This window comes from Glycine max, chromosome 13 (genome assembly GCF_000004515.6).
Source record: "Glycine max cultivar Williams 82 chromosome 13, Glycine_max_v4.0, whole genome shotgun sequence".
Taxonomy (NCBI): domain Eukaryota; kingdom Viridiplantae; phylum Streptophyta; class Magnoliopsida; order Fabales; family Fabaceae; genus Glycine; species Glycine max.
In genome coordinates this window covers 31,887,307-32,159,753 of record NC_038249.2, presented here as the reverse complement: position 1 = coordinate 32,159,753, position 272,447 = coordinate 31,887,307, and the positions used below count along the sequence as shown (strand labels likewise).

Here is a 272,447-nt window from a genome sequence, read left to right as displayed (position 1 = left end):
CCAAATCACGAATGTGAGCCCAAACTTGGAGAAATTTTCTGCAAGAAAAGAACAAATGAGCATTTGACTCAGCCTCATTTGAACATAAAGGGCAGAGGGAACCCTTGTTCAAAAAAGCAGCTTTGTCAAGAGTAAGCAGACAATTCCTTTTAGCAAGTCATAGAATGAAAGACATCTTAGGAGGGATTGCTGGGTTCCATATAACAGAACACCAACTAACAGCAGGCTTGACACCTCTAATGTATTCATAGACTTTGCCAACAAGCAATTGTTCATTGGTGCTCCAAGATTGAATCCTCTTTTTGACCTCTTCCGTACTTAGCTCTTTGGAGATAATAAAATCCCTTATTTGAATGATTTTCTTTATCAAAACTGAATCGAATGAAAAAGTATTGTAATTCCACACATCGCTCCCTCTGAAATAGTAATGGTGAACCCATCAAACCCATAGAGAATCTTTCTTACAATGAAAGTCCCATAGGATACGGGAAAGAAGCGCAAGGTTCCAGTCCTTGAGATTAAAAAGGCCTAAACTCCCTTCTTTTTTCGAAGAACAAACTACTGACCAAGCAACCAAGGACTTATTTTTGCCAATATCCGCTTTGCCCCACAAAAAATTACGGCACAAAGCGTTGATCCGGTCCAAAATAGATTGAGGCAAAGGAAAAATCCCCATCCAGAAATTCACAATTCCTTGAATAACTGCTGTGATCAACTCTAACTTACCTACATAAGATAAAGACTTCTTGCTCCATCCCTGAATTAGGCCAGTAATCTTGGAAAGCAAGGGAGCATAGTGACATACATTTAATCTAGATGATAAAAGGGGAGCACCCAAGTATCTAAAAAGAAAGTCACCCAAGCTAAATCCAGTAAGTTGCTGAATATGAGAAAGCTCATGAGACCTAATACCGGTTGAGTATATGACAAATTTATCAGAGTTGATGGAAAGCACTGAAACCCTACAGAAGTGTTGAAGCTTGGCAAACATAGTTGACACAGAAGAGATATCTCCTCTAGATAGAAGCATAATAGCATCTGCAAAAGCCAAATGAGATAGCTGAATACCTGCACAATTGGGATGAAATTTAAAATTGGTATCATCCTTGAGGCTACTCATATCTCTGGAAAAGTACTCCAAACAAAGCACAAACAGATAAGGGGAGAGAGGATCCCCTTGTCTAAGACCCCGTTGCCCTTTGAAGTGGCCATAAATGGATCCATTGACTGTCATACTAAAGGAAGTGGAAGAAACACATTCCATGATCCAAGTACAAAACTGGGCTGGGAAGCCAATGGACTTACGCATCCAATCCAAGAATTCTCAGGAAATGGAATCATAAGCTTTATGCAAGTCAATTTTTAGGAGGCATCTCAGAGAGGATCTTTTCCGGGCATATTTGCGCAAAATCTCTTAAACTAGGAAGATGTTGTCCATCATCTTTTTGTTCTTAATGAAGGCAGATTGAGGTTCCCCAATAATAGTCTCAAGCACTGGGGCTATGCGGTTGGCCAGAATTTTAGACACAATCTTATATAAAAAATTACAACAAGATATGGGTCTAAAATGGTTAACCTGGGAGGCTTGATCATGCTTAGGAATAAGCGCAATAATAACATGGTTGATCTGCTTTAAAATTTTCCAGTTGTGAAGAATTCATTAACTGCCGCAAAGATATCATCACCAATGATATTCCAAGCCTTCTTGAAGAATAAAACATTGAAACCATTTGGCCCAGGAGCTTTATTGTTATCCATCACAAAAATAACGTTCCAAACCTCTTGCTTAGAAGTAGGACAAAGTAAGGCCGCAAAGCAATCGGTGGAAACCTTAGGACCCCTATTGCAGATTGAAATGGAAGGAGTTTGGGTCAGCTCATGAGCACTAAACAAATTCCTAAAGTGATTCACAAAAGCAAGGGCAATTTCATCTTGGGAGGAAGTGTTATGCCCATCCTCTAGCCTTATGGCAGCAATAAACCGACTGTGTCTGTTGCGCTTGATTAAAGCATGAAAAAATTTGGAGCATTTATCAGCCTGTAGGAGATATCTATTTTTGATGAGTTGAGCAAACTTCATAGACTCCATTTTTCTAAGCATAATGGTCTGCCCTCTAGTGCGATTTGCTAGAGCAAGAAGGGAAGGATCCTGAGGATTTTGCTTTAGAGAATTAAGCACACTGTTATATTCAGCCTCAGCTAGCTCCACTCGATTAGAGATGTTGTTGAACTCCTGCTTAAAAAGATTCTTCAATGGAGCTTTAAGAGCTTTCAATTTCTTACAAACCTTGAACATGCTACAACCATGAATATTTTGCTTCCAGCCATCTGTAACAATTCTTGAGAAATTTGGATGATCCACAATAGCATTGTTGAATTTAAATGGAGAATTACCTCTAGGCACTACCAACTCAGTGGTGACAACTAGAGGAGTATGGTCTGAAATAGAAATAAACTCCATAACTTCACAAGCAGAATTTCCAAAGGAATTGAACCAGGCTTGATTACATAAAGCTCTGTTCAGTTTGCTCCACACCCTGCCATTAGTCCACGTGTACAAGGGGCCATAAGTGTTGATGCTCCCCAGCCCCAAGTCAGAATATCAATCAACAAAATCTTGAAACTCATAAGCATTGGGCTCAGCTCCATTGAAACAGTCGGTGGGAGATAGAATGAAGTTGAAGTCACCAATGAGGAGGCAGGGGTAGTTCATATTAGCATTGATACTATTCAAATTTATCCAAAGAGATCTTCTTGCCACAATGGAGTAAAGACCGTAGATGAATGAAACCTGAAAGCGCTTGGCAATGCTTTTACAATCAATAGCACAGTGAATCAATTGGGCATTTGACTCCAAAACAGAAAGATGGATCTTATCCTGCTTCTAGAGGATAAGAATTCTGCCAGCATTATGAGAAGCGAAGTTATGGGTGAAGTGTCAGTCACCAAACTTTCTTCTCATGATTTCCTTAACTGAAACCTTATTCGACTTAGTTTCCAACACAACCATGATGTTAACTTCCTTGCAGCGAAGGAAGCTCTGCATCGCATGATGCTTCAGAGGCAAATTAAAGCCTTTGATGTTCCAAGAGGCAATGATCATGGATTCGGACGGGAGGAAGTCTCCCCGACCCTAGTTACAGCTTTATGCTTTCTTCCTCTTTGGACATCAGCTTGCATATCCTCAGTACAAGTTGTCTTTATGAGTTGCACTTTTTTTACCTTTTTTCCGGTGTTTTGTTTTCACCTGAACAAACCCCTCTTCTATAGGATCACCAAACCCAGTGTTCCCTGTTTCTTTGCGGTCAGAAGAATTCTGAAAGACAGGAACATGATTTGCAACCAGAACATGTTTTCTGTGAGGAGGGACAGACAGATTAGTCTGGACAGTCTTTGGATTATCAAAGGGGCCTGCTGTATTGGTATTTGGGGGCATTGCTTAATCACCCACTTGTGGTTGATCCAAGGTGGGTCAGGCTGTGATGAGAACAAACTTTTTTGCAGTGACATTTTTACAATTAGTGAGGCGGTGCCCAATCATCTTGCAGTGAGTGCAAAAAGAAGGTCTATTTTCATACTCAATCTTTTGCACAAAAGTCTTCCATGTAGGAAGTCTAAATCGCACTTCATCGATGACTTCCAAAGAAGCATCAACCTCAACTAAAGCTCTAACAAAAGAAATAGAGCCCTTAGAAGCAGTAAGATGGTCAGATCGAATAGGCGAACCAATCTTGGACAGGATTTTCCCTAAGGCTTGAGGATTCCAAAGTTCCAAAGGAAGATTTCTGAGTTTAACCCAGACAGGAATCTTGCTGAGCTCCTCATTGCCAAAATCAAAGAATGTTGGCATAACCTTCAATAGTAGGGGTCTTTGAAATATGAAGTAAGGGCCTGCAGAGAGGACTTGGTTCAGATCGTCCTCAGACTCAAATTTAAACACCAGCCAACCACTTTCATGAGTTGAGTATGAAAACTTGACTCCCCATTTTTGGCAACAATCCAGCAGAGCTTTCTTTCCTGGGAAGCGGCCAGCCACATAGCCAATAAGGCTATGTCCCCAAGCCTCTTCCAGGGGTTGCAAATCAGTTTCTTCCAACAGCACTTCATCATCAGAGGGTGGAGGGGAGAACTTCATTCCAAAACCTTTGGAAGGGTTTTTGTTATCTTTGAACAAATTGACCCAAGGAGTGGGAGCCTTATTGTCGTCTAGCTGCGGTGATGATTTAGAGCCATAGGAGTGAGATGAATCATCATCAGTGGTTGAATCATTGTCCCCTAAGGTGCAAGAAACCTCTGGGGAAGATTCAGATTCAACACTGCATTCCGACAAATTATCAAACACTTGGTGTGCGACATCATCAGTTTTTACATAATTTGTCCTTGCCTTTTTTACGAGCACCTTGCCTACAAGATTATCCTGTGAAGCAGTATAAGCATTCTGATTTGCTTGGACAACATCCAAGCAACCAGCCAGACCAGAAGTAGCAGATGTTTGGGATTTACCGGAACCTGAGGTAGTACCCTTCACCATAATTTGCTTTGCAGCTAAGTGCGATTGACGACCCTTGTTCTTTCCCATCAGGAGCAGTTCAAGTTGGCTATTGCAAGTAGTAACGAACTACTTTATAGCCCAAGATGAGAAAAGTGATAGGGCACGCGATTGAAAAAACAAGGAAAAACTTTGGAGACCGAGGTAGTCAGAACTCCCAAGGATCGAAGAAGGAACCCCAGCGTTTGTAGAGAGCAAAGACCCACTCCATCGGTGACCAAGTCACTGGGCAACACCCAAGGACGGAAGGAACCTGCGTGACGAGGAGGTTCTTCTTTTTTTTTCATTCATGTCATTCTTGCTTGCTGTATATGGGAGTTTTGGAGGTAGTACCTAGTTTGTACAAAATAACAATTTTTTAATAGGCTTGTAACATTACAGACATAATACTTGAAATACAAATACCAATCATCATATCTGACGATTTTTTTAGTCTTCTTTTCATAACAATGACACTTACTCTTTTGTATGCCGATTTTCGTACTTTATTTTCAAAAATAAAAATGAGAAAATTGTAAAAATTAATAATGTTAACCGTTAGAAAATAAGTATTTTTTTGCTCTCATCTAGCATTGGTAACTTAAACCAATGAAAAATGGAACCAGACGAGAGTGCCTTGTTTAGAAGCAGTGAATAATTTTTAATTTATTTCACTAAATAATTCGCTTAGTTTTTGTTGCTTCTTAACTTTATCTCAAGTAACAATAGCAAGGAAGGAGGATTTTTTTGTTGCTTCTTAACTTTTTTTACAGAGAATTATTCAGTGAAATAAATTTAGAATTTCATAGAAAAAAAATGTTAAAAGATTCTGCTTCTCTTGCATATACACTTCATGATATTTATTTCGCAAAAAAAATATACTACATGATAGTGGTATTGATTGACAAACACAAGGTTCATGATAAACATCGTGGCAGGTCATCATATCAGTAGATACGATGAAGTTGTTTCCCTTGTGAGGAGATTCATACTGGGTTATCAACATGAGAAACCTGAAGCCTCCAAGTAACAAACTGGATATATGCATAGTTGATGCCCATAGCAACTCCAAAACCCAAAACTGATGAAAGTAGTATGGCATATATGGCCGTCAAATAAAACTGCAACAAAAGCACAAATCTTTAGCATATTTGAGTCATTCAAGTAATCAACTAAGGAGCCAGGATGTATAGTTTTTCAATTACAAAGGAAACAAAACTGTTACTTGTTAATGCAAGACGCAGGAGGAGGCTACATGAAATAAAACAGAAATAATAAGACCATTTTTGAATGAATTTCTCCACAAGTACTTATAAGAGAAAAAAAAAGTAAAATAAAATAAATTTCTCTCAAAAGTTAAGCTAAAATTAACTTATACATAAGTTAATTTATAGAAGTTGTCTCATTTAGCCTCTCCCGAAAGCTAATTTTTGCTTATGCATAAACTAGTTTTTTTGCTTATGGAAGAAACTTATTTCATTTTTTTTCCTTATTTTTTTTCTTCTATAAGAACTTATTAAGAAGTTTATCCAAACATAATACATACTGACAGACTGCTATATCTACTACTAGTCACATCATCTATATTCCTTCCATAAATTATTTTTCCATTTGGTTAGCAAATTGTAAAGCTTTTTCTTCTCTGGTATTTTTTTTTTAAACGGAAGCATACACTTCCTGTCCTCCGATTTGCATTCATATTTCTAATGTCCACCTTCACACAGGAGCCCCTTGGGCTTGCCTGAAGTTAATTTATTTTAGAAGAATGGGGGGAGGCTGACAAACCCCTTGTATGATGTACTCTTCACTATTTATCAATGCAATATCAGGTTTTCTTTCTTATTTTCATCTTACATACTCATCTTTATATTCTGTATTGTGTTAGGGGTTAGATGCTGGGGAGAGGGTAACTTCTACATAAGATTTAAAGAAGATATATATGCATTAGTTTTAAGGGTTAGACGCTTAGGAGAGGATAACTTCTAATAGAACAAGAAGAAAAGATATCATAATAAAATCATTCCTAGGCATAGAGTGATTGCATTATGTCCATGCGTCAAAGCAAACATCTAGAATTACAACTTCATGCATTTTATCTATCGAGTCTTTGCAAAGACATTTGGGAGGTAGATAGGTAAAATAGGTTTGTCATCGTGAGACATCAGGGGCAGCAGGTAAATGAATAGATGTGAGTATAGAATCACCTGAATTGTTAAAAAAAAAAAATCATAAACTCATGCATCCTAGGTAGACAAGGCAAGTCAGTTCCTAACACTATCTTATCTTGAATTTATCTTTTTTTTATTATCTAAATCTTTTATCTTTCTTTATCTTTAATTCTTTTATCTTTTTCTTTATCTTCTATTTTTATCTTTAAATCTTTCTTCTAAATCTTTAACTTATCTCCTATATTTTTTTATCTTTATTTTAAATGATCTATGTGTTGCTTTTGAATTGAGTTTGTATTAATCTAAGTACAAACAAAATCCTTGTAGATTCGACACTCAAACTTCCGAACTACTTGTAACAAATTTGGTACACTTGCCAACGAGTTAATAATTATGTTTCTACGAGTTAACAATCATGTTGCTAATGATGCCACTCATGTTACTAGAAGTAGTTTAACGTATAAAGTTAATAACTCTTCTACTGGAAAAGTGGGGTCGGGTTCGTCAAAGGAACGTTTGGAACAATATGACAAGAAAAGGAAAGTTGATGTTAAATCAGAGTTACAAACTTCAGGTTTATCAAAGAAAAGTACTAAAGAAGTCAGGCAGTGGACAAAGGACAATATGATGACAAGATCAAAGAGGAGCAAGTTAAATGCAGAAGGCAACCAAACCTCCAGTGCTAATGAAAATGGTAGAGTATCCTTGTCTCCACTAATTGCACAAAGAAAGTCAGCTGGAGCTTTGAAAAGACATCAGCTTGATGAGTTGAATAATCCTGGTGGCAATAATGGAGAAGGTAGAGGGAGTTCAGTCGGCAAAAGGCATTTGCAGGATGATGTTTTGCTTTTTACACCAATTGCCCGCAGAACTAGACGGTCCTTAGCAGTAAACCCATTGATTAATGTCAGTGATGATGCTGAAATGGATACATTAGATTGTCCTAAAGGAAGGAGATCTCTTAGGATTAGGAAGCTGTCTAATGATGACAAACGATCCGAGACATTAGTTGGTTCATCTAAACCATCTGCACAACCTGAAGATATTGGGAAACATACTGCTGGGAAGAGAAAAATGAGAACGGATTCTGTTGTCAAATCACATGTGAATTGCCAAGCTCGGTCATCTTTATCTTTGTATGATGGTTCAGCGATATCTTCTGTTGATCGAAAACAAGGTAAAATATCAGAGCTAAATTCAGATAAAGCAAACCCAGGGGACAATATCAATAATTCTGAAGTCACCACTTTAGATGAATCACCAAGAGAGAGGTATAAGTCATCTGACTTGGCATCTGCAACTCCGGCAAAGTGTAAGACACCCGCGAATGATGCATCACCTGTTTGTATGGGTGATGAATATTACAAACAATCATGCAATAGAAATCTTTCAAGATCATGTAAGGAGCTCCATAGAGAACTTCAAAGCTTGAGGGACATCAGATCTGAATTACTTACTCCGTCTAAAGATTCAAGAAAGAGGAGGGACATGACTGATGTTCGAATTCTTTACAGCCACCACTTGGATGAAGATATTGTTAAGCATCAGAAGAAGGTATCATTTGATTTTTTTTGTAAACTTCTATCAGTAAGTACAGACATGTGGTTTCCAGACATATCTTGTTTCTTGTTCTTATTGCAGATTTTAGCACGGCTTGGAGTTTCTGTGGCTTCCTCCATTGCAGATGCAACCCATTTCATAGCTAATCAATTTGTGCGTACAAGGAATATGTTAGAAGCTATTGCTTTTGGTAAACCGGTGGTCACACACTTATGGATTGAAAGCTGTGGTCAAGCTAGCTGTTTTATTGATGAGAGAAATTACATATTGAGGGATGTGAAAAAGGAAAAGGAGTTAGGTTTCAGCATGCCAGTTTCACTAGCACATGCAATCCAGCATCCTCTTTTAAAGGTAATATATATGGAACATACATAGTGAAAGGAGTAAATCATAATCTTTGGATAATGGATGTGTTTCACCAGTTGCGATTGTAAAAAAGTCATTTGTTTTTCTAAAGTCATCTTGCAATTTTTTAGGAATTTCTAATTCTGATCATCTATGAAAAGATCCATTCAACATGTCTCTCATCTATAAACTGTTCTCACCTAATACATCCCATTGTGTATGTGGCTTGCCAACCCTACCCAGTGAGATAAGGCTTAATTACTGTTCTTTATAAACATCTTATACTTTTAATCTCTTAGATTACCAATTTTATCATGTTCCATCTGGTTTTAATTGTAACAGTGTTGTCCCCATTGTTGTCAATCAGATGCAATTAAGTCCCCTGGTTAGTTTATTGTTGATGTGAAATTGGGCTGCTTCATCTCCATAAGTATAGTCACTAGTCAGTTAACAAGAAGTTTGTGTCATAAAAATTCAGTGATAAAGTGCAGGTTACCTGGGGAAGGGGGATAGAATTCTACATCCAAACTAACTGAACCATTTTTTTTTTAAGATTAGGAGGGATTGAAGTTTAATTAAAAAACTTCGTACCCCATTGCCCAGAGGCTCTTCGCTATGCGAAGGTATGGGGGAGGGATATTGTACGCAGCCTTACCCTTGCATATGCAAAGAGGCTGTTTCCGGATTCGAACCCATGACCAATAAGTCATCAAGGCACAACTTTACCGCTGCACCAGGGCTCGCCCTCAGGGATTGAAGTTTAATTAAACCTATTTTAAATACAAACTTGCATTTTCTGCATGTTGCTCTTCATAAATGATCATAATTTTCTGCAGGGTCGAAGAGTATTGGTCACCACAAATACTAAACCCAGTAAAGAGATTGTTTCAAATTTAACGAGAGCTGTTCAGGGCCAGGTATGCATCTTTCTCCATGTAAATTCATCAGTTGCACTCCTATATGGTTGAAGAAAAGCATATCTTTAGAATTGGGATAGTTTCTCCTTTTCATGATTTTCTATGAACAAATCCACATAGAATAAGCAAATATTATTGATAAAAAATCACTGTAATTTTTCTATTTTATTATTTATCAATCGTACGGTTCACTATTGATTTAAACAGACCCTTATTTACATCACTACATGCAATTGAGCAACTCTTTCTTTTGGCACAACTTTCCAACATTACACTGGATCTATCTCAATATTCTTTTTGCCTGTAACTGATTTTTCTAGGTAGTGGAGAAAGTAGGAAGATCTGTTTTCAAGGGAGATACAATTTCCGATGATCTACTGATCTTATCTTGTGAAGAAGATTATGCCTCTTGTGTGCCTTTTCTTGAAAAGGGTCAGAAACTGTTTCATTCAGCTTTGAAAACTTGCTATCTGCTCAAAATTAAGAATACTATGTTTTGCATCTGCAGGGGCAATGGTGTACAGTTCAGAACTGTTGCTGAATGGCATCGTTACTCAGAAGCTGGAGTATCAGAGGTCATTTTTTGTTCCATTGCTCGTATTACTAATGAGTTTGAAGAATATAAGCTTTTATTATACACAGATCTTGTTCCTTAGGGTAGTGGGTGGGAGGGTTTGCCATTATCATGTATAGCCAATTCCTTAGCTGAAATTTCTGCTCTCCCAAAATTTTGTTTAATGTAGTGCTAGAAAATTGCATCTTCTAATGATGGGTTTCATGTATGTGTCTAGTATCTATGGTAGTTCATTCCTGATGTGCACATTTCGGTTGCAGGCATCGACTTTTTGCAGACATTGTGAAGAAAACTCGTTCCACCTTATGGTTGAAAAGAGATGACAGAACATTTATTCCTGTGACTAAATGTAATTAGAGTGGCTCCATTTTTACTTTTCCTCTTGATCATTTGTAGTTTAGGTCATGTAGATATTTTCCAACACATTTTCTAAGTCCCCCTCTCCGTAATATATTTATTATGTAGAAATCTTTGAAAGGTGTTTTTGCTCTTTTCTTTCAGTTTGCACCCTTCTGCGATAATGTTGTGACAATTGTGATTTGTGAGTGATGCTCGTAAGACCCGAGGGTATAAATCTGTGGTAGCCGTGGACATGGCTTGTGTTTGTCTGATGAAATAACGTAGTATGTTGCATTGGTGGTATCTCGTGTATGTTCTTTATCTTTTATAGTGTTCTAATGCATTTATTTATTTTATGCCAAAGAGCTCGATATTCGACTTAGTGTTCACAAGTTCTCTTAGTAGTATGCTGCTGGTAGTAGCATGCTGCAAAACAGGAGAGAAATTTCGAAAGGAATGAAATATGTGATAAAGTGGTAATGTGATTGAAAAATATATAAAAAAAATATTGTGAAATATGTGATAAATTTCTATTGTGAAAAATGTTATATAACTCAATAATAGTAATACAATTTCTTCCGGATTGTTCCCATCCATCAGGCCACCCCATTTACTGACCAGTGACCACATCATTGGCAAATAGCAATTGCCAACTCGGTTTTACAAGAATGTTTTATTAAGTTCCACCTATCACCCAAGTGATACCGAAAAAACAAAGACCTCTCTCAGACTACCCTAGAACAGCTGTACCATAAAAACTTGGGAACTGGCAGAAAAGTGATTAACAACTCACATTTTAAGTTAATATATAATGAATAAATAGACAGATAAATGGTGTGAAATGAAATTTACAAATTGTACAGTTCCCTACAAAGGTGCCTATGATAATTGCTTATTAACAAGGAAATGAGCTCAACAAAAAAGTTCTTAAACAAGGAAATGAGTAGTGCAAAAGTGTAATTTTAATGTACAATGTAACATTCCTTTTTTGTAAGCCAATTTAAAAAGAATTTTTATTTTTATATAAATAGAATTTTAGAAAAATGATTTAGATTTTTATAAATAAATAAATAATGAAAAATAATGATTTGAAGGAAAAAAAAGGACATTTAATTTATTCATTTGATAGGGAATAAAATAGAATTCTTTTTATGAAATATTAAAAATAAATAAATAGAATAATAATAAGTTGTGTGTACCCTAAGTATAAATAGCGATGTTAGGTTAGTTTTCGAGCATTCTCACCGTTGGATCGTCGTGAAATTTGAGAACCACGTTCGCAATCCAATTTCGAGCATTCTCACCGTTGGGAATTTTGATATCATGTTCGAGCTGAGAGAAATACCTTTCACATCGTAGTCTTTTCTTTTCCCGTAGAAACCCAAAACTGTCTCAGTAAAACTACAATCCCGGTTTCGTTAATCGTTGGATTTTCATGAAATTTTGATATGTGGTTTGAGATTCAGTTCCTCACACTTTCACCGTTGGGATTTGAGAGATAATATTCACGGAGAGAGAAAAAGGAATCACTCCAAGAATCACACCAAGACAGTACAAGTGGAGGCTTCAATCCCTTCTCTGACTCTTTGACGTTTGGAAACTCTTTCGGAGCAGGTAAAGGAAAAAAATGGAGGAATCACAGAGATCGTTAAAGATGTCGCTATCGCTGCCGGAAGACACGTGAGTCCACCTAGAGGTAAGGGATGAGTTATTCATAATTGAGGATTAGTGAGAACATGTGTAAGGATCTTTAGAGATATCAATTAGAATGAGTTTTAGGGTATTTTTGTAATTTTCATTTTATCCTTATAATTATTACAGCGAATTATATGTTTGATGAATCAGTTGATGTCCCAATGAGAAATTGCTGTGAGATTGATGTGTTCTTGTGTTGAGTGTGAACCCCTTAGAAAAATTAAACTCTTTTTATTAACGTAAATTATATTTTAAATAATATTATTCAATGACTTATTTTATACAAATTATTATCTTGTTCTAATTTTTCTACGACGATGATCAACATGTTATGTGTATATAATTATTGCAATACTAGAATAACAAATTAAAGAAAATTGTAAGGTTAATGCCTAGTGATAATTTCTTTTTATGTAATATTAAATTAATTGTTATAGAAATTCTTTGATTAAAAACAATGTAGTTTAATTTACTATATACATATACATATATATGTTTTGTATCATGCAAATATTATTATTGTGTGATGTGTATATGAGTTATAAGGTGTAATAAGTTATTATAATGGTATTATAATATCATTGTGAAGATTTAGTACAAAGTTGAATGTGTCAATTTGCGAGATACATGTAAAAATGATATGGCTGACGTGATATTATGAGATTTTAAATTGTGGGCATGATATTTGATTGTGAATAAGTGTGTGTATTTGACACTTGATGTGACTAATTATATTGTGAGCTATGAATTATACAATAACCCGACCAGTGTTATCTTGAGAAAAGCGTTGATGCGCAGTGTTTAAGAGAAAGTGTAGGTTTCCTATTTAGGAACCAGTGTTAAATTGTAGCGCAATATGTTGTACGTGTTTAAAACATGAGTGTGAGATCGTGGGTATCGTATAATTCACAAGCAGTGTCTGTGTGCTAAAATGATTTTAGGGGTTGGACTTGAATCAGGAGGGAGAGACCCTGACGAACTTTTCGGAGTGTAGGCCTTGGGGGTCATCGGATTTAAGTGCTCCTTTAAGCCTATGCTGATCCCATATGGTTGGAACATTCTCGCAAAACATCGTGACCCTGACTGGTCTCCCTATGATCTTACTTAGTGAGAGTGACCTGACAAACCCATTGTGTGGTGTGTCTTGTTATGTACTCCTAAGCGCCCGAGGGTGGTTTTTCCCTGACATGGTACCACATTGCATATAGGCTTAAGTCTTAGCATAACTGTCTCATGCGCTTGCTAATTGTTTATTATGAAATTTATGTGTTATTATGTCTTGATCAGAGCGTGTGATTCTTGTGTAATGCGATTGATGATTGAAAAGTGTGATTAATGGATGAAAAGTGAACTTTGAATGACAAAGTGACAGAATTACGTGTAAGTAAATTTTATTTGGTTTATATGATATGTATATCTAGTTGTCTTGTTTCTCTATTAGTTAGGAATGTGAGAACTCACTCCCCTGTGTTGTTTGTATTTGGATCCTATGATGATCTTGAACTTTGTGTTCGGGGGGCAGATGACTAGGTGAATTACTTTAAGGAATCTTGTGCTGAAGAACGTCGAGACACAACGCTATGATAGGATGTGACATTAGGGTATAAGGTTTTATATTAATTGTATGAAGTCTTAGACAACCTTGTTTGAACCAAAATGACTTTATTATTTATTTGAACAATTTGAATATGATGCAGAAGAAAGTGAATGTGAGTCTTTTATTCCTTTGAAAGACTTGTATTTAAAAATGTAAAAAAAAAAATACTTTTAATTAATATTTGAAATTTTATTCCTTTGTTAGAATATATGTGAGGGGTAGATGGTGTCATAGACAACAACTTGAGCTAATGATGATGTGATTTATAGCTGCGCTGAGGAACCTTCCTTATCATAGCCAAGGACAGATCAAAGTAGAGAGGAAGTTGAACAAATGCAAAAAATGACACAGGCAAACACGTAGCAACATATATGGGATAAACTGCAAACTTCAGCTCGTCTTCAACGATGAAGAAATGTCCTGCACAGAATGAGACCAAGACAGATGCTATAGATGTGAAGAGTGTGGTCAATCCCAGAAGAAGCTTTCTCGGCAAGTCCATAGCGAAATCCTTTTCTTGGAACCGAGATGTGAGTATTGAGAGGAACAAAACAAGGGCAGTGACAGAGGAACAAAGTGCAACAAGTGATGCTACGGCGAAGATGTTGAAAGCCAGTCTTCCTTGAAACAATGGATAACCTGTGTTTTGATTCGGACCGCCTGGTACAGCTGTTGAGGTTGTGAATGCAACGGTTGCAACAAGTGCTGCTACCAACGAGCATGATTCTGAGGTTTTGGACAGCCATTTACCACCTTCCTTTGTGAGTCTCTCGTGTGTACTTATGAATACCTGCTTCGCTGTTTGCCCGTTCTCGTTGTAACGTTCATAGAAATTTGGTGGCATGGAGTTCTTAACTAGCTGAAAAATATAATTATTATAGAATTTATGACGTGATATGAAGAGAGATAAAAAAAAATAAGAGATGTTGGTGGAGTGTTTAAAAGGGAAAGGTGTTCATGTATCACCACTCTTTTATAAAATTGTTGGGAGGAGAGAATGTTGACCTTATACCACTTGTATTCCCACTGCATTTGCAATGCAGCACCAGGGACACGCCATGGCTTATAACTCCTATAGGTGGCAGCAAGATGCAAAGCACTGTTCCCTTGGTTATCCACTTGACGAAATGCAGTCTCTTTAATCATGCTCCTCTCATTCAACAAGCTGTAAACATGAGGTTGCCTGTTCTCTATGGCCAGAAGAACAACATTCTTGTTATCAGCGTCCACGTCATGGATTGCCACTGGGTCTGTCTCAAGAATCTTCTCAACCATCTCTGCCACTCCCATCTTTGCTGCAATCAAAATAGGTGAATCTGTTCTTCTTATTTTCTGAAAACCTCCTTTCTCCTTACTTTGATTATTACTACTAGTACTACTATTTATGTTACTTGTTCCAGTGTGGTCATGCTTGTACAGGGAAGAAGAACAAGTTCGCTGAATTAGTTCATTCATCACTTGCTTGGCTAGAATGTGTTTCACCTTCTTTCGTTGGATTTTCCCTATCCAAGATGCTCCTGCATCCGAGATCAAAGCCACTCAGCTAAAAGAAAAAGTAATCAATATTCACCATTTTCTACTTTGTCAAGAGTTTCTTTCTCTCAATTAATTTTACATCAAACAATGATATTTTGCAAGAAAAAAAATTCTTTTTACGAGCTTAATATTATGTAATAATAAGTTAAAATAATTTTATATTTCCATTCGATCACAATTTACATTATAACTTATAAGGTAAATATTATAAAAATCAATAAATTTAATATATATAATGATTTGTGATTGGATGAAAGCTTAAAATTATTTTATATTGTTGGTGTATATTTTTTTTAGTTTTTTTTTAAATGTAAAAATAAAAGAAAGTGATAATCCACTTATAAACGCGGTGCGTACGTAGCTTTCATAAGAAAAAATTGATGTTGCACAGACATTTTCTTACTAATTCTTACTAAGAATTATAGATGGCCATGTGCTTACCAAAACCGCAAATGATTAGCAAGATCTTCATCATATGGGTTAGGAATCGGATCGTTGCTCCCCAATTGGGAGGGAACAGGTAGCGTTTCTTTTCCAATTTCTTTGCTTGTTCTTCCTCTGCATAAATAATATACACATTAATTAGGGCATTAACTAATACCTTCTTAAAGTTGACCATGAGTAAGTACTTCCACCAGCAGCTAATGTTAATATATCATGCATGCCACATATATATATAGGTGAAAATATAGAAATAAAACTCTGTATAATTTGGTTAGTAATTCTCTCTCTGTTTTCATGGAGAGAAAACAAAGGGCAGAAAAAAAATTAAATTTAAATTGAAGAAAAAAAACAGAGTATAGAAGATTTTGATTTTTTTTTCTTTCTTAAAAGACAGTTTTTCTTTTCAACCAAACACAAGTCTGTATTTTTACTTTTCTTTTCTTTTTCTGTTTCCTTAGCCAAACATATATAGTAATATAAAAGATGAAATGGAATTTACAAAAAGAGGGAAGATTACCAGATTTTCGGGAGACATTATTCTCTTCATCATTGCTTGCAGCGTTGTCATCTTTTCCAATTGCTGTAACACGGCGTAAAAGATATAGATGCATTAAACTTTTCAGGAAAAAAATTGGTTGAAGAAGATAGGTATAATAAGCAATATGATATAATAAAAATAATAATATATGTTCACAGTGTATGATATATGAAAGTATCCACTATCCACACATCATCACAAAGAGTAGATAGGTATAGAAAATGAAAATTAAGGAGTAAATGAAACAAGATTAACCACGCACAAGTACTCTTCAACAATGATAAGAAGGTGGCGCATGTTTCATAGTTCATAGGGTAGTGATGAGTTGTGTCTGCTTCATTACAACGTATATCATATGTTTCCTCAATCTCATCAACAATCGAACCTGACAAATTGAAACACCGATTATCAGTACTATAATATATATATATATATATATATATATATATATATATATATATATATATATATATATATATATATATATATATATATATATAAACCGTGTATCAAGTGAGCACTACATATAGTTGTTAATGTGAGAAATAATAAGTATTGATGTAGTATATATTTAGACCATTAGATTATATTTTGTCATGTGACTTTAATAAGCGAATAATTATAAAACATGAAGAAAAACAATTTGTTGGAAAGAAAGTTAAATATTCTTACACTTGTAAATAATACTCTGAAGTAACTCCATCCGCGTGCTGCTTTTGAAACAATTAGGCTTCGCTGCAAGAATCTGCAGAGGTGATAACCCGTCCTGGTTTACAGAATTCACAAGGTTTGGGTACAACTCTATTATTTGAAGCGCCAAACCTATCAAAATTCGTTATATACATCTCCATTATAAATATTTACCATAAATAAGTTACTTGTTGAAATAATTTTACTAAATTATTCTTACATTTCATAAATGCATTGCTTATAACTATTGGATGATCAATGGAGATATATAGTTGAATAATTGATAGACACAATACTCAATCATTGGATTGATGTAGTTTATTAGGCGCAAAATTGGAATAAAATTTTTAATATCACATTGAAAACTATCACATCAGTAATATGATTTTTTTTAATATTTAAACATTAGTAATTTTGAAACGGGAAGAGTAAAGGTTAATGGAGACCATAGATACATATATAGACAAATAGTGATTTAGACGGTAGTAATTTCTTAAATTTAATTATATCAATAACTTGTCAATGAGTAATACGTGACAAATCATGATATGACATATTACACGCATGTCTATTTGTCATATAAGCCAAAATTAACATTATATGTCAATGCAGGAAATTATTAGAAAGAACTATTTAGTGTAACACTTAAATCAAAATGAAATTTTAATCTTAGAAGAATCAAACCAAAACTAAACACCATAAGTGTATTTTAGAGTAGTCAATGACAGTACTAACCAAAGTATTCACTAGCGATGGTAGAATGAAGAATGGTATCCCCGTTGCTTTTCCTAACCAACAACGAGCCATCCTCCTCATCATCACGTCTTCTTTGTTGGTTTTCATGGAGACAAAAGAAAGCCTCTCTCTTGCCATGAACAGCTGCCAAGAAAAGAGGGGTCTCACCTTCAACGTTGCGAAAACAAACGAGTTTGGGGTCCCTTTGGGCCATGTTGTGGCACAATTCCACGTTCCCGAGCTGTGCTGAAAGGTGCAAGGGAGTGTTACCCTTTGAGTTTTGCATGCATAAGATGTTGAGAGACACCTCTTTGTCGATGTTATCTAACACACTCTTCACAAAGCAAGTTTGGCCTACATGCACAGCAACGTGTAGCACTGTGTCTTCCACTTTTGTGATCTTAGCTTCCAATGCTCCCGGGTTTTTGTTGTAGGCATCTAATGCCTCTCTCCACTGCCCCTTCACCGCATAGTTAAACAAACTTTCAACGTCCATCTCAGCCATTTACACAAACTATCACGTCTATAAACAATATGTTATGTTACAAGTAAGCTTTCTAAGAGTAATGTAATGAAGCAGATAAGTATTATGTAACCGTTAAATTGAAATGTCATAGGAGACGTGTATATATATATATATATATATATATATGTATAAGTCGTCCAATATTAGCATGCATACTATATATTCTCGTCTTCTTTTTTTTATTTCTCCCAAAAATTGTCTTTTCTTTCAATGTACGATAAGCATTTTCATGTCGATGGAGGAGACTTGGATTCCAATTTACCTATATTTTTAAATTTGTTCTTCTTTTTTTGCCTTTTTTTAACATTGTATTTTATCAAAGATATGTTGTTTTTACTTTTTCTAGTGTGAAATTGGTAAAGGAGGGAAATACATAAAAGATCTACTCGCATTTATACTTTGCTCCCAGTTAGTATAAATTGATGCCTTGCGGCTTGTGCGATTGTTCTTTTACCGACAATGGACTAATTTGACTTGTTCATATGGAAATGTGTATTTATGAAGTTTAGTTGGAGATTTAACCACAAAAAACATAAAATAAAAAACATTTCTTCAGAAAATCATTCATGTCATTCTTACTTGCTGTATATGGGAGTTTTGGAGGTAGTACCTAGTTTGTACAAAATACCAATTTTTTAATAGGCTTGTAACATTACAGACATAATACTTGAAATACAAATACAAATACCAATCATCATATCTGACGATTTTTTTAGTCTTCTTTTCATAACAATGATACTTACTCTTGTATGCCGATTTTCGTTCTTTATTTTCAAAAATAAAAATGAGAAAATTGTAAAAATTAATAATGTTAACCGTTAGAAAATAAGTATTTTTTTGCTCTCATCTAGCATTGGTAACTTAAACCAATGAAAAATGGAACCAGACGAGAGTGCCTTGTTTAGAAGCAGTGAATAATTTTTAATTTATTTCACTAAATAATTCGCTTAGTTTTTGTTGCTTCTTAACTTTATCTCAAGTAACAATAGCAAGGAAGGAGGATTTTTTTGTTGCTTCTTAACTTTTTTTACAGAGAATTATTCAGTGAAATAAATTTAGAATTTCATAGAAAAAAAATGTTAAAAGATTCTGCTTCTCTTGCTCTCTTGCATATACACTTCATGATATTTATTTCGCAAAAAAAAAAATATACTACATGGTAGTGGTATTGATTGACAAACACAAGGTTCATGATAAACATCGTGGCAGGTCATCATATCAGTAGATACGATGAAGTTGTTTCCCTTGTGAGGAGATTCATACTGGGTTATCAACATGAGAAACCTGAAGCCTCCAAGTAACAAACTGGATATACGCATAGTTGATGCCCATAGCAACTCCAAAACCCAAAACTGATGAAAGTAGTATGGCATATATGGCCGTCAAATGCAACTGCAACAAAAGCACAAATCTTTAGCATATTTGAGTCATTCAAGTAATCAACTAAGGAGCCAGGATGTATAGTTTTTCAATTACAAAGGAAACAAAACTGTTACTTGTTAATGCAAGACGCAGGAGGAGGCTACATGAAATAAAACAGAAATAATAAGACCATTTTTGAATGAATTTCTCCACAAGTACTTATAAGAGAAAAAAAAAAGTAAAATAAAATAAATTTCTCTCACAAGCTAAGCTAAAATTAGCTTATACATAAGCTAATTTGTAGAAGTTGTCTCATTTAGCCTCTCCCAAAAGCTAATTTTTGCTTATGCATAAGCTAGTTTTTTGCTTATGGAAGAAACTTATTTCATTTTTTTTCCTTATTTTTTTTCTTCTATAAGAACTTATTAAGAAGTTTATCCAAACATAATACATACTGACAGACTGCTATATCTACTACTAGTCACATCATCTATATTCCTTCCACAAATTATTTTTCCATTTGGTTAGCAAATTGTAAGGCTTTTTCTTCCCTGGTATTTTTTTTTTAAACGGAAGCATACACTTCCTGCCTTCCCATTTGCATTCATATTTCTAATGTCCACCTTCACACAGTAGCCCCTTGGGCTTGCCTGAAGTTAATTTATTTTAGAAGAATGGGGGGAGGCTGATTGAATTCCAGACCACTTGGTTTTGAAGGATTTGATATGATATGATGAATTGAAAATGAACTAGGTCCAATTCAACCACAAAATCTAACTCAAGGAAGACAGGGGTTGCCAAGCCCTACAGGGAATACTTTGACCATATTTTTAACCTGCACGAGATATCTTAACATGCTCTGTTAATGTCTTAGAGTATGAAGTTTGCAGGATTTGACATTTACGGTTGATCCAACATCACAACTGGACAGTGGACAAGATCTGATACCACAGTAGAAATAAATTGGACTTAACTACAAAAGCTAATTCAAGGGAGGTGGAGGGGATTTTCCAAGGCTTATAAGAAGAGCTTTAACCAGTGACCATCTAGGCAGTGTGAGACATCTTAACACTTCTATTCTGGAAAAAACACATAGGATGGTGTGTGTATGCAGCAGATACATGAAAAGTTGTAACTTGCAACTGAGGCAGAAGTAACAGATTAATCAAGGCAGTTATTAATATGAAAATCTTAATAGTCATTAGTAGGCATTTGATTCATCTGGCATCAATCCTGGGAAATGAACTGGGAATTTTTTAAATTCATACTCACCATAGTATAAAATAGATGCACGGTTAAAGCCACAAGGGCAAACTCAAGAGCAGCATATGTCCATATATACTCTTTAATTGCTGCAAACAGCATAAGTAAACATTCAATTAAAATTCAAAGAAAAATCATTCTGTGACAAAAAAAAAAAAAAAAGTTCTGTTATAGAGGTTATACGTAGGATAACTGCAAAAATGGAAGCTAGGAGGCCCAACGTAAAGGCAAATGGTGATGCTATAATAATCGCTTGAGTCTTCAATTCAGGAAGCTACAACATGGAACAAGCAACATATAAATCAATTATGCTTGAACACCGAAATATCTGAAAAAGAAAGAAAAGTTAATAACATCTCCGAACAATAAACACTATGACAATACCTCCTCTGAGCCTACTGGGGAAGGGGTATTATACAATTGTAGTTATGCATGGGTAGTTACTGCTTATTTTTCTGTTCCCCCCCCCCCCCCCCCTGCCCCCCCAACAATCTATAGTAAAATACACTTGTACTGTGAATGCATCATGTTAAATATATATGGGAAACATGTAATAAGCTTTGTTCTTGGCTATATTCTATATCTGTGAACTCTATGCTTTAAAGGAACCTAATGGGTTAAAAGATCAAGAAATGTCAGAAAGTAAGAATAACACACAAGGTAGTTCTTTGAAGATGGATGTTATTATCCAGAAGTCTTTTGTCAAAGGAAATAGGCATACCAGTAGCTGTTCAAGGAAGAAAAAGTAGCATATTGTGCTGATCAGGACAAGCACCACAAAGTCTTGCCAAGCGCTGCAAAAAAAACGAAATTTACTCGTCAATTTAGTTGAAAAATACTAAAATATAGGAGTATCAAATACTTGAAAATAGAATAACTCGTCAATTTACTCCAAATAAGTTTCCCAAAGTCAAACTTTATTAGCAGCAGTATTGTTGTATTAATAATGAATTAAGAATATTGCATAAGACAAATAAAAGATGAACTGGATTCCTAACGGCACATATATTGAAAATTTTGTACAAGTTATATGCTAGAAAGACACCTATAATCAGTTATACCTCAAATGTCCATGGTACAACAACAAGAGCCTTATCCCACTACACAAGGTAGGCTACATGAATGACACAATGCCATTAGGCTCGGTTAAAGACACTTAAAGTGTCCATGGTAAAGAATGAAAAATAATGGATTACTTAATTTGAGAAATTGGTTTTCAAATTACCTTATTGACTCTGGATGTAGGTTCTGCTGACCTTGCAGCTGTCTGTTTTCTCTTTGAACAGAGCTAGTCACACGAAGCAAAGTTACAGGTAAATTCTGAACCTCTAGCCTACATACATCACATTTCTTATCTCCTTTTGTGCTAAACCATTTAACTAAACATTCTTCATGCACCAATCTCAGGTCACCTTTGCAACTGCATTCCATTTTAAAGGTATTCCTTTCATCACATACATCAAAACATATCCTGCACACTGCTTCCTCTTCAGGAATTTCTTCATCGGCAGTAACTTCTACTGGCACAGGAGTTATTTGATCTGATTGGCCAAGTATAGAAAGCTCCTATAAGATTAAAATGTGATGATATACATGCTAACATGTAAAGTAATTCAAGTGTTAATTACACATCAAAAGTTAAGAAAAAATAACAAACTAGTCTGGCATTTTGTCTATTGCCAACATACAACATTTTCAAACTTTGCCCGCTGATCAAGATAATTTCTACCCAATTGAATGATTATGATTAGGTGTCTAACCATTGACTTGATGATTTGTTTATGATAAAAATCAATTATATGAAAACCTTTACATCAAATACTCTACTTAAGAGACTTTTAAATTCAATTCCATGAAACAAACTGACATGGTGATGAGGAGAAACCCCATCCTAGGTGGGCTAGTAACAAATTTCAACCTTGGAACAAAGATTAGATTTTCTTCAAGCTTATGAACTTAAAAACAAAAAAAAAGTAGGACTATGAAACTGGAATACTAGTTTATGATATAACATACCATCATTTGACTCTTGTTGCTCCTGTTCGCTACGGGTAGAAAAAGAGACAGATCTTACAATAACAACATTTCGCCCGGGTACAGAAAGGGACCTTGAAACCTTAGAACAATCAACATCTTTCTGCGTACAAATAATAGTCATTAATTTTCTTTACTTTAAAAGATTTTGATGCCTTTGATGCAACTATGCGTATGAAATATGCTTTAGAAGAAACTAAACATGAGTTTGAACTTCAAGCTTTCCAAAATACATTGTTGAAAATCTCACATCTGAATCCGATTAGTTTCATCTTTCCCTTTTTGGTGGAGGCATATATTCAGTTTCTTCCATAGCAGGTTGAACACAATATACCGAGTGTAATATAACATTTAAACATGATTCAACTTTTTCTATGGCCCCAGGTACAGTTAGGATAACATTTCATCTAAAAAATCAATAAATAAGGCAACTCAATGAAGTAGAAGATAACTCACATGAGGCTTAGTCTGTTCATTATATGCCCTTGCAGAAATGGGCGTAGAAACTGAAGGAGACAGATTTGATGCAGGTGTAACAGGAAGAGAAGTACATCTTTTCCATGCAATTTCAGATATGGAGGCCATATTAGGACTGTCTGCAGCTGTCTTGGGGTCTGAATTAAGGAGGGAACTTCTTTCGCCATCTGCTACATTTCCTTTTCTTTTGAAGCTCAAGGCCCGCAAGAAGCCTCTTGATGATGAAATCCCTTTACCGAAACTTTGAGAATGATCCAGAACCCTTACACCACTAGTGCTGCCAAACCCTGTAGGTCTAGGGGGAACTTGAAGTGAAATATCAGGGCGCCTACCACCTGGTCCACCGTCTGAAACTTCTTTGTTTCGCTGGGGGACAGCCTGCATGTAATAAGGACAGTTTAACAAAAACTTGTTTAGTCCCAGGCTCCCAGCAGTTTGGCATAATGTGTCAAAGAACAGCAGATAATATAGCAATAAATACTTAAATGCAATAATTAAAATGCAAGCACGTCAAAAGATTGCATATGCCTAGTGCAATAATTAAAAAGTAAGCACATCAAAAGATTGCACTCAAATCTAATTCAATGATGAATAACTAATCATCCTCAACAAGCTGATCAATATTAGAAGTCCTCATTTCACACATAGGATCAAGAATTGAATCAAGCACTTAAGCCAATGGAACTAGCAAAATCAATAAATCTCTCTACAGCAACGGTGAAAACAAACACAGCGAGATGTCACATAAAGTTAAGAAGAATAAGGACATGATCCAGAACCCTTTTTACAAACTACATTATCAGTTAGAGCAAAAAGCTGAAGCATCAACTTCAAGGACCTACAGAAACCCATACATTTGCAATGCCTACAAACTAAAATCAAAATTTTTCTCACCAACAGTTCGTGGCTAAATTGTATCTGCGCTATAAAACAATGACATGCATGGCCCTTTTCCCTCATCTTCTCCTTTACCCTCTTATAATTGAAAGAACAAAGCCAACTTGTGGTAGTTTTTCATGCTCTCATCAGAATCAGAAAAGATAGCCAGTTAAACATGGATTAATGTTCAATTCAACCTCAGCCCACAGTAACTAGGGAAGAGAAGATTCATATCCACATCCAACTACATTCTAAATATTGAAACTGAGACACAATTAATGAAAACAATTAAAAACGTGGGCTTTTTCAGGAACAGTCGTGAGTAGACACGGAATAAGCTAAAATTATAATCCCTTTAAAATCAATTGGATCAAAATCAAACACATATAACAGTGTCTAGAAAATCAAAATGCCAGTCACTGCATGGCATGCCCATCAAAAGACATGACTGAGAAACTAATAGAGAGATAATAATCCAGTGCTGATATGAGGAATCAAAATGAAAATGAAAAAGGGGTTAAAAAGAAGAGTTGTAAAATCAAATGGATAAAGCCAAAGCGGAAAAAAGTAAAGTGGAAAAGCAAAGAGCTTCTTCGCTTGTTTAAGATGAAAAGCTCACCTGATGGGAAATTTCAGGAGCTTCTTCATCAGTGAGTGATGATGCTTGTGGCGCTTGCATTATAGCTAGCTAGTTACAAAGATCGACAAGCGCAAAGTGAGGGAAAAAACCAAAGAGAAAAGGCATAAGAGGAAAAAAATAAAAAGGAAAGAGAGAAAGAAGAGAAAGTGAAGGGAATAGAATCCAACAAAGATTGAACAAAAAAGAATCAAGCAAACTGTTGAAGACCGTGGATCGTCGTGTAAATTATTTTACATTGTATATCTAGAATTTTAATGTTATTATATTATTGTTTGAGTCTTGGAAGAGATAATAGGTGAAGGAGAAGGTATTTAACATGTTTTTTTTTTCGTCTATGGATGTATCCTAATCCAACACTAAGTCATAAACAAATTTTATTCATGTGACTATCTCTATCTTAAATAATTAAAAACAATTATCTTGTTAAACATATATGCACAATATATACTTACACCATTATAATAACTCTTAACATGTTTTTATTTAGTAATATATGACTATATCTTAAACAATATCATTTGAAAAAAATATATGTAAGAAAAACATTACTTGAGTTTATATTACGGGTGTTTATGGATGCAGGTTATTCATGAACTCAAATTAACTCAAATTGACCCAAACAATTTGGGTTGGGTCATTTATGTATTTAGATTAAAAATGAATCGAACCAATCAAAACTGTTCATGTACAGATTAAGTAGTGAATTTAGATTTATAAATATGTTGATCTAAACCGTAAACCGTTAATTAAAATATAAATTTTATTATATATATATATATTAAAAACTAAAAAAAAAATAGGATGTGGTGAAAAAAATGAGTTAGAAAGGTATTTTGAAGATGATGTTGAAGATAATCACTCTGAATTTGACATTTTGAATTAATGGAAATTAAAAATATCCAAATATTATATTTTTTTCATGTATGGCTAGAGATATATTAATCATTTATGCATCTGTATCATGTGAATAAGCATTTAGTATAGGGGTAGAATTCTAGAGTCATCTTGCCATACTTGAGTCCCACTACTATTAAAGCTTTCATTTGTGTCCAAAATTGGCTTAAATCTGCTAAGAAAAATGTTAATGACTTGCAAGTTGAAATAAATATAACAGAAAAGATTGAATTAGGTGTGTAATCTCTTATTTCATTTTTTATATTGTATAAAATATTAATTAATTTTTGTGCTAATGGGATTATGTTTAAATTTGTAGAGGTGTTTGGTTTGACTTTAAATATTGTTAATATTGAGACTCAAAGGATTGAAACTTAAAGTATTGAGACTACTAGGGTTGAAACTTAAAATATTTTCAGGTACATTTTTATTTATTTCACCTTTTTTCATATTTATTTTTTCTATTATAATATTAATGGAACATATTTTGTTCATTTGTTTGAGCAAATTTGATGGTAGTAAATCTGATTGGTGTAAAACTTATTACAAGAAATTAATTTGTAGAAAATAGTTGTGATTCAGACTATTTTAGTAAATCTTGTTGAAAAATATTTTATTTTAATTTGTATTAGTTTATCTTGGAAACTATGTTGATGGAATTAAATGAATCAATTTTATTATTGTTAGACATTTAATAATATTGTGTTAATTGTATTGAATATTTGGATAAATCATTATATAAAATATTAGTTATAAAAAAAATCAAATTCAAATGGGTAAGACGTTGGTGCGAACCGAACCAAACAATTTATGAATGAGTTGAGTTTCAAAAAAAAATTGTAAAAACTGAATCGAACAAAATCAATCAAATTTGATTGAATTGGATCTTAAATTTGACCAAAATTAACTCAAGTCTATCAGCGAATATCCCTAGTCTACTTATTAAATTGAGATGCAAATGACACAGGAGTCTGATGGTAAAAAATAAAGTTTATTTAACAAATATATAAATATTAAATTATATATAAAAAAAATTTTATTGTGTATTTTTAAAAACAATCTAAACATATATAATGGAAAAGTATATTTATAGAATCAAATAAGTATTTCTTTTAAAATAAGATTAATTTATTAGTTTCATATATCATCAAGATTTTTATATATTTATTATAAAATTTTGTGTTAATGACAAAATTTTACTATAAAATCTTATTAATTATGATTTAAAAAATACAAAATGAATTATGCTACTCATTAATAATTATGATAATGATTGAAGCAGAATTAATTTCCAGATTTTTTTTGCAAGAATTTCCAGATTGTTAAAAGAAAAATAAAAAAAAAATATGTTCTTGCGTCTCACTTTTTTAAAAAAAAATCAACAAAAATATTTATTAATTAAATTGCACTAGTAGTACCTAAATACAGAATACAGAAACAGAGCACTGTCAATGGTTATTACATATTTAATATGTGTTGATATAAATACTCTATAACCACACGCTGTACTCAGTGGAATGACAAATTACAAGAACTTTTTTTTTTCCAATTACCAACCGTTTCTAGACATGGCAAGAAAATTCGTACCCGTGGGTACCCGTTCGAATCCGTCCCGACTTTGACGGGTAATATCTGAGTTGATCGGGTATGGGTTCGGGTTCGAGTTTTCCCCGATAACCAAAAGTCGGGTACGAGTACGGATATGGGATTACTAGACCCGTCCCAAACCCGAACCCACCCCGTCACTTAAAATCTTTAGAATTTTTGTATAATTTAATCAAAAGGCATATCATTTTTATTACTAGTTAATTTTATTTTAGAATTTTTACATAATTTAATATTATTTTCTTAACTATTTACGTAGACACACGCGTTATAATAAATTTATTGATATATAAGTAGTTAAAAATAAATGTTTAACAATCAATTTATTTTTTTCTAAAATCAAATATTTAATATTTTTTTACAAAAAAAAAATATTTTTCTAGTGTGTGGAACGGGATTGGGGATACCCGACAGGTACCCGACGGGTAGGGAGATGGGACAATAAACTCAAATTCGTCGGATATCGGGTACGGGTATGGGGATATGTTGAGGAGTCGAGGTAAGGAATTTGAGAGACAATACCTATATCCAACCCGCCCCATTGCCATGTATAACCGTTTCATTCCCCATCCAAGCTTACCCCTGATCACCAATTAAATTACAAAGAAATGAACCTTTTTGTTCTTGCGCCTCACTAAGACAAGAAAAACTAAAAAATATAGGAATATTATTATTATTATCCATAACACAATGTTCATGATGACCTTTAAATCTTAACAAATAAGGCATCAAATAGCATGTTAGAGACTAGAGAGATTCACAAAAGTTCAACTTAGAAGATTATTACAAATAATTCATCCAATTAAAATTATGCAACTAGCCCCTCAATAATAAATATCAGAAAATCTTTTTGAAGAGATACTCACTAATCAAGATTTTAGACGCTTTCTGTGTCTTTATTAATAAAGAGTCGAGAGTACTTGAGGAATTAATTTTATAGAAATACTTATAGGGATACTTTTATAAAAGATAAAAAAAAAAATGAAGCTTCACTGTGACAGAGTAGAAAAGGCAGAGGAGTTTCGTGTGTCCGGTTCGTTGTCCGGTCTGAAAAATCCGGTTCAATGTCCGGTCCTGGAAGGAAGATGAGAAGCAAAAGCCATCGAGTGATACACGTTCCACTTTGTTCTATTTTGCGAGGACTCGCTGGCATGTGAGATTATGTTCATAAATAGATTGGAATTAAATTGTAACGTCAATTGTAGGCATAACATTATTTAATTCTATTTGTCACTTTGTTAATAACTTAGAGAATTAAGTCTCAATTTTAATACTTCTTACACCTATAATAGTAACAATAATCCAACATAAATTAACTATTACTGTGACATTGATTGATGTTGTTCTTTGCGTGTTGCTTCCGAGTTGCTTCCAATTTATTATTTGTGTTCCCCAGTCTTGCAAGTCCACCAGGATTTCAGTTTCTTGGGAGAAAAAAAGCTAATTTCATTGACGAATGAAGGACTATAATTGAACTGGGTAAGGTATGGTTAATGTGCTTCAATAGATTATTCATCTATATAAAAGAATAATTTGTCAAAAAGTGATATCTTATATGGTTGAGACTTATGCTTCTTTTTTAAAATATTTTTTTTATGTTGATTATTAATATGATATCATACTATGACAATATGCTATTACTTATGTACGATGTTTGACCGAGAGTGCCCATAAGGGCTGTAGGGACCAATGTCAATAAGACATGTGAAGAAGACTACTAGCAAAATAATTCACGAGATGTTACTGCACATGGACGACAAGAATTGAAGTGACAGAGGTTGTAACTTATCTACCTTTGTCTCTATTTTTCTTCTCCCTTATACATCACTCCTTATGGCTTTTGTGTTTGAATTATTTTGCTGATCAGTGTGTGATACAGTGGCAGAGTTGAAAAAGGACAATAATCTTCCTTGTGAATTGTTTATCTTTCATTTGGAAGACAATTTGAGTTGGAAGCTCAGATTTTGTTTCAATGCAGCTTGAACTAGGTGAAAAATTACAGTTTGGCTATATAATATTTCACTGGTGTACTAATATTTTTGTTGTTTGTTTGTCTTCTTTCATGAAGCCCCTTTTTTTTAATCTTTACAACTTAAGAGCTTTGTTTACTAAAAAAGCTCTTAGAGTTTACATATTGATAAAAGTAGAAATTTAATTCCATGTCTAGATCGAATCAAATCCAATGTGGTGGGAAGTTAAAATAAACCTGAGTTTGAAAGAATATCAACTTTTCATGCCAGAGAAAGGAGAGATGAAGTCATCCAATCAATTTAGATAGGAAATATCATAAATAATCTTCTGTTGTGGCAGTGAATACAATCAGAGACACACCTTTTATGACTCCAAAGAATGATCAAACAAAGAATGACATGAACACAATCCCCGTGGATGATATAGAAAGTAGATAGGACTTCAGTATGGAAAACTAGCAAAAACTTATTTGAATGTTGCAGTGTGAAAGCTTCGAGTGAAGCATGCCATAACATAGAGAAATTACTTGCATTTCTATAAGATTACGAGGCACTGATTTAGTTTAAAGAAGACATGATATTAATGATTTAAATTTTATTTTGATTATTACTCTGAGTCTACCGATCCCTTAAATTGTTTGAACTAAATTTTTAGGTAGGGAGGTGTTTATTATAACAATATGACAATATGAATTGTGCCTACTTGATTTCAATACTAGATATTTTACTAAGGTGGGTCCATACATAACATAGATTTATTGTAATAATATTTAGTTTTGATATTTTTAAAGAGACAAAAAAGAAATAAGAATGAAAAGTCAATTAATATACTTCAAAAGGTTATATCATTTTGAGTTAAAATATGATATTTAATGTTGCACATGAAAAATGTGCTTCAGTTTTTTTCAAGACAAAACATACATAAAAAGTCTACATATTACTTGGACAAAAGTTTTGATAAGTACATCTAACTCTAAACATTCATGTTTTATTAATTCTTTTATATTTTTTCTATTTATTTATGCTATACTAACATTAGCATGTTGGATGCTAATATATTATTTCTCTAATTTCTGATTCTAATTTGTACTTCCCAATATAGTATAAAATTTCATAATATATGTTAGATTGAAGATGAACTTACTATTGTAGTTCTATGGAAGAAGCTTGAAGACTCACACTCTCTTTCATTGAAATCCCAAATATAATATAAATCTTTTGGCATTCATCGGAAAAAATAAGGACCTTATCTTCTACTCCAAGGAGACAAGGATCAACGAGTACACAAACATAACCTTTTTTTTATTTTTTAACATCAAATCAGCATGGTATATGATAACTTGGAATACTCTAGGTTTTATGCATTATTGTTCATGCATAACGAAAAGAATTATATGATGTTGTTAATTGCAATAGAATGTCAAGAATATCATATATACTTGATTAGTTTTTGACTTTCTGTCATTAAATTAAATTTGTTCTTATAACTGAAAGATAGAGGTCTATATTAGAAAATGGTAAAAATTAAAACGATATTTTACTTTTTAACTTTAATCTAAACAATTTTAATATTAAAACAAAAAAATATAATGGAGCGACCTGTACGTATGTACAAGTAACTAATTAGTTTGTTTAATTATTTAAATATTTTTTTAAAAAAAAACTTAACTATTATAAATAACTTGATAAGTTATTGTATAAAAAACACTTTTTTACAGAAAAATTGAAATTACTAATGTATAAGAAAAAAAGAAAGCACACATCAAATATTTAAAAGTGAAAACACATACAAAACATGCAATAAAGATAATAATGGAGCATGTGACATTAATGTAATTGGTGACACTATATATTTGTTTTGCATATATATGTATATATTATTTTTCCTCCCTTGCTTTCTTGCATAGTAAAGTGGGGGAAAGTTTTTCTATAATTGTATATTCCTTCCTCTCCTTTTCCTTTCCCTTACTTTGTTGCCGTTGCCTTCCAATTAGAGTGTAGAGTAATCAACCAATCTCGTTTGAGTATAATTGAATTTAGTTTTTTTAAACAATTTATTTATTGTTTTTAGTAAAAAAAAATAGTTAGAAAACGAAACTCCATTAAAAATGAATAAATTTTTTAAAATAAAAAATAGTTATTAACAAAACCTATAAATATTTTATGCTAACAACACAATCTCTCATAAGAAAAAAAATGAGCAATTAAAATTGAAAAAAAGAAGAAGAAGACAGTCTTCCAATTTCCAAACACTTCTTACATCATTAATCTATTGTCTAAACACTTTTAGTTGTGATTTGATTGTGTAGAATGAAAGGGAGAAAAAAGAATTTTAAAAAATATTTAAATTAAAATAATATAGTGAAATAAAGGTGTGAGGCTTACAAACAATTTTGAAAACTTCCTCCTAATTTTTCTATATTTAAAGTCTTATTGCTGAAGCAATTCAGAAAAAAAAAAACTTAAAATATAAATCGGATATCAATCACAAGATTGTTTTCATGATGTGTCATGCTTCGTTTATTCTCAGCCCGACACGGCTCCTCTGGTACATTTGCCACTATCAAGCTCAAGCCTCACACATGATGCTCCATTCAAGCAACAATGCATGACATACAATAAAAATAAAATAAATAAACAAATTATTATTATTATTATTATTATTATTATTATTATTATAATATTATAAAAAGTTTGCACCTGATGAACTTTGGACTCTGGTCATGGACTGTGGCCCATTTACGTCTATTTCAATCAGTTGGACGTTGACACCCGACCTAGCAGCTGAACTCTCTCTGCCCTCTCCAGCTCATATTCAATTTTGTGATTTTAATTATAAAAAAATAGCTTAGTATTTTTTATTAATAAATATTAATTTTTGTTAGTAGAAGGAATTAAATCCACCATTTTTTTTCTTTCTTTTTTAACCATTCAATCAATTTTATATCTCCCAAAAATGATTTAATTATATATATATATATATATATATATATATATATATATATTCAAAGTCTCACAAATATAGTGAATTTTATATTTTAATTTCTTTTTACAAATTTCACCCTCCAATTTATAAAAATTGCGAATTTTACCTCCACGTAAAAAAACAGCAACAAATTAATGAAAAAAATCATCAAACCGTTATATTAAATTTGACTATTTAAAGAAAAAATCATTACAGGTCAAAATGTCTTAATTAATGATTTTAGTTTAAATTCTCAACATGTAATTATGTTGAATGCTTAAAAGACAAAAATTGTCGGTCCTAGAGTCATATCTTACTCAAACATGTATAAGATATTTATGATTTATACCAAAAAAATAATTATAAATAGTAGCTACTTGTGTAAAATTGATCTTGATCACTCATTTTTTTTCTTATAAAGTATATGATATCAGAAAATAGACTATGCATTAACTATAAAATAATTTTATATTTTCATTCGATTATAAATAATTATATATAATAAATTTATTAACTTTTACCATAATTATCTTAAAAATCATATCAATAATAATTTTTTTTATTAATTAACGGTGTAAGTCTATAAGATTATTTTACACATTCGATATATAATCATTAAACTCATATTTTTTTTTTAAAAAGCTCTTTCCATTAATGCCTTTTGCCACAATTATCATGCTTTATTAGACTTTGGTTTCATTATATGTTTTTTAGTGGTATGTTTATTATATGAGAGAGAAAAAAAATGAAAATATAGTTTTATATTTAATTGAAGAAAAAAAATGAAAAAGTAGAGAGAAAGTAGTTTTTTTTTTCATTTTTAATTTTTTTTTATCAACCTCATTTTCTTTTCTCTCTACAAACCAAATGATAAATATCTTTGATCTATATTGTCTTGAGTCCGTGTTTCTAAATGTTCATTGTTTAATGGACCTAAAATATATGCATGAAATAATTAATGGACTAAAAAATAGTCATTGTTTCTTTCTTATTCTAATGGTTTTATTGAGTATTAATAGAGATTTCTTTCAAGATTACAATAATCATTTAACATTAATGGTATTTATATGTCATTGTGTTGGAAGAGACTTTTAGTTCTTATATATTTGTAAGTGGAGATAATAAGAACAAAAAGGGAAAAGCAAAAACTCCAGCCTGAAGAAGGCATCAGCCATTAACATATATTGTTTAAATCTAGAGGGGACGAAATTTCCAACGGTGAGAATGCTCGAAATTGGGTTGCGAACGTGGTGCTCAAATTTCACGACGATCCAACGATGAATGAGTCCGAGATCATCATTTTTTAGACAGATTTTATGGGCTGCGGGAAAAAGAGAGAGTTTTGAGAGGAGAAGGGAAAACACGAAAATGAGAGGCTGAGGAGTCTGTCTGAAAAACCTAGCATGTTGCTATTTATAGTTAGGGGCATTTACGACCTATTATTTACTCTACTTATTTACTTTTATTATTTTTACTAAAAAATTCTTAAATTTATTTATAAAAAAAATGGGATGTTACACTAATGCTATCTGCAAAGAACAATAGCATCACAGGTTGCTTGCCATACCCAAGTTCAAAACTTCAGCTGGCCTAGAACCTGATACCTCTTCTGCTTCTACTGTGGCAAATGATAATGAATGAGCACACCTGCTGTGTATTGTAAACAGGAATTTAGTGTTAATGTTTTAGAATTATATAAAATAAATATAACCAAATAAAAAAGAATGACCAGTTAAAGCTTATACTTTTATCTTTCATTTTTTATTTTTAGAAGGGATGAAACCACAAAATGGATTTTCTAGCATCCCTGTTAGTGAATTATTTAACCGAACAAATAAAAATCAACACAATGCCCCAGCTGCTCTAGACTTGAGTTCTCAAAAATTATCTAACCCAATCTCATAATTCCCTTTAAACTTTAATTAAACTTTAGTCTTCTTTAGGCCTAGCAAGCTTCCCATGGTTGTGGCATGCAGGCCTAAGGTAAAACCAAACGCATAAATTCCACTCAGATAGTCAGGACAGAGAGAGAGATTGGTATCATCTTGGTTGTGGGCACTCTTCTGATGACCTGTGTCCTTGCTCCTACAGGGAGTCAAGGCAGTTTCCTCCAAAACATTCATCTTTTCCTGATAAAGAGAGGTATACTCCAAGGAAAAGAATGGATGAAAAATCCCATTTTATAGAAAGAAATTGCATTGAAGATTTTCATGAATGTGAGTTTGAGTTTCTAAACAAGAGCTATAGAATGTCCACTGTTGCTGAGAGAGAACTGGAATTTTTACATAATAATCGTGAAGAGCAGTTTCCACATATTTATAGACATTGGAGAAGATCTGTCTGTAGGGGAAGACGTTTTGACAAAACCCCTTTAGTTTTGAATAACTTGTGTTTTGGGACAATGGAAGTCAAAGATAATTGTCAGAAATATACACACTACCAGACTTGAAATTTTAAGTATCGTAGACAATCTTAATTATACAGATTCAGTGAAAAATTATGCATATGGGTCAACAGTAAATGTAAACCTTGGGGGTTCGGGGAGAGATAAGCATGCTTGGGACAACAGAGACAGCAACTGGTCCTGTGATTATACTGACACTGCTGAACATGAAGATTTCCGAATTTATCCTGTAAAAGAGTATCAGTTTTATAGGTCCCCATCTAAGTTCCTGAATTGGACAGAGGATGAAATTATTTTTAGGCATCATGAAACTCATGCAACATCTCTGTTTACTACGGTTCAGAGTGATGATTTGCCATTGCAGCAGCATCAGCTAAGTATGCCAAAACGACATAATGATAAATATTTTAAAGGTAGCTCTAAGATTATGTGCAGAAGTCAGGGCGGGCAGGCAGTGCTGAGATGCAGGAAATCAGTTGACTTGATTCATGGGGAAGGAAAGGGAAAGATGGGGAAATATGGTCAAGAACATGTGCTTTTGTCTTTATGAAAGAGTTATTTGACATCTGTTGCACTTTATTTCATTTTGGTAACTGCTATTCATTTAATGTCCGCCGTACTACCTCACTCCCAAATATTAACTATGTTTTATCTTTTTGTTCTCAACTTTTGTTTTTTTTTAAAATGATTTTAAGTTTGGACTGATTTCAGATTACATTGATGTTGAGTTTCAGCATCAATATCAAGCTAAATTGCAAAAATTGTAGAGAATTTTCCCAGTCAAGCATATCAAGTTGTGCAGTTTGTTGAAGTCGTAACATCAATCTCATTGTTTAGTAATATTGTATGGTACATTAATAGTCATCAGTGTTGTTATATAGCGGCCATGGCGGCACCATAAGGCACGATGACATGTTTATATGGCTGAATTTTGAAATAATATGGCCGTGCTGGGAATGTGAAATAATATGGTAATGGGTTTGTGGTGATTAAGCTTGCTGCCATCAACATGGCTGGTGATCATTCCTTATCAGGGCCACATCTGTAAATCTCTTGGCTTGAGATAATGAATGCACTTATTTTGTTTAGAATTTTAATTGACTGGATATCACACATTTCTGGCACATGTTATTGTTTTCTGAATTTCTCATTCTATTAGGCCGGGGAGAGAATTGGACAAAACTATCTCTTCTTCCTAACTTGTCAAAATTGTATTGCATATTCAATTCTATTATTAATGCATCGATCTGCAACATAGTTGTATTATTTTATCACTTTCAAAAGCCTGAATTGGTTTTTATGTATAAATGTTGTGTTTTGGACAATAAGGATGTGTCTTTTCAGGTATTTACCTTTCTCTGCTAAATGCAGCTATCTACCTATAAGCCTATTATATGTTTAAGGTTTGTATACTTTATAACTGGTTTCTGGCTTTTGTTCTGTGGGCTTTTCTTCAAATGAAGTTTTAGTTCTTTAAAATGATTTCCAAAGTTCATTATTGATGGCATGAAGGTGCAGTTATTGTTAATTGTGATAAAAAAAGACATTGGCCACTCTACCAAATTCGATATTTTATAAGCCTCATTTTCATGCTTAGATTATCTTCATCTGATATGACTTTGACAGTTTCACTGTCATTCATACTTTTAGTTGTATTTATCAATATTAGATTTACACAGATACAAGTGTAGTACTCAATTTGATTTTTTTATTTAATGGATGATTTAGGAGATTCCTAACTTTTTGTATGGAACAATTTTTTTTAATATTGAACTCACAATAAAGCTTGAAAGGTGTCTAATACCTTTACCATGTTTTTCACTTTAATGCTTTCTTACTACTAATGATCATTCTGTTAGTTTCTATGTTTATATTTGCCACTCCCGTGGCTGACATTTGTCACACTTCACTATTATTTATTTGGTGCAATATTCTGCATATGTCAGCATCGGGGTTTTTTATTTGTTCAATGTATATTGATATTTTCCTGTATTTGGTTTGACTATTAACAGTCTCAAGTGAGAAGTTCCAGAGTCTTGTGCAATGGCAGGCTTGAAAATGTCAACCAGGGGATTGCTAAGAAACGGAAGAGAGCTTCTGTATCCAGAAGAGATCCTTCTGAAGGTCCAGTAGTGACTGACAGTGTGAACAAGAAGAGAATGTCACAAAATAAAAATAGTTCTGACCAATATATAGGTGGTTACGACAGTCAAAAGATTCTTGATTCATTAGCCAAGATGGAGAAACATAAGGAGCGCTTTAAGCAACCCATGACAATGAAAAAAGAAGCAGAAGAGAGTTTCAAGCTGAACAATGATTCCATTGTAGATACAGGTGAAATGAAGCAACACAGACCAACTCGAAAGAGGCGTTGGATAGGTAATTAGCTTTTATTGATGGCTAAAGTTTCTTTCAGATTCCGGACAAGTACCATGGTGGAACTTGGTTAATCATCCTTGGTACAAACTATATTTTTCCCTTGGCAAAATTGATATTATAGATGTTTTCTTTTGACTTGGAATAAAGCATGGTAGTGCCATAAATGATGGAAGACTTCAAGCCATAAAATTTATATTTTGCCCTTGGGTAAGAGATACTGGTCTGCCTACCACCTTTGAAACACAAAGGATAATAATGGAAGACTTGAAGCCATGGGAAATTGATGAAAAATTCAACCATGGTAGTGCCATAAATGAAGTTACAAAATTCTACAAGAGCTACACAGAAAGAATGAGGAAATTCGATATCTTAAATTACCAAAAGCTGTTTGCCATGAGGATAATAATTTTTTTGGACTTTACTTTTTCCACTAGAACGTAATGCAAATGTTTAGGTGGACCTCTTAGGGACATTTTCAATGACTAAGATGTAATGGCATACCAACGTCATCTTCGACATTCACATTCAAGAGTCCTCTCATAGCTAAAAATTCGTTTCTGTCATGCCTTCAGCTAAATCTTTTCCCCGTCATATCAAAATATGAAGATACACTACCAATTGTGTTTGTTTATTCGTTTAACCATTTGTTGGCACTATTATTTGTCAATCTGCATTTTCCATTTCTATTATTTTTTAACAAACACATTTGTATTACACTGGGTGAATCACGCTACTTTGTACATTGCAGGGAACAAAAATTGAACCCCTTTGCATTTGTTTTATGTCATGACCTCTAGTGCCTCTCTTGTTTGTCCAAGTAGATTGAAAACTGTTGCTGCTATGTGAGATGGTGTAAGACCAGCTGCACTCAATTGGTCAACCGGTGATCCATGGTCAATGTAACAATCAGGAAGAACAATTGGCCTCCACTGCAGTTTGTAAATCAAAGCCACAAGAGTTTTCAACTAGTTAAAAATATTCACAGAAACTTCAAAGATGTGTAAATTGTAATACAAAAGAAAAGCAAGTATTATGGATCATGTTTTAAAAAGATTCATACCTTTAATTTCCCATCAAGAAGGCCATCAAGGGCCATGAACTGAACAACATGAGATCCGAATCCTCCTATTGACCCTTCTTCCACAGTGATCAAAACCTCGTGCGATTGGGCAAGGCTGCGAATAAGGGAACGGTCCAATGGCTTGCAGAAACGTGCATCCGCCACTGTTGCGCGCAAGCCATGATGTTCCAACAAGGAAGCAGCAGCCAGACAGCTCTGAACAGCTGATCCATAGCCCAACAAGGCCACTCTTTCTCCTTCAATTAGTATCCTACCCTTCCCAATCTGTTAAAATGTCACAACAACACAAATGTTAAACTCAAAGCATAAATGTTCCTAATCATCTCCATGAGAGTGCCACTAGAATTCTAACTTACCTCAAGAGGAATGCCTTTATTCCCTAGTGGTAGCTCAACACCAATACCATTTCCCCTCGGGTATCGGAAACAACTGGGTCGATCATCAATGGCAGCTGCAGTTGCAACCATGTGAAAAAGCTCTGCTTCATCAGAAGGAGCCATCACCACCATGTTAGGGAGGCATGCCATAAAAGTGACATCAAATGCACCGCAGTGTGTGGGACCATCTGCTCCAACTAATCCGGCTCGGTCCATTGCGAATCTTACAGGCAGCTTCTGCAAATCGACATCATGCACCACCTTTGAATGGACACAGAACACATGCTTAGCATTGATTATAAAGGTAACGATATACATTAGTCATGTCTTGACCATTGCTAATAGTAACTCATGTTATTCTTAACTGATAATAGGGCACCAAGAAAGAGTTATACATAGATGATGTTGACAGGGAAGTTTTATCTTATGCTTACCTGGTCATAAGCTCTCTGCATAAATGATGAGTAAATTGCACAAAAAGGCTTAAGGCCTTCACAAGCCAGACCAGCCGCAAATGTAACAGCATGCTGTTCTGCTATCCCCACATCAAAGCATCTTGTTGGGAAACGGCGAAGGAAGAGATTCATGCCAGTTCCACCTCCCATTGCAGCATGGATTCCGACAATGTCTTTGTCAGCTTCCGCTTCAGCAATTAAAGCCTCTGCAAAGTATGTTGTGTATGACTGGGTGGCAGCATTGGATTTGAATTGTTTTCCAGTTGCTGGATCAAACTTAGTAACTCCTGCAAAATCAAACCAAGTTGCATGCCGGTCATGAATATAGCAAGTCAAAGATTAATTATATGTTCTATAGAAATAACTAAATAGAAACTATCCTAAATCTTTTCTTAAAATTGATTAATATAATCTCTATCAAGGAATGGTGATGGACAGTAAGTGTCCAAAGTAACAGGTTAAGATTTTATATCATTAACTTCTCAGAGGTATTTTGCTCCATCCTTAGTTTGAATGAGCAAAATGTGATGAATTTATTTGGTGAGTCATGTCAATGAAAGTCAAGAAATTTGTAATGCCACATTTACCATGGTACTTGTCTGCTGCTCTTTCTGCATATGGATATCCATGGCCTTTTTCAGTGACAACATGGAGCAGCACAGGACCAGTTGTTTTAGTACTTTTAACTTCATTTAGAATGGACACAAGATCATCTATATTATGACCATCAACAGGACCTATGTAGTAAAGTCCAAGCTCTTCAAATAGTGTTGATCCAGAACCGCTGATCATGCCACGCGCATATTCATCAACTTTTGCAGCTAACTCATGCATTGGGCCACCAATTTGTTTAGTGACTCCCTGCAAAAATCTCATTTAATAACTGTGCAAGTCCTTCATAGAGAGACATGAGAATTGTATTGCTCACCTTAGCAACCTCTCTGAGTTCTCTAAGAGGTCTGTTTGATTGTAACTTACTGAGAGCACTACTCAAAGCACCTACAGGTGGTATGGGACCATCGAGATTAGCAGTTGGTAGGGAGACCTGCTTGTTGTCATTTAGAATAACAATCATGTCGGAATCAAGATATCCAGCGTTGTTCATGGCTTCATAAGCTTGACCAGCCGTCATAGCACCATCACCGATAACAGCAACTACATTATTCTTGTCTCCCTTCAGATCCCTCCCAACAGCCATTCCTGTTTATGCAAAGGAAAAAAAATGTCTAAAGTTCTAGCCAAACCATAAAATCCTATTGTGTATTACTGTCAAGAAGTGGTGTGTAATTGTAGCAAAAATCTTGGATATATAAAAAACCATGTCATAGGCCTGAAATGTTAAGCTTCAAGAAGAGAGATTATTTCTGACATATTAGACTCAACTAAATGAAGTGATTAATTGAATTTTTTGTCAAAGTTAAGAATAAAAGTGAAATTTTTAATTTCATAACCAGGATTTAAATAAATGAAATAGAGTATGACATTCCTTTGTGCGGTAGAAAGCAATATGTAGAAAAATGTGTTCTTGAATAATTTTCTTGAAATTATGCTCAATCCCCAATTAAACTTTTGGGAGTAGAGCCCACATCAACGTTCAAATTTATAATTCATGTAATATTTTCTTTGACTAATTATTTGCCTAAACTAAGTCCTGAAAATTTCTATGCTAAAACACAAACAAAAAATAGAAGAATTACCCAGTCCTGCTGATATTGTTGTGGAGCTGTGACCAGTGCCAAAACAATCATAATCACTCTCAGATCGTTTTGTAAACCCGGCCAATCCATCTGTCTGCCTCATGGTATGCATCTTATCCCTTCTACCAGTGAGTATCTTATGAGGATAAGACTGCAAAACTCATACAAAATTATATAATTAAGACCAAGTGTCACCCCATGAAAAGTAATTGAAGTACCAACAACACCAAAGAGCATAAAACACCAAACCTGATGACCAACATCCCACAAAATTTTGTCCTTAGGAGCATTGAAAACATAGTGAAGGGCAATAGTGAGTTCTACAACACCAAGGCTAGATCCCAAATGACCCCCAGTTCTAGAAACATGGAAAATAACATCAGAACGCAGCTCATCCGCAAGTTGTTTCAGTTTCTGCATCAATGTTCAGATTATAAGAGTCAAATTTTCACATAACTATGACACATTTTTCCTTGTTGCACAATAAGCAGCATAAGTCATATATGCTTTATTCACTGTACCTTGGTAGCCAAATTCTTCATGTGAATTGGATAGTTTATGGTGTCCAACAGTGGAGTAGGAGGTTTCTGAGAATAATACTCCCCCATTTCTGATAGTGATGCACATACCCCATGTGGCCTTCTTTTCACCTACATGAATTCATAACATGTAAATTTTTTATGTTTGGAGATAACAAAACAGAATAAGGGAAAAAAGAATGAAAGCAAAAGAACCAGCAAGTGAGATAGGAATGAAATAAATGAGGAGAAAGAGAAAGAGATTGAACCGAATAGAGTTCAAAGATATAGGTATAACATAACAGTCTTGAAGACATGTGAATTGCTTGTGTGCATGAAGAAAACAAATGCATGTCATGTCCTAACCTGGTTGAGTTTGCGTTGGGATTGTGTGAGCAGATCTGCACCCCAATGGGAGTGAGAAGACAAAGGCAAAGGGGTTGATGATGTTTTAGGATCAGAAGGTGGTGTTGTTTGTCTCAGATGGAGAGGGAATGAGAATGCAGAGAGAGACATGACTGAAGCAAAACACAAGAGGTAGGAGAGAATTATTGTGAGGAACAAGGTGAACTTCACAGCAGTACCAAGTGACTAAGTGGCATTCATGAATAATGAATACAAATAAATAAGGAAAGAGAAGACGTGTGTGGTGGAAAGAGAACACAGAGGGAGAAAGAGGGTGGGAACTGGGAAACTAAAATTATGGGAACAAGGCTTGTTTCGGTAAGAAACTTTTTTTTACCTAATATTTACAAATTTTCTTATTATTACATAAAGAAAATTTTAAGATTTTTTAAAGTAAGATTTTGAATATGAATCTTCTCAATAAAAATAAAATATTGAAAATTTATGAATATTTCGTGTATTATTGACAGAAAAAAATATTAAATAAAAATAGAAGCATTTAATATCTTTCAAATTTCAACAAATTTAATTTAATGTCTTTGAAATATCAAAAAATTTAATACTAACTACATACTTCTTAATTTTTTTAATAATTTCAAATCAGAATTAGATATTCATTTCAATAATTCATATTAATTTTTATAGAAAATACTGAAATAAAATTCCATTTCTGATTAAATAACAATATCAAAATAAAAAATACTTAAAAATACTGTAAGTAAAGTTTGTGCAAAAAAATAAATCAAAAAGTATATAGTAGACGGTATTAAAAAGAAATTATCTTCTTTCTGACATTTTGTTTTGTGTTTGAGTGGAGCCACTTGGCTTCCCTTATTGGGCCACTTCACCAACGCATAATCATTCATGAAATGAATTATATATATATATATATATATATATATATATATATATATATATATGTGTGTGTGTGTGTGCAGCACGGAATATGATAATGATATATTCATATCTATGATGGTCAATTTTTGTGACTTAGACACAGTTATGGTCACTGTTATGCACTTACCATGTCCGTGTCTTTTTAGGAATTCCAGTTTTCTGATCATTCCAAATAAGTTGTGTTTTTATTTTATTTTTTCCAGTAAATCACATGCAATGTTACCTGTTAATCTACTTCCTTTCAAATTGAATAAATGTTTAAAATAGTATATATATATATATATATATATATATATATATATATATATATATATATATATATATTTTAATTCAAATTAACGGTAAATATACTCTAACTTTTCTTTAACTCTACATATTTATTTACTTTTAAATTGTTAAATCTTATATGTCGATATAAATAATCCTTATTTCATTAAAGCATTATAAAATGAATAATTATATTTCCTTTTAATAACTGATAAAAAATATTTTCTTCTAATAATGATGGTAAAAACATATTATTTTAATGTTTTTTAATTTCCAAATTATCTATATTTATGAATAAAAATAACCATTATAGATGTTTACTACTAATATATATATATATATATATATATATATCCTAAAAAGAATTTCATATATTTGTAAAATATTTTAAAAAAGTCTATTACACTTTACAATATTATAAGTGCATGTTCAATATTTTTATTAGTAATTTATTTATGTGTTATATGGCTATTTTAAAATTTAAGTAAAATTTAGAAATAAGTATATATATGATCAACTCATCATATATCACCCTGCACACAGGAATCAAGTGGCAGAATTATTTCAGCTTGACAAGTAATCTTAAATTCTAATGTTTTTTATTTGCAACATTATGCTCCTTTTTCAAAATTCTTTATATATTTGTCATTGGTCATGAATCTGTCCCATCCATTTCCTTTTCAAAGAAGAAAGAACAATTTCAAATATGCAACAGATCGTTTTCGACCTCCGTAAGTGATGTTCATCTGGTGGATGGAACACAACTTGGAGTTAAGTGGAGTGATCTACTAATAATACTTACGTAAATTTTTTCTAAAAAAATAAAAGGGATAAAAATATCAGAACAACACGACTAAAACCACCTGCAAATTATTAACGTAACACATGGTAAAAGATATATATATCTGCCGTGATATGAATAAAAAACGGAACAATATATATTAATTAAAGAAAACTCTCATGAGTCATGACCCTTCAATTAATTAAGGAGCAGCCATGATTTGTTAAACCATCATTTCCTCATATTAAAGAATTAGTGTTCTATGATAAGGAGAAAGCAATAACGTGTACTACGTACTACTAGGGTCTAGGGCATCCTAGAATGAGAAAACAGATAACCACATAATTAAGAGATAAATTGATTCCACAAAACTCCTTGAACCCACGTATATTCCTCATAATTCGGCATGCATGTGAATTCATATAAATTAAACTATCAAAAAAGCCTAAATCAAAGACATAAGTGAACACAATGTTACTACTATGATGAGTCCACCACCCGAAGCTTGAGTTAGAGAAAGTTATAATTCTAATGATTACGCATTGATTACAATATCATTGATATTATGTCAATTCCTCAATCCTCTCAATCCTGTATTATGACCTTGATTGCTCTATGATTTGGTTTCTGTTTGTGTAATTTTCAGGACCAATTCATTCCATATATGTTCATTTCTATAATTAGTGTAATTACTCCTAGTCTAATTATAGGATCACCATTGTACTACAATGTGTGTATATAAACATATTCTGTCATGTGAATAACATTTATCATTTCGTGCACCTTTCTATCTGCTTGACCAGTAAGCAGCAGCTAGACTGAAGTAATGATAATTTTCTTTACTATTGAATTACATATACATACATTTCATTAAATAATAAATTAAAGTTGTTAAATAAATTAAGCATAAAATTCACATTGTTAGCAAGATTTACATGAACTTTTTTCCCCAATAATAAGCATAGTACATTGAAAAATCCATCAAAAAGTATGTTGGTAAATATTTCTCTCAACAACCCAAACAAGACTTCAACAATTTTATTTGGGATTGTTGTTTGCAAGACATTCGAACTTGTACATGAAACACATTGCACTCCAAGGTTTTGACCTGACTCGTTCAGTCATCACGTTCACACTTCATTTGTATTTGCAGTAAACAGTCAATTATTTGACTTAAGTGAATAGAAATGTCGTACACACATTAGTAGCCTTGGTTGATTTTGAAACATGTTCTTCTCTGCGAATTGAAAACTTTGTCATATAGAAAAATGAGGTTTTTTTTTAAAAGAAGAAAAATGAGGACTAGTTCTGTTACTTCTATTTTTTAATTATATAATTTTTATTAATGTATAAGTGAAAGAAAATTTTAGGTGGGAATAAGGTTTGCCCATAACAGCCACATATATATAGTGTGACCAATATGTGAAGTAAATGTAGATGTTGGATGAAATCAGGGTTTGTCAATCCATATGGTGAATATGCCATTATATTGTACACCTGTCATGTTTTTTTTATCCACCAATGATAATGTTTTAAAGAAAAGTCTGTCTATTTACTTTAAGAGAAGTCTCTCTTATCCTAATAATTATTTTTTTATAGATAGTGAAATTTCTTTCTGAAAGTATGAAATAATGATAAATTAGTCATTGGAAAAAAAAATTAAATTTAGTCATTTAATATCCTAAAGTGTAATAAATTAGTCACACAAACAATTTAATAATAAATTGATTCTTAAATTTTGTAACTTAATGTTAAATTGATTCTAAAAAATACATTTCATTATTAAATTGGTTATTGAATATTATAATTTAATGACAAAATGATTTTAATAATTTAATGGTAGAATTAATTTATTGTATATTCAAGGATTAAATTTATATTTTTTATCCTTCAATAACCTATTTGCACCGCATCACAATTTCAGAAATAAATTTAACTATTTTTTTTATTCACAAAATTTGAATATAAGATATTATTTAAAAATCCAAACTTAATTTTACTTAAACCAACAAGTTAAACTTTCTTATCATGCTTTGAAGCTTCATGGTCTAACCACTGTGTCTGGTTTAAATTTTCTTATCATGCTTTATTAGTGAAATTATCTGCTGGAGTTGATGAACTGTTTTTGATTTAGCGTTTGAGAATTGAGACTGTGGAATCCACATCCTCCTTAAGGAAATAAACATTGCTTCTATGTCTTATAAAAAAATTCTAACACGAAAATTGGACTCAGTGCACGTAAAAAACGATAAAGCAAGTACGTGTTAAGCAACCCCGGCCACATTAATTTGGATATGTTATATAACACAAGATTGTAATGTTTTATTGTATATTAAGATGATGACAGTGATGTTTTCTTAGTGTAGAAAAGTAGAAAAGAAAAAAAAATTAAAATAAACTTTTGCCAAAATCTGTCACGTAACAATAACATACTCGATAATCGTTATGGACTTTGGTAGAGTGGTTTGTTCCTATTATTTTATTTCATCAAAGGTTTGTTCCTATATTTTTTTAATTGCTTAAAAAAAAGCATAACTTTTAATTAGACAAACACAATTGTGTGATATTGAAGATGAATAGGTACTTTTTTAAAACTCAGTCTTGATACAGAATTATTTCTTACAAGCTAACTTACATGATAAATTAAAGAAAAGATGATATACAATTTACAAAGAAAAGCATATGCAACTTTTGTAGAAATCCAAGTCTATGATATAATTCTTTTGAGATCCGAAATTGTAATTGTATCAATAATCTCATTTAATTTGAATATCACCTTATTACTTTAAAGGCACACATATCAAACTAAAAAGTTATCAAATTACTTGGTCTATATGTTTATTTTATTTTTTTATTTTTTTATTTTAAAATTGTTAATATTTAAAAACGTGTATCGAGTAGAAAATATTTCAGATATGATGGCGTTTTTACCTTTATAGAAAAGATTAGAAACAATGATGATTTGCTATTTTTAGTTTTGAGTATATTTTTTAAAAAAAAAATCTAAATTTGAAACAACATGTATTTCATTTTTATTTTCTGTTTTATTTAAAAATAAAAACAGAAGAAGAAAAAAAATCAAATCGAGCGCCAGGTAGAAATTATATGATCTATAACTTTTGAAAGAAGCTATCATTTCTCAGTGATCATAATTGATTATCGTTAAAATATTACCTGCGGATGATGACCTAGTTGAATAAAGTCCCGAAATAGCAAATAGCCACTGCCAATCATTTTCATGCATGTTCACTTTTCAGCTCTAGCCATTTAACCAAATTCATTGATTACGTTGCCACAAGAAAAATGAGTATCTCTAAACCTAATAAGGTGTTAGGTGGGTTTGAGTAAATAGCTTAATCAAGTATTTATTCAACAAGTGTTTATTTCATAAAAAAAACATTTATGTATAAATTATTTATATTATTGAAAAATAATATATTATAAAAAACAATTATTTCATTATAAGATATAAGTTTTTTATAAAGTATCTTAAATAATTCATTTACATAAATTGAGAATCACTTTATTAATAAATCAAATTATTTTTTTTATAAATTTTCTCAATTATTTACAAAAATATTTATGTTATAAGATAAATTTAAATAATGAATAAGTCCTTCCAAACAAGTACGAAATTAGATACGAATTGCTTGGGGGAAAAAAGTTTACTGTTTTACAAAAATTGGTTAGGTTAGCTGAGGTGGTTCTCACCTGAATCTTTTTTATTTGAAAATAATAATTTGAAAATCAGTTTAAAACTAATTTGGTGCAAAACCAAATTTCTAAAATCAATTTAATTTTAAACCAATTTTATAAACTAGTTTTAATTATTTGAATATAAAATCAAATTGGCTAAATCGTTTGGAACCAATTCGATTTTATTATATTTTGCAAACTGATTTTTGCACACCCTAAAAAAAGTGGTTGCAGGCGAACGTGTAGGCGTGCTTTGAATTCTCTTGGGCTACATTCTACCTCTAGTCATCGGCTTCCATCATGTACTCTTCGGTAAGTGTCTTTTTAGTTCTATTTTCCTTGTTTATGGAAACTAGTTTATTATAAAAATACTTAATTGTCAAAATTAGGTTCTATAATGTAAAGCATTAAAGAAAAAGGTTCAATAATATAAAAGGTATATTGAAAGAAATAGTTTCCGTATGCATTTTTTTTATATATTACAAAAATTATTTTCAATAATGTTAATTTTTACATTATGAAAACTAGTTTTTGTAATGTATAAAAAATGATTGCATTACAAAAACTGATTTTCATAATATATTAAAAGGTGATTATATTACAAAAGCTAATTTCATGATATATCACATTTTAAAAAAAAAAATATTTTGCAAACAATAACTTTCATGAAGAGTATTTTTGTAGGGAAAAAATAGACGAAAGGTGCAAAAAGAAAAAAGAAAAAGGAGCAAACAAAATCTCCTTACCAAATGCAAAAGCCCAAATGCTACATATAATGTTCCAAACGGCCAGTTTCAAAGCCAGGACTTTGTGAGTGACACATATTATCAAAGAATAGGGTGGTAGATTCCCTAGGCTGTGGCAGCGGAAAGTACACAACGAAGAATGTCCAATGTTCCTAAAGTTATTTTGTGCATGAAAGAACTAGGTAAAAAATCATTGATATGTTATTAAAAAAAAAAAATGGTCGAAATATCTTGCAACCGAATTAGGAGATGTATAAGGGGTGTTTGGTTTGACTATTTTCTGTTTTCATTTTCACTGGAGATAGAGAATAGTGATAAAAATGTATTTGATTAGATTTTTAAAAATATTGTTAGTGAAAATATTTTTTCAAACAAACAAAAAACTAAAAACAATAAAATGTTGTTTTTATTTCTTGAAAATAAAAAACAAGACGTTAAATTAAACATATTTCCAGAATTTTAAAAGATAAAAATGAAAATAATTTGCAAAAAATAAAAATAAAAAATCAAAATAGAAAATAAAAATGTAAACACACCCTTCTAGAGTTGCTTAAGTAATGATTGTATTGGGCCATGAGTCATGATTATGTTGGGCCTTTAAGTTAGTAAGCTGGTGTCGCACTTGTGGTGCACAATAATGCTCATATTCATTTAATAAAATTTAAAACTATATCAATTGTTATGAATGATGTGCGAATGTGCAGTAAAGTATACCTCGATATTTCTATTAAGGATAAAATATGTGTTTGGTTGTTATAAAATAGTAAAAGTTTGGATTTTGATTTTTTTTAAGTTATTCATTTTTTATTTTGGTAAAATGAATATGTATTATATTTTGATCCACAAGATTAAGATAAATTCAAATTTACGTATAAAAATTCATGGCAAGTATAACTCTGAAAATTAAAGATTATTACAGATTGTAAAAAAAAAAAACCGCCGCAATTATAGAAAAATCGTTATAAATTATATTTTTATTTATTCTTTCATTCAATTTATAACAGTTTTTCTGCAAATAATTGTACTTTCTAATTCTCAAAAATCCTCAGGTAGGTTTAAATTTGTCAAACTCCATTCTCTCTTGACCAAAATTAAATACGAGAAATAAACCAAAAATGAAAAAGGAGAGACTAAATTGAAAATGATTATAAAAAGATGACTCAAAATACAATTAAGTCTAATTTTTAAATTTAATATCAACGTGATCTTTACTCGTTACTATCTCTAATTAGAGATGATAAAATGTAATTAAATAAAAAAAAATTATTAACCCAAACAAACAGCAGGCTAAGAAGCTTTAGGCACGGTTTGGTTGCACAGAAAGGGGAAAGTGAAGATTTGGGATGATTTTAAAATCCGGTGGGTCCCACGATTAAAATCATCCGCACAAATATGAGGAGATTGGCATTCTCTCTCGGTTTTTGTACTTTTGCGCATGCCATCATCAGCCCTCTTCCCACCTTTTTTAATATAATAATAAATATTAATAATATTATTATAAATAAATAAATAAATATTTAATAATAAAAATAAATAATAATATATTTTATTTAATGTTAATTTCTCCTCTCTTTTTTTCTTACCTACAAAATCACTTTAATTCAAATATTTTTATTTTATTTTATCTTATTCCTCTTCAATCAAATCATTTCTATTTCTACCATATTCTAATTTATTTCTTACTTATTTCTCTTCTTATCTATGTTCTCCCATTTTATTTTTCTCTTCACCCTCCTCCCGAACACGCCCTTTTATATTTGTTTGTCATGGGTTAGGGAATTCTAATAGCTTCTGCCTTGCAGTTCTTTTGATTTGACTGGTTTAATTTTTATTTACACATGAAAAATATAGGGCAATGCTCTGGCATCAATTTGTTCGAGTCTGACTTTATTTTGGATTTGAAAGATGAGTTACTTTACTTGACAACCAACAACTATGGCCCTTCATTGTTTAATGGATGTAATCAAAAGATTCCTTAGATGATAATGGTCCACCTTATCATCCCATACCTCTTGCATTTTTTAAGTTTAAGGAGATTGTTATTGCAGGTTTTTTATATTGGTCTGAAGTTGTGGCATAAAATTTTAAAAAATATAATTAACGTTCTTACTGTTTATTATGTTTTTTATTTAATTATTTAGCATATCTTTTATATTATTTATTGTTTTTTCTTATTTATTAATTTTAAATTTATAATAAATATAGAACAATTAAAAATAGATCAAGATAAAAAATATAATAACATTTAATAGTTAATTATATCCTAAAAAATAAAATAAAAATATTTTACAAATCGACACTTAAGAAAAGAGGAGGTCATCAAATGCTACTAGTCGGACGTCATTTGCGACATTTATTCAATATTTCGGCTTAATTATTACATATTATGAGTGAAGTAGTATATTACTACCACCAAGTATATGGATTAATTGGCTTAAAATTATTTTCACAAGCCAAGCTTTCCCAATCCAGATCATCATTTATTCTTTAACAATTGCAAAATTATGACTTTTGTTGTATTAATTAAAAAAGTTATGACTTTTACTGTTGAAAAAGACAGGAGTTATTACATTATTCAACGGGAATCTTGATACAAATTTATGACTTTTGTGGTTTTGTTACAGAAGTATTAATCAACTAAAAGATTGACAGACATTCAATGCACAATATTAAATAGTCAATTTATTAAAGTGGGGTAATTTTTTTCCAAAATTACCACTTCACAAATATTTTTTCAATATATTACGACTGACTCCTTATTTGAAAATTATAATATACCTTGCGATTTTTATTTTTTTATTTTTTTATTTTTTTAAATTGAAGTCGTAAAATTTTCCTATGAGTTCAATTATTTTTTTAATTCATGACTTTTAAATTGTAGTATTTTTTTTTACAACTTTAAAGTTGTAAAGATTTTTTTTCATTTTTTTTAACTTTAAAGACATAAAAGATTTTTTTTACTACTAAAGGGTTTTTTAGAAGTCGTATATTTATTTAAGACTTCTAATTTTTTTGTTTTACGTTAATTTTTTAAAAATTTGTAATTTTTTAATTTAAATATTTAATAAATAATGTTTTTTTAACTTTTTTTAGTTTTATTTCATATTTTGTATATATGTTTTATATTGTTTTATTTAATATTTTATATATTTTTTAATATTATGTTATTTAATATATTCTCTATATTTAATATTTTATATTATTTTTTCCACCAATGTTAAGAAATTTTATTTGTTTTCTAAATGAAAGAAATAATGCAGAATACTTAAATTTAAATGAAAATCACATCTTCATTTAACAAAAATTTTAATAGTGAGACCACAATGAGTTTATCTAAACATGTGTTGATGCCAAAAATATTTTTATTGTGTAAAAGTGAATAATATAATCGTAATAATATTGATTCTACTATTTATGTTTCTCTTTATTATTAAATTATTTTCTGTTGTTAATATTAAAATAATTTATACAATAAAATTAATATTAATTCATAAATTATAACTTAATATTAGTAATAAAACATTTTAATATTTTTATTTAAATTTAAGTCTTTTTAATTTTAAGTATTTTGCATTATTTTTTCATTTACAAAGTAAATCAAATTTCGTAACATTAGTAAAAAATGTATAAAATATATTTATTTATTAAATAATTAAATTACTTTTTTTAAAATTAACATAAAACAAAAAAAAGTATAAGTCATAAATAAATATATGACTTCTAAAAAAAATAAAAATAAAACTTTTATGACTTTACTGTCATAGAAAATAAACATTTACGACTTTAAAGTCTTAAAACAAAAAACAAATGCTACGACTTAAAAATCATAAAAAAGTTTGACTTTAGTTAAAAAAAAAAAAAGTCACAGTGAATGTTATGATTTACATCTGTTATAACTTATTTCAAAATAAGTAATAATTTAAAAATGATCTCCCATTAATAATTTTGAAAAAAAATACCCCTACTTGATAAATTTGTCATTAAATGCTACCTCCATCACTCATTTATGAGATATAGTTTAAAAACTTTATCATCATTTTTATAAAAATTCATTTCAATTAACTTGTAAATTTATTATTTTTTAATTAAAATACTGGTATTTATTTTACTCTCTTTCTCTTATTGTATTTGTCATTTAAATTATTTTATACAGGTAAAAAAAACTAATAAATAGTAGATGAAAGAGAATAACAAACAAGTTAGTAAAATTAACTTTATCATAATTAATTCATTTTTAGTTTTTATAACCCATATCATTAATATTATAAGGGATATAAGTAAGAAAAATAATTGATATTACTTAAAAAATTAAAATGATAATAATTTTGGAATATTTTTTTTCTTACAATATGATTATAATAGGATAAATGAAGTAATTCATAATTGAATGCTACTTTAAATTGTTTCTTTATCCCCAATGAAGAAAATGAATATACTCTCAATATTGTTAAGGATAAATTTGTAAAAAATTATAATTACAAATAAATTTAATGTTAATACTTAAATTAATATTTTTTCTTAGCATGTGTAAATTAGTCAACCTTTTATAAATATGAATGGAGCAGCATTTGTTTTTTTAAGTGAAAGATTAATCATTGATTAAAGATAAATATTAACTAGTATTCTTAAAACATTGATCAAGAAAGTAAAAAATAATTATTTTTTATTGAGATGTGTGAAATTAAGCTCTCCTGTAATTTTAAAATGTCCTTACACATGTTTTTCAATAAAAAAAATTACTCTTTTTAATTTCTTAACTGGTGTCTATCAAAACCCTTGATTAAAAATAATACTAACTAATATTATAATTTAATGCATATTTACATAGTAAATAAAGCAACTATTAGAATTTTAATTTTAAATAATTTAAATATCATTTATAATATCTTAATTAATATTATGCAATTATTTAATGTATCATTCAATATACATAATAATTTATAATTTAACTAATCAGTATGAGATTGTTTTAATTTAAATAGGTGGTCTCGAATACAATTACATTAAAAACTTATAGTAAGAGCAAAAGCTTTATCATTGGAGGACTATACAGACTCAAACAACTTCAGAAGAGGATGCCTATAATCTTAAAAAAAAAAATCTTATTTAAAAATTTGAACAAAATTTAGTTTAGCAGAAATAATTGGTCCTTGTGAGTTACAACAATGAATCAAAATTTGAATCTAGACCGAAGAATGTGCCCATATTTAATGTTTGTCTTTAAACATTATTAACTATTTTAAAGAAAGATATCGGTAAAAAAAAATATTTGTAATTTGTAATATGATTCTATTTAAAATTTTAAAACAATTCTTATTATTATTTAATACTTACCATGTGTCTAATTATGATTGTGATATGTTTATAACCATCAAAGAGAATAAATGACTTAATAACTAATATGATTTGAATTTTTTTAAGTGAGAAAAATGTACTTCGTAGAATAAAACTTAATATAATTATCAAATAAAAAATGAACTATTGGTATTCTAGTTAATTTTAGATTATATATATTGTTAGAATATTTTGTTTGGATAAGAAGTGAAATAGAGATGAGTGAATTTCAAAAGAAAGAATTAGGAGTGATAAAAATAAAAGAGGAATGGAGTAATAAAATATATGCTGTTTGGATAGATAAAAATAAGAAAGAAAAAGAAATTCTTTCCATTTATTTGGATGAGTAAAAAAATTAAGTATAAATAAATAAATACATTATATGAAAAAAAATTATATTAATTAAAAATTTAATTTTCATTCCATTATTTTTAACATAATTATTTTAATTTGTAATAAATCAAAGAATAATTAAAAAGGATGCAAATTTTTACTATATTATATTTATTCATGTTAAAAAATATATTTAATTCTAAAAAAACTCAAATAGAAACTATAAAAGTAGCACTGCATAATGTCATTGTTTGCAACACTGAACACTTGGTATTTTTGTCTCAATTCATAACTTAAAATCTTCAATATGGAGAAACAAAAGTCCTGTGGGATTCACACATTTCTTCCTTCTGTTTCCGGTTCCATGCTAACCAAACTCCAAAATATTCTTATTTTTATCTTCCTTCGTTCTCAAATCAACTAAAACAAACACAATATAAGTTTTATTTATTTATTATTTAACGTATATTTTATCACTTTTAACATTATTCATCAATTCCTTAGAAAAAACATTATTAATCAATTAGTCTCTGGGATAAACTATTTACTCTTATATCGGTTCGTGATTGAACCTGCTCTATTAACTTTGTTCCTCGAGATGCTAATGCAGTGATAGACTTTGGGATCAGTTTATGAGAATGACATTTCCATAGCTTCTTAGGTTTTGGTGCTGTCATTTCTCACCATGACAAAAAAAGAAGTCAAATCTATTACATAGTATATATCATATCATTATTAATAAAAAATAGGTGATTTATTTCAATTTAATAAAAGATTATGAATTTTAATTTTGATTATATAATTGCGTTAAATATTTTTTTATTTTTTTATTTTTCATAATAATTTAATTTGACTTAAATATAATTATCTTCGTAATTTATTCTAAAAAAATGTACTTACCTTCCTAAAGTATATCCAAATGATGATAGCTGTACCCCATTTAGCTTTTAAATAGTTTTTACCTTTCTTATCTATTGAGTCAAGTGTTATTTGCAAAGTAATAAATTCTACTCAAATAGGATGCACTTACAAGACTTTTTCTGCAATTTAGAGAAAATAGAAACAGATATGCATGGTAAAAATATAATGAATAAACCATTAATTTAGTTTTTAAGTATTACCTTTTTAAAAAAATCCTAAACTACTCCCTAGTAATAAAATTATATAACTAGTCCCTAATCTTGGATTGGTATATTTTATTAATATTAAGGGGCAAATTGATTTTTAAAATATTGAAAGGACTATGTAATATCATTTCTAATACTTTAATGATTATTTATATAATTTCATTAATTTAAAGATTATTTAATAGAGAGTGATACTCATACTTCATTGACCATATTGATGGCTTATTTAAATATAGTCATAGTCATACTGTGCGCTCTGACATTATCAACATTTTTACCACATATTAATGGTAAAATATTTATTTTTTTGAGTAAATTATAGTGTTAATTATTTTTGAAATTTCATAAAATTATATAAACTTTCATATTTTTACAAGGAAGGAGTGAGAACATTGTAAATGTTAAAAAAACATAAAAAGTCATGTAATTTCACAAAATTTAAGGGTAGTTTGTGTTTTTTTTTTCCTTCTACTCCTTACATTTTTCTTTTACTTCATTTTATATTTTTAATTTTCAAAAGAGGAATCGGCATTCTTGTTATCAATATAGTATTTTTAAAATATTAAAAAAGAGTTTGAATATATTAATTAAACCAACCCTCTAAAAAGGGAAGTAGTACACTTCTTCCCATTTATTATTTTAATTAATTAATTTATTTATAAAGACAAAATGCATATTTTCCTTTTACGTCCCTTAACCTTAGCTCCTTAAGTATGACTTTTGTGATTTTTTTTTTAATACAACAAGAAATTAATATTATTAATAATTAAAAAATAGAGAAATTAATAAAGCGCGCGTGGTAGGAGAAAGTGAGCGCGTAGTTGAGAGTAAACTTGCAAATGTCGCCACGATGACCCCATCAGCGATCACGTTCAGTTGTTGCTGAATACGAGAAAGAGAAAGAGATCTAAACAACGCCGTTTCTTCCATTCTCCGCCAAACATCCAACAACCCCTAACAAACGATACCACCAACCACTACACAATTCCAATTCAATTAGGGTTTCCAATTTCCAATTTTCATGGAACCCCTGTCTCTCCCTCCTCTCCCAGTCATGGACGACGCCGAAGACCCTTCCTCCATTTGGGACTTCTCTTACCTCCTCGACTTCGACCTCGACGACCAAGATATTATTATTAATAACAACAACTCTCTCCCTCTTCCCTTAAACGACCACCCCGCTCCAAGCGAGATCCCTCAAAACGACAGGGTCCGAAAGCGCGACCCGAGGCTCACATGCTCCAACTTCCTCGCGGGTCGGGTCCCCTGCGCCTGCCCCGAACTCGACGCGATACTCGAGGACGAGGGTTTGCCTGGCAAGAAACGCGCCCGCACCGCGCGTGCATCTGCATCCGCTCGCTGCCAGGTCCCTGCCTGCGAGGTCGATATCTCAGAGCTGAAAGGGTATCACCGCCGACACAGGGTTTGCTTGCGCTGCGCTAATGCCGCCACCGTTATGCTCAACGGCGAGGCCAAGAGATACTGCCAACAGTGTGGAAAGTGCGATTTTTTTGTTTAAGTCTCTTCTCTCTTTTCCATCAATTGATTGATTCAATTACCACTTCGCTGCTTAGTTAGTTCTGTTGTTCGAGATGTGCTTCAATTATGCGACTCCGTTTAACTCTATTCCGTCACTTGATTCTATTACTTCTCTGCTTAGTTAGTTCTATTGTTTGAGATGTGCTTCAATTGAATGTTATTATGTGATTGTGTTGTTGAATTGACGGTTAACTCTGCGAATTTCTTCGCAGGTTTCACGTTTTGTCGGATTTCGACGAGGGTAAACGGAGCTGTAGAAGGAAGTTAGAGCGGCATAACACCAGAAGGAGAAGAAAGCCTACGGCGGATTCTGGAGGGGCTACTCATAGTGAACTACTTCAACCTGTTGCCGAAAACGAGGAAAACAATTATGATGTGGAAGCTGGAAAAGGTTTACTTTTTAGTATTCCGTATTACTATGCCATGCTGATAGTTTCAAAATCCCCCCTTTCCGTTGTTTTCTTCATTTAAATAAAGTTGGTTTTTGTGTTGCAAGAATGCTCACTGGCTGAGTATGAATCGTACAGATTGTTCGAATTTGAGTACCGATATCAACGACGTTGGAGTGTCTCTGGATCTTGAAGATGAACCGGCTCCCATTCCGAGCTCGGCTCCTGAAGCCCAGAATATTAATAGTGATAGTGTTGTGTCTTTGGCTGTTTCTGGTGAAACGCGAGTGAATAGTGGGAACACTTCCAATTCGCCTTCTTATTGTGACAATAAGAGTGCCTATTCGTCTATGGTGGGTTGCCCTTTTTGTTCCAAATTTATATTATTTTGTAGGAACTACGAAATCATGGTTAGCGTTTGCTGATTGAAAGTTCATTTGTAGTGCCAAACAGGTCGGATTTCTTTTAAGCTTTATGATTGGAATCCTGCGGAATTTCCTAGAAGGCTACGACATCAAGTATTTTAAAGCATTGTTATTGCAGTTTAGTATTTGAATAGTGGCAAGATCTTCTACCGTATACATGCTAGTAACTGATTAACAGGCTGCCAAATGCATTTGCAGATATTCCAATGGTTGGCAAGTATGCCTGTGGAGTTGGAGGGATATATCCGCCCTGGGTGTACGATCCTGACAATTTTTATTGCAATGCCTAACATCATGTGGATAAATGTAAGGGTTCAAGTTGATGTTCTTTACATTATGTGTTCTTGTGTCATGTTTAAGTGGTCTTATTACCAGTTAACTTCCACAATATTTGACTAATGAACTGTATGGTTCTTTCTTCTGCTCATTATTCTGGGCAGTTTTTGCTAAATTTCGCCGATTGAGATGCTTATTTGTGCTCTAATTTACTATTTACTATATACTATCTGATACCCTCTTTTAACTTGATGACTCTAGAGTTTCATACTTTAACTAAAAAAAAGAAGAAAAATTGTTTTCTCTCACTTTTTCAAGTTTTTAATGAATTTGATTAGTTAGTTTTTTTTTTCCGGGTTTCATTTTTTCTTTCTCTTTTGTGGATCAACCAGTTACTGAAAGACCCTTTGGAGTATGTGCATGATATTGTTGCTCCTGGAAAGATGCTATCTGGAAGAGGCACTGCACTAGTTCATCTGAATGACATGATCTTCCGTGTTATGAAAGGTTTTTTGCTGTTTTGTGTTCATTATGTATGTGCGGGTGTTTTTATATGTCTTCTTTTTGGTTCACTCACTTTTATTATTTTATACCTTGATTCTTGTGACAATATTAATAGTTTTGTATGCTATTTATCCTTCATCTTGGAGATGTGCATTATGTTCTAATTTTTCCAAAACAAATTAATCTATAACAAGTTTCTATTGGATTGGTTTCCATATTTATTAATATTTCATGTTTTGTTTCCTTATTTAGTTAGGATTATGATCTAGTATTAATATAAATGAGGTTATTGCTTTATGTTTTGTATCATATTGTAAGTTGTAACACATCGTATCCATATCAAGTCAATATCAATTTCCATATATTCAGTCTTTGTATCTTTTTCTTCCCCCTCTATACCTAAACTCTATCATTTCAACAAGCACATTTCAATGGTTACAGATGGAACTTCTGTGACGAATGTCAAGGTAAACATGCATGCACCGAAGCTTCACTATGTTCATCCCACATACTTTGAGGCTGGCAAACCTATGGAGTTTGTTGCTTGTGGAAGTAACTTACTGCAGCCTAAGTTTCGGTAGGTAATTGTCACCTCGAATAATTTAGACCAGTTTTTTGTTGCATTTATTTATATATAATAGACATAACATAAGCATGCTTGTTTGCATACGTGCATTATATATGTTTTTAGCAATGTTGAGGACATAAAGTTGTGGTAAGCATCCGCAAGCAAAAAGAGAGCGGGAAATGTCTAATATTATGAAAGAGGGTTTTGGAGCATCCTTAGATCATACTGAACCCAAAATCTAAGTATTTTGTGTCCAATAAACAAGAACCTATTAACTTCGAAAGAAGTAAGACTTGACATGTAATGCTGTTTGTCTCCTATATATTGTTTTATGATTGATTTGGATTTATATTCATAATTCATAACTTAACCATTTCTTGTGGTTATCTCATGCTGGTTGAAGAGAGACTGTTTTATGCTGTTAGAACTTAGAAGCATGGTAGTCAAAATCGAAATCTTACCGAGAAGGGGAGTTAGGATCATAAATCGGGATTTCATAAAATGGATTGGGAGATTGTATGAAAGTCATATATATGCTATACATTCATATATATGTTCATAAAAAAGTAGCATAATTGAACTTAAATTCAAAATCATAAGTATAAAACAGTCCTAGTGCAGCAATCTGACAAGTGGGATGACAGAAGCAGAGCAAAAAATAACAAAGTTATAAAACACTTCTTGTAAAGAAAATAAATGAGAATCAGAGATGAGAGACACGAACAAAGAACCCACAAGCCTAGTTGTTGCAGAGAAGCCACTTGACAAAACCCACTAGAGTCCTGCAGTTGCAGCAGGCAGAACGGGAGAGATGGGAGTTGCAGCAAATAACAAACAGAACAAGAGAAACCACAAGCTTTGCAGTTGCAGCAAACAGAGAATAAGAGAGATGAGAGCGTGAGAGAATGGGATGAAGTGGGTGTGAGAGAGATGAAGTGTGAGTGAAAGAGATGGAGCCAAGGATTAATTTCACAAAGGAATGGGGGCGCGGGAGTTTAGGTGTGGGGGTTTGGTCAACAAAAGAAGAAATATGGCTTGTGTTATTGTTTTTTGGTCTGAAATGGGTTTACTGGGCTGTAAAACCTGACATGCGAACTAACGAGAAAAAAACTCACAACAAAGTTCCACATATTTTCAATGATATATAAATAACAAAGACTAGTTAAATCTTCATTATCAATTTAAATATACAAGCTATTCATGAGCCATTATTGTTGAGCTTGTAATGCTTGAACTTGGCTTGTTTAAATAATTGATCCCATTGCCAAGCTTGACTTTGTTTATTTAATTAAACAAATGAGCTTGAATGAACATTTAATCAGTTGAGCTTGAATAGTTCACAAATAACTCAACTTGTTCACATCCCGAAATTCATTTTATTTTGGAATCAGTTCCTTATGTGGTTTAGTCCCAGAGCATGGTAAATGTACAGCATATGTGACACTAACTTTGTTATAGTCTTTTTTGTCTTTCTCCAAACTCAATTCTGTTAGCATATCTAATGTAATATCAATTTGGTCATGCTTTATACTTTGTTTTATTTCAGTTGGTATATTCTTATTTTCAAATGTATCAATCTTTGTAATGCTAGTTTAGATTCTGGTTCACTTGTCAATGTTTTTCTGACTTTATTGAGGTGGTCATCTTGACAGGCTTCTTGTATCGTTTTCTGGAAAGTATCTGAAATGTGAGTATTGTGTGCCTTCTCCACATAGCTGGACTGAAGACAACATTTCTTGTGCTTTTGACAATCAGTTATACAAGATATATGTTCCTCATACAGAGGAAAGTCTCTTTGGGCCTGCATTTATTGAGGTAATAATTAACCTATAGTTCTGTTTCCTTTAACTGTGCTTTGACCTGGACGATTTATTTGCTTACTGCTTTGTTTCTTAGCTTATGCATTGGGAACACCTGATGTTGACTGTAATTACTGCTGGGCCTGTTAAATGTGTTGTATGCGCACACATATGTTTGTGCTAGAAACTCATCAAACAAATTAATGAAAATATAATTTTTAATGGTCACAGTTGAGTAGTTTGAGCTTAACCAGATCATATAATTTGTGTGCATTTTTTTATTGGTAATGTGTGTGTGTATATATATATATATATATATATATATATTAATTTGTGCTAGTTTATATTTCTGATTACTAAATTTGAAGACATCAGAAGATCTCCATAATGAGCATGCAAAACTGTGGTAGCATCAAATTAAGATAAATTGTCTGCATCTTTTGATTTAATAAAGCATTGATTGTCAATCCATTTACGAGTTTAATCAGGATGGAAGATCTTTTTTTTTTTTTTTTTAAAGTGTTGCTTTTATGCTAGTTCATATTTCTTACCCCTTGTGTTTTATCATATTCCTTTTGCTTTTTGTAGGTGGAGAATGAATCTGGTTTATCAAACTTTATTCCTGTACTCATTGGGGATAAAAAAATTTGTACTGAAATGAAGACACTGCAACAAAAATTAGATGTATCTCTCCTTTCTAAACAATTTCGGTCTGCATCTGGTGGTTCTATCTGTAGCTCATGCGAAACTTTTGCACTTAGTCACACATCATCATCAGACTTACTTGTAGATATAGCATGGTTGCTTAAGGACACCACTTCAGAAAATTTTGACAGAGTGATGACAGCTTCACAAATTCAAAGATATTGCCATTTGTTGGACTTTCTGATATGCAATGATTCAACAATCATTTTGGGAAAAATATTACCAAATTTGATAATCTTGACAGAAAGCATGAAATCCAATGTTGTAATTAATAGGACAAGTGATGTTGACATAATGCAACTCCTGAATCACATACATAATGCTAGAAATGCCGTATATCAGAAACATCCGAAAAGTGAAAGTATAATTGTGCACTCTGAAATGAAAGGCTTTATACTTGCTCAGGGCTGCTCCCAAGATAACAAGCTATCAGTTGCAATTAACAGCCAGGTTGGGACTATTAATTTCATTAGTTTTAGATTTAAATGCTTTAATTTTACTTTATGGTCATTTTCTTACCATATAATGGAAAATAATATTGATGCATCCGGTGTTAATATAAGCTGTCTAACTCTTGTACTCTAAACTGGTGGCTATGGCAATCAATTTGTTAGAGCTCTTGACAGTTTAAAATTGATTCTAATTTGATAACTTAGAACTTAGCAATTGAAGTGTTGGTGTGCAGATTTCATTGACAACAATTGAGTTTAAGATATTATTATTGGAGAGTTTGCAATGATTGTTAGACAGAAGGAAGTTGTTAACACGTTCAAAGTTGGGAGCAGGGGTAAGATCGAACAAAAAGAAAGGGAAAGAGTATGCATGCCTAGAAAAAAATTAAGGGAAAGAAACAAGAGTTTTGGGTTACTCATTGAAATAATAGAAGGGATCAATGGTTACCACTCCTTTAGTTATATGGTTAACAAATGAGGCAGAATTAGATTAAAAAGAGTCATCTTACACCCTATTGTTATCCATTTATCCTGAATTTCTTATCTTCTAGCTGAACTTGGAGTATGTTTTTATTTATAAATTTTAGAATTTAGTTTAAATGGTTTAGTTCTTCTGATGCTAACATGCTTTTTCTACACGGATATTTGTTCCAGGGTATCCAGTCGAGAGCAGATGAGAAGTGGGGAGTACTGAAAGTGAAAAGTCCAACTTCTAATGAGAAAATGGAAAGAATACCACTTTTGAAGAGGGATATTATAATGAGTATGGAAGAGTTGCCTGAAAGATACGGGCGTCGATGTTTGGGCAGGGGATTCTTGACCTTTCGGCCAGCTATTTTTGTGTTGGTTTCGGTTGCTGTATGTCTTGGGGTATGTGTTGCCGTCCTTCATCCTGGTAGGGTTAGTGAGTTAGCAGTATCCGTTAGAAGGTGTTTGTTTAACTATTAGTATTTTTTTGTACTTGTCTTCGAGTTGGTACATATTTGTTGTAACACTAAATAAACTGGTGTTATTGGGATGATTAGGTAGTTTATTACATTGGAAAGCTTAATCCAAGGTTGCTAATTTGTGCATTACCAATTTTATCGGATGTCCAGAGGGACTTGCAGTTGCAGGTGCTGTGACTGCAACGAGTCTGATCATTAATAGTTAAAATTTGTAATTCATGTTACCATTATTACAATTGGGTGTTTATGCTAGATCTCTCTCTAGAAATGTGTAAAGTAAGAAACTTTCATGGAAGTGTGTATTAGGCCTATAATCCTAACTCAACTCCAAGAACAAGTGTGGTTCATTTTCTGAATTAATTAATTAAAAATAACTTTACTTTATAGTTTTAAATTCGATTCATTTTTAACTTGTGAGTGGCCGAGTTTGATAAATCAGGTTAAATCCCATATAATAATCATATATAATATTATGAAAAGTTTTTGATAGTATGAAAGAGAAACTGTTGTTAAATTGGAAAGATGTATGTAAACATTCAGTCCATTTTCTATTATTAGTATTATTATAGCCCGATTAAAATGAAAAAAAGAAGAAGAAAGAATAACAATAAGAAATGAAGGAAAGAAGATCATTGAACAATTAAGCCCCAGGCACTAACAGTACTGTCCTTTGGAATTGGTTCTAAATTCTAATAGTGTGATCGATGTAGTTGGAGTGGATGACTGTGAGGCAAAGCCATTGTAATGTTTGTACCTCAATCAACATTCTACTCCGCTTTCACCGTTATGATCTGTTTTTATCCACTCTAACTCTAAAAATGGATTTTCCCATTGAATATTGTCAAGATTTCTATATAATATGCCAAATATTCTAAAATAAAATAATCAATCGATTATACATCTCAAATACCAGAACTAAGTTCTTCTATAATATGCTGCTGTTGGTACTACTAGTCTACCACTACTAGTAACTTATCTAATAAAGAAAATATTTATGATTTAAATTAAATTAGATTAAATTATATATCTTTCTTGATTTAAGTTTTTCAAAAGGTAAAACGATAGAAGGAGAAGGAAGGCTACTAGTATTTTTTCCCCTGCTATTTATACTCTTCTCACCACTGATAATTCATAATTATAATTTCCTAAATTCCCTAACAAGATTGATGTTCTCAAAATATTTTGAAGACCAAGTTAAGAACTTATCGCGTGTGCCCATGTGAAATTAACTAAACTAAAACTAATATGACAAGGCATTAACTAGTTGTTAAATATTTTAAAAAAAATAATTTTAAAATATTTAATGACATTTGATGTTATTTATAGGTCAAAAATAAAATTATATATGTGCTACAAGCTTACAAGGAAGTTGTTCTAATCGAAAGCAAGACTTGTAATCACTTCATGACGTAGTTTCTTATCACTTTCTCGATTTTGTCTCCATAATGTTCATCTTTGAATGCACATATTCCTTATTATTCTTGAGAGATAAAGTATATTTTATTACAAAAATATTATTATAAATTAAAAATGTTAAGTATTAAGTTTTTTTGTTAATATAATTTTTGTTTAACAAAAATTTAAATTATTTGTATAGATATTACTAGTTGATACTAATTATACTAATAATTAATACAATATGTTACTTTCAGCCGTCTCCATATATCGTGTTAATTATTGGTAACAAATAAGAGGGAGATTTTACTTTCTATGATTTGTATATCAACTTGTAATACTAATTATAATAATTAATACTAATTACAAGTTGACAATACTAACATATAGTGGGTATTTTGGTCTTTTGAATAGTTTATACTGGAACCAAAAGTTGTTTCATGACTAACGAGTAATAAACAACGAAAATTTTATTCTGTCCATTAGCCAAAATTTTGCATATCATTCATGCATGGAAAATCAACTTATTACTTTCTATATCGTACGTATTAATGTTAGTATTACAAGTTGTCTCCATATATCATAATTAATAACATTATTACTACTATATCGTATTACAAGTTGATACTAATTAATACTAATTACAAGTTGATATGTTACTGGTAATATTCAGTTAAAAAAAATGGTATTGGTAACATGTTCCACTCCTGTAGATGGAGATGTTACTTTCAGCTGTCTCCATGTAACATCCTTGTTTAATTTTCTTATTTTTCACTAATTAGTTATTATAATGTTTCAATGATTTGGTAGCATGCCTACGTACGAAGACATAGTTATTGGTAGCAATAGAAAAGCAGACATTGTATATTACGCGTTCAATAATACGAGAATATTAATTGTTGAGGGGACAATTAGATCCATTACCGTTGACCAGTCCTAGGGCTAGCTAGGCTGAAAAATGTGTTAGAAGAAGACGATACAATCATACAAATATCCTGAACAAATTAAACTTCCACCTATTTTGTGAAGCTTTGAAGCACATGACGTAAAGATTAATTTAAAGGACACTTTTAATAGTTGCTTTCTTCCGTTTACATAAGCTTTTCATACATAGAATATATATAAATATATCATAACATAGTGCACTGTATCCCATCCACGCATAGGATTATATGCCATGGGCTAAATATTCATTACGCTGAATGCTTTGTCATTTTGTGACGCCAAAGCCATGGACTAGTATCGTGATGACTTACGAATCAACCGGATTGGTTATTTTCCATTTTGTTTCATTAAGTAACCACAAATTTCTACTACATAAATTAACTTAAATTAATTTTTTTTTTAATTTATAAGTATATATATTTAATTACAAATATATAATTCGAAATTATCATAACAATAATTTAAAAAATAGTTAAATTAATTCAAAATAAACTTAATATTTATAATTAAATACATTTAATTATAATATATATTTTTAAAAAATAAATATAAACAAAAAATTATATAAATTTAATTATAAATATGTTTAACATAATGAAAAAATTAAAAAAATTAAACAATTCAATTAATTAAAATATAGTTAGAATTTATAATAAAATATGTTTAAATATAAATATATTTAACACAAATAAAATATATACTCTCAATAAAGTCTAACTAAGTTGGTTGAGTAAGAGTGTATGAATTGTTATAAATTTCATGGATAAATTTATTTTATTTAATTTATTAAAATAAATCAAAATATCCTTCTTTTTCTTTGTGATGAAAAACTCAAATTTCAATTACATTTTAAATATAATTTCATAAATTGCATGTAATTAGTTAAATATGAGAAATTATAACATTTTAAATAGTAATCCTTGTAATGTAGTAACTCAAAATTATAAAATAAGGAGAGATTTGTTTCATGGATAATTTTTGTTAAACTTATTATTTATTAAATAATTGTAAAAAAACTTGATCCCCTTTAATATACTTTTAGATCTGTTCATGGACGAAAGAGACCTAATTGAGACATTTTAAAAAATTTTAAGACCAAATTAGAGCATTTAAAAGTTTGAGGATCCAATTGAATTGAGGTATTTTAAATAATTTAGGTACCAAATTATTATTTAAGCCTATTATATATTCTTATTACTTATAGTGCTCACATGTCTAACAATTGATTGATTATACTTTCAAAATAGAAGCATATGACGATAACACGAAAAAAAGGACCGAAATAATGTAAATCCATATAAAAATACACATTCGCACTGTTTATCATATGAGCAGGAGGGGCTGTGACTGTACTAGCATAACTCCACGTGGTGTTTCAAATTGATTTAAATAAAGGCAGATTAGTCTACATCTCACACTGAGGAACAAAGGGTTTCACATAAAATTCTTCCATTAAGAGGCTCCAAAGTAGATAAGGACCCTGCTAGCTAGACCTGCAAATTCAATCATCCTCTACGTACGTACTCCCATTTATGCCAAAAAAATCATGACTCACCTACAGCTTCTACTATTAATTTAATTTGGTAGAGTTGATACGAGACTCTATGCAAAATAATAATAATAATATAAAGTGAGCTTCATAAATAAAGCAACGTTAACTGTGTACTACTTCTATTTTATAAGCAAGGAAATATCATCTAAAGTACTAGCAAGTTTTCCTGCATTAATTGCACGAATATTTTTAATTTAAGTATATATTATAAATAAAAATAAAATAAAGAAAGTGTTTTTTCATGATTAATCATAAATATTTCATTTTACTAATTATAAATAAATTAAAATTGAAGAAAAAATATAAAATGAAACTATTTGAATTAAGACAACAGTGTACCAATTTTAAAATAAATTTTAATTAGGATTAATTATTAATTCTTATTTAAGAATAAAAATTTAAATTCTTCATTAAAAAATGTTCTCAAAATAATGCTATTTTCCCCCCCTAACATTGAGAAACCAAATCTTCCCCAGATACCGTAATCAAGCAACTGGCACCGGAGGCTTGATTGAACAAACCAATAATAGGGCAGATATTGATAAGGTCCCTTTGCTGTCATGTTGTTTATTTTTTATTTTCTATATAACCTTTGCTGTCTTTCAAACAATAAAAGGGTTAGAAAAGTCATAAACTATATACCGTAGCCATTCTTTTATTGTTTTGATCTATGACTTGTTTAGATCAACTTATGGACACACCGCCAAGGTACAACATGGTTTAGTTTTAAAATTTTCTTATCTGAAGTGAAGTAAAATTTTGATAAAGAAAATAAATTACCATGAATTGCGTATTCAATGGACATTCTTAAAATTTGAAGCTAAATTAGTTATATTGATAAATTGAGAATAAGTATGTTTGATAGTTGAAAAATGCTACTAATATACTTTCTAAATACTCTTTTGAACATATTTTTTATTATTAATTAAAATTTATTAAAAATCATAAATTTTTGTAAATTTCATCTCTTATTTAATGATTCTTTCTTTCTCTTTTTCCTAATTTTGTAATTTTATAAGTTTCAAAAGAGTGTGTGTTAAAATAAATATATTAAAAAAATGTATTATTAGCATTTATGTAATTAGTTTGTGTAAATAGTAAAATAAATATTAAACATAAGTCAGACACTGGCATAAGCCGATAATTTTGTTGTGCTCCGTGGTCCGTACAATTTTTTTCGTACATAAATATTTAACACTAAGGTACTCGTAAATCTAACAGCCACTGAAACTGGTTAGATATTTTTCGTTGTACTTTACATAATGAAATTTCATGAGGTGACATATAAATGGAGTGTGTATAAGACACATATTAAGAAAAACCATTGTTGTACATCCTTTGAGCTGCAGAAATTGAAGAAATGAAGAGAAAGATATGAAAGGTAGATATATGATAAATGATTTAAAATAATACAAGAGAAATAAATAAGAAAATGAAGTGAAAGAAAAATAAATAGTGGGAAAATATTATATATATATATATATATATAATTAATTAATTAATTAAGGAAAATGGTGTATGGCACTCCCCTGGCCTGCTAGTAAACACTCTGATAGCAAAATATACAGAAGAAAAACAAATGTAAACATGATAGCTAAGGAAAAGACAAATAAAAAAGAAATGAATATCAAGAGAATGTTTGTTGTGTTGAATTGTCTGCAAATTATTTACTACATAAATAAATGGTTCTTATCAATTAGTAACTTAAAATATTGATTAAGCAATTAAAAAATATTTATTATAAAAATCATAAAAAATAAAAAATAAAAAATATAATTTTACGCATCCTAAGATAAAGTTTTCTCTTAGTTTAGTTGGCGTTTGCCTAATTAAATATATCATTGTTGATGGAAGAGAACAGAGTTCCAGCATCACGCATTTCCATGCATGTAGGCCAATCATTGTAATTAAACCCGAAACCATGGAAATATGGAATGAATTCTAACATCTAAACTCTGCAGCCTAACATGACAAGCATATTATATTGATATATAGCTCCCATCCGAGTAGGAGCCACGTAAGGTGAGATGAATAAACAAAGGACAATCACTGGCCACACCATCCCCTTGCAACTTGTTTACCAAAAAACTAACAACTTGCTCCTTCTTAATCCATTACTCTGAGGAGAGAAGAGGGTCTACACTGCCCTCTTGTACGTAATCGCCACATCAGTGACAGCTTAATTCCCACATGCTATTTACACATATCTAATTTGACACACACGCTTGTTCATATTACCATGCCATGCCCTTAATTCCCTCTTATTTCCTAATGAAAAGTACCAGGACAACATTGTAAATTAACATTAGCTCAAAATGATTTCTGTGGTGCATGCACTATAAGTACCCTCTAAAATAGCATGGTTTTGCATGTCCTCCTTTCACAACTTAACATATTGCTTTCTAATTATTCGTGTTGTCAGTGTCTCTTTGAGGCCATTTTGCTAGCTATTTAATAATGGCAATTGAGAAGCATGAGGATGTTGAGAGTGGATATTTGCACGAGCCCTTCATTCAACCAGAGGATGCTGCTGCTGCTTGTAAAGAAAATGGATCAGATAAGAGTGTGAAAAATGGATCCATTGGAATGGTTTTGCTTAGCACACTTGTTGCTGTTTGTGGTTCTTTCACATTTGGAACTTGTGTAAGTACCCTTAATTATGCACATGAACATTATAATTGCCACACAGTGTACGTTATCTGTTAAGAGTCCCACATCCGATGATTCATAAACATGATAAGTGTTTATATAGCTGGATAGGTCACCCTCTTATAAACTGATTTTTAAGGGGACCTTTTGGATGCCTTTACTGTACTATAAATTAAATATTATCTTGTATATGTCTTCAATGACAAAACTATGGAAAGTGAAAAATCGGTGTATGGCTTAAGAAAGAAACATTCTCAAAACACAGTTCACTAGTTCGTGTGTTTGTTTTCTTGGTTAGGAACCAAACCATAAGTGTCACCAAATATACAGACAAAAGGTTTTCACCTTTTCTATGTTAAGCTGAAGTTATTAATTATTTTGGCAGGTGGGCTATTCAGCACCCACTCAAGCGGCTATCAGGGCAGATCTTAATCTCTCTCTTGCTGAGGTCAGTATTATTCTATTTTTCCCTTCTCAATTACATTTATATAATATTCTCTCTTCTGATTTATTTATTTATTTTTAAAATTTTTGGATTTGTAGTTTTCCATGTTTGGTTCATTAGTGACCATTGGTGCAATGCTTGGAGCTATAACCAGCGGCAGGATTACAGATTTCATTGGCCGCAAAGGGGTATGTGAAATCTAAATGCCTAATATATAAAGTCTATATCGAAGTTATTTAACATTATCTTCAGATTTTAATTGGTTGTGCCTGTATAGTAAGTTCACGCAAGAATTTTTCTATATTCTGAACTATGTATTATGGTCTTGCCATGTTAATTATGACATTTTGAATAGATAATACATAAACAGACATTATAACGGTCTTTTACCCTTTAGACTATTATCTTATCACAAATTATTTATATAAATTTGTTAATTTTTATAATAATTATTTTAAAAATTAATTATAATTCACACGATAAATTTTTTTATACATTACCATATATCAATTAAACTTTACTTAATTTTCATCATGGGAAACAGGCAATGAGGATTTCAACAGGATTTTGCATTACAGGATGGATAGCTGTCTTCTTCTCTAAGGTATTCATCTTCTGCACAATATGTGTTCATACTAAAGAAAGTTGTTGCAGAATACAAAATATATAGGTTCGCTTATGCTATTTTGCTTACTGCAGGGTTCTTACTCCCTTGACTTCGGAAGATTTTTCACAGGTTACGGCATTGGAGTTATCTCATACGTGGTAACTAATTTTGATAACCATGAAACTTTTATTTATTTTCATTTATGAAGTTTAGGCACGTGTCATTTAACTTTTATAAATAAGTAAAGATTATCTTAAAATACATCAACAAATCTCATATATATATATATATATATATATATATATTAATTTATTTAATTAGACTTAAATATATTAAAGATCGATAATAAATGATTAAATTTTATTATAAATGTCTAATAATTTAGTTTTATTTAATTAGACTTAAATATATTAAAGATCAATAATAAATGATTAATTTTATTATAAATGTCTAATAATTTAGTTTGTTGTTTTGAGTCCTTGATAATATTAATATTATTTTTAATCTTTATCATTAGTTGAGAGATGACGTATCACCTTACAAATTAATTTTTCAAATTTTATTAATGGGTTGTGATGATATCACATCATCACATAACTGATAAGAGAGATTCAAAACAAAATTTTTAATATATTAATGACTCAAAATAATAAATTTTTTTATTAGAGATCCAAAATAAAATTCGATCATTTATTAAAACAAACATATTTAATTCATTTATTTATATGTTGCCTATTTGTTATAATATATGTCTATCAACGATCAGTAAAATGGAACAGGTTCCTGTATATATAGCAGAAATAGCACCCAAAAATCTTCGAGGAGGACTAGCAACAACAAATCAGGTGAGGGAATATTAATTAAGAACTATCGTATATTTTTCTTTAATTAAAAGTTAAGTATAATTGAGTTGAATTTTTGGTTTTAACTGTGATTGTTTTAAAGCTTTTGATTGTTACTGGAGGGTCAGTCTCATTCTTATTAGGAAGTGTTATAAATTGGAGAGAACTTGCATTAGCGGGTAAGTATATAATAACATTAGTTTTGAACTGTAACATATTATGGATAGAAAGGTATAACAGTTGGTTTGATTTGAATTTTGAAGGGCTAGTGCCTTGCATTTGCTTGCTGGTTGGTTTGTGCTTTATCCCTGAGTCCCCCAGATGGCTGGTAAGCATTATTAAGCCAGAATCATTATCTAAGGACCAAATGCTCCTTTATTTTATTCTTGAAGATATATAACTATATAAGTATAAGAGGAATACTGGAATAAAATTTAATATGTATGTATATATGTATTTTTTGTAGGCTAAGGTTGGCCGTGAAAAAGAATTTCAACTAGCTTTAAGTAGACTTCGGGGTAAAGATGCTGATATTTCTGATGAAGCTGCTGAAATTCTGGTACTTTCCAAGCTCTCTTAACTGAATAATTGAGAACCTCCAAAGAAATTTGAAAGCAATTTGATATGTTGATGACCTGAGCTGACTTATTTTTCACAATATAGGATTATATTGAAACTCTTCAAAGTCTTCCTAAGACTAAGCTGTTGGATTTGTTCCAAAGCAAATATGTGCACTCTGTAGTTGTAAGTAACAACACACTTCTCTAGCAGAAGTTCAATGACAATGTACATAATTACTCAAAAGATCTAAATTATGGTTTTGTCATCACAATTTCAGATTGGGGTCGGCTTAATGGCATGTCAACAATCTGTTGGAATTAATGGCATAGGATTCTACACAGCTGAGATTTTTGTAGCAGCTGGTAAGTGAGAAGAGATATTATATTACATGCTGATTTTGGAAAATAAAAAAGAAACCAGTTTGTTCTGTACATCTGTCATATTTATTCTTCTATAAATGTTGAATTTGTAGGACTTTCTTCAGGAAAAGCTGGTACCATAGCATATGCTTGTATACAGGTAGTTGATCTATCTACTGATTTCTCATAAATTAATCATGTGACTATACATTGTTTTGTCTGAACATCATCTGTTACAATGAATGACAGATTCCATTTACATTATTGGGAGCCATTTTGATGGACAAGTCTGGAAGAAGACCTCTTGTAATGGTAAATCTATTTGCAGCTCTTAATTGGGAAGGCTGACTTGAAGTATGTGGAATAAGAACTTTGATGCATAACAAAAGTTCTTGTATACATGCAGGTTTCCGCAGCTGGGACATTCTTAGGTTGCTTTGTTGCTGCCTTTGCTTTCTTTCTCAAGGCAAGTCTTTTGTAAAAAAAATGTGTACTATTTTCTCCATAAATTGAGTGAATGCGTGCCTTTATTCTAAAATTCGTCTTTATGATTTGATGGATCAGGACCAAAGCTTATTGCCTGAGTGGGTACCTATATTAGCATTTGCTGGCGTTCTGGTGAGTTTTCTTGTGCAACACACATTTGCAAGCTACAATCCTCCACCCCCTTCTCAAATTCTTGTTTGACCTGAAATTCTCTCATTTTTTGAATCTTATTGTTATCAGATCTACATAGCAGCATTTTCAATTGGGCTCGGATCAGTTCCATGGGTGATAATGTCTGAGGTATGTATCATTTGGCACCAAGAATTATAGCTAGGCATAAAGAAAAGCTAGTCAACATTGAAATTGTAGCTATCAATATTTGTTTCATAAAAGATATGTAACATTTTTTAAGCTTTTGTTTTCCAATAAAAATGCCTAAGATTGCCAAATTGAGCTACTTTTGTCCCTCCTATACAAGGCCCCTTCAAAGAAAATAGTTGAAGTAAAGACCAGCAATTGAAAATTTATGAAGGGTTATTTTCTTTTCCTGTCCTTGAGCTTCTGAAAAAAGGAAATAGGAAGCAATGATGGTAGGAACCAGGTTGTTAGTAACATATTCTTATACACACTTAAGCAAAATTTATTAAAAATTATAAAATTATGAGAAGATTTGCTAAATAATGAGAGTTACAATCATGTGATTTCCAATAAATTTTAACTAATTAGAGAAAATGTGTCCAAAATAGAATGTTTCTAACATCTTGATCAATCGAAGAAATGTATGTTGTATCTAATACTACTTTTCATATTTCAGATATTTCCCATACATTTGAAGGGGACTGCTGGAAGCTTGGTGGTTTTGGTGGCTTGGCTAGGAGCTTGGGTAGTTTCATATACTTTCAACTTTCTTATGAGCTGGAGTTCTCCTGGTAAGCAAATAATAGAATTATAGATACAGAGTTAATTAACATTCTTGTGCCCATATGACTATATATAATTAGTGAAATGTACTTATATGATTTTATTTTTTGGACAGGTACATTGTTTTTGTATGCTGGATGTTCCCTCTTAACTATTCTATTTGTAGCAAAATTAGTCCCAGAAACCAAAGGAAAAACTTTGGAAGAGATCCAGGCTTGTATTAGTTCATAGAGATAAAAGATCAAAAACGCACTGCAGGACCCAGTCAAACCATTACCACCATTTTTCAAATTCTTTTACATCCATTTAGGACCGTCAAGGCATAAAATAACATAATGTTGCCATATCGATCCATTTTTGTTGTTGTATAATAATAATAATAATAATAATAATGTATCATTAGCTTATTTGATAAGAAAAAAATCATTCTGTAACACTGTGCCTCTGCCTCTTCTGATTTTTTTAATGGACTTGCTGTTTATTTTACAAAAAGTAATCCAGGTGTAGCTTCAGCTTGTGACTAATCAATTGCTTGGAAAAATTCACCTAAGCTTCTTGATGCTATGTAGTTCGAACTTCGAACAGGTGGATAGAGACGTGTTGAGGTTCTATGAAATTTCACGAATTAAAGGAGAAAAAAAGAAAAAAGAGGTGTTAACATAAAAAAGTTTGCTATTGAGACTAGCCGTTTATTATTGGTTAACGGCTAATTTAGTAGATAATCATCTACTAATACGGATCAATGAATCTTAACTTGTTTTGTGTTAATGATTGAAGACTAAAATAATCATTTCTAATGATTAACAATTAAGAATCATTCTTGATGATTAATAATTGACTAATAGTTAATTTTTGTCGACTGACAATTGACGATTAATTTCTGTCAGCTAATGCAGAAGAATTGAATTAGTTTTATTTTGTGAAAGATTAAATCTAAATACAACACTTCATTTTAAACAATATAGTTAGCTCCAGATAAACAACATATAAATTCAAAAAATAATACTATTAGAATTGCAATAATTATTACCCAAACAAGCTCAGAAACTTCTCTTGATAGCATCGAAGTCAAAGAATTTTTCATTTTTATTTTAAACTATTTATTATACTCGCCATCCCATAATTTTTTTTTTTACTTTTATCTATAAAAATAATAAATAAATATAAAAAATTTATAGTAATTCATCTATCATATTTAAGTAACTATACCGTTTGGTCCACAGTTAATATAAAATATCGTATTTCAAACTAATTTTAAAATTTAAACTATTATGTGGGAGAGAAAAAAAGTTATAACAGTTTATCCTTTTAGGTACAACTGTATGGTTGTGCGTCTTCATCTGAGATTCTGAAGTGTCAGAAAGAGCACAGATAGACCCAGAAAGTGTTGACCATTTTTTCCACTAGTAAAGTTTTCCAAGTAGTACGTACCATGTTAGGCATGTCATCATTTTCAACGCAGTTTGTGCAAAGTCCGAACCTACCTCCTCGTTTTCATCATCATGTTCAGGTTACTAATTCCTGTTAATCATGCTCATGTTCTGGTAGAGAAGAAGAAAAATAGGAGAGAATAAGAGTAGTTGGGAAAGAAAAACAGAAATAGAGTAAAAACTGAATATGTATATATATGGCTTAAGAATAGAGAAGAAATAAAAACATAGAAAAGAGAAAAAAAAAATTAACATAAAAGATTAAGTTATTTTTTTTTAACATAACAGATTATCTCGCAACATTATAGATTATGTTGTATATCACACAACCATTTTTGCACAAATCATCGCTTGTCTCTGGAATTTTTTTCATGTGTGTCTCACATATTTATTTCATTGTAATTCTTTCTTACCAAACGATCAACATCCTCCCACCTTCACTCTCTTCTGTACACTTCTCCTTTCTTCTCATCTATTTCATCTGTATACCAAGCAGAAGGTAAATTGGAGAAGATATTGTAAAAGTGGACTAGTGGAGTGGTGTTTCTAAATCACACTTATAATGACAAAAATCAAGGTGTTATTAGGTACTAATAATGCCAGATACTGTTGGTCTTTAAATGACTTCCATGCAAATGTGTCAATCTTATTTGATATACCGTAGCATGTTCATTGTTCATTTTCACTAACTGTATAGTGTCTGTGTGTGATTAAACATCATAGTATCAGCCAAAAAGAAAAATTTGCTCCTAAAAGCAGCTGTCTGTTTAATAATGGGAAATTTTTGTTTCTTTTACTTTAATTTTATTTTCAGTGGAATTTTAGCCAAGATGTTTCAAAGGTTCCAAGAACACATGTGGTCTGTAGCATTACCAAATCACAACTTGGTTACGATAAAACATTGGCATCAAGATTTCATTATGCTGCCAGATTTTCTGTCTCACGACAATCTGAAACAAAATCAATCGCATATAGGAGAATGACATGTACTAATGCCAAGGAAAATGTAAGCGCATCACTTAAAATTTGTGGTTTGGAACTTTTTTTGCAGAAAAATTCTAGGCCAATGTGAGACAGTGGAAGCCTAGAAGGATAGTACCTTCAGGATCTCTGACTTGTTTTATTTAATTGATGTTTTTATTTTTAATGATTCTCTTTTATTTTTATATCAAGTTCATACTTTGAAAAAAATATTTTTTAAATAAAATTGGTGCAATTAAATGATGTTAATTAATTTTCTTGATAAACATAAGTTATTTTATTTTATTTTATTTTTATATCCTGAGACCTAAAGAAATACTCTTCCATGATTGAAGAGAACACATTTCCAGCCTCACACATTTCCATGCATGTGCCCAATCATTGTATACCCAAAACCATGGAAACATATGGAATGGATTCTAAAGCCTGCAGTCCAATATGACAGGCATATTATATTGATATATAGCTTGGATTGTTCCATCCGAGTAGAAACACATAAGCTGAGATGAATAAGCAAAGGGCAATCATGCACTGGCCACAGCATCCCCTTGCAAATTGTTTACCAAAGAAACCAACAACTTGGTCTTTCTAATCCATTATTAGGTTGTTTTTGGATATAATAGGGATTATTGTGATTTTCATTAATATCTATATATATCACATAATTAAGTGTCATTAATTTTTTTATAAATTAATTTTTTTGAATATGTATCACATAAATATCAATCAGAATCCTGAACATGTGCTGTAATGAACTTCTAATAATTTCTCATAGATTGGCTTGTTGTAATTGGCCTTCAGACAGCTTCATTTCCAAATGCCGTTTACACATGTCTAATTTGACACGCTTGTTCATTTTACCATGCCATACCCTTAATTCCTTCTATTACCTAATGAACAGTATCAGGACAACATTGGAAACATCTGCCCAAAATGCTGCTGTGGTGCATGCAATATAAATACCCTCCAACATAGCATGCTTTTGCATGCATATTCTCTAATTGTTGCTATTGTGTTATCACTGTCTTTTTGAGGCCATCTTTCTAGCTATTTAAGAAAATGGCAATTGAGCAGCACAAGGATGTGGAGAGTGGATATTTGCAAGAGCCCTTCATTCAACCAGAGGAGGTTGCTTGTAAAGAAGTTGGATCAGATAAGAGTGTGGAAAATGGATCCATTGGAATGGTTTTGCTTAGCACACTTGTTGCCGTTTGTGGTTCTTTCACATTTGGAAATTGTGTAAGTATCCTTAAGCACATGAACATTATGATTGCTTCACAGTCTATGCTGTTTTGTATGTTTTCAGTGACAAAACTATGGAAAGTGAAAATAAGAAAAGAAAAAAGCGAAAAACTTGGTATCTATGGCTTGAGAAAGAAGCATTCTGAAAATACAGTTCACTGCATGTGTTTGTTTTCACCTTTTCTATGTTAAGTTGAAATTATTAATTATTTTCGCAGGTGGGCTATTCATCGCCCACTCAAGCGGCTATAAGGGAAGATCTCAGTCTATCTCTTGCTGAGGTTAGTATTCTAGTTTTCCCTTCTCACTCACATTTATATAATAGTAGTATTTCTCTTCTGATTTTTTTTTTTAATTTTTGGGGATTGGTAGTTTTCCATGTTTGGTTCATTAGTGACCATTGGTGCTATGCTTGGGGCTATAACCAGCGGCCGGATTACAGATTTCATTGGCCGCAAAGGGGTATGTCAAATCTAATAAATTCCTAATAAATGAAGTCTATGTTGAAGTTATTCTAACATTACTTTCAGCTTTTAATTGCTTGTGCTGTATATAATGTGTTCACACAAGAAAACTATACATTTTGAACCGTGTGTACTTTCCTTGACAAACAGGCTATGAGGATTTCAACGGGATTTTGCATTACTGGATGGTTAGCTGTCTTCTTCTCAAAGGTATGCATCTTCTGCACAATATGTGTTCATATTAGGAAAAGTTGTTAAGTTGCTAAATATAAAATAGGTTCACTTATTCTATTCAGTCTACTGCAGGGTTCTTACTCCCTTGACCTGGGAAGATTTTTCACAGGGTACGGCATTGGACTTATATCATACGTGGTAACTAATTTTGATAATCACCAAACATTTGTTTATTTTCATTCATAAAGTTTAGGCTTTTTCCATTTAACTTAAGTAGTTATCTATGAGTTTAATGATGATGTTCTACTATGTCCTCATTCAATCACAAATTACCGTTAGTATGACTTTTAAGGTAGTTTCATAAAATTCAACAAACTTACTATACATGGTAATTTGTTATTGGATGATAGTATAAGATTATTTTATACAAGTGTATTGCCTTTTTTTTTTCTCTCTATATATTTATATGTGGCCTCTTCACTATAATATATCTAACAAAAGTCAGCAAAATGGAACAGGTTCCTGTATATATAGCAGAAATAGCACCCAAAAATCTTCGAGGAGGACTTGCAACAACAAATCAGGTGAGGGAATATTAAGAATTAATGCATTTTGTTCTCTGATTAAAATTTTAAAGTTTAAGTATAATTGAGTTGAATTTTGGTTTTGACTTTGATTGTTTTGCAGCTTTTGATTGTTACTGGAGCGTCAGTCTCATTCTTATTAGGAAGTGTCATACATTGGAGAAAACTTGCACTAGCGGGTAAGTACATAATAACGTTAGTTTTGAATTGTACCCTAAGGTGTAATAAATTATGGGTAGAGAGGTATAACTGTTGGCTTGGTTTGAACTTTGAAGGGTTAGTGCCTTGCATTTGCTTGCTGATTGGTTTGTGCTTTATCCCTGAGTCCCCCAGATGGCTGGTATGCATTATTAAGCTAGAATCATTATCTAAGGACCAAATGCTCCTTTATTTTATTATATATAAATATAACAGGAATAGCAATGAAAATTAACATGTATGTATGTATTTTTTGTAGGCTAAGGTTGGCCGTGAAAAAGAATTTCAACTAGCTTTAAGGAGACTTCGGGGTAAAGATGTTGATATTTCTGATGAAGCTGCTGAAATTCTGGTACTTTCCAAGCTCTCTTTACTGATTGAAAACCTTCAAAGAAATTTCCAAAGAAGTTGACATGTTTGGTAACCTGAGCTGACTTATTTTTTTGCCAAACAGGACTCTATTGAAACTCTTCGAAGCCTTCCTAAGATTAAGCTGTTGGATTTGTTCCAAAGCAAACATGTGCGCTCTGTAGTTGTAAGTGCCACACTTCTCCAGCAGAAATTTTGTGACAATGGGCATAATTACTCAAAGGATCTAAATTATCTGTTTGTCACAATTTCAGATTGGGGTCGGGTTGATGGTATGCCAACAATTTGTTGGAATTAATGGCATAGGATTCTACACAGCCGAGACTTTTATAGCAGCTGGTAAGTGAGAAATAATACATGCTGATTTTAGAATATCAAGAGAAACATGTTTCTTGTGTGTGTCATATTTATTTCTCAACTACTTGATCTGCAGGACTTTCTTCAGGAAAAGCTGGTACCATAGCATATGCTTGTTTGCAGGTAGTTGATCACTCAACCGGTTTCTCATAAATTAATCATGTGAGTGTAACTACATTATTCTGTTTAAACTTCTTCTGATTGTTACAATGAATGGCAGGTTCCATTTACTGTATTGGGAGCCATTTTGATGGATAAGTCTGGAAGGAGACCTCTTATGATGGTAAATCTATTAGCAAGTACTTATTTAACAAGACCAACTAAGAGTGAGTGGAATAAGAATTTTGGTGCTTAACAAAAACTCTTGTACACATGCAGGTTTCCGCAACTGGGACATTCTTAGGTTGCTTTATTGCCGCTATTGCTTTCTTTCTCAAGGCAAGTCTTTGGTATAAAATAATCTTTAAAAAAAAAAAAGTCTTTTAGTATAAAATGTACAATATTTTCTCCATAAATTGTGTGTATGTGTGTGTCTTTATTCTAAAATTCGTCTCTATGACTTGATGGATCAGGACCAAAGCTTAATGCTTGAGTGCGCACCGATATTTGCAGTTGCTGGTGTGTTGGTGAGTTTTGTTCTACAACATCCCCCTACCCATTAGGGAGGAAATTTGAGTAGTTTACATGAAGTTTTAGGTTCAATTGTTTACTGAAACAAAAACCATCCCCCTTCTCTCAAATTCTACTTAAACTTGAAATTCTTCCATTTTTTGAATCTTATTGTGATCAGATCTACATAGCAGCATATTCAATTGGTGTAGGACCAGTTCCTTGGGTGATAATGTCAGAGGTATGTATCATTTGACCCAAAAAAAAAATTATAATGTTATAGGTAGGCTCTTGTAAGTTGTAGCATATAGTTAAAGAAAAGCTAGTCAACATTGAAATGGTAGCCAATCATCAATATTTGCTTCAAAAAAGTTCTTTTGTTTTCCAATTAAAAAAAAAGGGAACAAAAGATTGCCAACTGGAGCTACTATTGTCCCTCCTATATAAGACCCCCTCAAAGAACATAGTTGAAGTAAAGACCAGAAGTTAAAAATTTATGAAGGGTTTTCTTTTTTCCTATCTTGATGGTAGGAAAACCAAAGAAATTAATGAATGTACTATCTAATTCTAATGCTACTTTTCATATTTCAGATCTTTCCCATTCATGTGAAGGGAATTGCTGGAAGCTTGGTGGTTTTGGCTAATTGGCTAGGAGCTTGGATAGTTTCGTATACTTTCAACTCTCTTATGAGCTGGAGTTCTCCTGGTAAGCACATAATAAAACTATAGAAACACAGTTAATTAGCATTCTTGTGCACATATGACTATAATTAGTGAAATGTATTTATATGGTTTTATTTTTTGGACAGGTACTTTGTTTTTGTATGCTGGAAGTTCCCTCTTAACTATTCTGTTTGTCACAAAATTAGTCCCAGAAACCAAAGGAAAAACTTTGGAAGAGATTCAGGCTTGGATTAGTCCATAGAGATAAAAGACCAAAACCACGCAGCAACAGTCAAGACCAAAACCATCATTTGTAAAATTCTTTTAGATACATTTAAAAACGTCAAGGCATAAAATAACAGTGTGCCATATCCATTTTTTTGTTGTATAGTAGTAATAATAATAATGCATCATATTAGCTTATTTGATAATAATAATAATAATAATAATAATAATAAACCATATTTTGTAACACCGTGCCTCTGCCTCTTCTGATTTTTTTTAATGGTTTGTTGTTTACTTTACAAAAAGTAATACAGCTGTAGCTTCATTAATTGCTTGAAAAAATTCACCTAAGATTCTTGTGATGCCTTGTTGTTCGAATTTGGAACAGGTGGATAGAGACGCGTTGAGGTTTTCTAATATGAAGAGGAAAGCTATCAAATTTAAGGGTTTTTTTTTATAATAAAAACTATATATATATATATATATATATATATATATATATATATATATATATATATATATATATATATATTACTATCTCTACTTCTATATATAATAAATAAATATTTAATTTATCAAAAATAATAAAATTAATTAATTTTAATTAATAATATTATAAATTTTAATTTCATTTCTAAATTATTCATATCATTAAATGATTTAAGTGGTGATTTTTTTTTAAATTTTTTTTAACTAATTATATTTTTTAAATTTTATTAATAGATCAATAAATATAATTATATACTTTTTATAATCAAAATAAAAATAAAATAAATATTTTATTCTTATATAAAGGATTAGAGAGGAAAGGATCTAACTTAATTGGTTTGCAAATTTTTTGTTACACTATTCAATATTTACTTATAAAAAGGATCGGAGACGTAAGTAGTATGCGATAATTTGAGCATTTTTCTTCTGCTTGTCGCAATACAGACATGAAAAATTTAAATTTGGGAACTATCCAAATTCTTCAGTTCATCATTAATTTGCGTTTTTTTATAAAATGGATGATAATTATTACCTCAACCAGATATATCAAAATTCTAGTTGCTTTTTGTACATATATCTTACACGGCTTAGAAATAAAGTCTGATATAAAAATATTAAATATTTTTAGTTATTTAAATAATGAGTATATTTATAATATTATTTTGACTTTGAAATATATCATTTAATATACTTTATTAATTGTTTGATTTAAATAAATATAAATATTAGTTTTCTATATTTTAATAAATAATTTTTATTAAGTATTTTGACTATTTTCTAATTGAGTACGATATGTTTTTATAGTATCTCATTAATTCTAATCATTTTAGTATCTTATAAAATATTAATTTTAAATATTTAATCTCTTGAAAATATTAAGGTAAAATATAATTTTATTCCTTCAAAGTTCAAAATATTTTAAAATTTAAAATATTAGTTTAAGCTATTATATATAAAAATTTGTATATTTTTTTTCTCTACATTCACTAAAAGTGTTGTGATTCTAGTCCTTTATTGGAAACTAAAAACATGTGTTTCTGAAAAGTTTTAGTAATTATAATTAATTGACTAATTTTTTAATGAAAAAAATTCATGTATATTTTCTATTTTTATAAATGACGAACAAAATAGATATGATTTTTTTTTTTGAAGAACAATTACTACAGTGACAATTTTCTATTTTGGTTGAGATGTGAGTATGGTAATTTCTTGTTACCATATTTAATTTTTACAGATAAAAAAATAAAAAAATATCACACTAACTAATTACATTTAGTTATATTAATTTTAATTAAAAATATTTTTTTCCAATTTATATTTCATTGGAATTTGATATCAAAAATAAAAAAAAATCATAAATCTCAATTAAATAAAAAATATTTTAGAAATAATATCATTAAATAAGATAAAATTAATTGAAAAATATTTTTTATATTATTTTTCTTCTTATATTTATATTTGAGACTAGTGAGAGAGGGAGTATACTTTTACCGTGATTTTTAATTTTAATACAAGTATGCATTAATGTCATAATCAGATTTTTTAAGCTTTTTTTTTTCTAATAGTATTTAATTCAACGAAAGATTGACGCTACCTGGGTCCTGGGAGTTTGTAATGTAACACCTTGTATGTGTTGTGTTGTTTACGTATGCAAATTGAGAAGAAATCAAGCAAAGCCAAGGAAATGAAGGGGCTTTGACATTTCCAATTTTCTAATATTTAATATTCGCTCATTCCAATTTTCTAATATTTAATATTCGCTCATTCCAATTTTCATCACAAACACACACTGCTACACCAAAAACCGAAGCAAAACAAGTGAATCAAGACTCTACTTCGTGTTCCAATCAGAGGTCCACTTCTTCAATCTTCATTCCTCAATAACCCCTTTTTCAATTTATTTATTTATTTTTTCAGTTTTTACTTCAACTGTTTGATAAGTCGCAGTGCAGTGCAATGTCATTTGGTACCCGGATATTCATTTTCCTTTTAATACTCATAATTGGACTAAAGTTCCTTTCTTTTTGTTTAATTATGTGGTTCTCTTCAATTTTCACACCTACGCTTTTGTTGCATAAACCAAAAAGGACTATACTTGAAAAACGTTTGGTTCTGAGCAACATCTGTTTTTGCTTTATTTCATTTGGCTTGCTTCTTCATAGTTGAGACTGAAAGGGGTTCTCTATTGGCACTGAATGTTAGTATTGATAGTCATTTTGGGTTTGAAACAGTTCAAAATTATAAGATTTTTGTGTATTTGTGATTAATAAGTCTTCTGGCTCAGTATTTCTTATTGGACTTATGCTTTTCGCAGGATATAGATAGAGAATTATGAGTCGATTGAACAAAAATAAAAGTATTTGTAGTGATGGTAGTGCCAGTAATGAATCTTCTTCAAGTGGAATAACAGGAGAAAGGGATGATCATCTTGATCATGAAATTGCACAGCTCACAAAACTTAGGTCAAGTCCTCATGAGCTTTTGGGTTGTGTTGTTCCTGGTAGGATGAGGTTACCTGTATCTACTGTGAGAATGTTGGTTGGTAGAGAAGGTAATTATTCTGGAAGAGGGAGATTTTCATCAGCAGATGGATGCCATGTGTTAAGCCGCTATTTGCCTACCAAAGGTCCTTGGATTGTGGGTCGGATGAAAAGCCGTGCGTATGTTTCACAGTTTTCGGCTGATGGTTCTCTTTTAATTGCTGGATTCCAGGTTATTAGTATTATCATTATCATCGCAGTTAGTGTGTACATAAATATGTATGAAGACAAAGAAGGTTTTGTTAAATTTAAGAGTTTTGTACAAGTGCATAAGGGTCTCTAGATCTTCACTTTTAGTTGTTTGTGCTTTGTTGTAAAACAGGGAAGCCACATCAGGATCTATGATGTTGACCGGGGCTGGAAAGTTAAAAAGGACATCTCTGCTAGAATGTTACGATGGACAGTAACTGATACATCTCTCTCGCCAGATCAACTCTATCTTGTAAGTTTGAGTTGACTGACAATGGAGGTGGCGTTCATGGACATTACTAGGATTAATAATTTTCTGTTATAAACAACCAATTAAGAATGTGAATCTTATATAAGTCTGAGCTATTTATCACTTTGTTTCTTTTAACTTGTTGCAACTCACATTTGACAATTTGCCAACTAACTATTGCAGGTTTATGCCAGTATGTCACCAATTATCCATATTGTTACTGTGGGATCTGGCACAATAGAATCAATAGCAAATGTTACAGTATGTACTGAAAATTTCTCACTCCCATTCATTATAGCCAGAGAAATATAGTTTCATAGCTTTTTATAATATTGTAAAGAAGTAGGAAGATGTTATACATTTACAGTTTTTTCCTAGTTGTGTGATAGTTATATTATTTGCAATTACTGTATGAGTTAGTTTTTTAAGATATACTAGTGGCTAATGCAAAACTTGGCTCCTTATTCTAAGCAATTTGAATCTGTAAAATAATGAAATGATTCTTACATTGTCACAAGCATGCTCCTACTACTGTTGAATTGTAGGTCATAGGATGAGGTCTCTCCAAACTCACATATAGAATGGGAAAATTTGTAATGCTTTGTTAAAGACACAGCCAACGAGCCACCCTGCTTATCTATTGTTATTAAGTAGCATATTTGTTCTTATGCTTTAAACTTCTAACCTAAAGTATATTTCTCTAAAGTGTATGTATGCATCTGTGTGTGTATAGACACATTAAATAATTGTTTTATTTACATTCAAGAGCCCTTCTATTATTGCAGGAAATTCACTATGGATTAAATTTCTCTTCTGATAATGGTGATGATGAATTTGGAATTTTCTCTGTCAAATTTTCAACGGATGGGCGGGAGCTTGTGGCTGGAACTAGTGATTGCTCGATATGTGTATATGATCTTGGAGCAGATAAGCTGAGCCTTAGAATACCTGCTCACCAGGTATTATAATATTATTTGCTATAATTTCTATTTTTGAATAATTAAAAAAAAGTTTCAAATATATTAGGAATCTTATTGAAAGTTGGCTGACTGCTTAAAATCAGAATAAAGGCTGAAACTCAATTTAGATACGTTGACCTGAATCTGTCAAAACTGAATCTTGTGGTTCATTGTGGGAGCAATTAAGGGTTTTGGGGAAGCATAGACCTTAAGACAGCCAAATTTTGAGTCTGAGAATCTTCTCTTCCCGTTCCTTCATCTTTAAAGAATGACTTGTATATAATTGTTAATCATTTGTTCATCAATTTAAAGTGGCATATAGTGAATCCAGGAGGACCATTATTTGCGAGCATAGAAATTGGATTATATCTGATGTGCCTTTTTCATGTTGCAGTCTGATGTTAACACTGTCTGCTTTGCTGATGAATCTGGCCATCTAATATATTCCGGTAGTGATGATAGTTTTATCAAGGTAACATTCATAATTTGGTTATGTTGAATTTGTTAATATCCACTAATATCTATGTTGGCAGCAATATTTTTATTTAATGTATGTCTTTATTCCATTATTGGCAAGTTAAGTTTACAGTACTGATCATGGCATTAGAGCTCTGGTGAAAGGGTAGTTGATGCAATTTGATCTTAGTTGATGGCAATGCAATTGGCTTAGGAGTTTCTTGTAATGCTAAGGATATAGTTTTCATTTGTTTCATCATTTACTTAATATTCCTGAGTAGCTTGCTATGAAGAAATGTGTAGTAAATTTACTCTGAAATATTATTTTAATTTATATACCTCATGAGAGCCTGGAAGTCTGGAATTTCATTTCTCTATTTCTTCTTCTGGACTGGACCCAATACAACTAACTTGAAGACTGACATGTAAGTATTTGATATCATGATTTTTTTTTTTATTTTTTTATTTTAAAAGTTTTGTCAGAACAATAATCTTTTTTTATCAAATAAATTAACTTTCCTCAAAATGTTAAAATGAAACCAGCATATAGATGTTCTTCAAGATTAAGCTTATTTCTTGATTTATTTTTCTTTTTGAGAAATCAAATTCTTCGAGATTATCTTTCCTCAAAGTGCCAATCAAAAAAATAAATGAAGTTTTTTTAAGTCTTCATGCTTGTAAGAATATTCGTCAAATGCTTGGAATTTTTGGTTTAGATGATTTTGTGAAAAAATCTTAGGCTTTCTATTGCTTGTCTATATTGCTTGTGAAGTTTTAGTTGAAATGTGGCTATTAGCATATTTGTTACTAGTCAAATTAATTGTCAAAAAAGTGAACATGGTTTCTAACATTTAATATGGTATCTGCCTATCTGATGTGTTCTAGATTAATGAATTAGCTAGGTTGCTGAAGAGAAGAGAAAGTTTGACAATATAAAGAGTCCAAAGTTGGACAATACAAGTGTCAACTGTTGATCAAAGTCTTGCAATGTTTATACTATAGTGACTGGGTTGTTTAGATTTGCTTGCATTAGTAAGAGTATTTCTGAAATCTTGTGACTCAATGAACTAAGCTTTGCAAGAGATGGATATCTTTTTCTTATGCTGAAAACTAAGGAACGAATTCTCCATTAAATACTCAGTACTTTATTAAATATGACATATATATAATAAATACATATTTATGAATGTAGTTGCAGAATATCTCTCAAGGTGCAAGCCCAAGGACAATGTTCTTTGAAGCTTGGACCTGGCTTATAATTAAATGAGCTTACGATTAACCTAGCTCTCTAGTTGCTGCTCATTGACACTCTTAAATGTCTATCCTTTTGTTTCTCAATACATAGCTTTGGTTTTTCTGCTTGCAATTGCTCGTTGGAGGAATTCCACAAAAAGCTGTTGTGACCTTGTGCAGGTGTGGGATAGGCGTTGTTTTGTCGCCAAAGGACAACCAGCTGGTATCTTAATGGGACATTTAGAAGGCATTACATTCATTGATAGCCGTGGGGATGGTCGATATTTAATTTCTAATGGAAAAGATCAAACTACCAAATTATGGGATATAAGGAAGATGTCTTCTAATGCAATAAAGTAAATCTGTTTTATCTCTCACTTTGTTATGTAGATTCATAGTTATGCTAATGAATTCTATTGTTTCCCTCTATAACCTACTTGAAATGCTTTTATGTTAGAGTAGGTATTTCAAAGAGAAATAAGTAGAAGGAAGAAAGAATATACAGAGACATGAATTGAAAAAAAAAATAAAAAAAAAATAGGCCTATCTTGTTTAAATTCAATGTGATCTTTAAATTCTTTAAATGAGCTTGGTTATGATAAGACCTCTTTGTTGGCAATCCAAATGTGGCTGTAACAGTTCCCCTCTCCCCCTGGGAAACAAAACTACAGTAATTTGAAAAATAAAATCTGCAAAACCATGAAGTATTATTCATTGAGTTTGGAAGTTACAACGAGTCTGATTGATTCTATTTCTAACCCCTTATAAATGTTATTCTGGTTGTCAACTGTGAACCACTGAACTGAGAATTGTTGTGACAATGTTACTGACTGTAGTTTACTGATGTTGCATAAGTGGAACTTTGTCTTTCAAGAGATATATTGGATGGTTATTCATCTTAGTTTTTAATAATCGTAAAGCTTAACTCCTCTTCCACATGAGTGTGTTTTTGTGCATAGACTCACTACTCATTGTTATGTATTTTGATTTTGACATGGGGATGATATTTTATTATGGTCAACACTTAAGCCCAAGAAAAATAAACAAAAGTGACTCCATTTTATTTAACAATTATGTTTATTTCTTAAACCAACAGTCTTGGCCTTGGAGATGATGAGTGGGACTATCGATGGATGGACTACCCTGAATATGCAAGAAATTTAAAGCATCCTCATGATCAGTCATTAGCAACATATAAAGGTCACTCAGTGTTGCGTACTTTAGTGCGCTGTTATTTCTCTCCTTCGTATAGGTAACTCATACTTTTAGAACATTCTTACTCTGGTGTATTGTTCTTTTACATGATATAAGATTCAAACTTGTCCAACATATTTAGGTGTTGAAATTGCTTGTGATCATTTACTTTGAAATCAAATACCTATATATATTTTATAGTGGCAAACCAATTCAATAGCTGTTAGTTAAGTGACAGGAATATGTTTTGGTAGCATTCCTCTTTCAATAATGCTTCTTTTATGATTTTTCTGAAGAATGAGAATATGACATATTGTTCTTGTGTATTTCTTGTTGCAGCACTGGTCAAAAGTACATTTACACAGGGTCTAGTGATTCATCTGTTTACATATATGACCTGGTAAAAGGAATTACTTATATATTATTTTATCAACAGCTACTGCATTTGTATGAAGACTTAGCTTAGCTGATATCAATGCCTATAAACATTATTTGTAGGTAAGTGGTGCACAAGTTGCAAAACTTGATCATCATGAGGCACCTGTAAGGGATTGTAGTTGGCACCCCTATTATCCAATGATGATCTCTTCGGCTTGGGATGGTGATGTTGTCAGGTGGGAATTTCCTGGGAGTGATGAAGCCCCTGCTTCTCCAAATAAAAGAGAAGGTCGAATTCGTAGGAGAAATTTGCTTTATCTATAGTTCATGCTCTTTGTACATATGTGTCTGGATCCATACTATATTTTGCTAGCTACATGGGATTTCTCGTGTCTTTCTTTTTACTTCTTCTATTTTCCTAGTTATAGAAAGGGTCCCCTAAAAAAAATCTGCTACATTGATCTATACCTTGTTCTTTACGTTTCTATGGATGAACATAAAGCCTCGGTTAGTGTACAGTGTTGTCCCCTATTAAACGAGCACAAGTCCTTGCTGCCCTATTATATCTTCATAACTTTGGGCTTTGAAGTTTGCATTGATGATGAAGGAATTTTTTTAAATATTTGAGAAATGTTTTTTACGCGTTTTTTTAAAAAGTATCACTACACTTTAATTGGGGAAAAAAAATCTAAACATAAAGTATTGACATTCATATTTATGAAAAAATCATTTGTTATAATATACTATGAAAACTTTTGTGGTAAAAAAAGAAAAAAATATATTTTAAGCAACTTGTTAAAGATGTGTTTAGAAGGCCATGCAACAGCAGATACATCAATATATGATTTACCTTTTAAGCAACTTATATTAAGCATAAAATGAATGGAACAACAGTCTATTATTTCTTTTAATTTTATTGATTCATAGTGATCTTGAGTTTGAGCTTTAAATATATAATTGTGTTAAATAATCTGAGTGAAAATTTTGTAGCTTATATTTGGCTAGAGTAAGATTACCTCTTACAGAGAATATATTTATGATTTTGCACTAACTCTTGATTAAAAATAATATTATATCGCTAATAAATAAAATTATAAATATTAAAACCTAAATAAGTAAAAAACATAAAGACTCTTAATTATAAGAAAAATAATATATACACAATTTTTATAGTATAACTCAATTACAAACTATCATCAATGATAATTTTAATATTTTCAACACCAAGTTTTATTTTTATGTTATAAAAATTATTTATAATTAGAGTTGTGAATTAATCAGAAATTATTTTTGAATTTTTTTATCTTTTTTTTAAAAATATCTTTTTAACTTTTATCCTTTTTAATTTTCCAGCTGAGTTTTGTATGTTGGTGTCTATGAAAAGCTTAAAGAAAATCTACAACTTTGATGAAGAAGTCGTGAATAGATTCGGTCTAGACCCTAAACGGATTTCGACTTCAAGTTGCAAACTTTATTTTCCATCTGCAGTTTAATATAGGTGTAGTATTTTGAGCATATTTTAAGTTGTATAAGTTGGATCAACACAAAATCAACGCTAAAATTTTTCTTGAAGGTATCCCGAGCAAATTTGACCATAAAAAAGTCAAATTAATGAAAAACAGTGGCAGGCGTGACATGGAGACAAATTTAAAGGTATTTAGAGATATTTCAATTTTATGATTTCTTTTATTAGGATTTCGAGTTAATAATCTAATTGGGATATGTATTTTGAGATTTATCTTTTAAGGATTTGCAATCATTAGGTTTGGTTTAGGATTTGCTCTTTATTTCTTATAAATTTATCTATAAATAAGAAGTAGGAAGTCATGTAATTGAATCTGAGAATAAGAATTTTGAGTTTATTTTCTCTATCTCAGTTCTTTATCTTTTTCTTTCTCCTTTTGACGATTGTGTGAAACCTCTATAGAAGCTTAAACACTCCAGAGTAATATGTTGGGTTAAGGATTCTTTTTGTGTGCGAGGTTTGACTATATTTTCTTTTTCGATTATTGACTATATATTATATTCAATAAATATAGTATTTATTGGACATTTTATTTTACTCACAATAATATTAACAATGATATTTATTAAATTTAACAAATGTTTTCATGCATTGAAATTTCAATTACTCCTTCTACCCGACAATTGATGTGTATAAGTAGATTATGTAATTAAAACATATAAGAATAAGTAATATTTTTCTATTTTATTGTTTTTTTTTTTTGTGTGAAACATTGGAATTTTGGCATCCTATGAGTTTTTGTGTAATAGATGTCTTAAACCGCTAATTTATACTGTTTGGTGGTTTTTATTTTGTAGAAACAAAGGTAAGGGATAGGAAAAAAGTTGAAGCCTCAGTATTCGCGCTTAACGCACTAGGTTCGCTTAGCGAGTTGTTGTCGCTTAGCGCGACTAAAAAGCAGCTTGAAGAATTTGAAGTCATGCGAAGGAGCGCTTAGCACCCAACCACTTACCCGTGCTTAGCGCAGAATTGTGGAATCTCGGCTCGGGATGATTTTTAAGTGAAAAAAGAGAAGAAAAAGGGTGTTCGTGGAGAGACAAAATAGAATCCTAGAACTTGAGGAAGAAGAAAAAGATAGTCATTGGGAGACACTTTTTTTCCACTTATTCATCTTCATTTCTTTTCCCTTCATATTTTTCACCCTTTTTGTATAGTTAAGCCCTTCATGACAATGAGGGGCTAAACAACTCATTGTTGGAGAGCATTCTACCAAACTCTCTTGATGTGATGACTCTCATTATCTATTTAATATTATTACTAGTTTCATTGTCTCTTTTTATGCTTATTTTCATGTATTTGGTTTGATCACCCATTTATATGCTATGTTAGGGTTTAGGCATTGAAAAATACGGTTAATCCTTAGAACTGGAAAGAACATCTAAAATGTTTCATTGCTAGGGATAGTGTGAGGTGATTTAGCCTGGTTATACATCTCTGTTAATCATGCAATTCAACTAATTTAGTTAGTTCTTGAGGGATTAAGAAATGAATTAGGGGAAATTGTCTCTCTAAGGTGAGGAATTATGGTTAGAGTACTTCAATAAATGTAGGTGGTAACTAGAGTACTATTAAATAAAGAAAAACTAATTATCTTACGTTAAGAGAAGTTTTGGTAGAAAACCCCCAACATAATCAACTCATGCGTTCACAATTCTTCTCCATTCCTCGTGCTTGTTTTCTTTGCTTAGCCTTAGTCTAGAATCACATAAATATCTAATTTACAAACAAAATGACTCAAATCACATTTCTTAAATTCATTCATTAATTGCACACAAATTGGGTATACACTATCTTGAGTACAAACAAAATCCTTACAGAAACAATACTCAATCTTATCATTTTAAAATATTACTTGAACGAATTGGTACACTTTTCAATGAGTATCGTCTTAAATTTTCTTCTTACGTAACACTTACATTAGGAAACAAAATGAGTATTTTATTATTGTTTAAAATAATTATAGGTCAAGAGATAGTATGTACAAAAACTTATCTCCTTATAAAAGGCAACAAGTTAATTACATTGCTGATCTCCTAGCAAGGGCATCTCAATTCCATGCTAGCAACCATATTTTCCATCAAATACACCTTCATGTATTTCAGTTTCTCTTTGTAAAAAATATATTTGTAAATGCTATAGAATCAATATGTTAGTTTAAGGTTTTTTTTTTTCTTCTGAATCTTGAAGTTTGACTTTAATTTGTTTTGAAATTGTTATATTTATTCCTGTTCCATAATCATCATCATCCAAAGTTTCTTGACAGATAATGAAAAACTAACAAATAGATAAAAAAATGACAATTTTATAAAACTAACCTTATTTTCATGAATTCATTGATAGTTTTTTGTTGTCCATCATTTATATTATAAGAGATATCACTACTAAAAAACTTATTTTTTAATGTAATTACTATTATATTAAAAAAAGTTAAAATAATAATTATTTTGAGACTTAATTTTTCTTTTTGCACCACAATTATAATGAGATAGTGAGTATTTGATTATTAGACATACTATATTTATTAGTTTTGGTGTAAGATAATAGTGTGTTTAACCAAACTGAGTTAAATCTGATTTGGTGTAAGATATACTTTATGAAGTTATTAATTATATTGACTTTTTGTACATGTACAGTTTTAATATGACTGTACAGTTTTAATGTTGTAATTTAATAATTGACAGTTTCTTAATAAATTATAATCTTGTATAAATTTTGTACAGTAGACAAATAAATATGCTAGTGCAAACAGACAAAATAAATTTATGAATGTTAATACATAAAACCTTTTTATGTTATTTTTTTTAATCTTTATCATTTTTTATTATTTGTCCAGACAAAATATGTTTTTCATGACTTTGTATGTTCACCAAACCTCTTTCTGAATCTTTCTCTCATTCTTTATTACACATTAGAACATAAGAGAATTCTGGTCACTCTTTGACCCTGGAGAATGTTTCCATTGAGGTTTTGGGTAGTTGTGGTATTGATTATGTTAACAACTCTTGGAGTTGCTTTGGATAATGTGATGGCCAAGCCTCGTCGAATTCTTTTGGATACAGACGTTGATCTTGATGATGTATTTGCTCTTATTTACCTTTTGAAGCACAACAGATCAGAGTTCCAATTGGAGGTTAGTAGTCCAAAGCAAACTGATGAGCAACACGTTGATGTTGGCCTTTATTGTTCCCTTCTATTTTTGTTTGTTTGTTTTTACCACGAATCATTGTTTTCACTGATTAAGTTTAATAATGATTTACTCATTACTTGGCTGAAATATTTTTTATTTTTCCTTGGATTTCATATGAGAAATATCTCTAAACTTCAAATTCATCCTAAATTCATCTAAAAAATATCCATAAATTTTCAGATGGAAATAAAATTTCATCTAAAAATACAAAAACTTCTATTAGTTAATTTATCTTCCTTAAACAACTTTAAAATATTATTTATTTTTTATAACTTGATCATAAAATTAGGTCCCGTTCAAGGTAATTTTTTGTTTTTAGTTTTTAAATTTTTAAAAATCAAAACTTGTTTTAGTTTTGAGTTTTTAGTTTCAGTTTTGTTTTGTTTTTAGTTTCTAAAAAGTTATTGCAAATCAAAGACGAATAATCAATTATTTAATTTTATCTTGTTTCACACTATGAAATAACGCAATATAAAAAAATATCAACACATAAAAATAATAAAAAATAATAAATAATTAAAACTTCTAAAAATAGTAAAGGGTTTGAAAAAATATATTTTTTACAACAAAAATAAATATATTAAGAAAATAACACAGTCATTAGAATAACAATTATAACAAAGATATATAACACTAATGGTGGTGACAATAGAAATTGTGACATTGGCGACAACAACAATAAGAGTGGTGACAACAATGATGACAATGGTGGAAGAATGGTGGTGGGGGAGGTTGTCATGGTGATAATAACAACAACATCAATTATGATAGTTGTGATACTGATGGTGGTATGGTGATAACAACAACAACAATAGTGGTGATTGTGACGAAATGGTGTTGGTGACGACGATTATGGTGGTGGTGGTGGTGACAGTGAAAGTGTATTTTTTAAAACTAAAAGTTAAATTCATAATTCCTTTTTCTTGATTTTGAAAATGAATACAAAAATATTTTGAAATTAAATTAAAAATTATTTTAGCTCTAATTTTATTGAACACATCTTATTCCATAAATGACATTGAAAAACTAAAAACCAAAAACATGCAACAACACACGAACGAGCCCTTAGTTTCCTTAGATAACTTGATTATAATCCCTAAATTTTGGCAATGGATTCAAAATTTATTTGTATAAATATAAATAAATATTAGCAATATTTAAGATAAATTATTTATTGTATCTCAATATGGTATAACCATAGAGCCATACATTTATGGTGTATGTAATATATACTCACATTTTCAAAACCTACTTCTATTACATATAATAATAGAAACAAACACTTGTTGATAAATAAAAGTAATGTTATAGTAATAGAACATTACATTACATCATTTGGAATATGTAATCTTTATTACATCGCAAATTTTAACGTAATTCAATCCTATAAAATTAATTTGTAAGATGATGAATGTTTCTCATTTATATACTCTATCATAATATTATCTCTAATCAATGTGAGACTTCAACACACCTTTCTTTGTCCACTGCCTTAACACAAGTGACCCACCAATGGGTTTAAGATAAGCTAGAATACCATGTTATAATGCAAGTTTTAGTATAAAATAACCTTACAAAATCAACTTATAAGGTGAGAATTGATCCTCCCTTATGTACTTTATCATAACACTACTTGAAACTTTAACACACTTCTCTTTTCCCACAATTATCCACCACAACTAAGGTGGGCTTAGGATAGCCGTAATTATGATGACTTTCAAACAATTTATGTATTACTATTAATGTTTCACTTTTCACGATTCAGCTTTGAAGTTTGAAGAAGTAAACTTAAAGAGAGACACATCAGGTTAAATAAAATTAGGAACTACAAACATAAAATAATGGCTTTAAATTGATAGGAACTACAAACACCCTATAAAATTCCATTTCATTCATAGTATGCGTTGACACAAGCTAAGCTAATAATCAGGTAGCTGAAACGTACACATTGTAGTTCATTAACAACACCAAAGACTTGTTACACTTTGTTCATACCTTCCCATTTATTTCTTTTCTTGATTAATTCTCACTCTTGATAAGCAAATAAATTCATTAAAGAGAGGATACAATGTGAAACATAAATGAAATATCTTCTCCCTCACAAAGAATACAAGTAAAAAGTGATTTATCCTCCAAAATTTCCACCACGTACTATGAATATATGAACAAATTAAACACATCATATGATGTCTACACCATCTAGAGTCCCTCCTCTCAAATAAATCAACACCAGAGAAATATTGTATCATATAACAAACCTTTGAGGATCCCAACCTTGCTATCCACCAAAGCGAGGATCTTACAACAAAGGCCCCCACAATGCCAAAGATAAATCTTGTAGTTGATGCCACGAAGCTCCCCATAAGACAACGATATAACCATAAATACATGGCCCCAGGTTTGATGCATTCTGTGAAAACGTATAGTAAAATGGTAACCAATAAATCAATGATTCCTTTTCATAGAAGAAATCGGCACCAACACTTGGTTTCATAATGAGTGAGGTCGTTCGATGCTCTCCATGACGACGAGGATGATATGCGATCTCTGAGATTTAGGGGAAAATAATGTGATTAAATTTGAAATCAGATTTTCTCTTTTTCCCCGGGCCACCTGCCAAAGTCATTCACTAACATGACTGCCAGTACAGATCTACCTCTACCTCGCCACGCCAGATGCAAACCTTGCGCAATGGAGAATGGCAGGGTGGAGCGCCTCCATGGGGTGTTGGAAGATTTGCACCAAGATTTGAAGTCTTTCATGAAGATCCCACACTCCATAAACCTTATCTGAAGAGAAACACTTCTGGAGATAGGTCACGATTGTTCTAACAGAAATGATGAAGACAAAAGAAAGGTGGAATCGACTGCTGTGTAAACTCGTCCTTAAAAACATCCAAAATTTCATTAAATCAAGCTCCCTGTTTTCACCAACTTCGCTTCGCATTTGCTTATTTTCATAAGTAATAACGAGTCGCTTATCCAAATACTTTTTTTTATAAAATAAGTATTTTTTTTTCCTAGAAAAAAAAGCATAACCAAACTCACCCATTGTATGTTTGTAGGTATATGATATCTCTATACATACAAATTTAATGACTATCCCTATATAAGTGTTCATAAGGATATATATGGCAAATTTCTTGTTGTGAGTACTTTGTTTGTTTTTAGTGTTGTAAAACCAACACAATTTGATGTAATGAAGTTGACATTACACATTTGACATAACTTGGGAAATAGTTATATTGTGAACCATTTTGAGCATTTTCTTTATCATTAAAGGATTAGAATTTTGTGATGTTTTAAGTCTTTATGCATGCGTTTGTAGGGAGTAACAATCAGCGCAAATTCTTGGACTAATGCTGGGCATGCTGTGAATCAAGTTTATGACATACTTTACATGATGGGACAAGATGACATAACAGTTGGAATGGGAGGTGAGGGTGGCATACTCCCAAATGGTACCATACTTCCAAATGTAGGTGGATATCTTTCAATTATAGAACAGGTATGTGTCACCTTTTTCCTTTCTTTCTTTTGTAAGCCTCCAAGTAGCTAGAAATAGATAGAGCATACAATAATACATTATGTTTCTATTCACGATTGATATGTTATATCAAATGACATTTCAATGAATTAGGGAATGACAACAACAAGAGGTTGTAGATACAGGCAGGCCATTCCTATGGGCCTCCGAGGGCTTTTAGATATTGATACTAATTTTGGCATTCGAAAAGCTTTCCTTCCACAGGTATAATAAATATTGTCAATTTGAACATGTTGCCTTTAGTATAATTACCCATATTATAGTACTATAGAAATTGAACTTTCCAACATTAATTGTCCTTCAATAATAAGTACAAGTCAATGTCACCATAATGGTATTCTAATTGTTCTAATTACCAACTCAATCACATTGATTAATTGATTGATTTGTTCACAATTAGCCGCATTGCAACAACTTTGACTTGAAACTATTTACAATTACATTGTAGTTGAATTGATTAATTTGTTTCAATTGTTTGTAGTCTAAATATTGGTTTTTTTTATTGCATCATGAAATTAGGGGAGAAGGAAATATACCCCCTTAAGACAACCAACTGCTCAACAAGTGTTGATTGACAAAATATCTACAGGCCCCATAACTTTGATTATGTTAGGAGCGCATACAAATGTAGCTATTTTCCTTATGAACAATCCACACCTAAAGAAAAATGTGGAGCACATTTACATCATGGGTGGTAGTGTGGGGTTAAGAAACCAAACGGGTTGTTTCCCCCAAGATGCTTTTACCTCTTGCGTACCTAGGCAATGTGATGGTTGCGGCAACGTGTACACAAATTATAAAGCTAACCCCTATGCTGAGTATAATATATTTTGTGACCCCTTTGCAACATATCAGGTTAGCTCAAACTATATGGAGAAGTTATTAGCATGTTAACATGCGTTGATATCTTTTATGATGACATTAATGCTTTATTTATTTATATTATTACATTAGAGCATAAAAAATATTCAAGCTCATTTTGAATAAATGACATTGTTAAGTAAATAGCCATCATTATTTAATTGTCCCTTGTTGTCAACTGTAACCAATTAAGCATTTAGTTTTTTCAAAGTTTAGGTTAATGTTTTCAATTTCATTTTGAATAAATGTCGTTGCTAAGTAAATAATAGTAATAATTGTTTAATTATTGTTGTCAAATATAATGAATTGAGCATTCAACTTTTTCAAGGGTTAGGTTGATGTCTTTATATGCGGACATAAATTCATAGATATAGGTTCTTGACCAATAAGTACATGTCATTTTAGGTTATTCATTCTGGTATACCTGTTACCCTTGTTCCTCTTGATGCAACAAACACAATCCCATACACTAAAGAATTCTTTGATGAATTTGAAAAAAGTCAACACACGTATGAAGTACAATATTGTTTCAAGTCTGTGAAAATGGCTCGTGATGCGTGGTTTGGCAATCAATTCTATAAGGTAATCTTTTAATAATGTTTGTATATATCATATGTGCCTGCGATTTTCACTTATTAACATATCTTTTGTTTAGTAGAGTAAAATGAAACTCATTTTGATAATGATTCATTGTTAACAGAATTATTTTATGTGGGACTCTTTCGCAACTGGTGTAGCAATCTCAAGCATGAGAAACTCCAATAAAAGAAATAAAGAGGAAAATGAATTTGCAGATATGGAGTACATAAACATAACTGTATTTACTTCGAACAAACCCTATGGGATATCAGATGGCTCTAATCCATTCTTTGATGGCCTCAAAGTTCCTAAATTCAATCTAAAAAAAGATGGGGTGCATAGTGGTCATGTTCAACAAGGGCTTAGAGATCCATTTTGCTTTGTGAAGAATGGGAAAGGAAGATGTCAAGTAATTGTTTCTCTTTTTCCTTGCTCAACTTTAAGATTTTATAAATACTCAAGCATATAAGAAAATGTTTGTGTTTATTTATTACAAAATTTACTGTATAGGACGGTTATACAGCTGAGGTGAATGGTCCTGACTCAATGAAGGTACTTGTTGCCACTAAAGCAAAGCCTAACCGGGAAGTTAGGAACCCACTTAACAGAGAATATTTCAAAAGCTTCTTGAATGTTAGTTCACTTTTATTTTATTCAAACCTCTTCAATTCTGTTTTATGAGATATTTTCTTAAAAAGAAACACACCACTAAATTCTATGTGCCCTTACTGTTATTGGGCGTATAAATAGGGCTTGGCTCTTATGCACTTTATAGGATAATATAAAGTACAATATTAATTAAAAAAAATCAATGGTTAAGATTGTAGTTAACTTAATTTAGATTTTATAATATTTATATTTGATTTTATTACAATCCCAATCGTTAATGTTCTAATTATCAATGGTGAGTGCACTTTATTCTCTAAAATGCAACCATCATTTTAGTTTAAAGGAACCAAATTCTATAAAATGATACAAGTATCTGAATTTTGCTTTAATTTCGGTGGTTAACAGGTTTTAAGGCAACCACAACATGCTGGGAGGTTCAACTTCACTACACAATTTCCTTACTATAAAGAAGTAACTTACATGCCAGATTTTCAAAACAAAACACTAGGGAAACATGTTGTGTTTGACATGGACATGAGTGTAGGAGATTTTCTTGCTCTATTTTACCTTCTTAAAGTGGATGTTGAAGTGATAAACCTTAAGGTATTTAAATTTTTCACTCTTTGATTTAGGTGTTCTACACTTAAAAGATTGACAAAAACATGGAAAATGTGCTTATATAATTAAAAAAAAACTCTTCAAAATCTTTTAGCTTAATAAGTTTTTTTTATTAAGTCAAATAACCTATTTGATCTTTTATGTTATTTCTTTTGTTCGATTTAGTCTTTTCTCTTTTAGAAAATTCATTTCGATTCTTTATTTTTTTAAATTGTTTTAAAATTATTTTTTCATTTCATTCATCTAAAGTTAATACTGTTAATAAAATAAAGATATTGACGGTTAAAAAACACTACAAAATGTGAGTTTTTTTTCTTCATCTTCCTCCTTCTCTTCTTCCTTTTCCTTCCTCCTCTTTCTCTCCTTCTTCCATTGCAAACCCAAAACCCTAATAATATTTCTTGTTCTTCTTAAATCTCAAAGTTTTATGATCCACAACATGTCATCTATTGCAAATTCAAAATAGATCATTTTAGTTTAATGACAACCACAACAACTCAAGTCTAGCATTTAAAATTATCCATAAACTATAATAACAGGCGCACACATATACCCTTTAACAAATCCACAAAAAATTGATAGTTCAAAAGTAAAAAATTAACCGGTGCCATAAATCGTTGTCAACTTCAAGTATGTAGGCATGGAGCATGTTGGTGCTCTCCTGCGCTATGATGATTGGCGACTTTGGCTTCTTCTTGGACCCCTTCATAGGCCATTGTGGCTATCGTCCCACCACGTGGAGGTATAGTACTAATACTAGAAAGGAGTTAGGAATTTGAGGAAAGATTTTGGTGTGTGCAGGTAGAAGAAGAGGAAGGAAGAAGGGAAACTGATAAACATATTTTTAGTAATTTTTAGTCGTCAATATGTGTAATTATTAGTGGTGTCAATTTTTCATAGAAGGAAGGATTATTGTGAACCTATTTAAAAAAATAAAGGATCAAAATAAACTTTTTAAAAGATTAAGGATCAAATTGAACTAAATAAATAAGATAAAGGATTAAATACGTCATTTGATCTTATTATTATTACTCTAAAAATTTAAGGGAGGAGAAAAATTGTACATTCTAAGGTCAGGGCATAACTTCTATAGTTGTAATTTGTTAAGCTATGTTACTTGTTACGTGACACTTGAAAGCTCGTATTTATTAATTTGTTGAGTTATACTATAGCTTTAATTATACTTATATGTTGTTGCACAAAGACATGGACTCACATAATGACTTTTGGTTTAGGCAATCACTGTGAGCCCAACTGGGTGGGCAAATGCTGCAACAATAGATGTCATCTATGACTTACTACACATGATGGGTCGTGATGATATCCCAGTCGGTCTAGGTGATGCATTTGCAATGAATCAGTCAGACCCCATATTTCCAATTGTTGGAGATTGCAAGTATGTTAAAGCCATTCCCCACGGAAATGGTGGACTTTTAGACTCTGACACTCTATATGGTCTTGCTCGTGATTTGCCACGTAGCCCTAGAAGGTGCTTTTCGAGTTACTTTTTTTCCTTAAAAGTGCTCATCATCATTATAATGCCCGAAAAATTATTGAAATTATTATGGCTATATGAAAAAAAGAAACCTATATTTTGCTACTAAAAAGAGTACTATTATTCTTCCACTGTATTCATGCATAAGTTTCACCTTTTGAGTTCTTACATAAGACTCACTATATATGTAGTTTGTGTAAGAAGTCAATCCTTATGAAATGAAAGTAGTGAATACAATGGTGTAAAACTGAAATAATACAATCCATCAAATTATGATATTGCACTTTTTTAGTATAAAAAATTATTATATATCAATGCATCTTTTAACTTGGGTACGTTTGTTATATATGGTTTTTATTCAAGTGGCATGCTTGTAAACTTACTCTCTTTTTTTTACCTATAATAAACTCTAACAAATTAACATGTGGCTTAGGTATACATCTGAAAATTCTGTGAAGTTTGGGGCTCCTCGAAATACAGATCACCCTGAACTTAGACAGCCACTGGTCATGGAAATTTGGGAGTCCATATTGCAAACAATGGAAACAGGATCTAAAATTACAGTATTAACCAATGGACCTTTGACTACTTTAGCAAAAGTTGTATCGGTTAAAAACATAAGCTCCAGAATTGAGGTAATTTAGTTACATTATACATTTGCTTTGCAACATTTTAGAATAGTGGTAATAAGTGTTTTTTTTTTAATTTAAAATGTGTGTGATTCTAATCTCTTAATTTTTTTAGCCTATTAACTTTTATTTTTAAAATTAAGTAAATTTGAGTTTTTTGTCATTTTTCTTCTATCTAAAAATTCTCAAATTCTTTTTTTAATCCAATATTTAAGGTTTATGATGAATTTGAGGTCTAAATAATTATAGAAGTTTAACAGTAAAAAAAACTAGTTAAAATATGAATGGTTTTATACAATTGACATTAGAATTTGAAAAGGAAAAGTTTTGAATTTTTTTATTTTTAGAAGAAATTGGATATTTAATTTGATAAGTTTTGCAAAGAAAAAAAGTTTAAAAAAAATTAGCTGATTTATTTTGAAAAAAGTTTATATTGAAAAGTGAGAGTTTCATAACATAGAAAAGTGATAATTGCCTTAAAAGTTGATGCAAGAGTAGCCATAGAAAAGTGAGAAAATTGTTCCTGTCATTTTGATATAAGTTATATTTTAGCCAAAAGTAAACACTAAAATTGAATATTCTAACCTCATTCTACCTTAACATTCTGCCATGTGATGAAAGAAATGTAGTTAAGATGATTGTAATGTGTAGTAATGACATAACATAGCTCTTCTAAAATGTGTAGGAGGTTTATGTAGTGGGAGGACACATCAACCGGAATGTCAGTGACAAGGGAAATATATTTTCAGTTCCTTCCAACCAATATGCAGAATTTAACATGTTTCTGGATCCTTTAGCAGCTGAGATAGTGTTTCAATCAGATGTCAACATCACACTCATTCCCCTTAGTATCCAACATAAAGCAAGTTCATTTTCTAGTATGTTACACTGGTTGCGTAGGACAGAAAAAACACCTGAAGCTGTGTTTTCCAAGCGTGTGTTATTGAGGCTACAACGTCTGAAGCATATCCACCATAGATATCATCATATGGTAAACTTCAGTACTAATCTTTTATTTCCTGTGATTGGACAAAAAGGACATAGGTTTTCTACAATTTGTTTCTGCTACTTACGATTTGTGTTTATAATAATGTTGTAGGACACATTCTTGGGGGAAATTCTAGGTGCGGTTGTCCTAGCTAATGGCCATGGCCCCTCAAATCTAAATGCAAAATTTGAACTCAAGCCCATTAAAGTTTTGGCCCAAGGGGATGAGTCCATAGATGGCAAAATGGTGGTAGATGAGAAACATGGAAAATTAGTCAGAATTTTAAGCCATATGAGTTCCAAGGCTTATCATAAAATGTTTGCAAATAGCCTTGGTGATTGGAACCAATCGGCTAGGGTAGGAAGCTTTGAAGATCAAAGAAGGAAATGGAGTCATCCTTAAGCTTGGTGTACGTCTTAAACTAATGAGAGTGGTTAATCATTAAAGTATCCAAAGAAAAAAAAAATGTTATGATTAAAAATAAAAATTATTTATAAAAGAGGAAATTATTTAATACAAAGTGATTAAGTGATAATTAAGATATATAGTATTAAAAATATAAGTTATTAATTGTTTGTTTGATTTTATAATATTATATTATTTATTTAGTAATAACAAATTTATGTAATGAGATATAATGTGATTTGGTGGTAAAGGAGAAAGGGGGGAGATAGAAATAAATTATAGGTTCAAATTTCTTTGTTAATAAATTAATAATTAATATTTGCTGATAAAAAAATTATGTACATTTTTGGTTCTCCGTCATACTTTTTAAACGGTTCTTTACAATTGTTTTAGAAACACCAATGTAAAAAGCACCTTTTTTTATAGTGATTATAGGTAATATATTTTTTCACTATATTTTAATCAAGCTAAGTGATTTAATGATTCTTAATTTCTTATGAAAGTCTATATACACTAAGTTTTGAGATCTTGGGTTCAAATTTTAACTTGAGTATTTTTTTTTTTTTATATTTCCACCATGGATGGACTAGAATTTTGTTCAATTTTAAAATAAGTGATCAAAATTAAAAAATTAAAAATGGGAGATCAGAAGTATAATTAATCTTTTTATTTATTGCATAATATTATTTAATTTACTTTTTATATGATTAAATTATTTTGGATTAATTATAATTTTACTCCTTTAACTTTTTTAAAATTTGATTTTTAGGTTCTGAACCAAAATTTGACTTGCCAAAACCTTTTAACTTTTTTTTTCTTCTCCCTTAAATTATGACATAATCAATTTAATTATTTTGTTTTATATTTTGTGGTGATTCATTTTGTGACCGTTAAAAACTGTAAAAAAAATAATTGATAGAGCTTTTAATCAGGTATGAAATAGTCTCTGAAGGTTAAAAACTACTAAAAATGATTCCTCCAGTTTGTCATAATAAAAAATCACCAAGATCTTACACAATCCCCAAATCAACAACAATAATAAACAAAATCCCTAAATCAACAATTTTTTTCTCCTTTCTTCTCTGCCACTTCCAATTTTGTTAATGTCTACGTTGAGTATGAACTCAAGCTACAACTCAGCTTTAATTCCCGCTTTGTTTTCCTCTTCAACCATGTTCTTTTCCTATCTAACATGAAGTTATTCTAACTGAACCACAGTTATCTCATGTTTAAGTCTTGGATATACAGTAAGTAGGATTGTCTCCAATAAAAAATAGTTAAGATCTCTCTAGAAAATAATTGTGCATTGGATAACGTACTCCCCAATTTATAAATATTGGATACCACTTTCAGCTGAGATTTCAACCCAGCAAATCCAGGTAATTGACCTTAAATATTAACAATGACTTTTGGCAGGAGGCTCTGTTCATCCTTTTCAAAGTGTCATCTTTGACTATATCGAAGCAATTCGTAAGTATGCATCATTTATAAAAGCCTATTTAAGCATTATCTGCTTAAACATGATCTAAAGACCAAGACTTATTATTTCAGCACATCAACAATAGCTACAACATCTTGGCATGCTATTGGTGGTTGGATCTGACTTTTTGTGCCAGAGTTTGAAAATGAGTTATCATGGTACATGCCCACAATGTATAGGGTCGATCGGCTTACGGAGGAGAACACTGACTTATTATTATGAGTGCATGAAAAACGAATCTTGATAATTAAATAGCATGATTATATATAAAGGGCCGAATTTTATCTGTATCCTAAAGTGGATCATTCACACACATCTTAAAAGAAATGCCATCCTTATTAAATGCTCGTGTGTGCCTTGAAGATTCATGATTTCCAGCATGCTCTTGGATGACCCCTTTAAGTTATTATCTAATCCAAAAACACACTGAAAGTGCATTCTCCTTCAAATTGATTGGCCAATGTTTTCTTACTTGTAATCATTTTCTACCATAATAGTATGTGTACAACCTTAAGTCATAGAGTCCATTCTCGGATTATTATACATGCAAGTGTGTGCCATACCTCTTTTTTGAGGCTCTTGCGTGGGATTAATTACCTTCAATAGGTCAACTTTAACCTCCATTGTGGTGTGTGGAATAATGATTCAGATGGAATTGGGCTCCTGAGTGTGATGCCCTACATTCAACAACCCCATTGATCATTATATAAAAAAGAAAGGCTCATTGGATGAAGGAAGCTTCATGGAAGATGGAACAATGATATCCAATATGAAAAAAAGAGAGAGGATATAATAAGATGGTACACATCACTCAATTAATTCTAAGCCATTTTTTGTTTATGTAAAAGGGTTTATGATTAAGTTTTGGATATTTAATAATATAAAATAATATTCAGTTTGGGGGGGGGGGGGGGGGGGGGGGGAGTCAATGGATCCATCCATCCATTAGGTTCCAATTCATTTCAAGCTATTGGTTTGAAAAAGCAGGGTATGCGTGTTGGTTTATAGATAAGAAGCTAGAGAGGGGTCACACACTTTAAACTTCATCCTAGTATATGCCAAGCCTTTCACGTGTATACTTTGTCAGTTGGGTCTGTGGTCCTAGTGACGTGGTCCTAGTGACAATGTAACACATATTGGGTCTGTGGTCCTAGTGACAATGTAACACATATTTTGTACTTTGTAGGACTAATGCAATGCCTTTCTACAAAAATATCTTGCGTGATTTATCGCAAACTAACGGTTATATATATATATATATATATATATATATATATATATATATATATATATAATTTTATTGTGTAGATAAAGACGGTAATGATATTTTAAATTTAAATAATTTTAATTAAATAGTCTTGCTTTTGGTTTCTATAAAAAATATTTTCTTAAAGAACATTGATTGTCACATATCAATTATAATTTTGTAGAAAAATATAAGAAATTAATATTCAAATAATTATAAGGACATATGGTGTTCTTACTTAGTTCTCTTATAATGCAAAATTTAAAAATCGGCCCGTATATTGATTTGTTATAATTTTAGTCTATTCTTGACCGGCTGATTGAAAATAAGATTGCTTTGGATTTCCCCAACTAGTTACTTAACTGATATTTTGTTCAATTTGGTCTAATTTTCCAAACCATGAATTCACAATCCATATAGTTATTTATTTTAGCCGGAAAATTTGTCTTATTTTGTAAAAAAAAATTAGATAAACTATATTACGCAAAGATTAAACTTTAATCCAGTATATTGAGAGGAGACATTCTCTAAGCTAGGGGAAAAAACATAGTTATTTCTTCAACCCCAAAAGATGCATGTTATATACATTTCACGTGTGGAAAGTTCAAGAGCGGTTAATGAAGGACAAAAGCGAGGTTTGACCCAAGCTAAAGAGAGTCATTTGTCGCAAAAAGCATAGCACCTTTTTTGTAGTGACTCAGGGTATTTCTTAGCTGGGTGCTAGAACTAGTCACTTGAATTGACATTCATTTAAAAGATTAGTTTTTTTTAATGGATTTTTTTACACATGGGATTATTTATTTGAATCAGATAATTGTTATAAAATCGGATGTATTTTTTCTTAAAATTATCATGTGCTGATTTAAATAAAATATAAATACATTAGAAATTCTGTAAATATTACTGGCACTTCTGTGTAAGCCAACTAGAATACAGGTGCTCACAGATATCTCATAGGATATGAAATGTATGGTCCAAAATTGTGAAATGTATGACCAAATACACTTTTTTTTATAAAGTGATAAATGAGTGGGTAATTGTCATTCAAAATTTTAAAATTTTGAAGCTTTTCTACTCATTATACTTTTGCAAGATTATAATTTCTGTACTTTAGTCTTTAATTCTTTTATTTAATTTAGTTATTTGAGTTAATATGTTACCATTTTGATTTCGTTTAAATTTTTTTATTTTTTTGACAAAAAAAAATTATGATAAAAAGGAGCTTAATAGCCCAAAAAACCAAAATAGCTATCGCTAAAATCAAGCTCTAGAGTGTCAACAACGAGATGTAAGCAAATAAAAAAAAATGGATAAAATATATTTTTATTTTTAGTTCTCGAACTGTAATTTAACGTTATAAAAAAATGGTTTTGGTATCTGGAAAGCACTCTCCAACTTGTGCATGTTTTATAATATTGGATTGAGAGAAAAAATTTAAAATATATTTTATTTTATAAAATTTATGGACTAAATTATTTTATATGAAAATTTGAAAATTAAAAACATATTTTATCCTAAAAATACTAACAACATTTCCCCATGCGCATGGCTAATCTATGCTTAACAAATGAATCTGCTAGACTATTAATATTAATTTCCCTTTAAACATGTGTCCGTGCGAGTTGTGACCTCTTGTGCTGCTGAGCTAGCGAGGCTATGGAATTTGCTAATTAAGCAAACCGATGGTGAGCAGAACAACCTTTTATGGTGTAAATCATGACCTCCTGTACTTAAAAAACAACATTCTAAGACAAATGCAAACAGAAAATCTTCCAAAACATGACAATAGAAGTTTTGGTGAAGACAAACCCAACAAGTTCTACCATAAAGTATGTACTAAGTTTGAGGCTATGGATTCAAATTTTACCATAAAACCTTTTTGTGAATTTTTGCCACCGATGGATTAGATTTGAGCAATTTTAAAATAAGGGAACACAAATTATGAAATTAAAAAAGGAGAGGATCAGAAGTACAGTCAAGTCTTTAATTTATTATTATATGTAAAAAGAAAAATCAGCTAATTTATTAAAACTCAACTTTAAAAAGCAAACAGTAAGTTTCGCTGCCTCCACTCAAGTCATTTGACTTTAAAAGCTAAAGAGAATTTAGGTCGAGCACACAAAACATCTTTAGGCAAAATTTCTACATATGGTGGCAAGAATATGCTAAGTAGTGCCGGTGCCCTATTGCATCTATAAAAATACGTTCACTTTTTGACCAAATTGTAAAGAAAATTATTTTCCTTTTTTAGTTGAAAAATAATAGAGATTTCGTCCACTGAGAAAGGCATCCATTTAGCACACTGTTTTTATTTTTATTTTTTATATATAACAATACTAGCATAGCATTTGATACTCGGGCAACCGCTTTTAGTTATTAGGAATATAGTTATTGCATGTTGTCTCACTAAATTAGATTTTAATTGAATAGAATAATATTAAAGTGTTGAAATTTTGTAAAAATTGCAATGGAAAGTATTATTACTATTTGACTATCTCTCTCCCTCTGTCTCTCTCAACTACACTACACAGAGCACATTCTTTTCTCCACACCAAAACATACATACGAACACAAACAGATCATCACACAGCTCTCACCCATTTGTATCCTTTCAATTTCTATCATCACCATTTGTCACTCTCATTCTTTAACACTCTCTTTCGGACCCATTCAATAACTAAGTCCTTTCTCTGATTCCCTTTTTTTCACTCAAAATAAAAATGGAACGTTCCATCTTTAAGCCACCATGATCCATCACCACTAATAGCAGCAACCAAGCTAAGCTCACTGTATCATCCTTTACAGCACCAAAGCTGTGTGTGTTGGTATCTTCCTCCTTCATTTTTTTTCTTTTATCTGTTTCCTTGTTTATCTTCTTTTTTTTGCTTTATCAATAAGTCAAAATCATCCGCTTTAACATGATTAATTAAACGGTAAAATTAAACGCAAAGATAAGAATAAAATAGTTTTTATTTTATTTTATTTCCATTCTCGTCCTTTCTGGAAGACCAAACAGCAACAAGTACACTAGTAACGACGTTATTCAACCAAAAAAATGGAATAAAATAGCATTGGTCTTTAAACTCAGATCATGAATCACCCCAATTTTACTACTATACTCTTTCATTCAGCTTATATTTATTTTCCATAAATTAATTAATTCTCTGTCTCTTCATCCTTCTATGCACTACGAAACCAATGAACACGTAAATTAAATTGCTTCTCATTTTTACTTTCTAACAAGCCAGTAAGGTACTTCTAGTTCTAGTTCTAGTTCTAGTTCTACCTCCTTATAATTTTTTTACGTGCCTTTCACTTCCTCCACACAATACATGAATTCTCTCCTTTGCATGCTTTTCATGACTCTTACTTTACTATTTTCATCAAACCTCTTTCTGAATCTTTGTCATTCTCTGTTACGTATTTGAACATAAGAGAATTCTGGTGGGTTGCACTTGGAGTGGAGACAATGTTTCCAATGAGGGTATGGGTAGCTGTGGTATTCATTATGTTAGTAACTACTGTGGCGGCCAAGCCTCGTCGAATTCTTTTGGATACGGATGTTGATCTTGATGATGTATTTGCTCTTCTCTACCTTTTGAAGCTCAACAGATCAGAGTTTCAATTGGAGGTTAGCGAACCAAAGCAAATTGAGCAACACATGTTAATCTTGCCTTTATTTCCTTCTCCTTTTTGAGTTTTTTCACTGTGAATCATAGCATTTACTGATTGGCTTGAATCATTTACTCCTTGGTTGAAATCATTTCTATTTTCCAAGCAAAACTTATTGTTGTTTCTGTTGGCTTAATAAAGGAATTGTCATATTAAAAAGTGTGTAGTGTGTGTTCTTTCTTTTTGTTGGATAAGCCATAAGTGTGTGTTTTAAAAGATATCAATATTTCTCTCAGAAAAAAAAAGGCTATCAATACGTAGTAGTACTTTGTTCGTCTCCATGTGTTGTAAAGCCCACACAATTTGATCTTATGAAGCTGACATTGCATATATGGCATTACTTGGGGGATGGTTATGTTGTGAACCATTTTAAGCATTTCTTTACCATTCAGGGATTGGAATTTTGTGATGTTTTGAGTCTTCATACCAACATCTGTAGGGAGTCACAATCAATGCAAATGCTTGGACTAATGTCGGACATGCTGTGAATCAAGTTTATGACATACTTTACATGATGGGGAGAGATGACATAGCAGTTGGAATGGGAGGTGAGGGTGGAATACTCCCAGACGGTACCATTCTCCCAAATGTGGGTGGATATCTTTCAATTATAGAACAAGTATGTGTGGCCTTTTCATTTTCTTTAGGAAACCTCTAAGTAGCTAGAAATACACGGAGCATATAATACATCATAGGACAAAATGTAGATACAATTCCATAGGTACTTTTGGTATTGGCCATAGATTAGAATTGGAGTTTCATATTGGTAATTCGTGTTGACATTTAATGGAAACCTTTATTTTGCATATTACCAAGGTGAAACTTCAATTTTGATTAAAAAATAGCCCCAAAAGTACATGTGGAATTGCTTTTAAGTTTTATACAACATCATATTCGTGTTCATGATTGAAATTTAGATCAAATAATATTTCATTGAATTAGGGAATGACAACGACAGGAGGCTGCAGATACAGACAGGCCATTCCAATAGGCCATAGAGGGATCTTGGATATTGATACTATTTATGGCATCCGAAAAGCTTTCCTTCCACAGGTATAATATACATTGTCAAATTGAACATGTTACCTATCATAGATAATAACTCCTTACGATAATATAAAAAAATAGTATTGAACTCCCCAACATTCTCCTTTTAGTAATAATGTTCGTTAATGTTAGCTTCACCATAATTGTGTACCAATTGTTCTAGACAACTTACCTTTGGCTTGAAACTGTTTAGAATTACATTACAACAAAATTGATTCATTTGTTTGAACTGATACTTTGTATTCTATATACTAATACTCATTTTCTTGTTGATTCCATCATGAAATTAGGGGATAAGGAAATATACTCCCTTAGGACAACCAACTGCTCAACAAGTGTTGATTGACAAAATATCTGCAGGTCCTATAACTTTGATTGTGATAGGAGTGCAAACAAATATAGCTATTTTTCTCATGAACAATCCACACTTGAAGAAAAATGTACAACATATTTACATAATGGGCGGTGCTGTGAGGTCAACAGACCCAACTAGTTGTTGCCCCAAAAATGCATCCTTTTCTTGCATTCCTGGGCAGTGTGGTGACCGTGGCAATGTATTCACAAATTATGAAGCGAACCCTTATGCAGAGTTCAATATATTTGGTGACCCTTTTGCAGCATACCAGGTCAGTCTCAAACTATATGTATAACAAGTTAACATGCATTATATTATCTAAAGGGCCTTCCAACGTCTTTTATGATGGCACTAATGTTTTATGTGTTCATATGGACAAAACTTATATACAACTATTAAGTGATGTTTGTGTTGTTCTCCCATCAAAATTGGAGTTTCACCTCAATAATATGGATAATAAACTTTAATTTTGATTGAAAAATGACACAAACACCACCCACATAATTATATTTAAGTTTTGTACTTATATTATATTATAGCATAAAAAAATTATTTAAATTCATTTGAATAAATGTCATTTTTAAGTAAATAATAGTCATCATTGTTTAACTAACCCTTAATGGCAACTATAATCAAATAAGCATTCAATCTTTTCAAGGTTCAGATTGACATGTTTACATGCAAAGATAAATGAAAGATGTGATTGGTTCTTGACCAAAAAGTACATGTCATTTTAGGTGATTCATTCTGGTATACCTGTTACCCTTGTTCCTCTTGATGCAACAAACACAATCCCCATCAATGAAGAATTCTTTAATGAATTTGAAAAAAGTCAAGACACATATGAAGCACAATATTGTTTCAAGTCCTTGAAAATGGCTAAAATGGCTCGTGATAAGCTTGACAACCAATTCTATACGGTAATCTCTTAATAACGTTTGCATATATCATACATGCCTATAATTTCACTTGTTAACATATCTTTTGTGTGATGGAGTAAAAAGGAATTTATATTGATAAAGACTTATTGTTATCAGAGTTATTTTATGTGGGACTCTTTCGCATCTGGTGTAGCGGTCTCAAGCATGAGAAACTCCAATAAAAAAAATAAAAGGGAAAACGAATTTGCTCATATGGAGTACATGAACATAACTGTAATTACTTCGAACAAACCTTATGGGATATCTGATGGCTCCAACCCATTTTTTGATGGCCTCAAAGTTCCTAAATTCAATCTAAAGAAAGGCGGGGTGCATAGTGGTCATGTTCAACAAGGGCTTAGAGATAAATTTTGTTTTGTGAAGAATGGGAAAGGGAGATGTCAGGTACTTGCTTTTCTATTTTTCCTTAAAACTTTAAGATTGCACAAATAATCGAACATATAACAAAATTTTTATGCTTATTTATACAAAATGTGCTACATAGGACGGTTATACAGCTGAGGTGGATGGTCCTGACTCGGTGAAGGTACTTGTCGCCACTAAAGCAAAGCCTAACAGGGACGTTAGGAGTAAGCTTGACAAAGAATATTTCAAAAGCTTCTTGAATGTGAGTTCACTTTTATTTTGCTCAAGCATTTCCAATTTTGCTTTACACAATATTTAGGTAAAAAAAAAAAACAATAATTAAAGGAATCACATCACTAAATAATTTGTGCTCTAACTGTTATTGGGTCTGTAAAATAAATTTGGCTCATACGCACCCTAGAGGATAAAGTGCAATAATAATCATTAATTAGAAAATCAATGGTTGAGATCGTAATTAAATTACATTTTGAAGTATCTATATTTGATAATATCACAATTTTCAATCATTAATGTTCTAAATTAATAGTGCATCTGTCACTCCAGTTTAGAGTAGCCAAACCATATAAAGTGATATGAGTAACTGGATTTTTTTCTTTAATTGTGGTGGTTCACAGGTGCTAAAGCAACCACAACATGCCGGGAGGTTCAACTTCACTACACAATTTCCTTACTACGAAGAAGTTACTTACATGCCAGATTTTCAAAACAAAACACTGGGTAAACCAGTTGTGTTTGACATGGACATGAGCGTAGGAGATTTTCTTGCTCTATTTTATCTCCTTAAAGTTGATGTTGAAGTGATAAATCTTAAGGTATACTAAGTTTTGTTTTTTATTTATTTGGGTATTCCGTATTAACTTAAAGATTGACACACAAAAATGTGCCCAAATAAAAAACACTTAATGATCTTTTATCTTAATCAGGATATTTTTATTTTTATAACACAAATTTTAGAGAGGGAAGGTTGTCAAATCTAAATTCAAGGCATAACTACTTTAGTTGTAATTTGTGCACTTATGTTTCTTTGTTATGTGACACTTAAAATCCAAGATTTATTGAGTTGAATTATACTTATTCTTTTTTTATATATATAGAGACATGGACTCATATAGTGACTTTTGGTTTAGGCAATCATCGTAAGCCCAACTGGGTGGGCAAATGCCGCAACAATAGATGTTATCTATGACTTATTGCACATGATGGGTCGTGACGATATCCCAGTTGGTCTAGGTGATTTTTTTCCAATGAATCAATCAGATCCAATATTCCCAACCGCTGGAAACTGCAAGTATGTTAAAGCCATTCCCCATGGAAATGGTGGGTTTTTGGACTCTGATACTCTTTATGGACTTGCTCGCGATTTGCCACGTAGTCCCAGAAGGTTCTTTTCAAGTTACTTTTCTGCCTTAAAAGTGCTCATCAACATTATGATGCATAAGGAATTATTGGAACCATGATGGTTATGTGGAGAAATGAAGCTACTATTGCCACTAAAATGATGGAATTTGTGTAAAATTAAAAACTATACTGAAGAAAGAATTAAAAAAAAAAGGTTTTTTCACCTAAATAATAATATGAGAATTTGATATTGGAAGAAACCACTAAAATTTACCATCTTGGAGTAGGTTTGCTTTGATGGAAATGTTAAGAGCTTAAAATTTGTTAAAATACAAGCACATGTATAATAAGAGTGAAAATAAAAATTGTTACCCGTGATATACACTAACAATTTGGTGTGTTGTGACTGATTAGGTATACACTTGAAAATTCCATGAAGTTTGAGACTTCTCAGAATACTGATCACCTTGAACTCAGACAACCACTGGCTATGGAAATTTGGGAGTCTATAATGCAAACACTGGAACCAGAATCTAAAATTACAGTATTAACCAATGGACCCTTAACTACTTTGGCAAAGGTTGTATCAATGAAAAACATAAGCTCAAGAATTGAGGTAAGTTATATTATACAACTTTTGTACAACATTTTAGAATAATAGTAATTCAGACCTTCTAATTTAAATTGTGTGATTTTAGTCTCTTAATATATTTTAGTTAATTAAACCTTTATATTGATAAAATTAAAAAAATATGATTTCTTTATCATTTTTCTTCTTTTTAAAACTACCAAATTCTCATTTTTTTATCCAACTTTTTTGAACTTGTGATGGATTTGAGATGTGGAATAGTTTTAAAATTTTAGAAGTAGAAAATATAGTGAAAATTTGATAAAAGGTTGGAGGATTTTATTTTATACAATGTGATATTGGGGTTTGAACAGGGGAAGTTTTAATTTCTAACCTTTGAATGAAATTTATTACTAAAGTTTTAATTTCAAAAGTTGATGTAAGAATAGTCCCTAAAAAGTAAATTTGTTCCATGTCAATTTGATGAAAGTTAGATATTAGACAAAAGTAAAACCTGAACTTGAATGTTTTAACCATGTCAGGGAAGATTTGTAGCTAAGATGATTATAATTTGCAGTAATGACATGACACAATAGTTCCAAAATGTTTCAGGAGGTTTATGTAATGGGGGGACACATCAGCAGGAATGTCTGTGACAAAGGAAATATATTTTCTGTTCCTTCCAACCAATATGCAGAATTTAATATGTTCCTGGATCCTTTAGCAGCCAAGACAGTGTTTCAATCAGAAGTTAACATCACACTCATTCCACTCAGTGTCCAACAGAAAGCAAGTTCATTTTCACATATGTTATGCTGGTTGCGTAGGATAGAACAAACACCTGAAACTGTGTTTTCCAAGCGTGTGCTATTAAGGCTACAACGTCTGAAGCAAATCCACCACAGATATCACCATATGGTATAACTTCAATGCTATAACTTTAGTTTTTGAGCCTGAAACAAAAGGGAATTGGACCGACTCTAGAATTATTTGAACAAAATATCACCAAAAGCATAGAGGTTTGGAGTTTTATTTTTATGTATGGTGAATGTAAAAAAAAAGTTATACAGACAACTAATTAGAAATTATGGTAGATATAACTTTTAAAATAATTATAAAAAAATAAAATATTTTCATACTTAACAATTTGTAGTTGAATGATAGTTTAAAAATTCTTTTCACTGTGTATATATTTACTCAACGGTTTAATTTGTGATTAATTTCTATGCAACGCAGGGTAAAAAAAAATACTATCAAACAAATCATTTTTTTAAATCGGCAAAAAAAATATATTAGAAACAGGTACCAGAAGTACCACAATACATATGATAAATACAACTTGTAAATTATAAATGCAACATGATAAACACAAATGGTAGTAATTATGACTCTTAATATAGTTATTGTAAATTATAAATATGAACACACTTATCACACATGTCAATTTGTAACTGAAAAACAGTATAAAAAATTTACATTACCAATATATACACTATTTACTCCATAGATTGAATTTAATTTTTATACATCATATGATACTACGTTACTAACATTTTGGTTTTCTACATTGTTTTTGTTACTTACGGCTTGTGTTTATAATGTTGTAGGACACATTCTTAGGGGAAATTCTAGGTGCCATTGTCCTAGCTGACGGCCCTTCATCTCTAAAAGAAAAATTTGAGATCAAGGGCATTAAAGTGTTGGCCGAAGGAGACGAGTCCATCGATGGAGAAATGGTGGTGGATGAGGAACATGGGAAATTGGTGAGAATTTTAAGCCATGTGAATGCCAAGGCTTATCATGAAAAGTATTCAAAGAGGCTCGGTGACTGGAACCAATCGGCTAAGGTAGGAAGCTTTGAAGATCAAATAAGGAAATGGAGTCATCCACATTCTTTATTATAAAAGCTAGAGAGCACTTGTTCATGGTTCCCTGTTAAAAGTAGCAAATCTTTTTTCTGATTTTATGTACGCTATAGTTTTTTTGTTGTGTGGTTGATATTCTTCAAGCTTTAATGCAGACTTTCAAGTTAATATAGGAAAAGAACAAATAAAAGTAACTTAGGGTATAATAAATACTTAAGAGCAAAATACAACAGATTAACCTATACTGATTTTGGCTCTCATTTTGTAATTACCATTTATATTCCAACATGAAAATTTTACTAACCTTGGATGAAACAATGTGCTACAATACATTATAAATCTTACAAATTTTATATCTCAAACGTGAAAAAACGAGCATACACTTCTAAATATAATATTCAAAGTTTAAAGACTCTATCATCAATAAGCAGTTACGGCTCTCTACCCAAAAAAGAAAAAGAAAAAAATCACGTTTCACTGTATAAAAGAAAACGACCTTAACAAATTAATTCAGTGGAAAAGAAAGCACGTTTCACAAGAATTTGAGTTTCATTTTTTTATATATAAATATTTAATTAGTAAATAATTTATAAGTATTTTTATAAATATTTATTGAATCTTAAGGTTAGTTTTAACTTAAAAAAATCTTCCTACTTAACTCATAAACTTTCTCATATAAAAATATAAGACTTAAATATATTTTTATCTCTATAATTTAATATTTTTTTAGTTTTCTGTCCCTATCAAAAAAATCATTTTAATCTTTATAAAATATTTTTATTTTATTTTTTGTCTTTAAAATATTTTAAATAATATTTTTTAAACTGTTCAATATTTTTTTTTTCCTATTCAAAATGTTGTCTAAAATACTTTATGAATAAAAATTAAAATAAATATATTTTATAAGGATTAAAAAAAACTAAATTACAAGAAGAAAAAATATTTAAATCAAAATAAAATGGCGTAAACGACCATAAATCTTCTGCGCATGTGCGTGAGCGTGCCATTGGTGAGTTGACAGCATTGTGGGGTTGGCATGTCTTATCTTGCGGATAGGCATCCTAAGAATATCAACATCAAATTCAAAGATGATCATGTTTTGCTGCTATTGCCATGGCCATGTTGGGCATTCATTTCCTTTTATTTACTCCGTTAAGGGACAACGCCACTACATCATGATTTGACTTCTAAAGAATCATATCTTCCCAAGATTCTCTTATCTTCCACACCAATTTAAAAATAATTATTTGCCGTCCTTACCAGTTTCTTATTCCAAAATAAAGTGGCTTTACAACTCCATTAGTTTATACCCCTATATTTTTCAACCAAGGGATGCCAACAAGCTTATACCACTATATTCTTTCAGCCAAAATAAAGCCATTTATAGGACATTGCCATTTGATGCATCACCATCACTAGTCCACCCCATATCACCTCAGGGAAGTCTAATGAAGAATCATGTATCATTCCCCATGGCCAAACATATTTGCTAAGAGTAAAGTTTTGTGTACATCCAATGATACTAGTTTATACCTTGAAAAAGAAAGAATTTGATAGTGTAATAGGTTATAGTATGATGGAACAAAATGAGAAAGATGGAGAGAAATAGAAAGTGCCAAATAAGTGTTTATCCAACTAAGGTATTCATAATTCAGATGTTCATTTAGACTATTTGGTGTTGAAAGGATTGTATTGTGTTGTCACCACTAATTTTCTTCCTTGTTTGGAAGAGAGATAAAAGAGGAAAGTTCAATTAATGGTGCTATCATCCTTCATTAAAGCATGCAAGAGATTACAAATTATGAAGAGCTTTTTGGTGAAGAAAAAGGTACATTGGATGGAAAACTTCTATTTTATAAAAACCCATACATTCACCATGGACTTAATAAGATAAAGGATAATCTTTAACAAAGAGGATCATAATACAAGCATCTCTACAAACCCTCTCAGTCACCCAATGAAACTCAGTTCCGTAGGGATTGATCCACCAGCTGCCACAATCTGTTGCTCAAGCTGCAACAAAGTATCCATAAAAGAAACATAAATTTCAAATCCAGAATGTAATAGAATGTTATTCAACTTTTTTTTTTTTTATCTAATTACCCTGAACATTGTTTCAAGCTTATTCTTGACTATGCAGTACTCTTGTTTCACTTGTTGCAGACATCTGAGGCACCTGTAGCAATCAAAAACTTTCCATGATCAGACCATGAAATTACAAAAACTAGCACTTGAGCATTCATTTAACATATGCTCAAATTTCTTAGCCATTCAAATTTTTTTACTTAGGCTAAACACTATTAAACAATTTTCTGAAGATTAGCAACTCACGCATCTGTGTTCTGCTCCTCACAGAAGTTGCGGAAAGCAATGCAGGCATTTTTCACCCTTTGCGCGCCTATGCTGTGGACCAGACAAACAAAAACAAATTTGTCTCAGCAAACCAAGAAAAAACAGCATAGTTTAACTCTACTTTCTCCTAATTAAGTTTGATTAGTCTTTATTATGAGTATTAGAGAATAAAATACTCTACTTGTTTAGGAACCAATAATAGTTACACAAGCATTTTAAGGACAGGTCCAAACACAGCTTAATGGCACTAAAAGTCTAATTTATTCGGATTCTGAGGGATTTTACATTTTTGGCTGGCTTTAATAAAATTTCATACCTTGAACTGCTACCCTTTAACTGGTGCACATGAGCATCAACTTTTTTGAAGTCAACACCATTCTGATCTCTGCACAGGAAAAAAATCCCATGAACATGGAAGATCATGCACTTTTCAAAAGACATCACTTAACATAAGACAACTGTCTAACAAACACCATTGTAGCTGACAACAAGGGAAAGGGGAGAAAAACAAGGAGAAGCAGATTCAGTGCAGTCAATTTTTCACACATTCACACAATCAGTAGTTCATTTATAAACAAGTGTGGATTTTCTGATTTTCTGCAGCCACAAAGGTGACAGCATGAAATCCTAACCATTAAAATAATAAAATAAAGTATAACTGAAAAAAATTATAAACCTTTGGAAGTTGCCTTTTTTAAGTGCATGGTCCAATTATAACCACCATTGAATGAAGATGGGACAACTCAAAATTCTAAATGCGTGAAAAATGAATGCATGAACTGTGGAAGGAAAAGAAGGAGAGTGGTATGATGATAATAATAGTACTGACAGGGCAAAGGTGAGATCTTTGAGAAGCCTTTCAGAATCTTCAAAGAAGAGAGAGACAACTTCGACCACAAAGTCAGGGTTGTTCTCATCTTGAAGCTGCTGAAGTTGCAGAAACTGACCATCCAGGAAGCCCTTCTCTCACCATCATAAGTAAAAAAACAAATCAGGAATTGAAAGCAACCCAACAACAGATCTACCAATAAATAAATAAAAAACAAAACAAAAGTAGAGGAGGAACACGAACATGGTTATATAGTATAATTGACAAGTTGTGAGTGTGTTGGGGGGTTACCTCAAGGAAGAGGGATTTGGTGTAGTCGATCCACTGTCTCTGCATCTGACCCACGTCCATGGTTTTTTTGAGTTGTCTGTCACACAATACAAAACAACATAAGAAGATAGTGGTGGTTGTTATGTTATGTTACACAATAGTAATATTTTTATATATTTATTATTGCTCAATCAAGGAGTGGCAGAAATGAAGAGAATACCTTCTGAGAAAGACAGAGAGAGAAGCAGAGGGGCAAAATAATTTTAAGGTTTGGTGTTGGTGTCTGCTCTCTACAATGAACTGGACTGGCCCCGGGAGAAAGGCTTTTTATTCTTCTCTGGCTTTGCGATTTGCTTTATTTTTCATGCACCATTAAGGACCCCACTACCACTTCTCTCTCTCTTATTTATAGCATTCATTCCTAACTATTTGTTACACATTACTCATTCCCGCCTCATCTATGGCTCTATCCCTCCATTCTCAACACTTGTACCAATAATATTACACGCTAAATGTTCTAAACTTTTAGTACATCTTATCCTCCATTTGATAGAGGTGAAAAACAATTGAAAAAAAAAAGTTAAATGAATGATATAATGAGGTAGAATTCATATTTTAATTCACTTTTTCATTTCATTTTAGTTTATCAAATACTATCTTAGACTTTATTAGTGACAATTTAGCTGAGTAAACTTACATAATCCTATAACGGTAAAACTTAAATTCAATAAAAAAATATATTTAAGACTTGAAATTAATGTCATTATTTAAGTTAAAACAATTATATATCAATTGGTCAATACATTCAGTGGTGATATGATAGTATATATATATTTAAGTTTCTTCCATTATTGTTAATCTTTAGAATATTTATTTTAAAAGTTATTCATTATTGAGCAAGATTTTAGTAGCACCACATATATAGAGTCGAATCTACATTCATGAAAAGAATGAAAGTTAATTTTAAATTCTTAACCACTCGTATTAATTTACTTTCGTACTTAGGGTTTAGGATTTATGTGTTAATCATTTCTTTGTTAATTGTTAGTGTTGACATATTTATTGTTTTATTACTGTTGCCATATTTGAAGTTACAATTTTTTTTATTCAAATGGATTTGTTAGCCATTATTCATTTTTTTTGAAAGAAAAAACATAAAAAAAAAAAGTTTTCCATTATTCATATCCATATATTTTCTGTAATATTAAAAGTTATTCTTAAATCTTTGCCAACAGATTGATTACATGTGCACTATATTAGGAATGAGAATGTGAATTTTGATTACCAAATAAGTCAATAACCTTTCTCTACTTTTCAACATTTCCCACTTTATTTTCTCTATACTTTTCTCCTACTATATATTCTTCTGAGCATTTTTGAGACCCCAACGCGTTTTGGCCTCCAATGGAACATGTTGCTACCGAATATCAGATTGTATTAGAGGTCCATCAAAATTTACTTTCAAGACAATGGTTGTTGCCACAACACAACATTCCTTTCATCTTCTTTCTCAGAATATTTCTAACAATGACTATTCTCACTGCTATCTATTAGTACAATTTAATTAGTTTTTGCAATCAATCTGATACTATTCGTTGCAATAACAAAGAAAAAGAAAAGGAAAGATAGAGATTAAAAAAAGATATTGTAAGTTATGGCTGTTGCCATCACCTGCAAGGTACAATGCACTTAGAGGAGCATGAATCTTTTGGAGCTTGAGCTAAGCAGCATCTCTTGGGAACACTAGGACCACAAAACATGGGCACCTTTCTCATTCCTCTGATTTAATCGGATTCTTTGTGATCCTTTCCTCTCCATTATATACTCCATGACCATTGAGATTTGGAAGGCTATGCTCCCACCAAGTGTCTTTATCACCAATTCAACATTAGCTTTTCTATTCTCTTCTCATATAATTTGGACAACGGTTTTGTCATCGCATCCATAATAGCATGTTTTAACAGCTAAAAAGCATCCAAATTAATTTGGTTAAAATCTCCATGCGCATTGCAGAAATTATCACGGCCCCCCCCCCCCCCCCCCCCCCCCCCCCCCCCAAAAAAAAACAATAAAGCTAGCATGCATGGATTGCTCACACAATAAACTAAATGTGTGTAACTTTATTCAACACATCAATATTTTGAGACCATATTCACAAGAGTGAGTATGCAACCAAAGAGTTACAATCAACTTACTAATTTTGAGACACCATTAAGAAGATTGGACCACATCAATATTTTTTTCAACATTTTATTTTATTCATGAAGAAATTTTATCAATTACTACTTTTTATAAAGAGTATTGTTATATATGTATCAAAAAAGAATACTAGTATATCTTCTTGCTGTATTAGTTATTAATCTTTTTTAATAGTACTTTATAAAGAAAATATTAAATAAAAAATAATGTGTTCAAAACATGAAAACATTCATACTTTCTTTGTATTTATTCTTTCAAAGTAAATTATGATTAATTAAATTACAATTTTACTTATGTTGTACTTGTTAGATAATGCTCACGAGACTAGAGATATCATTTTACTCACAAAACACTGACTTAGTGAAAGAATGATCACCAAATAGGAAACACAGTACCTCTTAGATACAGGAAGAAAATTGTCACTGCCCTACAATGATTACTGTGACACCCTCTACCCCTCACATATATATTAATAAAGGAATAAAAATTCAAATATTAATTAAAAGTATTTTTAAAACATTTTTAAATACAAGCCTTTCAAATGGGTAAAAGGTTTACATTCACTTTCTTCTACATCATATTCAAACTTGTTCAAATAAATAATAAAGTCATCTCGGCTCAAAGAATGTCATCTAAGTTTCATACAATTAATATAAAACCTATATCCTAATGTCACATTCTATCAGAGCGTGGTGTTCCCGTGTCCTCTAGCATAAGGTTCTTCATAGTCATCCACCTATTCATCTGCTCCCCCGAACACAAAGTTCAAGATCATCATAGGATCCAAACACAAACAGCAAACCGGGAGTGAGTTATCACATTTCTAACTACTAGAGAGAAACAACACAACATATAGTAGCCAAATACAATTTACTTAGCATATCTCACACTATTTCATCACTTTGTCATTCATCAATCACACTTTTCAATCATTAATCACAATACACAGGAATCACACACTCCGATCAAGACATAATAACACATCAATTTCATAATAAACAATTAGCAAGCGTATGCAACAGTTATGCTAAGACTCAAGCCTATATGCAATGTGTTACCATGTCAGTGAAAAACCTCGTCAGGCGCCTAGGAGTACATGACAAGACAAACCACACAATAGTAAGTCAAGTCACTCTCACTAGGTAATATCATAGGGAGACCAGTCAAGGTCACAGTGTTTTGCGAGAATGCTCCAATCATTTGGGATCAACATAGGCTTAAAGGAGCACTCAAACCGTATGACCCCCAAGGCCTACACTCCGAAGAGTCCGTCAGAGTCTCTCCCTCTTGATTCAGGTCCAACCCAAAAAACATTTTAGCACACAGACTCTATCTATGAACTGTACAAAACACACGACTCCTCAATTGTTCTCAAAATAATTTTAACTCGTCGTCCTTTAAGGGTCTTATCATTAACTCGTCGCCCTTAAAGGGACTTAACATTAACTCGTCGCCCAAAAGGGGACTTAGCATCAACTCGTCGCCCTAAAAGTTAACATCAACTCGTCGCCCTAAAAAGGACTTAGCATCAACTCGTCGCCCTAAAAGGGACTTAACATCAACTTGTCGCCCTAAAAGGGACTTAGCATTAACTCGTCGTCCTTGAAGGGACTTATGATCGTGTGATTATACAATTCATAGTTCACAACTCAATGCACATATATATCTCAATCATATACATACTCAATTTATCACATACACTTAATCCCAATCACAATGGTATAATCTCAATTTAACATGTTATTACACCTCATGAATCATATACATTTTACTTATGAACTATGCAATACACACATCTACTCAATTGTTTTCAAAATCATTTTAACTCGTCGGGTTCCCACAGTGGATCTCATCACAATACTCGTCGCCCTTAAAGAGTCTTACAATTGTGTGATTGCACAGTTCATAGTTCACAACTCAATACACACATCTCATCTCAATACATATGTATTTCATCATCTGTCACATGTTCAATTTATCACATACTCACAGTTTGAATCATCATTTCATAACCTCAACATAACAATTTATACAAAAGATTTTATCACAACATGGAATGTAAAACCTCTGAAATAGTTCCTCACAATTGTATCAAAATCAATTAATCAAAATCATGGATTAACACAAAGACATCAAGAACACTCAAGTTTATCAATCAATTCTCATCAGGACATCAATTGGTACATAGAACACAATAATATTGTATTCATAATCATAAAGAAAAATTATAATTCAATAAACATCCCAAAATAAAACCAAATTTAGTTCTCTAAGGATCCCTACACATGTTCATTCTAACCCCCAATTGCGATAAACTCATCCCTTACCTCTGAGCGGACTCACGTGTCTTCAGCTAGCGATAGTAACATCTCTAGCGGTTTCCTGAGATTCCTTCAGTTATTCTTCCGACTGCTCCAATAGAATTCCCAAACGTCAGAGAGACGAAGAAGAGATTGAAACTTCCACTTGTACTGTCTTCATGCGATTCCTTTTTGTCCCTCCACGAATATTATCTCAAAAATCCCAACGGTGAAAGTGTGAGCAATTGAATTTCGAACAACATATCCAAATTTCATAAAAATCCAACGGTTAAAAAAACCGAAATCATAGTTTTACCGAGACAATTTTGGATTTCTGCGGACAAATAAAAGGCTACAATGCGAAGGGTTTTCCTCTAAGCTCAGACATAATATCAAAATTCCCAACGGTGAGAATGCTCGGAATTGGGTTGCGAATGTGGTGCTCAAATTTCACGACGATCCAATGGTGAATGAGCCCGAGATCGTTGTTTTTTTAAGACAGGTTTGGTGGACTGCAAGAAAAAGAAAGAGTTTTGAGAGGAAAAGGAGAAAAACAAAAATCAGGCCAAAAAGAGGCACCTGACTTAATATAACTATTTATACCTAGGGTACTCAGCCTATTATTTGCTCTATATTTATTTTATAAAAACAAACTCTATTTTATTTTCTATCAAACAAATAAATGAAATACTCTTTTTATTTTCTCTCAAATCATTATTTTAATTAATAATTATATTTCCTTATTTATTTATTTATAAAATCTCATCATTTTTCTAAAACTTTATTTATTTATAAATAACAATCCTTTTTAAGCTAGATTACAAAAATTGGGATGTTACAATTACTTTCTACTTTCTTATTCTTTTCACCATAGTGGCCAAAATGCTTCTCCTTAAAATAAGGTTCACGAATAGTTGCTATAAATTTATAATGTCTCATGATCCAGTCAGTGAAATCCCCAATATGAAATGCAGTGAAGTATGTTTTGCAATCTGCAACTAGGCTTCTTATTCATCTACTCGGTAATAAGAAAAGTATTCTGCCTCTCTTTCAATTTCTATCCCCAGCTAAGTTGTTGAATTCTTGAATCACTTCAGGAAATTTCTCATTCCATGAAAGCAACAAGTGAACGTGACAAATTGACAAAACGAGAATGAGGGGAAACAATAACATGGGATAAAACAACGTATACTTCCTTTTTTGTAGTTTTACATACAAAGTATCCGACGAAATGTACCTCTTGAAGTGTGACCATGCACTAGAACACTATCTGAGAGCTAATTATAATGAGACAGAATACAATACAATTCACAAAAAAAGAAAATACATAATAAAAATCTGAGAACCAATTGAAATTTGAGTCAACGTCAAAAATACCATGTGGAATCTGGAAAGCATTCAGTAACACTTCTAACATTCCTTGCAACTTTTCATGCAGTAGCCAGGAAGGCCTGGAGATCCAACCATATATTCGGGATTACTAGTACATTCTCCAAGGGTAGCCCATCTCTCACAGTTTTCGTGCTTATCATTGCAATCCCCTCCATCTCCCACCACCTTGTCAAATGAGTCCACATGAATCCATTTTGTTGCTGACCATTTCTCACCTTCAATTACAGGGCATCCTGCATGTAGACTCAGTGTGTCTGGGATAGCATTTGGGTAGAGACTAAAGAAAAGAAGTGCATCCCCTCTTCGTGGTTTCACTGTGAATTGCCCATACAAGGAAGGAAGAGAAAATTAATGATTTAATTTAACATAATTCGACAGGCAGCAAATGTGGCTGACACATTAATACAAAAGAAAAACAATAGAAGTAACTAACTATGTGTTCAGTTGCCCACCTGCTATTCCTTTTTGGGCACACTCAGAGAGATTTTCATTTGTTTCAGAACCTTTGTGACGTGGAGATTCCTGAAACCAGAATTATAAAGTTATCTTATCAAAGTTCGTCACTAGAAGTAAAAGGTAGAAACAATTTCCTTTGCAGAACTAGGAATTTTCAGACTCCTCAGCTATTGCATCTCCTCAACCTCTCCTTTCTCAAAAAACTGAATTGTTCTTAGCATGCATCTTCTAGAAGTACACTGTACAGTCAATATATATTATTACCCAATTGAGTATACACCAAAGAGGTCCAATCAGGTATAAACACTAACTCCAAAAGTTTTTGCTCAGTCTCTAATCTTAAAATAGTCAGAAACTAAAAATAATTACGAGCAACTAGTGAAGAAATGAGAGAAACTCTGACATGAATGTAATCTCACAAGACATTTTGGGTAACTTAAATATCGAATAGTTCCTAGTGATAAGTTCAGTTGACACAAGAAAATTGTAGAACTAAATAAGGATCTGAGTTAGGCCTCAAGGCCATTATAACTATGCAGATGCCAAGAAAACTCTAATTTGACAAATTATAAAAGCAATTATTTACCAGGATTATATTTTTATCTATGGAAATATGTGAAATACTAGACAAACCTCTGCATCAGGGAACACTGTCTCACCACCTTTGGTTACATCAGTGAGATACATGAGAACTGTCGCAACTCGGTGTCCACCCCGAGCTATATTAACTTTATCAGCAAAGTAATCATAATGAGGATCATATTTCTGCCCGTGCTCATATCTTAATACTTGTATGTCTTCTCCATTTTCTGAAAATCAATAATCAAATACTGTAATGAATTGACTATTGCATCTTCCTTTTTTTTTTCCTTTCAGTGGTTAGGGAGGGGAGGGGAAGGGAGAGAAGCTGAAAATACATTGTCATTATTTAACTGATTAGACAAAATAATTGAATTTATGAAGAGAGGTTTTTAGGCACATGATTTTATGAAGATTATTTGCACAAGATACTTGTGATTCACAATAACTATTCTTTGGCCCCTCTATTTCTGATTTTCTCCAGTAAACTGTGAATGCTTTAAACTGTTCCTTTCCCTCTTGGAAGTTGCCATGGTACCGGATGGATATGGTACTTATGGTGAGTTGTCAAGCATTTATTGAATATTGATTATGTAACAAATGTTTGTGGCTCTATTAAATATAACCAGCAGCCAATTGAATGCTTGTTGGGTAGCATACCCAGGAAAAAAAAGGATGAGAGTCCCTTCATGCTTTCCATATACCATAGCATCTTTAAAGTCAATGTTGAGAGTTATGGAAAAGGTAAATTTAAATAAATTAAAGCAATTAAGTATTCAGTAAAAAATCAGTTTATTTTAATTAATCCTATTTTATTAAGAATATAAAACTGGAAAGTTTTTATTAGGAAATAAAGTAATGTAGGTCCTGGTTTTAAACCTTCTAAACTGCTATTAAGAATGTACTGAACACGTAAGATGACACCCAATGCAATATTGCAATCAACACAGTTTCCTTGTTTAAATTATTAAATGATAATAGCCTCCTTTATTTAATTGGGACAAGTTTAAAGATCACAGTGGAATTTTAGAAGTTTGGAGGAATGGAGAATTGCAATAAACAATTCCACGCATCACACTCACATTAGGGTTTTCCTGACATGCAGAATAAGACAGGAAGATAAACTTTGGAAGGCCGTGGTAGGCAGGCAGATGGAAGAGAGAGAATGGGATCCCTAAAACTTCAAAAACTTTGTAAATCATAATAGCTCCAGAGCCCAACAAGCATCACAGTTCAGTCCTGGAATAATCTGCTTATATTTTATTTGACAAGTAAAACATATTCACGATTGGTTTCCTCCTATGTTTTTTATAGCCCTAGTTTAAAAGACTTTATTTTAAAGCCAAAGACTACTGTTACGATAACAAAACAAAAAGTGCCAAGATACAGAGAATAATAATAAGACTACCTTCTCATTCACTTGTAATGTTAGCGTTTCAGGCCAAAACCTAAATTGATTGTGTATAATCCAGACATTATAGGAGAAAAACCAACAAAATTAGTAATAAAATAACAAATGGCAATCATAATTGCAGTCGACCCATTACATCCAAGTAAAAGTCATACAAACCTAGTATCAAGTATCAGCAGGGCAAAGATATAAGTTCCACAGCTTTTACAATAATACCATGCAGACTTGCATCATGATTTTATATAAACCATACCTTTTGGAAGAAAGGTCCATGATGAAATCTTGTCTTCAATACCAGCAACAATCAGATCCTATAAAATAACAGAACAGAGTAAAAAAAACATTTCATACAAAGTACCCACCACAGTTTTTTTCTTTTTTATAATATGAATTACAAGTTGAACCCACTAATGTTCAAACAACAGAGCAAGCCTAAATATCCACCATAGTCTCTACAAAACCTGTCAACTAGGAAAACTCACAAACCCCAATCAGAATATTGTCCCTAAGTAACTCACCGTGTTATTCTTCTATAAACAGTCTCTATACTCCCTAACTCGCCATGCAAAATAACAAAAAATAAAACCATGGGTGGAATTGACTTTCCCAAATCACTAGAGAATGTTCTCTCTCTCATAGATGGAATTCACTTTCCAAATCACTAGAATGATCAATGCAATTGTTTTAACCTCCTTAGGGAGATCCCCTGACACTCAAAGACTAGTTGAGTTATCTATGACTGGGTAAAACTGTTTGTGATCTAGACCTGTGCAGCAATCTTTTAAATGGGGCTCTACTAATAATAGTCCCAACAAGCTATTGGGGCCCTGCCTTGTAGTATTGAGAGTGTCTACCCGTTCTACCATTTTTTGTCAAAAAAAAAAAACCAAGTTAAAGACATTAAACAAATGTTCCTCACAAGGATTAACTCAGTTAGTTGGTTGAGATGTTGTATGAGTGTTATAAGCCCCCTGGTACCGAATTCAATTCCTATGGATAAAAAAAAAAAAAAACAAATGTTCCTTTGTAGTTACGTTACATCCCCACATGCACTAAGTACTTACAAGATTGATATCGGATCTACCACTAGCACATAAAAATTCAATTATAAAAGGTAATAAATGAAGAGAAGGGGGAACCAACCTTGTTCTTGGGAATGAACATGCCGGAGCTCGTTCTGACTTCGCTCAACTTGCTCTCGCCGGACAAATTATCGGCCACCGCGGATCTCTTGAGCTCCGATTTGGCGATGGAAATCAAGTGATCGCATTCCAATTCCGTCAGAAAACCCTCGTAAACGAAAGCTCTGCACCAAACACATTCAAATCATTGTCATTATCATTCGCTGAGTACCAAATTGAGTTTCATATGCAAACGATGTGTAGTGTAGAAAGTAGAAACAGACCTCGGTTTCCACGAAACTTGTTTGACCTTGGAAGGGTCGATGATCGCACTTGCGGAGCCAGCGTAGGAGCTGAATGCTTCGTGCCATTGTAACATCAACGCCAACGCTGATACCATCACCACACACCAAACCCTACTACTCATTTTCGTTTCCCTTTCCCTTTCAATTTCTAACTAACTTTGTCTGTACTTTGCCTTTACACGATTTGTTTTAGGAAGAACAAACTTTTAGAGACATTTGACTTTTTTGAAGGCTTTATATCATGATTAATTTCATTTTTTAAGTAATTATTATTGGCTTAGTTAAAAACTCATGGAGCAATTTACAGACATTTTCATTTTTAAAAATTACTACATGATTTTTTAATATTTGAAAGATTATTTATATTTTTTTATTTTAAAAATGATTTAAGAGTAATATTTCAAAAATGAATTTGAAGGTTTATTCAACATAGCTGCATTTTCGGGGTAGAACATAGGTTCCCTATCCATCCGCATGATACATTTTTTGGAAAGAGATAAAAATTTTAAATGTGATTAAAGTTTTATACAAATGATCAAGGTTGGTGTGAGAATATTTTGAAATTCTATAAGGTAATCAAAAATCTTAATTATAATTATTGGAAAAAAAAAAGAATAATAGTTTAAACACAATTTCACACCAATGTTAAATAAAAGAGCAGCCTTGTTTGGAAATGAATATATGCTTTTTATATTTGAACAATGATTTCTTTTACTGCAAAAATATGCATCCAAACACGATCTTAGACGTATGCTTAAACGAAATATATTGACTTTGAAAAATGGGATTGTTTTAAAATAACTCCAATTCTTTCTTTCTGTTTTTCGAATCAAATGGTCGTTCTCAAATCAAATCACCATCAAGCATAGATGCAAAATAATACTGCTTTTTTTTCTTTTTTTCTTTTTTCCCTTGTTTGTATTCATGATCATGAATACTCCTAATTATTAGTAGCTCAATTTTTTCAGCACTTTTTAACCTAATAAATGTCAATAAAGTGGGGCAAAACAGAGGAGGGAAAGTTATATGTTAGGTTTCACTTTAATACTAAAAATTATAGTGTCAGGCGCACTTTAAGTGTTACAAAAATGCTTTTGTTATGTCAACTGTCAAGGCATATTAACGAAAGGATAAATATAGGAAATCACAACACAATAACTACAATAACAATAATGATAATAAGTGACTAATAAAGATAAGATAATAATGATAATAATAATAATAGTTTTAAAAAAATAATGATTATAAGAAATGATAATCATAATAATAATGTGTATTTTTTAAGAAATATGAAGAAATTAAGTCTAAATGGATTGCTTTTACGATTAAAAATTAAAAAAAATCCAAAACATTTTTTGAAAAGAAAAAGAAGTTAAAAGTGTTTTAAATTGATTCAAAACCAATTCATACTTATTTTAACGGACACATTATGTTTTTAATATATAAAAAAAGACACATTTTGTTTTGAAATTTTAAATTTATATTCGAAAACTAAAAGCTAAAAATTTACAACTACGGAAGAGATATAAAATAAAAATCACATGGCACAAATTGAACAAATAAAAGGAAATTTTCTTGGACAAATCTGCTTATGGTTACAACAGAAAATTAAACAACTTGCTGAAAAGGGTATTTGCAGTTGATGATGATCATTGACACTGCAACCATTCTGAAGCTTTAATTGGGCTTCACAAATTATACCCCAACTTCATCATCATTTTGACTAAATAAAAATATTGACAAGCATGCTACATCCACACGAGGTTCTGCCTCTACCTCAGTTTCTGTCTTTGTTAACCCCTTCAACCCCATCATGTGCTGGCCAGCTCTGGATCCTCAAGTGGAATCAGAATCAGTTCATGTTCTGCAAATAAATCACACTGACCTATAATTTCAACTTATGTAGTTCCTTGTACACACATTATCTGAATCACTGGCCATATGCTAGATTTTCTCTTCATCGTCTGTAACAGAGCTACTGCAGCCTAGAATAGTCTCCATGTGTCGATCCCTCTCACTCAAAAACTTTGTTGAGTTGTACTCTTCTGCATCAAAGAGTTCTTCAGAGTATGTCCTCTGAAGTTTTGACTTCGATCGTTCTTCCATGATTCTTAAGCTCTCTTCTTCCCCTCTTAGTATATCAAATACCTGCATCCAATCAGGAAAAAAAAAAACACAAACATTAAAAGCTTTTGTTTATTTATGCTTAACCAAAATTTGCAGCTATTATTTATGCTTAACCAATTTTGCAGCTATTATTTCCATACATTGTTAGGGTCATTTGGAGAGAAAGAATGATATTATGGTAATATGAGAGAATTCTATTAATTCAGATAAGTGGTTGGTGCAAAGATGCTTGGACAAGTCAACCTTCTCTAGCAATCTACTGAATATATAAAGGACTTGCCTGGCTCATATCCGGTCGTTGAATTGAGGACTGGTCTACACACAGAGAAGCTGTTAAGGTTACAAGTTTCATCTGCTCTTCATCATAAGCATCAGCCAAAACTGGATCCACAAGCTCTTTGATGTTATTTGCAGTTAGCAAAGGTTTTGCCTGCAATGATTATTTTGTAAAAAGGTAGATTAAAATTAGATTTTAATTTCTATGCACGGTTAGTGTAAGTATCTTTTCACTGTCAACAAATTAGAATTTATGGTAGGTATAACTTTTTAAGTGATTATTAATTTATTATAAAAGTCAGCAAACTTATCATGCACGACAGCTGAATTGGATGATTCTGTAGAAATCGTTTATCCTATTTACTTTTAATATTAAACATTTTCCTTGTCAAGATGGTTAATAAACATCTAGTATTTGTTTGTGCAAAGGCAGACATACCCACATCACCAGACTTTTCTGTGAGCTATCCAAAGCTTGTCGACCAGTAATGAGCTCCAATAATAGCACACCATAAGCATAGACATCAGTCTTTTCATCTACTATACCATGCATAAAGAATTCAGGAGGAAGGTAGCTGTTGTAGCATCCAAGGTTAATGCAAAAGAAAAACATAAAAAAAAAAGTGTCAATTAATTGGTGAAAAGAAGGAAAGAAAAAAAAATGTAAACATAGAAAGATTGTGAAGATGTTAAATATACAAACCCGAATGTGCCTTCCACTTTGGAGACGGTGTGATGAGTCCATTGGTCGGGCAACCACTTTGCAAGCCCAAAATCAGATATCTGGTGTAAGATTAGCATTAAACAAACTTACTTAGATGAAACAATAAAGATTGTAAACTGATTTAGAACAGAAGAAGTTCCATAATCAGATTTGTGAGGCATATGAGGCACCTGAGGCTCAAAATCCTCTGAGAGAAGAATATTAGAAGCTTTGATGTCTTTGTGAATGATCCTTCTTTGACACTCCTCATGCAGATAGCGAAGGCCCTCAGCAGTCCCCAAAGCAATCTTATATCTGAGGTTCCAATTCAGTTTCTCTCTGGGTCCTGAAATCATGCAAATGAAAGGAAAAACGAAAAAGGTAATTATAACTTTTGTAATTATCCCAAAATTTGCATAGCATTCCAGAAACTCTCAAAATGGTTAGTTAGTATGTATACCATAAAGTATGGATGACAGGCTACCATGTGGAGACAATTGAAGAACAAGAAACATTCCTCCTTCAACACCATATCCAATCAATCTAGCTATGTTTGGGTGGTCCACGTGCACTATAATGCCAAGCTCAGACAAGAAATCTGCAGTCATTTCTTCTTGGCACCCTCTTGTCAACCTTTTAATGGCAACAAAGTTTCCATCCTCCAATTTGCCCAAGTAAACCTCAGCATAGCCTCCCTCCCCAATCAAATTTTCTTCAAAAGTAAACATATATAATATAGCTTATCAGCCAAGCTAACATGATGTCAATATATCATCATTAAAAAAAAAAAAAAAACAAAGGTTTCTAGAGTTACTTGGATTAAGAGTTTGTTGGGATAAACTTCTCCATAAGTACTTACGGAAAAATTTATTTCATTTTTCCTTCTTGGTTTCTTTTCCTACAAGTTCTTACAGAGAAGTTTATTCAAATAGACCTACTTATTGGATTAGCTAATACAAAGCAATAGTTCTTTTTAATCCATTAAGTGCTTACAGAGAAGTTTATTCAAACAGATCCTACTTAATGACTTATTGGATTAGCATACCAATTACCATGGATTAGCTAACACAAATCAATAGAAACTTGATTTTTCTGTAAAGAGAATTGCATACCATGGCTAAAGTCATTGGTTGCAGCTTGGATCTCGGCGAGAGTGAAGTTTTTCCAGGAAGATTTGAAGCAGCCAAACTCAGCGTCAAAAGATGCATGAAGAGCTGGAGAATTCAGAGAAGGAATGAGGTCCTCCCTGATCCTCTTGCTTTTTCTTCTTGTCAGTTTTGGAACATTTTTAAGTGGGTGAAAAGGTTGGAAAGGCATTTGTGATCCTTTCTTGAGTAGTTTAAAGAAACCCCGCCATTGGTTATTGGTATTAGGTGCCCCAGCAAAAGATCCCTGACTCTCCGAATCAGAAGTGCTGGCCCTTGAACTTGGGGTTTCAGACCCTTGACTCCTAGGAGAGCCCTCTTCAATCTCTAAAGCTTCCAAGTCTAATATGGTATTCATTTTCAGCATTAATACAAAAAAAGAACAAATGAATGAAAATAGTTAAGGTTTCAAATTTCAACACTTCAACACAACATGTTTGGAGAAAAAACAAAAACAAAAAAGTGTTGGAAACAAGAAAAGAAGAGAAAGGGAATTGAATTTCAATTACCAGTGCTTGAAAATGAATCAGAAAACCCAGGTCGTGGACGCCTGCCTCTAAAAACCGATCTATCCCTTCCAGCTATTTGTTTTCTTTCTCTTTCAGCTATTTGTTTTCTTTCTAACTTGTGGACGCCATTGCTTCCAACATAATCTTTTGTCAGCAAAAACCAAAGAGCATGACACAATAATATATTGGACATGCATGGCCTAAGAGACTAAAAACAAATTCCAATGCAACCATCATGTATATATATGATCAAATGCCACCGACAGCCAGAACCACAAGACAAAAATAAATATCAAAGCAACATCAAGATCATCATCACATGGTTGAAAACTTGGAAGTAAAAAAAATGTACATTAATTTATTCACTAGTCGGTTAATATTATTAAGGAGACCAACATGAAAAAAAATACAAATTGAAAGTTGAAACTAATAGAAGAAACACAAATTGACAAACCATGGATGCATGAGATGAAAAACAAACGTTGCATGAAAAAACAAATAGAATGTGATGGTGACATGCACCAATAAAGAAGTAAAAAGAATACATATATGCATGAACGAAAGATAGATAGTCATTACCTCGGGGAAGCTTGTGGTTCTCGTTGTTCATCGGTCATGGTGGCCAATTATATTAGGCTAGGCAAGACGATCGAGTTTCCGAGAACCAAAAGGGTAGCCACGGGAATGACGCGCACGCATATAGAGTCAGAGAGGAAGAGAAGAAAGAGAAAGACATGAAAATGAAAGTAGCGGTTGGCATGATTTTTCTGTGTCTTTCTATGATAATACTACAACCTTGTCATTATCTCACACCGGTTTTTGTTGCCCCAAATACGGCTTTAATTAGTTTCTTGCTCATTCATTGTTTGTTTCTTCTTAATGCATATCTGAATTTTCTCCACCCTTTGATATAAAAAAAATATTAAAATGAATAAGCAAGCTAGTTGTACGAAATTAAGATAGTCAAATTTAATTAAAAGGCTGTGGCTGGTTGGAGAGAGGCTTATGAACTTGCACGTAGGGATGACCAACTTCTCTCCCTCCCACGTCTTTGGCACGTGGAGGTGAAGCTAACCAATGGCTTTTGTATTTTTATTTTTTTAATTTACATATAAATGGATTTAGTTAATGTTAATGGCTTGGAACGAAAATGTTAGTAGTTAATTACCCAACCTATATAATTAACAATATTGTGCAGAATTTTAATCAGGTTGAGAAAATTAACAAAGTTTTTTTTTAAGATATTTTTGGAAATACACAAGAATGGTGAAGATAAATAGCATATTTTTGTTCACTTTTCAGCAATACCAAACCAAAGATATAGGCACCATCGTGTCTATTTTGATGATACATAAAAACAAGATATGTATACTATTGCCCCATTTGATGATAGTACTCACCATCAGACTCACGATCCTCTGCTAAATAACTTCCCATATCAGAAGTGTTTATTCGCGTCGAAGAAGATCTAGAAGAAAGCGTTGAAGAAGCATCATCATCTGCAATCAAATAAGAACTTAATTATCAAAACCCAAAATGAGAAAAATACTGCTCAAATAATTGTTTGTTGGAAGCTTAAAATAATTAAGCCGATTTGCTTACAGCTTATTCACAGTAGGATCAAAATGCTGTCTTGTTGTAAAACTAGACTAATAGATCAAAAAAGAGTAAATTAAGGTGAATAATGAATAGCAGACAAGTTGAAAGTACCTCCAAATTGCGATGTGGAGGTGAAACTTGCTTGACTATGTATCTTAGCGGCAATGTCCGGGGTTCCTTCCTGTGCCAAACTCAAATGCAAACCAAATGTTACGTCCCCCAGTAACATTCGAAATAAATATCTTATTTGTTAGCTACTACTATCATAGACAATGCAAACATGCTAATTATTTTTTTAAGATAAATCCATAATGATCCTTAAGGGGAGGGTGGATAAAGAAATGGAAAAAGGACAGCATATTACACAAAATTAATCAATTGCTTATTTGACCAAACGAACATGATAATTATCAAAATTCCGTAAGATGAAGCCCAAGCAATGCTACAAGCTTAATTAGTTATAGGAAAAATTTCATGATTTAAATTGATAAATCTCAAAAGGTTTCTCGTTCAAAGAATCCCATTAGTAGATACAGTATTTTGTTGAACTGATTTAGTATATTTCACAAATAGTCGCAGATTAAGATTACTAAACTAATAATAAATTAAGCCAAGCCAAGCCAAGATAATAATAAAAAACAAAAATAAAAAAACTTCTTCTGCACACCAAAACAAATACTTCTGCACAAGAACTACAACCATAATAATAAATAATTATAATAATAATAATAATAATAATAGTAAACACATTAGTTAATTAAAAATAATAATCAATTTTTTTATAAAAATGAATTGATAATATTTTCTTAAAAAATATATGTTAAACTTTGATTCCTAATTAACCCCTCTTTGTTAACATTTAATGATAATATAATAATAGAATAAAAGTAACGTAGAGAATTATCTTCATGTTCGCGAAGTGATTTCATAAGCGTCTTTCTGAAAGTCTCCAACTGCATGCAATATCCACCCATTAGTCCAACAACAACTGCAGTCTGCATGGAATAAAAAAATCAGATTTCAGAAGAAAGCAAAGAACGTAATTTGCACCTTGGATACATCTCTGGTGAGCCTTCTCACTGTGTTGGAGAGCGAAGCATTCTCCTTCAGCAAACTCTCCGGTAATTAATCTCAAACAGAAAATGAAAATAAATAACTAAAAGAATTGGTTAGTGTAAACTGAACCGGATTCAGGAACCAGTTGGGACCTTGTCTTGGTCGGCGGCTAAGTGAATCACGAGATGAAAGTAGCAAATCCAGCTATTGAATAAGAGTGCGGCATTATGAAGAGATCATTTTCCAATGAAAGATTCTCCTTTGACAAAAATGAAAGATTCTCTTTGCAATGGAACAGTGAAAGATTATTTGTCGACGCCGCTGGTTTAATTTGCTCGGTTTCGACAGTGGAAAGCTCTCATTTTATTGGTAAGTCGTTAATGTTTACTACCACGTGGTCCACGACTCTGATGGTCTTCACCATAATCTCATTCATAAGATTAATCCTACGGTCCTTATCCTTGCTGGAGAGGATCCAAATCCAAAAATTATTGTAGTGCACCCACCTTCTTTCTTTTTTCGTTTTAGTTGATAAAACATCTTCAGAAGATAGAGTTGTTTCAGAACAAGACAAGGTCACTTGTTCAGTTTTGCATTCTTTCAATCGGCAAATACACTTGCGTAAAACCCAAGGACTCCTGAAAGAGTAAGTTATGTCTGGATTGAAGTTGAATTTTTTTATTTTTTTTTTACGGATTCTAATATATAACGTGAACTTTAGAGTACAAAATAAAAAATAAAAAATTGTTACTTTGAGACTAAAATGCTTTTCAATTCTCTCATGTGAAATTTAAACATACACTAAAATATATGCTAGTATGTACCTGCTTCGTTTGATTTTGAGGTTTTGTGTGCGGTGGTTGCATGGCATGGGCCTAGCACAGCATACTTCAATTGGGGTGGCTTTATGTGCCGAGCACCTTAATTTGGGGCTATTGTATTCTACACTCCCATTATTGTATCATGCATCTATCATTGTATTCTGAAAATTCCATTCCATAGTGTAAATTTATATTCCAGAATGGATGGCTTGACTTGACTACTTACTATCATGAATATTTTATTCATCTGGCTAACTAACCCCAAAATCATCCTTTGGGCTTTTAGATATTTAGTCTAGGCACTTTCTATTTCCACACCCCATATTTGCTAAGGAAAAAGGGTATAATGGGTGATTTAAATATAAAAAGGGGATATGGGGTTGTACTTATCAAAACTGTAGCGTGTAAATAGAAAGTACTTTAGTCTGTTTTTTGTTGAATAAAGGGCCAATCGGCCCAGATGTGTAGTTATTGATAAACGTAAACATGATTTGTTAGTGCTAATTAATAATGTCGAGTTTTGTGGGGTTGAAAATTTGTGTCACCTTCATTTCAGCCTCTGAGATGGGAAACGAAAAACCTTGAGATTTTTCCTGTATTCAGTGGGCCATTCATCATCGCATATAATTACTAACCCATTAATGAATGCTTTTGATTGCTCATCAGCTTCTTTGTGACCATAACTTTTGGTCGATCATTTAGAGCCAGAAATCTGAATGATGTGCAAGTAGATTTTCTCTATGTGTTCCTCTTATCTTTGGTTTGAAGCTGTTCTATAATAATTGCCCAGATCTTTTCCCATCATGGTTGAAATTTCACAGCAAAGGAGCATTTGGTGGGACATTTTTACATTGGTAATGGTATGTTAATACAATGTTTGAAAATCTAAGGCAATGTAGGAAGCTTTTACATCTTTTTTAAAAACAAACATAATGTTTTAACCATAATTCATGTTTTCAACTTGTCAAAGGTAGGTCGTTCATCATGTCAAGATTTCAGGATTAGGAGGACATTTCTTATTACCTAACTACTCAATTAGTATAGTTAAAAGTTAAACCATTAATCATGTGTGCTTACTCTCACGTTGTATATCACTGACCTTTGCGATTAAAATATTAATTATTATTGAATATATGTGTGTTTACTCACACAGTCACACGTATATTAACTAACTTTTAGTAATTAAAATGACGTTTTTATCAACAACATATATATATATATATACTCCTGCATTTTCCTTCTCTTTTTAAAACTTCGCATCATGTTAGATGTCTATTCTTGCAATTTTGCTATAATTATTTTTTATATAAATAAACTTTGAAGAGTTTTTTCTTCTTCTTTTTCTCTTTAAATTTTATCCTCATAAAAAAATTTAAAATAAGACCTGTTGTAATAGAATTCAAGCTCTTATGTCAACTTACTTATCCAAAGGAAGTAAGAGTCTTTAGGGATTGAGTTTGACTAAATTTATTACTCAACTCGGTTAAATTTTTGTGTGTTAAATTTAGTTTGTATAATTTTGTTAATATATTTGATCAAAATCAACCTCCGATTATAAATGGGTTAGGTCAAGTTAAATTAATAAAATTAATTTTTTATAACAATAATTTATTTTTGTTTGAAATTTTCTAAGTATATAATACTAAATGTGCTTAAAAGATATCAATTTGTGATAATATTTAATTAATAAAATTAATATTTTCAATATTAATATTTTATTTTGGATAAAAATGAAATACTATATATAGACTATTAACATGAGAAAACATAAATAAAATCAAGATAAAAACAAAATAACAACTTAAAAAATAAAAAAAAATCATGAATAATTTAATTTAATAAACTATGGTTAAAATTTAATGTATTTTATATTTAATAATTAATTTACATAATAATAAATTTAATTATTTTATGGGTTGGATCTTTAAAAAAATAATATATAAGTCTAATTAGGTTATGTCAAATTTGATTATTTTAGGGTATGCAATATTTTTTAAGAGAGAAAATGACAGGTTAGGGTATGCAATATTTTTTAAATGCCACATTCCAATCAAATGCTTTTTTAGGTTATTTTTCTCTCCTTAATTTTAAAGAGATTTTTTAAATATATTAACTTGGCTCAATTTCTCTTATGCCATACTAGAATTAACGTAATCAACATTGTCATTTGTATATGTTGGGTCAATTATCACATAATTAATTTTCCTTATTTATTCTAAAATATCAAGGATTCAAGTTTAATTATAAAAATATAGCGAAAGAAGAAGTTAATACTTTTGGAATAATTAGATCATTAGAACTTTTGTTTCAATCCTTTAAGACTTAACACATGAATGTATATATAACCTTATTATTATATTAAAGAAAGCTGATAAATTGACCGACCCACCTTATTTTCTTGACGAATTAAACAAGTTAGCACATTAATCTAATCCGCCAAAAATATGAGTTAAATGAATTGACAAATGAGTCCAACCCATTTTGTGATCCCACCTTTGAATGATACGTACCCATGTTCCTTTCAAGCCACTTATCCCTTCTTTGGATGTTTCATCTCTCCTTCCCATGCTATTAGTTTCTATTCCGTGTTTGTAAACTGTACAGGAAAAACGAGACTAAAACACACACAGCGCGCATATTCTTTGCAATTAATTAACTATTATGATAAAAGGTTTAATCGACCCCACACCTTATGAAAACTCAAAACCATATTTGATTTGTTTCCACTACATTTTTTTTTTCTAGCAAAAATTATTGAAACAGACATGTGGGGGATAGAGAATCATTTATTGTTATTATTCAAAAAACAAGTTAAAACTCAACATTGAATTGGGTCCTGAACTAAGTCAAAGGGAGCTACAATGGAAAATACTGAAAGGGCGAAGGAAAATAAAAGGAAAGCATAGTGCAACGATTATAATATAGAGAAAACTCTAATCCAGCAAAAAAAAAAAAAAAAATATATATATATATATATATATATATATATATATAGAGAGAGAGAGAGAGAGAGAGAGAGAGAGACAAAACTCTAATGTTATATGCCCTATTTTATTTATTTTTAAAATTAAATATCATTAAATTAATGTCGTAAATAATTTTTATATTGTATATACACTATATTTAAATACTTATCATTAAATTAATCTTTTAATAATTTGATTTATCATTAAATTAGTTTTTTTTTTTAAATTATCCCCGCTTAAGGATGGATCCAAGAGTGTATTAAAGGGGAGTTGTAATTTTTTTTACATAACTATTTAAATATTTAATTTCTAATAAATAATCATTTAGTAAATAATAAGTTAAAAAAATATATATGATTTACTCCTAAAAAAATTTAAGCAAATATCAACTCAAAAACTTATTTTCTTTATATTTATTTTATTAATATTTTTTAATTTTTCTTTTTATTTCTTCTTAATATATATATATATATATATATATATATATATATATATATATATATATAAACGATACTAAGAAAGATATTTTAGATTTTTAAAAAATTATAAGATGTATAACTTTAGAATACTAAATGTCTAAAATATAATTTCAGTATAATATGTATAACTTACACAAGTCTATCAACTGAATTACCTGAAATATTTTTCATTTATTAAACTTCGTAAACACTAACATATTATTTTATGCGTAAACAATAACTTTTTTAAAGTAGTAATGACGACGATTGATTTGTTCATATATTTATATCGATTCGCTTCGTTAATTAAATTGCTCGTACGTATAGTCAGATTTTCACGTTAAAATCAGTAAGACGCAAAAGCTATTTATAACTTCTACTGGATCCACGTCCGAGAGCAATAGACGTGTTACCAAACACGTTGGGAATCTATTCAACACTATTTAATTTACGTGTACAATCTCCAAGACTGGCCTTGGGATGTCAAAAGTAGCAATTAATGTTCCAATTCTTCGCATTGATGTTCAACGACGATGATCACTTATAAATTAAGATTCGAAAATCTAAAATAAGCAAATTGGTAGAACAACGATGTTTATGGGTAAAATAACGACGATAGTCCATGTTTAGGCAAGTGCAAGACGCAAGATCTACATTGGGGTCAATGGCCTAAGACTGAGGTGAGAGATTCAACTTCAGGATCCAAACAAAGCTACTAGTGTTGAGGTGTATGGTTAGCTTGTGATCAACCATTGTGCAAAAACTTAAGCCATGTCCAAAGCAAAATTGTATTGAGGTTAAAATTTATGATCTCATGAATATTACTTGCACTTCCTCACTAAATTGACCCTTGTGATTTTGAAATGTAGAAACATACAAAAAATAAATAAAAATACATGCATAGAGACCTTTGCTTACAAGCATATTTCTGGCAAAAAAAATATATATCATATTCCCCTCATTAATTTCTCTCATACACACATTGTTATTGTACGATCCTCTAAATTTTAATTGTACCAATTAGGTTATTTAAGTATCACATTTGTACGATTTTGATCATTTTACTACTATTTTATTAATTATTTAACTAATTTTTTTATGCAACACCAATGATCACATATCGATGACATAATAATTAATGTATTACTTTACACATATAATGACCTGCCTTAATTAGGCTTTTAATTTATTTGGTATTGTAATTATGAAATAAAAATATAATTAATCATATATATATATATATATATATATATATATATATATATATATATATATATCAGATAATATATTAACTCCTACATCATCATCTAAAATAATGTTAACAAGTTAACAAAATTTGTTAAATTACCTTAAAAGAATTGTTAAACAGCTAGATAACTTTAGGTCCTAACAACAACAATTACATGTGACATTCAATAAGGCATTGAACATACTTATCAAAACTTTTTTTAATTTTTTTTAAGTGTGATTACAGTTCTTCAAAGTTTTTTGTAATGGTTTTACTTTATGATATTTATTGGTTTTACGCTTAATACACATTATAAAGTTTTATGAGAATTTTGACTAAGCTTTCACTTGAAAACCTCTTAAATTGTTAAATTCACTTTCGTGACGATGAATAAAAAAGTAATATTATAGTGTGGTTTCAAAATTGACATACGACTTGTGAATTCTCTGGGCTGTTTGTTTGATAAAATCTTAACCTTAATCCTTTATCTCTTTATGATTTTCAATTTTGGTACGTTTTTGTCATATTGATTTTTGTGGTAGTAAAAAACTACCACAGTTTTAAAAAACTATAATAATTGACAAATAAATGTAGCGGTAAAAATAACAATTGATAAAATGGACCAAACTAAAATAAAAAAGTTATAGAATCAAATTGAAAAAAAAATAAAGTTTCAAGATAAGAATAATAATTTTGTTATTCAAAAATTAATGCTGCAAATTCTGACTAAATGTGTATATATACGTAATTATACTATTTAAATTTTAACAATTAATTTTTTAAGTGATTTTTCATAATCATATTATAATAATTTACGTAATTAGTTTTAATAACTTCTCATTTGTTTTTTAAAGTGAATTTTCAATTTAAAGGGGTTATTATTTTTTTTTAAAAAAAAATCCAATGAGACAAGAACCGGTTCAAGTGGGCAAAGTGTTTCTGTTTTAGTAAGCAATGGAAAGCTTGACTCAAACTGCGCTTGCTTCATTCGAACACTGACACCCATGAAGAGAGGTGAAATGTCCATTTCACCCCTTACTTTTAAATATATTGCATGGACATTTTTTTGTTTATCTTTTATAAAGATTAGCCTTGATTTTATGGATTATTAATTATTTTGATTAACAAAATTGTTAAAAAGTTTATACAATCATGAGAGAGATTAAAAGGAAAGAGACAGAAATATAAAATAATAAGATGAAAGATGTGATGATGACAATAATAATGTTATAAAAGAATATTATAAAAATATATTATATGAATAATATAAAATAGGTTAGAGAATGATCGAAGGTTAGAAAATAAATAGGTGGTAAGGGAACAGCCAAGTTGAGATGCTCTTTAAAAACTAGATAAGAATGAATTATTCAACAACATTCATTATTAAGAGCATGAACAAAGCCATGTGAAGTGCAAAATCATCACTCTCTATTTATAAACATGCACACATATTAATTTCAAATTAATAGTAGTATGAGTCAAATCGTGTGGTTTCATTTGATCGATATGTGTATATTGTTCAGAAGATAATGTTTGTATATTAGGCTAACACTAATAAACTTGATTAACATAGTGTCCGGCACTAGATGGAAAGTCTCCCAATAGTACTATCGAACTCAAAAAAGTTTCGTTAGGGGGAAATTCAGTCGCACAAATATACCAATGCATGGCTCGCGAAAGCATAACCATATTTTAATCTATTTATTAAAATATAAAAGTTTAATTTCATCTATAAATGATAGTTTATAAAAACTTATAGGTTAAGGAATTTAAAATCTTAAGTTTTTAAATTAATACATAACATTAAATAAATTAAGAATTCCATGTAAAATTATTATATTAATTTATAACTATTGATTTATGCAATTCATTTAATTATATATTAACACAATAAATAACCAAGAAACACAAGTAATCTTTAATGACCATTAACCAGCGCATTAATCTATTTAAATAATTGTATTGAATATTTTGAGAGAGAAAATTATCAGTCATAATAATTATGTCCAATTTGAGCAAGATTTTCTCGTATAGAAATTATGTGTGATTCTCCTAAAAAAATAAGTATTTTGTTTCACTAATTCAAGCCTAAGCCTGTTACACTTATTGAACTGACTATACTAAGCATTACTGAATTGAGTAAGTACAACTCTCACATAAATATTATTTCCTTTTAGGACTATTTCATATCAATTTTATTATATTCAAATGTCTCTTTCATTTGATTTCATATTAATATTATTTTTTATTTTAAATAAAAATTTTACTCTAACTACTAATGTTGATATTTACTACTCCATCTGTTTCTACTCTTCTAGTTTTTTAAAAATAAAAGTCCTTCAAGACTTTTTCTATCTTCCTTATTTATTAGGAACAACTTTCTATATTTTCTATTTATTTTTAGACCTTAATTATCTCCCATATTTGTTTTTATCTGTCTTTCTTTTCTTTCTTCTCTCTTTCACATTAATTAAACATAGTAGAGTTTTTAATGAAAAGAAAGATTTGTTTTGGTTGATTACACATATATTAAATGAGAGAAGAGAGAGTTTTTTTTGTTCTCAGGTTCTTCCTTGGGGCAGCAGTTGCCTTAGAATTGTGAGTGTATTTATTTTCATTATCACTACTATAATTAAAATAATTGGATATTTTACTTATTTTAAACCTTTAATAATTTCCTTAATTAGTAAGCAAAAGTCTAAAATGAGATATAAAATTAATATGATAGCCGAATAAAAAGACTTGAGGAAAAAGAGAAAAAAGGGAGGGGACAATAAAAAATAGAAAATAAAATAAAAATAAGTTCTACAGCTTTTATATTTTATTTTAAATTAATATTTTTCATCTAATTTTATTTTTATTATTATTCTTTAAATTATTTCTATCATCCCAACCAAACCTCGTAATAATACGTATCGATAAAAGAAAAATGACAATGTTATTTCCCAGTTTGAATAGTTGAGTAATGAGTGGGAGTGGGAGTAGACTACTGAGAAATGACCAGGTGGCATATTAGGCTAACCATTCCTACAATTTTTACATTTTTAGCAAATCTTTTGAAGATGGCCGAAACATACATAAATATTTTAAAAAGAAAAATCTTGAAAATAGCATAATTATTGGGCAACCACAGCTGGACCCCACCGAAAACAATAATTTCCTGGAAACATGGTCATCGAGAATGACAACTAACCGAGCCCACACGGCGCCGTTCCCTGACGTCAGTTTCGGGGTGTGACGTGTTGAAGAACAAACGTCCACCGTTAACGGAAAGACCCGATCCACTTGTCAAATGAAACCCACTCTCTCTATCTCCACGCGCGTCGCAAAGTCGGTGGAAACCCACCCCACCTTTGTCTCCTTCCTCTTTCTCCCATCTTATATATATCACCCTTTACCCTCTCTCTCCCTCCCCAGACTCAACCCCCTCTCTTTCTTTTTCTTCCCATTTCACCCCTCGTCTTTCCTTGTTTCCGGTGAGGGCCAACCACAACATATGTTAAACAAGGAACAACCTCCAAAACATAACATCCTACGCCAAACAAAACTTTGACCTCCTTCAGATCTATACCCTTCTCTCTCTCTCTCTTCTATTTTCAAATTCTACATCATGGGCACGGAGGTTCTACGGCCACAAGATTGTTTCACCCAACGCATCGGTGTTCCACCGCCTGGCTTTTCCCGGCGAAGAACCTATGGTACCCACCACAACAACAAAAACAATAACGTTAACAATTATTTCAGGGGTAACCGGAAGCCGACAACCCGACCCGAACAAAGAAAACGGGTTGTGGACAAAAGGCCCAGTTTAGATGATTCGAGGTTTTCGAGTTTGGAGATGGAGAAGGTCACGATTCTTCGGAGGGGGGAATCGCTCGATTCGAAGCTGAAAACAGAGGCTTTGAAGAAGGAAGGTGATAATTTGGTCGTGGTTGGGACCCAGAGGCTCGGACCCGACCCGGATATGGTCCCGAAGCAGATCCGGATCGTGGATTTCAGGTCCGGGCGCGAGATTTACGCCGGATCCGCGTTCGCGGTGTCGCCGTCGCCGAGCGCGCTGCCCTTGCCGTCTTTTTCGAAGAGGCAGCCGGCGGTGGCGGTTGCCGACTCTGCGACCCGTGATCTTAGGCGTCTTCTCCGGCTTGAATGAGCCGAATCGGTGCCGTTTCCGGATTTCGGGTCGGGTCTGACCCGACTCTAACCTATCTTGTGTTCCTTTCTTCGTTCTCTTCCTTAATCTAGAATCTTCTGCTTCTCCTTTACGCCCCTCTGATTTTGGAGTTATGACCCGACCGTGATTTTTTTAAACGGGAAGGCAGATCTGGAATTGGGAAAGTTTGGGGGCGAAAGTGTTAATAAAAGAAGTTTGGAGTAATTTATGACATCTTGTAAGATTGTAAGATCTTGTGGTTGTGGTGGTGGAGGATGGGTTGTGAAGGGTATGTTTAGGTTGTAATTTCAGGTAGGAATGGAAAAAATAAGCTATATTAAAAAAACAAGACAAAAAAGGGAGGAAGATGGGGGGTTGATTTGTAAAATCCGGAAGTGTATGGGGTTCTTTATGTGGGCTAAAATGGATTCTGCTTGTAGGTCTGTATACCCTTTTGTAATGTAAAGTGAAAAATTAAATAGGGAAATGTGGCCAGGTTCAGATTATCTTTGACGTTGTTTCTTTTTTATTTATTTATTTTGTTTCATCCTGAAATAATCCGAGATAAAAGTCTCCATGAACAAAAAGAATTATCATTAATTAAAATTAGAAAAACAAACTAGCTTATATAAATAATACTAATATTGAAACAGTATAAGGATGAAAGATACTGAATTATTGTCCCATTGCATTTTTTCATTACTTTGATCATAGAATAATTGGTCTTGGATATTTTGTGCCAACCAGAGGATAGCATAGCAAACGCCACCAACTCACCAAGGTTTGGTGGAGAAGATTGGGTTATGCTTTTGTGCATTTCCAATTCCAAAATATAAGTAAATTCTCTAAAATAATTTTGATGAGAAGTCTTCTTTAAGCCATAAAATTGTGGTCTATAATTTTCTGTGTTTTGTTTAGAAGAGGAGAGACGAAAGACCTCGATAATTTGGTGTGGTATTTGGTGAAAATGAGAATTGTGTAGATTTGTGCCATTGTCTGTGGAGTGTAGAGACAAATGAGTATAGCCACGCCTGTTTCAAATGTCGGCAGCTGTTGTATTTATCTGTGTTATTGCTTGTGTTGTGAGCATACTTATTTGATTTGGTTTGGACGGTTGGATCCGTCTAATTGAAATTTGGTGATTTAATTTGATTAATTTTATTATTAGATTGGATTGGTCATCCAATTTGATTCGGAATTATCATGTCAAACACTGAATCGGTTCGATTTAATCAATTTTATAAAAAATTAAAAAAAAATTATTTCTATAATGTTATTTTGATGTCTTTTTATTATTAATTATTATTTTAAATTTTATAGTATATATAAATATTTATTATTCAAATAATATTAATTATATATTTATATATAAATACATATGTAATTTAAATTTTTTAATCAAATTAATTAATGACCTATCATTTAAACCAATGACGCAGTGTCTCGATAATCAAAAATCGGATTTCAAAGTATGGTTGGGACAGAAACCCAGGTTGTCTAAGCATAAAGGCACTCTCTTTTTATGCACATTTCAATTCAAAGACAAAACAAAAAATAAAATAAAAATGAAAGAATAAATTAATTCCTTTCAAAATAATATAAAAATTCAAATTCACTTAAAAACTACGGCGTGGACATGGAGAATCATGATCCACTTTTCTCAAAACTATAACTTTTTTGTCAGCTTTAACTTTTTCTTTTTCTCTCTCTCTTTATTTTCATGTTGTGTCTTCTTTAATTATGATTGTTCTGTGTGAACGAAATTCTCAATTGGTTCGGTGACTTTTTTTTTTCTTTTCTTTTACTAAATTGATTTGTAAAGAATTTGATTTTTTAAAATGGCTTTGAATTGAAATAAATTTAGAAATTAAATAAATAAACTATGCCATGCAGAACCATATCCACTTTTCTCAAAACAAAACTTTTGCCTCAGTTTTAACTCCTTTTTTTTATAAAGAAAAGATATTGTCAGCTTTAATTATGTAATTAATGTTGAATGTTATGTGTCAACCAAATCTTCAATATGATTGTAGATTTTTAAAATGTGTCTGACATTGAACCAACAAAAATATTAATTTCCACCAGAAAGGAAAATATAATACATGTATATGGTATCAATTTTTTTTTATCTATTTGAAATAATAATTTAACAAATTTTTAAAACTAACAATAAATATTTTCTTTCCATACGATCAGTTAAAGTTTAAACCATTTTTTCCACTAGTTCTTGACTTTTTGTTATACTAATAATTATGCAATAATGAAGTCCAATATTAAACGAAATAAATATAAAAAACATTTTTTTTCATTTCATAATACTTTTAAATTTTAATTAACATAATCTTTAAGTATAAAATATTTGATAATAAAAAGATTACGGTAATAATTAAAAATAAAATTGGAAATCGTTTACAATTGTAGCTAAACAAGAAACTACAAGACTTGACATAAACCAAACATATTCCAGAAAATAACATTAAGTGATAGAAGAGTGTTTTTATTGTTTTAATGCCTGAGTAGCCTACTAATATCCATGGCTGAGAAAGCTTATACTTTGTATTGGTGTACAAATATTTTGGAATGTGGAAAATGACAATGGTTTATCCTACAGGAACTATTTCCAGAACCAATTCCCAGACTGTAGTTTTTGAAAATCCAATTGAAGCAAATTATACATGTTACGTTCAAGAAAGCATAAAAAGATGAGTATTGTATTAATGTATTTTGTGGGACCCCCTACAAATAAATGAAGTTGGGTAAATGAATCTCACAGATTCACAACCATCCTAGTAAAATGATAAAGTTTTTTGTTTACTCTTGCTTCATATGTCGAAGATTATTTTGGCTCAGCTCTGTGCAGCCCATTAGTTCCACAAGGCTGGTCCACAAAGCAAGAGTACATTATGTTTCGCATGGGTGTTACTAGATGCACCCAACATTATTGTTGATGCACCAACATTTGTTTAAAATATCAAAACTATCCTTGTCCTTTCTTCGCATTTGTGATGTGTGTGCATGAGGGTGGTCCATAAATCTCACCGATCAAGTTATTCCGTATGTCTTTTACAGATCAAGTTGATCCGTATGCACTTAATATCAATATACGGATCAACTTGATCCGTAAAAGGCTTACATATTAAGTTGATCCGTAAGACTTCTACGGATCAACTTGATCCGTAAAAGACTTACGGATCAACTTGATCCGTATGCCTTTTATGGATCAACTTAAAGGCTTACAGATCAAGGGTATTTCAATCTTTTTCCCTTAAATGTTGGGTGCACCAACAATAATGCTGGGTGCACCTAGCAACACCCGTTTTGCATGTGTGACCGGCCCACATAAACGACCATAAAATGAATGTTTACATTCGGAGTGTTGCTAGGTGCACCCAATATTCTTTGAAAATTGAAAAATTATCCCTGCTAATTTCTCCCCTTACAGATCAACTTGATCTATAAAAGACTTACGGATCAAGTTGATCTGTAAGTCTTAAAAATTAACTTACGGATCAACTTGATCCGTAAGGGATATTTCTATCTTTTCGTGCTTAGTGCTAGGTGCACCAACAATAATGCTAGGAGTAACACTCTTACATTCGGCCCTCTCGTATGTGGTTGGTTGGTGTGATCCTACATTATTCTGACTTTTTTGCAATAATAGTAATAAAAAAATATTTATGAAAATAGAGTATATTTACAATGCAAGAGTTGTTTTTTACACGTCTGATTCAAGGAATGTCATCTTGAGTGACGTCTTGTTTGTACCTTTTGTTCCTTTTCATGAAGCTTCATCTTGATTATAGTATCATGTTGCATTGTTGAGACATGTGAAGTTTGTGCATGATGTTCAATTCTAGATGTAGTATCCGGAGGTGCCATCTTGTGTGACGTCTTTTGTTGTTTTCGAAGATGAACAAGAGGCACCATCATGTGGAATTTGATCAGTCGTTGTTGCTTTCCAGAGATGAATAGGAGGCACCATCCAAGATGGCATATCCATTGCAATTATGTTTATAATAGATGCGATTTGAATTGTGATAAAATTGCAAAGTGGATGCAATAGAAACTAAAAAATTAAGAAAGAAGCACTAAGAATATTAAAGGAAAGACAAGCTGTTAACATTAAATGAAAGCTAACAAGTACAATTTGCATTGAAATTACGAAAGGATTGCTTTGATTTTCATTCTTGATCTAGGCCATAGTCAACTCGAAATAGCCAATAGTTACTCCTATTGTTTCACTCACACTTGCAATGACTACATGTTTATCTACGTCGTAATTCTGTGAAGTGTATTTCATTTTTTATGTGTGTAGATTTTGGTCGACCTTTGACATGTAATTTTGAAGGATCAGGAACGATAATATTTTAAGGCCACATCTTTTAGAATCAAACCGCTTCTATTTTCGAAAAATTGCATTGGGTGCATTATCTTGGAAGATGCCTCCTATTCATCTCAGGAAAACGACGGGCCAAAGTTAAAAAAATAACAAAAGATGGTACACAGGATGACGCCTCCTGATACTAATACATTTAGGATTGAGTATCGTGTAAGAATTTCACATGTGTCAACATTGCAACGTGATACTATAACCATGATAGAGCTTCATGAAAAAGGACAAATGTTACAACACAAAACATTAGTCAGAATTACATTTCCTGAATCTGACGTGACAAAAACAACTCTTGCACAATAAATATTTTTCATACTATTCTACTTTGATAAATAATTTGTTTTTATTACTATTATTGTAAAAAGATCTTATTCTATACTCAGAAATCAAATCATATATTTGACTATAGATTTATAAATAGATTTTAATTTTATTTTAACAATTGAAAAACTAGAAAGATTAAATGTGAGCAATTGAGATAAGGAGAACTAAAACTTATAATACCTTCCAGAGTAAGGGAATTAAAAATATAAGTAAGCCCTTATTTAAAAGAGATGAATTATTAAACTTATTAAACTCGGTCTAATAGTAGAGAGATTTGAGTAATTTGTAAAGTTTTAATTTCTTATTACCACCATCATATATATATATATATATATATATATATATATATATATATATATATATATATATTATTGAGTTATAAAGCATGTTGAACTAATTGAGCGAACATATTTAACTTGTTTTTTTCCATGTGACAATTTGACTTCAACCTACCAACTTATTTTCATTTGTCCCACCAACTTGCCAAGAAAGTGAGTTAGAGGTGGATCATGTTTATATACTTTTTTTTTTTTTGGTGAGAGGATCATGTTTATGTTAATGCATATTTGGATTTCTTTAATTTTTTAATTATTACTCAGCAAATTCATCAACCCGTCAATCCACTTTTTCATTTTTATTATTTTTTCACTTTTAGCAAATCAACTTTTGACAAAATGGAAAGAGTTGAAAACTTCAGCCTATACAAAAATAGGTAAACTCGTCCTCTCAATTTTTTACAGGTTAATAAATAATAATAGGAAGAAATGGGTTGACTCAATTTGTCACTCTTAAAATTATAATTTCATATATGAATTTGTTACAAATAATAAAGTAAAATAAAAGTTTGAGTGTCGAGTCTATACGAACATTATTTGTACTTAAATTAATATAAACTTAATTTTTAAGCAATTGATAGAATATAAGAGATAAAAAATTGTAGGTGAGAAATTAAAGGGGAAAGTAAAAGGCAAAATGACAAGAAAAAGAAATAATAATTTAAATGTGAAGGATGAATTCAAAATATAAATGTGTTGGAGTCTAGCATACCAAAAATACTTGTAATGTAATGTTAATAATTTTTTTCTATCTAATGTTATTTCAGTTTTTATCCATATCTACTATGATACTCTATCGTTAGTTTTCTGTCTAATTTATCTATTTTCTCTCCTAAATTCCTTTGCAAAGATAAAATAGTAAATTGCTTTAAGATTAAAGATGCATGAAATAAGCTAAACAACATTACTCTATTCCTAGACATGTTTTCATTTAGATGTCCTTTTCCAATTCTGTAGAAAATAATTATTTTTCAATGCATTACTTCCTAAACAATACATGAGTATGGGTGATCAGACCACAATTAATAACAATAAGGCACATAAAAGAACAATAAAATCTGAAAATAGATAGTAAGGAAGAGTTACATTACAAGAATTTGATCCGTCAGGCTTCCAACAATGGGGTTTAGCCTCTCATTACAATGAGAGGTTTTACACTTTAGAGATTGATGCGCATAGAAGAAGAGGGATGAATAAAGGAAGATGGGAGAATGACTAAAGGATGAAGGTTTTCCCTAGTAGAGATGCTGAGGCTTTGAGTGCTCTGAGTCTCGATGCGTCTTTCTCCCTTATTTCCTACTAGTTGACCTAAGATAACTTAAAATTCATGTGACCTCACCTTAAGTGCGACTTTCTGAGCTTAGCGAGTTGATGCGTTGGGCCTGTATTATGTCTTAAACGAACTGTTCCAATCTTTAACTTTTTCTTCAAGATTTTACATTAATTTTTTTTCAAAACACTTGTAATCTTCCTTCTTTTGACTCATGCTTGTCAAAAGTTAAAATAATATTAAAATCATCATTATTTCATTAAAAACAACAGTAAAATAAAAAAATTCTAATTATTTTTAATTAAAATTGATTATCAATTAAATCTAAATTTTACCCTTATCAAACTTTATGAGTAAACAACGGTAATAGGTATAAAATATTTAAAATTATCATGACAAAATCGCTTTTAACCGTTACACAAAAGAATATAAATTTGAAGTACTACAATACTTTTTTGTGATTAATTAATAAGTTTTATACCACTGTACCCTTTGACAAAAACCCTTGTACCTAGTATGCACTATGCAGCATTATTTACTTCTCGCAACTCTCAAATCTCAACCTCTCATTGGTTTAAATATTGGTTGGAGTAAAGAACTTCAATCAGCAAGTGCGTAATAACAGAGCAATAGCCAAATCCAGCAGTTAGCTATTTTTTCTAACTCTAATATTGTAAAGTCAATAAAGGGAAGCGAAATCTGATACCAATCAATCATTGATGGAAAACAGAAAAAAAATATTTAAGGATATAATTTTGATGCACAGAATGCAAATGATACCAATCATTTAATTATGCATGACTTTCTCGCTTGGTTTGTTTAAAAGGTACACGTACCGTCCAAGGAATTTGTGAATGATCTTACTCTTGCTCAAACTAATTTCAGCTAAACATAACTTTTCCCAAAACAACAAACACTCCTCGTACAAGAATTGATCGACGAAGTTGGTTATATATGATTTTTGGTAATAAGTATATTGTTTATTTCATATAATTTGGCTTAGAATTTATACGAAGCGGGATAACTGATGATAGTTAAATTACGTGGACGTAAATTTAATTTCATGCTATGGAAGCTAAAACTCTGATTTGCTGAATGATTATGAAGTTTTAATATTATTATGTTTACTATTAGTATAAGATCCCCTTGAATTCTTATAAAAAAAAGATCCTCGTGAAAGAAAGAAGAAGATGGAATTAATTTGACTTCTCAGTTCTCAAATGAATTAATATTTAATAAAAACAATCTGCAACTAGAAATCTCCATATAAATATCTTATTATTTTAATAATGCTCACACAACACTATTCATATTCATATAATTGGGAATTTTATTTAAAAGATTAGTTATAAAAAAGTATACAAAACAGTATAATATAATTTCAATAAGTAATTATCAAATTCTTTTATATGATATTATCATATAAATAGTCAGCAAAATGCGAGGATGTTCGAGAGAGAGAAAGCTTACTTTGATATTTAATTTTTTAATAAATATTAAATCAATTATAATATAGCTGTTTGGCCTCAAAGAATTGTTGGTAATAAGTGGATAAATCATAAGAACATATAAGTCACAACATATAACAAAACCTTTTGTTACTCGTAAAAAAGATTAATATAAATAATTGTCAAACATTGGTAGTGTTGGGTTATCCTACACGCATAACATGAAGCATACCTCCCACCAGCGAAAGGATAATATATACACACAAGCCAGGAAAACGAGAACTCTATGCTCAGAATTTTGTTACTCAAGAAATAACGTCATCCAACGGTTGCTACCTAGCAAATGAGTATCCGCTTCATATTCTGCTGAACTCATTCAATTAATTTTCAGTTGCAAGGCAAAACACCCCCCAAAAATAAGAATAATTGTATTCATACAATTTTTTAATAGAAATAAAAAGTAGTATAAGAATGGAATAAATAATCTATGCACTCAATGTAAATTTAGGTTGTCATCTAATTATAAATTAATTAACATATAGTATAATATATTGGTTGACTCTTAGAAAAACTATATATTAAGAGACACTTATAATTATTTTTATTAGTTCATATATAATATAAAGTTTTTCATTAACTACGTACAGAAATTATATTATAAAAAGTTATACTAAATAATATAACTCCAAATATTAACATCCGGATGTTAATATTTAGAAAATATCTTGAACTCTATTGCCTCTAAAGGGAACGATTATTATTCATTAATTAGGTAGTCTATTCCATAATATCTACCAATTTCTACATGTAAATATATATATAACTAAAAAAAGTGAGTATTTGGACATGCAGTTGGTTTCTACCTTCTACGAGTGTTAATTAGCAGTAAGCAGAAGCCACAAGGAAGTCACGTTTAAAGGGTACAAGAAATTGGAAAAACGCTCGTGAGAAAGCTTGAATTAGAATTGAAGCTGCAGGGTGGGTATGGTTTGTCTTAATTTCTTTGTTTCCAAAACCAAAAGCAACAGCAAAAGCAAGATTACATCAAGAATTAAACTCTCCTCCTCCTCCCCACGTTGCGTAGAAGCAACCCTCTCTCCCTCTCCCCGCTTCTATAAAAAAAGGAAATTTGTGAAGTTTAATTTCAACTGCAAGAGCTAGCTATAACAAAAATGAGTGACAAAAACAACATGGTTATAGCCTCCAAAACAGCCACTGGTAGTTCTTCATCATCTTCAAGAATGTCCACAAAAACATTCTCGGGACTCGGAAACCTCGTCAAGCTCCTTCCCACCGGCACTGTCTTTCTGTTCCAGTTCCTCATCCCTGTCGTAACCAACAGCGGACACTGCACCACTCTTCACAAGTACCTCACTGGCTCTTTCCTTGTCGTATGCGCATTCAACTGCGCCTTCGCCTCCTTCACCGACAGCTACACCGGCAGCGACGGCGAGCGCCACTACGCCCTCGTCACTGCCAAGGGGCTTTGGCCTTCGCCGGCGTCGGAGTCTGTTAATTTATCGGCGTATAAGCTCCGGTTCGGGGACTTCGTGCATGCGTTCTTTTCGCTGGTTGTGTTCGCTGTGCTTGGACTCCTTGACACCAACACCGTGCGGTGTTTCTACCCGGCGTTTGAGTCCGCTGAGAAGATTCTGATGCAGGTGGTGCCACCGGTTATTGGAGCAGTTGCTAGTACTGTTTTCGTTATGTTCCCTAATAATCGCCATGGAATTGGTTACCCTACAAGCTCTGATTCCAACGATACCCAACACAAGTCTCAGACTTGAGAATATCTCTGTTTCATATATATGCACCAATTTGCATATTTTGGTCGAGCTTGATTTATACCGATTCTTGCAATGTTTATATGTTATTCTTAATCATTCAAAGGTTTATTTTATATATTTGTTAAACAGAAACATGTTGCTTCAATTTTTTTATTTTATTTTAGATGCAAAGCTTCTTAATTAAGAGAATTTACTCACTCCCTTGTAAAATAATTGTTAATTGTTGTACAAGAAGAAAAATAAATTTTAAAATAATTATTATTTAAATTTTTTAATATAATATTAATTTTTATTTATTTATACTCCTAATAACTACTATTGTGTTGCATTGTTTTTAATAAAAAAATTAATAGTCATAAGATTAATTTAGTAATATTGTTACCAACTTGCATATTTTGGTCGAGCTTGATTTATATCAATTATTGGAATATTTGTGTTTGTTATTGCATGTTATTCTTAATCGTTGAAAGTTTATTTTATATATTTATTATACAGTAATGTATTGCTTGAATTTATTTCTTTATTGAAATTATATTTATAAACCTTCTAATATTGTATTTAATTTGTATGGATAAGAAAATAGAATTTAAAGAGACCCTAAAAAATCTCAACAAAGGAGTTACTATGACTTATGATATGGGGGTAAGACCGCTAAGAGGTGTGACCCTTATATGATGTATGGCTCTTGATGGATTGGGCTGCTAGCTGACTTCACGAACCCAACTTAAAGGATCTATTGACATCGTATACATATGGGAATGGGATATATAAGTATAAATTACAAAGGGTCTATATGATAATAATTTTTTTTAAAAAAAAACATCAAAAGATAGTGTACTAAGCAAAAATGGAAAATGGATATAGCAAAAGCCTGATTCGGTTGACTAACGTTTACGTGAATTGTACCTTTTACCAAGCCCATCCACACGTTATCCCCAATTTATGTCTTTCACAAGTATACTTCAATGTTTTTTTTATAATAATAATAAGACTTAAAAAAAACTTAAGTTTAATTCAAACTCAAAATTTATTTCTAAGCCCTAGTCTAAAAATTGGGCTGATATTTCCGAAAGCACTCTTGGGATTGGGACTTCAGAACTTGCGTGTAAATTTTACAGGGTAGGTACTCACCGGCACATAATGGTCTAATTGTATTGTGAAACTTAGAAAGATTCGAAATTCGATTAGGTTCCTCAGGCACTCCTTATGATCTTAAAGATGTCAAATGCGAAGAAGAAAAAAAAAGAACACTAATTGTATACTCATGCACTATAGTTGTTGGAAGTCAATCTGGGAAATCCGTAGTCAACTCTCATCAAGTGGCACAAGTGGTTTGAATGGCAAATATCAGGATTTCCTGTTGCCAAGACCAAAATAAACTCAACTATAGCTTGAATTTAATTTAATATTTAAATTACTTGCAATATGACACAAGATGTTGTTAAAGGAGAAATATAAGATGAATTGATGGTTAAAGAAAAAAAAAAGAAAGAAAAAATTGCCGGTTCGATCTCCTAATAAACAGTTAATAATTAATAATTGTGGATAAACAAAATGTTGTTAAAGTTCATTGGGTATTACATTATTACATACAGAATTATCACACTCTAACTTTTTTCTTTAGTGCAGTTATCACACCCTGAACTGAATTATTTATTTGAAGCATCTAGCAAGGACAAGGTACAAACATGAGGGGAAACTGGAAAGGGCAATAATTCAATATTATTATACATATATGGGATTTGGAAACCTCATCAATTTGAGGCTCAATCAAGGGGACTGAGAAATGTCAAACTCCATTGCATGGCCATACCGCTTTAACTTTACAACTAACTGAAAATGCATTGCTTATCCAAATATACCATATGACTTCTATCAATCAATTTCTTTTGGCACAAGTATTTTGGGAGGTGGGGTTGATTCCCTCACACCTGTTGCAGAACAAGGTGGCGTTATTTTCACTACTTTCCTCTTTAGTTTCCTGCACTGCCTAATGACATTTTTCTGAGCTGGTGCATTTACTTTCATAATGTCCACTTTCACTATATGGTGATCAGAAGTTCCTTTTGATGAAATGACTGAGTAGGACCCTGGTACATATTTGTACGGTGAGTTTGGTGATGCCAAAATGTAATCCACTCTTGTGCCATACTTGCATGTCCCCTGCACATCTATTTCAGCACTCAAATTAAACTTTTGAAGTTTGAACAATCACAATCATAGTAGTAATAAACTAAATTTAGTAAGCATAGAAGCAATTGAATAAGTAAAAATGTAAAATACTTTGGCCTTTGGCAATGATGACAATGGGCTCGCATTCTCCTGCATAATCCTTTGCATCAACATAGCCTTTTGATTTCATGAAGTTCATCACTTCTGACCTTGGCCTAGGCTTTCCAAGTTTCTCATAATACTATAATACAAAAAATTCTCTGAGATGGGTGTGGAAAAGAAACTCAAACTAATGTAAGTAGTTGTGAATTGTGATAACTAAGAACATTACCTTAAAAATATCTGTCCATCTCTCAGATGAGTAATCAGCTCCATATAGAGAATTAAGTCCTCCTGCCAAGATGTGAGGAGGGTCATTGGAGCGGATTATTGCGTGTACTTGCTTCATTCTCCAACTCTCATCTAAGTGGTCAAGTTGAGTAGAGTGGAAATTTATTTCTCCTGCCCAGGGCACATCAATTGTAGCCTTCAAAACATTCCTACACCACACAAACAATTGTCATTGCACTTAGCCGTCACAAACAACAATAATAACATCAGCAGCAACAGCAACAATAATAATAACTAACTAACTACTTTCATGATTCTTTTTTTGTTGTCTAAGGTATCTCCAACCGAGAGCCAAAGACTAATCTCTCTCAAGGTATGGATATTGATTTGAGGGGCTAACCTCCCCCGAAAAGATGCAAATAATAACCAACTACTTTCGTGATGAAAACTGAAAAGTGTCAATTATTTCAATGAAAATGTGGGAGGATAAAGCACCTGAAATCATCATCATCAGCAATCTTCTGAACTCTCGACTTCTTAATAGGCCATTTGGATAAGATGGCATTTCCATATTCTGGAGCCCAACTTTCAGCAAACACATACTTCATCCCCAAGGCAGCTGCCAAATCAGAAAGAGGCTTCATGTTCTTCTCTTCCTCTGCCTTCACATCCTGCAGGGCCAGCACATCAGCATCAATCTCCCTCAGAACTTCCATGATGCTTCTGCTGCATGTGAACCTCTCAGTGTCCTCACAGTAATTCATAACGAAAGGAAAGCACACAGGAGACCTTGCTGGAACTTGATGCCTGCCAGAAACATTTCCCGTGATTGTATCTGAAGTACCCTCTTTTCTCTCCATCGAAGCAAGCAATCTACTATTTGCCAACGAAATCTCATTGTCAGGGAGATTGATAGAAACCTTCAAATTCGAACGTGGTAGAATATTGGAGGCAGAAAGATTCTGAGCCTTGTCCAAAGAGGCATGCAATGGAGATTGCTTTAGTATACTCTTTGGAAAATCACCCTTTGCAAGAAGATTCTTCTTGTTTGATACATGCTCATGATTGGAGACAACCCATTCATCAAATTCTGAAACAGCAGGTGCAAGTGAAAACATTGCAACATTGAATGTAGCAATCCTAATAGGCCTTCCAGATTGAGACTCAACTAAGAGGCCATTTGAGTCACTTGTAGATTTGTTTTTACGCAATTCTGCTCTGTGGTGACCCTTAAAGTTCAATTTTCTAAACCTTTTGATAACAACTTTAGACTTGGGACGCTTCCATAGTAGCCACAATATCCTTGAGTAAAGGTGCCGGAGTTTTCTTCTAATGACACCAAACATCTTGCTAGAGAAACGATCTAACAAACTGGTTATTGGGAAGGAAAATAAAAATTCAATGTTTCATAAAATGTTCATTCTTTCTTTCACCACCTTAATTGTGGCACGTCTTACAAACGAGCCAATATATGGAATAAGTGGAGACAAAATTAGTTCCTAACTACTCCATGGAGGGAGGTAGATAGAGTCAGAAGAGTTGACAATGGCGCCAATGTTGTTGAGCTTCTTTTCCAACACAAGAAAACAAGGCCAACTGCTACCAACAAGAACAGATAAATTAACTAACGTCCTGTTTTTATAGTATTAATTAATAATAACAAAACCATTATAAAAATTTGCATAATTAACTAATGATTTTTTTAAGTAGGGTCAGACAATGTCCAGTGGAGTGGAAGCCTCCATATGCATCCCGTGATTTGCAGACATTGTTGACTGCATAGCAGCCATTGCGTAGGCTGATGCAGATTTATACTTTTCTTATATACTATGTGAGAGTTGAAATCTTAGCTTTCTCGGATGTACTATAAAAGAGCTATATAATTTAGTTGCAATGTTGTTATTTACGTCCAGAACAAAATTTAAATTATACATTCCTCTTAACCTGGTGTGGGAGCTGTTATTATTATATAAAAATTAGATCATCCGGCTTACAATTTTTAAAACAACCTAAACTTTATAGCGGAGTATATGAAACAACTAGCACAGAATTGTTCCAGCTTAACTAATGATTTTGACTTCGAGCTTTGGACATGCTGCAGCTGTTAACTGCTCAGAAAAAAGAGTTTGTTGTCCATAATAATCCTACCAAACTCAAGTAGAATTGCCTCCCTTAAAAAATATTTGAGTTCTTTGAAAAAGAAAACTAAACTTACGTAATAATCTCTTGATAAAATTTGTATGCGCAGTATGCTATTGTCATTTGGATGGAGCTATTCTAGCCCTCAAAAGGATAGTTGGAAAACAAAGATTTTAGAGAGCCCTTTTCACTAAACAAAAAGTCAATAACGTAGGTAGAGAAAGTGAGAGACAGACAAGATCCGAAGACCACACCAGTGCGAAATCATCATGCAGTTGTTACAATAGGTAAACTTTTATGATACACTTAGTGTTACTAAACTACATTACTGATGAACAATGACAGGAACTGTACCAGTAATAGAGTTTTATAGAGAATAATCTTGGCGCTCTAAAAAAAAGAGTAATCTCACACCTAACCTGTGTTATTCTTAATTTGTTTTTTCTTTATCTCTCTTTAATTTCAAATTCAAATTCTCTTTTGATCGAACTATTTATATGCCTTAGTTTTAAATACCTTTTACTCTTTTAATTGATATCTTCTAAATTCTCTGTTTTTTTTTTAAATCCCATGCAATGCATTAAATACTAACCACTAATAATTTTTGCACACTGTTATTAGACAAAAAAGACCTTACCTTTGACGAATTGAACGTTTGAGTCACAAGAAATAGATTGAATTGTGACCATTGGATAAATTCTAAGCTGAAAAATTTGAACCCTTCTCAGTTAAGTATAAAAACTTGGTGCCCACAAGATTTTTCAGAAAATTGTTAGTTAAAAGATTGATACTAGCAATAGTTAGTTTGTTAGTGAGATCAAGTAGATATTGATGATATTAAATCATTGAGGCCTTTTATCTCTTGCAATAAGCATGACTAACAATAGAGGTAAAATTGTATAATATTCAGCTTGAGAGTGGATAATTTATGATTCAAGTGCCCCTGATACTCTCTTGACTACAATTTATTGGCAATCAATTTTGGTGGATCTCACGTGTAACTTAGGAGAGAAAATCATTGATCACTTAGACCCATTAAAATATGTGATTCTTAACAAATTTTAGTCAAACACAAAGAGAATATTACAACTAGGATATCACTAGCATTTCTTCATGTTGAATATATTTGCTAGCACCATTAGATTACAAAGTTGATGCAAATCTATCAAAAGCTTAATTATTGGCAAGGAAATCAAATAAGGACTACTCCATAGTCCATACAAATCTCCACGTACAAAGCTGATGGCCGACACCTTCTCTAAACATCACGCATGAAGCTGTTCAAGTCCCTCACCTTTTGTTCATAAAGACATTAAAAAAGTTGATAATAGCATTAATGATCATAGAACCGTTGAGATGACCATTGAATGGTCAGGTCCACTAGAATTGTTTATAAGACGTGTGATAGTTGATTGGTTCCCGGTGGAATAAGACGAGGCATCAACAAGTTCACCATAGCTAGCACGACCTCTAGAAACGAATAGTCCTTCCTCATAGTTAGCACGAGCTCTACAAACGAAGAGCACCGGGAAGGACCCGTTGTGTTGAACATGAAAGTACCTTTGCCAGCATCATACCAAACGAGACACAACCTTTGATTGCGTTGCCATCATGAGTTTGTCTTGTGTTATAAGTACCTCACTAGATTCTTAACACGCTTAGATTGGAAGCATTTTTCTCCGGATCAGTGGATTTTCTTATGCCTTTGATTTTTTATTCTGTATTATTATTAATATATATGACGATTCTACTTTTATTTTTTCCCATTATAAAAAAAAAGAGATTCCCAATAATAATATCTGAATCCTTAAATATTCAAGGATATTACGGAATTTCTTAATATATACAAGTTTATTACAAAAAGTCTAAATATCATAAACTGAAAAATCTAAAATCTTATGCTATTAGGTGAAGACCCTTAAATAATTTTATATTATATCTTCAGCACATCTCATCACACAATATCCTTTTAGACATGAAACATGGATAATCCAAAAGCTCACCCACCTTATGCTTGAAATTCAATTTTTTTTATTACAAGAATAAGGATGACAAGGATCAAACTCTAAAGTACTTGATACTCTGTTACCACGACATGAATAATTAATTTCAAAAGTTTAAGCTTCTAGTAAAGACGTGAATGATTTCATGTTACATTTTTTAATACTAAATAGACTTACTTGTAGTGAGCTCAAGCGCATTTACCACAAGAGCGCAAAATAACAATTTGTTGCCAAGATGTGCATTTCATGAAAGGATGTTAATTCACAGGAGCAGCATCTTGTGTGGTCTCCATCTCACAAACATCTTTCTTCTACTAGGGTGTAGATATTCTCATGTGAGATTTTCATATTATCTTATCATATAAAATTTCGTACCTATTCCTCCATCTTCATATACATTGAATATGTGGGATATTATTAAAATCTTTGTTAGTCTATGAGAAAATTAAGAAAGACACTAATTTTTCATATGATACGATTATGTGAAAATCTTAGAGGATATCCATTCCCCTCCTACAAAGAAACCAATGGAAGTGGCAAGGGTGTTGAAGAGAATGGAAACAATGAAATGGATTCGGCTAAAGAATGAAATCTCAACCCAACTACTGCTGTAGTGATCCAATGTCCCAACCAAGGCAATTGCTTCCTGCACTTTCATATTACTTTCGGAAAGGTCATTCCAAGGAAATGCAGGAAGCAATTCTGGAATTGCAGGAAAAAAGGCCCCCCAACCAATGGTTTAAATTCTGATCTTAGTAGAGTTGCCACCGTCTGGTCTGCTATCATAGCCTAATGCAGATGCAATCAAAACATTGCAGCCACATCACACAATGCAACTCAATCTTTTTTTTTTTTTGTTGAGAATCAATCATTTTTATAAACTACAAGTATCTTCTCCGAGGAGCAATTCTACTCGATCCAAATAAGATCACTACGAGCAACGAGCGGCACAATGCAACTCATGTTTAATGTTTTGAAACCCTGCTCCCAATCTTGTACTATTATGGTAAGTAAAATGCAAATTACAAAAGTGGCTCTCCAACTTCATTTTTCCCCTAAGGTATTGGGGTTTTCCTCTATGAAAGCAGTTTGCAAGCAAGAGGTAGAATTTAAAACTTCCTACAAGCAACCAATGTCGTCTATAAATTAAATATAATAATAAACCAGTCCAAAATATTGTAAAATTTCAAAATGTTATGGCTTTTTCCTGCTTAATGATATTTTGTAATTTTCTTCAGAAACAGAGTTTCATTCTAACAATTTTTGGAATTTTATTTAGGAATTGACACATTGTGTATACATTGCAGCTCGTACAGTCTATCATAATTTCATTTCAGTAATTAAGAATATCTGTAGATATGATGTTTTCTCTTTTACTTTGCTTTATTTTTTAAGCTTATTCATCTACTCCATTTTGCTTTTAATTCTGAATGAGCATGTTGTGGCCTTCTCATTATGGGACCAAAATCTCCATTTGATTTTCATGTAAGCAAACGTTACCATCAGATTTTTGTTCTGAACCAAAAAACTATATATTGCTAATGAGGATAAAAATGTAAGAGCTGAGCATTATATTTAAAAGAGAAAGACAAGCGTAGCTTCATGAGAGAAGAGAAGTTCAAGCAAAACCAGAACAGCAGAAGAAAAAGAAAGGCTGTAACATAAAAATCAACCTTGGCATTGAAAGCAACTTAATGTATCTTTAAACTCGAGATGCATGATTCTGAATGCATTATTCTTTGCAAGAGTGTTCCAACAGACATTATTCAAAACACTCATTTCATTCAAGTAAATAAATTATGTACGGGCAAATCGGACAGAAATACGCCTCTGGATGGGGCTCCTGCAAGAAGGACAGTCTTGCATACCTTGTTTCTCGTGGAGATCATTGCATGTTGTGCAAACAACCTGATGAGCACATGGGAGGAATACAACAGACATCTCCTCAGAAAGGCACATGACACATTCTCTTTCCCGCTTTACACCCCCTATCAAAGAGTAGTCATTTAAATTTGAAACCATTTCTGAGATAAAAGTGGCCCGCGATTCTTTCAGAGCCATGCTTTTCACGTCCATAAAGCTGCTGACATAGTTTCCATCAATTCCCCTTCTCAGTGCAGCAATTTTAGAAGAGTCGGTCTTCTGTCTCAGTTGTGCAATTTCTTTTTCAAGTTTCTGGATGTCATCTCTGTACCTGTGTAGATTTTCCTCTGCTTTCAGTTTGATCATATCCTCCTTTGATTTTGCTGACTCCTCAATTTGTTCCCTTTCTTTTCTTATAGAACTGGCCTGCAGGAGGAGTTCTTCTTTTGCCTTTGCTGCTTGCTGCCACCTAGCCTGTGATATTTTTCCTTTATGATTAGAACAGACTTCATAACTAAACTCATTTGGCATTTACACATTGAATATGGTGGCATCCACAGAATCTCAAGTGATTCTGTAAAACAATATTTACATTTTTGTGGTCTGGTATCAATACTTTAACTAAAAGACAAGTCTTGCCACCACAAGATGAATAGAACCTTCAAAGTATGAATCAAACAAGATGCACAAGGACAGAAAAAAGATGATAGATCATCATATGCATTAATTCCTTGGTGAGGGAAGGCAGTTCAATTCTTGACCCTTTAGAAGGTAAAAAGGATATGACCTTGTTAGCTAATACTGTGGAAAGGGGAAAACATTTTGATTCATTTAATACAAGCACTACCCACTCATTCTAATGGAAACAATGCCAATGGTTAAACCATGCATAGAGACGAATAACAAATAAAATGTCAATGCGTTTCAATTTAAATTTATTTCATTTATTTCTGAACATTAAATGAGAGATGGGAAATTTTGGAATTTCATATAATTACTCCCTAACTATAAGTTCTTACTTTTTAGGGACAAGGCTTTTATAATGAACAAAAATGGAAGCAAATTACAACCTGAGCCATATATGTTAGCAAAGATATCAGGTGAACCATTACAAAATAAAAAGCACATTGAAAAGCAGTTAGAATAAGCTTGAAATAGTATACCTCGACTTGCTGCTGTTGCACTTTAGCTTGCTCTAATTCTTGCTGCAACTGAGCTAATTTGTGTTTTTCATTCATTAGCTCTTCCTGAAACAAGGATTTCTGCTTCTCCCATGATTGAAACTTCATTTGGGTCTTCTTTTCCCTCCTTGAGACCTCTTGACAGCTTGTGGCTGACTCAGCCGCTTGTAACTTAGCAACCTCCATCTCTTTCCTCAGTGCAGCATTTTCCACCTCAAGTTTCCGGACATCAGCATTGGTTCTTTCTACCTGTGCACTCGCTTTAGACAAGGCATTTTCCATCTCAGAAATCTTCTTCATAGTGTTTTCCTCTAGAGATTGTTTTTCTTTTTTAAGACGTTCAACTTCATCTTTCTCTTGTCTCAGTGTCTTAAGCTCGGCCCTATCCTTACTCAGCCGACGAGCAGCCTGCATAACCTTCTGATTTGCCCACTCTGTCCATTCTTGAAGCTGATTTTGCAGCTCCCGAACCCTTGGAACTAGCTTCAAAATCATCTCATCCTTTCTATCTTGGGGTATCCACTTCCCCAGGGACCTGTCATGAGGTATCCCCATACAACTACTATTAGGTGCCTCATTATTGCAGCGGACAGTTGTTGTAGGAGACTTACTATTTGAAGACAAAGAAAGAGAAAGATCAGTATCTGTAGCTGATAATACATTTGGGCTACCAACTGCAGGTATAGCATTTGCTTCATGCACTGAAGATAAAGTATTGGTTGACTGAGAAACAGTAACAGTAGAATCCAGACTAAATGCAGTGGGGGTTGATGGTCCATCATTAGATGAAAAATCAGCATTTAAATTGTCTTGTGTCACATCAACTCCCACTGCCTTACTTATGTTTATCGATGCACTCTTTAAGTTTATGGTAGTAGACTCAGATACAGATTTAAGTTTTTTATCCAAGATTAATCCATTCAAGCCATTCAGTCTTCCTCCTCTTGAAGACCCTTTAGGTCCATATGTCCGATAACTTTTTTCCATGTGGAATGACTTCTGTCGAAGAATGTAGTCTCTCTTATTGCTACTGGAATGGACCTTTCTGACGCTCCCACACTTTTCTTCCACCAAAGGAGATTGAGATGTCCCAGAAGTACTAGAAGATTTATCAATAAATTCACATCCAGAATTAGCAGCCTCTTTCCCCGATGGTCCAACAAGAATTTGAGATTTCTTTGACTTGTCCAAACCAGTATTTCCTGCCACAGAGGATTTCTCGGGTTGAGAACCTGAGGAGATTGATTTACAAGGACTTAATTCAGGACCTTTTGTTTCTAACTTTAACTGTGGTTCAGTCTGAACAGAAGAACAACCATCATCAATGCCATCACTACCTAAACTGCTTGAAGGGTCATCATCCATTGCACAAGCAAGTGACACATTCATGTCACAAATCAGCAAACGCCACATTGCATCCCCGGTACTGAACAATGGCCTAACCTCTCGAAGAACACAGACCAATTCAGCCAAAATATACTTCTCTAGCTGCACTAAATCTTCAAAATAGTGCTCTCGTGAAGGATCAATCTCTTGGCCATTTCTAAGAAATGCTAAACCCTTGTCAACTACATTAGACACAGCATCTTTACATCCATAACAAATGCCAGACCTTAAGATGGCCTTTGTAGCAACGTCTTCAATGTAGCCACATGCAACAATTTTTTTTACTGCACTCTTGAAAATGGTGTCCAAATTGCTCAGAACAAGTTCTTCCAATTGGGCTTCAGTGAGATCACTCCAATCAGCATCATGGAATTCATCAACCTCAAGTTCCTCCTTAGGTTGGCTAAGCCTGACGTCAGATGAAGGTAAAGGACTAGACAATCCAAGGTCAAGCTTCAACCCATCAGAATGATCTTGGCTTACACTGCACATGTCAGAAGCACTAGCTTGTCCATGACCTGTGGTTATTTCGAACTTTTCAGCAGAAAATTCATTGCTGAGGCTTTCATGCTGAGGGGAAGGAATAATCTTATTTGGCTCGCCTAAAGGTGGATCAGCCCTGAATTTTCTCTTATTCCTACTCCCTTTTTCTTGGACAGAAACTGAAGGAGCCATTTGACTGCTACCACTGGCTACCAATGATGCCATTTATCTACAAACCAGAATTAACATGAAGGAAAAAAATATATATATATATATATATATATTGTCAAGTTTTACGAATTTATTTAGCATCAGTCACAAGCATCCAAAATTTACTAAATCCAAATAAAAGTTTCGTTAAAAGGTATAATGTGAAAATTAAAATTGATCGGGGAAATTCGGAATGAGCTTTAATATTATCGACCAAGGAAAAGGAAAAGAAGAAAAAACTAACACTGAATTATAATTCAATGCTTGAATTTTAAGAAGAAAATCCAATACCTCTGAATCTCAGTATTGCAGCCTAGAATATATGACTTCCTGAAACCTTTAGATTGAGAAAACCAACCAATCAATGAATAATCGAACAGAAAAAAATAAGAGAAATAAAAAAAAAATAATCAAAAGCTACCAAGAAACATGTACCCAGTGCTCACAGCATTAAGAACATACCCAGATGAAAAGGAGAGAAAATAGAAAGTACCCAAATGCATTCAATAACATATCAATACTCTACACACAGTCACAGATCAGAAAAGTGATGAAAGAAAATTATGTTTTCAATATTATTGGCAGCCCCTGAATAGACAGAAGATCCCCAATAGACGCGGAAGAAAAAACAGTTATAACACTATCTAACGATTCAGACGTACCCGATTGAAGCAAAATTTGTATCAATCAAAGGTAAGATTGATCTTTAGAACATAGGAGAATCAGAAAGAAAATCCACAGTTTTTTCTTCTTTTCTTTTTTTTAATTCTTCCTTTATTTTATTATGCTGAGGCTACAAGAGCTTCAGGCCTTAAAAAGCCTTAAGCGTGGAACGTCTCTCTATAGTAACTAGGTTAGCACTTAGCACTATATGATGATGTTAATACAAAAATAGAGATTTTTTAGGATATTACTATTTGCACCTCCTTTAAACTTTTCTTTTCTAAAATTGCCCTCACCAGAAACTGAATTCCAGAATTAGTTTCCAACATAGCAGCGTGCGCGTATGCTTCCTTTACCTTCTCTTTCACCACACCCCTCCTTTAAACTATCAAGAAAACACCAATTCAAATCCTATGCGCTATCTCTTGTACTCTCTCTTCCTCTACCAATTCAAATCCTAGGCCATCTCCCTCCAATCCCTCGGCATCACCATCGCACCCTTCATCACCTCCGATCTGACACCATGCAGCTGAATAAGTGCCAAACAATGTTGCAGGAGGAAAGTTTTGGAGGGTAGAGGAGAGTGAGATTTTGACCTTTGGAACCACTTTGTCAAAGAAAAAAAGAAGAGTGAAATTAAGAAAGGGGAAATGAATCAACAAAGGGTAGGGCCGTAGGAGGAGGGTGTGTGCATGAATGACTGCAATCTGCAGGTCTGCAAAATAGTCAGGTTAAAGAACTTGAGGGTAGTTTTGTAATAACAATTTAAATAAAAAAAGAAGAGATACGTGCAAAAGTAAAAGTTGAGGGTGTATTTATCAATTGTCTTTTTTTAAAAGGGTCCCCTTATTTTTTATTCCTCTAATCCATAATTTTAATCTCAAAGGCATTTTTCCTTTTATTTTTCAAAATTAAGATTTTTTTTCAACAATCATTTTCCCGGAACATTGATCATCTATAACTATTAATAATGATAATTATTCTCTTTAATATACACATTTCATTGGATAATTTTATCTTTAAATTACTTTTTAAATTTTAATTTTTTCTTCTAACTTAAGTTAACTTCCTACTACTTTTATATTATTAGTTTTTTTTGTCATTTATATTAATTATATTTAACTTTTATTTTTTTATTATTTAAAAAATTTAGAGAAGCAAAATCGTTAATAAAAAAATATTGACCACAAAATTGTTAAAGTGATACTATAATATTGATTATATAATTATTAATTTGATTAGTAAAAAAATTAATTAAAATAATAATGAATAGAAAATCTCTTTAAATGACCAAAGAATTTAATTAAAAATTTAATATTATAATGTCACGTGCAGTCGATAATTTTTGTGTGTGTGTGTGAGCAGTCAATATTTTCTTACTAATGGATCAACAACCCGAAATTATTAACCATTAAACTAAAATTCTTATAATTTTCAGAAATTGAGAACACATGTCTCTATTTTTTATAGGGATCAAGATTATAAATTGAGTAAAATAGAAGATTAAAATTGTATTTTAGTCTCTTTTAATTGACAAAAGCAAACCTAATAACAACTAATTTTGTAGATAAACATAATAGAAGTTATTGTCTGAAGAATTTTATTCGTGTAGAAAATGATCATCTTTAACTAATTTTTAACGTGTTTGTATGATTTTATGCTAAAGGTATTTGTTTATTCAAATTTAAATGTTTGAAAATTTTAACAAATTTTTATTCAAATTAAATTTATCACACTTTACATAAATTACAATATTTTTTTATTTAAATAATGGGACGTTAAAAGAATAATTTAAATATTCGGGAGTCAATAATTTATCAAATAATTTCTAGTTTGCGAAGTTAAATTTTTTTAAAAGAAAAAATAAAGAATATTATTTTTGGATGTGTAATATCATAGAGGTTTGAGTAAAAGTTTCTCATGTTTGTCTCTTTAATAAATTTGGTATATGTCAACCCATGTTTGTCTCTTTTTCTATTTTAGTTTTATTAAATTTCTGGTTTGTTGCAGATGAATCATGAATGGTAGTACTTGTGGTGTTAATATAATTAGGGTCACAAATTTCTATTGTGATGCTTGTGCAAATTGAGAATTTAAATATCACATGTTTCTTTTTTAAATAAAATTTTATTTGGTTAAATATATATTCATTATAACCATCTTATTTATCATAATTATGTATTTTTCATAAATTAGAAAATAAAAAAATAGCAGTATTTGAGTATAAAAAAAAAGAATTAATGTGATGTTCGCAAATACATAACAAAATATAATTCATTATTTATTGAGTATTAACAGCCTCTTTGCATATGCAAGGGTAAGGCTGCGTACAATCCTTCCTCCCTATACCTTCCCATAGTGAAGAGCCTCTGGACAATGGGTTACGAAGTCCATAGTGAAGAGGCTCTGGACAATGGGTTACGAAGTTTTTTATTTATTGAGTATTAACAGCCCACTAGTATTTCAAAAAGCAGTACTGAGAATTACTTCTTGCACCTCTTTTTTTAGACTATCCCAAGATTGCCCTCCATAGAACCTCCGTCTGAGAGCTTCCACCACTACGGTTGCTCCCTTTTTCTCCATCATCACAGTTTCTAAGATTCTTTTTCAGATCTGTTTACAGTTCAGGATTGGATAATCCGGAATATACAAAAAAGAATACACTTTCCGGATTTATTATTCCGAATTATGCATACGTGGTGGCTTTTCTTGACGCACTCTTTAAAGAGGTGATATGCGATGGACCCAGGGGTGAGTTTTGTATTTTGTGAAACGGTTGCAGTTTTAAAAAAATGGAGCAGTTACCGGCGAACCGGAGCGAAGCAAAACCGTTGGCGGCGCCGCCGCAAGTCCTTCATCAGAGCGACGTGGACGACGATGACGAGAACGTGAATCAGCTCGATGAATGCTCTTCTCTCTATCGCTTGATGCAGGTTAACCTCATTTCCCTTTGTTATTTACTTATTTTCCCTTCCTAAAACCCTAAACCCTCAAATTTTAGATTCATCGAACTCGTCGATTTATTGAGGAAATTCTTTTTCCGTAATTTTCAGGATTGCGTTGTTCGAACAAACAGGAATTGGAAAGAATGCCAACCAGGTATGGTATCCATTTTCCACACTCTCTCTGTTCCTTTAATCCTTTCTGTGTGCGTAACGTGTTTTCGATTTCTAAATTTCTAGTTGAATGTGTGTAAGAATGCATTGTTGGAATTCATGGAAATTTTTTCACTTGGAATCCAAATAGCTAATTGTTCGTCTGAGTTTATTTTATTGAATTAGAATTTGTAAAATATTTTCTTCAGCAAGTTTACCTTCCATGATTGTATTTGAATTAACCATTGCAGTTGTGCACCGAAATAATAATAATAATAATAACAGTTAACCATTGATGAACTCTTGACAGAGGTATACGCTTTGAGGGAATGTTTTGAAAAGAGAAAGAACAAGCAAGGAAAGTAGAATTTTGCAGAGGTGGAACTTTTTTTAGTTGGCAATAAGGTTATCCTCTGTGCTTCCTAGTTATTCTTGGTGCTTACTGTACAGACACTTCCTCCTAAAATGAATGTTTTTGGAGTATAGTTCAATTGAAGGTGATTGAGATTGATCTTGGGGACAGGGAACTTTTATATACAGAGATCTATAATAAGCCGTGTTTTCTGATTGGAAATACCAAATACGTGTTTTGAGGTGAGAGCAGTCACCCCCCCTTAACTTGCTTTTACTTCGTAAAATCATTCATTCATTTGGATTGTGTATTTTTTTCTGTTGATGATAATGTGTTATATGAATGATATCTCGTCAAACACTTGCAATTTGGTACCTGATCTTGATCTAGTTTTATGTGTTTATTTTGCATGAGGCTGTTTGAAGCAATGATACAGTGAAATTATCATTTTTGTGCAAGGAGAAGGGTGTTTTTACTTTAAAATAGCTTTAGAATAATTAGAAGACTTGATAAAATAGCCTTATTATAGCCAGATTTGAAGGATTTGAAACAAAAAAAAAAAAAAGTCCGAACTTGTAATACTGCAATATGTGGTATGGATTGGACTTGTGGGGCACAATTTATGCATCAAAAGATTTGTCTCTTGGTGTGGAAAGCCATTGTAGATAATGGTCCAATTACCTACCACAACTATTGCACTAAATTATAAATGTCTCTGGGAAAAATGTAATTTATGATAACTAACTTATGATATAAAAGAGAGAAATAGCGTACATGCAACACCGATACATTTTCAAAGATTCAGGGACACCATTAGAATGTTGAATTCATTGAATTTAGGAGAAAAATGAATTACATCACTATTACATAATGATAACAAATGTCATATACAGTAAGGGTGAGCTGGCTCTGCAAAAAACAAGATCAACCGCCAAACTTGTTCTCTTACTGATGCTGTTGTAACAGCATGTGCCCTGATAGTGTACATGAATGTGGCTGTATGAACATCATGAGCATGATCGCGTTTACGCGTGACTTGTGTATCTGAAGAGACACTGACTGAACCTTCTCATATAAACTCCAAACACAGTAAAGAAATTATAGATTTTGGGGTACCCTTTGGCGGTTGCATAAAATCCTATTTGACTTGTTAGTTGTATATCTACGTCAGCATGCTCATGAATCCCTTTTGCCACAGCCCACAGATAACATGTTATATTTCACATGCTTTTGTATCTTTTAACTTGGACTGAAACGAAGATTATCTGTAATTACTGGTGATAGAGTACATGTAAAATTTTATATGACCCTTGGAAGAACTATACAATATAAATAATGAAAATAATTTGGCTTTTTATACATTGTGGAATAAAGCCTGTTTTGATTGTGATGTAGAACTTGACTGCTTGTTGTGTTGGCGTCCTTTATGATTTGTCTAACTTGCTTGAAAGTTGAAACCCCCAAGTACTACCGTTTCTGATTTCTCATGTTTATTAGCAAAGGGGAAATGATTTTGGCACAACAGTGGTGTATTCATCTTTAAATCTCGTGAGATAAGATCATGATACATTTAAAGTCAATATTACAAATAGTGAATACATCCTTAAACATGCTTACTTTAGAAGACTTTTCTCCTTGAAATTAATTCTACATTGAAAAATTAGAATGACATTTGTTTTGAATTTTTTTTTTCTAACACATTACGTATTATGAGACAGAGGGAATAATAAAGTCTAACTTTATAGAAAAATGTTTCTTGCAGAAAAAACATTTCTACGCACCCCCTTCCCCGCAAGCACACGCGTGCACAATTATTGAACTAATTTAATCATTTATTAGCTTTGAGCTAACCACAATTTTACGACCGTTCTTTCCAAGTTTAATTAACGTACAAGTTTTTTTTTTTTTGCTGAAATAATTTACATACAATTATTCATTTATTATGTTTGACAAATAATGAATAATTGATTTTAATATCTTAATAAGTGATTAAGTTAGTTTTTTTAGGATACCTTCGCACTCTGAGTACAACAACAATTAATTTATGAAAAAGACAATTGCTTTTACAATTTCTTTATTTTTTTTACTTACACAACCACTTCTGTCTATAAATAAAAAATACTGTCTTTGTAGAAACTAAATTTTGGAATTTATTTTGATTAAGGGTAAACATTTTTAAAATTAATTTTCAGAGTGTATTAAATACGGTACGAAAACATGCTTCAATGGAACCCCAAATGCGCAAAGCACGAATGATGTGTAAACATCTCTTTTATCTATCTCTAATTTTAATTTCCTAAGGAAGATGCCTATACCGTATGTTCTTATTTGTGCACTAGAATAAGCATAGAAAGGCATTACAAAACATACTTAATTCATTGTTAATTGTTGTATAACAAGTAGGGATTTGTGATTGCGACGAGTACTCTTGTGTTTCTTGCTTGTTCCTGTAATTGGAAACAAAAATTTACAAATTTGTTATTCAATTTTGGAATTGAACACACACATGCATAACATCCGAGGAGAGAAGAGAGAAATGTTGAACTTGGGTGCGTAAACTTAAAAAATAGAGATAGATGCTTATGCATTACTCATACAGTCATACTCTATGCATTATTTGGGTTCCCTTGAAGCAACTATTCCAAAAATAGTTTACAAAATTATTAAAATGGTAAGAGTTTAATGATTATGTATTATTAGTGTAAAACTATTTTATACTATGCAACCAATTAAATTTCCCAATTTCGTCACATCAAATCATATTATTTTAATTAAATTAAAATGAAATATCTAAAAAACAATGGTTGGTCTTGAGATGGGGAAATGGGTGGGAGGAAGGTGGAAAAAAATTTGAAGGTTTGAGTTTTGAGATCAGAGAGTGAGATGGAGAAAGGTGATAAAAAAAAAATTGGGGTTGGGGTTTTGAGACAGGTGAGTGGGGTGGAGGAAGGTGATAAAAAAAACAAGGGAGGGGATGGAGTTTAAACTTTAAAGATAGAGAAATAGGGTGGAGCCATGGAGGAGGGTGGCTCGAAAAAATAAGGGTTACAATTTTGAGTGGAGGTGTGAGGTGGAGGATAGTAGATGAAAAAAATGGGGAGTTGGGGTTTAAGATGGAGAAGTAAGGACGTAGGAGGGTGACCAAAAAATGGAGGGTTTCAGTTTTCAGATGTAAAAATGGGTATCAAAAGCAATTGCTCTAGAAAAACAAAACAAGTTTAGCCCATTCATCTTAATTAGGGTATTGAATTATTCAAGTTGACCTGAACTAGTAAATCCTGATCTATTTAATGTGGGGTTATAAGTTTGACAACTCACATAGTTTTCTTTGTTGCATTATAAGAGGCTTGTTAAAATTAATTTCTAAATATAGATATAAAAAATACAGATGATTATTTTTGTAAACTTATCACTTATCTATTTATACTATAAAAACAAGTGTTATATTATAAGTAATATATAGTTTTATCATTAAAGTTGTTATTGTTTGAAACAACTATTGTTACATGTATCAGTTTTCTAATTAGTAATTAGTTCTAAATCTATTATCAATCAGCTCTTAATTAGAGTAAGTAATTAGGTGTAATTCTATTTTAACTCTATCATGTACATATATAATGATTGTAGAACTATTCCACTAAATGAGAAATTAACTCTTTTTTTCAAATATGGTATCACTAGACTCATAATATTTTCCACTCACTACTCCTTCTCCTTTCTTGTATGCATAATTTTGATGGTCCTGGTGTGGTTATGCTAGTTCTTTCCGTCAAAAATAAGGTTCGTTGGTGGTTCTATTCCCAAAATCAGATGTTTTTAGATACTTTAGATTCTCAGCTCCTCAATGCTTAGAATTGCAACAATGTTGTTATTTACTGGATTTCAATTCATTCTCAAGGAAATTATTAAAAGCATCAATTTCTGTTTTTCCCAATAACCATATGTTAAGGAAAGTTAATGTCAAACTTTTCAAAGAGTACAACCACATCTTTTAATAAAATCTCAAAAGAATTTTGCTGAATACATATTACTCCATGCTTAGAATTGCAACAACAATACATATTGAAATGAAAGACAGATATTTCATGTCTAATAAATGTTATCTAATTTGAAAAAAAAAATAAAATATATATATATATATATATATATATATATATATATATTAACATAAACTTAATGTGTTAATGTTTTGTTTATTTATATAAATATCTTAAATTAAAAATAAAATATTTGACCTTGTTCTTTAACTATTGTCCTTGTCATTTAACTAATACACATTTTATTTTAACACACAAACAATTAAGGGGCAAAAAATCCAAATAAATGTGTACACAGATATCTTTTTTATATATTGTTATAGATATAATAATAAAGTAATCTTTAAAATTAAATTTTAATGGTTGGATTTGGAAATTGGAACTGCACAGTGTAGTTTATTTGAAAACTCTAGAGGATTGGGATCCGATATTATAAAAATAGGAGACCAAACAAGACAATACAATAATACACCGATTAGAAGTTTTTCTCTTAATCGACTCAAAAGGATATAATGACCAATTAAAATTGAAATTGGAAAGTATATTCAAATGATAGAACCTTCTGACCCTACAAGTATATTCTGTCTTCTAAAATTTGACTACAATATCACCTTCCAAAGGACTCTGGGATTGGGTGTGAATAATGTGCATAGTGTGGTTCCAAAATTGCAAATCCAAACACGTGGTAAGTCCTATGTCATACTAGAGTATGTTTATTTTAGATATTTTGAAATTAATTTTGAATCATTAAATGTGATTGAGATGAGTATTTGAATTAATCTCAACAATAGTGTGTGTATATATATATATATTAGATATCAAGAAATGCTGATTTATATATGATTCATGCAGACCTACCAAATCTTTACTCGATGAAACAGAAAGGCAAGGTAAAAGACTAAACAAAGAAAAGGATTTTATCCTTCAGAGCTAACTGTCTATAAAAGACTACAAACAAGACAATCTTTCAATAGACACCTCCAATAGAGTAAATGTAGGGTTTCATATTGAAGAACTAGCATTTCCTGGAACAAATTTGACAGAAATACTATTGACACAATGGCGTTCATCAGTTGGGGTCTTGAATCCCTCTCCTTTGAAAACATGACCCAAGTGCCCACCACATGCTGCACAAGTTATCTCAGTCCTCCTCCCATCTGGGTCAGGCTGAAAATCACAAGTTTCATAAATTCAATACAATTCCAATTTCCAACCAAGAAATGTTACTAACAAGTTTTCGAAAAACCACTCACGGATCGATCGATGGCACCGGGAAAACCCTCAAAGAAAGCAGGCCAACCACAACCAGAATCAAACTTGGTTGAAGACTTGTAAAGAGGAGTCCCACAGCCAGCACAGTTGTAAATTCCTTCTTCATAAAACTTGTTATATTCTCCTGTACCCTTCAATCTGCACATGCTCCCGGTGCATGAAAAGTTACAATCCAACTCACGTAAACCAATTTCATGGCTTAAAGGGTAGTAAGTGTTTACACTTACAAAATAAGGTTAAATTATTCAATTGGCCCTTATAATTATTTCGATTGTAAGAACTGTTAAGTTTTAGTATCTGCACATACATAAAAAGTTAAATTTTGGACTTAGTCGCTAACACTAAAAAACTTTTTGATGCAGCTACATAAAAATTCAGTGATTAACTGTCACAAAAAATTGTACAGGAACTAAAACTTACCGTTTTTTCCAATTTTATTATAGGACTGAAACTTCTAACAAAGACTAATTGGAGCAAGTCAATATTTTAACTATCAAATAAATAGCACTTCTATTTTCCAATAAAACCACTACCAACAAGAGAGTGCATGGAACTGAACCAACTAAAAGCTGCACAAAGCAGAAACGAATCCACAGGAGAGCAATCACATTCATTTACCCTAAAAGATCATCAGCCGTCACCCAGTGATGCTGTGTTTAAAAAACTATCCACTTTTACACTTTTATCACGAACATATAGAGGGAAAAATGAGAGAATATTTGAAGTAGCAAATAACAACAACTCATCAGATGATAGTGCAGAGAAAGCGAAGAATTAGATTGGGAATTTACTCAGTTCCTTTCTGGCGAAGGATCCGAAACTGCTCGGGGGAGAGAATGACCTTCCACTCCTCTTCAGTTTTCTGAATCGGTGTTGGTGCAGCCATTTTTCGCTGATGCTACAGACTGAAAAAAGCCCCTTTTATAGTTCCCAATTGCAAGAAAAATTCCACAAAGAAGATTTTCCGGGAAAATGAACTTGGACGGAAAATTGGGTCTGGACAGTGACAGTGGGAATGAACTACGAGAAGTTGGGACACGTGGCACGTTCATGAACTTCCTTTCTCATGCCTTGTGTCACCGCACAGGTAACTGTACCATTTCTTTACTGCGGACGCAAATAAAACTAAGAAAAGAAAAAAGAATTTTTTGGTCAAGAAAAAAATGTTAGTCCCCATTGTTTTCCGGACCGGTCCAATGAAAACAAAAATATGGCCGAATAGGGCCCATGTTATTCTAACCCTCTTTTTCTCTATTCCCACACCCCAAAATTTTGTTTAGTTAAAATTCCTATTTCATCCCCATCCCTCACACTCTCATTCACTTTGTCTTCTCTCCTCTCAAGTCTCACCCCTTACTTGAGACTCTACCCTTCCCATTCTCTTCTCTCATGCACCTCCATCATATCTGATCTTCACTCTTACTTGTCACTCTCCCTCCCGTTTTCATGTTCACCTCATGCTACACACCCTTCTTTTGTTCTCCACCCATAACTTTGCCTCATATTTGGTAAGTTACCTTCTTAGTTCTTTTGTTCCTTTTCCCCATTTTTGCCAATCAAATAGTAATAGGTTTCCCTATATGTATTTATAAGAGGACGGAAATATGTTTACATTTTTGCTATTTTTAATACTAATTGGAACATGTTTTTCTTTTATAGTGAAACAAATAACAAAATGGAAGCTCATATTTGATTTAATGAAAATATGTATCTGTTGTGTTATAAACTACAATGCATTTTGGTCTTGTTTTAAGTTTTGGTCCCTATATGCAAAAATAAGTTTTAGTCCTTATAGAACCAAATTTAATGCATTTTGGTCTTTGTTGTTAGTTATATCTTAACTTTGATAGATATCGGTACTTTAACATTGCCATAAATAAGAAATTGGCGATGCAAAATCACTAGAATTTTTTTTTACGTCTATTAAATCGTCTGATTTTTAATGCTACTCATATTAGTCAAAAATAAAAATGTTTCGGTCATACACTATCGTTAAAAATCCTCTCTAACAATAATTCATAAGAAAATATCTTAATTATTTTATTGATACTAGTTGTGAAAGATATTTCTAGTGATTTAATAGTTGTTAGAAAATTTCTAGCAATTTTATACCACTAATCTCCATTTTATGATGGTGTTAGAGCATCCAAAACTAATACTTTTTTTAAAAAAAAACTACTAACTGTAGGAACAAAAATACATTTAAGTTACTTTACACAAAAAGGAAAACATATATAATAACCAAAACTTAAAATAAAGTCACCTAAAAAATAATTTAATCACTAATTGCATTAGTTATCATGTAATTGAATAAGGTTTGTGTTAGTATCCACAATTAATTATTAGATGGGAAGTAAGTTAGAGGACATATTTTCAAAATCCAAATAATAAAAAAAAACAGTAAATTCGTTGGGAAAAAACCTAACTTAAACAAAAAAATTGAGTGATCTCTGAATAAAGGGATAAAAAAAGCCGTTAAGCCAAAATTACGAAATTATATAGAATAATTTTTTCGCTCCCAAATCATTGTGTGAATGAATACTCCTAAATCGAACTATAAATTAAAATTGATCAGTCTTAATTTTGATTTAGTTCAATTGGCTTGCCTTCGTTCTTCCCTCTTCAACCCTCTCCTCACCACCTTGCCGATTGTAATTGAATCACCACTTATTAGGACTTTTCGAACTTCTCTCTTTACTGGACTTGGGAGAATAAACGAAAACGATACCTAGTTGTTGCGTTTCACTGTTACCCTGAACCAAAGTGAAGAAAGAAAAAAAGGGTCATCAGAACAAGAAGAACAAGAAGAGGCTTCTGTTCTGTGCTAAAAACAAAAGAGTTGTTTTCATTCGCTTCCATCGTTCCCATCATAATAAACGAATACCATTGAAGAAGAAGAAGAACAATGTCATCGTATCAGGGATTTGGGAAGAGTTCAGGACCCACCGCACCACTCAAATCCCAACCCTATTTCGGTCTCACTAACCCTTCTCCTTCACCTGTTCCTGCTCCTTCGTCGCAACCCACACCCAGGTACGTCAATTCTTCATCACCCTTTTATTTTTTTCATTAATCTATTCAAATTAACCCCTAAAAACTAGATTTTTTTTTTACCGGGTTTTTCCCCCCACGTTGAAATGGGATGGGGAATTTGAACTAGTTAGCATTTAAACGTTTCCTTTATGCCAATCTGCCGCAAAGGATCGTATTTTGATATGAATGGTTTTTTTTTTTTTTTTTTTATTTTTTTTTATCGAGGGGTGGCTAGCATTGAACTTTGCTGTTTGCATTTGGAAGGGTTCAAACGTTTGTGGCTGCTTGTTGCATACGTGGTTATTTTATTTTAATTAGGATTTAGGAGTAAGGTGGGGGTATATGTTAGCAGTGTTTTGGAGGTGAAAATTGGGGATCACATCACATTATACCACAAATTGCATGATCTTGGGATTTTTTCGATAAACTGAGTGAGAGTGAGAGGGAAAATGAAAAAGATAAAGCTGATATTATTGCTCAGAAAGAAAAACTCAATGAATTACATACAACAAAGGTATTTAATGAGTTCTAACTTGAGAAACTAACCACAACTAACTCTAACTAACTTCTAACAGACTGTAACTACTTGGGTGCAGTTTAGTGAAAACTAACAGCCCTTACAACATATAAACTGTTGTTTAATATGAAACAAAACTGTTTACACAATTATGTATTTAGATACTCCAATACCCCCTCAAACTCAAGGGGAAGAGTTTTCAGAAGAAACACTCTTCACATTGAGGTTGCCTCGAAGAACTTTGAACCTTGAGGCAGAGAGAGGCCTAGTCAGTCAGCCCACTGATCCAGAGCTGGAACATGAACAATAGTGAGCTGCTTGGCCAAAAAAATTTCTCTCTATCAACAAAGTATAAATCCAGGTTAACTCAGTGAAAGTTTGAGCTATGCTGCGATATTCAGCTTCTGTGCTGGACCTTGCAGTAACTTTTTGTTTGCGAGACCACCAAGATATCAAATTTGAACCAAGAAAGATGGCAACTCATGAGGTTGAGTGCCTATCATCCACATCAGATGCCCAGTCAGCATCACAAAATGTTCTAATATTCAAGGGCTTTGCAATAGAGGTGGGCTGAAGTAGCAGACCATGAGACAAGGTCCCTTTGAGGTATCTTAAGATTCTTTTCACCACTGTCCAGTGAGAATCTAGAGGAGCAGCCATAAATTAAAAAACTTTGTTGACAGCAAAACTGATTTCAGGTCTAGTAAGGGTAGCATATTGCAATGCACCAACCACAGACCTATATAGAGTAGGATCATGAAAAGCATCAGCCCCATGTTTGGACAATTTGCAATTAGAGACCATTGGAGAAGATATGGAGTAAGCCTCAGGCATATTAGCTATATGGAGTAAATCTTGAATGTATTTGCTCTGAGTCATCAAGATAGACTTGTTGGACAGATACTTGATTTCTAGACCCAAGAAGTAATCTAAATGACCAAGTTGTTTAAGAGAAAAAACAGTATTAAGTTTGTCTGTAAGCTGTTGAATCAAAGAGGTTGAGCTGCCTGTCAAAATTATATCATCCACATAAACCAACAAATAAATAGTATGCAATTGATGTTGGTAGATAAACAAAGAGGAATCACTCTTGCTGCCAACAAAACCAAGTTGTAATAAAGTGAACTTAAGTCTATCAAACCACTGCCTAGGAGCTTATTTTAAACCATAGATGACTTTATTGACTTTACGGACTAGTGACCTATCAGTAACTTCAAATCCAGGAGGTTGTTTCATAAAAACAATTTCTTCAAGAATCTCATTTAAAAAGGCATTATTCACCTCAAGTTGAAACAATTTCCACCCATAGGACAAAACAAGAGTAAGGATAATTCTAATGGTGACAGGCTTGACCACAAGTGAAAAAGTTTCATGAAAATCAAAGCCATGAACTTGATGGAACCCTTTAGCTACTAAACTTGCTTTGAATCTGTTAACAGAACCATCAACATTTTCCTTAACCTTGTACCAATTCCCAAGTATTGTTCTTCATCAAGGCATCATATTCTTGCTGCATAGCAGAGAGCCAATCATCATTTGCTAGAGCTTGTTTCACAGTCTTAGGCTTAAAATGAGTGAGAAACAATGAAGGGTGGAGTCTAGGATTGTGAATACCAGATTTAGATCTTGTTTGCATGGGGTGAGTGTTAATTGGGAGAGAGGTAGATGGCATAACAATGTCTGAAGTGGATGTAGGAATGGTAGTGAACTCAGAATTTCGATGTTCAGCAGAAATGGATGTAGAAGAAGTAGATGTTGGAGGTACAAACACAGTAGTGATGGGAGAATGAGTGGGCAAAGGTGAAAAACCAGGAGGAATGAAAGGAATAGAACCTGAATTAGTGGGTGGTATAGTTGCAACACAAGGTGGAGATAGGTTAGGACTGAGACTAAAGTAGAAATCCAAACTTTTTGTGGAATTAGAGGAGGAAGGAAAAAGATCAGAGTAAGGAAATCTTAACTAATTAAACAAGCATCCTTAGAGATATAAATCCTTCCAGAAGGTGACAAGCACTTGTAGCCTTTGTGAGAAGAAGAGTAACCCAGAAACAGGCACTCTTGAGACCTAAAATTAAGTTTGTGTGTATGATATGGTCTTAGCAAAGGAAAACAGGCACACCCAAAGGTTTTGAGAAAGTGATGATCAGACTCTTTATTGAACAAGGCAACAAAAGGAACAACAAATTTAAGAGTAGTGGTAGGTAGCCTGTTAATTAGGTAAACAACTGTTGTAAAAGCATAGTCCCAAAACTATAGAGGTAAAGAGACATGATGCAGCAAGGTTAAACCCAAATCAACTATGTGTTTGTGTTTTCTCACAACCACGTCTTTTTGATGATGAGTGTGAGGACAAATTAGTCTATGGGAGATGCCAAGGGAGGCTAGGAGATTAGAGAATGGTCTGTATTCACCTCCCCAGTCTCACTAAATACTTTTTATCTTGGTATTAAGTTGTAACTCAACCATAGATTTGAAATTTTTGAAAACAACAATGGTTTCAGCTTTGGACTTTATAGGAAAAATCCATGTGTACCTAGAGAAAGCATAAGAAGGAAACATAATATGTATAACCCGCATATGAGGAAACATGTGAAGATCCCCACAAGTCAGTGAAAATAAGTTCTAAAGGTGAATATACAGAAGTGGAATTGTGAGAAGGTAGTCTATACGCTTTATCCATACAACAAGAGGAACATATTTCTGTGAAGTGTTTATTCAAATGGGAAATGTTACGATGATTAAGAACAATTTTCATAACATGATCATTTGGATGACCTAACCTAGCATGCCAAAGGTTGGCAACATTGGTAGAAGAAACAACCGATTTTGAGCCTATATTAGAGCTACTATTGACATTTGGAGTTGAATAAGAGAGGTCAACATTTGTAACTAGAACAAAAGTAGACATCAACAGTGATGGACTGCCTTGAAGTTGAAGATTGTTAAATGTATAGAGGCCATCAGCACCCACAAATACTTGAAGGAGGACCTTATGTGTCTCCTGAGATTTGACAAGACAAACATGAGGATGAAATTCAAAAAACATTGAGTTATCTTTGACAAATTGACTCACACTTAACAGATTTTTCAAAATAGAAGGGACATGTAACAGTTTGTGAAGTTTAAAAGTTATACCAGTATCAATAGGAGAAATAAAGGTGGAGGAACCAGTTTTAGAGATACTTAAACCTTCACCATTGCCTATAAAGATCTGATTTGGGCCATCAAAATGGGTGAACTGCTTAATGTTTTGAGAATCACCAGTAACATGAAAACTAGCTCCATAATCTGGTATCCAAGTGGAGCCAGCTAAAGCAGTCCCATGAGAGGCCGAGTTTGTGAGCATGGCATTGGGCTGATTATGACCTGAGCCTGTTGACTTAGAATTGGGATTAACCCAAGTGTTGGAGGTTCTAGGTGGACCAGCTGAATAAGGAATGGGCTGCATCATAGTAGGATCAAAAAGAGTGAGAGATTCGTGTGGTTGAAAGCTAACAGCAATCCTGAAATGACAAACATTTGCAGTGTGCCCATATTTGAGACAAATTTGGCACTAGAAGTTAGCAAAACGACCACCACTGCGGCCTCTGCCAAAGCCACCACCCCCGCATCCAGTACCTCGATTAGAAAAGGTACCACGACCACCACCGTGGCCATACGAGTCTCGATAACCACCAGTTTTGTAGGTGTTTGGATGCAAGTAGCCTTGAGTGTAGTTTAACGACACAGAACTGGTCGTTTGAGCATCTCAATTGTAGCGTGTAAAACGAGTCTCATGGCCATAGAGAAGAGCTGTAGTTTCTGCAATGGAGGGAGTACGCTTCTTACTCTCGATAACAGAGATGACTGGCACATAATTTGACGGTAACCCTTCGAGGAGCGCATCAACATACTCCTCGTAACGAACCGGAACGCCCACACCTACTAATTCATCAATGTAGCCTTTGATTTTGCGCAAGTATTCCTCAATTGATTTTCCATCAAGACTGACAGCGCGCATGGTAGAACAAAGTTGTCGCGCACGAGATTTGTTGTGGAGGCTAAAGTACTCTTGGATTTTGTCCCAAACTTGATACGAGTGATTGGAACCAAGAATTCTCGACAATACGGACTTTGAAAGTGTAGATTGTAACCAAAACAAGAAGCGTTTGGTCTTGAACCTCCCAGGTTTCATATTCTAGATTAACTCGATCAGCAATGCGATTGTCTTCAGTGAGGTAACGCAGAGGAACGACGGGATTAACCACAAATCGCGGAAGGTTGTGCGATTTGATCACTGGCTCTACGTGTTGACGCCAATGCATATAATTGGAGTCATCAAGTTTCTCTACAACCGAATTGGGAAATGATTGAGAAACAAAATTGGAAATAGCGGAAGCTATGGACACACAGTAGGAAGCTTCACAGAAGAACAAGCTTACGAAAAAATGGCTCTAGATACCATTTTCGATAAACTGGGTGAGAGTGAGAGAGAAGATGAAGAAGATATAGCTGATATTATTGCTCAGAAAGAAAAACTCAATGAGTTAGATGCAATAGAGGTATTTAAAGAGTTCTGACTTGAGAGACTAACTCTAACTACCTCTAACTAACTTATAACAAAATGTAAACTAACTCTAACTACCACTAACTAACTTCTTACAGCTCAAGATCAATTATGCTAAGAGCCAATTTGGGTGTTTGGGTAAATCAGAGGATTGGTGTAGACAAACAGCTCATTTTCTTAACTGCAACTAGCTGGATTTTCCTTTTTCTTACCTTGGAACTCCAGTGGGATCCAATCCTAAAAGCTGGAGAGTATGGCAGCCTATCATCAGCAAGTTTGAGGCTAAACTCACCAAATGGAAGCAAAAATGCCTCTCTATGGGTGGCAGAATAACCCTCATTAACTCTGTGTTAACAGCTTTACCCATCTACTTGCTGTCTTTTTTCAGAATACCTAAAAAAGTGGTTCACAAGATTATCTCCATTCAGAGAAACTTTCTTTGGGGAGGAGTTAATGAGGCAACCAAGATCCCTTGGGTCAATTGGGATACGGTCTGTCTTCCTAAGACTAAAGGGGGGTTAGGTATTAAAGACTTGACGAAGTTTAATGAGGCTTTGCTTAGCAAATGGGGTTGGGAGTTGGCAAATAATCAGAACCATCTTTGGGCCAGAACTTTAATGTCCAAATATGGTGGCTGGAATGCTCTGATCCATGGCAGAAACTGCACAGGTTTCTCTAATTGGTGGAAGGACTTAAAATCTATTTTCCAGCAGCAGCACAGTAATAGCTTGACCAGTAATTTGAGATGGAAGATGGGTAATGGGGCTAAAATCAAGTTCTGGAAGGATCAATGGAGGGAGGATGACTTAACTCTTCAAGAAAAATATCCTACTTTGTATCAAGTGAGCTACCAGCAGGATTCTTCTATCAGCCTAATGGGACTTCTCGTTGATAATAGATGGGAATGGAAGATGCATTGGAGGAGAAGCTTCTTTGACCATGAAATTGATATGGTAGCAGCCTTTATGGATGAGATTGATGCTGTTCAGATTCGCTTATCCAGTATGGATTCCCTTATTTGGAAGGCTGATCCTAGTGGAGTCTATTCCACAAAGTCAGCCTACAATCTCTTCAAGAATGATGGCAGTTCTGATAATGAAGACAGCGCTTTCAAGATTATTTGGAATTTGAAAATTCCTCCAAGAGCAATTGCTTTCTCTTGGAGAATTTTCAGAAACAGATTGCCTACTAAGGCTAATCTGAGAACAAGACAGGTCGTATTGCCTTCTTATAGTTGCCCGTTATGTGATTATGAAGAGGAAGATATCGGCCACATCATGTTCTCCTGCACAAACACTAGGAATCTATGGTGGGAGGCTTTGAGATGGGTCAATAGAGTGGGCCCTTTCCCCATTGAACCTAAGAATCATTTCATGCAATTCTCTCATTGGAATAGCAAAAGCTTTATAGACAATAGATGGGAGGTGTTATGGATAGCTCTCTCCATGACTATTTGGAAGCATAGAAATCTCTTGGTTTTCAAAAACCAGATTTTCAACCCCGAAAAAGTCATGGATGAAGCTCTATTCCATACTTGGTCATGGTTAAAAGGAATAGACAAAGATTTTCATATTCATTTTAACCAATGGTCTACTAGCTTGAAGGAGGAACTATCCTAGGGGTTTTTTCTTTGTTCTTTTACTTTCAGCTGCTGGGCGTTTTGTTCTATTGTAGTTGGGTTTGGCAATTCTCTGCCTTTGTAATTATATGATGTTTACTTCAGTACCTCTAGTACTGATCTATATATAATACTATATGATTTTTGCTGTGCAAAAAAAAAACTAACTTCTTACAGAATGTAACTACTTGGGTGCAGTTTAGTGAAAACTAACAGCCCTTACAACATATACACTGCTGTCTAATATGAAACAAAATTGTTTACACAGTTATGTATTTGCATACTCCAATAGGATTTAAACTGGATATATAAATTGGAGAAATGTTTCAGATTTAATCTTGTGATGGTTAAGTGCCTTTGTAAGTGAAAGGAATTTTCAATTGTACAACTATAACACTTGTGATACTCTGAGATAGTGAATGTTAGGCAGTAAATCGCCAGAGCGAAATACCAGTGTGATTTGTTGAAGTGGATCAGCTTAACCATTAAAATAGCCTTTACTCTTAATGTCGTTGTTTAACCCTTCTAGCTGACTCTACCTAGAATTTGGATAAAATCCAAACAATTCCATATACCCTTTTGGTGAAACCCATTTTATTGTTTCTTTTTTTTCTCTCTCTCTTCTCACACAAAAAAAGTTCCCATCCTGTCTGTTGTGACAAAACAAGGTGCACTTTTTGACCACCCTTTTTTTTATTAAGAACTTATGTTTTATCCTTTGTTTAGACAAGACATTCTTTTCGTGGCTATAGTTTATATTTAAGATGTTAATTGCGTGATGCATTTTCATAGTTCATATTTTCTTTCAGATCCATTGACTCTTCCAGTTGGAGTGATGGACAGAAACTGCTCTATAAAGATTTGGGTACCCATATTCCTGAAAGGCCATCTCCAGTCACAACATTTATTGCTACACATGATTCCACAACTGGTGTTACAGCCAGAATTTCAAGATTTCCAAACCCAGAGAGAACCAGATCTCCTCCTATATCATATTCAGATTTGGATACTGATACTCCAGAAAGGCCATCTCCAGTCACAACTTTTATTGCTTCACGTGATTCCGCAACTGGTGTTACAGCCAGAATTTCAAGATTTCCAAACCCAGAGAAAACCAGATCTCCTCCTATATCATATGCAGATTTGGATATTGATACTCCAGAAAGGCCATCTCCAGTCACAACATTTATTGCTTCACGTGATACCGCAACTGGTGTTACTACCAGAATTTCAAGATTTCCGAACCCTGAGAGAACCAGATCTCCTCCTATATCATATGCAGATGTTGAAGCTTTGAGGAATTCTGATCAAACTGTTCTAAGAAATAAGTAAGATAATATCATCTGTAAACTTTTATGCTATCACATTTCTTTAATTTGTTATGTATCTGGACCTCTGCATCAATTTTTTCTTGTTTGTATTTGAATATCGTATGTATAAAGCTGAAATATGTCAAGTCAATCCAGTCTTATGGACTAAACTTCTGTTATATCATTATATGGGATGGCGTTTAAATAATTATATCAGTTACCCTGTTGTTTTGAACTTTATCATGAAACTACATTTTTCCATGAAAAATTCCTTATAAGTATCAGTTTGTTAAATTCAAGGTTATATTATATCAACATGAATAACTGAAATGAGTAAATGGAATGGATTGCTTATCCCTTTTTGGTTTTCCCTATGTTGAGAAAAACAATATGACAATCTTTTAGACGTAAATTTAGATTCTTTATGCTAATTGTGCATGCATAGCATCAAACAATGTCCATTACTTCCCAAAAAAATGTGATGTCCCATCTCTAATTTGTTGAGCCTGTTTAATGGTTCTTCCAGGCCTTCTCTGTCTCCTCCTAGACTGGGAAGTACATCAAATGTTCCGAGGACTGTCCCTCATTCTCAAATTCACCAGAAATCTTTCCCGTCTAATGTTTCTGAAGCCACTGTAAGCAAGCCCATCAGCTCCACTGCTCCTAAAAGATCAAGATCACCTCCTCCATCATTTGCAGCCAATGTAACCCTTGAAGGAAACTCAATTTCCTCAGAAGACAACTCTGAACGGTAAGATATTAGGTGCAGTGGCACCATTTTTTGTCCATTATGCATTTACTTTATCTTGAATTATTTATTTTTAAAGAATCTTTATTCTTATTGTGTTGTTCAGTGAAATGTTAGCCAAGGCAAAGCGTTTAGCTCGGTTCAAGGTAGAACTAAGCAAATCTGAACAAAATAATGATGATATTCCCAATCAGACGGCTTTTGCAAATAGACATGAACAATCTGTGTTGGAGCAGAAATATGTGAGAGGGAATTTAATGGATTCAGCTAGAAACTTTACCAATGGTCTTGCTGTTTCTGACAATGAAGGCTTGGAAACATCCAATTTAATTATTGGCTTATGTCCAGATATGTGTCCTGGTATACTTGGATTTTAAATATAAGAGTGAACCTGTGAGATTTTTTATATTTTGATTAGATCTCAAATTCTAAATCTGCAATGAACTTTTCTCAAGAAACATTTGTGATTCCTTATTTGTTTTTTAATGTGGGAAAGTGTAGTTTGAGAGAACCCCAAAGCCAACTTCATTTTGGAGTTTCTTTTTGAGTGCATAAATGTTTACACAACCTGAAAAATTTAACCCAAATTTTGATTTGTGCTTCAGAGTCAGAAAGGGGAGAACGAGAAAGAAAAGGGGATCTTGACCAATATGAACGTGCGGATGGGGATAGAAATGTAACTAGCAGACTTCTTGCAGTTAAGAAGGTGATTGCCATATTACTAAATACTATTGTTTTTCCTTCTGAACAGCTTACTGCTTTTTCAAGTATTATTAATAGCATAAATCATGATTCATGACAGTATACTAGGACAGCAGAGAGGGAAGCCATTTTGATCCGGCCTATGCCTATCCTGCAAAAGACAATTGATTATCTGCTCACTTTGCTAGATCAGCCTTATGATGAAAGGTTTCTTGGTGTATACAACTTCTTGTGGGATAGGATGAGAGCAATTCGAATGGACCTCAGAATGCAGCACATTTTCAATCAAAGGGCTATTACTATGCTGGAACAGATGGTGCTTCCTTGTGGTTATATCATGACTTTTTTCCCCATACATGTTCAAAAACATTGGTTCTAGTGCTCTTTTATGAATGAGTGTGCATGGTAAAGAGCTTAGGTCTGTGGACAAACATTTACAAATTTATTACTTCCCAATGGAAATATATAACTCCCATTGTCAACCTAAAATATGGAAACATGCAACTCATTCATTGTGCACTATTAAATTTTAGCAACATGAACTTATCCCTTGTCTGATGTTCAAGTGTCCCTTGTCAGTCTAAGTTATGCTGCTGTATTAGTCTCAATTTTTTGCGCCAACCCTTGTATATTTTTGAACTTGGACATCTGTTGGTTTTTTCTTTCAGAAAGTCTCCTTTTGGTTTAGTCATGTCTGGTCTTGTGACATTACTGCCACTTGTTATCAGTGACTGACTCACTGCAACATGCGCTGCTTGTTAGATGCCTTGACTATCCAGTTTGTTTGGTAATAATCCTTATTAGTAGAGTAATAGTATAATCAAGATCACATGTCAAAGCAAATATTCATGTTTTTCTTGTAATACTTCATATAAAACCTAAATTATTGTTCCTATTAAAGTGATAATATCAAGGGTTTTTTTTTCCTCATAGTTCTTTAAAAGTATGTGGATACAGATAATTAATACTGAATATATAAATTTTGTTTTTATCAATTTCATATTTGTGTATTGATAGAATAATTTTTTGAAAGAGCAGTTAGTTTAATCTAGAACATGCATATGCTTGTTGCCAAGCAGTATCTGATGATTGCAAAGGCTAATGAAGCTGTTGATTTCTGTGGTTTCAGATAAAATTACATATCATTGCAATGCATGAATTATGTGAATACACTAAAGGAGAAGGATTTTCCGAGGGCTTTGATGCTCATCTCAATATTGAACAGATGAACAAAACTTCAGTTGATCTGTTCCAGATGTATGATGATCACAGAAAGAAAGGAATCAATATTCCCACCGAAAAAGAGTTTCGAGGCTATTATGCTCTTCTTAAACTGGATAAGCACCCTGGTTACAAAGTAAGTAGCCTTTGTAGTGCTTTGATTTATATGGCTTTATTCACTTCAAAAAAACCAAGGAACTAAGCAAGTCATACTAGGTTGAACCTGCAGAGCTCTCACTTGAAATTGCTAAGATGACTCCAGAGATTAGGCAGACTCCAGAAGTTCTATTTTCTCGCAGTGTAGCAAGGTTGTAATTCCTATAGAAGTTAGTTTTTGTTTCTTTTTTGGTTATCATGTTTGTGATCTGACCATTCCTTCTTGTTTTCCTTTTCAGAGCGTGCCGAACAGGTAATTTTATTGCCTTCTTTCGGCTTGCAAGAAAAGCAACTTATCTTCAAGCATGCCTAATGCATGCTCACTTTTCTAAGGTATGGGGTTTTCCTGCCTTCTATTTTTTGCTCAACAAAGACAATATGGTTGGACTTGTCCTTATAAAGCTTAGAGCTGACATGTATAGACTGGGCTTGCATTTACTCGATCATTGCGGGCAATTTAGGAAATTGTTTAAATTGTTTGGAGACAAACTGAAGTACTTTCTTCTCCTGAATGAACTTGCTACATATGTTGATCAACAGTGGTGGATCCAGAGATTTTTCCTAGTGGGAGCAAGAAATAGTTTATAATATTATCACAAAAAAAAATATCACCAACTATCACAAAATGTGTAATATCATGACAAAAAAAAAAAATCAAAATACTTATACTTTTACAAATTATAATTATCTTTTATGGTGCAGCGGTAAAGTTGTGCCTTGGTGACTTGTTGGTCATGAGTTCGAATCCGGAAACAGCCTCTTTGCATATGCAAGGGTAAGGTTGCGTACAATATCCCTCCCCCATACCTTCGCATAGCGAAGAGTCTCTGGGCAATGGGGTACGAAGATAAATAAAATACTTTTTTTAAAATGTTCTATGATTTTTTTTTGTCAATACTATCAAAAATTAGAGGGATAAAGAAGTAAGATTAGTATCAATTTATTCTCTCTTTTTTATTTCTTATATTTTCTTACATTCATTTTAAAACAGTTCATCTTATGGGGGCAAATTTTTTTTCACTACACATACAAATAAATTTTTTTTACTACACACCTTATAACCTGGATCCGCCAGTGCTGATCGATCATGTAATATATGATAATACTGCCATGCTTAAAAGCAAGAATTTTCTTGCTCATTTTTATAGAATATCTGTCTCTTGGTGCATAAATTTCAAAAGGATAGCTAAGCAACATTAATTTGATTGTATTATTATACAATCCCTTTGAGTCCGCAATAAATTAGTGGAAAGAATTTTGTGGAATTCTCTTTAGTAATGATTTTGGTCATGAAGTGACTAGGCTACATCTGATCAGAAATCCTAACCTTTATGTCTTGTGTTACTTTTACAAGTTGCGTACCCAGGCACTTGCTTCTCTGCATTCTGGTCTACAGAATAGCCAAGGTCTCCCTGTTGCTCATGTTGCTAACTGGCTTGCTATGGAGGTATATTTCTTAGATAGATGTGTATGTGCGCTGTCTCATTTTTTCCCCTTTACTTGTGTGAGTGGAGTGTGGGTATTGAGGGCGTGTGGCAGGCACATGGGATTGCTTTGCTGAATTTTCCAACTTTCTCTTACATTCACCTTTGTCATTTTAATTAGGATGAAGGTATAGAGGGTCTCTTGGAGTATCATGGATTCTTGCTAAAAACATTTGAAGAGCCATACATGGTGAAGGAAGGCCCATTTCTCAATGTTGATGTTGACTTTTCCACAAAGTGTTCAAAACTTGTGCTCAAGAAAAGGTCTGGAAGGATACTCGAGGATGTTTCACCCTCAATTCAAGCTGAATCACCACGTGTTGAGACTGTGAAAGAGATTCAGATGAGGAAGGTATACAAGCATGAACCACAAGTAGTTTCAGCTGTTGAAAATGATACTTCTGTGCAGATACTTGATGAGGAAATTCCAGACGCTGAAGCTATTTTCTCCCCAAAGGATAGTAAATCAGGAAAGGCATTTAAGGATGTTCAGGACAATCGAAAAGATCACAATATGTCCACTACTAGTCCATCACTGTTGAGCTTCCCTTTTCCTAATATTATACCTGAACCACAACTTCCTAGAATTGACGTTTTAAAGGATACCAATTCCGATTTAATTGCAAGAGGTTCTCCAAAGAGAAACTTGCCGTCTAATGTTGATGGAAGGCCATTGGAGATTGTACCCAAAGCAGCTCCACCAGAAAGTTCATTAGGGAATAGTTTTTTTGTGCCACCTCCTGTGGCCCGGGGTATATCCAAGGATGAGTCTCTGATTATTCACCAAGAACATCACGATGAAATTGATGAAGTTAGAGAAAATTGTCAAGATGAAGAAATTGCTGAGGCCAAGCTGAAGTTGTTCTTAAGGTTTATATGCCTTGTTTCATTACATAATTTTAGATTTTTACAGATAACACGTTCACATGTATTTTACTATTTTTAAGTCATTTTTCATGTATTCCTGTCAGGTTATGGAGGAGGCGAGCATCAAAATTAAGAAGATTACGGGAAGAGAGGCAATTAGCATCAAATGCTGCACTAAACTCGATGCCATTGGGCCCCCCAATTCAACATTATATTAATGTAAGTTTGGTAGTTTCTTTTTGTGAAATTTTTAGTAAATTGCTCTTGCCAGAGGACAGGTGTTGAGGATGAGAGTTAAATAAAGATGATTGTTTTTAATCTTGCTTCTTTTAAAAATAAATGTATTTTTGGATCAGCATTTTATATTCTCATAGAAAATTTTAGCTAATTACTTCCTGCTGACCACTTTCCAATTCTCATTAATCCTGAAGATAGTTACTGAATTAGTAAAACCTATTTTGCATAATTAAATGTTGCCACTGTGTGCAGCGGTAAAGTTGTGTCTTGGTGACTTGTTGGTCATGGGTTCGAATCCGGAAACAGTCTCTTTGCATATGCAAGGGTAAGGCTGCGTACAACATCCCTCCCCCATACCTTCGCATAGCGAAGAGCCTCCGGGCAATGGGGTACGAAGTTTTTTTTTAAATGTTGCCACTGTGTGTGCATGAACATAAATACCATTAGCAATTTTCATTTGTTCCTTCTTGCCTTTAAAAAAAGAAGAAATTTTCATTTGTCGATTGTCTATTAGGAAGTTTTTGTGAATATCTTTGACTTTATTTATTATTGACTTTGGTGGTTCCCTTTTTTAATGTAGCGACCTGGTAACTTCAACAAGTTTGACATTGATATAGCTATGAGGGAGAGATATGAAAACCAGGAAAAATCATGGTCGAGACTTAATGTTTCCAATATAGTTGCTGATACACTAGGCCGAAGAAATCCAGATGCTAAATGCTTGTGCTGGAAGATCATTCTATGCTCTCAGATGAACAGTGGATATGAAATGGGAGCGGCAGGCACTTGGTTGACCTCAAAGTTCATGCCTTCTAGTGATGAAGATGCGGTTATTTCATCTCCTGGCTTGGTAATATGGAGGAAATGGATTTCTAGTCAATCTGGCATCAACCCTACCTGCTATCTCTCTGTAGTTAGGGATACAGCATTTGGTAGTCTAGATGAGGCGGTATCTGGGGCAGGTGCGGTTATGTTTCTTGTGTCTGAGAGCATCTCATGGGAACTTCAGAGATCTCATCTTCATAATCTTCTGATGTCAATTCCCTCTGGGGCCTGCTTGCCTCTGCTGATCTTATGCAGCTCATACGATGAAAGGTTCTCTTCTGCTATTATCAATGAGCTGGGTCTTCAAAGCATTGATAAATTGAAGATTAGTAGCTTTCTGCTTGTTTTTCTTAGTGAAAACCAGCAGCAGATGGAACACTTGGGTGGATTTTTCAGTGATACACGATTAAGGGAAGGGCTGCAATGGCTGGCAGGTGAATCACCCTTGCAACCCAACCTTGGCTGTGTGAAAATACGAGAACTTGTTCACGCCCATCTTAATTCTTTCTCAGAGATGCTGGACATTGCCATTAACTCCAACGTGGGTCCTAATGACTATGTTTCATTGTTCAATGAAGCCTTAGATCGTTCAACTAAAGAAATTATTGCTACTGCCAATTCAAATCCTACTGGTTGGCCTTGTCCAGAAATTGGTTTACTTGACAAGTTTTGTGATGAAGATAGAGTAGTAAAAATGTGCTTGCCAACTTTGGGGTGGAGCTCAAGTGTGAAAACCGAACCAACTATTTGTGCTTTGCAAAACTGTAAGCTCCCTAATTTCCCTGATGATATATCATGGTTGGCCAGAGGTTCTAAAGTTGGACATGAGATTGAAAGCCACAGGATACAGCTTGAGAATTGCTTGATCCAGTACTTGGCTCATACTAGTAAGACGATGGGAATTTCTTTGGCAACAAAAGAGGCGCGTGTCACAATGCAAAGCTGTGCTAGACTTGAGCTGCGTGGCTCAAGCTACCATGTAGTTCCACATTGGGGTATGATTTTTCGTCGAATTTTCAACTGGCGTTTAATGGGTTTATCTAGCAGGGAAGTCTCTACGGCTTACATCGCAGAATGCCATCATGTTGCTCTTCCAAATGTGAGCTCCGAAACATGGCTGTCTTATTATCCAGATGCGTCTTTAGATGAAATAATCAGTGTTAGCTGTAACTCTCCTCTTCCCGTTAATGATCAGCTGAGGCCGGATGCCCTTCAAAGTCCTCCACATAGGGATTCAAATGATGTATTCCATGAGACTGTTAACGTGATGTATACTGAAAGCAATCTTCCAATTGATAAATTACCTAGCATGGATACAACTGGAACATATGGTTTATACAGTGCTAATTCTAACAGTGGAGCATTAACGAATGGGAAACCAACCAAAGAAGCTGACAAGTTAAGCAAATTATTGGAGCAATGTAACTTGCTGCAGGATGGCATAGATAAGAAGCTTTTTTTATACTTTTAATAGGCACGTGATTTCTATGTTTCTATTTTTTGTATGTATCCTCAACTAAAGTAAAAGAAAAAACAATCAAATGTTGATTTGTAGGAAATTTTGTACAACAAAGTAAAATTATAGTTTTTTATTTTCTTTTGCTGTTTCATTTCCTTCCCATCTCCGAGTTCACAAGGGTGACATGGACTTGAGGAGAATGAAGCCACTCGCGCGAAACTATTGGAATTGAAGAAACATGCTTTTCTAGTATTATAAATGGTCCCATATTTGATTATTCAAAATTAATGTGTTGACTAATTAGAGAATGCGGGTACTGATGAACGCACGTTAAATAGAGAAGGAAAAATATTTGGCCAGTGTGCTTATTTGTAAAGTTTCCATTTTCCGCGATATGTTTATTTGAGCTATCTACTTTTTCATTCTTAGAAATAATATTTGTGAGTATTTAAAAAAAATGTTTGATTAACAACTAAATTTTACTAGGAGCATTTTTGCAAAAGTGGGGTGTAGAAGAAGTTAAAAGAAGATAAGAATGGAAATTTTACATGTTATTCTCACCCCAGTGGAATCGATTTACTCACTCCTTTCTTGAGAATATAAATATGGCAATATTGAAGTTATTCTTTTCTTGAGAATATTTTATGTTCAGGATTTTTATTTATTTTTAATCAAGTGACGTGAAAATACACATTCTCTACTCATTCTCGAGAATATGCTATGATAACTTGAAGCACTTGATATAATGTTCGTCTTTCTTCTAATTATTAGTATCTCTATATATGATTCGATTAATCTAAATCAAATTGGATAGAATTACTGTAAGGGATGAAGAGCTCTCTCAAATTGAGTTTACATAAATTTGGTTTCTCAAATATGAAAAAAAAAATATTAATTCAATATTCTAAAATAAACTCACCAAACATACGCTTTCCAAAAGTGCACATTAAAAAAAAGTTGGCTTTCACAATCATATCCTTCCATGCATAAATATACACCAAATAACATCCTACACTGTTTAACGAGATTGGTTGATTAATGTGTGATGTGTGATGTGTGATGTGTGAGCCCATCGCTCATGAATGTTGCGGTATGGTCCAAGGCATCCCGTGGAGGTGGAGCTTTAAAGCAGCGTTGAGATTCAGAGGTACATAAAACAAATAGATGGAGACATGATGACGTGAGGGAATCTCATATTGCATTGTATTTAATGAATTTTGAAATGATCTCACAAAATAATTTATCATACCATATTTGAAATATAAGATTGCCCAAAAGAGGAGGAAAAACATTAAACAAAGGATGCTGGTCCCTATCTATGCCATTACTCTGTTTTGTGATTAAATGAATTATCAGTTGTGACACATGGTCCGAAAACAAACGTGCCACTTCCTTCCTTCACACCATGTTTTTTTATCTTCACATTAATGTCTCGTATCCACTTAAATATTTTGACTAACTCCATTCTGCCCTCGACTCAATTCAAAGTCCTTCTTAACATTTAATTTCATAAAGACTTATTATACTAGTAAAATTGTATATATATTGCTAACTATAACTTCCTAGATTCATATTAAGAATGGTAAAATAGTCAACCCAATACAATTTGCAAAAAATGAATTAGATTGAGTTGAACATATTTTGAAAATGAATTGAAAATCTCAACCCAAACAAATAAGTTGAAAAATGGATTGACTCACAAAATGGAAAAAGACAATCATTCAAACATAATCATAATAACCATTAGTTAATCTATCAAAATATCTAAATACTCGAAACATCAAATACATCCACTAATTATCTTAAAAGGCAAAAACTAAAACATTAATACTTATAGCATTGACACCAATAAGTCCACAACGACAAATAAGTCTTAAAAATTAGTAATAAATTGAGTTAACCCAACTCAAACTGTCCTTGGTTAAAAAAAATGAATTGAGTTAAACCCATTTTAAGAGTTGAAAATCTTAATTCAAGCTGCAATCATTTGCCGACTTAAACAGTCTAACTCAACATATTGAACTCATTTTATCAAAATTTATATCAAGAATAGACTCTTATAATGAAGAAAAGTGATAATGTGTTTAGTGAATATTTACAAACTTAATTTTAAACAGACTTGATTTTGCAAAATTTATATTAGACATACACAGTAGTCAGTACAACTTTTTTTATTAATTTTTTAAGAGTGATAGCGGCACTATCTAATACAACTTTTTTTATTTACTAAAATTCATGTAAAATTCAAATAGCACCACTTGAGATTTCTTGGTGAAAAATGAAATAATTCATTAAAAATAATGAAAACTATTAATTGTTATCATGTGGCGAAGATGCTTCCACTTTTCTGAGAAAGGCATTTGCTGTTTGACATTTGAAGTATCTCATTATTTGTTAAATGAAAATATGCTTAGCTATTATTTGGAGTAGTTATTACTTTTATGAAGAGTGTAGTTAAAATTCATATAGATTTCATTAGTCTTGAAATGAAACTCATTTAACGAGACCTACATAAGTTTTACCTAATAAAAAAATGTTTCAGAAAGAAAATGTGTTAAAAAGTATATTGCTGACATTTTTCTTACTTTCATTTAACAGAGTCGCAACACATGAAACAGTAGTAATCCACATCAATTGTTAAAATGAGTCAATTGCTTATACCCATAACCATTCATTCAGATAATAATTTGCACTAAAACATGAAACTAATATTGAAAAGCAATAAAAAAAAATCCAGACATGTTTCTAAAAGATACACCGGATCCAGCATGAGAACGAGGATAATGGATTTACATTCTAATAGCACATGGCTTGTCTTACAAGTTGGCCATTGACTACAATTCATTGCAAGTAGTAGTGGTAAATTAGTCACCAACCAAACTCCTGCACGGATCTCCTTTCTCTCAAGTTATTTATAGACCCTATTCCAAAGTTTAAATTTAGAGAGTGGAGGTGTAGTGCTATTCGGGAAGACAAGTTTGAAGTGCTTGTATATGGTTAAATGACAGGCAACTTGAATTAGCAAAAGGTTGAGAAAAGAAGAAAAAAGACAATTAATCATTTGTGCTTTCTACATTCTGAAAAGGGTCCCTTCAGCTGCCAAGATAATGCACCTTAAACCAGCAACCTTCAGCGGCCTAACAAAATTGAGTCAGCATTTTGACTTAATGAATAATATAGTGGCAATCAAGTAAACTTATGATGGTAATTCAGAAGACTAAAGAAGAAAGGAACATAGAAATGTACCACCTTGGAGAAAGTATGAGGAGACATGGTGAAGCTTCCATAAAGCCTCTATCCGATTACTGTAAAATTGAAAAGGGGGAAATGAAATAAAATAAAATAAAGCTTTACACAAAACCTAAATAAAAACTTCGTACCCCATTGCCCAGAGGCTCTTCGCTATGCGAAGGTATGGGGGAGGGATGTTGTACGCAGCCTTACCCTTGCATATGCAAAGAGGCTGTTTCCGGATTCGAACCCATGACCAACAAGTCACCAAGGCACAACTTTACCGCTGCACCAGGGCTCGCCCTCTTTACACAAAACCTAAATGATTAAGAGAAATGCTAGCAATACACTCTTTCTAACACATTCGCTACTATAGACTGAAATTTATCAAAAATGATAAAATGACTGAAATTTATCAAAAATGATAAAATTTTGTAGGTCTCGCTACTTGTTTAATGAACCCCATTCATAATTCTGTAGTTATAATCAATTTTAAGCAATTGGAGGGAGTGTCTTACAAGGAGTGTGTGCTAGCACTCCTCAATGATTAATATGAAACAATGCTAGCGTGACTGTACCAATTCAACTGGAGTTTGACATGCTGGAGAGGGGACCACTATGGCTGGGCTTCTAGTTGAGACCACATGCTGAGGACAGGACTGTAAATCAGAGAAACCATTCCTGACTGAACGATACACATCTAACCCAGTAGTGGCAGATATTTCAGATGCTCCCTTTACCCTCTTGCTCTTTGTCCTTGTTACAGTACTGACATTGATCTCACTTGCTCCATGTCCAGATGTAACTGACTACAAAAAAAATTCAAAATATTAGATAAACAAGACACATGATGGTATAGATTCCAATGAATTGAATCACAAAGGGCTTTTTAGCTATATGCCATACAACACTCATTAAGGGAAAATGCATTTGAGACACAAAAGGGTAATATTGCTGTGTAATTAGTTAATAGAAGTAGTAGTTTCTTGAAGATATTAAACTATAGATCACACATGGTAGTCATGAGTAACCAACGCTGACTAAACTTAATCATCCGCCATCTCTAACACATCCAGATATATTACACACATTAAAAACCATCAATAGATTACCACCTGAATAGGAACAGCCTGAGCTAACTTCTCTACGACCATCCACAGAATAAGCCATTTCTTACCACCACTAAACATTTTGGGGAATTGGCATGTTTATGGGGAGAGAATATTAAGGGATATTGTAAATCTTAAATCGTCACACAAACCTAAATGAAGAAAACGTTAAAAATAAATGAGGCCAAAGGAATACTCAAGTAATCATACATTAGACAGGCCTTTGATCTGAACTATGATAATTGTTATATCATCTGTTCGACCCTCATGTTCTAACCATAGTTTATAAGACTCTCCAGCAATGGCAGCACATGCATCACGAGGATCTGAATAACTTGCTGCCTACACCACAAAAGAAATCACAGAATTCATTAACATAAGACATTGAATCATAGTTCTGCCTCTACTCATCAGATTTAGTAGCAACCCTAGAGTTAAATATTAGAAATGTTAACTAGTGGAAGGAAATTTTTACACAAATAATTCACAATAATTTGTGAATGTATATTAAACAGGGCAGTTAACATCGAATATTCCTGTACACTAATGCAACAAATCAGAGATGATCAGCAGCAAGCTGCAGAAAATTGAAGTTTCTCTCACAGAGCAACCTACACAAATTGTGTAAACATTTAGGACCTAAAAGAATGACTAACAATTAGTATTTAATCTTGTAAAAAATTTACAGATCAAGCTTACATTATTATGAAACTTTGAGGTTATAAGATTACGCTAACTAATATATCCTTCTGTCATAAGGATAATTAGGTATTAAATACCATTAAAACAAATTTTTTGTCATAAAATCCAACAGCTGAAGCAAGACATACAGATTAATATTGAGAAAATGATAACTACATGCAGCTAACCAGTAGTTAGATAATAATAGCAAACTTCAATTTGACATGTAAAACAGAATATGGGAACGAGTTAAGAACCACGAAACAAGCATCACAGATAGGAAAGCATAAAAAGTGAAAAACCAGAACAGAAAAATCTTAAACAAACATAAAAAAGAACATACACATCCATATTATCAACTAAGTTTTTAATTGCAACTTGCAAATCAAAACCATCACAGAAAACATACAATCTCCAAATTTCTTTAAAAAAAAATTATAAGGAGCAGATCACAGGTCTTACAAGCAATACAGTAAGTAAAATTCAATTCAACCAATGAAGACATCATCAAGAGATTGTATGCCATACCATATCAACAACAGTTTGGCTGGATAGGAACTCAAATACACCATCACTTGCAACAACAAAGAAAAGATGGTTAGGTGTAAGCTGAACCGTTGACACCTCAGGAACAGCAATAACACCAATAGTCTCAGCCAACTTATCCCCAACACTCCTTGTAAAAGCAGCTCCAGGAACCATCCCATTCTGAACCCACAACCTAGGAGGATCATCACCCTGACTCTCTTCATCACCCCAAGTCTGAATATCCGGATCCTTATGCCCTTCCACCTGATCAACACTCAACACCCTTGCCCCACAAAGCTTCACTCTCTCATACTCATCTCTCCTAAATGGTGTCTGATCAGAAGACAAGTCCTCCGCAACAACCCGGTTCCCGTCCTTAACAGCCAGCACTGCTCTAGAATCACCAACATTAGCAACATAAAGGGTGTTCCCAATAACCAGCACCGTAATTGCCGTGGTGCCACTCAAAGAATCATCAATCTCATTCTTATGCAAGTCATCATTCGTGGTCAGGAATGCAGAGGTGTAGGCCTTAACAGGGTCCTCCAACAATGCAATGTCACTAGACAAATTTTCCACCAACCTATCCTTAACAAAATTTGAACACTGGCCACCAAATTCGCCATGTCCATCGTAGACACCAAAGAAATGGACACTGGGGTTGCCTTGAAACTGTGTCCTAATGCTAAAACTATCTTGGTTTTCTTTATCAGGTGAATCAGGATAGTACCCTCTCTGAGTGAGCACAGAGTATTCCAAAGTGAAGTTATGGGAAGGGACAGGAACAAATTGCAATAAACTCTGAGTGAGAATGTGCTTCCTTTGGGCACAGTAAGGTCCAAGTTCTCTGAAGTCTCTAGAGCCACTCACTGAGGGTGAAGGGTAACGGGTACAGCACTTGCCATGGACACAACCCATGTTTGAAAAGAGAAGCTAAACAAAGCCTGAAGGAAAAAAAAAAAAAAAGCACAAAGTAAAGGTCAATGTGGCTCCAAGCTTGAGACTTTGAGAAACATGAAGAAACAAAAACAAACCCTAGTGATGTGGAGGGGGAAAAAAAGGGGATTTTGAGGAGGGAATTGTGATGAGAGGTTGACAAAAAAGAAAAGGGTATGTTGAGAGTGATGGAGAAGTGAACAAAAAATGAGAATGATTTGAAGAAAACCACACAAACTGAAACCCTAGAGGGAGAGGGAAAGCTTGCTTACCCCACCAAAAGGTGGAGACATTTTTGGCCTTTGATCAAAAGGGTGTGGCTTGGCATTGAGAACGTGTGGAGTGGGGCTGGCGAAAAGGAAAGGAAGAATTATACTTTTCGTTTCGTTTGGGAGCACAGCATCGAAGGAAAATGGTGGAAGCAAGCAAGAGTCCAAAGGGAATGGGTTTGTGGTTTGTTCTCCCGAGAGAATGACAGTGACACACGCACACGCAGAAACAGTCACAGGGACAGGTTTCGAGATTCTATTCTATGAGTCCATGGTTTGGTTTGTCTACCGATAAAGCCCTTCTCCCAAGGAAACACACCCCAATAAAACCAACAAAACACAATTTCACTTGTCTTCTCTCTGTGAGAGCTGTGAAATGAAAACAAGTGAGAAAACAATATAATATCGTTTTAAAAACACCCCAATAATACCAACAGCACACAATTCAAACTCTATAATGTCAATATTAGAAAAGATGACTAGTTTCATATTGATTCATAAGGTTGAATATTGCTCCTTTTATCCTTATATATAAGGTTGAATCTAATTCATTAGAATTTAAAAAATAATTTAATTAATTATAATAAATTTATCTTAAATTTATAATTTTTAAAAAATTATCATTATCATTAATATTTCTATTTTTTAGATGTTTGTTGATATATAATCTCTCATCTTTTAATAATAAGTATTTCTAATTTAAAAATAATTAAATCAACAAACATTATAATTTGAATCTTAAAAATAAAATAAACAGATATTTAAACTTGGATCTTATAAATAAAAAGGAAGTGAAAAAGTAAAAAAAGTGAAATGATAACTTCTCACATATAAAAAAATTACAACTAACTTTATTTTATTTAATGTTATTATCTTTAAAATATCATTCATTATTTAATTAAGATGTTGATCTTAACGACTCTTTCTTATCTTGATATCAAGTTTGTTAAGAAAAAAAATATTTTTTAATTAAAACTGATGCAATTAAACGTGGTTAACTAACTTTTTTAGTTAATGTGTATTGTTTTTTTCTTCTTATGTTTGACACAAGTAAGAGTACAAATTTTAAGGATAATTTCAAAAATATGATATAATATATTATTAATACTTTGGGCCTCTAACAACATGTGTAAATGAATAGGTTAGAATCAAGTTGATTATCTAAAATCCTTTTGACCTCCTATATAACGGTGAAATTAGGTATATGGACCTAATTTTCCTAATTAGATAATGTTAATAGGGTAAGATTGAATTTAATATTATCTTATCTTACACCTTTTTATGAGATAAATCAATAAAAATAGACTTTTTTTTCTTTCCTAATTTATATCTTAGTCAAAGCTCATGGAATAGAATAAGAGATCTCTTTGGTCATTGAAAACAAAAGTTTTGCTGAGTCCAAATAGTATACTATCCTATACATATTGTATGAGTAATAATACAAATGTATTTTAAAACTTTGCCTATAAAATACAATCATAAGAAACATAAAAGATCTTCCCAGGCTGTTTCATGCCATCTATATATTTGTTTAATGTTCTTATACCATCTATACACTTGTTCAATCTAGAATATGAAAATTAAACTAGTGATGGCTCTAGAATGCAATAATGCAAGCATGTCTCATAAATGCATAAATTACATAAAAAATTGCTTAGACATTTACACAAATATAAATTATTAACTTTTGTATGCTTACTCTCTAAAAAAATTGTATGCTTATCATTAATCTTTCCATTTTTTTCATCTTATTGGTGAAATATTGAGCTCAAATTTTCAAGGAACATCACCCTTATGTAATTTATGCATTCTCACCTTATATTATCTCTAGCTCTAGTGTTGTTTATTACGGCTTCAAAATGGAAAATGATAAGTTAAATTCCATCCATCGTTAAAGAGGATGTCTCAAATTTTTTACATTCTCATCTTGATTACTTAAAACATGACACCCTTTAGTATTCATAAGGGTTACTTCTCCCTTTCTTAGAAAAAAAAAACAAAAATATAAAGTCAAAGGACATTTTTGTCTAAAAGACGAATCAAGATTCCTAATTATTTTGATTAAATACAAATAAATACAAATGATAAAAGGTGCATCTGATATGCTATCAAATCTTAACCTATCTTTGTGCGTCTAAAGTTTTCAGACGATGTACTCATAAGATAATCTGATATAACATTTAAGAAGTGTATTTAAAACTTTCATTTTATACTTCAAGTATGAGATTCTTTCATGCAGAAAACATTCTCCTAGGACTTGTCAAAGTCCTATGAAGAATAAATAAAATTCATCGTCTAAAAGACGATGATCCTCATCAAAAGACACACTTTGTTATTGCAGACATGTTATAATAAAAGAAGTGACTTTCGTGTTGAAGTACAAGACACATTATCCTATCAACATGGTCTTTGCATGAAGAAGAAACGTATATTTAATGTAAGTATTAAATGCTCCAACATACTCAAGACATCAAACGAAGAACAAAGTAAAAAATTCAACTGTTGAGATACTTAGAGATGAAGGTTATATATAGAATAAGCTTTGAAGAAACAAGACACGAATCACCTATGTGAATCATTCTTTCATTATTTCTTGTGAAACTTTTTGTAAATTCTTGTAAAGATACAAAGCTTTCAAAACGCCTTATATACCTTGAGAGAAAAAACTAAAAGTGTTAAGTGATATATCCGACTATTAGATGATCATACTTTAGTCAGTGAACAATCTTCCAACAAATCTTGTTGATTTGTTTAAAGTCAACAATGATTTGGTAGGACAAAGAACATTGGATTTAAGTCAAGTTTATGGTAAAGCTTGTAAGTGTAAGAGCAAATAATGACAATGAAAAATACTAATAACTTAAATAAATTAATAAAAACTTTTTTTTATTAGATGATGTGAATAATACTTGTAACTTTGGTAAGTTAGTGAAAATTTGATGGTTACCAAGAATTGGATGTAATCTTGAGGTTGAAACGGACCAATATAAATTCTTTGTATGTCTTCTTGCTTAACTAATAAAGGCTTTTTTAATTTGTTTTTAAATTTTATATATTCTTTTAAAGAAAAATATTCTTCTCATCATCTGATCTATTTATATTCGTCAGATGATAAAAGTGTTTTATAGTCTTAAGAAAAATTATAAATTTCTAAAAACACACTTAAATTTTCCTTTCTTGTGTTATTTGCTTCTAAAAAAATCTTCCCAATGTTCAATTCTAAACATGGGATATCTTTAGGTAATGATTTATAGGTTAAAAATTTTGTAGATTCAAAGAAAGAATATAGAAAGAAAAAAAAAAACCTTCCCAATGTTGAATTGTAAACCTGGGATATCCTTAGGGAATAATATGTAGGTTAAAAACATGGTAGATTCAATGAAAGAATATTATGGCAAGAAATATTTTCGTACTTCTACATTCATTATGAAAGTTGATGCAACAAACTTGCTGGAGTCCTTAATTATGTCAACCATATTGGGAAATCTTGAAGTTGATTCGTTCCTAACTTCCTGTTCTTAAAAAAATGATATGATCCATAAACTAAATAGTGAATTTGAGCTCGTTGACCATCCATCAACAAGTTTAGTAAAAGAAAAAAATGCAATTCATTATTGTACAAGAGAGACAAGCAAATCATTCTTGCTGGTTTTTTTCTTTATTAAATTTTTAATAGGAAATCCATTCATGTTGAGGTCGGAGAGGGAGATCTGCTCTTCATGGAGATATTGTTGAAAATATTTCATGAACATTTCATGCTAAAAAGTATCAAAACCACATATATTCATTTATTAAATTATAAAGTTTATTTGATATTAAATATAAAAAATATTATTTTCTAGCTGTAGGAATATTCTAAAACAATGAATTGAAGTAATGATTTCTTTAAAATAATCTATAATATTATCAATAGATTTGTTTAAAATGGTATAAAAACCTAAGACGATTTTCATGTAAACTTGTTAAAGTTTTAAATATTATAGACTAAAAAGATGTAACTAATCTTTTTATTATTTGAATGAAATTATTTGATTATAAAATTCTTTTTATTGTGTAAGTATTAATTAATTGCTATTCATAATTGTTTTAAAATCATCTTTTTCACTTAAAACATAAACTCATTATCCAATATGATATCCCCCGCCCCCCCCCCCCCCCCCCCCACAATTTTTTAGAGGTTTTTCAATAGTTTTAAAATCACTAAAAACTAAACTTTTTACCAGTAAAAAGTATATTGTATAAAATTAACCCATCAATGACCGATTTAATTAAACTCACCCATTCATCCACTAATCAATTCATGATTTGGTAGGTGTTCGGCCATTTCCCTCATATTTTGCAATGTTACATTACATTTTAGCTTCAAATTATTGTGAAACCAAAAAAAAAAAAAACTGAAATTATTGAGACATAACTTTCAAGTTTCAAAGTAAACTTTTAATCTCTCTTGCTTCCTTTTATCATGACTACCAGATGCTATATGGTACTTGTAAGATTATTATTATTTAATAAATAGTTATCCAACTCTTTCATAAATGGTTTCGAAAAAAACAACTCATTCATTTACAAGTATATTATACTTTTAAACTCATTTTCAATAATTGTAATATTAATTATTGTCGATAGATCACATACTGATGGAGATGTATCAACAATCAGAAGAATTATAATAATAATAATAATAATAATAATAATAATAATAATAATAATAATAATAATAATAATAATAATAATAATACAGTAATAGGAAGAAGAACCACTCAATCCAGTTCCAATAATTTAATAATCCAATGGATTAGGAAAACAAAATGGATGGATCATTAACCACCCATTAATATCAATAATCCAACAAGTCAATCCATTTAATATTATTTAGTAAAATGGATAGACTGAATTGGATGTAAGTATGAATGGATTGATTGGATTGTAGATATATGAATTATGATATCATCCTAATGCAAATAATTAAAGAGTTAGGAGATATTTTGAGTAGTTTCTAATAACTTAAGTTCAGGTTTAAAAAAACTTATGATTTAGGTTTTAAATACAACTTATGCTTTTTATTTTGTATACTTTTAATTTATTTCGATTAATTTTGCAGTTAAATTTATGATTTTTCTTCTTATTAAATGAGTACTTAACTAAATTATTTACCCAAATGTATTTATCTTTTATATAGAGTATAAGTACTTAATCCCTCTCAGGATTGTTTTCCTTGTAATACTAGTAGGCAATAGGAATCCTCACCCCAAAAAAAGTAGGCAATAGGAACCATGCATATACCAGTTTCATATTTTCTGATAAAGGGCACTAAAGCTCTGCTAGCACTCATTCACTGCTTATTTTGTGTACATTTGGGCCTTTGGCAAACTGGTGGCATTTGGCAAATTTTATTAGAAAGACTTATTAAATAAGTGAGATGTACAATTTTTTTTTGTGATTTTAAATAATTTTAATTAGAGTGTGTTTTTAAAAAATGTATTTTAGAGTGTATTGTTAATCTTTTTCTTCAAAATATTTTATTTAAATATTCTTTATTAGAATACTGAAAATATGATAGAAAAAAACATTGTCGATTTTAATGCCAAATGTAGGACTTTTTATTAGGCCCGTCCATCACAAATATAATGGATCAGTTCCGATTTCCCAATTTAAGAAAAAGGAGGGATGCGAAAATATGATGAGAGCCCAATTATAAATAGGGAACGAAAGAAAACAAGACAATGTTTTTTAATTTTAAAAGGTGCTGGCTGTGGGGTTCGAACCCACGCGCACTTATGTGCAGAAGATCTTAAGTCTTCCCCCTTAACCACTCGGGCAAACCAGCTAGACGTTATAGTAACTTATAGGGTTTCTTGTATCATTTATTAGATCTTTATTTATTGTCTTCCCCCTTAAAGATTATTGAGAGATTTTCTTTTATTGATAGATAAAATATGGATAAATATTTATTTTGGTCCCTTAAAATATGACGTGGTAATAAATTAATTCTTGAAAGATGAAAAATTTAAATTTAATTTTTTAATATATAAAAAATATGATAGATTAGTCTTACAGGTAATTCAATGACAAATTAATTTTTAAATTTTTTAACTTAATATAAAATTATTCCTAAAAAACATAAAATATTATTAAATTGGTTTATGAATATTATAACTTCATAACAAAATACTCCTTTTGGTTTTATATATAAAACTCAATTACATAATTCATCAAGATTAAAGAAAATGATTAATTTAGTTTATAACAATAAATTTATCTTAAATGTATAACTTTTTTTTCAAAATTATCTTTCTCATTAATATTTTTCTCTCTTCTAGTGATTTTTTAATACGTTATTTTTCTTCTTTTAATAGAAGTATTTCTAGTCTAAAAATAATTAATCCAAGAAATATTATAAAATATGTGTTATAAAAAAAAATTTTAAACTTGAGTCTTATAAATAAGATTAAAGGAAGTAGTCTCAGAAAATTTAATAATAACATCAATCTTTCACACTCTTTTTACATTTGAGAATTAAATTTAAAATTTTTATCTTTCAAGAATCAATTTGTAACATTGATAAATGATGATTAATTTGTTCAAGTGATATATGTCATATTTTTCTTAAATATAATCTCAAGTTCAATTATTTTTTTCTCAAAACAGTTTTTTTTTATTTTTAAAATGAATTAATTCTTTTACAGGGAAAATTCTTTCTACTCAAGAAGTAACAATTTCTTTTTGGCAATGAATTCATTTACATGACAAATTCACACACGCACACACATAACACATGCAGAGATTATGACCCTGTTTTATGGGATTCGCATTTGTTGGGAAGCTAAATTATTTAGAAAGGTAGTTGGTGGTTATTCAGACTCTATATGGACAATCCAACAAGTCCTGAGTGAGATTCAGCATCAAAACCTCGACGTGAATGAGCTAACAATGATTCGCAATTACATGGCGAAGGATTGAAATTTCCAGCAACATATTGCAATTATAGTTTCCAGCAAGATTTTAGATTTCTAATGCGTGCCATGACTGTGGTATGGACTAGCTTGTGTAGCAACTGTGGGCTTAAATAAGGAAATTCAATCTCGAAGATTGTAGCAAGGGAAATAATTTACAATGATGAGGATATGGTATTTGAGACGGATATTATACCTGTGTTCAAGATGGAAATATTTTTTTTTATTGGTAGCAGTTGAATACGGTGTTAGAGGTTTACAACACCCACACTTCAATCAAAATGCAGATATAAATTGCTATAACCATTTTAAAATTAAGAGTATTCAGCTTTTCATAATTAATAACGAACATTGCTTATAAGTTACAACGGATTCTTAGACATGATCGAACAAATTCCATGCCCTGTTATTAATATGATAGCAATTTATTTGTCTTACAGAATATGAAAAGACTATCTGCAATTGTTATTGAGGTTTGGAGTTTTAAGTTTCGTAGATAATATGTTCATGGTTTGAAAACAAACAAAGCCTAAGGCAATCATTTTTAGGGGTTTAACACTGATACTTAATTAAGATTAATATCCAGCTCACTAGTTTGATTGAAGCCTATGGTAAGATACTAAAAAAATAACAAAAAGTTTGAGAAAGGGAAAGTAAAGAAGTGATCTGTATATCACGTGTATATATATATATATATATATATATATATATATATATGACATATATTATGAATTTAATTATTCTATTTTTTCCCTCCATATTTTTCAGCTGAGTTATAGTCCATAACCTTGAATTATATCAGATAGGTTAAGACTTCACAAAATCATGGCAAGCATTCCGTTCTTTTCCTCCATCAGTCATTGAAGTCTATGTAGGTCGTATATATCCCCATTTGAATTTATGATTTTCAAACACATTCAACTATAGAAAACAATCATGCGTAAATCCAATTTTTTTAAGAAGCTATTAATTTTTTTTTCTTCTCTCAAACTAAGTTATCTAATTAGAGAGTACTCTGTACCCAAAAACATTAACGTTTGAGATACTTGATTTCAGTAATAAACATGCCATGCAATATTTCAAATAAGAAGTTGATAATGAACTTGATTAAAGACCAGTTGAGTTTTATATAATTTCAAAGTTCAACTTTCTAATTCTAATATAACGTTAAAGTGGACAGTTAAGTTCTACCGTACGTAATATGCTCTTTATATTGACTTTACTCAAAATCAACGTGTATATATAAGTACACGAATTGTCACCCTAAAGTCACTGAATTGTATTTACGTTTTTTGTCGTTTAATCTGTATTATGTCAAATGGGTATACTAATTATGAACCTTTTTCGGAAGATCTCATAGTTTATAAAAAAAGGCAGCTAAGAATTTGGAACATATTATTATTGCTTCTCTACTTGCCTCTTAATTTTGTCATCTACTATTTGCCTTCTATAAGGCGTGTCGCCCAAATTCAATTATGGCCACGTGCACTTTAAGTTTCTTAATGACCATAAAAAACCACTACACTATCATGCTTTGTTAGTTATATACTGCGTAATGCATGTGCATATATAAGTGCTACGTCCTCAAATTACTCATGATAATATAATGTTCTTGCAAGACTGAGATTCCAGGAACGGTTTCACAAATAGAACAATATTATACCCCAAATGAATAAAAGATAGTAATTTAAATAAGAAATTCTATTTCATACAAATTCGATCAAGTACCTGCCATCTCTTTTTTTTTTTTTTTTCTTTTGTCTAGGTTTAATTATATGGATTTTTTTTTTCTTTTTTGGATTTACATAATATAACGAGACAAAGCCCATGCAAAAGAAAAAGGGATATTCCAATTAAGTTCCAACTCATCTTTATTACATATACAAGTATAACTCTTTTAATGCTTCATGTGCATCTACATCGACCCTTTAAAACACACGTACATGCCACAAACCAAAGGGTAAATGAGAAATGCATCAAAAGTGTAATTCAGTTGTTTCATTATACTGTAGGAGAGCACGGTGTGTTGTAGACAGTCGTGAGAAGCTAAACAAAGCATAATTAAAAGACAAAGAGATTGATAAAAACACAGAAGAGGGAAAGGAATTTCAATATATAACCTCAAGAAAAACAAGAGCACTTTTACACCCACTAACACATCCTCAAAAATCTTAGTCGTGACAAGCCTAAGCGGGGTGCATTATGATGATCCTCCCAGACCCGTATCCCAACCTCCATCACTTATTTGCATGTTTGTTTTTCAGGTGGTTAAAAGTAATTTTGTCAATAGACCAACAAATACCAATCACATCCTGCCACGTCACCACCCCTAAAATTTTTTCACCTAAACCCTACCTCATCCAATTCCTACCTAGTGTGCACTTTTCCGGCGAAGCGGCGTAAACGTTTGAAAGACAACGCTCCCAGAATCCGGGAACTGGTCCATCGCGCAGCTCCTCAACTTCATTCCCATGGGCTCCACCGCACCCGATACCTCTCTCCACATCTCGCTCCCCAACGACGTCGTAGAGACCGACATCGTCCCCGGTCGGAATATCTGCACCACCTTCCTCAACACGTGGAGTATGTCCACGTCATCATTCACGGACCCCACACATTCGAAACTCGCGTAGCTGTAACCGTCTTCCGGCGTCACGTGAATCGTGGAGTACCACTCCCCATCTATGCCATTCATGGAGTACCCGCACGGGTCGAACGCGAAATCGCACACAAGCGCCTGCGGGTTAATCTCGTCAACTCCGGTGATCTCCGTCATCTCCTTCCCGGCGGAGTCGCCGGTTTTTCCGTCGCCGGCGCGGCGGAAAAACTTTCTTGCGAGGACGGGGTCTAGGTCGGTCATGCAGATTTCCATGGTGTAAGCGTGCCTTTCGCTGTAAAGAGCGCGAGAGTGATGATGAGGAATATTCGTGGCGGTGAACACGTGCCACGCGTGTGAGGAGGATTTCGAGGGCATGATGGAGGCTTTTCTGAAACACAGGTCCGAAGGAAGGGTTGTTTCCAAGTAAGTAACTTCGTGTTCGAAGCTCGTGTGAGGGAAGGGTTGTGACAGAGGAAAGATGAAGCTTCCGCGGGTGTAGCGACATAAAGAGAGAGTGAGACCGAGATGGGTCTGTGCGTAGAAGATTAAGGGAGTTATGGATTTGAGAAGCTGCGTGGTTCCACACGTTTTGATGATGATCTTTGTTGGGTACACAAAGAGGCTTGATTCTGATAACACATAAGCGTCAAAGTAGGAGTTTCCAACGGCTGAAACGACAGTGCATTGGACTGCTTCTAGGGTTTGTTGTATGCACTCGAAGGAGAGTTTTCTGAGGCCTAGTTGGAGGATAGTTGGGTCGTCGCCAAAGAAATGGAGCTCCAGCCTCTTCTCGAAGCCTTCGAAACCTGAGAATGCGAATGCCATATTGGAGATCGAGAATGAATAACTACTAAGAGTGGTGAGAGAGATGTGAGGTAAAGGATATTGAGGGTGATTTGGATTTATAGGTGTGCGTGATGAGGTGGAGAGAGAGTAGTGAGTGTGTGAGCATGAGCATGAGCATGAGCATGCGGGTGATGGAACCAAGAATCATGATAGTAGGCATAATGAAGTGAATGATGATGATATGCAACAATTTTGTTATGTTTTTTTAGTTCAATCTTCTCTTAGCTTCCTTCACAGACACCAACAGAATTAATATGCCCACGCTCATTAATTCTTTCATGTTTTGTCATTGCCTATTCCATGCCTCCACCCTTCCCTTACCTTAATCACTCTCTCTTTCTGCCTTCTTAATCTACATAGTAACTTCCAATAATATACGTACATGAATAATAACAGTGCTTTTCCGTATTTGTTTACGAATTTAGAAAACTGAGAGATGAGGCTCTTGAGAGGTTTAAGGGGGGAAACGTGGTTTAATTAATATTTCAAATTTATTTTCTACGTTTCTTAGGGAATAATATATAGGAAAAATCATCTATATATAGACATCTAGCTAGGTGTTAATTGATACGTACGGTAGAGAGAAAAGGAGAGAAACATATACAAAGTTGAAATAATAAGAAAGAGAGAGAGAAAAAAACTATTAATAAATACTTTGATATATTAACGTTGCTATTTAAATTAGTACAAATTAATACATGCTCGCACAAATCATACGAAGAACTGCTATACAGTACAAAACAATTTTGAACGAATTACATGAAAATAAAATATGTCTGTTTCGTAAAATAATTCAATTTTAATTTGGTGTTTTGAGGGAAAACATGCACTGGATAAGTAGGATTTGACTTCTTTGTTGTTTTTTTTCCAGCTATTCCTGTGCCTTGCAAATCACATAGTTTTAAAATTGAATTATAAAATTAAAAATTAACACAACTACATAAACAACACAGGAACAGCTGAGAAAATAACAGCAGAAAAGCCAATTTTAAATATCTTTTATGCAATTTAACTTTTGAACTAATTCTTGTGTGATCACGCTTTGGAAGAGACTCCTCATTGTTACCTCATCACTTTCAATGATGTGCCAATGGTGGGGTGGGGTGTGAGTGGGTATGCGTCACGTTATCATGCCTTGGCACGGACAGTTCATTGTCACGTCAATGATGTGTCTATGATGTGCCAATGGTTGGACATGATGGCGTGATATTCTATTTGTCATGTCAACACTTAACGGAAGACGACAACTACAAGAAATAAAATAAAAATGAAATTTTTTTTTCACGTTGATATTTAACAAAAAATTTTTTTTTTAAAATAATAATATGAAAACGACATATTTTTCAAATATGAAAAACTTATCTAAACTATATATAATTGGTGTTTTTGCATGTAATATGTTATGTCTTCCCTCATTCTTCCTTCACTATTATTTAGACCCAAAATATATATTTCACCATTTGATCTTGTTGGTTCTCTTTTAACTTTGTCCAGATATTAAAAGCATTTAAATTCTTTAATTTTACCTTTAATATCATTTTATTAATTTAGTTTAGTTGATTAAACATGATAAATTGATATGTGAGTTATTGTAAATTTCAAATAGTATTTTTTTATTCCTACCAATAAAAAATATTTTATTAATTTAATATATTTCTTATTTTGAATGAAGAATTACCTTAAAAAATAAATAAGATAAATTTTTTAAGTCTATATAAAAGTAAATTACATATATATTCATCAAATTATTTTAATTAATTTTTAATTTTTTGACAAGTTTACAAATATTTGATCAAATAAAAGTGTTTGAGAAACGATTTTTTCTTATTGATTTATAAGATTTGCTTTTAAACATAACTTAAATTTATAAATATCATTTTTTATTTTTAATAAAATAAAAAATGTATCATTTACCATTTTATCTAAAATTAAATTATTTATTTTAATAAAACTCCTCCTTATCATTTGTTTGCTAAAAAATTATTTTTCAAATTGACTTAATTAAGTTTTTCATATCTAAAAAATATACCGCTTTCAGATTATTACCTAAAAATTCATTTTTTGTCAAATAATTACCTAAGAAATTTATATGTTTCAATTTATTACCTTTTGATAGTTTCTTTCCATTAAGTGATGACGTGATAAATAAAATGTCACATCATTGAAGGTGATGACGTGACAATAAATTGTACGTGATAAGGTGTGACGACATAACATTTTGTCTATCACGTCATTACTTGACGAAAGAGAACTAACGACAAATGATAAGTTGAAACATATACATTTTTGAAGTAGTTATTTGATAAAAAAAATTAAATTATAAGGTATTAATATGAAAATGGTATATTTTCTAGGTAAGAAATATATATATATATATATATATATATATATATATATATATATATATATATATATATATATTTCCCTAATAAATTTTGAAAGGTGAAAGTCGAGGATTGAGAGGTTTACGGGGGAAATTTGTTCAAATGTGAAAGTCGAGGATTGAGAGGTTTACGGGGGAAATTTGTTCAAATATTATTTTTTACAATGTGGGCTCTCAGGTGTGTAACGTTAGTTCCATGTCTTCCTACTATATATTTTAGTTTAAAGTAAAATCAATTAAATGTGAAGTTTGAACGATATGTGGGGCTAATTTGACTAGAATGATTGGTTGAACCGATGATGAGAAATGCCAGAAATAATTGTGTTGAAACCATATCTTAAACTTCTTTTCACAATCACAAAGATACTGGAGATTTGGTAATGTTTCAAGAGACCTTGTTATTCAGAGCAATTTGATTTCGTGAGTCAAACAAAATTCAGCATCAGCATTCAACTTAACTATTTTAATGATAATTCCATTAAAATAGGGACATAATCATAAACCGGAGCTAGATGCTGTATTGTTGTTCTGCAAAACAACAATTATGAGTTCAGTACAGATAATTAATAGACCATTTTAATTAGAGCTCTAATTAAAAACAGGGTAAACAGAACATTTTGTAATCAAAAAGTAAAATTTGAAGTAAAAAGACCCAATCACTTAGGACTCTGTTTGATATGAGCATACTCTGATATAGATAATGGCCTCTGCATTATGGAAAAGTGAAGAAACCTCAGTTGATGGAGACATCTTTGTCTAGTGCTAGGAGAGCAGGGGTTAATTAACCAAAATCTTGACGTGCTCAAAATATCATCCATATTTGATATTAGAATAATAATAATTATTTATTGCAGAAGGAAAAATATGAAGGAACAAAATGAAAAAACCAAAAGAAATCAGGCGTGTCAGGTAAATAATGAGAATATCCTTGAATTGGAGAGGCCCGTAAGTGAAATGAAAAGTACCAACATCATTTTTATTCTTCATGCAGTTTCATGTAGCTAGGTGGCATTATCATTATTTTTTTTTCTTTCTAATTTAACAATTTAATTTCTGTATTTATCAAAGCATGCATGCACACTTGTTAACCACGTCAGCATCAAAATTAAAAACGATTCTCTTTATCCTCCAAGTGATTAGTTTTTTTTAAAAAAGCTTGGGTTATAAAAACAACTAAATAACGTTCATCATTATGTTACCATGAAAGTTGAACATTTTCTTGTTGAAAATTCCTTTAAAATAATTTTGGAGACAAATGGAATAATACCATCAGATGCTTATAATTCTAACTTGTATATACTGCTCAACAACAACAGCTTATAAATAATTGACATTCAGTTTGCAATTTTAATTTTGTTTCTAACCATAACCAAAGCCAAGGTCAAATATAATGACTCTCTTCTAACTTGTTGGGACATAAAGTTGATTTGGATCATAATGTTTAACTAGCTAGTCTGATAAGAAGTAACAGTAATTTTGAAGTAAAAGGAAGTAATTAGTGATTCATGGTCTTTTAGAGGAAGTTTTGGTTGCCTGTCTCTGCCGACTTGTAAAACTAACTTCTCCATCATATTGGTGGTCTCCTTGACTTTCAATTTACGAGTATTGTGGACATTATATCAATAATAATTCAGCATAATCAACAATACAGAAGCTTCTCCTTAGTATAAAGACGGGCAGAATGTATTATTCAAAAATGAAAAGAAAAAGTACAGAAAATCTAGCATACACTATACTATTACCACTACAACAGAACGGTATAAACTAAATTTTGAGTAGAGAAAGGTTGCAGGGGAAGGCAATGATGAAAATTTGTGAGTTAGAATCCAAATTTTGCAGTTTTAAGGGGTTGAAATGATGTAGAATATATGTCGTCATCAATAAATCTTATGGTTGTGGCTGGCAGCCACCATAATGACCACAATATCCACCTCTTTGTGATGCACGCGCACTACCAAACTCAAAACACTATCTCACAAGCCCACACTTATGTTCTCTCACACGCAAGGCAAAACCAACCAACCACACGCGCAGGCACACACACAATCACAAACATTGGTTCTTGCAAATCTAGCTCACTCCCTTTGCATATCCAATATTGGATTTGAATTCCCTACTATCACAAGTCACCCAGTCAGGAATATGGACCCAAAGTATTTTAATTTTTGAAGGTGTTTTTAAGTTGAATTTACTGAAATGATTTATGAACTATCAGATCTTCATAACTGTCTCACTGCATGCTTTCTTCGACCGCAAGGAATCCAAATCTTCCAATATCATACACAAAAGATAAAAAATGGTCAGCCTCTTTGTTGAATCAATCTTGTTTAAAAAATCTCAAAACAAAACAAAAAAAAACACATTCAAATTTCTCACCTTTTTCACATCAAAAGTTTCAACTTTCAAGCCAAATCTCCTCCATCCTAGAATTAGTTGTAGGCAAGGGCTTTGGGAATTTGAAGAGACATACAAAAAGTTATATTTTTTTTCTTTCAATAAAGAGTAAAAAGTTTGGAGTTGAAACTCGAAACCCATCTTCTTCTTAATCTTAAAGTTTGGTCCCACTAAAAGTAGTCACCTTTCTAAACCCCATACAAGCCTAAACGCCACATATACATCCTCTTAACTTTCTTCTCCACCCCATTCCTTATCCCAAATCACCATAATAATGCAAACCCCAAATCCATGATTGGTCCCACTATGTGCCCCCTAGACAACCACCCCCACAAGGCCACACATCATCTAAAACATGTGTCCCAACTTGAAGGCACAACAAGGGTCGTCCATCTTTGTTTCAAGTGTTAATGAGATTTGAGGGACATGGTGTCCCCACTTAGCCCTTAACTGCAAGACAATGGCATAAGTTGGCAAGGAACAAGCGGGCTTTAGCCGCCATACTTGCTTGCATGCGCAAATTTCAGCATACAATGAAGCGAATTGCCACACAAGCACAAATAAGTGTTGTGTTGCAAATTCATTTTACAAGAGTCTAGTCTATTATACTAATGATCGAGCATCACTGCACAAAATTGGGCAAATTGCTTCAACACGACCCCACCAGGCTGCAACTCAAAATTTGGAAAGGCTTCCCTTATAATATTCATATTAATTTAGTGCATGCCCTCAAGAGTAGTCCAAAAAACAATGAAAAGTGGTTGGATTCTTCATTTGATCATTTTCTTTGTTTCTTTTTTCAATAAAAATAACATCGTTTGTATCTCGGGCTTTTATTGGCTAGCTAGTAGCTAATGGTTACAGCTTAATATTGGCGTGGGTCTGATACGTTTTATTGTTCTTTTCTTTTGACATTTCCGTCTTCCTCTACAAATTAAACATGATGTGCCGTGCAAGATAAACAGGAATTCAATCCTGTGTACTCAATAGTATATATTGAATGAGATAAACAAACTAACATGAGGATAACATTTTAATAATTTTTTAATAGTACCCCACCTCAGGTGTTAATTGATTGTAAGACTTTTTTTAGAGAATTTGATTGTAAGACTAAGATATCGCAGTTCTGATCAAAGTAGAATCTTGATGATTGTATGAACATGCTTAAGAAAATTTTAGGATAAGTGCATGATTAGTAATAATTTTAATTTAGGGACAATTATCTTTTTAATAGAATTTTTTTTCATATTGGTACGTATAATAAAAAAGTTTTCATATTAAACTAAATTAATTCAAATAAATAATTAAATATATAATAAATAAATTAATTAACCATTTGGTTTCTATATCTATATTAACTTTTCATTTTAGTCTCTATGTATACTTAAAAAATTTACATTTTAACTTTTATACAAGCAATATTTCATGTTTTATTGTTTAATTTACTCCTTATGTTATGTCTTCATTTTGTGATGCCAAAGAACTAACAATAAAATAGAGTTTTTAAATATAAAGATTAAATAATGAATTAAATCTATATCTACTAAAGATGATTCTTGTGAAGGATATGGCTCCCACAAGAATCATTCCTCGTAGGTGTGCTGAGATTTTTTGAAACAAACAAGACATGTTCTGAGCTTTTAACTGGCCAATCTCTTGAAAATAGAAAGTCCCCCACAATTAAAATAAAATATGCAGAGAGAGGCCAATCAAAAAATTATTTTAATTGATTTCCTCGAAATGTTTTAACGTGAGACCTCGAGCCCTGCCAAAGCCAGAGCAAAATCTATCTCTAGAAGGTGGAGATACTGGATTGACACACATATGATCCCATCCTACCATGCATACACGCCACATATATCATTCCTTTCATTTTGAAAATAAATGCATCTCTATTATATCTCTTTTTTTTTTGCCCAATATAATAATATAAGATTTTACTTCTGTCACATAAGTGTGTGAATGATATATTTAATGAAAAAAATTTATTTAATTTATATTCTAGGTATAATTTTCTTAATCTAATGACAACCATATTATTCTCTGATTCAATAATAGGTTAGAAAATACTTATGATTTCTAATCATAGACAAAAAAAAAGAGTCTTATTTTAAATTTCTTGCAAAATTCGAATCCCTATTTGCTCCTCGCATGCATCATTTTGCTGCGTGACCTTTTTTCTCTTGTCTGCCAGCTGTTTTGTTGGCTTACTTTCCCGTACAATCCAAGTTTGGTGTACAGGGAAATCCTACCCAATCATGCCCTCGTTAGACTCACCGCACAACCATAGTACCCTCTTCACTAAAATTCATGCACTATCTTCACCATTATAGTCCTTTTTTTTTTATTAAAAACATTAAGAGTATATTGGAAATCTTGATAAGAATTCATTAATAACACTTTTTAATAAAAAAAACGTTTCTGATATTTTAACATTTTTATATGCATCACATGTGCAATACATAATTATGTTCAAGTTAAATAAAATTATTATAAATGACTATTACAAAAAAAAAATCAATATAAATGGCAAAATTCCTCCTCTCCACAAGCATTTAATTAATTATATATTATATAATCATGACTCAAATTTGAAACTTCAGATTATATATATAATTTAAGAAGATTCTGCTTTGCTAATTATGATTGCATTTTTTATGGGTGGAAAAAGTTTATAAAAGGTAGAATTTATCTTTTTTCAAATTTAAAATATACCTCAATTTTTTCACTTTTAATCAAATTTAAAACTTATGTGTAATTGCGATACTACCAAGTGATTAAATTTAGCTTCGTCTAGTCTTACTTTTCTGATTTGTTTAAGAGACTCCTATCTATTAGTCATTGGTTGCGATGAAAGTAAATTACGGTTAACATTTTAAGGACTAATCTGAATTACTAATGATTTTATCTAAGACTAAGATTGTACAAATTAACTTTTTAAGGATTAATCATTTGCTAGAAATGTAGGGAAAATGATTAAGTCTCATGCTTGTAAGCTTGGAGGACTATTTGTTTATTAATTTTATTTTATTAGATGGAGTACTAAACTGATGAAGTAATTTTTAAAGGCTGATTTTTTTTGGATATTTAGTAGGAAAAAAGTTTTTTCATATTCAAGAATCATGCGAAAAGTCAATTCCTTGGAAATCATAATTCCTAGAAATATGTAAGATACATTTAGATACTCTTAATATGTTTTCTGAAAATTAAAAATTTAAGTAAAATACATAATTAAAAATTTTTTTCCACTTAAAAAAGTTGGAATCTTTTTCTTGAGAATATTTTTCGGAAGAGTAAACTAAAATTTAGTCCTAAAAATCATAATTTTTTAATCTAAGATATCTAGAAAAGTAAAAAGTTTTCATTGATTACATGTCCCATTAAATAAAATTTACCTTGTGTAACAAAAATAAAAATAAACCTGTAATGTTTAATATTTGAAGTTTACACTCTGAAAAATAGAATATGATGGCACTGAGTGGATGACATGCAAGATGCTAAAGACTGCATCTCATTGACGTAACTTTGGGGTGTTTAAGAATTGAGAAAACCTCTTGCCCTGCAACTAGAACCTGTGACGTCTGAATCTGATTATCATTTTGCAAGCATGTATTGTTGGAATCATTGTGAGTTGCATTTTTAATTTGTCTTTCAAATATCCCGTGCCAATTGCTCTATCTATTGCCCAAATTTTGCCATTGCTCTAATCCACAGCTAAATTGATTGATGGCAGCAATTGTACAAAAGCAATGCCATATGCAAGCTCTTTTAAAGTGCTTTTTCATGACATTTGCAGTTTAGCTTATCGAACTCTTTTAAGGAGTAAAATTTTGTAAGTGATAGTACTTAATGTGCTATTTCTCAAGAAAATATTTTAAAAAATCTTACTATTTTTTTTTTCTTATATGAATTCATACAAATTTCATGAAGTACTTCTTGCAAAATAACATTTTCATTTTTTATTCGTTGAAGAATTTTTACATCTCATCCATATTTAAATTTTCAATTATATACATGAGACAAAAATTAGCTACCGTATCTTAAGAACTTTTTTGTAGTATTTTTCAGTAAAATTAGACTTTCACTTTAGATAATTAGTCGTGATAACTTTGAATGTGCTGGCTTTACTGGGTTCAATTATAATTAAAAAACAATGCTTAAAATACTACAAGTAGGTTTGTTCTTATATCACCCTCTCCAATCATGACAGAATCTCACGAAGTTGGAGGCAATAATAGCCATTTTTCTTACAAATCTAGTTATTTTGCTTCCCGGAACAAAGGTCTTGAGCATTAACTCTCAATCTTAATAACTAATAATTGACTAAATACAACCCTAAATCTAATTAATTAAACTTATCATTAACTGTTTAACCAGCTAGCTTATGGATACCCAACTACTGTTACTAACACGTACTAGTGGAATCTGAGCAAGTGCTGACATAAACATGGTGTAATTCGAACAGTTGAATTGCACTTGTTGTTTCACGGTTCACCCTAATTTGAATGTTGGTTTTTTGCTCCACGCTCTAGGGACAGTGAGAAGCTAGGAAAAGAAGGTGGGAGATAGTACTGTTATATAAGTGTTTTTTTCTTTCTTAAATTGCTATAATAAATTTGAATGAAAAAAGTGGTAAACATTATTAAAATAAAAATAAAAAAGGAAGCAAAAATGGAAGTGAGCAATCCTAGAACCTAACAGCAAAAAACAAAAACTATTTGAGTATAAACTCTCAAATTGAAAATTCATCTAAATGGCTGCCCTGCTCAACCATGATGATGCTGGCTCGGTGGCAAGATGAAACATATAACTGCATCAAACTGCGTATAGCTGAAGAGGAAAAGCTCATATCGAGTGAGTGGCCAAATATATTTCAACATAATGATATTTTTTTTATTCGTAAAAATAAAAAATAATGTAAAAAAAGATTATAATAATTCATACATAATGTTGAAACAAATAGTTAGATTCCTTTGACTTTGCATAATGACATATATAATATATGTACCGGTTACAATAAGCTACTGCATTTAATCTCTTATATAGCAAATTCTTATACTTATGTCCATTGTCAATTTATTACTTGAATTTGGCCCCTTTAACCTATAGAATTGTTACAATAGCCTTTTTTTAAAGTAAAAAAAAAAAAAGAATTTGGCCCCTTTAACCATTATGATGCTCATAGTTCATTGTTAAACAATTCAAGTAATAAATTCTTTAACAATGAACACAAGTATACGAAATTAAATCTTACTTTTACGAAAAATATTAAGAAAAGAAGAAAAATACCACATCATATAATACATGGACTCCATGCTGAATTGCTGATAAATAAAATAGATTTATGATATAGCTAAAGGCCACATGAAATTGTTAAATAAAAAACAGTTATTATTAATATAAAAATAAATTGTAGTCACAGATATTAGATTTCATATCTGTCTCAAGGACAGAGCAAAGAGGTGCCTTTGAAGCAATTGATAATGTCAGAGAGAGATTGAGGCATGTTGGCATGGATACAAGTCAGCGTGGAGGTCATCATGTTCCCTCTGCTCCAAACTATTTGTCCTCTTCATAAAGCTTAGTCCCTCCATTTTAGATTATAGGGGGTTTTTGAGAAAAAAAAATTGTTCGACAATGGATGCCATTTTATAAAATTAATGTATTAAATATTTTTTTGATATTGTTCTTAATCAATATTGAATGGGAGTAGTATATACCAAAAATAAATTAATCATAAATTAAAGAGATAGATAATATTATATTAAAAAGTTATATAATATTTTTTTGAAATTTAATAAATTAATTATATTTCTCAATATTTATGTTAAAATCTTAAATGTTTGTATAATATGAAATCGAGTGACTATATGATTAATTAATAGTAATATTCTTTTCTTATTAATTGAACTTTCTACATCCTTGACTCCAAGTTATTCACACCGTCCTTTAATTTGGCAAATCTCTTGGACATTGAAAAAGCTTTAATAGCATCGTTAATATCTATCCCCCTCTCAAAGGGCAATAGAACTAATTGTAACTAGGTTTTCTCATGGCCATATATCTTTTAGAGAAACATTAACTATGCCTTGGAACTCTTAATCCTTATTAGTCTTCATTTTTAAATGTTGAATTGTTTTGGAGCTAAATGTTTACTTTTAAATATATGGTAAAATTAAGAGTATCCAGACTACGATATTATGTTTGATTTTTTAGTAAACGATAAATAAATAGCTACTAGGTTGGAATTGCAAGGTTTGTATGTGTAGGAATATTCTACAAAGAGGTCCTTAACTCAATTTTTGCGAAAAACATCTCCTTACGTAAGGGATTTACCCATGTCGTTTTAACTCCCAAGATTATGAAGTTTCCTCTCCATAGTTTTGAGAATATAAAAAAAATAGTTACTAGATAGGTTTGTTTTTAAAAACAACTCAATTAAATAGCTAGGCATGCGCATATTATCAATTAGAAATCCTAAATTTGAATCATAACATGAAGTCTGATTTATTTTTTTTGTTCTGTTTGTTTGATCTATTAGACTTCTTCACCTTTTTTTTAACCCTTTAGTTGATAGGTGTCTCAAAATGTATGGCAGAATTGGAAGTGATGGTCATTTGTGGAGATCTTTTTTCCCTACTAAGATCCTGTATGTCCCAACCCAAACATAAATAGGATTAAGACATTAATCTACATGATAGAAATATATAGTATTAGTGTAATGGGAAAACAAATGGTAAATCTATAGGGGGACAAGAATCTTCGAGTATGCCATTAAGTATTGTTTAGAGCTGTCTGTAAGGATTGATACTGGGATTCGGAAAGGAGTGAATCTTAATATAGATATTATATAACCATTAAAAGTTAAAGTTGTTGTGTTATGAGTATAATACATATACATAACGTGACGTAAATAATGCTTGTATCCTGCTACTGGGGTCACGGACTCAGTTTACAAAAATGGACTAATGAAGATAAGAATAAAATTATTCAATTAGACACTGTTGCCACACTCATTAGCCAAGATATGGATTAGTTAGAGGTCAGTTTTGTCCTATAGTGATCAATTTTATTCCGACTCGACCTAAATTAATTAATGGGATATATATATAACACGCATGGTCGGTCCTAGACTAAAATAGAAAAAGAACTCCTTAACCAATTAAATTGTTAAAAAAAAACATCAAAATAATTGCCTAACACGAGTAACGTGTGGGATTTGTGGCTTTCAATTGATGACGGGATAAACATTTTTTTTATTAATGGATAAACATCGTTGTAATTTTAATTATAATGTGCGGGTGTGTATGGATAAGGAATACCAAGAAAGATGGATAAGATAAAATACTTTTATTATTTATTTGGTAGGAAAAACAGAGTGGAGGATTTTTTTTATTATTTATTTTTAGTTCTAGACTAAAAAAACTTCCCCACTCAATAGCGGGAAAGTGAGGGAGGAGAGCCATTTATTCTTTTGTTGTAGTTTTTAAAAAAATATAATTTAATATTTAACTTTTTTGATTAACTTTGATTTTCTTAATGAGTATACAAATTCAAAATACTTGAAATTTTTTACATGTTTTTCTTCTGGACGTTTAAACCACACATTTCTTTAACTCTATTTATTTTAATTCTATTTGTCTTATCTCACATCTCCTTATTTCATTCTTCATTCAACACAGTGTTAGACTTCCACCCAATTTTTCTTTTACTCTTTGACTATTTTTTATATGTAAGGTCGGGTATTCTGAATCCGGTTCACGCCAATTTGTTTAAATTTGATTAAATGGACTATAATCTAAACTCATTGATAATTCACTAAAGCCTGGAATATTTGTTAATCAGAATATATTTTATGAAGAGTATATTTAATTTAGTTTTTCTTAAAGAATACTGAGTCATTTTTATTTCTTAAAGAAAATAAAATCGAAAATTTGAAATTAATTATACTTATTTTATTCTATATTTTTTAAAATTCTTCACCACTTAATCATGTGTGTTCCTCTTAAAATTTTATGTTTTTCTTAATTTTTTTTACATTATGGATGAAGGCATTTCTTTGAATGTGAAGCACACGTGCATCTTCTACTATTCACTTCTTTAACCTTTAAAACTCAAATATTTAAGACGATTCATGCAACTTTGCAAATAGAGAATATCGAAATATTTATTACATGAATCTCCTCATTATCTTTTCATTTTCTCATAAATTCCCCATGAACTAATATAAATATCAGTTAAAACAATCATATAAATACAAATGAGTTATAGATTTATCAGTCTGTAATGTTTCTCCTTGAATGGTCCATCAACTAGATCAATTGCAAGTTTTCTTGCCCTATAAGGTTTAGATCTACTAATACCTTCATTCCAACATTTTTTTATTTTATTTTCAATTCTATGAAATATCTCTCTCTTTCTCTACATACGTATGTACTAATGTAACCAAATCTAACCATTTATCCCCCATACAATTTTCCATTCAATTCTTGGTATTCAAAATGAAGAAAGCTCTTTTATGAAGATATTGAAAATCAAAAGTGAAGCATGAACTTGTGATTTTATAACTATCTTTTCTTATATTTCTAATTATTAAAATGTGGTATGATTATTAAATTAATTATTTATTATATCTCACTTTAAACCTTATAAAGTAAATATTACTGCATGTTATGCAACAATTAATTTGACAATTCTGTAATTATAGCATACAATACTGATAGAATAAAAAAACTAATAAAAAAAACTCAAAAAACAACTTTTAAACTATTAGTGATAGAAAATGAAAAGCAATGGACTATAATATAATGGAATAAGATGGATTGGAATGAAATAAAATTGTTGGTCCATTGTTTGAATATTTTATATATAATGGAATGAAACAAAAATTTCATTTCATCTTTTTTAAAAATTGAACGAAATGAATTATAACTTTTTTGATTGCTATATGATTGTCATATCATCTTTATTTTCAATCTATTGTATTTAAGAAACTAGTGATTAAGATAAAATAGTTATTTTACAATCTAAAATCTTTTCTCCATCAAGCACACACCGTAACAAACTGGAAGAAAGAAGATTAGGGTGAAACAAAGAAATAGAATGGATCATGATCAATCAACTTTTCCAGCATGTCTAATTCCAATTTTTATAAATCAAACAATGGAACAACTTTCATTCATTTCCATTACATCATCCACCACCAATCCAAACATATTAATATACTAAAACCTTCTATCTTTAATGAGCACAAAGCAATGAATTTCTTAAGGACCAAAACTATAAAATAAATATATTAGAGAGCAAAAACATATTTAAGTCCTTTCTTTGAAAACAAATGATAAGTTACTAAAAGCAACACTTATTTACCTAGACCTATTGATTCCTATACTTTTCACTTCTACGATAAAATAAAATCATGAGTCACTCCTGAATATGTACAAGAAAAAACCTCATTCACCAAGGGATTGTAAGTGGTCCAGTGAATGAAGGTGGTCTCTAGTACATGCATCTTACTATTGCGCCAATTGTCTTAACTTGTTGTTGCTTTATTTATATTTAAATGTAGAAAAAAAAAACTTGGAGGTGTACATATACACCGAAGGAGATCTAGAGGTCCATGCACAAGTAGGAGATGACTGAGCCTACTCGACGCTGAGTACGTTGGCTAACCTTCCACTTTTCAACAAGAACCTTTTTTATGTTGGGACAACTAGAAACCACAGTTGCTACTCCAACTGAAGTTACACCAGAGCAATAAACCATGTGGCATGACTCAAGCACTGTGCAGCAACCTTTTACAAGATGTGCTAACCCAACATCTGTTATTTGTCGACAGTGTGAGAGTACTATTTCTTTCAACAATGGACAGTGTTCTCCCAATTCAGCCATAGCTATATCACCTAACTTCTGCAGTTGTACAAAACAATAAAAAGGTATGCATTACCCTCAACTTTTATATACGCGAAAACTTGAGCTCATTCGTAAACATAATACATGAAATATTTTTTATAAAATGTAACAAAGACAGTAATCTTCAAAGGTGCTCGCCTCAAAAGAAAGAGGAAATGAAATAAAATTACTACATTGATAACTAGATGTAGGAATAGAAAATTTTATCAATAGTAATAATTAATGATTAATTTACTAACAATAATTATGTTTCTATGACACTATTGAAGTAACATCCATCACTTCAGAGAATATTCATGCTAGTATATATTCTTAAAAGGGTTTTGATATTGAGATGTCTCCTTTACATGCGAATATTTATGTAGTCTATGTGTTTCATCAACAATGTTTTAATAAAAGTTATAACTGAATCAAGAAAGCACAAAAAATTTCAAAAAGATGTATCATAAGTAAAATGAAAACGATAAAGGCTATAATAAACTAAAGGAAAACTACATTGCTTTGGGTATTAAAAAAAAAAGTAGTATACACACCTGCAATACACTCACATCCAAATAACATAGTTGAGGGCACCCCCTTGCAATGGCTATCACTCCAGCATCTCCAATTAGATGGCAACCACTAACATTCAGATAATGAAGGGAACAACCCTCAGCTATAGCAATAAGAGCTCTGTCGCCAACCCTAATAGTTTATCAAAGAGATTAAGGTCAAAATCATCCACAATGAACGAAACAAAAGATTCAAATGTAAACTAGAGCTTGCAAATAAATGCAAAAGGAAAATACCGAAGAAAAAATGTAATACAAACTCCCTAACAACATAATATTATAGTAGTATAAAATAAACATCTGAGATTTCTGCACAAAGGGAGAATAAATAAAACTGTGAATAAGGTTTTACCTATCACAAAATCGAATGCTAAGATCTGTTAGCAACTTACACTTCTCACCAACAGCAATGATCCCCTTGTTCCCAATCTAATACATGTGGTAAAAAAAGAAACATAAGGAGAAAGGACAAAAAAAAATTATAACCTGATATAAAACATAAAATAAATATAAAGTATAAATAGTAAAAAGTTGGCTTATTGTTTTACACTGGATGTATAATAAACATTCATGCAAGTATTACACCACTTTTTTTTTTTTAAGATAACTATTATACCACTTTCAAATACTTATATATCCCTCACTTTCATTAAAGAGGAAAAACAACAGTACTCAGCTTTAATCATATCATAGTGTGAGGAGAGAAGGGGTGGCTAGAGTTGGTGTAACAAGTAAATAATGAGTAAATGCATATTATATTAAAAGTCAATAACAAGGTACATTGTTGCTTAAAATGAATGAGAAGCACTGGACTAGGATGCAACTAACTTACACAATTGACATGGTCATAAAAAAATGATTAAATATGTAATCTTTTAAGAGCTACAAAAAAACCTGAAGGATAATGGCAAATAACCACAGCTTAGAATTCATTGAATTGTTTATGATAAAATATAGTGTATCTCTTTTATCAGAAGAACCTGAAAGTTTTGTTTTTGGAAATGTTTGACTAAAAGTAACAATTGGGCTTTGTTTGGATTGTGACGTAGAATTACTTTTGAATGTGAACCCACCAAAAGAACAAAAAATTATTTTAAAATATTTAACTATTATAAATAAGGACAAAATTGTAGAAGCTTGCATAACGTGTGCTAGTATTAATTCTAGTCAAAATGACTCAACAGTTATCCTAGGTTACAAGGTGCAAAATGCATTTTGAAAGTGAGTGAGACATCCAAAAAAAAAAAAAAACCCATCAATTTGAAGCCAAAAATTACACATAGAATGACATTTTCTCAAAGAAAACCAAATGCGAAATGCAGACAGTACCTCATAACAGCGACGAATATGAAGTTTCTTTAGATTCCTACAGCCACTAGCTATGCCACACATGGCTTCATCTCCAATGCTTGAACAATCTACCAATTGAAGTGCTTGCAAGAATTTGCATCCCTGTCCAACCTGGACAAGACCAGCATCACCAATTCTTTGGCAGTAAAGCAATGCTAACTCAGAGAGATGTCTGTGCAATAGAAAGCTAAGATTAGCATCACTAATGAAAGTGAGCTAAATATTCAAATACATGACCATAGCATGGATATGTTTCTGTCATATTTATGTTTGGCCCAACTTTCTTTAAAGCTCAAATAAGGGCTTTAAAAATAAAGTGGTTTTGACAATTTTAACTTAAAAATTACTTTTAAATTAAAAGCTTTGTTTCAATGTCCCACACTGACTAGTTCAAGATGAGAGGGAAGAGAGGCAAAGGTATGTGGCTTATTTTTCAAAGCTACTTCAGTTAGCTTTTTCATTAAATCTACTTTTTCCTGGCTTTTCTTTTATAAAAATTAAGCTCTTGAATTTTTTAATTCTCAAAATGTATTTGATTCATCTCCTTTAAAGAAGAAATGCAAGAAAAGAAAACTGGACCAAACACTACCTTAATCTTTTTTTATATAAATTAAAAACCTTAACTGGTGTTTGTACAAAGATTGATAAGAATAAGATGGATTATAAGAGAAACTATGAAGTTCCAACAAGCTTGATAACTAAAATACACAAATCAAATCCCCTACGTCTAGTCAAAACAATTTTTAATGATGTTTTAACATGTGTTGTGAATTTTAGCCAAATGTTCAAAAGCATGCGGTTGAACGAGTATATTGTCTTACACCAAAATGAGACTCTTAGCATCACCAGAGTGTTCAGAGGAAAGGTTGTTAGAAGTAATCTAAATGTTCACATTCTTTGCATCAGAAAATAGCTGTTACTAGCATCAACAGGGCACACAACAATGTCAGCGGGAATAGTCTGACATTGAGTTTGGGAGAGGTAGATTTGTGTGATGTATATATGCACTGCTGTGAATACATATACATACATACATACATAATAAGCTTTTAAGAATTCATGTACAGCAACATAGGTTGATAAGAATATAGGCATGCAGTTACACAGGCACACAACAATGTCAATAGGAGCAGCATCTCCTGTTCACATTGAGTTTGTGAGAGGTAGAAATGTGATAATTTGTTTTTGCAGCTTCCACTAGGAATACTTAATCAGATTTTAAGAATGCATTTACAGCAACATAGGTGGATAAAAATATATGCATATAGTTACACACACATACAAACATGAAAAACAAAAATGCATGTAAGGAAAAGCAAGACACCACAAGATTAATTAATTATCATCACAGATGTTGGATAGAGAAACATAAAATTCATTGTGTTTCTTATTTCAAGAGCAGTTATCCAATTCCATGTCCTGATTCTTTCTTAAATGAGGAGTTTGTTGCATGCAAGAGTTATGCATCAATAACATTTTGAGACAACTTGGCATAATGAAAAACATACTGGCAGGATTTTCCAACAGATTCTAGCCCCAAAGTTCCAATATTGTGGCATCCATTCACTTCAAGATGAGTAAGTTCCTTGCAGCCAGTAGCAATTACTTCCAAACCCTTGTCACTGAGGAAATAGCAATCACTTAAAGTCAAGTTCTTTAACTTCTTACATCCATTCCCAATAGCACACAAACCCCTGGATGTAGACATTATTAAAAAAAAAAGTATTACTAACTAAAAAAAATTGAAAGAATTATTATCAGAATGCAAAATCAATAGTTAGGGACATGAAAAAATAGTGTCCAAATGTACACAACTAAAAGGTTGCACCCTTAAGGATCATGTAAAAGGAAAATTAAAAAAATATTACAAACGCAATCAAGACTCACCCCACTAGATAGGCTTGTCAAAATGGACCAATTGACGACATTGGACTTTATCAAAAAACAGAATTTAAAAAAGATATTAAAAACAAATTGAATGCCCCTTTTGAACTGATCAACACTACAAATGGTTGATCTAAGTCACAAAATAAGAGAAATAGGCAATTTGTACTATGCCCAGTGCATGTGATTGTTTGTGAATTCAAGCATAATCAAATGAAACAAGTCCTAAAATGTAATCCTGAGAAAGCAACTCACTTATCAGTAAATCTCTGAAAACTATATAAAGCCAATAACTCCAAAGACAAGCAGCTAGTGCCTGCAACATTTAGAGTATCATCTGTAAGATTAATACATTGCAGCTTTAGAACTTTCAAATGTGGACATCCTTTAATCACAGCAAGCACCCCTTTATTATGGATGAACTCAGAGTCCAATGACAAGGTCTCAAGGGATCTGCACTGTGATCCCACAACTTCCATTGAAACGTCAGTTATTTTGGCACAAGCTGCTACTCCAAGAGATTTTAACGCATTTCCCACACCCAATGCTAATTCAACCAAACCATTATCAGTCAAACCTTCACAGAAACGCAGATTCAAATCTTCAAGTTGTTTGCAACACTGTCCAATAGCAGCTAGACCTTGATCTCCAACATAGCAACCCTAAAAGAAAATCTCATTGATTAAAATGATGAATAAGCATAACACGTCAAGCTACCCATAGAGTTTTATCTATTGATAGAGTGACAAGGACAAAGATGCACATGCACTGATAAGATAAAAGGATATTGGTATCTCAAGTTCCAATGCCTCACAAGACAAACTGAGTTTGCAAAAGCATCCATATTGATTCCAATGGAAACTTTCAAGCCAAATGTAAGTTGGCAAACATACTTATTAAAAACAAACATATAATCAAATTGAGCTTAGTTCACCCAAGTTGAAGGAGACCAAACGCTAAACCAAACATAGCCTAGACCTTCATTTCAAACTTCAAAGCACACACTCACATACTTAGAATTATTATTATTATTGAAAAGCTAAGCAACTTCACTGATGTAATTTCACAACAAGGCTAAAAACACAGCGTCAACAGCTTCAAACCAAAATAGATAAACACGACAAAACAATTGCAACGGCAAACCAAAAATGAACAAAGCAAAACAAATACCTGCAAGTCCAAGGATTTCAAAGAAGTGCATTTCCTAGCTAGGGATGACAACCCCTCGCTAGTGACGTTAGAACACCAAATTAACCTCAGCTTCTCGAGCTTGGGAAAGCCTTCGGCGAGAGAAGCCAAACCAGAATCAGATAAACAGAGTGAATCCAAATCGCTCTGATCAGAGGCAGAGCCGTGCTTATCATTCACGTCGTGCAGCTTCACCGAGGAATTGCCGCTCGAGCGTCTTCTCCCCTGCGTAAAACGAAGGAAAAGGAAACAATCAGATACAGAAATTAAGGAGCAGAGAACAGAGAGAGAAATTTGGGAGTGAGGTAAGGGAAATTAGAGCTTACGAGGTGAGCGGGGATTGAAACAGAGAGGCGCTCATCGATGTGAACGGTGGTGATGTTGGAGAATCGCGCGGCGAGGAGGTGGATCAAGAGGTCGGGGGAGCCGGAGGCGCCGATGCGGATGGCGGCGCGTGTGAGGCGCTCGAGGCGGAGCCACCGCGTGCAGACGAGGGAGCTGGCGTCGCGGTTGGACTTAGAGTCCAGGCGGCGGAAGATCTCAATGAGTAACTCGTCGGGGAGCAGCGTGTTGATCCAATCGTGGCCTCGCATCGAATCGAGTCGCTTCAAAATTCCAATGATTCAGATTTTGCCAAAACGAACGTTTCGGACGAGGTTTCAGCAAGCGCCAGAAGAGCAGATCCAGTTGCGTACGATACGGTCCTTATCTGTGGGTGACATTTTGCCGGTTCCTTTTATCCCTACCTCTCTCCATTTTAAATATAAGGTTAATTAAGTTTTTAATACTTAATTTTCTAAATTTTTTTTTTAAAAATATTCTTTAAAGAATTTTTGGATATTAAAAATACTCTTTGTTATTAATATTTTTTTAAGTAATGAGTTATCTATTAATGATTATAAATATTACCATAGATTATAAACTAAGAAAATGAATTATGATTCTATGTATCACATCTTTTCTTGAGTGGTTGTTCTAGGTTTATATTAAAATTTAATATTAATCATTTTTTTTCTTTTTTTGTATTTTAATGTTATAATATTTTAATTATTTATCTAAATATAATGAAATTTACGTGGCATGTATAATATGTATATGACTATGACATATACGTTTTATTCAATCCATCTTGTTTTCTTATATTTGATCACTTAACAGAATATGTTAACACATTAGTTGCAGAGATTATTTTTAATAACTATAAATTTTGTAGGTGCAAATTTTTTTTAAAAAATAATTTAAGAACTAAAAATTCAAAATTTATAATTTGAGAATTAAAAACTTAATTAACGAGAGAGATTGTCATGCAAAAACAACTTTCTACTTTTTAATTATTATAAATTTCAGTATTTGAGAGGGAAATACTTATTTTCCATCACTTTTTTAATTAAATTATTTTTATATTTTAAAATTTAAATTAAATTATATCAATTTTAATTATGAATATCCTATTATTTTTAAATTCAAATTCAAATACAATCTATTTTGTTATAAATTTTAAACATTTATTATCCTTAAAAAAATTTATAATTATTATATTATGATATTATTTTAAATCTAAATCAAATTAAACATTGTTTTATATTAATTTAATTCCTTAAAATAATTTAAATTTATTATTATTATGCTAACAAAACTATATATATATATATATATTATTTATTCAGTGATTAAAACAATATTTACATTTTTTTTACAGTAACTATTTACATATCTTATTATTCACCAAAAAAATTACATATCTTATTGATCGGTGTACGTAATTAGGTTATTAATTATTATGTTGGTGAGAGCAATATACAAGCTAGTGTATGTGTATGATTAGATTATTTTTTCTTGAATTTGGAAAACACTTTTGCTGAGGTTTTGTGTGTGAATTTTTGCTGAGCTTTACTTTCCTTCGTGTATACAAAAAATTATCAGCATATCGTATAAAAGATTTAGAAAAATTAAAAGATTTTATAAACATAAAATATAATATTATTATATATTTTAATGCAAAATTTAATAAAAGTTCTATATATTATTTTTTACTAAATAAATTAAATATTATGTTTTCATAATTTTTCAGATATTAAATTTATTTAATTTATTAATTAATATTTTATGCCATTAAAGTTTAAAAAAGATTTGTGTGAAGGCAGTTGAAACTTGGATTGGATAGAGTCCGTTTTGACCTTTGAGACGGCTAATTCTCTAGTCATGATTTAGTGATTGGTTTTTTTTTAAAAAAAATAATCATTCTTATCGTTGAATATATAATTCGTTGATAAATGCGTCTTTGAAATATAAAAATATAAAATTTAGTGCTCAAAAGTATAAAAAGTTTAACAAATATATGTGGTTATTAATTTCAGTCCAACATAGTTAAAATAAAATAGACAGACATAGCGGGGTGAATTTGTCCTAACATGACCATTTCTAATTGTCCATTTAGGGATATATTTGTCATATAATATTTTTTTATTTTTCATCTTCGAGATTATGAATGTGTAATTCATTAACAAATGTGTCCCTCAAAGATAAAAATACAAAATTTAGTCCTCCAAAGTATAAAAAGTATGACAAATATATCTGACCGTTAACTTTTATCCAATCAAGATTCGAATAAGTGAAATATGAGATATATTTATCTTTTAGGGTAATTTGGAAAAACTTGTAATGATTGGTACATTATTACAATGTTTTATTTTGGTAAACTGGTACAATAATTATTTTGGATAATTTATATCGTGACAAACAAATTACGGCTGATAATCAATATTATCGTTATTATTATGTTTGTTTTAAATTATGTTTGCCAATATATTTTTTAAGTGATTATTGTAATGTTATGCTTGTAACGATAAAAAATGACAAAAATTTATCCTAAAATTATATTTTACCCTTAAATGAAACAAAATTTTGGGTTTAACAAATTAGTCCAATAGAAACATGTTGATATTTAGGTCCAATAAAGAATTATTAACATTTTTTGTCCAATAATGATGACTTATTAATATTTTTTGTCCAATAATAATAACTTATTAATATTTTTTTGTCTAATGGAACGTCGATAGTTAAGTTTAAAAAATAAATTACTAACATTTTCTTCTAATAAAAAATGTTGATATTTTCATTCAACAAAATTTATTGACATTTACGTCAAAAAATGATATTTTACTGACATTTTTGTCCAATTTAATCAGCATGACCATGTTTCAAGTGACAAATTTGTCTTTTTGTGTCACATAGGTTATTTTATTAACGGTTACGGACGGAAGTTAATGGTTAGATATATTTGTCACACTTTTACACTTTTTGGGATAAAATTTTGTATATTTTCATTTTCCACTAAAGTATTTGTCAGCGAATTACACGTTTAGGGACAAAAGTAATTTTTTTTTTATATTTTATTAATTTTATAAAAGTTGAAAAATAAATACTATAAAGTTTGAAATTAAATTTTTTTTCTCTTTAGTTGATTGATCATTGAAGTGAATCCTTATCCTAGGTAATTTGTTCTTTGAATTACACTATTAACTTTTCGTGCATGCCAACTTTAAAAGTGCATGAAGAATAAAATAGAATTTACCGTACACTAGGAAGCTTGCATCTTGAATGCCATAGTCTCACGGTCACAGCAATGGCAAAAGTGGTTGTATCATTTACTTTCATCAGCTGTGTCATAATTTCGGGACCAGTTCTCCATTTATGATTTTATGTGCAGTGAGCATTTCGTGAATTACGCTATTAACTAGTAAAGTTATTTTATTAACAATTGTCCTAAACATATCAATTAAGGAATTAATAAATGAAAAATAAACTAAACTGTTCAATCCAAATTTAAAGTGTATGAGTGGAAGGAGAGATAGAAAAAATAAAAAAAAAGGAAAAAAAAATTGTTGAGTGTGACAAATGATAAAAAGAAAAAAATATATAGTCAAAATGGGATGGAAAAAAAATTGAATGTACGAATATAATAATCCTAATTATAAAAGAAAATATAGAGAAAAAAGGTTATCCATGTAAAAAGTTTTTTAATTATGGTAAATTTTTTGATTTTTAAAATAATTATCTTAAAGTAATTTAAATAATAATTTATGATTAAATGAAACTGTAAAATTATAAAAATATTTTTAATTATTTGATTTAAAATTATTGTTAACGTTTTCTTTAATTGAATAAATAAATTATTTTTTTGTAATGAACATGAATGGCCAAAAGAAAGAACTACGGTACAATGAGATGAGGAGTAGCAACTTCAAGACAATTAACCAAGAGCAACATTTGCAAACAAGGAGTCATTGTTCAAACATCAGAAAATTACTCTCTAAATCAAAAAGGGTAACGAAGCCAAACTACTTGGACTAAAATAAAACTACCAAATAAGTTGGCTGAATATATAAAATTTATCTGGTCACATGCCTATTAATTTTGCCAAGTGCTAATAATAACAATAACATTATTTAAGGTTTTAGACTATGTTTGGGTTAAAGTTTGGGATTTTATTTTTTGTGAATTTTAATACAAAAATTGCAAAATTTAATATACGAGTAAAGATAAAAAAAAATTGTTTTGAGAATAAAAGAACTTTTAAATTTTTATAATTTTAATTTAAATATGCATTAAACATTTTTTAAAGTTTTTATCTAAAAATTGAAGGCAGAACAAATTTTTTTACAATAACACCAAGTGAAATTAGATCTCCTATACAACTTTTTCACTTGTTTTGACTTTCCACAGCTCTTTGAAAAGTTCCACAATCCCTTATCTAATCAACACCTGTAATTTCTTTGCAATTCAACTCCTTGCAAGTGAGGGCATCTTTATAGATGGTTCATTCATATTTGAATAATGTTACAATTGTTTTTTCACCGTTAAGGAGGTGTAAGAGAATAGGTAAATTTAAACAAGTATTGCATGTATAACCAACAACAACAACAATTACTTAAAAAGAAGGGGGGGTGAGGCATTTTACGATTTGTATCATTTTGATGCTCTTAGCATCGTAGCGCCAAAAGCTTAATTTTGGAGGGACCATAGGCGATTGTCTCTCCCCCACTCCACATGGATAAAATAAGAAAATACGAATTTTATTTTATTTTAAGAAAGCAAGTCCTAAAAGCTTTCAAAATCCCGTCAAAGAGAATAATAAAATTTTAAAAATTATATTTGTTAAATATTATTATTTTATTTTTTTTTATCAATTTATCTAAAGCACTTATAAACATTTGTTATATTCTTAATAAGCTTTGAAGAATATTAAAAGTATACTTTCTAACATATTTTTATTATTTATTAAAAATTATAAATACTAGTATAATTCATTAAATATAAAACGAGGTTAAATTTTCTTATAATTTCTAATAAATTTTATAAAGAAATATCATAAATTTGTGATGAAAAAATGCGTTAGAAAAAAATGTTTCGCTAAGATTTGTGTAAGCTTTATAACGTTGTCTTGACTGTGAAAAATAAATAAGAAAAGGAAAAGGAAAAACAACCCTGGCACTACGATTCTATCTCTGCGATGATCGGGTTCATTATTGTTGGCGATGATGACTCATAAATCACAATCATGATGAGTAGTTGAAATCGAAAAGAGAAAAAAAGTTCAAAAGAAGAAGAAGGAGAAGAAGCGCTATACCAGCAGCAGCATTTTCTTTTCCATTTCCAACATCAACAGCGAGAGAAAGGATCATCGATCATCATGTCGTTTTCGTTTTTCAAGGCTTTGAGGCCTAAAACGCCGCAAGAGGTGGCCAAGTCCATCAAGGAGAGTCTCATGGCCCTCGATACCAAAACCGTTGTTGAAGTTAAAGCCCTTGAGAAGGTAAGTTTCCTCTTCTTCTTCTTCTTCACCCACTTACCCCACGTTAGATTCACTCGCGTAATTACCACCCTTTTGATCCATGTTTTCAATGCTCTATCTGGGTATTCGTTTTCTCAGTTAAATTTCCGGTCTTCAATCGTGGGCATGTCTTAAAATTATCGTAACTGCTCCTGCAAATTGTTCCATTTTTGTGAAGTGTGTTTTGTTCTGTAAAAAAATAGCCTTTTACATGAAAACTAGTCATTTGTGCATGTAACTTGTTGTTATGTGAGTAGTTTTGTTCGAGAAAAACAACCGTGGCGGAATTATACTTAACAGAAGAGATTTCCAACCTGTAAGTGATCAATTTTTTAATTATGTTATGTGTTTCCCAAATGGGGGAGGGTACTATCATTTTAACTCATGAAAGCTTCCTATTAAGCACCAACAATGGAAGGAGGAATATCCGAATGATATGTTCTTAGGTCTGCTTGAGCCGAACTCCAATGGTATATCGGGAGGGACTCCGATGCTCAAGTCAGTGTTTGTGGGAGAAGAGGACTGTGTAAATTTAGGGAGAGTGTACCTGATGCCTGTATGGCCTAATTATATCATTCTCCTATAGGCAATGTGTTATGGAGGGAGTAACACGGCAACCACCATCAGATACAATACAACCAGGCACGATAGGAACAATCACTAGCATACATCAAAGGCCCACTAGAAAGATCACCAAATCTCAGCACCTAAGGGATTTTGTGTAATCCATTATGTTAAGGGAATGCTGAGGTGGCAGGACTAGGAATATTACTGTCTGATACTTGTCTAAATTTCAGTTATTGCTGTCTGAATTCTGTTATTGCTAGAATTCGTTAGAATTCTCAAGAATCCTGTTATCTTCTTTTCAAATCACAGCATCATTGATGCATATATATAGGAGTAAACATGAATGTATTGGATAGCAGAAAAATAATACAAGTTTCTTCCTTATCTTTCTCTCTTATGGAGGTTCCTAGCCCTCCAAGCTAGGCTGTTCTTTCCCCCCAGTCTTGCATTCATAACATTTTGGTGCTTTCATTGAGCTCCAATGGGTGCCTTCCATGACTGCCATGCCAGCCCACACCACCCACCAAACCATCTCTTTCCATGGTATCCTCTCCACACAGCCATCCACCATCAATCATTTCTGCAAGATCCATTCCTTTCGTTTCATCACACACATTCTCCTTATGTACATCCAGCTCAATCCTTTTGGATTGATTTTGAGAGCACCCGCAAACGTTTGCTAGGCTTGTTCGGTACCGAGGGAACTCTTCCTCCATCATCTCCCACCTTACCCCTGAAAATGGAAAGCAATTTTCACGTAGATGTTGAGGATTCTAGCAGCAGAGGAGACATTGTGGGACAGCTTGTAACACCACTTCACTCTGCCTTGCCTCTTGAGAGCATAAACAACTTCCATTGCGATAACAGTCTTCCTCCTCTCGTGCTCGAGGTAGGGAACCATGCCGACGAGAAAGCCCCTTGTGACACCGTGGAGGAACTTGTCCTTTTGGGTACGCTAGAGTTGTCGTCCAAGGTGCCCCCTCTGCCGATGACACAAGTTGCGGCGCAAGTGGTTTTGTTGTCGTTGCGACCAGTATCGGTGCCAGAGTTCTTGTCCAAGCTGCCCCCTCTGGTGACGAAACACGTTGGGGCACAAGTGGTTTTGCCGGAGGTGTTTCACACTGTCCACCAACATTACCGCCATGGCCACTGCAACATGATCTCCTACGGCAGCGTCATCCTGCACGGCGGCCGCTAACTAGTTCTGCCTCCGTGCCACTAATATACATTCACTCATTCCTACACCCATTCTAATTTGGGATCCAGGTTCAATCTTCCTACAGCCAACACCTTGAGGACAAGGTGTTTTTAATGGGTCAGGGAATGTTATGGAGGGAGTAACACGGAAACCACCATCAGATACAATACAACCAGGCACGATAGGAACAATCACTAGCATACATCAAAGGCCCACTAAAAAGATCACCAAACCTCAGCACCTAAGGGATTTTGTGTAATCCATTATGTTAAGGGAATGCTGAGGTGGCAGGACAAGGAATATTACTGTCTGATACTTGTCTAAATTTTTGTTATTGCTAGAATTCGCTAGAATTCTCTAGAATCCTGTTATCTTCTTTTCAAATCACAACATCATTGATGCATATATATAGTAGTAAACATGAATGTATTGGACAGCAGAAAAATAATACAAGTTTCTTCCTTATCTTTCTCTCTTATGGAGGATCCTAGCCCTCGAAGCTAGGCTGCTCTTTCCCCCCTGTTCTTGCATTCATAACACAATGGTAGTTTTTCTCTCGATGAGGCGAGGGAAATGCTTCCAAGGTTAATCACATGAAATTTGGTGCCTTCAGTTTTTGGAGGTTTTTCTCAGTGCTTCGAGGCTGTGTAGAGCTTGGTGCATCATGAGGTTCTCAGTGTTGGGCTTTACAGACCAACTATCTAATCTGACAATATTGGGCCTACACATTGGCTTGATTCATAATCATAGGCCCAAATTCACAACAGAGGAACTCTAATGGTATATGCAGGGACTTTGACACTCAAGTCAGTATTTGCAGCAGAAAGAGAGTGTAAAGTTCAAGAGTGTACCTGAGGCCTGTATGACCTATTTATCTCAATTTCCTGCAGGCAATGATAGTGTTTATGACATGATGAGGCATGGGAAATGCCTTCAGGGCTGATCCCGTGAAATTTGGTTCCCGAGGTTTTCTCATTGCTTTACGACTGTATTGAGTTTGGCATGTCATCATGAGGTTCTCGATGCCTGGGCTTTATGGGCCAGCACATTGGTTTGATTCATAATCATAGGGCCCAAATCCTCCAAAGAGGGAGCCTAAACACTTCCTAATAGAAATTGGCTCATTTACTCCTTCTGTGTTGTTGATACGTAATTCTCTGTGTATAAGGTTCTTTTCTGTGTTTAAATGGGATTTGGTGTCTATCGAATAAATGCATTTTTGTTGAACTAAAATAATTGAAAACTGTTTAGAGAGCAAAAGAAGCTACAGAGCATTATGCTGGTGGCTTCAAGTATCTATTGCTGCATTTAGTTGGGCTCATCTCTAGTAATGGTACATATAATGGTTGCAGAATATGAACTTGGCAGATTCAACACTCTTTTAACTTATATAGAGTGGGCCCTTTCCCCATTGATCCTAAAAACCATTTCATACAATTCTCGCATTGGAATAGCAAAAGATATATAGACAAGAGATGGGCAGTGCTTTGGATAGCTTTATCCATGACTATTTGGAAGCATAGAAATTCAGTGGTTTTTAATAACCATATTTTCAACCCCGAAAAAGTCATGGATGAAGCTTTATTCCACACGTGGTCATGGTTAAAATGTATGGACAAAGACTTCCATATTCATTTCAATCAATGGTCTACTAGTTTGAGGGAGGAGTTGGCTTAGGGGGTTGGTTCCTTTTTGGTTTCAGCTAATGTGATTATGTAACTTTCAGATGGGTTAGGCAACTTTTGCCTTGTACATTTTTATCCTCTCTGCAGTACACCTAGTACTGTATTATATATAATATATAATACTGATTTTTGCTGTGCAAAAAAAAAACTTAAACTCTTCAATGTCTGGTTAATCATCTAAGAGGATTAGGTCTGAGAATTCACACTCTCAATGTTTCTTTTATCTTAGGCATGCTTCTAGTTGTTACCATTTTATTGTAGATATTTATTCTGGAGAGAAGCAAAATGAAGAAAGTGTTTGCTTCAGTGATATGATATTAAGCGTTTCTTTTAGTTGCAGTTACCCATTAATGGATTACTGATTTTTAATGCCTTTTATGCTTTATTGTAGGCTTTAGAGGAAGTTGAAAAGAATTTTGTAACAATGAGAACCATGCTTTCTGGAGACGGAGAGTCAGAACCAAATTTGGACCAGGTTTCACAGTTAGTGGAGGAAATCTGCAAGGAGGATGTTCTCACTCTTCTAATTCACAAGCTGCCTATACTAGGATGGGAAGTAAGATTATCATCAATACCAAGCTCTACCATTATTAGTTGACTTAACTGGTTGCTCATCATTGGTTTGTGAATTTTGATACAGGCAAGAAAGGATTTAGTCCACTGTTGGTCGATATTATTGAAACATAAAGTTGAGACCAATTATTACTGTGTAGAATACATTGAACAACACATTGAGTTACTAGACTTTCTTGTTGTATGGTAAGCTTTTTACTGCTGCACCTTTTTTCCTACCAATTTTGAACTCCTTTTTGTTCACTTCCCTCTTACCTCTTTCAATTGTGGGTTTTTATCTTTTTTATTTGTATTCATGCTGGAAAACTAAAACTGATGCTCTAAGACCTAAGCCAATTGAAAATGAGAGATTTTGGTTTTTCTTTATTTCCAAGATATGATCTTGGAAAAAGTTGGATTACATTTGGAAATTATTTTAGTTCTTGAAACTGATATCACAAAAATGAAGTTACTCTGCCATGCTGTTTATGCCATGAAATAGTTTTTCCAATTAAGAGTTGAAAATAAATGCCAAGGTTCATGTGAGATTTTTTATGGGCAGTTCACTCTAAGAAAATTATAATATTATAGGTGTAAAATATTTTTAGATGTAGAATTGATACTTGATAGAATAATGTTGTTCTATGTTGAAAGATTTTGTTAACAAATTGATGACCTTTTTGTCACTATTGCTGTCTCCTCCTGTCTGTAGTTTTAATTTTTTTAGAAGTATTAGTTAACAATTTACTGCATTAATGTAATTTTAACATTGATACCTTAGAATATGTGTTTCTTCTGTTAAAGCATTTCTGAATGATATTTCCCAAAATTTGGAGTATAGAACTGAACCTCAATGACCTTACAAGTGAAATCAATGTTGAAAACAAATTTTATTGCTATTGTAAAAGATTGGTTTGGAAATTTATATTGGAATCCCACAGTCACTTTGAGATGTCCAAGGTTGGTTCTCAATTCCTGTTTAAAAGAGTTTTTGGAATGCTTTAAAAAAAAATTCTTGCAAAAACCATCGTGAGAAAAGGGATTTAGGCAAAAACAGATAGCACCTATTTCTGATTTTTCATAATTTATTTTCCCTTAATCATATAATTTGACCAAATTATCCCTAGAGTATTTTTGAATTGTGACATAACATGCCAGGTATTTTGTCCTTATTTCCTTTCATCAAACAAAAACAATTTTGCTTGCAACTTTATAAACTGATTCTTGCCAAATGGTTTCCCTTAAAATCAATAATTGCGAAGCTGAGTTTTTTAAAATCAGGTATCTTAAGCAATCTACAGCACATTTAATTTCACTGCCCAATAAGTAAACAATTTCATAGTTATGTGATCAATCTTCTCAAATATGATAAATTTAAACAGTTGCTCAAAACATCTCTATATGTGTTTCCAAGCAGCTATGATAACAAAGATATTGCCTTGAGCTGTGGCATAATGTTGAGGGAGTGCATCAAATTTCCATCACTTGCAAGGTAAGATATCTTGGGTTGTTGTTTTTGGTCTTCTTCCTAATTTTTCATATCTTTGATATCTTCCATGTTTGTTGTGGGCTCAGATTGATCATGCCAAGATTTGATGTGCATTTTTGTTACTGGAATTGTTTTATTGGGCTTAAAGTGGATTAAATAAGAGATTCTTTTATATTATAAGGGAAAAAACATAGATTTTTCTGCATTATCACAATAAATATAGTGCAATATGTTGGCATAATTGCAATGCTTGAATGTGGTTCTGTTAGAGCTGGCATTCTTGTTAATTGTTGGTGTTCCAGCCTCCAAGATCGCTATGGGTTTCTATTTGTAATTCCATACTTACATTACAGTCTTAAGGAGATTACAACAGGACAATTTCTTGAGGTTGGGCTTGAGGATGATAAAATTCATTTCTTAAAGGGATTGGGGGGGGGGGGGGGGTTTAAGTTATTTTAGAAGTAAAAATTTAACAGATGATTATCACTAATGTGCATTTTGAGTCTGGTGTTTGTATATAGTCTATTTAGAAGCCAAGTCAATTACACTGTTTTAACTGTGTATTTTTTGAGTGTTTTTCAGATACATATTGGAATCTGCAAGTTTTGTGCTGTTCTTTAAATTTGTAGAGTTGCCTAACTTTGATGTTGCATCTGATGCATTTTCTACCTTTAAGGTCAGATCAGAATCATCCCCCCTTTTAATTCCCATTATTGGTCTTACTGATGATTTTAAAGTTCTACATGACACTTCATACATTCCTATGGATATTCTTTGCAGGATCTTCTTACTAAGCATGTAAACGTGGTCTCTGAATTTTTGACAGCTCACTATGATGAGGTTTGTTTCCTCCTTGACATATTTATCTGATTTGGCCATATCAAGGCAGCACTTTTGTGCTGATTGAGAAAAAAAATGTTTATCTAATATTTATACCCCAGGAAATCGTTTGGAAAATAAATTCATCGATTAACTGTTCTGTTCTCTATGATATAATTAAGTGTTCATATCCTCATATTTGAACGTGTACATAGTGCATATTGCAAATTGAATGATTGGTGTGGTTTTATCTCCCATATTACATTTCAGCTTTTCTAATAGGACTTTATGTTCCCAGTTCTTTGATCTATATGAGAAACTCTTGACATCTCCTAATTATGTCACAAGGAGGCAGTCTTTGAAGGTTTGTTCTGGCAACAATTTTCGGTGTTTTTGTTTCCCAATCATAGTTTTATTTATGTGAATTTAACAATTAAATTTCTATGAATTTTAGCTTCTCTCGGAATTTCTTTTGGAATCTCCTAATTCCCAGATAATGAAGCAGTACATCTTAGAAGTTCGTTACTTGAAAGTCATGATGACATTGTTGAGGGTATAACTTCTCATAACCCTGTGTAATTGTATCATATTCTCCTTTCTACCCATTGACTAATGGGCATGCTTACATGATGCTCAGTTTATGTGTTTACTTGCTACACTATTCATGATATATGCAATATGCTATGCACAACTGAACATTTTCCTTGTTTCTGTTAAGTGTTGTATAGCTTGGTTTCTCTGTTAGCTGTAATTTGCACATATAGTGAAGAGTATTTTATCTTATCTCCTACCTCGGTTTTACTTTTTTTTGTTTTATATCATTACCATAACCACTTGCATGTAATTTCTCAGTTCCAAATTTCTGTGGTATGCTTTATCTCAAATGATTTATCAAGTAGAGAAACACTGTTTGAACACATTTTCTTTTGATGATTTCATAGTTGATTAACAACATCTGGTCAGTTTGGTTATATACTTATATGTAATACTGTAATATTATTAGTGTGAAAATTGAAATATACACCTGAGTCTCATTAAATGGCGGAATGGTGTGGCGGATTTTTTGTCAACTGCTATAGACAATTTGTGAAGGAAGGCCCGCCATAAGGTGCAATGGTGTGTTTATATGGCAGAGTTTTGGCCTTCCACGATGTTCTGCCATTGATAACACTGACTCATGTACATCATTTTCACTAAAAAATCACAAATATAAGTGTTTATGGATGTTGGATGGTAATGAATATTTGGAAATGGAGTGCCAATGAAATTTAAAAGGTGAGGATAATGCAGATAAGGATGTATCCAAGATAAAGTTAAACTAGCACCTATTTAGGAGATAGTGGTGAAAATTTTCTAAAGGTGGTTGGTTCATGTGAGAAGAGGACTAATTCAGTGAGAAAGGGGGGGGGGGGGGTGGCTATGTTATGCTTGTTTTTTCAAGTTTCCATAAAAATCATTGCTTTTTTTTTTTTTACCTTATCTTCTGCTAACTGTGTTTATTTGTAATATTTGGGGTTGAGCAGGATTCAAGTAAAAATATTCAGTTATCAGCTTTCCACATTTTCAAGGTGAATTTTCCCTCTTCATGCTTTTAAGTTATACAATGAGCTTATCCTTTTGTGGATGTAATATTCGAACCAGATCGTGCCTGCTAATATTTTGTAAATGGGGGTATCCAATCCTCTTTGTAAAGTTTGGCATCCGTTGAGAACTGGAGAAGTCTTGTATTTACCATGTTAGTAGCAATGACTTGGGAATTTGGTTAATGGCAGATTACATATATAAATTGTTTTAATGCATTTAATCTAATTGACAAAGGTTTTTATTTTCTGAAGAAATATACCCTACAACATAACATTTTGTTGTGGAGATGATCATATATTTGTTTTGATCTTTTCTCACGTGTTTATTTAGGTTTTTGTTGCTAATCCTAATAAGCCTCGCGAAGTAAAAATTATTTTGTCGAAGAACCAGGAGAAGCTACTAGATTTGCTTCATAATCTGTCCCCAGGAAAAGGTTATAACACGTTTAGTAATTACTTAATTTGAAACCTACGATTACATAATGTTGTTCTGAATTTCCATTTAGTTTCCGAACCCTTAAATAAAAGTGTTCTTCTATAAGTCACAGGTATGAGCTCTTTCACCTTTTTTTCAGGTTCAGAAGATGAACAATTTGAGGAGGAAAAGGAGTTTATCATCAAGGAAATTGAAAGACTATCGATCTAAGTTAATTTTTTTTCTACTGCAGCTGTGTGTGATTTTGTAACAAGTCCTTTTGTGACCTGTATATCCAAAGCTAATTTGCTGCAAGGATTTCATGTTTCTGTTTATAGGAAACATAAAAGGTCCATGAGTTTTTATGTGGACAAGACACCAACTATGTGTTTGTAAAACAAACTGAATTAAAATTATCGAGCTTTCATACTGGTATAGTGAAGATGCCATTGGGAGTGTATTTGTTGCACAGATGAACTAACATTCTTCTCATCATTCTCAGTTCTCTTTACAAAATCTAACACCCTTCATGAGGTACATTGTTACGAACAGAGGACACAGACTTTGTTTCGAGGACAACAAATTCTGTTATGACCTATGGATAGATGGTGATGGTGCTGTAATCATTGTTGCTTCTTCCTATCATACATCAAAGGATTTTCTGAGAAGTTTTAACGAATATAATAGTGCAAATTGATATGATAATTACCAAACTAGTGTAAAGTTTTTTACGTAATGTAAGTCGTGCTTGCGGATGGAGTACAATAGAGAAGATAAAGTTGTACAAGTAATTAAAGTGTATTATATCCCAACTATGATTATTTTTATTATTTTTTAAGGATAAAGTATTTTTTTACCCTTTAAAACATTTTGAAACGTTGGTTGTTTTTTTTTTAATTTGTTTATAATCCTTATCCTTATATTTAGTAAAAGTGATATAGTTTTAGTTTTTTTTATCAGGGATTAAAAATATGTGTTTTTGAGTGAATGTAAAGACTACAATTGTATTAAATTTTTACTAAGACTAAAACTAACATGATATTTTTTGAGAATAAAAACATATTTAATCATTTTTTAAAAATAACAAAGGTAATGTCATTTACGTTTTTTTATAAGTTAAGAAAAAATGTAAGTGGTGTTTCTCATATATATCTACTTTTCAACCACATAATTCAATGAATGATAAATTGGATCCTGCTTAATAGCATTGATAGTTACTTAAATTGCATGAAAATGACAACTAAAAGGTTGTTATCAACATTTATACTGCTACTTTTTGTTCAGAATCTAACATAATCAGAAATTTCATAGTTATGTATTTTTCATAAATTTGTGTTAGTAAAAACATGAATATGAGGGACCTTAAGTTGTATTCATAGTTATATTGATATTGATTCCTATTTCTTGTATTTTAAAATCAACAATGCGTGCCGTATACTTTGGCTTGTTTTACTGAATTTACTTGTATCGTTTCTAATTAAACTTACATCAAGATCTAACAACATTCTAAAATAACTGTGCGAGGTCATCATAAATGTACAAATCATATATCCCATATTCAACATACATTTTTTAATTTGAAAATGAAAAAATGCTTAATATTACGAAGAATAGCTTACACGAAAGGTACGAAAAGGTAAATCAACGACTCAACGTTATTCCGTGCTTTCCGTCAAATTTATTTTAACCAATATTTTCACTTTAAAAAATCAGAGCCGTTCACTTTAGTTTTCGTGCAGTTTATTTTCGTAACAAATTACATTGTACTTTTAAAAATTTCAAATCCTTAATTTACTATTCCTTTTATTTCAAATAGATTGATTTTAACATTAAAAAAATTGTTTTCAATTTTTAATGAAGTGTTAAAAAAATTATCCAATTTTGTTCCCTACACTAAATTTTAAAAATAATTAATATATATTTATAGCTATTGAGAAGATATTAAAGATATTTTGGTAAAAAAAAAATTAACCAGCTTATTTATTGTTTTTCTTAATTTATGTGAAAAAATTTAAACATTAATAAATTTGAAATGAAGAGAGTATTTTCATTAATTATAAAGAATTCTCGTTTTAACTTTTGACTTAATAAAATTATTATTTATTTATTTCCTTTTTATTATGTTTTTAATGTTCCGTTCAATAAGAATATTAAGATAAATAACATTTTTGTAAAATTAGAGATGAAAGCAATTTTTGTACACAAAAACAAATTTTATTTTAAAAAATAAAATATCTAAGTCTACCATAACCGAACGCAAAATCCTGGTAATGAGGTGATTTAGTGACGCAGCGCCTAAACTAAAAAGGAGTGGTTTGAAATGGAAGATGGCATTGAAGTAGAACTAGAAGGAAAATTTTGAATAATTGGATGGATGTGATGCGATCGACGTGAAAGCGATTCCACATGCATCATATCACATCATATTATAAATCCACAATCATATACACACACATCCATTCTCCGTGCGCAAAATCCACAATTCATAATAAACCCTTTCTACTTTCCTCCAAATCCATACACAGCCTAAGCACCACGCCATGAACTTTTTCAAGTCCGTCTTCGCCGACGAGCCCGACGAGCCCGACTCTCCTCCGGCCGAATCGGACAACCCCGATCCGCCTCAGAGCCACCACGACTCCGCGTGGAGCTTCGGCGGCCTCATCCAAACCCTCGCCTCGAAATCCGAGTCCGTCCTCGAGAACTACCGTCGCGATCTCGAGGAATTCGGGTCCGGTTTGAGGAAGGAAACGGCGGTGATACGCGAAGCCGCCTCACGCGCCGTCCAAGACCTGCCGGCGTCGCTGGACGTCGGTGCGTCGGTGGCGCAGGAGTCGCTTGAGTCCGTCGGCCAAGCCATCGATGACATTGGCAGCACCGTTTGGAACTCGACAGCGCAGATTATCTCTCACGGTAGGGACTCTCTCTTAGCCTCTGATTTCGATTCCGATTCTTTCGATTCGAGCAATTACGATAATAACAATGCTAGCAAGAAACTGTTGAGCGGTAGTGGTAGCAGTGATCGTGGTTTGGATTTGAAACGGTATAGTAGGTTTGATACGCTGGTGCGTGCGCTTCAGTGTGATGTGAATACCTATTTGGAAGAGCCTGAGGATTTGGGGAATTTCAATGAGTGGAAATTAGGGTTTGAGGTGAATGAGAAGAGTGAGGAGATTCGGAATTTGATTGAAGAGAATGAAGTTGTTGATGAGATTTATGAGAAGGTTGTGCCTAGTAGGATTGATGATGAGAGTTTCTGGAGCAGGTATTTTTATAGGCTGGATAAGCTGAGGCAAGCTGAGGATACGAGGGCTAAGCTCGTGAAGCGTGCAATTTCCGGGGATGAAGAGGAGGATTTGACCTGGGATTTTGATGATGATGATGAAGGTGGTAATGATGGGTATGAGCCTTTAGGTGATACCCGTAGCGTTTCAGAGGTGAAGGAGGGAAAATCTGGTGACGGTGCCATGGATGGTGGTGATGTTGAGAATGTTCAGGCTGGGAAGAAGGATGATGGCAAGGTTGTTGAGAATGTTCAGATTAGGAAGAAGGATTTGGAGATAGAGGATGATGGAAAGAGTGTTTCTGCTCCTGAATTGAAAACTGATGTTGATGATAAGTCGGAGAATGTGTCATCTAATGTACCTGAGAATGTAAGTAGCAGTGGAGATAAGTTGGATGTTAAATGTGAAGAGAAAGAGGCATCAGAAGGGAAGACAGATAACGATAACAATGGTTCGTGCAAAGACAGTGATATTTCAGTTGTTTCAAGCCAGCCTTCAATGCCTGGGGAAGAAGACATTGGCTGGGATGAAATTGAAGATATTGAAAGCAATGATGAGAGTAAAGGGGCCACAAGTAGGATTGATTTGCGGAAGAGATTGAGTGTGGCAGACGAAGATGAGGATCTGAGTTGGGATATTGAAGATGATGATGAGGCTGCCAAATAATGAGCAGATTGTGGGTTCATATCATTGATGCTTTAATTATTAAACACAAATTGCTTATTAAGTGTATAATTCTTTCTTATAAATTAACAATGTAAATAAATTGTTTTTTACGTCTTATACAAGCTTAAGTCTGAAGGTGGACACCAGTTGAAAGTTTAATTTGTAAGTTCTTGTGGATTCTTCATCCTCTTTGAGGAAGGTTCTTGCACACCATATTCGGTGTACCTTTTTACAGGAAGGCATGTTCAGTTATTTGCAACTGCTATTTTAAAAAGGATTTGTATAATCATGTCATATGGAGCCACCTTATTACTGATATGTCAGCTGCACTTCAGTATGAATTTATTTAGTAGTATTAAGCTGGCAGCATCTTGTAATTGTCTGCATTTATATTAACATGGTAGACGGGTATGCAATAGGCTAAGCCTTTTCTCTCCCTAAACATTGCATACTTAAACATTAAACAGCCAGACAGAGCTGACAATAGGAACCTTTTATTCAGTCTTGTAATTAAATGAATGTCATCATTGTTGTATTATTTGTCACAGTAGACATTTCAAAAGGTTACCACATTAACTAATGAGTTTAAACATGACTTAGCAGATAGAGGTAGTTTTGAAATATTACGTTTGCGTAAAAGAATTTTGTTAATTTTGCTGTTTGAATATGTTGAAGGAATTTATTAAATCCTAGGAGACTCGAGCACCATGTGAATGATTCTTCTCACAAAATCTTTTTGTTCGTGAACAATCCAATTCGTGAGTTCATAACTTGTAATTTATAAACTCATTCATTCCATATCGATAATCTTGATGACTTAACTCTTAATCATAAATTAAAGGGTATAAAAAACTTAGGTGTATAAAAAATCTTTCTAGAAAATGTTGCGATAAGCTTTGCCTCTTTAGAGTTACTAGTAGTCGTTGTTTGCATGCCATCTCTTAAGGTCATTGCCTTTTATTATCCTTGATTTTTAATGATGTGGGGAGAGAGCTCTATGATTTTAAGAAGTCGCGTTAAGACTTTCTTCTATGCGTATGAATTGGTTTAGATTGGGTGATTTGCACCCCAATCCTTCCTATTGGTGGGTTGAGCTGCTCTTTAACGATTTTGTTTTCCTTATTGAACTTTGAATGTCAGATTAGTATCCTGGCGATCTTCTGCGATATAAGCCGTACTTGAAAACAATAAAATATTTGTTCTTGATTATAGAGCAATCATTATCTATCTAAATTCAAAATAAACCCAGAAGAAAAACATGCTTTATTATTTTCCGGCGGAGGAGAAGGTATTGAAGAGGGTGGATTGGTGAGGGTCGGTGAAAGGAGAAGAGGACTCTAATATTATTTTTTAAAATTTATTCCGGTACAAGATGTCTATGGTAGTCCCTCATTTATCTTAGCTCTTGATTGTAAAGAGACCATATCAAACGGACTACATTTGTTTCCTACAGTAGGAGACCTATTGAAGTTTTCCACCCTAGAAGGGGTTAGGGTTCTCTCTAGGAATTTTCTAGTGGGACTGTGGGAGAGATATAAACACAAACTTTTGTGTCACGAGACCTTTGTGACTTTTCCCCCAGAAGCAGTCTAAATTGATAAACCATAATAATAAGAGTAAACCATTTTTCTTCTACAGTAACTAGTTCTCCCGAGTATTGTACGTCTTGCAATGGTTTATGGACCTTTTTTACAAGCTTTTCTCCTTTTGGTGAGAATTCTTTTGTAATTAATATGCTAATTGATGTGATGAAAAAATTATGACAACTTGGATGAATAATTATAGAAACATTAGTGCAATTGCAATTCATTGGCACATAATTACTATCAATTCGTTATTTAACTCAAAATTTTAGTATAATTATTTAGATCCAAGACCTGATAGCTTATAGCCTTTCGTTTGAGCATTTTTCTAGTCAAGATTCCCCTACGTACTTTTTGCAATACAGGAAGAGTGCACGTAGTAGCATTATTGGGTGTTCAAAGTTCCTTTGACTAGAAGCTTCTATCTTTGGCTGGAAAAACGTGAAAATGTATATGGCATGGTTCTTATTACAGAAATCAAATGTTGGTTGACTATGATTCTATCTTAGAAAACTTAGCAATGGTTAAATTGGAAAGTAACCGACAGCATAAACTTCTGTAATCTGTAGGCGATTAACTCAAAAACAACTTGTATTATTTTCCAATATTACTTGTTATATGGCCAAACATTCAATACGCAAAAAACTTAAGCAGTTGACTGCACAAATTCATGTTTCAAGTTAGAGAAATGCCAAAAACACTTTTTCTTATTGAGTGAAATTTATATAGATTTCACTACACATGTAGGTCTCAGATTGAGTTCTCTATTTGATTGATCTCATTCCCAAACTAGTAACAGGAGAGAGTACGAGAGTGTATTGAAAGGAATGTTAAAGAATGTCATGTTAACACTCATTGAAAATATGCAATTGGGCAGTGTATCAAATAATAGTGGATTGTACGACCCTGAGCAAAATTAGCGAGGTCAACATTACAGAGTTATCATACACATTGTACCTAAACAATTTTGTTGACACAATGCTCGGTGGTGCTACGATATGCCATATACTACTGTATACATAGCATTAAATTGATAGACAACTCACTTCAAACAAAGCAAACAGAAAATATTTCGCAAGGGAGATTCTTATATCACGCATACATACAATTGTAAAGCTTTAAATTTCATGTCATCAAAAGTATCATAAGCTGTAAGGGAGTACAAGAGAAGCACGGTGTTATTATGTTTCACAATACTTCCTACGGTATACTATAAAGAAGCAACATAGTCACAAAAAATAAAAATAAAGAAGCAACATAGTCTTTTTGAATTTGTTTGGTATTACTCAACCTCGATATGACTAATTATTTGCCTCCCTGAGGATCCTTAAGATGGAAAGGAAGAGGTTGAGTATGTCAAGATAAAGAGTAACAGAGGCTCCAATGTACTCATCATAAGTGAAACGCTTGATCAGGTTGTCAGTGTCATACACAATGTAGCCAGAGAATATCATAGCACCAATTGCACCATAGATAGCATGGGCAGTAGGTCCAAGAGGGAAGAACATCTGCATCCATCATATACATAGATATTAAGCCAGAGGAAAATGGCAAGCAAAGCATCCATCATGAGCAATGATACACAAACACCCACTTATTTTAAACGCCCCACCAACACCTTTCATTTCTCTCTTCCTATCACATCATAAACCCTATAATACCTATATTTTCCTCTCTTTTTTCTCTATCTCTAGGTGTCTTATAGCATAATGGGTGTCTATAAAACATTTTTCCATCCATCATAAACATACATAATGCACTCATCATGAAATTTTACATAAAAAAAATGATTAGTTAAGAGGAAATAAGAGAGGGACCTGCATCATGCCAGTGAGGATGAGAGTAATGAGGGAGGTGAACAATATTGGGCCAAGGAAGCTAAAATCCTTGCCCTTCTTGGACGCCCAAAAGGCATAGCCAGTAAGAGATGAAACCACAGCGGAGGTCAAAATCAAAGCCTCAAGCACAATTTTCCCTGCATTTCACATTCATTTCAGATCAACAATTTAAAACCCTTCATTTAACCTCCATCAATTTCTACAAATCGAAAAAAAAAAAAAAAACGAACCGTCGGTGTTGGCACAGGTGACTCCGATGGTGGAACTGATCGACACGGTGAAGAGTGCAAGCAAGATGTAATTATGAGGATGCTTCTGCTGGTACTTCAACAGGGGAATCAAAACTGCAAAATAATTTCAGATCCCTAATCAGAGATCTATAAAATTGTTCCAAACCCTAAAAATTCCAACATTGCTTAGTAACCGAGAACAAGCATAATTTATTTATTTTTTTATCGGCAAATGTTAATGGTTAATTTTTTTGTTAGCGGAGAAACCCACGACCTTCAACTCCGAACAAGGATAATTTATAAACATACTCCTCTGACACAAGCATCAAAGCGGACAATAACTGGAATAAGGAATGAGGGAGACGTACAGATGAAGGGAAGGAAGAGGAGGATGAGGAGGAGGGTGGAATTGCCCTTGAGGAGGTCATTGATTGGAGTATAGAAAACGGTGGTGACGGAGACGAGGGTGGTGAGGACGATCTGCGCGGAGAGGATGCCGTAGACCTTGCGGATGAAACCCCATCGGAGCTGGTTCTCGCCGACGCTCAGCCCTGGGTAGAGGGTTTCTCCTGATTCGAGGTCGAATTCCTCGGTCTTCGCGCGAGTGTATAGCTGTTGTGGCTCAAACATCTTTTCTTTTCTCTTCGGAATCAATGGGACCAATCAACCAACCTTCTTCTTCTTCTTCTTCTTCTTGATCCAAACTCTCATATATGGGTTATCGGTCTTTGCTATTCTCACACCGCTGTTGTTTCTGAATAGTCACAGGCACCGCGATGACGTTGAATTGCAAATTGGGACCCCCTCACGATCATCGACCATTTTGGTAGTATTTGGGTTTTTTTATTTTTTTCTCGTTAGTATTTCCTTTATCTTCCGAAATTGCCTCATACGCGGTATTGACTAGAAAAGGGGTCTCCTCGATTTTACGTTAAGGAAATCAAGAAATTTATGGGTTATCCTGTCCTCCTAGCTGCACCAACTTGTAATAAAACATTTCAATCAACATGTGAAATACACTACTATCTAATTACGATATAAAAAACCAATAACTTTTGGCAAGAGTCATAATAATCTCCTTATTTTAACTAACTGGTCTAGAGTTAAAATTCTGACTAATTTATAGATATGAAATAAATCATATTTAAAAAAATATTTATTTTGTATGCTTGAGATTCCCGACAAAAATTAGTGCATGTTTGGAACTGTGCTGAAACCCATTGAATGCATGTATTTCATGGTCAAACTTCAAGCAAGGTTAGGGTAGCTTTTGTAAAATTAATTTTTACTTATGGGTCTTTCATTTCTCTTATTTGTCCTTCACTCAAACCTGATTTTAATCACTTCTTTAATTGGACTATTTTATATTAATATCATGATTATCACTAAAAAATTATGATATAAAAATTGAGTAATGTTATATTTTCTTGTAAAATTTATAAATAAAATATTAAATAAAAAGTAAATATAGTATGTGATATTTTGAAAACAAAAAAAATATTTAGTGAAATATTAAATTAAAAAATATATTTAATATTTTGAAAATACAAAAAAAACATTAAATATTTACGATATAAAATAAACAAGAAAATCATTACTAAGAAATTGTTCCAAAAAAATATACATCTCTCTTTAGTCTCAAATATAAGAAGAAGAAAAACATACTTTTATATGTGTTAAATATAAGAAAATTTTAACTAATTTTATATTATTATTTCTAAAATATCTTTTATTTAATTGAAAAGCAAGTTTCAATGATTCTCTTGCCCTTGATACCAAGTTTTAATAAAGGGTGAGTTGAGAAAATTTTGCTTTTTAATTAAAATTGATGTAATTAAATGTGATCAACTAATTTTCTTAATTAATGAATGTGTAGAACTTGACAAATTTGTCTCCAAAAGATAAAAATTCAAATTTTAGTCTCCTAAAATGAAAAAATTGCAACAAATTCATCTATATGTTAACTTTTATTCGTTACCGTTAATGAAATAGTCTATATTATACATTCATGGACGAATTTGTCAACGTTGCACAAATTCTAAGACCAAAATGACTATTTATCCAAAATATAATTTAATCTACATCTTTCTCACTTTTTTAATCGTTGCAAAAATATATTACAATAAGCACTTAAAAAAATAGCTAAACAAACATAATAATAAACATAATATTAATTAATAAACATAATTTGTCTACTTTGAAATTTTTATTGTGACAACATTAAGTAGTGATAAAATCAAGTTAGGTCTCATTTTTTTAAGAATTAACTTAATGTCCATGCATTTTTGTTTGAATCTCATATTTTTGGTAAAGTACTGCTTCATTAGAAATTAATTTCAGAACAATAGACAGATTATACTTATTATTATATTTGTTGTAACTTATGTTTGTTTTCCTATTTTTTAAGTGTTTATTGTATGTTATGTTTTCAACGATTAAAAAAGGGAAGATAAAGATTAAATTATATTTTTGGTAAATAATTATTTTTGTCTTTGAATGTCGAGAACGCTAACAAATTTGTCCTTTAATGTGTCACGTAAACTCTTTCATTAACGATAATATACATAATTTAATGAATGGATGAATTTGTCACACTTTTTTCACTTTTAGGACTTAAACTTTAATTTTCATCTTTTGGGGGACGAATTTATTAATGTTTTACACACTCGGAAACAAAAATGATTATTTATCTTAAAAGAAATATAAGATGATATTGAATTGTTGATAGTTGTTGGCTTGTATATTTTACATAATTTTTACTGAATAAAATATAATATTTACTTTATTAATAAAAAATGAATTAAAATTACTGAACAACAACTACATAACTTTTAATCTATAATTTTTTGTAAATTTTTTTTATCTAAAATATAAGTCAACAAGATTAAAAAGATTTTCATTTTATTGGGATTATTAATCTTCAATTAACGCAGTAAAAAAGTCTTTAATTAATGTGTAGTGCCACAATTACGTGTTCGTGCTTATCTTTTAACGGTTCTAAAATCCATTTCAAGTGCTATCTTATCTGACCCGTCCACCCTCCGTATCAATGGCATCAATTTTTTACACAACAAAAAAGTACAGATCCCACATTCAACAAACCTGCTTAAAAATAAAATAGCTCAATAACTATAAATTCAATTGTATTAGTCGGACTCAGCACGCCCATTCCAGGGATGCTCGACTTAGTAAACATCCATCGAATAAGAACTCGACTGTCATAAATAAGAAAAAATAGAAACTCTCGTTATAATTAATTGTGCTTATATAAGGTAATTAGGCTAATAGATTAAAGGATCTCTATCTATCCCCCCGTAAGGACATTAGATAATCTAAGATGATTTTTAACCTGATATATATTCTTACACTTTATCTTTGTGTGGTTAACTTAATGTCTAAATATCTTTGCAAGTACCATTTTATAAGGAAAAGACGTAGATCAATCATTTACATCACTAATGTTAGTTGCTTAAAATATTTTTAATAGGTGAAATTTAAATTGTTCATTTGAGTTCTTTATTCTATGTTAATTAATCCCTAAATATCACATCATAGTTAAATAACTCATAAGCAATTGTTGCTTATATAAGTAATTAAAGCTTAATTTTAAACAATTCAATGTTACACTATAGATCACCTCCAAATCCAATGATAAAAAAATTAAACAATTATATTTAAAAATAAGCAACATGATGCTTTTATAAATTTTCTTCACCTAGAAAGAAGAAGAAAAAGAAAGACATCTCTACACCAACAAATTGTACAAGAAACAAGTCTAATGTCACTAAAGTCATGTTAACTATTTAAAAAAAAATAATTGTAAAATTAAATATTAAAATAACTTGAATGATTGACCCAATTACGTTGTATTCACATGTGAAAGAATAATTTATTTAGTTAGTGTAAAATTTTCTTAAGTCAACAACAATTATGTATCACAAATAAAATTAATTTTTGACTCATTGAATTAAAGATAGGGGTGAAAGTAAGTCAGACCATCCATGAAAGCCTCTGACTCAACCTATTTAAGGCTTGACTTGACCCAACTCATTTAGTAAAAAGATCAAACTCAAACTTTTTTTTTTAAAAAAAACTATTTAGTTAAATAGGCTAAACCACAAACCTTAAGAAAAGTCTATTAAGTCTAATGGCCCGTCCGTTTAACAATAATATTTTAAAATAAAAAATATTATTATTAATATGATATATATATATATATATATATATATATATATATATATATATATTGTAAGTATTTTATTTAAACTATAAAGTTATTTTAATAATTTGACGATTTGAATCATTTTAATTAATGTTTGAAATATGCTAATTTTTATAAGCATAGATGAGTAACAGAAATATATACTCTTTTTTCTTGACAAGACTTAAAAGATTTTGATAGTATGTTACACGTAATGTTTGTAGGCAAATTTTGTCCATATTTTGTGATTTAAAATCGTCTTATTATTTTTAATGAAAATCCTTGATTTTGTTTTTTTAAAAAATATTTTTATACTTCTTAATATGAAAAAGACATTTAAATGATCTAATGGACTTGTCAAGCTTTTGCAAAGGTTGAATTTAAGTCTAAAAATGTGTTCCTTATGTGTAATAGGTCTAGACTTAGGTTACAAAAATATAAAAAGACAAATTAGACTAGATTTAGGAGAGATCTAGAGTAATCCATTTTCATGCATAGTTGAAGGATATTCATAATCTTTAACTCATAAAAAAATTTAAAATTTAAAATGAAGTAAATTTTGTTTCACAATAAAAAAAAAACAGAAAAAAACATAGTACAAATAACAATATATCTTATTTTATTTTTTAAAAAAAGAGAAAATAATGGTAGAGTTTAATAGTAAAGAAATAATGTAAAATAATTTTATAATATCTTTTATTTATAAATTATTATTGATATAATTTTTAAAATAATTTTATTAATATTAATAAGTGTATAATACACGCTTATTTTGGTTAGATGATTCTGATTGCATAATCTTTTGTACTATGATGACAGATGTTGGAGTTTATTGGATGCATTTGACACGGTTTTGCAGGAAAAAAATAATTCCCACAAACATTATGGTAATCGGATTCGGATCCGGATCCGGATCCTATTTATATCCCAATCCTACACTGCCATTGCCAACGCCAAACTCAAAGTGGAGAAGAAACGTGAACACATTCACCGTTTTTTCTATCTTCTTCTTTTAAATTCCTTCCTTTTCTTTTGATTCCGCTCTTCTAATCGTCGTTCCAATTTCACAGTTTTCTATACATCTCCCAACCATTCCATCGATGCTTCAAGGTAAATTTTGTTTATGAAACCCTAACTTCTTGATCTATTTCCTGCTGCGTTGACTTTCGTTGTTATTTTATGATTTCGCTCAAAACTTCAATTTACTCCAAACGATTGTTTTGTATTAGTTACTCCTTATATTCATTCCTGTAATTGCCTTTATTTCGTTTTTTATTCTTACTTCAAAGTTTCATGGTTATTTCTCCTCCATATTATTATATTTATATATTGTCAAATTGTTTCTTCACCGAGATAATGGGAAAAATGTGCCTGAAGAATTAGGATAGGGGTGATTAAATTTTTAAGTAAGTCCATGGATGTGTTGAAGTTTGTATCTTATACAACTCTGTATATTTCAGTTATTACAGGAATAGGTTCCTTCGCCATAGCATATGCAACTGGAATGTGCTTCTGCTTGACTCGAAAGAGGTAGGTGGAAGAAAAGAAAAGTTAATATATAACTTCCTAAAAGCCTGTAAGAGTTTGAAACACTGCAGTTTTCGCCTAAGATTTTTCTCCATTGTCCATATGGATAATTAGAATTTAATGGATAAGAACTTGGGACCATGATTGTGAAGGATCATTTTGTTGGTACTGAACTGGCAATGAGTAATACTTGTGTGGAGGAGGGAATAGATTTCTCTTGTGACCCATACATAGGGTTAGAATTTGATACAGCTGATGAAGCACTTAAGTATTACACTTCATATGCCAATCGAACAGGGTTTAAAGTTCGGATTGGTCAGCTTTATCGATCAAGAACTGATGGGTCAGTTTCTTCTCGAAGATTTGTGTGCTCGAAGGAGGGACATCAACTTAGTTCAAGAACTGACTGTCCAGCATTCATAAGGGTACAACTAAATGGTTCTGGAAAGTGGGTGGTTGATCATTTTCATAAGGACCATAATCACCATCTTGAAATCAGTGGTGAAAATTGCACTCCAACATTGCAACCGAAGGGTGCTGGTGCTACAGTTATCAACTCTCTTACTGAGTTTCCTCGCAGGACGAGGAAGAAATTGCTTGAAGAAGCCAATGATGAGTCCTCTTGTCCCTTTGGCATTATTGATTTCAAGCGTCTGAGAAAGGAAGAACTTGAAGGACAGTCCAGGACTGAACCATATGTGGGTCAAGAGTTCAGTTCACCTAACGAAGCCTACCAATTTTATCATGCATATGCAGCGCATTTGGGTTTTGGAGTTCGAATTGGTCAATTGTTTCGTTCTAAGAATGATGGGTCGATCACATCCCGCAGATTTGTTTGCTCTAAAGAGGGGTTCCAGCACCCTTCAAGAGTTGGTTGTGGGGCTTATTTAAGGATTAAGAGACAGCCATCGGGAAAGTGGATAGTGGACCGCCTCCGAAAAGATCATAACCATGATCTGGACTCTGAAAAGGTGGGCAGGGCAAAAAGTCTTCCTGCTTCTAATATTTTGGCTGAAGAGGTAGATACTGGATTGTTAAATGGTGACTTATTTAGAATAGATAACTACCCTGTCCCTAGAGGAGGTAGGCAAAATCACATTAGAAGTGAGTGGTATGGCATTCTTTTAGAGTATTTTCAATCAAGACAAGCAGAAGATACTGGATTCTTTTATGCCATGGAAGTTGACAATGGAAATTGCATGAACATATTTTGGGCAGATGGAAGATCTAGATATTCATGTAGTCACTTTGGTGATGTCCTTGTCTTAGACACATCATACCGAAAAACTGTCTATTTGGTACCATTTGCTACTTTTGTTGGAGTCAACCATCACAAGCAACCTGTGCTTCTTGGATGTGCTCTAATTGCTGATGAATCTGAAGAATCTTTCACTTGGTTGTTTCAGACATGGCTTAGGGCAATGTCTGGCCGGCTGCCTCTGACAGTTATCGCAGATCAAGACATTGCAATCCAGAGGGCAATAGCAAAAGTCTTTCCTGTAACCCATCATCGCTTTTCTTTGTGGCAAATTAAGGCAAAGGAACAAGAGAACATGGGTCTGATGGGTAATGGCTTTACAAAAGATTATGAAAAGTGTGTTTACCAGAGTCAGACAGTTGATGAATTTGACGCCACATGGAATGTCCTACTCAACAAATATGGATTGAAGGACGATGCTTGGCTAAAAGAAATGTATCAGAAGCGTGCATCTTGGGTTCCATTATATTTAAAGGGCACATTTTTTGCTGGCATTCCCATGAATGAGAGCCTTGATTCATTCTTTGGTGCACTTTTAAATGCCCAGACACCTCTCATGGAGTTCATTCCTCGGTATGAAAGGGGTCTCGAGCGACGCCGTGAAGAAGAAAGAAAAGAGGATTTTAACACTTCTAATTTTCAACCCATTTTGCAAACTAAAGAACCAGTAGAAGAACAATGTAGAAGGCTTTACACTCTTACTGTTTTCAAAATATTTCAGAAAGAGCTTTTGCAGTGCTTTAGCTATCTTGGGTTTAAAATATTTGAGGAAGGGGGTCTGAGCAGATATATGGTGCGTAGATGTGGAAATGATATGGAGAAGCATGTAGTTACATTTAATGCATCAAATCTCAGCATTAGTTGTAGCTGTCAGATGTTTGAATATGAAGGTGTTCTTTGTAGACACGTGTTGAGGGTTTTCCAGATATTGCAATTAAGAGAAGTCCCTTCTCGCTACATCTTACACCGATGGACAAGAAATGCCGAGGATGGTGTTTTTCCTGACATGGAATCATGGAGTAGCTCTCAGGAACTAAAAAATTTGATGCTATGGAGTCTAAGAGAAACTGCATCTAAATACATAGATGCTGGTGCAACATCCTTTGAAAAGTATAAACTTGCCTTTGAAATTTTGCGCGAGGGTGGGAGAAAGCTTTGTTGGCACAGGTGAATGTTCTGTGAGGTTGTGCATACATGTTGTACAATTATTTTTTTGTAGCTTTAACTGTTTCTTTTGGTGGGATTTTAGCTCTTCTAATCAAATACCTACATTTTCCATCCTACTTGGTATTTCTTCATTTTTAAGTTAAGCAATGCATGGTTCAGATTGCTGGTTTTACTAAAATATTTTTAAGTTACTCACTGGAGATTACTTGCTCCATAGATGGAGTGGTTGATACCAGTTTAAGTAGGTCTAGAAACCGAAACCCCGTGCTCGTGATAATGAGTGACGTTGGTTTCCATCTTAATTGAGTATTTAACGAAGTTGCACCAGCCATTTCTGTTGCTGGGTTTGATCGTAATGAAAATCAGAATGGTTTTCCAGTGAGCAACATCTTTTTTAAGATGGATCTCTTGTCCTCCTAAATCTTTGCAATCATCTTCTCTGTCTGTATGATGTTTTTCCTACCTATATTGAAAATATGGTAAAGGTAAAAGGGGGTTGAGTGGGTATGATGATGTGAATTCAAACTGATTACTTCGGTACCATATTCCCCATCCTTGAGCTTGAAAGCAGATTTCACGGTGGTTTCTGTGTTTGTACATGTTTTGATCAAAGTTTGCAAATTGAGTTTGAATGAATTTTATTTTGTAAAAAGTGTTTGCAAAAACAACCTTTCCTTTCATTTCATGACAATGGAAGCAAAATTCAGTTATAATCACTCTCAACTGAAAATTAAACAGATTTTTTCAGTTTTACTTCTTAAACGTATGTTAAAGCCTATCACCTAAAATCAAGAAGTCCTTTGAAAGCCACGCATGCCCATTTAACCTTCAAACCAGATCTAATTTGACTGTTTGTAATGCGAGACAAACAAGCAACGGACTACGCTGTTTAGTCTATAGAAAGAGAAACATCTCATACTTGAGAATAGTTTTCTAAATTTAGATCTAGCAGTCCTCTTACAACGCAAGCGTCCACGGAATTTTCCATTCAAATACGATGTTTTAATTGCATTGCTGAGGGCACAACGTTCTTTGGTGGTAGAATGCTGTTTCAAATTAATATCCACTAGTTTTTATTGATTTTTATTGCTTTGGACCTGTTTTCAGACCAATTTTATCGATTCCTATCATACTTTTTGTGTGTGTGACAAATTAATTGTATTTATAAAACTTAAATATGCTTTATTTTTCAAATTTAGGACTTTATGATTTAATATAAGCTTTTTTAAGACTTGATTTAACCTTATGGAAATTTAATAATAAAGTCTCTAAAGTAGATTAAAAAATTACTTTCCAACATGTTAAACAAAACTTGAGGCCCATTTAGTGTCTTGATCTGATAGAATTGACTACACTTTTGCTATATCCACTCCTCACTTTTGCTAATACACTCTTTTTTCTATAAATATTTATCAAAATATTCTTAATTTTGGAAACTAATACACCCCCCTTACGCTTCCTCCCTCTAGGTACAGGATTCTGCCAAATAGACATGGAAACATAATGAATTATGCGTCCCAATTTGAAACCTGTATATTACATTACCATTGGGTAGCAAAATTGGAGTAAGGGAATATAAAATCGTGATTTATTGAAGCAAGACAAAAAATCCCTATTTTTGGCTTCTTCCCCTTTTCCTCGTTTTACATAGAACATACAAACGCTAACTACATAGGAACAGATAATACCTCCTATTATAAAACATAACAATTGATTACAACAATAAGAGCCTTACAATTACAAATCGAGCAACTCAAATCACTGCAGCAAAAATCCCGCATAAATCATCCTTTTTAGAATCCACTAACATATATACTACAAGCCATATCCCACACGTCATAATATGAGACACCGTAACCACATACTTTAAGCATATGAACCATGCCAACACGGCTTGAAGGCATGATGATTTCCAGAAATCCTCATGCCAACCCCTGTTTACAGAATCACCATTTGGTAAAAGGGGAGTGTATTAGTTTCTGGGACACAGGATATTTTGGTAAAACAAATTACAAAAGGGATTGTATTAGCAATAAGAAAGAGTGAAAATAGTAACTGCCACACGATTATCTTGTTATAATCATGTTTGTTGCACTAACAACATATAATAATTTTATTATATTCCTTATTCTATCCTTTTTTTTGATGAGTTAATTTATCCTTTATCCTATATGTTGGTCTAATATATATATTTTTTATCTTGAGGGAGCAACTAAGATAGAAAGCAACATCTCTCTTCGTACATTATTATATATATATAGAGAGAAATATGAGAGGATGTATCAACTATGTCAGAATGAGAATCATGAGTTTCAACTGTTAGATTACAATAAAAGATCAAGATATAATATTTTAAATTTAAATTAAATTTTTATTTAATCATAAAATCTCTAAAATATTGACTAAACAAAAAATTAAATATTTTAAAGATTTAATTTATGTCATCTTAAATTTTTTTAAATATAGCACTATCACGATGATGGTCAACGTTACTTTCACTATCATCACTCACCATCATTATAATCAGAGTCATATCAACTGTCCTCACTACCAATGTGATCTGCGTCCTTATACTTCTATAAATAACAATTGCTTATGAAGTTATGATTTTTAAAAAAATTCTTATCATTTTATGAATGGATAATTTAAGTGAGTCGTTTAAGGTTTTGTTCAAAATTATACCATTGAAGAAAATATGTATAAATTGTTTAACTAGTGGGGATCAATTAATAAAAGATAAAAAAACTCAAAATAATTTACTTAAGTTACACCCATTATTGAAAATATTCTAAGTCATGTCCACGTGCTCCAAATAGGAACAACCGAACAAAAGATGCTAAGAATACTTGTGGTTTCCTTTGCTGCTAGCAGAAAGATTTCTCTTGGAAGCAAATAATTGAACTGGGCTGAGGGAAAATTAGACACAATATAAAATAGATTAAGGACAAGGCATAGTGGTTTCTGATTAATTTGCAATCGGAAAGCAATGCAGAAGGAAAACAAATTATAATCATTTGACCCTTATTGTTGCAGCAAATATTATATTTATATTATATTCCTTTGAACACTAATGCAAAAAATATTTTTTGGAACAATTTTTTAGAACAGTAAAAGAATCATTTTTTTTTAAAAAAATACTATGATATTTTTTAAAATCAATATTTTTAGAGCGATCGTAAATAAATCATTCTAAAAGTTACTTTTTAGAACAATTTTAATTTAATCCGTTCTAAAAACTTGGTTTAGAACGATTGTAAATTAAACTGATCTTAAATGTTCCCGCTCAACCAAATCCAGAACTCTCTTGCAAAACCCTCGAGCTTCTGAATCTTCAATGAACGACGTTAATAGAATCCTCGTCGGCGCTTCCGAATCCCTCAACGAACAATGTGAATCTTCTCCTTCTCTGCAGTGGCATGAATCCTCGTGCATCTTCCAATTCGAGGTCAATTCTTGCTAATCCTCTTCCTCCACTTCTTCTTCTCCATCATCGACGGTGGTGGTTGATAATTTAACGATATACGTGTGTGGCGTCAATTCTAGGGTTGGACTGCGATATCTTCAACCACGCTTTTCAGTTATTCAGGGATTGAGAAACTGCAATGTGGAGGCGCTTGCTACTGCAACTCTCGTTGAAGCCATTAGAGAGGCTCGATCAAGAGCCTAGAACCCTTCAGGCCAGTCATAATATTTATGCTGAATTTCCAAGTATAAAGTATAAGGAGTTTAAGATCTTAAATAAATTAACAAGTAAAAAAGTCTTAGAAGAATATCTTAATTTAAATTTAATGCATTATTATCATTAAATATGTTTACTGCAATAAGTCAAATTATTAAGTTTAAAAGAATTTTTTTAATAACTTAAAGTCTAACATTTTACTCCGATTTTGGAGTTTTAATTTGATTACTTTAAAGATATCAGCACATCTTTTTTAACACGCGCTCTACAGTAGCATCTTTGATTACTTTTATATATTAAAAATCCGGATAAAAAAGAAAATGCATCTACTTTTTTTTTTTAATTCAAAAAATCTATCTACTTTAAATAACTGAGAAAAGAAGATCAATTAACAATCACTTTATCTAGAAGAGTTATATAAATTAACCTAATTAAATCCACCATCTAAACAGCATCTTTCTTTTCTGCATTGGTTTTCTCTCTCTCTAACTCAGATACATAATCTATTTCCCTAATCCTTATGGGTCGACAGTGTCGTGCTGAGGCCTTGTGGCCGCTATTGTTCTTAACGTTCATGTTCATAATTGTTCTGATTACGATAGACCATGCGTCAACTGGGATTTTTATATTTTTGGGTTCCATATTGGGTTTGTTCCTATGGTATTGGTTAGGATCGCTTGTATTAGATCGTGACAACTGGGATAACTCACACGACGTGGATGATGAGAGAACGAGAGAGTTTCAAAACATTGAGTCGTCTAATGCTAGTGATCCGCAGAATTCTCTCCCTCTCACAAGGACTCGCATTGTGATCGCGAGTGTAAGGGCTCGAAGGGAACCTTGGCAAGATGTACAACCATTTTCTTTTGCCCCAAGAGCACATGCTGCTAGGCTATCCATGAGAGCCTTGCCCCCCGCTATATGTTTTCAGGGTGATGACGAATCCCAACGTGATTGTCCTATTTGCATGGAAGATTTCAAGAATGGAGAGTTAATTCAACCTTTTGGAGTTTGTGTCCATGAGTTTCATTTGTCATGCGTTAACTCTTGGTTACTCGGTGGTGGAAAGACTACTTGTCCGGTTTGTCGCAAGGATTTATCAATTAGTGTAGACTAGATGCACTTATTATTAAGTAAGATTATATCTTCCATGTTTAGAATGTCTTTTTAATTAGTGAATGAAATGTAGATTCAGTGAAACTTTTTATGTATTTAATTATGTTGTATATATGTACTGGTTTTGATTTAGAATCAAAAGCTAGGTAGCTAGGTCACTGGCGTTACTCCTTTTTCTTTGATGCATTGATTGCTGTTACTCAGTCACTCTATGATCTCTCTGCTTACCATCTTATGGGTACTTCAATTCCTATAAGAAAAAAAATATTATAGTAAAGTTTACTTATCATATCTATTCTCTCTCTAGATGTCCATGATGAGTACTAGGTATCACACGATTACTTTTGTATATCTTAAAAAACAAATCCGTACCAATCCATTAAGGATTGTGTTACTTAAATAATAAGTCAAAGAATAAAAAGACGTTAAGAGTCAAACGAGAATCATGCACGCCATATCTTTCGCATTCAGTTTTTTAAACAAATTAGTGTACTATTTAATTTTAATTTTAATGTTTTTCTTTTCTTAAAACAAAAAAATAAAGTAAATGTATATTTTTTTTCACTTAATTGCGAGGCACAAGGCCCAAACAGAAAATAGAGAAAACGTGGGAATGCAACTCCAATAAGAAACTACATGTATATCTTTTTTTCTTGTGCTAAAATAGGAAACTCCTCACCAGAAAACTAAGGGCTAATTTCTAGGTATTAAAATTTATTTAAGGATTGATGTCTTCCCAAAAATGTTTTTCCACACGCACACATTAAGACATCCTATATCTTTAAGCAAGGGAATCAGGGATATTGGAATGGGAGATGATAACTGCAGGAAATAAAAAAAACCTTCATGACCTAAACTTGCTAGATAGTTAATTGTTCAACAGAATTCTTGTTTAACTAAACGTGAATAGAATCCAATTAATTTTCTCTTTAGATTTTTAAACCAACGTACAACTTAGCTAAAGCACAATTTCCTGACAATTACGTCACAAATATAGCAGAAATTGGTCTAATCTGAGAGTAGCTACAACGAGCAATTAACATGAATTGACTACGTCCAATACCAATACGATTGCTAATTTTATAATACTGTTGCTTAGGGTTTTTTTTTATACCAGAGATGTATTTCTCAAGTTGGTTACTTAAAATTAAGCTCTTGCCTTTATAAACAACAGTTTCCTATGATTTTCTAAAAAAAACCTTATCATTTTTAGGGTGGGTCATTTTTTTTTGAGTAAGGGTAAGTCATTTAAGGATAAACCATTTAAGAATGACTCAATTATACAATTGAAGCAAAACGTGTAGGAGTCCGTTAACTATACTATATCATGAGGGATGAATCTATGTGTAAAACAATGTGGACAATTGGCCTCACAAAATAAATTATTTTATTTGAATATATTAAATAAATATTTTTTTTGTTCCCATAAAAAAATAGATGTTGCCCACATAAGATAATTATTTATGATCTTCATTTGTTCTAACAAGGATGGACGACTACAACTCATTTGAAAATTTTAAATTTTTTGTTATATATTGGGATTGCTATTGTATTGGACATGCATGGATAACTCACATGATAACGAAACAAAAGGATCTCAAAACACAAGAATTGGAGACATTGAGTATGAGGGTAGAGAAAGTTTTCTTCCATATACAACAACTTGTCCATGAATTTAAGGATGAAGAGTTAATTCAACCTTTTGGAGTGTATGTCCATGAATTTCATTCGACATGCATTAACGCTTGGCTACTTGGTGGAAAAACTTGTCCTGTTTATCGCAGGGAATGGTCAATTACTATCTACTAGAGGCACATAGTAAGATCTTCTTCCATGTTTATATTGTTTTTTAGTGAGTGAAATTGTGGATTCAATGGAACTCACGCAGAAATCCTAGCAGCCATGAGATTCATTGAAATTGTTCGGAGTAATGTTGGACCAATCTTTGGCTGGAGTGCAACTCTATGCTTGTGGTGGCTGCTTTCCAATTAGCGGAACTTGTTCCTTGGCAACTCAAACAATGGAGAAAGTGTCATAGCTTCCCAAATGCAGTTTCGTATCTTGCATATTTTTAGAGAAGACAATATTTGTGCTGACAGTCTTGCAGCCTTCGGTGTGCATAACACAGGTTTCTGTTGGTGGAACTTTCTCCCAGCTTTCATTTTGTCTAGCCTTAGTCGTAATAGATCTAACCTTCCTTCTTTCAGGTTTCATTTATGATCCTACTTTTTTGGTATCTTTGATCATCATGGGTTCGGCCTAGTCCCCTCATGATTTTGTATTGTTTTTGCTATCTTTTTTACCTAGTTGGAATTTGGTTCCCTACCCTTGCCTTTCCTTCCTTAATTAAAAAAAAAAGGATTTTAAAGATGTAAATGTAAGTTTTTTTTGTCATTAGTGGCTTGATTTAATTCAATCTATACTTCTTGACACAAGCACGTACTTCATGTGATGTATGTCCTCTTAAATAATATTTTTTTTTATCTCGAACCTAGGGTTTATTAAGAAAAAGCGATAATGACAAATTTAGAGTTTAGTTAGAAAATAAATAAGATCTGTCAATAATTATTTTCATCAAGGATCGAATTCAAGTAATATATAAATAATTTAACCTAAGTATAATATATGACAACATGATAAAGATATTTTCATTAAAGAATCTGATTTCATTTATGTTAATGATGGACGGAAAAATAAATTTACAAATTAAAACTAACGAATTAGGATAGTTTTTATCCTATTTTCTTCTTTAAACGGATCCAGTGTGCTTTTTATTAAATTTAATTTGCGTCATTCTTTTGTTCTTGATACTTTTTGTATTAATCATTAATTAGCATCATTTATTTCATGTTAGTTGTGGGATCACCCATAACTGTCTAGAGGCTATATTGCAAGTACGTGGTACTTTAATTTCTTTCTTTAGAAAAAAAGAGCATTAGAGCATTATAATATGATATATAGAATTTCTGCCGGTACAAGCACTTTTTTTTAAGGGAGGACGCAAACACTTCATTGTCAATATTTCATTTCTTTTCATCTACCTCGTTTTGTGAAATTATATTATTTATCATATTTATACTTTTCTTTATGTACATGAGAATTAGGTGTCTCTCAATCGAACAAAATTACTCTAGCTCCATTCATTTTGTTAATTAAATAACAAGTCAAAGAATAATTAAAAAAATAAGACAAGAAATTAAATTAAAATTATGCACGCCACATATTTCGTATACAGTTTTTTAAACAAATTAATGTACTATTTAATTTTAAAACAAGCAAGAAAGTAACTGCTGTTTGTGGGTTAGTCTAATTGACCCAAGATATAAAGTTCTCATGGAAAGGGGAATGAAATAGCTAATTTTGAAGGGGTTTTGGGTGAGGAAAAGTTTGGAATAAAATAGTCCCCTTTAAAGGTGGTTATTTTTTTGCATGAATATATGGTTTTACAGGACAGAAATACTATAAAGCAAAATTTGTGTAAAAGAGACATATTAGATGATAATAATCTGTGGTGTGTTGGGTGTCAAGGAGAAACCTGAATCCCCAAAACATTTGTGTTTTTTTCAATGTCATTGAAATGACTGGGGTTATTTCCCAGTTTCATCAATTTATGATCTTGCATCGTGGATGGGGAAGGATAGTGGTGTGGACTTTGTGGGAAGGCTCAGAATAGAAGGGTGTTTGAGGGGAAACATGTTAATATAAAGGATGATGCTGTTGAGTCTGTAAATATATTACTTCTTGAAAGTGGTTAAAAGGGAGGAGGGGTTTTGTATATCCTGTCTTTTTTTTTATTAGGTAGAAATTGAATACGTTAACAGAAAATCTACAACAGATACACATTCTGTTCAGCTAGATCCTCTTGGTTGTATAGTCTCTGTCTTCGTGTTTGCATGTTAATGTATCAGGCCATTTTGGTTAATTGTCTTGCTTTGTACTTTGCTGGATTTTGTAGGAGTAGTACAACTTGTACTTCTCTTACTAATAAAAATTCTATCGCTCTTTAAAAAAAAATACATAAAACAACAAACAAAGAAATTTGTGAAGTCTGATACCAATTGGAATTTGATTAAATAAAACCAATGCAAATGAAATGCCACCGAGCATCGTGCTCAAAATAGGAACAAAAGTGCTGAGAATAATTGTGATTTCCTTAATTTGCTGCAAGCAAAAAGATTCCTCTTGGAAGCCAATAGTTCAGCTAGGCTGCAGGAAAATTAGATGCCCTTAAATAGATCAAGGACAAGGCATAATGATTGCTGATTAATTTGCAGTAAAAAATTAACAAGAAAAAATTTATAATCAATAAGATTTCAGATTCGATGGCGTTAACAAAGGAAAGTGAGTTACGAGTTTCTCATCTTAATCTAACATACCACGACCTGACCAAAGTTATATTAAGAAACATACAGATGACGTTTTTAATTCAAATAATTTATCTCATAATTTTTCTTCTAAATTTGAAAGGTATATTTTAATTTATTTGTAGCTAATAAAATAAATGTTTAGTTTTATATGAAATAAATATTTATTGTTAATAACGAAAACAAAAAACATCTATCATACTTTTTTTTTTCTGTTTAGAATATGGTAATACATGAGAAATTTGTTGATTTTACTTTTTATTTTTCTCTAGTACAAGCTTGTTTGATGGTTAGGATGAAAAAAAATTAAGTATGATAAATAAACATATCTTGTTTTAATCTATTATTCACTAAGCTAATAGGTTCCATTTATCTTGTTTATTTGTTTTAATATTGCATTCATTAATTCAAAGTTTAATATTTCAAAATGAAACTTTGGTTAGAAAGGAATAGAACATGCTAGATGTATTTTTCTTTTTTTTTTTCACCCTTAATTTCATGTCCTTTCCTGCTGTTATGTTATCATTTATTCTTTGTTTAATCTTGATCACCAAATGATTCCCGTAAAGGTCAAGAGAGTATCTAAACTTATGTTTGAAAAAACAGAACTAAGAATGTATAATAATTAATAAGGAAAAACAATGAACCGAGAATCTTCTTGTGTGAAGACTCAACGCAATAGAGAACCTGGTTTGGAATTGGTTGGTAGCATCACTTGTTGTTGTTGTTGGTTCCTTTACGTTTCTCAGAAAATACCAATTGAATTATGGTAGCAAGAGTAGATGGCCAGTCTCACCAGTCTAAGGCAAATAGAATGACGTGAACATAAATTGGCGAGTGGATAATGTAAATAAAAAGAAAACCACTGAATTGCTCTATCTTTATGTTTTCTTCTTTACGCCCTCTGTTTTGCATTGCTAGGTGGCATATCATATTTATCTTACCACACCACACACTCATGTGAAACTGCGGTTAAAATCATATTTCTATATTGACTAATAATATCACTAAAATAATGTTATGTAAATGAATCTTCACTTTAAAAGTTAGCTATCAGAATCCAAAATTAAATTAACTGTGTCTTTGGCAAATCTAGTATAGAATGTACTTGCTTTTTGTGGACACACGCACACTCAGCCTCATAATTGTTGACTTATGTTTCACATCAGGAACCGCTTTGGCGTTCTACTCTTCTAATGGGACAAATGTCTCAATTAATTTATGGTCATAAAAAATGTCTCGTTGGGAATGGAATTTGGGCTGCATCTGAGTACTTAGCGGATTAGAATTCACACTTCTGCCTCCAGTGCCGTGCTAGAGAGCAAATTTTGTAATCTTTTATGTTTTGTTTTATAGGAGTTATGAAAGTTGTCTTCTGCTTAACCATGGACTTTTTTTTCTTAACTTTATTTTT

General features: G+C 32.2%; 27 protein-coding genes and 1 non-coding gene across 61 annotated transcripts; 14 read left to right on the top strand and 14 right to left on the bottom strand.

The window, feature by feature from the left end:
- The first annotated feature begins 7,088 nt into the window (after positions 1–7,088).
- Positions 7,089–10,733, top strand: LOC100776211 (uncharacterized). Its single transcript, XM_003542862.2, has 6 exons — positions 7,089–8,249; positions 8,337–8,606; positions 9,437–9,517; positions 9,838–9,949; positions 10,026–10,092; positions 10,352–10,733. The coding sequence occupies exons 1-6, from the start codon at positions 7,089–7,091 to the stop codon at positions 10,446–10,448; spliced, it is 1,788 nt and encodes a 595-aa protein (XP_003542910.2). The 3' UTR covers positions 10,449–10,733.
- Positions 10,734–13,890: 3,157 nt separating this feature from the next.
- Positions 13,891–18,250, bottom strand: LOC100777612 (uncharacterized). Its single transcript, XM_006594403.4, has 7 exons — positions 17,666–18,250; positions 16,913–17,062; positions 16,503–16,625; positions 16,220–16,282; positions 15,700–15,816; positions 14,728–15,239; positions 13,891–14,581 (listed from the first exon to the last, which is right to left on the bottom strand). The coding sequence occupies exons 1-7, from the start codon at positions 18,168–18,170 to the stop codon at positions 13,970–13,972; spliced, it is 2,082 nt and encodes a 693-aa protein (XP_006594466.1). The 5' UTR covers positions 18,171–18,250; the 3' UTR covers positions 13,891–13,969.
- Positions 18,251–19,236: 986 nt separating this feature from the next.
- On the bottom strand, positions 19,237–25,128 carry LOC100777100 (uncharacterized). The gene is made up of 8 exons (XM_041008270.1): positions 24,826–25,128; positions 23,307–23,705; positions 22,833–22,953; positions 22,042–22,357; positions 21,538–21,610; positions 21,000–21,090; positions 20,826–20,905; positions 19,237–19,583 (listed from the first exon to the last, which is right to left on the bottom strand). Exons 1-8 carry the CDS (start codon positions 24,883–24,885, stop codon positions 19,449–19,451), a joined length of 1,275 nt encoding a protein of 424 aa, XP_040864204.1. The 5' UTR covers positions 24,886–25,128; the 3' UTR covers positions 19,237–19,448.
- Positions 25,129–37,457: 12,329 nt separating this feature from the next.
- LOC100776569 (probable 1-deoxy-D-xylulose-5-phosphate synthase, chloroplastic) lies at positions 37,458–41,876 on the bottom strand. Its single transcript, XM_003541603.5, has 10 exons — positions 41,558–41,876; positions 41,195–41,323; positions 40,923–41,087; positions 40,674–40,824; positions 39,905–40,176; positions 39,564–39,837; positions 38,956–39,263; positions 38,501–38,782; positions 38,124–38,408; positions 37,458–37,992 (listed from the first exon to the last, which is right to left on the bottom strand). Exons 1-10 carry the CDS (start codon positions 41,705–41,707, stop codon positions 37,843–37,845), a joined length of 2,166 nt encoding a protein of 721 aa, XP_003541651.1. The 5' UTR covers positions 41,708–41,876; the 3' UTR covers positions 37,458–37,842.
- Positions 41,877–55,599: 13,723 nt separating this feature from the next.
- Positions 55,600–62,452, top strand: LOC100776034 (squamosa promoter-binding-like protein 7). The gene is made up of 10 exons (XM_003541602.5): positions 55,600–56,277; positions 56,529–56,707; positions 56,844–57,058; positions 57,149–57,223; positions 57,329–57,436; positions 57,799–57,913; positions 58,352–58,487; positions 60,131–60,293; positions 60,866–61,432; positions 62,089–62,452. Exons 1-10 carry the CDS (start codon positions 55,799–55,801, stop codon positions 62,380–62,382), a joined length of 2,331 nt encoding a protein of 776 aa, XP_003541650.1. The 5' UTR covers positions 55,600–55,798; the 3' UTR covers positions 62,383–62,452.
- A 6,178-nt stretch (positions 62,453–68,630) lies between these two features.
- On the top strand, positions 68,631–73,558 carry LOC100775487 (sugar transporter ERD6-like 16). Its single transcript, XM_003541601.5, has 18 exons — positions 68,631–68,916; positions 69,308–69,370; positions 69,466–69,555; positions 69,912–69,971; positions 70,067–70,132; positions 70,754–70,819; positions 70,920–70,995; positions 71,080–71,144; positions 71,283–71,375; positions 71,480–71,560; positions 71,655–71,739; positions 71,850–71,896; positions 71,986–72,048; positions 72,143–72,202; positions 72,301–72,354; positions 72,463–72,522; positions 73,037–73,151; positions 73,259–73,558. Exons 1-18 carry the CDS (start codon positions 68,731–68,733, stop codon positions 73,372–73,374), a joined length of 1,446 nt encoding a protein of 481 aa, XP_003541649.1. The 5' UTR covers positions 68,631–68,730; the 3' UTR covers positions 73,375–73,558.
- Positions 73,559–74,481: 923 nt separating this feature from the next.
- LOC100820396 (sugar transporter ERD6-like 16) lies at positions 74,482–80,479 on the top strand. 5 transcript variants are annotated; one of them, XM_006594400.4, is made up of 20 exons: positions 74,482–74,653; positions 75,388–75,579; positions 76,629–76,793; positions 77,015–77,077; positions 77,169–77,258; positions 77,411–77,470; positions 77,567–77,632; positions 77,953–78,018; positions 78,122–78,197; positions 78,294–78,358; positions 78,476–78,568; positions 78,671–78,751; positions 78,840–78,924; positions 79,019–79,065; positions 79,163–79,225; positions 79,321–79,380; positions 79,515–79,568; positions 79,733–79,792; positions 80,143–80,257; positions 80,361–80,479. In XM_006594400.4, the coding sequence occupies exons 1-20, from the start codon at positions 74,576–74,578 to the stop codon at positions 80,474–80,476; spliced, it is 1,695 nt and encodes a 564-aa protein (XP_006594463.1). In that variant the 5' UTR covers positions 74,482–74,575; the 3' UTR covers positions 80,477–80,479. The 5 variants fall into 5 exon arrangements, with proteins under 5 accessions (XP_006594463.1, XP_014621224.1, XP_014621225.1 ...); XM_014765738.3 differs by having other exon boundaries at positions 76,602–76,793; XM_014765739.3 differs by having other exon boundaries at positions 76,456–76,793.
- Positions 80,480–82,529: 2,050 nt separating this feature from the next.
- Positions 82,530–88,643, top strand: LOC100820565 (LEC14B homolog). 3 transcript variants are annotated; one of them, XM_006594398.4, is made up of 10 exons: positions 82,530–82,781; positions 83,243–83,640; positions 83,791–83,910; positions 84,091–84,168; positions 84,693–84,866; positions 85,261–85,338; positions 86,736–86,911; positions 87,652–87,807; positions 88,089–88,149; positions 88,248–88,643. In XM_006594398.4, exons 2-10 carry the CDS (start codon positions 83,260–83,262, stop codon positions 88,449–88,451), a joined length of 1,428 nt encoding a protein of 475 aa, XP_006594461.1. In that variant the 5' UTR covers positions 82,530–82,781; positions 83,243–83,259; the 3' UTR covers positions 88,452–88,643. The 3 variants fall into 3 exon arrangements, with proteins under 3 accessions (XP_006594461.1, XP_003542908.1, XP_014621226.1); XM_003542860.5 differs by having other exon boundaries at positions 82,531–82,781; positions 83,250–83,640; XM_014765740.3 differs by lacking the exon at positions 82,530–82,781 and adding an exon at positions 82,948–83,125.
- Positions 88,644–92,602: 3,959 nt separating this feature from the next.
- Positions 92,603–102,566, top strand: LOC100819865 (uncharacterized). The gene is made up of 12 exons (XM_026124951.2): positions 92,603–92,782; positions 96,167–96,346; positions 96,479–96,589; positions 96,905–97,240; positions 97,652–97,828; positions 97,947–98,234; positions 98,336–98,458; positions 98,840–99,037; positions 100,288–100,541; positions 100,981–101,182; positions 101,862–102,167; positions 102,276–102,566. Exons 1-12 carry the CDS (start codon positions 92,603–92,605, stop codon positions 102,564–102,566), a joined length of 2,646 nt encoding a protein of 881 aa, XP_025980736.1.
- A 5,233-nt stretch (positions 102,567–107,799) lies between these two features.
- On the top strand, positions 107,800–115,707 carry LOC100819333 (uncharacterized). 10 transcript variants are annotated; one of them, XM_006594394.3, is made up of 13 exons: positions 107,802–108,120; positions 108,731–108,926; positions 109,407–109,556; positions 109,910–110,020; positions 110,305–110,640; positions 111,107–111,289; positions 111,407–111,694; positions 111,795–111,917; positions 112,291–112,488; positions 112,804–113,057; positions 113,429–113,630; positions 114,195–114,500; positions 115,190–115,707. In XM_006594394.3, exons 2-13 carry the CDS (start codon positions 108,765–108,767, stop codon positions 115,484–115,486), a joined length of 2,610 nt encoding a protein of 869 aa, XP_006594457.1. In that variant the 5' UTR covers positions 107,802–108,120; positions 108,731–108,764; the 3' UTR covers positions 115,487–115,707. The 10 variants fall into 10 exon arrangements, with proteins under 10 accessions (XP_025980859.1, XP_025980858.1, XP_006594457.1 ...); XM_003541598.5 differs by having other exon boundaries at positions 107,803–108,120; positions 108,733–108,926; positions 109,407–109,586; XM_014765737.3 differs by having other exon boundaries at positions 107,804–108,120; positions 109,360–109,586.
- A 1,513-nt stretch (positions 115,708–117,220) lies between these two features.
- On the bottom strand, positions 117,221–119,195 carry LOC100306589 (uncharacterized). Its single transcript, NM_001250247.2, has 7 exons — positions 119,119–119,195; positions 118,920–118,995; positions 118,629–118,759; positions 118,116–118,184; positions 117,779–117,850; positions 117,551–117,623; positions 117,221–117,460 (listed from the first exon to the last, which is right to left on the bottom strand). Exons 2-7 carry the CDS (start codon positions 118,977–118,979, stop codon positions 117,398–117,400), a joined length of 468 nt encoding a protein of 155 aa, NP_001237176.1. The 5' UTR covers positions 118,980–118,995; positions 119,119–119,195; the 3' UTR covers positions 117,221–117,397.
- Positions 119,196–124,554: 5,359 nt separating this feature from the next.
- On the bottom strand, positions 124,555–128,815 carry LOC100818794 (prolyl 4-hydroxylase-like protein). Its single transcript, NM_001289277.2, has 6 exons — positions 128,641–128,815; positions 128,379–128,541; positions 127,489–127,546; positions 125,879–126,054; positions 125,242–125,311; positions 124,555–125,103 (listed from the first exon to the last, which is right to left on the bottom strand). The coding sequence occupies exons 1-6, from the start codon at positions 128,781–128,783 to the stop codon at positions 124,808–124,810; spliced, it is 906 nt and encodes a 301-aa protein (NP_001276206.2). The 5' UTR covers positions 128,784–128,815; the 3' UTR covers positions 124,555–124,807.
- Positions 128,816–130,212: 1,397 nt separating this feature from the next.
- LOC102670300 (receptor-like cytosolic serine/threonine-protein kinase RBK2) lies at positions 130,213–135,681 on the bottom strand. Of its 6 annotated transcripts, none has more exons than XM_041008266.1 (11): positions 135,132–135,681; positions 134,822–134,920; positions 134,001–134,324; positions 133,422–133,565; positions 132,880–133,254; positions 132,228–132,479; positions 131,959–132,113; positions 131,768–131,847; positions 131,504–131,639; positions 131,069–131,218; positions 130,213–130,809 (listed from the first exon to the last, which is right to left on the bottom strand). In XM_041008266.1, exons 3-11 carry the CDS (start codon positions 134,029–134,031, stop codon positions 130,606–130,608), a joined length of 1,527 nt encoding a protein of 508 aa, XP_040864200.1. In that variant the 5' UTR covers positions 134,032–134,324; positions 134,822–134,920; positions 135,132–135,681; the 3' UTR covers positions 130,213–130,605. The 6 variants fall into 6 exon arrangements, with proteins under 6 accessions (XP_040864200.1, XP_040864201.1, XP_006594454.1 ...); XM_041008267.1 differs by having other exon boundaries at positions 134,001–134,057; XM_006594391.4 differs by having other exon boundaries at positions 133,422–133,552; positions 134,001–134,057.
- An 8,892-nt stretch (positions 135,682–144,573) lies between these two features.
- Positions 144,574–146,205, top strand: LOC100820034 (uncharacterized). Its single transcript, XM_006594388.4, has one exon. It carries the CDS (start codon positions 145,160–145,162, stop codon positions 145,697–145,699), a length of 540 nt encoding a protein of 179 aa, XP_006594451.1. The 5' UTR covers positions 144,574–145,159; the 3' UTR covers positions 145,700–146,205.
- An 8,423-nt stretch (positions 146,206–154,628) lies between these two features.
- LOC100819509 (uncharacterized) lies at positions 154,629–155,517 on the top strand. Its single transcript, NM_001317472.2, has one exon. It carries the CDS (start codon positions 154,642–154,644, stop codon positions 155,254–155,256), a length of 615 nt encoding a protein of 204 aa, NP_001304401.2. The 5' UTR covers positions 154,629–154,641; the 3' UTR covers positions 155,257–155,517.
- A 1,251-nt stretch (positions 155,518–156,768) lies between these two features.
- LOC100818965 (uncharacterized) lies at positions 156,769–159,340 on the bottom strand. The gene is made up of 4 exons (XM_003542858.4): positions 158,254–159,340; positions 157,760–157,967; positions 157,540–157,669; positions 156,769–157,427 (listed from the first exon to the last, which is right to left on the bottom strand). Exons 1-4 carry the CDS (start codon positions 159,102–159,104, stop codon positions 157,132–157,134), a joined length of 1,485 nt encoding a protein of 494 aa, XP_003542906.1. The 5' UTR covers positions 159,105–159,340; the 3' UTR covers positions 156,769–157,131.
- Positions 159,341–163,557: 4,217 nt separating this feature from the next.
- LOC100818439 (putative E3 ubiquitin-protein ligase RF298) lies at positions 163,558–167,878 on the bottom strand. 2 transcript variants are annotated; one of them, XM_003542857.5, is made up of 4 exons: positions 167,686–167,878; positions 167,315–167,360; positions 164,927–167,042; positions 163,558–164,237 (listed from the first exon to the last, which is right to left on the bottom strand). In XM_003542857.5, the coding sequence occupies exons 3-4, from the start codon at positions 167,036–167,038 to the stop codon at positions 163,698–163,700; spliced, it is 2,652 nt and encodes an 883-aa protein (XP_003542905.1). In that variant the 5' UTR covers positions 167,039–167,042; positions 167,315–167,360; positions 167,686–167,878; the 3' UTR covers positions 163,558–163,697. The 2 variants fall into 2 exon arrangements, with proteins under 2 accessions (XP_003542905.1, XP_014621221.1); XM_014765735.3 differs by lacking the exon at positions 167,315–167,360.
- Positions 167,879–170,186: 2,308 nt separating this feature from the next.
- Positions 170,187–171,507, top strand: LOC100818254 (uncharacterized). Of its 3 annotated transcripts, none has more exons than XM_014765734.3 (4): positions 170,187–170,619; positions 170,740–170,785; positions 171,092–171,186; positions 171,305–171,507. In XM_014765734.3, exons 1-3 carry the CDS (start codon positions 170,479–170,481, stop codon positions 171,145–171,147), a joined length of 243 nt encoding a protein of 80 aa, XP_014621220.1. In that variant the 5' UTR covers positions 170,187–170,478; the 3' UTR covers positions 171,148–171,186; positions 171,305–171,507. The 3 variants fall into 3 exon arrangements, with proteins under 3 accessions (XP_014621220.1, XP_014621219.1, XP_003541644.1); XM_014765733.3 differs by having other exon boundaries at positions 171,268–171,507; XM_003541596.5 differs by having other exon boundaries at positions 170,189–170,619; positions 171,092–171,507.
- Positions 171,508–175,990: 4,483 nt separating this feature from the next.
- On the bottom strand, positions 175,991–177,336 carry LOC100499893 (uncharacterized). The gene is made up of 3 exons (NM_001250618.2): positions 177,234–177,336; positions 176,424–176,580; positions 175,991–176,337 (listed from the first exon to the last, which is right to left on the bottom strand). The coding sequence occupies exons 1-3, from the start codon at positions 177,326–177,328 to the stop codon at positions 176,173–176,175; spliced, it is 417 nt and encodes a 138-aa protein (NP_001237547.1). The 5' UTR covers positions 177,329–177,336; the 3' UTR covers positions 175,991–176,172.
- Positions 177,337–179,017: 1,681 nt separating this feature from the next.
- LOC100817727 (SAC3 family protein B) lies at positions 179,018–195,265 on the top strand. The gene is made up of 13 exons (XM_006594386.4): positions 179,018–179,475; positions 186,966–187,484; positions 187,993–188,217; positions 188,321–188,574; positions 188,820–188,920; positions 189,017–189,232; positions 190,046–190,273; positions 190,354–190,445; positions 190,533–190,626; positions 191,648–191,740; positions 191,899–192,647; positions 192,749–192,863; positions 193,462–195,265. The coding sequence occupies exons 1-13, from the start codon at positions 179,348–179,350 to the stop codon at positions 195,175–195,177; spliced, it is 4,530 nt and encodes a 1,509-aa protein (XP_006594449.1). The 5' UTR covers positions 179,018–179,347; the 3' UTR covers positions 195,178–195,265.
- Positions 195,266–197,927: 2,662 nt separating this feature from the next.
- Positions 197,928–202,211, bottom strand: LOC100817563 (probable protein phosphatase 2C 35). Of its 7 annotated transcripts, none has more exons than XM_026125071.2 (6): positions 201,749–202,203; positions 200,715–201,658; positions 199,716–199,847; positions 198,915–199,205; positions 198,415–198,470; positions 197,928–198,302 (listed from the first exon to the last, which is right to left on the bottom strand). In XM_026125071.2, exons 2-4 carry the CDS (start codon positions 201,630–201,632, stop codon positions 198,960–198,962), a joined length of 1,296 nt encoding a protein of 431 aa, XP_025980856.1. In that variant the 5' UTR covers positions 201,633–201,658; positions 201,749–202,203; the 3' UTR covers positions 197,928–198,302; positions 198,415–198,470; positions 198,915–198,959. The 7 variants fall into 7 exon arrangements, with proteins under 7 accessions (XP_025980856.1, XP_006594445.1, XP_006594446.1 ...); XM_006594382.4 differs by having other exon boundaries at positions 201,923–202,203; XM_006594383.4 differs by having other exon boundaries at positions 197,928–198,292; positions 200,715–202,202.
- Positions 202,212–207,663: 5,452 nt separating this feature from the next.
- TRNAL-UAA (transfer RNA leucine (anticodon UAA)) lies at positions 207,664–207,746 on the bottom strand. Its single transcript has one exon. It is a non-coding gene; the product is annotated as a tRNA-Leu (tRNA).
- Positions 207,747–210,957: 3,211 nt separating this feature from the next.
- Positions 210,958–212,806, bottom strand: LOC100817029 (S-adenosylmethionine decarboxylase proenzyme 4). Its single transcript, XM_003542854.4, has one exon. The coding sequence runs from the start codon at positions 212,294–212,296 to the stop codon at positions 211,244–211,246; it is 1,053 nt and encodes a 350-aa protein (XP_003542902.1). The 5' UTR covers positions 212,297–212,806; the 3' UTR covers positions 210,958–211,243.
- Positions 212,807–226,389: 13,583 nt separating this feature from the next.
- On the bottom strand, positions 226,390–232,728 carry LOC100816140 (F-box/LRR-repeat protein 4). 4 transcript variants are annotated; one of them, XM_041008259.1, is made up of 9 exons: positions 232,306–232,728; positions 231,962–232,204; positions 231,369–231,453; positions 231,047–231,107; positions 230,416–230,601; positions 228,887–229,079; positions 227,910–227,986; positions 227,540–227,690; positions 226,390–227,003 (listed from the first exon to the last, which is right to left on the bottom strand). In XM_041008259.1, the coding sequence occupies exons 1-9, from the start codon at positions 232,570–232,572 to the stop codon at positions 226,704–226,706; spliced, it is 1,563 nt and encodes a 520-aa protein (XP_040864193.1). In that variant the 5' UTR covers positions 232,573–232,728; the 3' UTR covers positions 226,390–226,703. The 4 variants fall into 4 exon arrangements, with proteins under 4 accessions (XP_040864193.1, XP_040864194.1, XP_003542901.1 ...); XM_041008260.1 differs by having other exon boundaries at positions 230,416–230,529; XM_003542853.5 differs by having other exon boundaries at positions 231,047–231,453.
- A 4,696-nt stretch (positions 232,729–237,424) lies between these two features.
- LOC100815605 (calcium-binding protein 39-like) lies at positions 237,425–246,559 on the top strand. 2 transcript variants are annotated; one of them, NM_001254651.2, is made up of 11 exons: positions 237,467–237,794; positions 241,654–241,818; positions 241,903–242,021; positions 243,232–243,306; positions 243,886–243,979; positions 244,084–244,143; positions 244,421–244,486; positions 244,577–244,675; positions 245,646–245,690; positions 246,037–246,139; positions 246,281–246,559. In NM_001254651.2, the coding sequence occupies exons 1-11, from the start codon at positions 237,672–237,674 to the stop codon at positions 246,349–246,351; spliced, it is 1,020 nt and encodes a 339-aa protein (NP_001241580.1). In that variant the 5' UTR covers positions 237,467–237,671; the 3' UTR covers positions 246,352–246,559. The 2 variants fall into 2 exon arrangements, with proteins under 2 accessions (XP_006593468.1, NP_001241580.1); XM_006593405.4 differs by lacking the exon at positions 246,037–246,139 and having other exon boundaries at positions 237,425–237,794; positions 246,281–246,555.
- A 1,838-nt stretch (positions 246,560–248,397) lies between these two features.
- On the top strand, positions 248,398–250,329 carry LOC100817191 (protein DOS2). Its single transcript, XM_006594379.4, has one exon. The coding sequence runs from the start codon at positions 248,661–248,663 to the stop codon at positions 250,068–250,070; it is 1,410 nt and encodes a 469-aa protein (XP_006594442.1). The 5' UTR covers positions 248,398–248,660; the 3' UTR covers positions 250,071–250,329.
- A 2,591-nt stretch (positions 250,330–252,920) lies between these two features.
- LOC100499906 (uncharacterized) lies at positions 252,921–254,404 on the bottom strand. Its single transcript, NM_001250824.2, is given in 4 exon segments — positions 252,921–253,161; positions 253,471–253,628; positions 253,722–253,835; positions 254,090–254,404. Coding segments are annotated over 4 exon segments (741 nt in total). The 5' UTR covers positions 254,352–254,404; the 3' UTR covers positions 252,921–252,954.
- Positions 254,405–258,856: 4,452 nt separating this feature from the next.
- LOC100816656 (protein FAR1-RELATED SEQUENCE 7) lies at positions 258,857–261,990 on the top strand. The gene is made up of 2 exons (XM_003541593.5): positions 258,857–259,032; positions 259,383–261,990. The coding sequence occupies exon 2, from the start codon at positions 259,590–259,592 to the stop codon at positions 261,876–261,878; it is 2,289 nt and encodes a 762-aa protein (XP_003541641.1). The 5' UTR covers positions 258,857–259,032; positions 259,383–259,589; the 3' UTR covers positions 261,879–261,990.
- Positions 261,991–272,447: the final 10,457 nt, after the last annotated feature.

What these genes read in the sequence shown, in the direction of transcription:
- LOC100776211 (XM_003542862.2), top strand. Translation starts at nt 7,089, where the DNA reads ATGTTTCTACGAGTTAACAATCATGTTGCTAATGATGCCACTCATGTT. An exon ending in TTGTTAAGCATCAGAAGAAG is followed by an intron (nt 8,250 to 8,336) that starts GTATCATTTGAT and finishes TTCTTATTGCAG; the next exon opens with ATTTTAGCACGGCTTGGAGT. An exon ending in TGTGCCTTTTCTTGAAAAGG is followed by an intron (nt 9,950 to 10,025) that starts GTCAGAAACTGT and finishes TTGCATCTGCAG; the next exon opens with GGGCAATGGTGTACAGTTCA.
- LOC100777612 (XM_006594403.4), bottom strand. Translation starts at nt 18,170, where the DNA reads ATGGCTGAGATGGACGTTGAAAGTTTGTTTAACTATGCGGTGAAGGGG. An exon ending in ATCATTGTTGAAGAGTACTT is followed by an intron (nt 16,283 to 16,502) that starts GTGCGTGGTTAA and finishes GCCGTGTTACAG; the next exon opens with CAATTGGAAAAGATGACAAC. An exon ending in GGGAATACAAGTGGTATAAG is followed by an intron (nt 14,582 to 14,727) that starts GTCAACATTCTC and finishes TATATTTTTCAG; the next exon opens with CTAGTTAAGAACTCCATGCC.
- LOC100777100 (XM_041008270.1), bottom strand. Translation starts at nt 24,885, where the DNA reads ATGCAAGCGCCACAAGCATCATCACTCACTGATGAAGAAGCTCCTGAA. An exon ending in CTACATCCAGAGTCAATAAG is followed by an intron (nt 21,611 to 22,041) that starts GTAATTTGAAAA and finishes TTTTTTTTGCAG; the next exon opens with CGCTTGGCAAGACTTTGTGG. An exon ending in CATTTTTGCAGTTATCCTAC is followed by an intron (nt 20,906 to 20,999) that starts GTATAACCTCTA and finishes TGCTGTTTGCAG; the next exon opens with CAATTAAAGAGTATATATGG.
- LOC100776569 (XM_003541603.5), bottom strand. Translation starts at nt 41,707, where the DNA reads ATGTCTCTCTCTGCATTCTCATTCCCTCTCCATCTGAGACAAACAACA. An exon ending in TGTGGGATGTTGGTCATCAG is followed by an intron (nt 40,825 to 40,922) that starts GTTTGGTGTTTT and finishes TGAGTTTTGCAG; the next exon opens with TCTTATCCTCATAAGATACT. An exon ending in TTCTTGATGGGAAATTAAAG is followed by an intron (nt 37,993 to 38,123) that starts GTATGAATCTTT and finishes TACAAACTGCAG; the next exon opens with TGGAGGCCAATTGTTCTTCC.
- LOC100776034 (XM_003541602.5), top strand. Translation starts at nt 55,799, where the DNA reads ATGGAACCCCTGTCTCTCCCTCCTCTCCCAGTCATGGACGACGCCGAA. An exon ending in TGATGTGGAAGCTGGAAAAG is followed by an intron (nt 56,708 to 56,843) that starts GTTTACTTTTTA and finishes TGAATCGTACAG; the next exon opens with ATTGTTCGAATTTGAGTACC. An exon ending in CTAGAAGGCTACGACATCAA is followed by an intron (nt 57,224 to 57,328) that starts GTATTTTAAAGC and finishes ATGCATTTGCAG; the next exon opens with ATATTCCAATGGTTGGCAAG.
- LOC100775487 (XM_003541601.5), top strand. Translation starts at nt 68,731, where the DNA reads ATGGCAATTGAGAAGCATGAGGATGTTGAGAGTGGATATTTGCACGAG. An exon ending in TGAGATTTTTGTAGCAGCTG is followed by an intron (nt 71,740 to 71,849) that starts GTAAGTGAGAAG and finishes TTGAATTTGTAG; the next exon opens with GACTTTCTTCAGGAAAAGCT. An exon ending in CCTTTGCTTTCTTTCTCAAG is followed by an intron (nt 72,203 to 72,300) that starts GCAAGTCTTTTG and finishes TTGATGGATCAG; the next exon opens with GACCAAAGCTTATTGCCTGA.
- LOC100820396 (XM_014765738.3), top strand. Translation starts at nt 74,576, where the DNA reads ATGTTAGGCATGTCATCATTTTCAACGCAGTTTGTGCAAAGTCCGAAC. An exon ending in ATTTCATTGGCCGCAAAGGG is followed by an intron (nt 77,259 to 77,410) that starts GTATGTCAAATC and finishes CTTGACAAACAG; the next exon opens with GCTATGAGGATTTCAACGGG. An exon ending in CTGAGTCCCCCAGATGGCTG is followed by an intron (nt 78,359 to 78,475) that starts GTATGCATTATT and finishes TATTTTTTGTAG; the next exon opens with GCTAAGGTTGGCCGTGAAAA.
- LOC100820565 (XM_006594398.4), top strand. Translation starts at nt 83,260, where the DNA reads ATGAGTCGATTGAACAAAAATAAAAGTATTTGTAGTGATGGTAGTGCC. An exon ending in CGCCAGATCAACTCTATCTT is followed by an intron (nt 83,911 to 84,090) that starts GTAAGTTTGAGT and finishes TAACTATTGCAG; the next exon opens with GTTTATGCCAGTATGTCACC. An exon ending in ATGTCTTCTAATGCAATAAA is followed by an intron (nt 86,912 to 87,651) that starts GTAAATCTGTTT and finishes TTAAACCAACAG; the next exon opens with TCTTGGCCTTGGAGATGATG.
- LOC100819865 (XM_026124951.2), top strand. Translation starts at nt 92,603, where the DNA reads ATGTTTCCATTGAGGTTTTGGGTAGTTGTGGTATTGATTATGTTAACA. An exon ending in TTGCCACGTAGCCCTAGAAG is followed by an intron (nt 100,542 to 100,980) that starts GTGCTTTTCGAG and finishes CATGTGGCTTAG; the next exon opens with GTATACATCTGAAAATTCTG. An exon ending in ACCATAGATATCATCATATG is followed by an intron (nt 102,168 to 102,275) that starts GTAAACTTCAGT and finishes ATAATGTTGTAG; the next exon opens with GACACATTCTTGGGGGAAAT.
- LOC100819333 (XM_003541598.5), top strand. Translation starts at nt 108,765, where the DNA reads ATGTTTCCAATGAGGGTATGGGTAGCTGTGGTATTCATTATGTTAGTA. An exon ending in GAAAAGCTTTCCTTCCACAG is followed by an intron (nt 110,021 to 110,304) that starts GTATAATATACA and finishes TCATGAAATTAG; the next exon opens with GGGATAAGGAAATATACTCC. An exon ending in TTGAAGTGATAAATCTTAAG is followed by an intron (nt 112,489 to 112,803) that starts GTATACTAAGTT and finishes CTTTTGGTTTAG; the next exon opens with GCAATCATCGTAAGCCCAAC.
- LOC100306589 (NM_001250247.2), bottom strand. Translation starts at nt 118,979, where the DNA reads ATGGACGTGGGTCAGATGCAGAGACAGTGGATCGACTACACCAAATCC. An exon ending in TTAAAGGGTAGCAGTTCAAG is followed by an intron (nt 117,851 to 118,115) that starts GTATGAAATTTT and finishes TCTGGTCCACAG; the next exon opens with CATAGGCGCGCAAAGGGTGA. An exon ending in GAGGAGCAGAACACAGATGC is followed by an intron (nt 117,624 to 117,778) that starts GTGAGTTGCTAA and finishes TGATTGCTACAG; the next exon opens with GTGCCTCAGATGTCTGCAAC.
- LOC100818794 (NM_001289277.2), bottom strand. Translation starts at nt 128,783, where the DNA reads ATGAGTAGTAGGGTTTGGTGTGTGGTGATGGTATCAGCGTTGGCGTTG. An exon ending in CAAGTTTCGTGGAAACCGAG is followed by an intron (nt 128,542 to 128,640) that starts GTCTGTTTCTAC and finishes TGTTTGGTGCAG; the next exon opens with AGCTTTCGTTTACGAGGGTT. An exon ending in CAGTGTTCCCTGATGCAGAG is followed by an intron (nt 125,312 to 125,878) that starts GTTTGTCTAGTA and finishes TTCTGGTTTCAG; the next exon opens with GAATCTCCACGTCACAAAGG.
- LOC102670300 (XM_014765736.2), bottom strand. Translation starts at nt 133,614, where the DNA reads ATGTCCAATATATTATTGTGTCATGCTCTTTGGTTTTTGCTGACAAAA. An exon ending in AGAAAAGTCTGGTGATGTGG is followed by an intron (nt 131,219 to 131,503) that starts GTATGTCTGCCT and finishes TAATCATTGCAG; the next exon opens with GCAAAACCTTTGCTAACTGC. An exon ending in AACGACCGGATATGAGCCAG is followed by an intron (nt 130,810 to 131,068) that starts GCAAGTCCTTTA and finishes GATTGGATGCAG; the next exon opens with GTATTTGATATACTAAGAGG.
- LOC100820034 (XM_006594388.4), top strand. Translation starts at nt 145,160, where the DNA reads ATGGGCACGGAGGTTCTACGGCCACAAGATTGTTTCACCCAACGCATC.
- LOC100819509 (NM_001317472.2), top strand. Translation starts at nt 154,642, where the DNA reads ATGAGTGACAAAAACAACATGGTTATAGCCTCCAAAACAGCCACTGGT.
- LOC100818965 (XM_003542858.4), bottom strand. Translation starts at nt 159,104, where the DNA reads ATGTTTGGTGTCATTAGAAGAAAACTCCGGCACCTTTACTCAAGGATA. An exon ending in GATGGACAGATATTTTTAAG is followed by an intron (nt 157,670 to 157,759) that starts GTAATGTTCTTA and finishes TTTGTATTATAG; the next exon opens with TATTATGAGAAACTTGGAAA. An exon ending in CATCATTGCCAAAGGCCAAA is followed by an intron (nt 157,428 to 157,539) that starts GTATTTTACATT and finishes GTGCTGAAATAG; the next exon opens with ATGTGCAGGGGACATGCAAG.
- LOC100818439 (XM_003542857.5), bottom strand. Translation starts at nt 167,038, where the DNA reads ATGGCATCATTGGTAGCCAGTGGTAGCAGTCAAATGGCTCCTTCAGTT. An exon ending in TGCAACAGCAGCAAGTCGAG is followed by an intron (nt 164,238 to 164,926) that starts GTATACTATTTC and finishes AAAATATCACAG; the next exon opens with GCTAGGTGGCAGCAAGCAGC.
- LOC100818254 (XM_014765734.3), top strand. Translation starts at nt 170,479, where the DNA reads ATGGAGCAGTTACCGGCGAACCGGAGCGAAGCAAAACCGTTGGCGGCG. An exon ending in CTCTCTATCGCTTGATGCAG is followed by an intron (nt 170,620 to 170,739) that starts GTTAACCTCATT and finishes CGTAATTTTCAG; the next exon opens with GATTGCGTTGTTCGAACAAA. An exon ending in TTGGAAAGAATGCCAACCAG is followed by an intron (nt 170,786 to 171,091) that starts GTATGGTATCCA and finishes AACTCTTGACAG; the next exon opens with AGGTATACGCTTTGAGGGAA.
- LOC100499893 (NM_001250618.2), bottom strand. Translation starts at nt 177,328, where the DNA reads ATGGCTGCACCAACACCGATTCAGAAAACTGAAGAGGAGTGGAAGGTC. An exon ending in CTTCGCCAGAAAGGAACTGA is followed by an intron (nt 176,581 to 177,233) that starts GTAAATTCCCAA and finishes GAGCATGTGCAG; the next exon opens with ATTGAAGGGTACAGGAGAAT. An exon ending in CCGGTGCCATCGATCGATCC is followed by an intron (nt 176,338 to 176,423) that starts GTGAGTGGTTTT and finishes TGTGATTTTCAG; the next exon opens with CCTGACCCAGATGGGAGGAG.
- LOC100817727 (XM_006594386.4), top strand. Translation starts at nt 179,348, where the DNA reads ATGTCATCGTATCAGGGATTTGGGAAGAGTTCAGGACCCACCGCACCA. An exon ending in AAGCTGAAGTTGTTCTTAAG is followed by an intron (nt 192,648 to 192,748) that starts GTTTATATGCCT and finishes TATTCCTGTCAG; the next exon opens with GTTATGGAGGAGGCGAGCAT. An exon ending in CAATTCAACATTATATTAAT is followed by an intron (nt 192,864 to 193,461) that starts GTAAGTTTGGTA and finishes TTTTTAATGTAG; the next exon opens with CGACCTGGTAACTTCAACAA.
- LOC100817563 (XM_026125071.2), bottom strand. Translation starts at nt 201,632, where the DNA reads ATGGGTTGTGTCCATGGCAAGTGCTGTACCCGTTACCCTTCACCCTCA. An exon ending in GCCAAACTGTTGTTGATATG is followed by an intron (nt 199,848 to 200,714) that starts GTATGGCATACA and finishes TTTGTGGTGTAG; the next exon opens with GCAGCAAGTTATTCAGATCC. An exon ending in AGATCAAAGGCCTGTCTAAT is followed by an intron (nt 199,206 to 199,715) that starts GTATGATTACTT and finishes TTTTTTTTGTAG; the next exon opens with TCAGTTACATCTGGACATGG.
- LOC100817029 (XM_003542854.4), bottom strand. Translation starts at nt 212,296, where the DNA reads ATGGCATTCGCATTCTCAGGTTTCGAAGGCTTCGAGAAGAGGCTGGAG.
- LOC100816140 (XM_003542853.5), bottom strand. Translation starts at nt 232,572, where the DNA reads ATGCGAGGCCACGATTGGATCAACACGCTGCTCCCCGACGAGTTACTC. An exon ending in TTTCAATCCCCGCTCACCTC is followed by an intron (nt 232,205 to 232,305) that starts GTAAGCTCTAAT and finishes CGTTTTACGCAG; the next exon opens with GGGAGAAGACGCTCGAGCGG. An exon ending in AGCATTCGATTTTGTGATAG is followed by an intron (nt 227,691 to 227,909) that starts GTAAAACCTTAT and finishes ATAAACTATTAG; the next exon opens with GGTTGGCGACAGAGCTCTTA.
- LOC100815605 (NM_001254651.2), top strand. Translation starts at nt 237,672, where the DNA reads ATGTCGTTTTCGTTTTTCAAGGCTTTGAGGCCTAAAACGCCGCAAGAG. An exon ending in AAGTTAAAGCCCTTGAGAAG is followed by an intron (nt 237,795 to 241,653) that starts GTAAGTTTCCTC and finishes GCTTTATTGTAG; the next exon opens with GCTTTAGAGGAAGTTGAAAA. An exon ending in AAATTTCCATCACTTGCAAG is followed by an intron (nt 243,307 to 243,885) that starts GTAAGATATCTT and finishes AGTGTTTTTCAG; the next exon opens with ATACATATTGGAATCTGCAA.
- LOC100817191 (XM_006594379.4), top strand. Translation starts at nt 248,661, where the DNA reads ATGAACTTTTTCAAGTCCGTCTTCGCCGACGAGCCCGACGAGCCCGAC.
- LOC100816656 (XM_003541593.5), top strand. Translation starts at nt 259,590, where the DNA reads ATGATTGTGAAGGATCATTTTGTTGGTACTGAACTGGCAATGAGTAAT.